The sequence below is a fragment of the Pseudophryne corroboree genome, chromosome 3 (assembly GCF_028390025.1).
Source record: "Pseudophryne corroboree isolate aPseCor3 chromosome 3, aPseCor3.hap2, whole genome shotgun sequence".
Lineage (NCBI taxonomy): Eukaryota > Metazoa > Chordata > Amphibia > Anura > Myobatrachidae > Pseudophryne > Pseudophryne corroboree.
In genome coordinates, this window is record NC_086446.1 from 796,136,186 (window position 1) to 796,424,543 (window position 288,358).

The 288,358-nt window shown below is 48.8% G+C and overlaps 1 protein-coding gene and 1 long non-coding RNA gene across 7 annotated transcripts; both read left to right on the plus strand.

Annotated features, from left to right (window-relative positions):
- Positions 1-32,705: 32,705 nt before the first annotated feature.
- On the plus strand, positions 32,706-222,525 carry CASP2 (caspase 2). Of its 6 annotated transcripts, none has more exons than XM_063962662.1 (11): positions 32,706-32,978; positions 89,765-89,909; positions 173,823-173,981; positions 175,532-175,574; positions 176,583-176,671; positions 177,918-178,091; positions 209,115-209,243; positions 209,843-209,933; positions 213,235-213,381; positions 213,755-213,864; positions 220,891-222,525. In XM_063962662.1, the coding sequence occupies exons 2-11, from the start codon at positions 89,766-89,768 to the stop codon at positions 221,017-221,019; spliced, it is 1,215 nt and encodes a 404-aa protein (XP_063818732.1). In that variant the 5' UTR covers positions 32,706-32,978; position 89,765; the 3' UTR covers positions 221,020-222,525. The 6 variants fall into 6 exon arrangements, with proteins under 6 accessions (XP_063818732.1, XP_063818734.1, XP_063818731.1 ...); XM_063962664.1 differs by lacking the exon at positions 32,706-32,978 and adding an exon at positions 63,495-63,619; XM_063962661.1 differs by lacking the exon at positions 32,706-32,978 and adding an exon at positions 83,143-83,174.
- Positions 193,996-201,595, plus strand: LOC135056904 (uncharacterized). The gene is made up of 3 exons (XR_010244095.1): positions 193,996-194,093; positions 194,187-194,447; positions 199,963-201,595. It is a non-coding gene; the product is annotated as an uncharacterized LOC135056904 (long non-coding RNA).
- Positions 222,526-288,358: the final 65,833 nt, after the last annotated feature.

Here is a 288,358-nt window from a genome sequence, read left to right on the forward strand (position 1 = left end):
GTAAGGGATAACTAAAATTTCCTTCCTTCGAAGGGATATCATTTCGGCCATTACCTTGGTAAAGACCCGGGGTGCCGTGGACCATCCCTACGGCAGCGTCTGAACTGATAGTGACAGTTCTGTACCATAACCTGAGGTACCCTTGGTGAGAAGGGTAAATTTTGACATGAAGGTAAGCATCCTTGATGTCCCGAGACATCATGTAGTCCCCTTCTTCCAGGTTCGCAATCACTGCTCTGAGTGACTCAATCTTGAATTTGAACCTCTGTATGTAAGTGTTCAAAGATTTTAGATTTTAGATTTAGAATCGGTCTCACCGAGCAGTCTGGCTTCGGTACCACAATAGTGTGGAATAATACCCCGTTCCCTGTTGCAGGAGGGGTACCTTGATTATCACCTGCTGGGAATACAGCTTGTGAATGGCTTCCAAAACTGCCTCCCTGTCAGAGGGAGACGTCGGTAAAGCCGACTTTTGGAAACGGCGAGGGGGAGACGTCTCGAATTCCAATATGTACCCTTGAGATATTACCTGAAGGATCCAGGGGTCTACTTGCGAGTGAGCCCACTGCGCACTGAAATTCATTGAGAACGGGCCCCCACCGTGCCTGAGCTTGTAAGGCCCTAGCGTCATACTGAGGGCTTGGCAGAGGCGGGAAAGGGTTTCTGTTCCTGGGAACTGGCTAATCTCTTCAGCCTTTTTCCTCTCCCTCTGTCACCAGCAGAAAAGAGGAACCTTTTGTCCGCTTGCCAACAAAAGACTGCGCCTGATAATACGGCGTCTTATTTTGAGAGGCGACCTGGGGTACAAACGTGGATTTCCCAGTTGTTGCCGTGGCCACCAGGTCTAAAAGACCGACCCCAAATGTCCCCTTTCAAAGGCAATACTTCCAAATGCCGTTTGGAATCCGCATCACCTGACCATTTTAATGGTAGAATTGGACAACGCACTTATACTTGATGCCAGTCGGCAAATATTCCGCTGTGCATCATGCACATATAGAAATGCATCTTTTAAATGCTCTATAGGCAATAATATACTATCCTTATCTAGGATATCAATATTTCCAGTCAGGGAATCCGACCATGCCAACCCAGCACTGCACCTCCAGGCTGAGGCGATTGCTGGTCGCAGTATAACACCAGTATGTGTGTGAATACATTTTTGGATACCCTCCTGCTTTCTATCAGCAGGATCCTTAGGGGCGGCCATCTCATGAGAAGGTAGAGCCCTTGTTCTTACAAGCGTGTGAGCGCCTTATCCCCCCTAGGGGGTGTTTCCCAACGCACCCTAACATCTGGCGGGAAAGGGTATACAGCCAATACTTTTTAAGAAATTATCAATTGTTATCGGGGGGAAACCCACGCATCATCACACACCTCATTTTATTTCTCAGATTCAGGAAAACTACAGGTAGTTTTTCCCTCACCGAACATAATACCCCTTTTTTGGTGGTACTCGTATTATCAGAAATGTATAAAACATTTTCCATTGTCTCAATCATGTAACGTGTGGCCCTACTGGAAATCACGGTTGTCTCTTCACCGTCGACACAGGAGTCAGTATCCGTGTCGGCGCCTGTATCTGCCATCTGAGGTAACGGGCGCTTTAGAGCCCCTGACGGCCTATGAGACGTCTGGACAGGCACAAGCTGAGTAGCCGGCTGTCTCATGTCAACCACTGTTTTGTTTTTTTTTGTTTTTTTATACAGAGCTGACACTGTCACGTAATTTTCAACAGTACATCCACTCAGGTGTCGACCCCCTAGGTGGTGACATCACTGTTACAGACACTCTGCTCCGTCTCCACATCATTTTTCTCCTCATACATGTCGACACAAACGTACCGACACACAGCACACACACAGGGAATGCTCTGATAGAGGACAGGACCCCACCAGCCCTTTGGGGAGACAGAGGGAGAGTATGCCAGCACACACCAGAGCGCTATATATATATATACAGGGATAACCTTATACAAGTGTTTTTCCCCTTATAGCTGCTGTATGTTTTAATACTGCGCCTAATTAGTGCCCCCCTCTCTTTTTTTAACCCTTTCTGTAGTGTAGTGACTGCAGGGAAGAGCCAGGGAGCTTCCCTCCAACTGAGCTGTGAGGGAAAATAGCGCCAGTGTGCTGAGGAGATAGGCTCCGCCCCCTTTTCGGCGGCCTTATCTCCCGTTTTTCTGTATATTCTGGCAGGGGTTAAATGCATCCATATAGCCCAGGAGCTATATGTGATGTATTTTTTGCCATGTAAGGTATTTTTATCATGTTTTATTGCGTCTCAGGGCGTCCCCCCCAGCGCCCTGCACCCTCAGTGACTGGAGTATGAAGTGTGCTGAGAGCAATGGCGCACAGCTGCAGTGCTGTGCGCTACCTTATTGAAGACAGGAACGTCTTCTGCCGCCGATTTTTCCGGACCTCTTCGCTCTTCTGGCTCTGTAAGGGGGCCGGCGGCGCGGCTCCGGGACCCATCCAGGCTGGGCCTGTGATCGTCCCTCTGGAGCTAATGTCCAGTAGCCAAGAAGCCCAATCCACTCTGCACGCAGGTGAGTTCGCTTCTTCTCCCCTTAGTCCCTCGATGCAGTGAGCCTGTTGCCAGCAGGTCTCACTGAAAATAACAAACCTAAACTAAAACTTTCGCTAAGAAGCTCAGGAGAGCCCCTAGTGTGCACCCTTCTCGTCGGGCACAGAAATCTAACTGAGGCTTGGAGGAGGGTCATAGGGGGAGGAGCCAGTGCACACCAGTTAGTCCTAAAGCTTTCTTTAGATGTGCCCAGTCTCCTGCGGAGCCGCTATTCCCCATGGTCCTTACGGAGTCCCCAGCATCCACTTAGAACGTTAGAGAAAATATATTTGAAAAAGGGGGTTACAATATAAATGGTACAACACCATACAATTCAATCACAGAGAGAGAGTCACACCCAATGATACGTACTCTTTGTCGCTTGCGCCACCCGGATCCGGTCCCCAGTCGTCTGGCGAGACGACCTATGAGTCTTTAAAAAGCAGAGAGAGAGAGTGACCGGCCCAGGTGCAAGGTTTATATACCCTTGCCCAAAATACAATACAATGGGGTTGTATGCTCTCCACTGATTGGTTGGAGGGATGGTCGTTTACAGTACAGGAGAGGTCATTGGTCGGTTTGAAGAGATGGGCGATGCCTTGATCCAGGGGTGTGTACAGCTGGTCAGCTCTGGATTCCCACCGCATACCAAGTACATAATAAACACAAATATACCTTTAATCTGCCTTTGCGAATAACTATTCGCAACGACATGCGATCTTCTCCAAACCAACACCGGATTATTACTCATAATTATCCGAACACGTAGATACCATGCATGATGCTCTGATCAGTTACTGTCCCCTCGCATACTGTAAAGGTGTATAATTCCCTTGTTGTGCCTTGTAAATAAGTAAAAGTTGCATGAGGGGAAAGGGGAGACTATGTGTAATGTGTGTACTAAGTTTGGGAAATATGTCATGTGTGACAGATATTTCCATGTTCAATAGGTTACTTTGTTATGTTATCTCCAGGCAACATGATCCTACACATGAAATGACCAACCATTCTCAAGATACACACACACATATATATATATATATATATATATATATATATTTATGAGTGTTTCCCTGCTATTATATCAAAGGTTTTCTAGACTGCAGGCTGCCTGTAGTTAATAATTTGAAAACGCAGGCTTATGTGTATCTATTGGGATATTTGTCTCCCATTGCTCTGGGTCCCACCAAAGGATGACTTGTTCGGTTTGTGTTTGTCTTTCTTCACAGACCAGGGGGTCTGTTCAAACATTGGAGTGAACAAGACATTGTGTTGGAAGGATGTGCATGTTTGGTTAGATTAGTGTGTGTGTGAGAACAGTGACTCGACACAGGCTGGGCACTGTGGCATGTGTCTAATCATTTCCATTGCAAGTAAGAATCTTTCTGTAATTGCTCATACCATGCCCGTACGCGCACTCCCATGGGAGGCGATTGTACGCAATTTGCGAGTATGCGCACGCACAGCAGACTGAGTACATGCATGGATGCCATCTGTGTGGTGTTTGCATGTGGTGTGTGTATTGCAATCTTTTCCGACTTCGACACCTGATACTTATAGTCAGAAGTGAAGGCGGACCAGCGTTGTCTCTGCAGCCTGAGGAGAGAGAAAATGGTGCTGAGCAGTGTGCTGGCTGCCTGAGGAAGAAGCTCCGCCCCCACAATGGCGCGTTTTTACCTCAGAGACTTTGCATAATATTTATACGGGGGTAGGGCTGTGCCTGGGCATCTTATGCCCCCTTTTTGCCAGTTTATAGAAGTGTTTTTGCTGGCTAGGCCCCCCCCCCCCGCACCCTGCAGTGCCTGTGTGTGTGGGCAGCAATGGCGCGCTGCGCTCCCGCCAGCCACGCGGTACCTCAGCCATCACTTTAATTGATAGATCTGTCTTCTTCTACTCACCTGTCTTCTGACTTCTGGCTCTGTGAGGGGGGTGACGGCGTGCTGTGGGAGTGAGCATCTAGACACGGCTAGCGTTCAGTACCCTTCAGGAGCTAATGGTGTCCTGTCAGCCAGAAGCAGAGCCATGAAACTCTTCAGGAAGTTGGTTCCTACTTCTGCCCCCTCAGTCCCACGAAGCAGGGAGACTGTTGCCAGCAGTTCTCCCTGAAAATAAAAAACCTAACATCAGTCTTTTCAGAGAAGCTCAGTAGAGCTCCCCTGGAGTGCATCCAGTCTGCCCGGGCACATTTTTAAACTGAGGTCTGGAGGAGGGGCATAGAGGGAGGAGCCATTTCACACCCTTAAAAAGTCTTAAAGTGCCCATGTCTCCTGCGGAACCGTCTATACACCATGGTCATGAATTGGACCCCAGCATCCTCTAGGACGACCCGCGGGTGGGACAGACCGTGAATAACAGGACCGTCCCGCAAAATTGGGACAGTTGGGAGGTATGTCTTAATCATTTAATCATGTTTATTCTGTCATAGTGGGGACATTTGAAAAATATAGTAATTTTTCTTTAGAAAAAGTTAGATTGCATAATTAAATGTTTGTTTCTATGGGTAACGTCTTCAATCTTCACTGCTTGATACATCAAACCCTAAATCCCCTGTGTCTATAACTCATCAACTCACGACACATAGGGGACTTAGGGTTTGATGTATCAAGCAGTGAAGATTGAAGACTTTACCCATAGCAACCAATCCACTTCTGCCTATCATTTTATAGACTTTACTTGATAAATGCGATCTCCAAAGCTGGTTGGTTGCTATGGGCAACTTCTCCACTCTCTTCAATGCTTGATACATCACCCTCTTTGCGTCCTAAATTTCTTGGCTTACCAGAGTAGGGGCATAATTCAGACCTGATTGTAGATGTGCGAAAAAAACACACATCTACGATCAAAATCTATGACATGCGGGGGGATATCAAGCGCAAGGCAAGTCCGCCCCGCATGCCAGATCCTGCCCTCCCCCCCCCCTGCAGACATGCAAAAGCATCGCACGGCGGTGATGCTTTCGCACCTGTCGAGTAGTCCTCTGCCCACGGAGACAGACAGCTACCCGACATGTTTCGGGTTGCAGTGGCTGCTTGTGATGTCATGCAGCCGCCGCGGCCCGCCCCGCAAAACGGTCCGGACACGCCTCCCTTGTCCGGACTGCACCCCCTAACACCGCAGACACGCCCCCGACCGCCTCTGCCTGTCAATCAGTGCAGTTTCTGCGTACACATCACCGGCCCTCAGTCACGCGAATGCTGCCGCTGCAGCATCCAGGTCTGAAACAGGCCCTAGAAATGATGAATTACACAGGTTCTATGGCTGGCTGACCTCAAGCCTGCATTTCACCTGGGTGTGGTATGGATCTACACAAAACGTATCCAGGCGCTAATATGTATTTTTATACAATAGTTTATAATAGATCGTCTATCAATAAATAAACCAAGCAGCAATCTAGTCCAGCTGTGTCTGTGTGCACGCAGCTACAATTAGTAACCGCTGATACCACCTGTGCTAAAGAACGAACATGCAAATTACTGGTGACTATGCGCTAATGGATTCCCGGTGCATAAATGACTGAACACACACTGTTGCAATTAATGGGTGTGTGTGTGTGTGTGTGTGTATATATATATATATATATATATATATAATAAGATTTTACTCACCGGTAATTCTATTTCTCGTAGTCCGTAGTGGATGCTGGGGACTCCGTAAGGACCATGGGGAATAGACGGGCTCCGCAGGAGACTGGGCACTCTAAAAGAAAGATTGGGTACTATCTGGTGTGCACTGGCTCCTCCCTCTATGCCCCTCCTCCAGACCTCAGTTAGGGAAACTGTGCCCGGAAGAGCTGACACTACAAGGAAAGGATTTGGAATCCAGGGTAAGACTCATACCAGCCACACCAATCACACCGTATATCTTGCGATAACCATACCCAGTTAACAGTATGAACAACAACTGAGCCTCAATCAACGGATGGCTCATAACAATAACCCTTTAGTAAGCTATAACTATATACACGTATTGCAGAGAGTCCGCACTTGGGATGGGCGCCCAGCATCCACTACGGACTACGAGAAATAGAATTACCGGTGAGTAAATTCTTATTTTCTCTGACGTCCTAGTGGATGCTGGGGACTCCATAAGGACCATGGGGATTATACCAAAGCTCCCAAACGGGCGGGAGAGTGCGGATGACTCTGCAGCAACGAATGAGCAAACTCAAGGTCCTCCTCAGCCAGGGTATCAAACTTGTAGAACTTAGCAAATGTGTTTGAACCCGACCAAGTAACAGCTAGGCAAAGCTGTAAAGCCGAGACCCCTCGGGCAGCCGCCCAAGAAGAGCCCACCTTCCTTGTGGAATGGGCTTTTACTGATTTTGGATGCGGCAATCCAGCCGCAGAGTGAGCCAGCTGAATCGTGCTACAGATCCAGCGAGCAATAGTCTGCTTCGAAGCAGGAGCGCCAACCTTGTTGGCTGCATACAGAATAAACAGCGAGTCAGACTTTCTGACTCCCGCCGTTCTGGAAACATAAATTTTCAAAGCCCGGACTACGTCCAGCAACTTGGAATCCTCCAAGTCCTTAGTAGCCGCAGGCACCACAATAGGTTGGTTCAAATGAAACGATGATACCACCTTAGGGAGAAACTGGGGACGAGTCCTCAATTCTGCCCTGTCCATATGGAAGATCAGATAGGGGCTTTTACATGACAAAGCCGCCAATTCTGACACACGCCTAGCCGAAGCTAAGGCCAATAGCATGACCACTTTCCACGTGAGATATTTTAGCTCCACGGTCTTAAGTGGCTCAAACCAGTGGGATTTCAGGAAATCCAACACAACGTTAAGATCCCAAGGTGCCACTGGTGGCACAAAAGGAGGCTGAATATGCAGCACTCCCTTTACAAACGTCTGAACCTCAGGCAGTGAAGCCAGTTCTTTTTGAAAGAAAACGGATAGGGCCGAGATCTGAACCTTTATGGACCCTAATTTGAGGCCCATAGTCACACCTGACTGTAGGAAATGCAGAAAACGACCCAACTGGAAGTCCTCTGTAGGGGCCTTCCTGGCCTCACACCAAGCAACATATTTCCGCCATATGCGGTGATAATGCTTTGCTGTCACATCCTTCCTAGCTCTTATCAGCGTAGGAATTACTTCATCCGGTATACCCTTTTCCGCTAGGATCCGGCGTTCAACCGCCATGCCGTCAAACGCAGCCGCGGTAAGTCTTGGAACAGACAGGGCCCCTGCTGCAACAGGTCCTGTCTGAGAGGCAGAGGCCATGGGTCCTCTGTGACCATCTCTTGAAGTTCTGGGTACCAAGTCCTTCTTGGCCAATCCGGAACAATGAGTATCGTTCTCACTCCTCTTTTTCTTACTATTCTCAGTACCTTGTGTATGAGAGGAAGAGGAGGAAACACATATACCGACTGGAACACCCACGGAGTTACCAGTGCGTCCACAGCTATCGCCTGAGGGTCCCTTGACCTGGCGCAATATTTTTTTAGCTTTTTGTTTAGGCGGGACGCCATCATGTCCACCTGTGGCCGTTCCCACCGATTTGCAATCTGCTCGAAGACTTCTTGATGAAGTTCCCACTCTCCCGGGTGGAGGTCGTGCCTGCTGAGGAAGTCTGCTTCCTAGTTGTCCACTCCCGGAATGAACACTGCTGACAATGCTTGTACGTGATTCTCCGCCCAACGAAGAATCCTTGTGGCTTCCGCCATCGCCACCCTGCTTCTTGTGCCGCCCTGTCGGTTTACATGGGCGACTGCCGTGATGTTGTCTGACTGAATCAGCACTGGTTGGTCTCGAAGCAGGGGCTCCGCTTGACTCAGGGCGTTGTATATGGCCCTTAATTCCAGTATGTTTATGTGCAGACGAGTCTCCTGACTTGACCACAGACCCTGGAAGTTTCTTCCCTGAGTGACTGCCCCCCATCCGCGGAGGCTTGCATCCGTGGTCAACAGGACCCAGTCCTGTATGCCGAACCTGCGGCCCTCGAGAAGATGAGCACTCTGCAGCCACCACAGAAGAGACACTGGCCCTCGGGGACAGGGCGATCAGCTGATGCATTTGAAGATGCGATCCGGACCACTTGTCCAACAGATCCCACTGAAAGATCCTGGCATGGAACCTGCCGAAAGGAATGGCTTCGTATGACGCTACCATCTTTCCCAGGACTCGCGTGCAGTGATGCACCGACACCTGCTTTGGTTTCAGGAGATCCCTGACCATGGTCACTAACTCCTGAGCCTTCTCCTCCGGGAGAAATACCTTCTTCTGTTCTGTGTCCAGAATCATGCCCAGGAAGGGCAGACGTGTCGTAGGAATCAGCTGCGACTTTGGAATATTCAGAATCCAGCCGTGCCGTAGCAACACTTCCTGAGAGTGCGCTACGCTGACCAACAACTGCTCTCTGGACCTCGCCTTTATGAGGAGATCGTCCAAGTACGGGATAACTGTAACTCCTTGCTTCCGGAGAAGTACCATCATCTCTGCCATTACCTTGGTTAAGACTCTCGGTGCCGTGGATAGACCAAACGTCAACGTCTGGAATTGGTAATGACAGTCCTGTACCACAAACCTGAGGTACTCCTGGTGAGGCGGATAAATGGGGACATGCAAGTACGCATCCTTGATGTCCAGAGATACCATAAAATCCCCCTCTTCCAGGCTGGCAATGACCGCTCTGAGCGATTCCATTTTGAACTTGAATTTTTCATGTAAATGTTCAAGGATTTTAAATTTAGAATGGGTCTTACCGAACCGTCCGGTTTCGGTACCACAAACAGTGTGGAATAGTAACCCCTTCCCTGCTGAAGGGGGGGTACCATTATTATCACTTGCTGGAGGTACAGCTTGTGAATAGCCGTCAGGACTATCTCCCTCCCCGTGGGAGAAGCTCGCAAGGCGGATTTTAGGTAACAGTGAGGGGCGTCACTTCGAATTCCAGCTTGTATCCCTGAGATACAATTTGTATAGCCCAAGGATCCACTTGTGAGCGAACCCACTGGTTGCAGAAATTTCGGCGACGCACCCCCACCGCTCCTGGCTCCGCCTGTGGAGCCCCAGCGTCATGCGGTGGACTTAGTGGAAGCAGGGGAGGACTTTTGTTCCTGAGAACTGGCTGCATGGTGCAGCTTCTTTCCTCTACCCCTGCCTCTGGCAAGAAAGGATGCACCTCTGACTCTCTTGCTTTTTTGAGAACGAAAGGACTGCATTTGGTAATACGGTGCTTTTTTTAGGCTGTGAGGAAACCTGTGGCAAGAAAGTCGACTTTCCAGCTGTCGCTGTGGATACGAGGTCCGAGAGACCGTCCCCAAACAATTCCTCACCCTTATAAGGCAAAACCTCCATGTGTTTTTTAGAGTCGGCATCCCCTGTCCATTGCCGAGTCCATAAGACCCTCCTGGCAGAAATGGACATTGCATTTATTCGAGAGCCCAGCAGGCAAATGTCCCTCTGGGCATCCCGCATATATAAGACGACATCTTTAATATGGCTAAGTGTTAGCAATACGGTATCCCTGTCCAGGGTATCCAACCCCTCTGACAGAGTATCTGTCCATGCTGCAACAGCACTGCACATCCAAGCTGAAGCAATAGCCGGTCTCAGTAGAGTACCAGAGTGTGTATACACAGACTTCAAGATACCTTCCTGCTTCCTATCCGCAGGTTCCTTTAGGGCGGCCGTATCCTGAGACGGCAGGGCCACTCTTTTAGATAAGCGCGTCAGGGCCTTGTCAACCCTAGGGGAGGATTCCCAGCGTAACCTATCCGTTGGCGGGAAAGGGTACGCCATTAGTATTCTCTTGGGAATCACCACTTTCTTATCAGGGGAAGACCACGCTTCTTCACATAACTCATTTAATTCATGTGACGGGGGAAAAGTCACTGGCTGCTTTTTCTCCCCAAACATATTTACCCTCTTGTCAGGGACAGGGTCAGCCTCTGAAATGTGTAATACATTTTTCATTGCAATAATCATGTATCGGATGGCCTTAGTCATTTTGGGCTGTAATAGTGCCTCATCCTCGTCGACGCTGGAGTCTGACTCCGTGTCGACATCTGTGTCAACCAACTGAGATAGTAGGCGTTTTTGAGACGCTGACGGCCTCTGAGGCGCCTGGGCAGGCCCGGGTTGAGAGCCCGGCTGTCCCCCGGCAGCAACATAATGAAATCTCTTATGTAATGAGTTCTTTTAAGACCTTCCACATACCCATCCAATCACGGGGGCGACACCACATTTATCTGCACTTGCTCCGCCTCCACGTAACCCTCCTCATCAAACATGTCGACACAGCCGTACCGACACACAGCACACACACAGGGAATGCTCTGACTGAGGACAGGACCCCACAAGGTCTATGGGGAGACAGAGAAAGAGTATGCCAGCACACACCACAGCGCTATATACACAGGGATACACACTACCAGAAGTGAATTTTTCCCAATAGCTGCTGTATCAATACACCTTTTGCCTAAATTTATGTGCCCCCCCTCTCTTTTTACCCTCTTAGTGCCAGGAGACTGCAGGGGAGAGCCTGGGGAGCGTCCTTCCAGCGGAGCTGTGAAGAAAAATGGCGCTGGTGTGCTGAGGAAGAAGGCCCCGCCCCCTCAGCGGCGGGCTTCTGTCCCGCTGTTTCTGACTAAAAAATGGCGGGGGTTTTACACATATACAGCCACAGACTGTATTATGTGTATTTTTTATGCCAAAGGTATTCTTATTGCTGCCCAGGGCGCCCCCCCCCCAGCGCCCTGCACCCTACAGTGACCGGAGTGTGTGGTGTTCAGTGGGAGCAATGGCGCACAGCTGCGGTGCTGTGCGCTACCTTAATGAAAACAGGAGTCTTCTGCCGCCGATTTCATCACCAACATCTGATCTTCTGGCTCTGCGAGGGTGACGGCGGCGCGGCTCCGGGAACGGACGACCGAGGACCTTTGCCTGTGTTCGAACCCTCTGGAGCTAATGGTGTCCAGTAGCCTAAGAAGCGCAACCTAGCTGTGAACAGGTACGTTTGCTTCTCTCCCCTCGGTCCCACATAGCAGTGAGTCTGTTGCCAGCAGATCTCACTGAAAATAAAAAAACTAACATTACTTTCTTTACTAGCAGGCTCAGGAGAGCCCACTAGGTGCATCCATCTCTGGCCGGGCACAGATTCTCACACCAGGTAGTACTAAATCTTTCTTTAGAGTGCCCAGTCTCCTGCGGAGCCCGTCTATTCCCCATGGTCCTTACGGAGTCCCCAGCATCCACTAGGACGTCCGAGAAATATATATTTTATATCGTGCATTAAAAAATAAGATTTTACTCACCGGTAAATCTATTTCTCGTAGTCCGTAGTGGATGCTGGGAACTCCGTAAGGACCAGGGGGGATAGCGGCTCCGCAGGAGACTGGGCACAACTAAAAGAAAGCTTTTAGACTACCTGGTGTGCACTGGCTCCTCCCACTATGACCCTCCTCCAAGCCTCAGTTAGGATACTGTGCCCGGAAGAGCTGACACAATAAGGAAGGATTTTGAATCCCGGGTAAGACTCATACCAGCCACACCAATCACACCGTATAACTCGTGATACTATACCCAGTTAACAGTATGAAATATAACTGAGCCTCTCAACAGATGGCTCAACAATAACCCTTAGTTAGGCAATAACTACATACAAGTATTGCAGACAATCCGCACTTGGGATGGGCGCCCAGCATCCACTACGGACTACGAGAAATAGATTTACCGGTGAGTAAAATCTTATTTTCTCTGACGTCCTAGTGGATGCTGGGAACTCCGTAAGGACCATGGGGATTATACCAAAGCTCCCAAACGGGCGGGAGAGTGCGGATGACTCTGCAGCACCGAATGAGAGAACTCAAGGTCCTCTTCAGCCAGGGTATCAAATTTGTAGAATTTTGCAAACGTGTTTGCCCCTGACCAAGTTGCAGCTCGGCAAAGTTATAAAGCCGAGACCCCTCGGGCAGCCGCCCAAGATGAGCCCACTTTCCTCGTGGAATGGGCTTTTACTGATTTAGGATGCGGCAATCCAGCCGCAGAATGCTCCAGCTGAATTGTGCTACAAATTCAGCGAGCAAATAGTCTGCTTAGAAGCAGGAGCACCTATTTTGTTGGGTGCCTACAGGATAAAAAGCGAGTCAGTTTTCCTGACTCCAGCCGTCCTGGAAATATAAATTTTTAAGGCCCTGACTACGTCCAGTAACGTGGAATCTTCCAAGTCCCTAGTAGCCGCAGGCACTACAATAGGTTGGTTTAAGTGAAAAGCTGATACCACCTTAGGGAGAAACTGGGGACGAGTCCTCAATTCTGCCCTATCCATATGGAAAATCAGATAAGGGCTTTTACATGACAAAGCCGCCAATTCTGACACACGCCTGGCCGAAGCCAAGGCCAATAACATGACCACTTTCCACGTGAGATATTTCAAATCCACAGTTTTAAGTGGCTCAAACCAATGTGATTTTAGGAAACTCAACACCACGTTTGAGATCCCAAGGTGCCACAGGAGGCACAAAAGGGGGCTGAATATGTAGCACTCCCTTTACAAATGTCTGAACTCCAGGCGGTGAAGCCAGTTCTTTCAGGAAGAAAATCGACAGAGCCGAAATCTGGACCTTAATGGAACCCAAGTTTAGGCCCATAGTCACTCCTGACTGTAGGAAGTGCAGAAAACGACCCAGCTGAAATTCCTCTGTTGGGGCCTTCCTGGCCTCACACCACGCAACATATTTTCGCCAAATACGGTGATAATGGTTTGCGGTTACTTCTTTCCTGGCTTTTATCAGCGTAGGAATGACTTCCTCCGGAATGCCTTTTTCCTTTAGGATCCGTAATTCAACCGCCATGCCGTCAAACGCAGCAGCGGTAAGTCTTGGAACAGACAGGGCCCCTGCTGTAGCAGATCCTGTCTGAGCGGTAGAGGCCATGGGTCCTCTGATATAATTTCTTGAAGTTCTGGGTACCAAGCTCTTCTTGGCCCATCCGGAACCACGAGTATCGTTCTTACTCCTCGTTTTCTTATTATTCTCAGTACCTTTGGTATGAGAGGCAGAGGAGGGAATACATAAACCGACTGGTACACCCACGGTGTCACTAGAGCGTCCACAGCTATTGCCTGAGGGTCCCTTGACCTGGCGCAATATCTAGTTTTTTGTTTAGGCGGGACGCCATCATGTCCACCTGTGGCCTTTCCCAACGGTTTACCAACAGTTGGAAGACTTCTGGATGGAGTCCCCACTCTCCCGGGTGTAGGTCGTGTCTGCTGAGGAAGTCTGCTTCCCAGTTGTCCACTCCCGGAATGAACACTGCTGACAGTGCTAAGACGTGATTCTCCGCCCATCGGAGAATCCTTGTGGCTTCTGCCATCGCCATCCTGCTTCTTGTGCCGCCCTGTCGGTTTATAAGGGCGACTGCCGTGATGTTGTCTGATTGGATCAGTACCGGCTGGTTTTGAAGCAGAGGCCTTGCCAGACTTAGGGCATTGTAAATGGCCCTCAGTTCCAGAATATTTATGTGTAGGGACGACTCCTGACTTGACCAAAGTCCTTGGAAATTTCTTCCCTGTGTGACTGCCCCCCAACCTCGAAGGCTGGCATCCGTGGTTACCAGGACCCAGTCCTGTATGCCGAATCTGCGGCCCTCTTGAAGATGAGCACTCTGCAGCCACCACAGTAGAGATACCCTGGTCCTTGGAGACAGGGTTATCAGCCGATGCATTTGAAGATGCGATCCCGACCACTTGTCCAAGAGGTCCCACTGAAAGGTGCTTGCATGGAACCTGCCGAATGGAATTTTGCTTCGTAAGAAGCTACCATTTTTCCCAGGACTCGTGTGCAGTGATGCACCGATACCTGTTTTGGTTTCAGGAGGTCTCTGACTAGAGATGACAGCTCCTTGGCTTTCTCCTGCGGGAGAAACACTTTTTTCTGTTCTGTGTCCAGAACCATTCCCAGGAACAGTAGGCGTGTGGTAGGAACCAGCTGTGACTTTGGAATGTATAGAATCCATCCGTGCTGTTGTAGCACTTCCCGAGATAGTGCTACTCCGACCAACAACTGCTCCTTGGACCTTGCCTTTATAAGGAGATCGTCCAAGTACGGGATAATTAAAACTCCCTTTTTTCGAAGGAGTATCATCATTTCTGCCATTACCTTGGTAAAGACCCTCGGTGCCGTGGACAGTCCAAACGGCAGTGTTTGGAATTGGTAATGGCAATCCTGTACCCCAAATCTGAGGTACTCCTGGTGAGGATGGTAAATGGGGACATGTAGGTAAGCATCCTTGATGTCCAGGGATACCATGTAATCCCCCTCCTCCAGGCTTGCAATAATCGCCCTGAGCGATTCCATCTTGAACTTGAATTTTTTTATGTATGTGTTCAAGGATTTCAAATTTAAAATGGGTCTCACCGAACCGTCCGGTTTCGGTACCACAAACAGTGTGGAATAGAAACCCCGTCCTTGTTGAAGTAGGGGCACCTTGACTATCACCTGCTGGGAATACAGCTTGTGAATTGCCTCTAGCACAGCCTCCCTGCCTGAGGGAGTTGTCGGCAAGGCAGATTTGAGGAAATGGCGGGGGGGGAGACACCTCGAATTCCAGCTTGTACCCCTGAGATACTAATTGAAGGATCCAGGGATCCACCTGTGAGCGATCCCACTGATCGCTGAAATTTTTGAGGCGGCCCCCCACCGTACCTGGCTACGCCTGTGGAGCCCCCGCGTCATGCGGTGGACTCAGAGGAAGCGGGGGAAGAATTTTGATTCTTGGAACTGGCTGACTGATGCAGCTTTTTCCCTCTTCCCTCGTCTCTGTGCAGAAAGGAAGCGCCTTTGATAATACAGTGCTTTCTTAGGCTGTGAGGAAACCTGAGGTAAAAAATTTTCTTCCCAGCTGTTGCTGTGGATACGAGGTCCCAGAGACCATCCCCAAACAATTCCTCACCCTTATAAGGCTCTATGTGCCTTTTAAAGTCAGCATCACCTGTCCAGTGTCGGGTCTCTAATACCCTCCTGACAGAATGGACATTGCATTAATTCTGGATGCCAGCCGGCAAAATATCCCTCTGTGCATCCCTCATATATAAGACGACGTCTTATGTTCGCAAAATAGTATCCCTGTTTGACAGGGTTACAGACCACGCTGCAGCAGGACTATCTGCAGGTCTCAGTCTAGTACCTGAGTGTGTAAATACAGACTTCAGGATAGCCTCCTGCTTTTTATCAGCAGGTACCTTCAAAGTGGCCGTATCCTAAGACGGCAGTGCCACCTTTTTTGACAAACGTGTGAGCGCCTTATCCACCCTAGGGGATATCTCCCAGCGTAACTTATCCTCTGGCGGGAAAGGGTACGCCATCAGTAACTTTTTAGAAATTACCAGTTTCTTATCGGGGGAACCCACGCTTTTTCACACTTCATTCACTCATTTGATGGGGGAACTAAACACTGCCTGCTTTTTCTCCCCAAACATAAAACCCTTTTTTAGTGGTACTTGGGTTAATGTCAGAAATGTGTAACACATTTTTTATTGCCGGGATCATGTAACGGATGTTCCTAGTGGATTGTAAATATGTCTCAACCTCGTCGACACTGGAGTCAGACTCCGTGTCGACATCTGTGTCTGCCATCTGAGGGAGCGGGCGTTTTTGAGCCCCTGATGGCCTTTGAGACGCCTGGGCAGGCGCGGGCTGAGAAGCCGGCTGTCCCATAGCTGTTACGTCATCCAGCCTTTTATGTAAGGAGTTGACACTGTCGGTTTATACCTTCCACCTATCCATCCACTCTGGTGTCGGCCCCACAGGGGGCGACATCACATTTATCGGCATCTGCTCTGCCATCACATAAGCCTCCTCATCAAACGTGTCGACACAGCCGTACCGACACACCGCACACACACAGGGAATGCTCTGACTGAGGACAGGACCCCACACAGCCCTTTGGGGAGACAGAGAGAGAGTATGCCAGCACACACCAGAGCGCTATATAATTTAGGGATTAACACTATATTGAGTGAATTTTTCCCAATAGCTGCTTGTATATACAATATTGCGCCTAAATTTAGTGCCCCCCCTCTCTTTTTAACCCTTTGAGCCTGCAAACTACAGGGGAGAGCCTGGGGAGCTGTCTTCCAGCTGTACTGTGAAGAGAAAATGGCGCCAGTGTGCTGAGAGAGATAGCTCTGCCCCTTTTTCACGGACTTTTCTCCCGCTTTTTTATGGATTCTGGCAGGGGTATTTATCACATATATAGCCTCTGGGGCTATATATTGTGATATATTTGCCAGCCAAGGTGTTTTTATTGCTGCTCAGGGCGCCCCCCCCCCCAGCGCCCTGCACCCTCAGTGACCGGAGTGTGAAGTGTGCATGAGGAGCAATGGCGCACAGCTGCAGTGCTGTGCGCTACCTTGGTGAAGACTGAAGTCTTCTGCCGCCGATTTTCCGGACCTCTTCTTGCTTCTGGCTCTGTAAGGGGGACGGCGGCGCGGCTCCGGGAACGAACACCAAGGCCAGTTCCATGCGGTTGATCCCTCTGGAGCTAATGGTGTCCAGTAGCCTAAGAAGCCCAAGCTAGCTGCAAGCAGGCAGGTTCGCTTCTTCTCCCCTTAGTCCCTCGATGCAGTGAGCCTGTTGCCAGCAGGTCTCACTGTAAAATAAAAAACCTAAAATATACTTTCTTTCTAGGAGCTCAGGAGAGCCCCTAGTGTGCATCCAGCTCGGCCGGGCACAGAAATCTAACTGAGGCTTGGAGAAGGGTCATAGTGGGAGGAGCCAGTGCACACCAGGTAGTCTAAAAGCTTTCCTTTAGTTGTGCCCAGTCTCCTGCGGAGCCGCTATCCCCCCTGGTCCTTACGGAGTTCCCAGCATCCACTAGGACGTCAGAGAAACTTTTTTATGAACAAACATTTAATATCACTTAAAACAGATCGATGGGGGTCATTCCGAGTTGATCGCTCACTAGCTGTTTTTAGCAGCCGTGCAAACGCTATGCCTCCTCCCACTGGGAGTTGATAAAGCTGACTATTTATCTTACTTAAAACCCTTTAAGAGGTCAATGAACAAAGTACGCTATTGGCGTATGGTATACCGTAAGGGTACGCACGTTGCGTAACAATCGCTTAGCCGTAGTCGAGACGCTCGAGCGTTACGTTCGCTTACGGTCAAGAGATCACAGGCAGGCACGCTATTGGCTGCCGACTAATGTAATGATACGCTATTAGCGTAGCGGACGCTCGGGACCACGAGGAGATCACCAGCGGCGCAGACGCTCACAATGTTAAACCTTTATAACTATACCATAAACAATGTATTTATGCAATAAACCCTTGTGCAGCGATAAGGTGAAAATGCAACACAGTGTAAGGTGGTTTACACTAAAGCTGTTTGAGCGATAGAGACGCTCCTATTACCCACTGCAATATAATGAACACACACAATACCGGTCTAAGGGTCTAACGCCTTTTAAGGAAATGAATGAACGTTCAAAAAGAATAAAACAATACAAGTCATACACTACCAATATAACATAGACTACCTAACCAGATAAGTACACATGAAATACAATAGCAGTACAATAACAATATAAGAGAAACGAGAGAGAAAAAGAAGAGAGAGAGAGAGAGATATATGGCTCACAATAACAAGAAAGACAATATGATTGCGGAGAAAACTTACGCTCAAGGGAAACAATCGCATGCGCCTCTGGATATCCAGCTCCCGATTATCAGCAATGAGAACCGTTGAAGAGAATAGAGCGCTGGATCAGGTCGGCTTGTCCTTTTATACCCTACACATAATACAGTACAATGGTCCTATATTCTTATTGTTCATTGGACACAGGAATTCCTCTTCGCATTATAACAAAAGGTCATAGGTTGATTCATACAGGTGGGCTGTGACTATTTCCAACTGCTCAGGTGGGTGGGAAACTAGGTTTCCCGCCGCATGGATAATAAAGTGCAAATAATAGTAAAAGTCCATAAACTTCTTATGTCCATAACTATTCGCACAAGCAATTAATCCGCTTCAAACCAACACCGGAATATTGCTAATTAAATACTCTTCCGATGGATACTAAACACCACTGTATAACCCTTGTCTGACCCTTCGTATCAAACAAAGAGGGTTCTCTTTGTTCATGAACATGCTACATTAACTAAACTTTCAGATTCTATCAAAGGGACCATAATCTACAAAATACATTATATGGTTAAAATATGTAACGATCGAGTCGCCCGCTAGACGCACACAAAATCTACCGTAAATGCGCATACCGTGCGCCTGCGGGTGCACGCACCAGCGGGTATGCGTACGCACGGGAGAGCGTGGGCACGCGCAGCGGGGACACGCATGAGGTGCAAATATGGTAGTGTGCATCATGATATTTTTCTGACTTTGACAGTCCACCCTTTGGCAGTCACCAATAACTGCCACTTTCTAAAACATTTCAAAACGAGAAAAATATGTCATGTGTAAATATTTCTATGGTTGGGTAGGGGAGGAGAGGAGAAGGTAGGAAAAGGGTATGACCTAGTGAGATAGCAGAAGCATGTGTGTATGAATCCATGTTTGGGGGGTCATGTATCATCGTGCCGTACATGTTTTAAATCAAGCTTCGAGGTATTGCGAAGTATACATTTGAATTCCTTCTTATCCCGTATTAAGGGTCTGTGGATGGGCTGTCAAACTTTACCGAGCTCTTTTCGGATTTTGGTTGCAACAAAATGGGGGAGCACATTTTAGTTGATGATACATGAATGGGGGGAAATATGTGAATGCTAATATTTGTGCCTGTATTCCCTATCGACTATGTGTGTGCTTTACCTGAAGGTTGTAGAGATGAAGATAAGAAACAATTATGGTAAATGCAGTGGTATTCTATGTCAGGTTAATGAACATTTGTCGGTTGAAGTCTTGTCTGGTGTCTGTTGAATGCAGTCTTCTTTGGGCTTTTGCCAAAAAGTGCGGGCAAAAAGCTTTGTCAATGTCCATAGACTTACAAAAGTGTTGGGCTAGCGTAAATTTAAAATTTCTAGGGAAACTGGGGGTCTATGGCATAGTTCATCAATTATCTGTGTACAAGGTTGTCAAAACTTCTTCTTTAATCCATCTGTTGTCTGTATACAGGATCGCAAAATTCCTCTTCCAAGTGGGTCTTTTTACCTTGGAGAAAAACGAGAAACAGGTGAAAGAAACGGACCGCAGAATCGCATTTTCATCACATCATTGTCTCTATCGTTGGGTCATAAATCAAATCCATTGGAATTATAATGTCCTCACTCCTTAAACTCATCACCCTAGTACTTCGTTTACACTTCGTTAAAGCCTGAACGCATCTAAATATCAAGCCAATCGATATGACAACACCTAGGATACATAGAAGAAACTTCCCTACATTCATTATGACTCCTTGAGCCCATTCTCCTAAACCAGAGAACCAATTTCACGGGTTCAACCAGGACACCCAACCGGTCAGCTCATTACCCACAGCAGCAAGGGTGAGATTATGTCTCCTGCGAAATTCCCATTTTAATTGGAGAATGTCGTCCATCTTGTGGTCTATGACCTCGACCGGATCCTCGGTGCTATTCGTAATATAAGTGCAGCATTTTACGCCGTACTGCGTTACCAGTGTGACACAATATCCGCCTGTTACTGCTGTGAGGTAATTAAGAACCATCCTATGCTGAACCAGTTCTGTTTTATAAGCTTGAAGCTCCCTTCCGGTATACCTAAAAGTGTCGTCATACATTTCAGTGATATTGTCTAATAAATGTGCAAGCGCTGATATGTATTTATAATTCAACACTCCTCTGGCGGTGCGAGTGATGTCTAACGCGAGTAGAACCTGAATCCCGGTGGATTCATGGATCATGTCAGAGGCCGGATGCTCTGTTCTTTCTATTAGATGACGTTTAACGATGTGTTCGTAATGAGTATGAGTATAAGGAGCTTGGGCACTGCGGTGAATATCTTTCATTTTAGTATGTGATACAGTCATTACCTCAGGCAGTACCTTTCCAATATAACATAATCCTTCTGAGTTTGGGGTAAGCCACTTATACGCCTTCCTCCCACATATGAAATATGTATCATCGGGGAGAACATATGGGACGGAGTAGGACATAACCATATTACACATTTTCCATATAAAATTTCCTAACCCTAATTCTCCCATCTGTCTAGTACACGTATCTGTTTGTATGATATGTGCACAGTATCCTGGTGATACCTCTCCAACTCTCATGGACCTACTTCCTAGGGTATACCTATATCGGAAATATTTTCCACTACCAGCTATGTGGCGCATAAGCTCTGTATCTGTTGGCAATTAGTCTGCTCTATGTGAGAATGTCATGGTCTTGTTATTCCATGACACTTCCCAATTTCCCGGCTTTCGGGGATTGGAAATGTTATAGCACACTAAAGACCTATCCACATGGTATTGGTGGAGCTTTAAACTAGGAGGACTAGAGATACTAAACCTCTTGTCCACCGGCCTCCCACCACTTAACTCAAATACCTCCCCTATCGTTAAAGGAAGTGGTACTAGCCCTGATTTGCTATGGCCCTGAGGTACTTGAGAGCATACCCAACAATCTGTCTGATTTAGTACTTTACCCACTAAGGAGTGATAGTCACTCAATGGATGCCTGTCCATATGGATATTAAAACTGGATTGGCATCTCTTGATGCATCCATCCTCAATTATATTGTCACAATGCCTGCAGATACAGTTTTCTTCAGCTAACAATCCTTCACAATTCCTTCTATGGTCAATGTTATCGGATCGTTTTCTGATACTCGCCTTTGCTTGTTGATTATGTTGTTCTTGGAAAACTACGCCTCCATCTTTGTCATCAGAACCCATTCCAGAACCTCTCTCGACCTCCATGGTACTCTCGCCGGAACAGACTGCTCTGGTCAACATCATGGTCAACAGGAAAATCCGGATCACAGTCTCTTGGGGCAAGTCCATCTTAGAGGAGGAAATGGAGAAAAATGAGAAGGGGGAAAGAAATACTTGAAGGAGGTGGGATGGGAAGTTGGAGAAAAACAATAAAAGGGAACAGGGGATCGACAACTGCTTCCGATCTTATGATTTTTCAAAGCTCAGGTGCCGCCTCAGTCCTCCTGAAACAGACACTCCAGTGATACCACTTCCTCTACCGTCTGTTCTTTATCACGGGACCTCTCTGGATCAGCAACCTTCTTACAATGGGACGAATGAACCCAAGTCTCTCTCTCGGCAACCTTCAATGCTGTCGTGCTAATCAATAAGACTTGGTATGGTCCTTCCCATCTGTCAATAAGGCAACCTGAGCGTAGAAAATTCCGTATCATTACATAATCCCCAGGTTCAATGTCATGACAATTACTATCTGGCAAATCAGGAATCACTAACTTCAGATTGTCATTTTGATTCCTTAGCTGTTTACTCATGTTAACCAAGTATTTTACAGTCACTTCATTGTTACACTTCAAATCATCCTGAGGGTTAATCATAACATGCGGTTGTCGACCAAACAGAATTTCAAAGGGGGACAGATTAAGAGGGGACCTGGGAGTTGTTCTGATGCTGTATAGTACAATGGGTAAAGCTTCTGGCCATGTCAATCCTGTTTCTGCCATGACTTTGCTCAATTTATTTTTAATAGTGCTGTTCACTCTTTCCACCTTCGCACTCGCCTGGGGGCGGTATGGAGTGTGCAGCTTACTATCAATTCCCATCAACTTACACATTCCTTGAAAGACATCACCTGTAAAATGGGTACCCCTATCACTTTCAATTATTCTAGGGATACCATATCTACACACAAATTCCTGCACAATTTTCTTAGCAGTAAACATAGCGGTATTTGTGGCCGCCGGAAATGCTTCGACCCAATTTGAGAACACATCTATACAAACAAGTACATATTTCAAATTTCGACAAGGGGGTAATTGAATAAAGTCAATCTGTATTACCTGAAAAGGGCCGCCTGTAGGTGGGATATGAGATGGTTCTGTTGGTATTGCCTTTCCGATATTCTTCCTCAAACAGGTAAGGCATGACATTGCTCTCTTACCTGCATGAGATGAAAATCCTGGGGCGCACCAATATGCTCTTACCAACTTACACATTCCCTCCTTGCCCAGATGAGTCAGCCCGTGTGCTGCCTCAGCTAAACATGGAAGATATGCTCTGGGGGCCACTGGTTTACCCTGTCCATCTGTCCAGAGTCCTGAGGACTCCTGGCCATATCCTTTTGCCTTCCAGACTGCCTTTTCCTGTGTGGAACACAAATTTTGCATTTCACACAACTTCTGTGTGTTGATGGTATTGAATACCATCAATTGTGTGGTGTCTGTCTGTCTGGGGGTACCGGCTGCTAACTTAGCAGCTTCGTCTGCTCGGCTGTTACCAAGTGATACTGGGTCCTGGCTATATGTGTGTGCTTTACACTTGATAACAGCCACTCTGTCGGGTTCCTGTATCGCTGTTAGAAGCCTTTTGATGTGAGCTGCATGCGCTACCTGTGTACCAGCTGCCGTCATGAAATTTCTCAGGCGCCATAGGGCTCCGAAATCATGGACTACCCCGAAGGCGTATCTAGAATCGGTGTAGATATTGGCTGACTTGCCCTTAGCCAATTCACATGCTCTGGTTAGGGCGACCAGTTCAGCAACCTGGGCTGAGTGAGGTGGGCCTAGCGGTTCTGCTTCTATGGTGCCTTGGTCATCTACGACTGCGTATCTAGTACACAAGTCTCCCGAGTCTGACTGTCTGTGACAACTACCGTCAGTGTAGAAAGTAAAATCTACATCTTCTAGTGGGTTGTCACTGATGTCAGGCCTTGCCGTGAAATTTTGGGTCAAATATTCCATACAATCATGTGTGTCATCCTTTGTATTAAATCCTCCTTCCCCACCACTCTCATCCTCCACCCTTTGTGCCTGTCCAGGCACACCTGGGAGATATGTTGCAGGATTTAATGCACTGCATCTCCTTATGGTGATGTTTACGGGGGCCATTAGTGCCAATTCCCATCTTGTAAACCGCGCTGATGAGACGTGCCTGGTTTGGGCAGAATTTTGCAAGGCTGACACTGCATGTGGTGTATGAATTGTGAGGTTGTGACCTAGCACTACATCTTCGCTTTTCGTTACTAGCAATGCTATTGCAGCAACGCTTCGCAAGCATGTGGGGAGGGATCGCGCTACCGTATCTAGCTGAGCGCTGTAGTATGCTACCGGCCTGCTGGCATCACCGTGCTTTTGGGTTAGGACGCCTGCCGCGCAACCAGCACTTTCTGTTCCGTACAGCTCAAAGGGTTTCCCATAGTCTGGCATACCTAATGCTGGCGCCTGCGTTAGGCACTGTTTAAGTCTCTCAAATGCCATCTCGGATTCGTCTGTATGCGAAATCCGATCAGGTTTGTTTGACGAGACCATCTCCTGCAGAGGTAATGCTAGAATGGAAAACCCTGGGATCCAGTTACGGCAATACCCACACATTCCTAAAAACGTTCTGATCTGTTGCTGGGTTTGTGGCAGAGTCATGTCTCTAATTGCTTGAATTCTATCAGCGGTCAGGTGTCTCAGTCCTTGTGTTAGACAGTGTCCTAAATATTTTACTTTAGTCTGGCATAATTGCAACTTGTCTTTGGAAACCTTGTGTCCTGTGTCTGAAAGATGAAACAGGAGCTGTTTCGTATCCTTCAGGGACGCTTTCAATGAATCTGAACACAGTAGTAAATCATCCACGTACTGTATCAATATTGATCCACTCTCTGGTTGGAAAGACTGTAAACAATCATGCAAAGCCTGGGAAAATATGCTTGGACTGTCTATGAAACCTTGCGGTAATCGAGTCCATGTGTATTGGACTCCTCTGTATGTAAATGCAAACAAATATTGGCTGTCAGGATGCAGGGGTACCGAAAAGAAAGTGGAGCAGAGGTCAATAACAGTGAAAAATTTCGCAGTGGGAGGGATCTGCATGAGGATGACAGCTGGATTTGGCACTACGGGGAATTGACTCTCAACTATTTTGTTAATCCCCCTTAGATCCTGCACTATTGGCAGTGCAGATGGGACTATTGGCAGTGCTGGATGTTCTTACCAAAATGCCCTGTTGTAGCAGGCGCTCTATTACGGGATATACTCCTAACTCCACCTCTGGCTTCAGAGGGTATTGTGGGATTTTTGGAGCTATCCTACCATCTTTTACTTGCACAACTACCGGAGCCACGTTTGCCATTAATCCAGTGTCTTGTCCATCTTTAGTCCAAAGTGACTCTGGTATTTGGGATGTCATTCCTTCTACTTGGGATGGAGTCCTATTTGTCATAACGGTATGTGACATTAATTTTGATGGGGAGTCTAACATGTCTCGTACTTCCTGAGCGTTATTCTCAGGTATGTCTAAGAATACACCCTCAGGAGTACAATAAATGACGCACCCCATTTTACACAATAAATCTCTTCCCAGGAGATTAGTCGGTGCCGATACAGCCAGCAAAAAGGAATGCTTGGTGTGCAAAGGCCCTACTGTAACCTCGGCTGGTTTGCTAACAGGGTAGTGCTGGACTACTCCCGTTACTCCCATGGCTGGAATTGTCTTACCAGTGGTTCTCATGCCCACTGTCGAATTTATCACTGATTTGGCCGCCCCCGTATCTACAAGAAAGTTTAATGATTTACCAGCTACATTAATTGCAATTTCGGGTTCACTTCCAAGACTTGCAATCAATTTTACTGGCTGCAGATTACAGGTGTGGCCACACCCCTATTGGGTATGGTGACCTCCCTGAATCCCGCTGGCAGCGACTACTTGAGAGAGAGTTAACTGGGAACTACCAGAGGCTTGCCAGTCTCTGTTCGGGGGGTATCTTTTTGTTTCCCCTGCATGTGGCTCATAACTCCGTTTCTGCGGACCCTGATCCCAATGTCGTGTGTCGTGTCGTTGTCTAGGGGGTTGATAAGACTTTTGTGTGTTTCTCGATTTACAGTCTCGTGCAAAGTGTCCCTCTCTATGACAAGAATAACAGGTTACCACATTTGACTTACCCACAGGGTTTGGTGATCTATACAAAGGCTGCCTTGTGGTCAGGGCCTGTATACTTACGGCCATTAACTTATCACCTTGTAATTCCCTGTGTCTGGTGATATTCCGATCGTGATCAACAGCTGCCTCTCTCAAAGTAGCCACCGACAGACCTCGCCAACATGGTTGCGTGGTCTGTACCCTTGTCTTTAATGCTTCTTTTAAACCATCCATTAGCACAGATACTGCTACTTCTCTATGATTTATGTTTGTTTTAATGTCTTCTATGCCTGTGTATTTAGCCATTTCTAGTAATGCCCTGTGAAAATATTCTGAAGCTGTCTCTGACTCTTTTTGTTTAATGGAGAAAATTTTGTTCCATTTAACTACAGCTGGAAAATACTCTTTTAATTGTAAATTTATTCTTTTTACATTGTCTTGGTTGTACACATCCGTAAGGGGTACATCCTGGTCCAATCCACAGTCAGCTAAAAATTGAGCTGAGTCGACATTGGAGGGTAAACATGCCCTCAGCAATATCTGCCAGTCTTTGTTATTGGGCTCTACAGTGTTCCCTAGGTCTCTGATGTATTTCTGACTAGCAACTAGATCTTTTCTAGGGTCAGGGAATTCAGACACTATGGTTCTTAATTCCGTTCGGGAAAACGGGCAGTGCATGGCAATGTTCCTGACAGGAGTGATTCCTGTAGTGTCAGTTTTCCCATTTGGCACTGCTATTACCCTAACGGGATTAAGTCTACTAACATCCTTCTGAATAGATTCTACGGCTTGTGGTGAAATGGTTTCAGCATAGTGTATGGTGCCGTACTTACCCGTTGATACGACCTCACCTGTCCCTCCGCTAGGGGCCTTTGATACTAATCTTACGGGTTGGGCCGTGCCCACTGCTGTTTCTGATATGGTGGCTGCTAGAGAGAGCGCCGATATTGTTGACGATTCATCCTCTTGATCACACTCCTGGGGAAAGTTTAAAACAGGGTACAACTTGCACGGGTTAATATTTGCATCAGTTAACTTATTAACATTATCTTTAACATTTATACAGTTGCTAAGTGTTTGTTTGTTACACCCTAATGCGTCATTCTCCGCAACCAATTTCTCTCCCGTTATGTAAGGTGGCGGTGGTGCCGTGGCTATCAGTTTCCTGATAGGGTTAGATCCCGCCGCCTGAGCCAATCCTCTCTGTATTTCACCCTCCTGTTGCCATAACTGTAAATAATCATAATGTTTGATCCGTCTCTTTGTTGATTTAATGAGACATATCCTTCTCCTTAGATTTAGTAACACATCTGGGCTAAAGCTGCCTACTCTTGGGAACTTCTCCCCGTCATGTACAGTCATTCTTTCCCATTCATCACATAAAACCTCTGTGTGTGAACCGTATTTTTCACACATTACATACCTTGCCGACCCGATTGGTCGGTTTACTAAATCAACCCGAACCGAACAACTACCTGAACAACTGGCCCCCATAACTTGCAGGTGTTGCTTTCACTACCTCTGACCTTAATCAGGGTCTTCAGCGAACCCTTACAAAAACCAAGATGTTCAGGATAGGCCGACGGTGGCGGTTTACCGAGTACCCCACTCACTCGCCCACGCCGACCAATACGCCCACACACTGCTTTAGCGCTGGCGTACTCGACCCAGGGCCCCTGCGACCTGAACCGCTATTTACTGGAACATGTGAGGGTGATCCGCAGAGCACTTACTCTTTCCAGTAACTATTGGTTGCTGGATAGTTCCTGAGTGACCAGCGAACCTCCCTTAAAATAAAAAAAATTACACAAATCACGTTAGAATGTACAAATAGCGTTTATGATCCCTTTCGTATGCAAATGGTACTGGGTCAAATTACTAACTAATGCACACAATTACGTGCGGTACAATCAGTCTGCACATAAGCAACTAATCTTATGTGCGGAGCGACCAGTGGAATCGAAAATTGCGGCTGCGAATTCCTTCAGCATGAGCTTTAATGGCCTATATGGGTTCTGCACCAACCCCCTGGGTTGTGCTCTTTAATTTATAGCGGACTTCCTTGTCTGCTGTACCTGGACCTCCTGGTCAATTCTGGACCTCCTGGTCTGTGCTACAGTAGACCTCCTGGTCTGCTATACTCTAATGCTCAGATTTTTATGTTTAACAAGGGATGCCTCCCTAGCCACCATGCACGTCACTTACATGTATGTACCTCACGAGAACTCGACTTCTTGTGGTTCAACCTCAAAAAAAAATTGTAGAAACTTATATATGCAAACACTCACTCACCACATGTACACTTTACTTTTGTTTCTATTTCTATTTCTGCGCAGAAATTTCTTTCCTTTAGACCAGATGAGTCGTAAATTTAGAGAAGGATCTATTAATTTAAATTTCAGACACTAAAATTGACTTGCGCTATTTATCGCGTTGCCACCTTTTCGCCTGTTAAAAATAACACTATCGTGTGATTTGTTACGTGGGCGTACCCAGACGCTCCGTTGCGTAATATACGCTGCGTGCGTCGGCCTTTGGGTTGCGTGCGCGAGTCTCAGTCTTTTGTTAGAGACACGTGTACGCAAGGCAGGTATCCACCGTAACACAATTAACACGTTTATCAATGTAGGTGATCCTCGATCATCTACCGAGCACCACACAAGTCTCTCCTTGTATCTTAGGCAAAGCTGTGTGCGTGCTTTACAAATTACCCCTTAAATGTATTACCTTTACTCTTTAACTACTGATAGCAACAAATCTTTCTTAGCCCGTTAACAATTGTGGAATGGCAAACAGGAGAGTGATATGAAAATACACGAATGAAAAGAAATGCAGATATATATGCGTGCGTGCGTACGCAAGACAGAAATAAACAGTTTTAAAAGACACTAGCGTGTTGTTCTTACCTCCGGTTCCGGATTCCTTCAGCACCCTTTACTAAACGAAGCAGACGCTTATCCAGACAGCACTACGAGGAATATGACCTCCCGCCCTTTGCTGATGGATAATGTCTGCTGAAATTACCTAGTGCAGATATGTGAAGGACGGACGAGCTGCCAATTGATAAAGCTGACTATTTATCTTACTTAAAACCCTTTAAGAGGTCAATGAACAAAGTACGCTATTGGCGTATGGTATACCGTAAGGGTACGCACGTTGCGTAACAATCGCTTAGCCGTAGTCGAGACGCTCGAGCGTTACGTTCGCTTATGGCCAAGAGATCACAGGCAGGCACGCTATTGGCTGCCGACTAACGTAATGATACGCTATTAGCGTAGCGGACGCTCGGGACCACGAGGAGATCACCAGCGGCGCAGACGCTCACAATGTTAAATCTTTATAACCATACCATAAACAATGTATTTATGCAATAAACCCTTGTGCAGTGATGAGGTGAAAATGCAACACAGTGTAAGGTGGTTTACACTAAAGCTGTTTGAGCGATAGAGACGCTCCTATTACCCACTGCAATATAATGAACACACACAATACCGGTCTAAGGGTCTAACGCCTTTTAAGGAAATGAATGAACGTTCAAAAAGAATAAAACAATACAAGTCATACACTACCAATATAACATAGACTACCTAACCAGATAACTACACATGAAATACAATAGCAGTACAATAACAATATAAGAGAAACGAGAGAGAAAAAGAAGAGAGAGAGAGAGAGATATATGGCTCACAATAACAAGAAAGACAATATGATTGCGGAGAAAACTTACGCTCAAGGGAAACAATCGCATGCGCCTCTGGATATCCAGCTCCCGATTATCAGCAATGAGAACCGTTGAAGAGAATAGAGCGCTGGATCAGGTCGGCTTGTCCTTTTATACCCTACACATAATACAGTACAATGGTCCTATATTCTTATTGTTCATTGGACACAGGAATTCCTCTTCGCATTATAACAAAAGGTCATAGGTTGATTCATACAGGTGGGCTGTGACTATTTCCAACTGCTCAGGTGGGTGGGAAACTAGGTTTCCCGCCGCATGGATAATAAAGTGCAAATAATAGTAAAAGTCCATAAACTTCTTATGTCCATAACTATTCGCACGAGCGATTAATCCGCTTCAAACCAACACCGGAATATTGCTAATTAAATACTCTTCCGATGGATACTAAACACCACTGTATAAACCTTGTCTGACCCTTCGTATCAAACAAAGAGGGTTCTCTTTGTTCATGAACATGCTACATTAACTAAACTTTCAGATTCTATCAAAGGGACCATAATCTACAAAATACATTATATGGTTAAAATATGTAACGATCGAGTCGCCCGCTAGACGCACACAAAATCTACCGTAAATGCGCATACCGTGCGCCTGCGGGTGCACGCACCAGCGGGTATGCGTACGCACGGGAGAGCGTGGGCACGCGCAGCGGGGACACGCATGAGGTGCAAATATGGTAGTGTGCATCATGATATTTTTCTGACTTTGACAGAGTGTATATTAGCTTAGCAGAAGTGCGAACGAAAGGATCGCAGAGCGGCTACAAAGTTTTTTTGTGCAGTTTCAGAGTAGCTCCAGACCTACTCAGTGCTTGCAATCACTTCAGACTGTATAGTCCTGTTTTGACGGCACATTTTGCGACTGAAATGCTTCGCTAGACCCTGTGCAAAACGACATCGTTCGTTGTGCCCATACGTCACGCGTGCGCATTGCGCCGCATACGCATGCGCAGAACTGCCGTTTTTTAGCCTGATCGCTGCGCTGCGAACAAATGCAGCTAGCGATCAACTCGGAATGACCACCAATGAACGGCATCCAGTGCTACAACATAGAAATATTAGTCACGTGACTGTTATCGTGTCTATATTAGACACGACATGTGTATGAAAACGTCCTCATTTAAGTAGTTATGTCCTCAAGGTTTAAACTTTGTATCATAGTTGTAGTCCAATGTGATACAATGTATTTTGAATGTCAAGCAGCCGTGTTTCCACTTGTGGTAAGCTCACCTGCCTCCGCTCTCTGCAGCACTGACCTCACCGCTCCTTAGCACTGGGACGCTACACGTCAGAGGCGCCTATCGTGAAGCAGCTATGTGGAATTGGAGCTGACAGTGGGCTAGGAGTGCAGGGGTCGGACGTGGTCCCAGCACAGGAGAGATCTCCGGCGGCTGGTGCACACCGCTGGGAGACGCGCCTGTCCCGGACACCAGTGGAGTGGCAGACAAGCGCGGCTGCTCACCGAACTCTCCCGCTGGAAGGTAACGATTTCCACTCTAGAGAATACAGCTATATGCGTCTCTCACCTCCAGACACCAGCACTTGGGAGCAGTGAGGTTAGCGCTGCAGAGAGCGGAGGCAGGTGAGTTTACCACAAGTGGAAACACGGCTGTTTCACATTCACAATACATTGTATCACATTGGACTACAACTATGATACAAAGTTTAAAACTTGAGGACATAACTATTTAAATGAGGACTTGTCCATACACATGTCGTGTCTAATATAGTTATGATAACAGTCGGGTGGTCTTCAGTATGCCGCTGCCCGGGATCACGGCGACCAGTATACCGGCACCAGGATCCCGACCGCCGGCATGCGACACATATTCTCCCTCTTGGGAGGGAGAATAAATAGCGTGGTGAGCCCGCAAGTAGCTCATTAGCGCTCGCCCAGCTGTCAGTATGCCGGCGGTCCCCAGCCAACCATACTACACCCTAACAGTCACGTGACTAATATTTCTATGTTGTATCACTGGATGCCGTTCATTGCAACAGTGTGTGTTCAGTCATTTATGCACCTGGAATCCATTAGCGTATAGTCACCAGTAAATTCCATAGAAGATCTACAGTCAATGGGCGGTATTCAAATGATATATCACGCCCAATCTCCTTTCTAAAATGATCCCCGTTATTGCGCATATCGCACCCATAGTAATCGGGTTTAGCTGCGTAAAGGGTTAGGGCGCCTTGCTACCCCAGGGGTAGCAAGCTGAAATGATGACACCACACCCGTTAGCAGAAACAGAACAGATGTGGAAGGTGGTGAAAAGAATTGAATACCGCCCAATATGTCGACAGGTTCAAAAGTTCGGCAGGTTAAAAAAAAGGTTGAGTCAAAAGGTCGACGCACCTTTTTTTTTTCCAGATTTTTTTTTTGTCAAACCTTGTATGTTTGATATGTGACCACCGCATACTTGCCTACCTGACCCTCTCCATGAGGGAGAAAATGCTCTGTTCCTGGACTTTCCTGGTAATGTATGATTGCCAGCACCTGTGGTGAGCTAGTTAATTGATAAGAAAGGTGTTTCATCACAGGTGATGGCAATCATACATTACCAGGAAAGTCCAGGAACAGAGCATTTTCTCCCTCATGGAGAGGGTCAGGTAGGCAAGTATGGACCACCGTCAGCGGAAGCGTATACCCTTGCTCTGCTACCGCTGCCTCACCATTCGCCACAGGTTACTATTCCCCACCGTAGTCCACGTGGATAGTAAATCAAGCAAATGTTGGGAAATAAACAACACAACACGTATCGACCATTGTCATGTCGACATTTTTTTTAAACTGTAAACCTTAAATACTGCCGGCCTATCATCCAAATACCATTTAACCTAGCTTTAATCAGCCATAGAACCTATGTAGTACTATATGAGTGTCACAGTATGGGCTAGTATGGCCAGCCTATACATTTCTTTATTTAGAATACATTTACATACCCTCCAACATTTTACACAGAAAAATCGGTACAAATACGAAAAATGGGCGTGGCCGCGGGTAAAGGGGGCGTGGCCACTTCCCTTTTCCTATACTTTCAATGGAAGTTTGGAGAGCCAAAAATCGGTACAGACCATAAAAAAAAGGTACTGTACCTATTAAAAAGGTACAGTTGGAGGGTATGCATTTATTAACGTGACAAGATGGAGGCGTGGGGCCCATGGTGTGAGGGAACGGTGTATGAGCCTGTGGTGATTGCTGGTCGCATACACACACGTCATCGTGTTTAGAGGCTGCATGGCACCCATGTTATACTGTGCAGAACACATGCAGCCGTCACTGAGGCAGCACACCGTTACACGCCACCATCAGCATACACTTCTCGTCTCGCCCGTCATAAAAGCGCGGGAAGAGGTGGAAGAAGCAAACCAACCAATCAGCGAAAAGCCCGCGAAAACAGTGTGACGTCAGCGATCTGTCAGTGGTCAGGGGGCGGTGCCGGGACGCACTGCGCATGAGCAGCAGCCTGTGACGCGGCTGGCTGGAGCTCCAGGGGAGTCCTGAGTGTCCGGTATCACCTGGCCGCGGGTGGCGCTGGAGGGGGAACGGGAGGCAGCCTGGGGAGATCTATGCAGAGAGCGCCGCCTGCGGGGCCGCCACCCATCCCCTCGCTCGCCGCTGCCACACCTGCCCCGATAATCGTTCTGATTACATCACGTGACCAGGAGGGCGGCGCTTCCCTTCATCTCCAGGTAAGCTGACGTCACTAGCAGGGGATCGTGCACTGCGCATGCGTAATCCCTGGCTTTATAGAGGGGGCTTAGGTGTGCTGCTGCTGGGTGTCATACTCCGTATGTGTGGTAATGTGCACAGTGCCACTTCCCATCCTCTGTTCTGGATGTCATACTCTGTGTGGTAATGTGCACAGTGCCACTTCCCATCCTCTGCTGGGTGTCATACTCAGTATGTGTGGTAATGTGCACAGTGCCACTTCCCATCCTCTGCTGCTGGGTGTCATACTCCGTATGTGTGGTAATGTGCACAGTGCCACTTCCCATCCTCTGTTCTGGATGTCATACTCTGTGTGGTAATGTGCACAGTGCCACTTCCCATCTTCTGTGCTGGGTGTCATACTCAGTATGTGTGGTAATGTGCACAGTGCCACTTCCCATCCTCTGCTGGGTGTCATACTCAGTATGTGTGTTAATGTGCACAGTGCCACTTCCCATCCTCTGTGCTGGGTGTCATACTCTGTATGTGTGGTAATGTGCACAGTGCCACTTCCCACCTTCTGTGTGCTGGGTGTCATACTCTGTATGTGTGGTAATGTGCACAGTGCCACTTCCCATCCTCTGTGCTCGGTGTCATACTCTGTATGTGTGGTAATGTGCACAGTGCCACTTCCCATCCTCTGTGCTGGGTGTCATACTCTGTATGTGTGGTAATGTGCACAGTGCCACTTCCCATCTTCTGTGTGCTGGGTGTCATGCTCTGTATGTGTGGTAATGAGCACAGTGCCACTTCCCATCTTCTGTGTGCTGGGTGTCATACTCTGTGTGTGTGGTAATGAGCACAGTGCCACTTCCCATCTTCTGTGTGCTGGGTGTCATACTCTGTATGTGTGGTAATGAGCACAGTGCCACTTCCCATCCTCTGTGCTGGGTGTCATACTCTGTGTGTGTGGTAATGTGCACAGTGCCACTTCCCATCTTCTGTGTGCTGGGTGTCATGCTCAGCATCTTTGCTTATTCTGTATAGGTTATGTCTAAACCCAAATTGGGGAAGGACCTCAGACGTCACCAGAAGGAGGAACTTCGCTCACCACGCTTCGGGCTCGGTGGCGCGCTCTGCTTTGCTTGCCACCAGGTTACTGAAGGGAGTAGTTGGTGCTGTGGATAATGAAAGTAGTGTCCCTTCCTGTCGTCTTTGTGCTGGTTGTCATACTCTATGTATGGACTGTTGTACAGTACCACTTCTCTTATTCCGTATCTGCATTTGTATTCTGTGTAACTGGACATCATCAATTATTCTGTTACCGGGATGCCATTTTCATTATGTGATCTTGTCCTTTGTACTTGGAACTGAGCAGCACCAATAGTTATGAATGCTATATGGACAGTGGTTCCAAACGCGGTCCTCCAGGCAGCTTGTCATGAATCAGAATTATTATGAGAATTACATATTGCTTACGATTCAGGTTTTAAGGATATCTGTTATATTTAATTCTCACAATAATTCTGCATTGACAACTGAGCCTAACCTTTTCTTTTGCCTGTTGCTTTGTGCAAGGCAGTGAGTCGGACAGTAGTAAAATAGAGGAGGCGATGGTTTGCCTTACCGACTCTGCAGCCCTGACTTTGGACCGGATCCAAATGTTATTCCTCCCCTCCCGGCCTCGATCGCGCCCGCCGGTTGTATTCTAATGTTACTGCCGACGGGCGCGACAAGTTCATTTCAGTTTGCTACCCCCGGTGGTTGCAAGATGAAATGCGTGTAAAGAGACCCGTTTAGGCTCCCAAACGGGTCTTTTTAAGATCGCGTCCATTAGTTTTGTCGGGTTTAGGTGCTTTGCGCGCCTAAACCCGACAGTACTGGGCGCGATAGGGGAGAAAACGGAGAACATTTGAATATCGCCCCTCTATCTCTTGTCACTTTAGACGGGAGATAGGGGCGCATTAACATTTGAATCCGGCCCTTTGTGTCCGTTAGTATGAGAGGACAAATTGTGTATTGCTAAAAGTGAATGTAAATTATTTATGAGCTGGAGGTGAGATGAGGAGAGTGGATGTTGCGGTGTTGGTGTTCGCACGCCGCTGAACAGCACGTCATGCCTCTTGTGTCTAATTTTATCAATCCCTTTATGTGCATAGGGACAAGCCACTGGACAATGTGCTACTGCTTTGCTTATTTTAGACTTATGGGCCCTACACATTGAGCGATCCGCCGCCGAGCTGCCCGACGGCGGATACGGCCGACGGGTGACCCGGCGGCAGGGGGGCAGTGATGGGGGAGTAGTTTCTTCACTCCCCCCGTCACCTGGCTCCATAGCAGCGCAGGCAAATATGGACGAGATCGTCCATATTGGCTTCCATGCACAGCCGACTGGGCACCAGCGATGAACGAGCGCGGGGACACGCATCGTTCATCGCTGGTGCCGCCACACTGAAAGATATGAACGGTATCTCGTTCATTAATGAACGAGATCCCATTCATATCTTTCACTAATATCGCGCAGTGTGTAGGGCCTATTACAAATTTCAAGTCTGCCTCAAACATATTTTCTTTGACGTCCTAGTGGATGCTGGGAACTCTGTAAGGACCATGGGTGGGGATAGCGGCTCCGCAGGAGACTGGGCACATCTAAAGAAAGCTTTAGGACTATCTGGTGTGCACTGGCTCCTCCCCCTATGACCCTCCTCCAAGCCTCAGTTAGATTTTTGTGCCCGACCGAGCAGGGTGCAATCTAGGAGGCTCTCCTGAGCTTCTTAGAAAAAGTTAGTTTTAGGTTTTTTATTTTCAGTGAGACCTCCTGGCAACAGGCTCACTGCATCGAGGGACTAAGGGGAGAAGAAGCGAACTCGCCTGCTTGCAGCCAGCTTGGGCTTCTTAGGCTACTGGACACCATTAGCTCCAGAGGGACCGAACACAGGCCCAGCCTCGGAGTCCGGTCCCAGAGCCGCGCCGCCGGCCCCCTTACAGAGCCAGAAGCAAGAAGAGGTCCGGAAAATCGGCGGCAGAAGACATCAGTCTTCACCAAGGTAGCGCACAGCACTGCAGCTGTGCGCCATTGCTCCTCATGTACACCACACACTCCGGTCACTGAGGGTGCAGGGCGCTGGGGGGGGGCGCCCTGAGCAGCAATATAAACACCTTGGCTGGCAAAAATACATCACATATAACCCCCAGGGCTATATGGATGTACATTAACCCCTGCCAGATTCCATAAAAATGCGGGAGAAAAATCCGCGAAAAAGGGGCTGAGCTATCTCCTTCAGCTCACTGGCGCCATTTTTCCCTCACAGCTCCGTTGGAGGGAAGCTCCCTGGCTCTCCCCTGCAGTTAATACACTACAGAAAGGGTTAAAAAGAGAGGGGGGGGCACAATTTAGGCGCAGTATACAATATATATGCAGCTATAAGGGAAAACACTTTTTTATAGGTGCTATCCCTGTGATATATAGCGCCCTGGTGTGTGCTGGCATACTCTCCCTCTGTCTCCCCAAAGGGCTTTGTGGGGTCCTGTCCTCTATCGGAGCATTCCCTGTGTGTGTGCTGTGTGTCGGTACGGCTGTGTCGACAGGTATGTGGAGGATAATGAGGTGGAGGCGGAGCGAATGCCTGTAAATATGTTGTCACCCCCTGCGGGGTCGACACCGGTGTGGTTGAACTTATGGAAGGATTACGTGAAAGTGTCAACTCCTTACATAAAAGGTCGACGACACAGAACAGCCGGCTACTCAGCTTGTGTCTGTTCCAGCGTCTCAAATGTCATGGGGGGCTCTAAAATCGCCCGCTACCTCAGATAACAGACACAGATGTCGACACGGATACTGACTCCAGTGTCGACATCGATGAGACTGGTGTACCCTCCAAATAGGTCCACCTGTTACAGGATTGAGACAATGAAAAATGTATTACACATTTATTATTATACCCCAGGTACCACATTAAAGGGTATTGTGTTTGGTGAGAGAAAACTATTAGTAGTTTCTCTAACGTCCTAGTGGATGCTGGGGACTCCGTCAGGACCATGGGGATTAGCGGCTCCGCAGGAGACAGGGCACAAAAATAAAGCTTTAGGATCAGGTGGTGTGCACTGGCTCCTCCCCCTATGACCCTCCTCCAAGCCTCAGTTAGGTTTTTGTGCCCGTCCGAGCAGGGTGCAATCTAGGTGGCTCTCCTAAAGAGCTGCTTAGAAAAAGTTTTTAGGTTTTTTATTTTCAGTGAGTCCTGCTGGCAACAGGCTCACTGCATCGAGGGACTTAGGGGAGAGAAGTCAACTCACCTGCGTGCAGGATGGATTGGCTTCTTAGGCTACTGGACACCATTAGCTCCAGAGGGATCGAACACAGGCCCAGCCATGGAGTCCGGTCCCGGAGCCGCGCCGCCGACCCCCCTTGCAGATGCCGAAGATGGAAGAGGTCCAGAAGCAGGCGGCAGAAGACTTTTCAGTCTTCCTGAGGTAGCGCACAGCACTGCAGCTGTGCGCCATTGTTGTCAGCACACTTCACACAGCGGTCACGGAGGGTGCAGGGCGCTGGGGGGGCGCCCTGGGCAGCAATGTATAATACCTTTTTATGGCTAAAAATACATCACATATAGCCCTTGAGGCTATATGGATGTATTTAACCCCTGCCAGATCTCACAAACTCCGGAGAAGAGCCCGCCGAAATAGGGGGCGGGGCTTATTCTCCTCAGCACACAGCGCCATTTTCCTGCTCAGCTCCGCTGTGAGGAAGGCTCCCAGGACTCTCCCCTGCACTGCACTACAGAAACAGGGTAAAACAGAGAGGGGGGGCACTTTTTTTTTGGCGATAGTACTATATTTAAGCTGCTATAAGGATACAACACTTATATAGGGTTGTTCCCATATATATTATAGCGCTTGGGTGTGTGCTGGCAAACTCTCCCTCTGTCTCCCCAAAGGGCTAGTGGGGTCCTGTCTTCAATAGAGCATTCCCTGTGTGTCTGCTGTGTGTCGGTACGTGTGTGTCGACATGTATGAGGACGATGTTGGTGTGGAGGCAGAGCAATTGCCGGTAATGGTGATGTCACCCCCCAGGGAGTCGACACCGGAATGGATGGCTTTGTTTATGGAATTACGTGATAATGTCAGCACATTACAAAAATCAGTTGACGACATGAGACGGCCGGCAAACCAGTTAGTACCTGCCCAGGCGTCTCAGACACCGTCAGGGGCTGTAAAACGCCCTTTACCTCAGTCGGTCGACACAGACACGGACACTGAATCTAGTGTCGACGGTGAAGAAACAAACGTATTTTCCAGTAGGGCCACACGTTATATGATCACGGCAATGAAGGAGGCTTTGCATATCTCTGATACTACAAGTACCACAAAAAGGGGTATTATGTGGGGGGTGAAAAAACTACCTGTAGTTTTTCCTGAATCAGAGGAATTGAATGATGTATGTGATGAAGCGTGGGTTAACCCAGATAGAAAAGTGCTAATTTCAAAAAAGTTATTGGCATTATACCCTTTCCCGCCAGAGGTTAGGGCGCGCTGGGAAACACCCCCTAAGGTGGATAAGGCGCTCACACGCTTATCAAAAACAAGTGGCGTTACCGTCTCCTGATACGGCCGCCCTCAAGGATCCAGCTGATAGGAGGCTGGAAACTACCCTAAAAAGTATATACACACATACTGGTGTTATACTGCGACCAGCCATCGCCTCAGCCTGGATGTGCAGTGCTGGGGTGGTCTGGTCGGATTCCCTGACTGAAAATATTGATACCCTGGATAGGGACAGTATTTTACAGACTTTAGAGCAATTAAAGGATGCTTTTCTTTATATGCGAGATGCTCAGAGGGATATTTGCACTCTGGCATCGAGAGTAAGTGCGATGTCCATATCTGCCAGAAGAAGTTTATGGACACGACAGTGGTCAGGTGATGCGGATTCCAAACGGCATATGGAAGTATTGCCGTATAAAGGGGAGGAATTATTTGGCGTCGGTCTATCGGATTTGGTGGCCACGGCAACTGCCGGGAAATCCACCTTTTTACCTCAGACCCCCTCCCAACAGAAAAAGACACCGTCTTTTCAGCCGCAGTCCTTTCGGTCCTATAAGAACAAGCAGGCAAAAGGACAGTCATATCTGCCCCGAGGCAGAGGAAAGGGTAAGAGAGGGCAGCAAGCAGCTCCTTCCCAGGAACAGAAGCCCTCCGCGGGTTCTGCAAAGCCCTCAGCATGACGCTGGGGCTTTACAAGCGGACTCAGGAACGGTGGGGGGTCGACTCAAGAATTTCAGCACGCAGTGGGCTTGCTCACAGGTGGACCCCTGGATCCTGCAGGTAGTATCTCAGGGTTACAGGTTGGAATTCGAGAAGTCTCCCCCTCGCCGGTTCCTAAAGTCTGCTTTGCCAACGTCTCCCTCAGACAGGGCGACGGTATTGGAAGCCATTCACAAGCTGTTTTCTCAGCAGGTGATAGTCAAGGTACCCCTCCTACAACAGGGAAAGGGGTATTACTCCACGCTATTTGTGGTACCGAAGCCGGACGGCTCGGTAAGACCTATTCTAAATCTGAAATCTTTGAACCTGTACATACAAAAATTCAAGTTCAAGATGGAATCACTCAGAGCAGTGATAGCGAATCTGGAAGAAGGGGACTTTATGGTGTCCCTGGACATAAAAGATGCTTACCTGCATGTCCCAATTTGCCCTTCACATCAAGGGTACCTCAGGTTCGTGGTGCAAAACTGTCATTATCAGTTTCAGACGCTGCCGTTTGGATTGTCCACGGCACCTCGGGTCTTTACCAAGGTAATGGCCGAAATGATGATTCTTCTGCGAAGAAGAGGCGTATTAATTATCCCTTACTTGGACTATCTCCTGATAAGGGCAAGGTCCAGAGAACAGCTGGAGGACGGAGTAGCACTAACCCAAGTAGTGCTGCAACAACACGGGTGGATTCTGAATTTTCCAAAATCTCAGTTGACCCCGACAACACGTCTGCTGTTCCTGGGAATGATTCTGGACACGGTTCAGAAAAAGGTGTTTCTTCCGGAGGAGAAAGCCAAGGAGTTATCCGAACTTGTCAGGAACCTCCTAAAACCAGGAAAAGTGTCTGTGCATCAATGCACAAGAGTCCTGGGAAAGATGGTGGCTTCTTACGAAGCAATCCCATTCGGCAGATTCCACGCACGAACTTTTCAGTGGGATCTGCTGGACAAATGGTCCGGATCGCATCTGCAGATGCATCAGCGGAGAACCTTATCGCCACGGACAAGGGTGTCTCTTCTGTGGTGGTTGCAGAGTGCTCATCTGTTAGAAGGCCGCAGATTCGGCATACAGGACTGGGTCCTGGTGACCACGGATGCCAGTCTGAGAGGCTGGGGAGCGGTCACACAGGGAAGAAACTTCCAGGGAGTATGGTCAAGCCTGGAGATGTCTCTTCACATAAATATACTGGAGCTAAGAGCGATTTACAATGCTCTAAGCCTGGCAAAACCCCTGCTTCAGGGTCAGCCGGTGTTGATCCAGTCGGACAACATCACGGCAGTCGCCCACATAAACAGACAGGGCGGCACAAGAAGCAGGAGAGCAATGGCAGAAGCTGCAAGGATTCTTCGCTGGGCGGAAGATCATGTGATAGCACTGTCAGCAGTGTTCATTCCGGGAGTGGACAACTGGGAAGCAGACTTCCTCAGCAGACACGATCTACACCCGGGAGAGTGGGGACTTCATCCAGAAGTCTTCCACATGATTGTGAACCGTTGGGAAAAACCAAAGGTGGATATGATGGCGTCTCGCCTCAACAAAAAACTGGACAGGTATTGCGCCAGGTCAAGAGACCCTCAGGCAATAGCTGTGGACGCTCTGGTAACACCGTGGGTGTTCCAGTCAGTGTATGTGTTTCCTCCTCTGCCTCTCATACCCAAAGTACTGAGAATTATACGGCAAAGGGGAGTAAGAACGATACTCGTGGCTCCGGATTGGCCAAGAAGAACTTGGTACCCGGAACTTCAGGAGATGCTCACGGAAAATCCGTGGCCTCTACCTCTAAGACGGGACCTGATTCAGCAGGGACCGTGTCTATTCCAAGACTTACCGCGGCTGCGTTTGACGGCGTGGCGGTTGAACGCCGAATTCTAAGGGAAAAAGGCATTCCAGAAGAGGTCATTCCTACACTGGTTAAAGCCAGGAAGGAGGTGACTGCACAACATTATCACCGCATTTGGAGAAAATATGTTGCGTGGTGTGAGGCCAGGAAGGCCCCCACGGAGGAATTTTAATTGGGTCGATTCCTACATTTCCTGCAAACAGGATTGTCTATGGGCCTCAAGTTGGGGTCCATTAAGGTTCAAATTTCGGCCCTGTCGATTTTCTTCCAGAAAGAATTGGCTTCAGTTCCTGAAGTCCAGACTTTTGTAAAAGGAGTACTACATATACAGCCCCCGGTTGTGCCCCCAGTGGCTCCGTGGGACCTTAATGTAGTTTTGGATTTTCTCAAATCCCATTGGTTTGAGCCACTCAAATGGGCGGATTTGAAATATCTTACATGGAATGTAACCATGCTACTGGCCCTGGCTTCAGCCAGGAGAGTGTCAGAATTGGCGGCTTTATCGTATAAAAGCCCATATCTGATTTTCCATTCGGACAGGGCAGAACTGCGGACGCGTCCTCAGTTTCTGCCTAAGGTGGTGTCAGCGTTTCACCTGAACCAGCCTATTGTGGTGCCTGCGGCTACTAGCGATTTGGAGGATTCCAAGTTGCTGGACGTTGTCAGGGCATTGAAAATATATATTTCAAGGACGGCTGGAGTCAGAAAATCTGACTCGCTGTTTATACTGTATGCACCCAACAAGCTGGGTGCTCCTGCTTCTAAGCAGACGATTGCTCGTTGGATTTGTAGCACAATTCAACTTGCACATTCTGTGGCAGGCCTGCCACAGCCTAAATCTGTCAAGGCCCATTCCACAAGGAAGGTGGGCTCATCCTGGGCGGCTGCCCGAGGGGTCTCGGCATTACAACTCTGCCGAGCAGCTACGTGGTCGGGGGAGAACACGTTTGTAAAATTCTACAAATTTGATACCCTGGCTAAAGAGGACCTGGAGTTCTCTCATTCGGTGCTGCAGAGTCATCCGCACTCTCCCGCCCGTTTGGGAGCTTTGGTATAATCCCCATGGTCCTGACGGAGTCCCCAGCATCCACTAGGACGTTAGAGAAAATCAGATTTTACTTACCGATAAATCTATTTCTCGTAGTCCGTAGTGGATGCTGGGCGCCCATCCCAAGTGCGGATTGTCTGCATTACTTGTACATAGTTATTGTTACAAAAAAATCGGGTTGTTCTTGTTGTGAGCCGTCTGTTCAGAGGCTCCTACGTTGTCATACTGTTAACTGGGTTCAGATCACAAGTTGTACGGTGTGATTGGTGTGGCTGGTATGATTCTTACCCGGGATTCAAAATCCTTCCTTATTGTGTACGCTCGTCCGGGCACAGTATCCTAACTGAGGCTTGGAGGAGGGTCATAGGGGGAGGAGCCAGTGCACACCACCTGATCCTAAAGCTTTATTTTTGTGCCCTGTCTCCTGCGGAGCCGCTAATCCCCATGGTCCTGACGGAGTCCCCAGCATCCACTACGGACTACGAGAAATAGATTTATCGGTAAGTAAAATCTTATTTTTTCCTGCGTCTGAGAAATTAAATGAGGTGTGTGAGTAAGAGTGGTCTTCCCCCGGTAAGAAATTGATAATTTCTACAACGGTTATTGTCAGCGTACCCTTTCCCGCCAGAGGATAGGTCACGCGGGGAAACACCCCATAGGGTAGATACAGCGCTTACACGCTTATCAGAAAAGGTGGCACTACCGTCTCCGGGTACGGCCGCCCTGAAGGAACCTGCTGATAGAAAGCAGGAGGTTACCCTATAAGATATGGTCACACACTAGGGCATTATATTGCGACCAGCCGTTGCTTCGGCATGGATGTGCAGTGCTCCCGCTGCGTGGTCAGATTCCCTGTCGGAAAATAACTATGGATAGGGACAATATTTTGCTGAAAATAGAGCATATAAAAGACGTGGTCTTATACATGCGTGATGCACAGAGGGATATTTGCCGGCTGGCATCAAAAATAAGCGCTAGGTCCATTGCCGCCAGACGGGGATTATGGACTTGGCAATGGTCAGGCGATGCCGACTCGAATCGGCACATGGAAGTTGCCCTATAAGGGGGTAAAACTGTTTGGGGATAGTTTTTCAGACCTCGTTTCCACAGCTACTGCTGGGAAATTAATTTTGTTGCCACAGGCTACCCCACAACAAAAGAAAGCACCGTATCATCAAGTACAGTCCTTTCGGCCCCAGAAAAGCAAGAGGGCTAGAGGCTCATCCTTTCTGCCAAGAGGCAAAGGTAGAGGAAAAAGCTGCAACACACAGCTAGTTCCCAAGAGCAGAAGTCCTCCCTGCGTCCGGTAGGTCCACAGCATGGTGCTGGGGCTGCTCAGGCGGACCCGGGTACGGTGGGGGCCCGTCTCAGATATTTCAGCGGACAGTGGGCTCTCTCACATGGATCCCTGGGTCCTTCAAGTAGTATCTCCGGGGTACAGGCTGGAGTTCTAGACGTTCATCCCCCCCGCCGTTTCCTAAAATCGGCCTTACCGGCACCTCCCTCTGCCAGGGAGACGGCGTTGGTGGATATTCAACACTATAATCACAACAAGTGATTGTCAAGGTGCCCCTCCTTCAGCAAGGAAGGGGTTACTATTCCACAGTGGTTGTGGTACCGCAACGGTTCGGTGAGACCCATCTTGAAATTAAAATACTTGAACTTTTATATCAGAAGATTCAAGTTCAAGATGAAATCGCTCAGGGCGGTTATTACGAGCCTGGACGAGGGGGATTACAGGGTCTCCCTGGACATCAAGGATGCGTACCTGCATGTCCCCATTTACCCCCCTCACCAGGAGTACCTCAGATATGTGGTACAGGACTGTCACTATCAGTTCCAGACGCGGCCGTTGGAGTTGTCCACGGCACCGAAGTTCTTTACCTAGGTAATGGCCGAAGTGATGATACTCCTTCGCAAGAAGGAAGTTTTTATTATTCCGTACTTGGACGATCTCCTGATAAAGGCGAGGTCCAAAGAACAGTTGGTAGTGGGGGTAGCACTCTCTCGGGAAGTGCTACAACAGCACGACTGGATTCTCAATATTCCAAAGTCACAGCTGGTCCCGACGACACGTCTTCTGTTCCTGGGAATGTGGCTGAACGCAGACCAGAAAAGAGTGTTTCTTTCAGTGGAAAAAGCCGAGGAGTTGTCATCTCTAGTCAGAGACATCCTAAAACCAGGACAGGTGTCGGTACATCAATGCACACGAGTCCTGGGAAAAATGGTAGCTTCGTACGAAGCATAATTCCATTCGGAAGACTCCACGCAAGGACGTTCCAGTGGGACCTGTGGGACTAATGGTCCGGGTCCCATGTACAGATACAACAGCGGATAACCCTGTCAGCAAGAAACAGGGTGTCGCTGCTGTGGTGGATGCAGAGGGCTCATCTACTAGTGGGCCGTAGATTCGGAATACAGGACTGGGTCCTGGTGTCCACGGATGCCAGCCTTCGGGGCTGGGGTGCAGTCACACAGGGAAGAAATTTCCAAGGAGATTTCGCTTCACATAAATATTCTGCAGCTAAGGGCCGTTTACAATGCCCTAAGCCAAGCAAGGCCCCTGCTTCAGAACCAGCCGGTACTGATCCAATCAGACGACATCACGGCGGTCGCCCATGTAAACAGACAGGGCGGCACAAGAAGCAGGATGGCGATGGCAGAAGCCACAAGGATTCTCCGATGGGCGACCTACACCCAGGAGAATGGGGACTTCAGAAGTTTTCCAAATGCGGGTAAACCGTTGGGAATGACCACGGGTGGACATGATGGCGTCCCGCCTCAACAAGAAGTTGAAAAGATATTGCGCCAGGTCAAGGGACCCTCAGGCGATCGCTGGTTACGCTCTAGTGACACCGTGGGTGTACCAGTCGGTTTATGTGTCTCCTCCTCTACCTCTCATACCCAAGGTACTGAGAATAATAAGAAGGCGAGGAGTGAAAACCATACTCGGGGTTCCGGATTGGCCATGAAGAGCTTGGTACCCGGAACTTCAAGAGATGCTGGCAGAGGACCCTTGGCCTCTGCCGCTCAGACAAGACCTGCTGCAGCAGGGACCCTGTCTGTTCCAAGACTTACCGCGGCTGCGTTTGACGGCATGGCGGTAGAACACCGGATCCTAAAGGAAAAGGGTATTCCGAAGGAAGTCATCCCTACCCTGATCATAGCCAGGAAGGATGTCACCGCAAGACATTATCGCCGCGTTTGGCGAAAATTTGTTGCTTGGTGGGAGGCCATGAAGGCCCCGACGGAGGAATTTCAACTATGTCGATTCCTGCACTTCCTGCAAGCAGGGGTGACGTTTGGGCCTCAAATTGGGGTCCATCAAGGTCCGGATTTCGGCTCTGTCGATTTTCTTCCAGAAAGAACTGGCTTCACTGCCTGAAGTTCAGACTTTGGTTAAAGGAGTACTACATATTCCGCCTCCTTTTGTGCCTCCTGTGGCATTTTTTGGATCTCAACGTGGTGTTGGATTTCCTAAAGTCGCATTGGTTGAGCCACTTAAAACCATGGAGCTAAAGTATCTCGCGTGGAAAGTGGTCATGCTGTTGGTCTTGGCCTTGGCCAGGCGTGTGTCAGAATTGGCGGCTTTGTCATGTAAAAGGCCTTATCTGATTTTCTGTATGGATAGGGCAGAGTTGAGGACTCGTCCTCAGTTTCTCCCGAAGGTGGTCTCAGGTTTTCACTTGAACCAACCTATTGTGGTGCCTGCGGCTACTGGGGACTTGGAGGATTCCAAGTTGCTGGACGTAGTCAGGGCCCTGAAAATTTGATTTTTCCAGGACGGCTGGAGTCAGGAAAACTGACTCGCTGTTTCTCCTGATGGCACCCAACAAGCTGGGTGCTCCTGCTTCTAAGCAGTCTATTGCGCGCTGGATTTGTAGCACTATTCAGCTGGCGCATTCTGCGGTAAGATTACCGCAGCCTAAATCAATAAAAGCCCATTCCACAAGGACGGTGGGCTCATCTTGGGCGGCTGCCCGAGGGGTCTCGGCTTTACAACTTTGTCGAGCAGCTACTTGGTCAGGGGCAAACACGTTTGCAAAATTCTACGAATTTGATACTCTGGCTGAGGAGGACCTGGAGTTCTCTCATTCGGTGCTGCAGAGTCATCCGCACTCTCCCGCCCGTTTGGGAGCTTTGGTATAATCCCCATGGTCCTTACGGAGTTCCCAGCATCCACTAGGACGTCAGAGAAAATAAGAATTTACTTACCGATAATTCTATTTCTCGTAGTCCGTAGTGGATGCTGGGCGCCCATCCCAAGTGCGGATTGTCTGCAATACTTGTACATAGTTATTGTTAACTAATCGGGTTCTTGTTGTGAGCCATCTATTCAGAGGCTCCTCTGTTATCATGCTGTTAACTGGGTTTCATATCACAAGTTGTACGGTGTGATTGGTGTGGCTGGTATGAGTCTTACCCGGGATTCAAAATCCTTCCTTATTGTGTACGCTCGTCCGGGCACCGTATCCTAACTGAGGCTTGGAGGAGGGTCATAGGGGGAGGAGCCAGTGCACACCAGATAGTCCTAAAGCTTTCTTTAGATGTGCCCAGTCTCCTGCGGAGCCGCTACCCCCCCCCCATGGTCCTTACGGAGTTCCCAGCATCCACTACGGACAACGAGAAATAGAATTATCGGTAAGTAAATTCTTATTTAAATCCCCTTATTGTATTAACCCCTAGTTTTAGTAAAGTAATTTCTCCTAAATCCTCAGATGTTCTCCTGTTCTACTAACTCTCTCCCTGCAGACGTTTCCCTCCTGTACCATGTTATAACCCCTTATATGAGAGGAAAGCAGCTACCATACTGTACATTCCCTCTGCTATGTGTGCTCCAGACTATTGAGGCCCTTCTAGTCTTTCCTGGTAAATGTGTGCCCATGCCCCCCAGCTGCCTTTCCTAACATAATCTCCCTTATCTTTGTCCTACCGGGGGTCGCGTAAAGCATTTAATCCCGTGCAAAGGATTGGCTGAGCTGCAGAACTCGTGCTTTCTGCTCATCACCTCAGGAGGGTGTGGGGAGAAATAATGGGCACTCATGCCCCTGGGCAAAACAATAGTTCCTGTCAAGCTCCCATTACTTATGTGCACCCAAAAACAATTGAACAAACTTGCATAACCGTATTATTTGTTGTATATTCCATGATGTGTTACAGTAGGACCCGAAAAGGGAAATAAAAGACCCCACCAGGTTTATGTAATAGACGGTAGGTTCTGTGAAGGAGTGCCATTTCAGAGATCGATTTTGCAAATGTAAAGCTGTAATAATTTAATAGACAAAACCAAGTTGATTTTGCCTTTAAAAGTATTGCTTCTTTAAATCTGCAGCCAAGATCGCTATTATTGCACTGCTTCCCACAACTCGCACCCTGTTTTCTCTATCGTCCTAAGTGGATGCTGGGGTTCCTGAAAGGACCATGGGGAATAGCGGCTCCGCAGGAGACAGGGCACAAAAAAGTAAAGCTTTACTAGGTCAGGTGGTGTGCACTGGCTCCTCCCCCTATGACCCTCCTCCAGACTCCAGTTAGATTTTGTGCCCGAACGAGAAGGGTGCAATCTAGGTGGCTCTCCTAAAGAGCTGCTTAGAGAAAGTTTAGTTTAGGTTTTTTTTCTTTACAGTGAGTCCTGCTGGCAACAGGATCACTGCAACGTGGGACTTAGGGGGAAAGTAGTAAACTCACCTGCATGCAGAGTGGATTTGCTGCTTGGCTACTGGACACCATTAGCTCCAGAGGGATCGAACACAGGCCCAGCCGTGGAGTCCGGTCCCGGAGCCGCGCCGCCGACCCCCTTGCAGATGCTGAAGCGTGAAGAGGTCCGGAAACCGGCGGCTGAAGACTCCTCAGTCTTCATAAGGTAGCGCACAGCACTGCAGCTGTGCGCCATTTTCCTCTCAGCACACTTCACTGGGCAGTCACTGAGGGTGCAGAGCGCTGGGGGGGGGCGCTCTGAGAGGCAAATATAAACCTTATACAAGGCTAAAAATACCTCACATATAGCCCATAGGGGCTATATGGAGATATTTAACCCCTGCCTGACTGGAAAAATAGCGGGAGAAGAACCCGCCGAAAAAGGGGCGGGGCCTATCTCCTCAGCACACGGCGCCATTTTCTGTCACAGCTCCGCTGGTCAGAACGGCTCCCAGGTCTCTCCCCTGCACTGCACTACAGAAACAGGGTAAAACAGAGAGGGGGGGCACATTAATGGCTATATATATATATATATTAAAGCAGCTATAAGGGAGCACTTAATATAAGGATATCCCTTGTATATATAGCGCTTTGTGGTGTGTGCTGGCAGACTCTCCCTCTGTCTCCCCAAAAGGGCTAGTGGGTCCTGTCTTCATTAGAGCATTCCCTGTGAGTTTGCGGTGTGTGTCGGTACGTGGTGTCGACATGTATGAGGACGATATTGGTGTGGAGGCGGAGCAATTGCCAAATATGCAGATGTCACCCCCCAGGGGGTCGACACCAGAATGGATGCCTTTATTTGTGGAATTACGTGATGGTTTATCTTCCCTTAAACAGTCAGTTGAGGACATGAGGCGGCCGGACAATCAATTAATGCCTGTCCAGGCGCCTCAAACACCGTCAGGGGCTGTAAAACGCCCTTTGCCTCAGTCGGTCGACACAGACCCAGACACGGGCACTGATTCCAGTGACGACGGTAGAAATTCAAACGTATTTTCCAGTAGGGCCACACGTTATATGATTTTGGCAATGAAGGAGACGTTACATTTAGCTGATACTACAGATACCGTAAAACAGGGTATTATGTATGGTGTGAAAAAACTACAAACAGTTTTTCCTGAATCAGAAGAATTAAATGACGTGTGTGATGAAGCGTGGGTTGCTCCTGATAAAAAGTTGATAATTTCAAAAAAGTTATTGGCATTATACCCTTTCCCGCCAGAGGTTAGGGCGCGCTGGGAAACACCCCCTAAGGTGGACAAGGCGCTCACACGCTTATCCAAACAAGTGGCGTTACCCTCTCCTGAGACGGCCGCACTTAAGGATCCATCAGATAGAAAGATGGAAGTTATTCAAAAGAATATATACACACATGCAGGTGTTATACTACGACCAGCTATAGCAACTGCCTGGATGTGCAGTGCTGGAGTAGTTTGGTCAGAATCCCTGATTGAAAATATTGATACCCTAGATAGGGACAATGTTTTACGGTCGTTAGAACAAATAAAGGATGCATTTATCTATATGCGTGATGCACAGAGGGATATTTGCACACTGGCATCTCGGGTGAGTGCTATGTCCATTTCAGCCAGAAGAGCCTTATGGACACGACAGTGGACAGGCGATGCGGATTCAAAACGTCACATGGAGGTTTTGCCGTATAAAGGGGAGGAGTTATTTGGAGTTGGTCTATCAGACTTGGTGGCCACGGCTACTGCCGGGAAATCCACTTTTTTACCTCAAGTCACTCCCCAACAGAGAAAGGCACCGACCTTTCAACCGCAGCCTTTTCGCTCCTACAAAAATAAGAGAGCAAAGGGCTTGTCGTACCTGCCACGAGGCAGAGGAAGAGGGAAGAGACACCAACAGGCAGCTCCTTCCCAGGAACAGAAGCCCTCCCCGGCTCCTGCAAAAACCTCAGCAGGACGCTGGGGCCTCTCAAGCGGACTCGGGGACAGTGGGGGGCCGTCTCAAAAATTACAGCGCGCAGTGGGCTCACTCGCAGGTAGACCCCTGGATCCTGCAGATAATATCTCAGGGGTACAGGTTGGAATTAGAGACGGATCCTCCTCATCGTTTCCTGAAGTCTGCCTTACCAACCGTCTCTTCCGAAAGGGAGAGGGTGTTGGAAGCCATTCACAAGCTGTACGCTCAGCAGGTGATAGTCAAAGTACCCCTATTACAACAAGGAAAGGGGTATTATTCCACTCTATTTGTGGTACCGAAGCCGGATGGCTCGGTAAGGCCTATTCTAAATCTGAAGTCCTTGAACCTCTACATAAAAAAGTTCAAGTTCAAGATGGAGTCACTCAGAGCAGTGATAGCGAACCTGGAAGAAGGGGACTTTATGGTATCCTTGGACATCAAGGATGCGTATCTACACGTTCCGATTTACCCCGCACACCAGGGGTACCTCAGGTTCATTGTTCAAAACTGTCACTATCAGTTTCAGACGCTGCCGTTCGGATTGTCCACGGCGCCTCGGGTCTTTACCAAGGTAATGGCCGAGATGATGATTCTTCTTCGAAGAAAAGGCGTATTAGTTATCCCATACTTGGACGATCTCCTAATAAGGGCAAGGTCCAGAGAACAGCTGGAGACAGCTTTAGCACTATCTCAAGAGGTGCTAAGACAACACGGGTGGATTCTGAATATTCCAAAATCCCATTTAATCCCGACAACTCGTCTGCTGTTCCTAGGAATGATTCTGGACACGGTTCAGAAAAAGGTTTTCCTTCCAGAGGAAAAAGCCAAGGAGTTATCCGATCTGGTCAGGAACCTCCTAAAACCAGGAAAAGTGTCAGTACATCAATGCACAAGAGTCCTGGGAAAAATGGTGGCTTCTTACGAAGCAATTCCATTCGGCAGATTCCATGCAAGAATATTCCAAAGGGATCTGTTGGACAAATGGTCAGGGTCGCATCTGCAGATGCACCTGCGAATAACCCTGTCACCAAAGACAAGGGTGTCACTTCTGTGGTGGTTGCAGAAGGCTCACCTATTAGAAGGCCGCAGATTCGGCATTCAGGATTGGATCCTGGTGACCACGGACGCCAGCCTGAGAGGCTGGGGAGCAGTCACACAAGGAAGAAACTTCCAGGGAGTATGGACGAGTCTGGAAAAGTCTCTTCACATAAACATTCTGGAACTAAGAGCAATCTACAATGCTCTAAGCCAGGCGGAACTTCTCCTGCAAGGAAAGCCGGTGTTGATTCAGTCGGACAACATCACGGCGGTCGCCCATGTAAACAGGCAGGGCGGCACAAGAAGCAGGAGTGCAATGGCAGAAGCTGCCAAGATTCTTCGCTGGGCGGAGAATCACGTGATAGCACTGTCAGCAGTGTTCATCCCGGGCGTGGTCAACTGGGAAGCAGACTTCCTCAGCAGACACGATCTTCATCCGGGAGAGTGGGGTCTACATCCAGAAGTCTTCAACATGTTAATAGACCGTTGGGAAAGACCAATTGTAGACATGATGGCGTCTCGCCTCAACAAGAAACTGGACAAATATTGCGCCAGGTCAAGAGATCCACAGGCAATAGCTGTGGACGCACTGGTAACTCCTTGGGTGTACCAGTCAGTGTATGTGTTTCCTCCTCTGCCGCTCATACCAAAGGTATTGAAGATCATACGGCAAAGAAGAGTAAGAACAATACTAGTGGTTCCGGATTGGCCGAGAAGGACTTGGTATCCGGAACTTCAAGAGATGCTCACGGACGAACCGTGGCCTCTACCTCTGAGAAGGGACCTGCTACAGCAGGGTCCCTGTCTTTTTCAAGACTTACCGCGGCTGCGTTTGACGGCATGGCGGTTGAACGCCAGATCCTAAAAGGGAAAGGCATTCCAGAAGAAGTCATTCCTACCTTGATTAAGGCACGGAAGGAAGTCACCGTGAAACATTATCACCGCATTTGGCGAAAATATGTAGCGTGGTGCGAGGATCGGAGGGTTCCGACGGAGGAATTCCAACTGGGTCGTTTCCTACATTTCCTGCAATCAGGATTATCTATGGGTCTCAAATTGGGATCCATTAAGGTTCAAATTTCGGCCCTGTCAATATTCTTCCAAAAAGAATTGGCCTCTGTCCCTGAGGTCCAGACTTTTGTCAAGGGAGTACTGCATATACAGCCTCCTGTGGTGCCTCCGGTGGCACCGTGGGATCTAAATGTAGTTTTAGATTTCCTCAAATCCCATTGGTTTGAACCATTGAAAAAGGTGGATTTGAAATATCTCACATTGAAAGTGACTATGTTACTAGCCCTGGCCTCTGCCAGGAGAGTATCTGAATTGGCGGCTTTATCTTATAAAAGTCCTTATCTAATCTTCCATTCGGATAGGGCAGAACTGCGGACTCGTCCGCATTTTCTCCCTAAAGTGGTATCAGCATTTCATCTGAACCAACCTATTGTGGTGCCTGCGGCCACTAGCGACTTGGAGGACTCCAAGTTGTTGGACGTTGTCAGAGCCTTAAAAATATACATTGCAAGGACGGCTGGAGTCAGAAAATCTGACTCGCTGTTTATATTGTATGCACCCAACAAGTTGGGCGCACCTGCTTCTAAGCAGTCGATTGCTCGTTGGATTTGTAACACAATTCAACTTGCACATTCTGTGGCAGGCCTGCCACAGCCTAAAACTGTAAAAGCCCACTCCACAAGGAAGGTGGGCTCATCTTGGGCGGCTGCCCGAGGGGTCTCGGCATTACAACTCTGCCGAGCAGCTACGTGGTCGGGGGAGAACACGTTTGTAAAATTTTACAAATTTGATACCCTGGCAAAGGAGGACCTGGAGTTCTCTCATTCGGTGCTGCAGAGTCATCCGCACTCTCCCGCCCGTTTGGGAGCTTTGGTATAATCCCCATGGTCCTTTCAGGAACCCCAGCATCCACTTAGGACGATAGAGAAAATAAGAATTTACTTACCGATAATTCTATTTCTCGGAGTCCGTAGTGGATGCTGGGCGCCCATCCCAAGTGCGGATTATCTGCAATACTTGTACATAGTTATTGTTAACTAATTCGGGTTATTGTTAAGGAGCCATCTTTAAGAGGCCCTTTCTGTTGTCATACTGTTAACTGGGTTTAGATCACAAGTTGTACGGTGTGATTGGTGTGGCTGGTATGAGTCTTACCCGGGATTCAAAATGCCTCCCTTATTGTGTATGCTCGTCCGGGCACAGTACCTAACTGGAGTCTGGAGGAGGGTCATAGGGGGAGGAGCCAGTGCACACCACCTGACCTAGTAAAGCTTTACTTTTTTGTGCCCTGTCTCCTGCGGAGCCGCTATTCCCCATGGTCCTTTCAGGAACCCCAGCATCCACTACGGACTCCGAGAAATAGAATTATCGGTAAGTAAATTCTTATTTTTTCCATTGAAGAAATGTTCTTGGTTGGGCTGTGCAAGAATACATAGAGAAAGATTGTCTGCGTTAGTCCTTTCTGCCCCTAAACTTAATGGGCCTGAGACGGTGAGAAAAGTTAAAACAGCAAGTACCTTTCACCTGGGTAACACCACTGCAGGTGGGGCCGGTGTAACCTGTGCGGAGGGAGTAGAGGGGTGGGAGAGGCGTGTCCTGGCTCAGATCTACAGTATATTGCAGTGTAGACTGATTTCAGTCTTTCACATATAACGGCCTTGTTGCTTCCACTCTTAATTGAATTGACCTCATTAACATACAAATTATGCAGTTGCTCATTAAACACGAGTACACAGTAGGGGGTATATTCAATTAGGGTCGAAAACTGCCGTCTGTCGAAAAGACTGCAGTTTTCAACTTTTTAAGGTCGAATCGTGATCCGACCTATTCAATCCCAGCTGTTTTTTTTTTCTTGACAAGTCTGGGAATTCGACTTGTCGAATAGTATGTGAATCGGCGGTATAGCTGCCGATTCACGTACTTTTGAGTGAAACGGGGCCAAATTCGACAGGATTTGGCCCCGTTTCCGACCATCTCAGTCCGACATAAAAAAATGTCGGACTGAGATGTGGGACCCAGAGGAGGAGAGGGTGGGGGGACAGCCGCAGGGCATACAGGGGAGAGAAGCGCTGCAGCAGGATGTCTCACAGCTGCGCCGCTCACGGCAGCGTCCACCCGACTCCAGCAAGCGAGGTCACGCTTACTGGAGCTGGGTGGACACTGCTGTGAGGTCTGGCGGCTGTGAGACGTCCTTCTGCAGCGCTGCTGTCCCCGCTGGTCTCCCCGCAGCCCCCCCTCCCCCCCCTCTCCTCCTCTGGGTCCCTCATCTCAATTCGGCTTTTTAAAAGTCGAATTGAGATGAGATTGAATAGGGGTTGTCGGATCCATTCCAACAAATGCATGTCGGAATGGATACGACTCTAACTGAATATACCCCTAGGTTGACAGTAAAGCTGGGTTTTGAAAGACTGGATGAAGGTTGAGGGAGAGTGTGGTCAGGTTAGGGTGTTCCATTAGCAGGAGCAGCATGAGGGGAGTCTTTATCTCATGATGGGAGATAAAAATGAGGATCTGGTGAGGTGATTTAATTGAATAGTGGGAATGGAGATCCAGTGTAAGGATATTTAGGGTGATGCACAGGATTTGGAGCAGCATTTAGAACATATAATAGATGTCAATGCTAAATAGTAGGGGGTTGCAGGAAATACTGAGAGAATGTCTAATGGTTTTAGTAACTCTGGTCAGCCTGAGTGAGAAGATGGCAAGGCAGCTCAACGGACCGGATGTGTGGAGTGAAGCTGGGGTTGGAGTCAAGGACGACACAAAGGTAGCAATCTTAGTGGGATGGAATGCTAGAGGAGGGTAGCGGCGCTAGAAGGGGTGGGCATTTTGAGCCTTAGGTAGTGTGACATCTAGGTGGGAATGGCGGTGAGGCTGGGATGTCCGAAAAATGGAGATCTTAGGAGATGAGAGCTAGATTTCTGCGTTGTCTGCATACTGGTGGTTACTGTAGAGTATAGGAGTGTAGTTTTTCCCAGAGAGAATCTCTATAAAGAGAAAACAGAGCCTCGGGTGACCGCAACAAGAAGACAGTGTGGAGGAGCGAATGTATCAGTAGTAGAGACAATGGAAGAGCATTCCGAAAGTGAGGAGATAAACGAGCACAGTGCTATATACTATAGGCCCCATTTCTCTGACGTCCTAGTGGATGCTGGGAACTCCGTAAGGACCATGGGGATAGCGGCTCCGCAGGAGACTGGGCACATCTAAAGAAAGCTTTAGGATCACCTGGTGTGCACTGGCTCCTCCCCCCATGACCCTCCTCCAAGCCCCAGTTAGATTTCTGTGCCCGACGAGAAGGGTGCACACTAGGGGCTCTCCTGAGCTCTCTGTGAAAGTTTTAGTTTAGGTTTATTATTTTCAGTGAGACCTGCTGGCAACAGGCTCACTGCATCGAGGGACTAAGGGGAGAAGAAGCGAACTCACCTGCGTGCAGAGTGGATTGGGCTTCTTAGGCTACTGGACATTAGCTCCAGAGGGACGATCACAGGTTCAGCCTGGATGGGTCACCGGAGCCGCGCCGCCGTCCCCCTTACAGAGCCAGAAAAGCGAAGAGGTCCGGAAAAATCGGCGGCAGAAGACGATCCTGTCTTCAGATAAGGTAGCGCACAGCACCGCAGCTGTGCGCCATTGCTCTCAGCACACTTCACACTCCGGTCACTGAGGGTGCAGGGCGCTGGGGGGGGCAGCGCCCTGAGACGCAATAAATCGATATAAAAACCTTATATGGCTAAAATAAATGCATCACATATAACTCCTGGGCTATATGGATGCATTTAACCCCTGCCAAAACATACAGAAAAAGGATGATAGGCTCCGCCCCTTTCTCTGCGTCCTTATCTCCTCAGCACACTGGCGCCATTTTCCCTCACAGCTCAGTTGGAGGGAAGCTCCCTGGCTCTCCCCTGCAGTCACTACACTACAGAAAGGGGTTAAGAAAAGAGAGGGGGGCACAAATTAGGCGCAGTATATAACAATACAGCAGCTATAAAGGGAAAAACACTTATATAAGGTTATCCCTGTATATATATAGCGCTCTGGTGTGTGCTGGCAAACTCTCCCTCTGTCTCCCCAAAGGGCTAGTGGGGTCCTGTCCTCTATCAGAGCATTCCCTGTGTGTGTGCTGTGTGTCGGTACGTTGGTGTCGACATGTATGAGGAGAAAAATGATGAGGAGACGGAGTAGAGTGTCTGAAATAGTGTTGTCTCCCCCTAGGGGGTCGACACCTGAGTGGATGTACTGTTGAAATTGCGTGACAGTGTCAGCTTTGTATTAAAGACAGTGGTTGACATGAGACAGCCGGCTACTCAGCTTGTGCATGTCCAGACGTCTCATACAGGGGCCCTAAAGCGCCCGTTACCTCAGATACAGACGCCGACAAGGGTACTGACTCCTGTGTCGACGGTGAAGAGACAACCGTGATTTCCAATAAGGCCACACATTGCATGATTGAGGCAATGGAAAAAGTTTACACTTTTCTGATAATATGAATACCACCAAAAAAATGGGGTATTATGTTTGGTGAGGAAAAACTTCCTGTAGTTTTCCTGAATCTGAGAAATAAAATGAGGTGTGTGATGATGCGTGGGTTTCCCCCCGATAACAATTGATAATTTCAAAAAAGTTATGGGCAGTATACCTTTTCCCGCCAGAGGTTAGGGTGCGTTGGGAAACACCCCCTAGGGTGGATTAAGCGCTCACACGCTTGTAAAAACAAGGGCTCTACCCTCTCCTGAGATGGCCGCCCTTAAGGATCCTGCTGATAGAAAGCAGGAGCGTATCCTAAAATGTATTTACACACATACTGGTGTTATACTGCGACCAGCAATCGCCTCAGCCTGGATGTGCAGTGCTGGGTTGGCGTGGTCGGATTCCCTGACTGGAAATATGATATCCTAGATAAGGACAGTATATTATTGCCTATAGAGCAATTAAAAGATGCATTTCTATATATGCATGATGCACAGCGGAATATTTGCCGACTGGCATCAAGTATAAGTGCGTTGTCCAATTATTCCAGTAAAGTGGTCAGGTGATGCGGATTCCAAACGGCATTTGGAAGTATTGCCTTAAAAGAGGGGCTGTACCCCAGGTCGCCTCTCAAAATAAGACGCCGTATTATCAGGCGCAGTCCTGGTTGGCAAGCGGACAAAAGGGTTCCTCTTTTCTGCTCGTGACAGAGGGAGAGGAAAATGGCTGCAGAGATCAGCCAGTTCCAAGGAACAGAAACCCTTTTCCGCCTATGCCAAGCCCTCAGTATGACGCTAGGGCTTTACAAGTTCAGGCACGGTGGGGTCCCGTTCTCAATGAATTTCAGTGGGCTCACTCGCAAGTAGACCCCTGGATCCTTCAGATAATATTTCAGGGGTACAAATTGGAATTCGAGACGTATTCCCCTCGCCGTTTCCAAAAGTCTGTTTTACCGACGTCTCCCGCTGACAGGGAGGCAGTTTTGGAAGCATTCACAAGCTGTATTCCCAGCAGGTGATAATCAAGGTACCCCTCCTGCAACAGGGAACGGGGTATTATTCCACACTATTGTGGTACCGAAGCCAGACGGCTCGGTGAGACCGATTTTAAACTCTAAAATCTAAAATCTTTGAACACTTGCATACAGAGGTTCAAATTCAAATTTGAGTCACTCAGAGCAGTGATTGCAAACCTGGAAGAAGGGGACTACATGATGTCTCGGGACATCAAGGATGCTTACCTTCATGTCAAAATTTACCCTTCTCACCAAGGGTATTTCAGGTTATGGTACAGAACTGTATCAGTTCGGACGCTGCCGTAGGGATGGTCCACGGCACCCCGGGTCTTTACTGAAGTAATGACCGAAATGATGATATTCCTTCGAAGGAAGGGAATTTTAGTTATCCTTTACTTGAACGATTCCCTGATAAGGGTAAGATCCAGGGAACAGTTGGAGATCGGTGTAGCACTATATCAGGTAGTGTTGTGGCAGCACGATTGGATTTTCAATATTCCAAAATCGCAGCTGGTTCCGACGACTTGTCTTCTGTTCCTAGGGATGATTCTGGACATAGTCCAGAAAGAAGGTGCTTCTCCCGGAGGAGAAAGCCAGGGAGTTATCCGAGCTAGTCAGGAACCTCCTAAAACCGAACCAAGTCCCAGTGCATCAATGCACAAGGGTTCTGGGTAAAAATGGTGGCTTCCTACGAAGCAATCCCATTCGGCAGATTCCACGCACAGTGGAACCTACTGGACAAATGATCCGGGTCGCATCTTCAGATGCTTCAGCGGATAACCCTGTCACCAGGGACAAAGGTAATCCCTCCTGTGGTGGTTGCAGAGTGCTCATCTTCTAGAGGGCCGCAGATTCGGCATTCGGGACTGGGTCCTGGTGGCCACGGATGCCAGCCTGCGAGGCTGGGGAGCAGTCACACAGGGAAGGAATTTCCAGGGCTTATGGTCAAGCCTGGAGACATCTCTTCATATAAACATTCTGGAACTAAGGGCCATTTACAATGCCCTAAGTCAAGCGAAACCCCTGCTTCAGGGTCAGGCGGTATTGATCCAATCGGACAACATCACGTCAGTCGCCCACGTAAACAGACAGGGCGGCACGAGAAGCAGGAGGGCAATGGCAGAGGCTGCAAGGATTTTCGCTGGGCGGAAAATCATGTGATAGCACTGTCAGCAGTATTCATTCCGGGAGTGGACAACTGGGAAGCAGACTTCCTCAGCAGACACGACCTTCACCCGGGAGAGTGGAGACTTCACTCAGAAGTCTTCCACCTGATTGTAAACCGTTGGGAAAAACCAAAGGTGGACATAATGGCGTCCCGTCTAAACAAAAAAACTAGACAGATATTGCGCCAGGTCAAGGGACCCTCAGGCAATAGCGGTGGACGCTCTGGTAACGCCGTGGGTGTACCAGTCAGTGTATGTGTTCCCTCCTCTGCCTCTCATACCAAAAGTACTGAGAATAATAAGAAGGAGAGGAGTAAGAACTATACTTGTGGTTCCGGATTGGCCAAGAAGGACTTGGTATCTGGAACTTCAAGAGATGCTCACGGACGAACCGTGGCCTCTATCTCTAAGAAAGGACCTGCTCCAGCAGGGGCCTTGTCTGTTCCTAGACTTACCGCGGCTGCGTTGGAAGGCATGGCGGTTGAACGCCGGATCCTGAAGGAAAAAGGCATTCCGGATGAAGTCATCCCTACCCTGGTCAAGGCCAGGAAGGACGTAACCACAAAACATTATCACCGCATTTGGCGAAAATTTGTTGCGTGGGGTGAGGCCAAGAAGGCCCCTACAGAGGAATTTCAACTGGGTCGTTTCCTCCATTTCCTGCAAACAGGACTGTCTATGGGCCAAAAATTGGGGTCCATTAAGGTTCAAATTTCGGCCCTGTTGATTTTCTTCCAAAAAGAACTGGCTTCAGTGCCTGAAGTTTAGACATTTGTAAAAGGGGTACTGCATATACAGCCTCCTTTTGTGCCTCCAGTGGCACCTTGGGATCTCAATGTTGTGTTGAGTTTCCTAAAGTCACATTGGTTTGAACCACTCACCACTGTGGACTTAAAATATCTCACATGGAAGTGACGAGTTAGCCCTGGCTTCAGCCAGGCGTGTGTCAGAATTGGCGGCTTTATCATATAAAAGCCCTTACTTAATATTTCATTCTGACAGGGCAGAATTGAGGACTTGTCCTCAATTTCTACCTAAGGTGGTTTCTGCATTTCACATGAACCAACCTATTGTGGTACCTGCGGCTACTAAGGACTTGGAGGATTCCAAGTTGCTTGACGTGGTCAGGGCCCTGAAAATATATGTTTCCAGGACGGCTGGAGTCAGAAAATCTGACTCGCTGTTTATCCTGTATGCACCCAACAAGCTGGGTGCTCCTGCTTCTAAGCAGACGATTGCTCGTTGGAGTTGTAGTACAATTCAGCTTGCACATTCTGTGGCAGGCCTGCCACAGCCAAAAATCTGTAAATGCCCACTCCACAAGGAAGGTGGGATCATCTTGGGCAGCTGCCCGAGGGGTCTCGGCTTTACAACTTGCCGAGCAGCTACTTGGTCAGGGGCAAACACGTTTGTAAAATTCTACAAATTTGATACCCTGGCTAAGGAGGACCTGGAGTTCTCTCATTCGGTGCTGCAGAGTCATCCGCACTCTCCCGCCCGTTTGGGAGCTTTGGTATAATCCCCATGGTCCTTACGGAGTTCCCAGCATCCACTAGGACGTCAGAGAAAATAAGAATTTACTTACCGATAAATCTATTTCTCGTAGTCCGTAGTGGATGCTGGGCGCCCATCCCAAGTGCGGATTGTCTGCAATACTGGTACATAATTATTGTTACAAAAAAAAAATTCGGGTTATTGTTGTAGTGAGCCATCTTTTCTAGAGGCTCCTCTGTTATCATGCTGTTAACTGGGTTCAGATCACAAGTTGTACAGTGTGATGGGTGTGGCTGGTATGAGTCTTACCCGGGATTCAAAATCCTTCCTTATTGTGTACGCTCGTCCGGGCACAGTATCCTAACTGAGGCTTGGAGGAGGGTCATGGGGGGAGGAGCCAGTGCACACCAGGTGATCCTAAAGCTTTCTTTAGATGTGCCCAGTCTCCTGCGGAGCCGCTATCCCCATGGTCCTTACGGAGTTCCCAGCATCCACTACGGACTACGAGAAATAGAATTATCGGTGAGTAAATTCTTATTTATACAGGATCAGGGAGAACGGCTCAAGTAGTTGTAAGGAGAGGAGAGAAACGTGGCTGTAGTTAGAGAGGTGGATTCAACAGATGGTTGCTTGAGGATGGGATAGGCGAGCGCATGTGAAGATGGAATATAATATCCAGGGTGAGGAGGAGAGCAAGGTGCTGGCAAGCATTCGGGGGTGGGGATGGTGTGTAGATGGTGGGAGGGAACAGGACTAAGGGGCAAAGGAAGAAAGAAGTGTCCTCTTCAGTAATAGGAGACCAGGTGGTGGTGTAGGGTAATGGATCTGGTGAGATGAGGTTTCTCGGTGGCTGATGCTGATGTAGATGGAGAAGTCACAAAGTGAGGGAAGCAGGGGAGGGTGGTGGCGGAAGGCAGAGCAGCAGTGGGGTTTGGTGGGCTAGGTAGATACTGGGGTTCTACTGGAGGTTTGTTTGTGGAGATAGGGGAATCGTAAGAGGATCACAGATGATTCCCATTCTGCGCTGCTGCACTGTCCTTCTCGTTAGTAAAATGGGAACATGCTATAGCAGTGGGTAGGCGGTAATTATCCTTTAGCACCAGATAATGTCTCTTCATCACAGCCATACAGCTTATCTTCACCTTGGCACAAAGCCTAGATGGTGCGTGCACCTACAGAACAATAAAGGCCTTGAGAGCCCTTCCCTGGCCTGTTGCAGACTTTCTGCTCCTTACAGTATAAAACATAACTGCAGCCAAAGCTCAGTGTAACAGGAAGCCCCCAGGACCTCGCTGCCCGGGGCATTGTGAATGTGGAATAAAACTGGGTAATCCAGTGTATGACAATGCTCAACACAGACCTGGTGCAGGCCAGCTGGCATGGGTCTTGCAGCTAAGTTCTCCCTCTGCATCTGTGTTTAGGGATAGAGGAGGGGGTTGGAAACCACCAGCTCATCTGTTTTGTCATTTTGCAAATTAAAGAGGAAGCACATGCGTAAGTATGTGTCCAATACCTGAGTATTTGGATGTGAACACACCGGGGTTTATGCTATTTGTGAGCTGAAACAACCTTGCTCTGTAGCAGGATTTTTCCTGGGTGCGACCCAGGTTGCTTCTAGTGTGTACGCATTCAACCTGGGTTTTAAGAAAACGTTCTCATTGGCTGTTTGGTGCCTGCAGATGACATCAACTGCAGCGCACCCCGTACGTATCATCGTGCAAACGTGAAAAAGTGCACTATCCTGGTTATAACGGGCAAATAGGACCGATATGAGTGCCCCTCGCCATGTGTCGTTATGGTTAACCTGTGACTTTATACTAATTCCTTTTCTATAAAACTGCTAATCCTAAATACAAAGTACTCCATGGGCGTGATTCAGACATGGCCGCAGTACACACAGCGCAGGTGTGTAAATATACAAATGCCGCAGGAGGCGTATCCTGCGGGCTTCTGTGATCTGCTGCTGCGTTCGAGGATATGAAAACATCGCCCATCTGAGTGACCCTCCGGTAACGCAGGATGAACGGTGTTTTCACTCTGCTGCGGCCTGGGAATCTGCATTGGAAGACCCTCTTTGCTGCACCCCAAACCGCCGCAACATGTCAGTCATACTGTGGCTTGGGGGCACAAACCATCTGGCCCTATATGCGTACTAAGGCACACAGTTGGAAAAAGTTTGCAGCACGGAAATCGCGCCAGGTGTCTTATGCCATACATTGCAAAAGGGAAAGGTGTAGGAGTATATCTTATTTATTTATTCTACATTTTTCTTTAATGGCTTAAATTGCAAAAAAATACAAGGTTGTGTTCTTCCCGTTCCTTATGCCATTGATGGTGCGCAATAATTTTGGCATGATCAGTATGTACAGGAGTGACACCTATAACTTCAACAGATATAATTGTATGTGCTCGTAACCTTTTTTGTTAAAGTAAAAGCCATAGAGAAGAAGCACCTACGGTAATGAGAGATATTTGTGCATTGAGCAGCGTTAGAAGACATTCCTGACACTCACCTGTCAGTCACCTTCACTAGTGGCCCCATATCTTCTACAGTGTCATGTTTCCTGTCCATACCACACTGCACCTCCCGGTCACTTACCTTCCATACACATTCCTGCTCCTGTACCACATCTCTACCACTGGGAGCTGCTGGGATGTTATGGAGTGCCAATGGCTGCCACTGGGGCTAATTCAGAGATGTGCAGAGAGAGATTTTGGAGAGGAGTGTTGGAATTTGCAGCGTAACGCTGGGCACACACCTGTACACTCACACTTCAGATGCGATGCTACAATTTCACTGAAAGTCCCGATGAACATGCAGATTGATGCGTACACATTTTTACAATCCAGTTTGTGATGCACAATCCCGATCTCACAAATCCTGAAAACATTGTGACGCCGTACACACTCTACAGATATCGGGCTACGCTGCTGCCAGAGCATTGGGCAGGATGGTTGGTAGTGTATACGCGCTTCCTGATTAGTGCGACATGACCACTATGTCTGATGAATTTCAGGAAGAACATAAGAGCAGATCTTCAGACGCGACCTGCTTTCTTGCGTCTACATGCAAAAGCAGCCGGTATTTATCCTGCATGCAATAACAATACATGTATTTGCACCCCATGTATTGTAGCATGGTTTGTCCAGGGGCAGTTATGCTGGGTACACATTGGAGCGATATTGGGCTGATTTGCCGTTTCGTAATGACAAATCACCTACATCGCTCAGTTTATCCACTCAAAATTGGCTGACGGGCATTTGTTCAGATGTTGGAACGCATGCCCGATGCTGCAGTGTGTACCCAGCTGTACAGTACTCCGGACTAGCCTCTATGTGACCTCTAGCCTGCATAAAATACCTACGCTGATGTGCGTATTGCAGAATGCAGCAGTAATGATACAAAGTGACTACAGGTGAGCACAGTCCAGCACAACAGGGAGAGCTGCTTCAGTGTAGCATGCAGCAAGTCTCTATTAAACAGGCAGTGTGAGAGTCACTTTAGCTGACAGCCCACACTTCCCCTCCCTAACTCTGTTTTCCTTACTCCCCCTCCTTTTACTAAATGTCTCTGCTTCCTCTTCCACTCATAGTTATATCTCTTTGTTCCCTTTCTGTTTTCTCCTCTGCTCTTCATTGTTTCTGTATCCTGGAAAACTATCTGTGGCCAAGGGATGTAGATGATGGTGGTTAGCGGGGACTGACAACCCCTCTGCAGAGGTTCTCAGGTATGTGTTATTGTTACACCATCTGCTCTTACAGAGAGCTATATATCTGTGTGTACAGTCTGGTGAGAGATGGTTGCCTGTAACTGCAGATTGTACATTGCTTATAGCTGGGTTATACAGCACGTTATACTGAGAGCAGTGCGAGTTTCAGCCTCCTTACTTTATCGCCTCTGCGGAAAGTGACCAATGATGCTGTCACAAAGTTCTCTATACTATAGAACATTATGCACCTGTCAGGGTATGACTGCACTCTTCTTGTAATTGTAAAACATGTTTCTCTGACGTCCTAGTGGATGCTGGGAACTCCGTAAGGACCATGGGGAATAGCGGCTCCGCAGGAGACAGGGCACATCTAAAGAAAGCTTTAGGATCACCTGGTGTGCACTGGCTCCTCCCCCCTATGACCCTCCTCCAAGCCTCAGTTAGATTTTCTGTGCCCGACGAGAAGGGTGCACACTAGGGGCTCTCCTGAGCTCTTTGTGAAAGTTTTAGTTTAGGTTTATTATTTTCAGTGAGACCTGCTGGCAACAGGCTCACTGCATCGAGGGACTAAGGGGAGAAGAAGCGAACTCACCTGCGTGCAGAGTGGATTGGGCTTCTTAGGCTACTGGACATTAGCTCCAGAGGGACGATCACAGGTTCAGCCTGGATGGGTCACCGGAGCCGCGCCGCCGGCCCCCTTACAGAGCCAGAAGAGCGATGAGGTCCGGAAAAATCGGCGGCAGAAGACTTTCCTGTCTTCAGATAAAGGTAGGCGCACAGCACCGCAGCTGTGCGCCATTGCTCTCAGCACACTTCACACTCCGGTCACTGAGGGTGCAGGGCGCTGGGGGGGCAGCGCCCTGAGACGCAATAAATCGATAGAAAACCTTTTATGGCTAAAATAAATGCATCACATATAACTCCTGGGCTATATGGATGCATTTAACCCCTGCCAAAACATACAAGAAAACGGATGATAAGGACGCCGAGAAAGGGGCGGAGCCTATCTCCTCAGCACACTGGCGCCATTTTCCCTCACAGCTCAGTTGGAGGGAAGCTTCCTGGCTCTCCCCTGCAGTCACTACACTACAGAAAGGGGTTAAAAAAGAGAGGGGGGCACAAATTAGGCGCAGTATAAACAATACAGCAGCTATAAAGGGAAAAACACTTATATAAGGTTATCCCTGTAAATATATAGCGCTCTGGTGTGTGCTGGCAAACTCTCCCTCTGTCTCCCCAAAGGGCTAGTGGGGTCCTGTCCTCTATCAGAGCATTCCCTGTGTGTGTGCTGTGTGTCGGTACGTTTGTGTCGACATGTATGAGGAGAAAAATGATGAGGAGACGGAGTAGAGTGTCTGTAATAGTGTTGTCACCCCCTGGGGGGTCGACACCTGAGTGGATGTACTGTTGAAATTGCGTGACAGTGTCAGCTTTGTATAAAAGACAGTGGTTGACATGAGACAGCCGGCTACTCAGCTTGTGCATGTCCAGACGTCTCATACAGGGGCTCTAAAGCGCCCGTTACCTCAGATACAGACGCCGACACGGATACTGACTCCTGTGTCGACGGTGAAGAGAAAACCGTGATTTCCAATAGGGCCACACATTGCATGATTGAGGCAATGGAAAAAGTTTACACTCTTCTGATAATATAAATACCACCAAAAAAAGGGGTATTATGTTTGGTGAGGAAAAACTTCCTGTAGTTTTCCTGAATCTGAGAAATAAAATGAGGTGTGTGATGATGCGTGGGTTTCCCCCCGATAACAATTGATAAATTCTAAAAAGTTATTGGCTGTATACCTTTTCCCGCCAGAGGTTAGGGTGCGTTGGGAAACACCCCCTAGGGGGGATAAGGCGCTCACACGCTTGTAAGAACAAGGGCTCTACCCTCTCTGGAGATGGCCGCCCTTAGGGATCCTGCTGATAGAAAGCAGGAGGGTATCCTAAAATGTATTTACACACATACTGGTGTTATACTGCGACCAGCAATCGCCTCAGCCTGGATGTGCAGTGCTGGGTTGGCGTGGTCGGATTCCCTGACTGGAAATTTGATATCCTAGATAAGGACAGTATATTATTGCCTATAGAGCAATTAAAAGATGCATTTCTATATATGCATGATGCACAGCGGAATATTTGCCGACTGGCATCAAGTATAAGTGCGTTGTCCAATTATGCCAGTAAAGTGGTCAGGTGATGCGGATTCCAAACGGCATTTGGAAGTATTGCCTTAAAAAAAAAAAAAAAAAAAAAAGGGGATGTACCCCAGGTCGCCTCTCAAAATAAGACGCCGTATTATCAGGCGCAGTCCTGGTTGGCAAGCGGACAAAAGGGTTCCTCTTTTCTGCTCGTGACAGAGGGAGAGGAAAATGGCTGCAGAGATCAGCCAGTTCCCAGGAACAGAAACCCTTTTCCGCCTCTGCCAAGCTCTCAGTATGACGCTAGGGCTTTACAAGTTCAGGCACGGTGGGGGCCCGTTCTCAATGAATTTCAGTGCGCAGTGGGCTCACTCGCAAGTAGACCCCTGGATCCTTCAGGTAATATTTCAGGGGTACAAATTGGAATTCGAGACGTATTCCCCTCGCCGTTTCCAAAAGTCTGTTTTACCGACGTCTCCCGCTGACAGGGAGGCAGTTTTGGAAGCCATTCACAAGCTGTATTCCCAGCAGGTGATAATTAAGGTACCCCTCCTGCAACAGGGAACGGGGTATTATTCCACACTATTGTGGTACCGAAGCCAGACGGCTCGGTGAGACCGATTTTAAAATCTAAAATCTTTGAACACTTACATACAGAGGTTCAAATTCAAAATTGAGTCACTCAGAGCAGTGATTGCAAACCTGGAAGAAGGGGACTACATGATGTCTCGGGACATCAAGGATGCTTACCTTCATGTCAAAATTTACCCTTCTCACCAAGGGTATCTCAGGTTATGGTACAGAACTGTCACTATCAGTTCAGACGCTGCCGTAGGGATGGTCCACGGCACCCCGGGTCTTTACTGAAGTAATGACCGTAATGATGATATTCCTTCGAAGGAAGGGAATTTTAGTTATCCTTTACTTGGACGATTCCCTGATAAGGGTGAGATCCAGGGAACAGTTGGAGATCGGTGTAGCACTATCTCAGGTAGTGTTGCGGCAGCACGATTGGATTCTCAATATTCCAAAATCGCAGCTGGTTCCGACGACTTGTCTTCTGTTCCTAGGGATGATCCTGGACACAGTCCAGAAAGAAGGTGTTTCTCCCGGAGGAGAAAGCCAGGGAGTTATCCGAGCTAGTCAGGAACCTCCTAAAACCGAACCAAGTCTCAGTGCATCAATGCACAAGGGTTCTGGGTAAAAATGGTGGCTTCCTACGAAGCAATCCCATTCGGCAGATTCCACGCAAGACTTTCCAGTGGAACCTACTGGACAAATGGTCCGGGTCGCATCTTCAGATGCTTCAGCGGATAACCCTGTCACCAGGGACAAGGGTATCCCTCCTGTGGTGGTTGCAGAGTGCTCATCTTCTAGAGGGCCGCAGATTCGGCATGCGGGACTGGGTCCTGGTGGCCACGGATGCCAGCCTGCGAGGCTGGGGAGCAGTCACACAGGGAAGGAATATCCAGGGCTTATGGTCAAGCCTGGAGACATCACTTCACATAAATGTCCTGAAGCTAAGGGCCATTTACAATGCTCTAAGCTTGGCAAGACCTCTGCTTCAAGGTCAGCCGGTGTTGATCCAGTCGGACAACATTACGGCAGTCACCCACGTAAACAGACAGGGTGCCACAAGAAACAGGAGGGCAATGGCAGAAGCTGCAAGGATTCTTCGCGGGGCGAAAAACCATGTGATAGCACTGTCAGCAGTTTTCATTCCGGGAGTGGACAACTGGGAAGCAGTTTTCCTCAGCACGACCTCCACCCGGGAGAGTAAGGACTTCACCCAGAAGTCTTCCACATGATTATAAACCGTTGGGAAAAACTCGACAGGTATTGCGCCACGTCAAGGGACCCTCAGGCAATAGCTGTAGATGCTCTGGTAACACCGTGGGTGTACCAATCAGTGTATGGGTTCCCTCCTCTGCCTCTCATACCCAAGGTACTGAGATTGATAAGATGGAGAGGAGTAAGCACTATATTAGTGGCTCCGGATTGGCCAAGAAGGAATTGGTAACCGGAACTTCAAGAGATGCTCACGGAGGATCCGTAGCCTCTACCTCTAAGAAGGGACCTGCTCCAGCAAGGACCTTGTCTGTTACAAGACTTACCGCGGCTGCGTTGACGGCATGGCGGTTGAACGCCGGATCCTGAAGGAAAAAGGCATTCCGGATGAAGTCATCCCTATCCTGATCAAAGCCAGGAAGGATGTAACCGCAAAACATTATCACCGCATTTGGCGAAAATATGTTGCGTGGTGCGAGGCCAGTAAGGCTCGACGGAGGAAATTCAACTGGGTCGATTCCTACATTTCCTGCAAACAGGAGTATCTATGGGCCTGAAATTGGGGTCCATTAAGGTTCAAATTTCGGCTCTGTCAATTTTCTTCCAAAAAAGAACTAGCTTCAGTCCCTGAAGTTCAGACATTTGTTAAAGGGGTACTGCATATACAGCCTCCTTTTGTGCCTTTAGTGGCACTTTTGGGATCTCCAGGTGGTTTTTGGGTTCCAAAAGTCACATTGGTTTGACACACTTAAATCTGTGGAGTTAAAATATCTCACAGAAAAAGTGGTCATGCTGTTGGCTCTGGCCTGGGCCAGGCGCGTGTCAGAATTGGTGGCTTTATCCTGTAAAAGCCCTTATCTGATTTTCCATTCGGACAGGGCGGAATTGAGGACTCGTCCTCAGTTTCTCCCTAAGGTGGTTTCAGCGTTCACCTGAACCAAACCTATTGTGGTGCCTGCGGCTACTAGGGACTTGGAGGACTCCAAGTTGCTAGACGTTGTCAGGACCCGGAAAATATATGTTTCCAGGACGGCTGGAGTCAGGAAATCTGACTCGCTGTTTATCCTGTTTGCACCCAACTAGCTGGGTGCTCCTGCTTCTAAGCAGACTATTGCTCGTTGGATTTGTAGTACAATTCAGCTTGCACATTCTGTGGCAGGCCTGCCACAGCCAAAAATCTGTAAATGCCCACTCCACAAGGAAGGTGGGCTCATCTTGGGCAGCTGCCCGAGGGGTCTCGGCTTTACAACTTTGCCGAGCAGTTACTTGGTCAGGAGCAAATACGTTTGTAAAATTCTACAAATTTGATACCCTGGCTGAGGAGGACCGGGAGTTCTCTCATTGGGGGCTGCAGAGTCATCCGCACTCTCCCGCCCGTTTGGGAGCTTTGGTATAATCCCCATGGTCCTTACGGAGTTCCCAGCATCCACTAGGACGTCAGAGAAAATAAGAATTTACTTACCGATAATTCTATTTCTCGTAGTCCGTAGTGGATGCTGGGCGCCCATCCCAAGTGCGGATTGTCTGCAATACTGGTACATAATTATTGTTACCAAAAAATTCGGGTTATTGTTGTAGTGAGCCATCTTTTCGAGAGGCTTCTCTATTATCATGCTGTTAACTGGGTTCAGATCACAAGTTGTACAGTGTGATTGGTGTTGCTGGTATGAGTCTTACCCGGGATTCAAAATCCTTCCTTATTGTGTACGCTCGTCCGGGCACAGTATCCTAACTGAGGCTTGGAGGAGGGTCATAGGGGGAGGAGCCAGTGCACACCAGGTGATCCTAAAGCTTTCTTTAGATGTGCCCTGTCTCCTGCGGAGCCGCTATTCCCCATGGTCCTTACGGAGTTCCCAGCATCCACTACGGACTACGAGAAATAGAATTATCGGTAAGTAAATTCTTATTTTCTCTAACGTCCTAGTGGATGCTGGGGACTCCGTAAGGACCATGGGGAATAGCGGCTCCGCAGGAGACTGGGCACAAAAGTAAAAGCTTTAGGACTAGCTGGTGTGCACTGGCTCCTCCCCCCATGACCCTCCCCCAAGCCTCAGTTAGATTTTTGTGCCCGAACGAGAAGGGTGCAATCTAGGTGGCTCTCCTGAGCTGCTTAGAGTAAAAGTTTAAATTAGGTTTTTTATTTTCAGTGAGTCCTGCTGGCAGCAGGCTCACTGCATCGAGGGACTAAGGGGAGAAGAAGCGAACTCACCTGCGTGCAGAGTGGATTGGGCTTCTTAGGCTACTGGACATTAGCTCCAGAGGGACGATCACAGGCCCAGCCATGGATGGGTCCCAGAGCCGCGCCGCCGTCCCCCTTACAGAGCCAGAAGAGCAGAAGAGGTCCGGAAAATCGGCGGCAGAAGACGTCCTGTCTTCAATAAGGTAGCGCACAGCACCGCAGCTGTGCGCCATTGCTCTCAGCACACTTCACACTCCGGTCACTGAGGGTGCAGGGCGCTGGGGGGGGGCGCCCTGAGACGCAATAAAAATACCTTAGATGGCAAAAAATACATCACATATAGCTCCTGGGCTATATGGATGCATTTAACCCCTGCCAGAATACATAGAAAAACGGGAGATAAGGCCGCCGATAAGGGGGCGGAGCCTATCTCCTCAGCACACTGGCGCCATTTTCCCTCACCGCTCCGTTGGAGGGAAGCTCCCTGGCTCTCCCCTGCAGTCACTACACTACAGAAAGGGTTAAAAAAGAGAGGGGGGGGCACTAATTACGCGCAGTATTAAATATACAGCAGCTATAAGGGGAAAAACACTTATATAAGGTTATCCCTGTATATATATAGCGCTCTGGTGTGTGCTGGCAAACTCTCCCTCTGTCTCCCCAAAGGGCTAGTGGGGTCCTGTCCTCTATCAGAGCATTCCCTGTGTGTGTGCTGTATGTCGGTACGTTTGTGTCGACATGTATGAGGAGAAAAATGATGTGGAGACGGAGCAGATTGCCTGTAATAGTGATGTCACCCCCTAGGGGGTCGACACCTGAGTGGATGAACTGTTGGAAGGAATTACGTGACAGTGTCAGCTCTGTATAAAAGACAGTGGTTGACATGAGACAGCCGGCTACTCAGCTTGTGCCTGTCCAGACGTCTCATAGGCCGTCAGGGGCTCTAAAGCGCCCGTTACCTCAGATGGCAGATATAGACGCCGACACGGATACTGACTCCAGTGTCGACGGTGAAGAGACAAATGTGACTTCCAGTAGGGCCACACGTTACATGATTGAGGCAATGAAAAATGTTTTTACACATTTCTGATAATACGAGTACCACCAAAAAGGGGTATTATGTTCGGTGAGGAAAAACTACCTGTAGTTTTCCTGAATCTGAGAAATTAAATGAGGTGTGTGATGATGCGTGGGTTTACCCCGATAACAACTGATAATTTCTAAAATGTTATTGGCATTATATCCTTTCCCGCCAGAGGTTAGGGTGCGTTGGGAAACACCCCCTAGGGTGGATAAAGCGCTCACACGCTTGTAAGGGCTCTACCCTCTCCTGAGATGGCCGCCCTTAAGGATCCTGCTGATAGAAAGCAGGAGGGTATCCTAAAATGTATTTACACACATACTGGTGTTATACTGCGACCAGCAATCGCCTCAGCCTGGATGTGCAGTGCTGGGTTGGCGTGGTCGGATTCCCTGACTGAAAATATTGATACCCTAGATAGGGACAGTATATTTTTGCCTATAGAGCATTTAAAAGATGCATTTCTATATATGCGTGATGCACAGCGGAATATTTGCCGACTGGCATCAAGTCTAAGTGCGTTGTCCATTTCTACCAGTAGAGGGTTATGGACACGACAGTGGTCAGGTGATGCGGATTTCAAACGGCATTTGGAAGTATTGCCTTATTAAGGGGAGGAGTTATTTGGGGTCGGTCTTTCAGACCTGGTGGCCACGGCAACAGCTGGGAAATCCACGTTTGTACCCCAGGTCGCCTCCCAACATGAGAAGACGCCGTATTATCAGGCGCAGTCTTTTCGTGGACAAGCGGGCAAAAGGTTCCTCATTTCTGCCCCGTGACAGAGGGAGAGGAAAAAGGCTGCAGAAATCAGCCAGTTCCCAGGAACAGAAACCCTCTGCCAAGCCCTCAGTATGACGCTGGGGCTTTACAAGCAGAATCAGGCACGGTGGGGGGCCCGTCTCAATGAATTTCAGCGCGCAGTGGGCTCACTCGCAAGTAGACCCCTGGATCCTTCAGGTGATATCTCAGGGGTACAAATTAGAATTCGAGACGTCTCCCCCTCGCCGTTTCCTAAAGTCGGCTTTACCGATGTCTCCTTCTGACAGGGAGACTGTTTTGGAAGCCATTCACAAGCTGTATTCCCAGCAGGTGATAACAAGGTACCCCTCCTGCAACAGGGAACGGGGTATTATTCCACACTGTTGTGGTACCGAAGCCGGACGGCTCGGTGAGACCGATTCTAAATCTAAAATCTTTGAACACTTACACACAGAGGTTCAAATTCAAGATTGAGTCACTCAGAGCAGTGATTGCGAACCTGGAAGAAGGGGACTACATGATGTCTCGGGACATCAAGGATGCTTACCTTCATGTCAAAATTTACCCTTCTCATCAAGGGTACCTCAGGTTTATGGTACAGAACTGTCACTATCAGTTCAGACGCTGCCGTATGGATGGTCCACGGCACCCCGGGTCTTTACCAAGGTAATGGCCGAAATGATGATATTCCTTCGAAGGAAGGGAATTTTAGTTATCCTTTACTTGGACGATTCCCTGATAAGGGTAAGATCCAGGGAACAGTTGGAGGTTGGTGTAGCACTATCTCAGGTAGTGTTGCGGCAGCACGATTGGATTCTCAATATTCCAAAATCGCAGCTGGTTCCGACGTCTTGTCTTCTGTTCCTAGGGATGATCCTGGACACAGTCCAGAAAAAGGTTTTTCTCCCGGAGGAGAGAGCCAGGGAGTTATCCGAGCTAGTCAGGAACCTCCTAAAACCGAGCCAAGTCTCAGTGCATCAATGCACAAGGGTTCTGGGTAAAATGGTGGCTTCCTACGAAGCAATCCCATTCGGCAGATTCCACGCAAGAACTTTCCAGTGGGACCTGCTGGAAAAATGGTCCGGGTCGCATCTTCAGATGCATCAGCGGATAACCCTGTCACCAAGGACAAGGGTGTCCCTCCTGTGGTGGTTGCAGAGTGCTCATCTTCTAGAGGGCCGCAGATTCGGCATTCAGGACTGGGTCCTGGTGACCACGGATGCCAGCCTGAGAGTCTGGGGAGCAGTCACACAGGGAAGGAATATCCAGGGCTTATGGTCAAGTCTGGAGACATCACTTCACATAAATATCTTGAAGCTAAGGGCCATTTACAATGCTCTAAGCTTAGCAAGACCTCTGTTTCAAGGTCAGCCGGTGTTGATCCAGTCGGACAACATCACGGCAGTCACCCACGTAAACAGACAGGGTGGCACAAGAAGCAGGAGGGCAATGGCAGAAGCTGCAAGGATTCTTCGCTTGGCGGAAAATCATGTGATAGCACTGTCAGCAGTATTCATTCCGGGAGTGGACAACTGGGAAGCAGACTTCCTCAGCACGACCTCCACCCGGGAGAGTGGGGACTTCACCCAGAAGTCTTCCACATGATTATAAACCGTTGGGAAAAACTCGACAGGTATTGCGCCAGGTCAAGGGACCCTCAGGCAATAGCTGTGGACGCTCTGGTAACACCGTGGGTGTACCAGTCAGTGTATGTGTTCCCTCCTCTGTCTCTCATACCCAAGGTACTGAGATTGATAAGATGGAGAGGAGTAAGCACTATATTCGTGGCTCCGGATTGGCCAAGAAGGACTTGGTAACCGGAACTTCAAGAGATGCTCACAGAGGATCCGTGGCCTCTACCTCTAAGAAGGGACCTGCTCCAGCAGGGGCCCTGTCTGTTCCAAGACTTACTGCGGCTGCGTTTGACGGCATTGCGGTTGAACGCCGGATCCTGAAAAGGCATTCCGGATGAAGTCATCCCTATCCTGATCAAAGCCAGGAGGATGTAACCGCAAAACATTATCACCGCATTTGGCAAAAATATGTTGCGTGGTGCGAGGCCAGTAAGGCCCGACGGAGGAAATTCAACTGGGTCGATTCCTACATTTCCTGCAAACAGGAGTGTCTATGGGCCTGAAATTGGGGTCCATTAAGGTTCAAATTTCGGCCCTGTCAATTTTCTTCCAAAAAGAACTAGCTTCAGTCCCTGAAGTTCAGACGTTTGTAAAAGGGGTACTGCATATACAGCCTCCTTTTGTGCCTTCAGTGGCACTTTGGGATCTCAATGTAGTTTTTGGGTTCCAAAAGTCACATTGGTTTGAACCACTTAAATCTGTGGAGTTAAAATATCTCACATGGAAAGTGGTCATACTGTTGGCCCTGGCCTGGGCCAGGTGCATGTCAGAATTGGCGGCTTTATCCTGTAAAAGCCCTTATCTGATTTTCCATTCGGACAGGGCGGAATTGAGGACTCGTCCTCAGTTTCTCCCTAAGGTGGTTTCAGCGTTTCACCTGAGCCAACCTATTGTGGTGCCTGCGGCTACTAGGGACTTGGAGGACTCCAAGTTGCTAGACGTTGTCAGGGCCCTGAAAATATATGTTTCCAGGACGGCTGGAGTCAGGAAAACTGACTCGCTGTTTATCCTGTTTGCACCCAACAAGCTGGGTGCTCCTGCTTCTAAGCAGACTATTGCTCGTTGGATTTGTAGTACAATTCAGCTTGCACATTCGGTGGCAGGCCTGCCACAGCCAAAAATCTGTAAATGCCCACTCCACAAGGAAGGTGGGCTCATCTTGGGCGGCTGCCCGAGGGGTCTCGGCTTTACAACTTTGCCGAGCAGCTACTTGGTCAGGAGCAAATATGTTTGTAAAATTCTACAAAATTGATACCCTGGCTGAGGAGGACCTGGAGTTCTCTCATTTGGTGCTGCAGAGTCATCCGCACTCTCCCGCCCGTTTGGGAGCTTTGGTATAATCCCCATGGTCCTTACGGAGTCCCCAGCATCCACTTAGGACGTTAGAGAAAATAAGAATTTACTTACCGATAATTCTATTTCTCGTAGTCCGTAGTGGATGCTGGGCGCCCATCCCAAGTGCGGATTGTCTGCAATACTGGTACATAGTTATTGTTACCAAAAAATCGGGTTATTGCTGTAGTGAGCCATCTTTTCTAGAGGCTCCTCTGTTATCATGCTGTTAACTGGGTTCAGATCACAAGTTGTACGGTGTGATTGGTGTGGCTGGTATGAGTCTTACCCGGGATTCAAGATCCTTCCTTATTGTGTATGCTCGTCCGGGCACAGTATCCTAACTGAGGCTTGGAGGAGGGTCATAGGGGGAGGGGCCAGTGCACACCAGATAGTCCTAAAGCTTTCTTTAGATGTGCCCAGTCTCCTGCGGAGCCGCTAATCCCCATGGTCCTTACGGAGTCCCCAGCATCCACTACGGACTACGAGAAATAGAATTATCGGTAAGTAAATTCTTATTTTACAATGCTCTAAGCTTAGCAAGACCTCTGCTTCAAGGTCAGCCGGTGTTGATCCAGTCGGACAACATCACGGCAGTCACCCACGTAAACAGACAGGGTGGCACAAGAAGCAGGAGGGCAATGGCAGAAGCTGCAAGGATTCTTTGCTGGGCGGAAAATCATGTGATAGCACTGTCAGCAATTCCGGGAGTGGACAACTGGGAAGCAGACTTCCTCAGCAGACACGACCTCCACCCGGGAGAGTGGGGACTTCACCCAGAAGTCTTCCACATGATTATAAACCGTTGGGAAAAACTCGACCGGTATTGCGCCAGGTCAAGGGACCCTCAGGCAATAGCTGTAGACGCTCTGGTAACACCGTGGGTGTACCAGTCAGTGTATGTGTTCCCTCATCTGCCTCTCATACCCAAGGTACTGAGATTGATAAGATGGAGAGGAGTAAGCACTATATTCGTGGCTCCGGATTGGCCAAGAAGGACTTGGTAACCGGAACTTCAAAAGATGCTCACAGAGGATCCGTGGCCTCTACCTCTAAGAAGGGACCTGCTTCAGCAAGGACCCTGTCTGTTCCAAGACTTACCGCGACTGCATTTGACGGCATGGCGGTTGAACGCCGTATCCTGAAGGAAAAAAGGCATTCCGGATGAGGTCATCCCTATCCTGATCAAAGCCAGGAAGGATGTAACCGCAAAACATTATCACCACATTTGGCAAAAATATGTTGCGTGGTGCGAGGCCAGTAAGGCCCGACGGAGGAAATTCAACTGGGTCGATTCCTACATTTCCTGCAAACAGGATTGTCTATGGGCCTGAAATTGGGGTCCATTAAGGTTCAAATTTCGGCCCTGTCAATTTTCTTCCAAAAAGAACTAGCTTCAGTCCCTGAAGTTCAGATGTTGTAAAAGGGGTACTGCATATACAGCCTCCTTTTGTGCCTCCAGTGGCACCTTGGGATCTCAATGTAGTTTTTGGGTTCCAAAAAAGTCACATTGGTTTGAACCACTTAAATCTGTGGAGTTAAAATATCTCACATGGAAAGTGGTCATGCTGTTGGCCCTGGCCTGGGCCAGGCGCGTGTCAGAATTGGCGGCTTTATCCTGTAAAAGCCCTTATCTGATTTTCCATTCGGACAGGGCGGAATTGAGGACTCGTCCTCAGTTTCTCCCTAAGGTGGTTTCAGCGTTTCACCTGAACCAACCTATTGTGGTGCCTGCGGCTACTAGGGACTTGGAGGACTCCAAGTTGCTAGACGTTGTCAGGGCCCTGAAAATATATGTTTCCAGGACGGCTGGAGTCAGAAAATCTGACTCGCTGTTTATCCTGTATGCACCCAACAAGCTGGGTGCTCCTGCTTCTAAGCAGGCTATTGCTCGTTGGAATTGTAGTACAATTCAGCTTGCACATTCTGTGGCAGGCCTGCCACAGCCAAAAATCTGTAAATGCCCACTCCACAAGGAAGATGGGCTCATCTTGGGCGGCTGCCCGAGGGGTCTCGGCTTTACAACTTTGCCGAGCAGCTACTTGGTCAGGAGCAAATAAGTTTGTAAAATTCTACAAAATTGATACCCTGGCTGAGGAGGACCTGGAGTTCTCTCATTTGGTGCTGCAGAGTCATCCGCACTCTCCCGCCCGTTTGGGAGCTTTGGTATAATCCCCATGGTCCTTTCGGAGTTCCCAGCATCCACTAGGACGTCAGAGAAAATAAGAATTTACTTACCGATAATTCTATTTCTCATAGTCCGTAGTGGATGCTGGGCGCCCATCCCAAGTGCGGATTGTCTGCAATACTTGTACATAGTTACAAAAATCGGGTTATTATTGTTGTGAGCCATCTTTTCAGAGGCTCCTCTGTTATCATGCTCTTAACTGGGTTCAGATCACAGGTTGTACGGTGTGATTGGTGTGGCTGGTATGAGTCTTACCCGGGATTTAAAATCCTTCCTTATTGTGTACGCTCGTCCGGGCACAGTATCCTAACTGAGGCTTGGGGGAGGGTCATGGGGGGAGGAGCCAGTGCACACCAGCTAGTCCTAAAGCTTTTACTTTTGTGCCCAGTCTCCTGCGGAGCCGCTATTCCCCATGGTCCTTTCGGAGTTCCCAGCATCCACTACGGACTATGAGAAATAGAATTATCAGTAAGTAAATTCTTATTTTCTCTTACGTCCTAAAGGATGCTGGGGTCCACATTAGTACCATGGGGTATAGAAGGGTCCACCAGGAGCCATTGGCACTTTAAGAGTTTGAGAGTGTGGTCTGGCTCCTCCCTCTATGCCCCTCCTACCAGACTCAGTTTAGAAAATGTGCCCGGAGGAGCCGGTCACAGCTAGGGGAGCTCTACAGAGCTTTTCTAGTAAAGTTTGTTTTTAGAGTTTATTTTTTTACAGGAGGCTGTTGGCAACAGCCTCCCTGCAGCGTGGGACTAAAGGGGGGAGCAGTGTCCGCCCTGCGGGGTCTGAGCCACTGACTCCGCTGACTGGACACTGAGCTCCAGAGGGGTCGGATCGTTCTCCGCCACAGGGGACCGCTCGCCCCAGCAGCATGCCGCCAACCACTTAGAGAAGCTGAAGAGTGGTGAGTGAGACACCGACCCCCCTAGCAAGCGGGTGGCCGGTGTGAGGATGGTGGCAACGGGGAGGGAGCGCAGTACTAACTGCGCTCCTGTGAAGGTACAGAGGCACATGGTACGGCGCTGTGAGGGGCGCCCTGGGCCAGCGCTTACCCCCCACACTGGTCAGCAAGTCTGTCGGGGTCGGCGGATCTCAGCCAGCAAGTTTCTCCTCAGGCCAGTATAATCTATGAAGAGCGCGAAGACAGCGCCATTAAGGGGGCGGAGCTTCACCTCAGAAGGGACGCAGCAGCGTTCCAGCGCCATTTTCCTGCCTGCACAGCGCTGGATGGAAGAATAGGTCCCTCCACAGCAACTCCAGCTATTTGTACACTGTACCAGGGGGTTGTAGAAGGGAGGGGAGGCTGTAAAACGGCTGTGTCTCCTACTAAGTACTGACAAGGGGTCTCCCTTTACTGAAAGCGCTGTGTGTGGATTGGCTCCGATCTCTGTGTCTCTCTTGCCATTCTTGGGGTGGGGAAACTCTGTCTGCTCCCACCTGTGTGTGTGTGGAGTGTTTGGTGGTCTCCTTTAGCTATGTCCAGGGACACTGTGTCATATGCTGCAGTGGATTTATCCTCCCAGGATGATCCCATTCCATGTAATCAGGATAGCACTGGTTTAGCACAGATACCAGCAAGGGAGCCAAAGTGGTTTTCCTCTATCAAATCTTGGATTTCTCAGATTCCTGACAGGGTTGCAAGTAATGAATCTGCAACCCAGGTATTACAGAGTTCTATGGCAGTATGGCCTGGTTCTGGTACCTCAGGACACCCCGCTTTATACCCCCACAAGCGTGCGCTTGTGCATGTCACACAAGGCGACACGGATACCGATTCTGACACAGATGGTGATGGGGATGTGTTGCGGGGGTCCGCATCTCTTGCAGAGGGGGTGCAGTTGTTGATAGCCTCTATCAGGGATGTCTTAAATACCACACCTGAGCAGGTTGAGGAGGCTTTTTTTACCGAAAATAAAAAAGCCTCGCTAACCTTCCCTGCGTCAAAGGAGTTGAATGCTATATTTGAAAAAGCATGGGAAAACGCTGAGAAAAAATTCCAGATCCCTAAAAGGGTCCAAGTGGCTTTTCTTTCCCTGAGGAGGATAGGAAAAAGTGGGAAAACCCTCCGATTGTTGACGCATCTGTGCCCAGACTCTCAAAGAAGGTGGTTTTGCCTGTTCCGGGATCTACCGCCTTAAAGGAGCCGGCAGATAGAAAGATTGATAACACGCTTAAATCAATGTACACTGCTTCTGGGGCCATATTACGTCCCACTATTGCTAGTGCATGGATTGCAAAAGCAATAGTGAAGTGGTCGGCTACCTTACTTGAGGATTTGGATACGATGGATAGGGATGACGTTGCATTGTATTTACGCAACATACATGATTCTGCAGGTGTTATGGTAGAATCCATGAAAGACCTGGGTTCCATGGCTACGGGAATTTTTCCATGTCTGTTTCAGCTCGTCGGGGACTATGGCTGCGCCAGTGGTCGGCCGACGCGGAATCCAGAAGAAGTGTGGAGTCCCTACCAGGTCAGGCTCTCTTTGGGGAAGCTCTAGACGCGTGGATATCCACCGCTACAGTGGGTAAGTCTCCGTTTCTTCCCTCAGCAGCACCTGCTCCGAAGAAGTCCTTCTCTTCAGCTGCACCGCAGTCCTTTCGGCCTAACAAGCCTAGAAAGGCCAGAACAACCAATACCTTCTTTAGGGGTGGTCGGGTTAAGTCCAAGAAACCTGCCGCTGCAGGTTCCCAGGAACAAAAGCCTGCTTCAGGTACCCAAAGGTCCTCCGCATGACGGTGGACGGCACGGCCCGGAGGTGGGGCCTGTGGGAGCGTTCTGTCATGTCTGGGTATCATCCGGCCTGGATCCCTGGGTAGTAGATAGTAGATATTGTGTCTCAGGGATACAGGCTGTAATTTCAAAGTCTCCCTCCTCCTCGTTTTTTCAAGTCTGGCTTACCAACTCTGTTGGAGGATAGCGCAGTGCTTCAAGACGCTGTCCGAAACTGGTGGAGGCACAGATCATTGTGCCGGTGCCACCTCACATGCTGACCAAAGGTTACTATTCTAACCTTTTCGTGGTACCATAACCGGATGGTTCGGTCAGGCCTATTCTGAACCTAAAATCATTGAACCCCTTTCTAAAGGAGTTCAAGTTCAAGATGGGGTCTCTCAGGGCGGTGATATCAGGTCTGGAAGAGGGGGAATTCCTGGTATCACTGGATATCAAGGATGCGTACCTTCACATTCCGATCTGGCTGCCGCATCAGGCTTATCTCCGCTTTGCACTCCTGGACTGTCATTTTCAGTTCCAGGCCCTGCCATTCGGCCTTTCCACAGCACCAAGGGTGTTTACCAAGGTGATGGCGGAAATGATGATACTACTCCGCAAGCAGGGTGTGAACATCATCCCTTATCTGGACGATCTCCTGATAAAGGCATCGTCCAAGGAGAACCTGCTGCAGTCCATTGTTCTCACAACGCGACTGCTCCAGAGTCACGGTTGGATTCTGGATTTTCCAAAGTCACATTTGGAACCAACCCAGAGATTGTCATTTCTGGGAATGATCCTGGATACGGAAGTGCAGCGGGTGTTTCTTCTGCGGGACAAGACGTTGGTGAGCCAATCCATGGTCCGGGATGTCTTGAAGCCACCCCAGGTGTCTGTTCATCATTTGCCTATTGGGAAAGATGGTAGCCTCCTACGAGGCTCTCTAGTACGGGAGGTTCCATGGTCGGCCCTTCCAACTGGATCTCCTGGACAAGTGGTCGGGGTCTCACCTCCACATGCATCAGAGAATTAGTCTGCCGCCAAGGGCAAGGATTTCTCTCCTCTGGTGGCTCCAATTGCCTCACCTCCTAGAAGGCCGCAGGTTCGGGATTCAGGACTGGGTCCTGCTAACAACGGATGCGCGCCTCCAGGGCTGGAGAGCAGTCACTCAAGGAGTAACCTTCCAAGGACGGTGGTCAAACCTGGAAGCCGGCCTGCCCATCAACATCCTGGATCTAAGCAGTCTACACCGGTCTTCTTTAGGCGGCCCCTCTTCTGAGAAATCGTACCATCCAAGTGCAGTCTGACAACGTAACAACAGTGGCTTACATAAACCGACAGGGCGGAACAAAGAGCAGAGTGGCAATGTCAGAGGTGACAAGAATACTCCACTGGACAGAAAAACAAGCGTTGGCGCTGTCGGCCATCTTCATTTCGGGAGTAGACAACTGGGAAGCAGACACGATCTCCATCCAGAGGTTTTCAAGGAAATAACAGATCTTTGGGGATTGCCCCAAATAGACATGATGGCCTCTCGTCTCAACAAGAAGCTTCGGCGTTATTGTTCCAGGTCGAGGGACCCATAGGCAGTGGCAGTGGACGCCCTGGTGTCTTCGTGGGTGTTCCAGTCAGTGTACGTGTTTTCACCACTCCCACTCATCCCAAGAATCCTAAAGCTCATAAGGAGAACAAGGGTTCAAGCGATCCTCATTGCCCCAGACTGGCCAAGAAGAGCTTGGTACGCGGACCTTCTGAATCTACTGCTAGAAGAGCCAAGTCCTCTTCCTCTTCGGGAGGACATGCTGCAGCAGGGGCCGTTTGCCTATCAAGACTTAACACGGCTACGTTTGACGGCATGGAAGTTGAGCGCCTGACTCTTGCTCGGAAGGGCATTCCAAAGAAAGTTATTCCTACCCTCATACAGGCTAGGAAAGGGGTAACGTCAAAACATAACCATCGTATTTGGAAGAAATATGTTTCTTGGTTTGAGTCCAAGAAGTTTCCTGCGGTGGAATTTCAGGAGTGGATATGGGTCTGAGGTTGGGATCTGTGAAGGTCCAGATTTCAGCCTTATCCATTTTCTTTCAGAAGCAATTGGCTGCCCTCCCTGAGGTTCAAACCTTTTTGAAGGGAGCTCTACATATCCAACCTCCCTTTGTACCGCCTACGGCGCCATGGGACTTTAACGTGGTGTTGCAGTTCCTCCAGTCGGATTGGTTTGAACCTCTACAGGAGGTGGAGCTCAAATTTCTTACATGGAAGGCAGTCACTTTGTTGGCCTTGGCTTCTGCTTGACGTGTCTCCGAGCTGGGTGCTTTATCATGTAAAAGCCCTTACTTGATCTTCCATGAAGATAGAGCTTTGCTCCGGACTCGTCAGCAGTTTCTTCCAAAGGTTGTGTCAGCATTTCATATCAACCAACCTATTGTGGTGCCAGTGGCTACTAACACCTCAATTACTTCAAAGTCCTTGGATGTCATGAGGGCTATGAAGATTTATGTTGAGAGAACTTCTCGTCACAGGAAGTCGTACACTCTGTTTGTCCTATATGATCCCAAGAAAATTGGGTGTCCTGTTCTAAGCAGACTATTTCTCGCTGGATTAGGTTTACTATCCAGCACGCTTATTCTACGGCAGGACTGCCGTGTCCAAAATCTGTTAATGCCCACTCTACTCGTAGGGTGGCGTCTTCCTGGGCGGCTGCAAAGTTCTACAAGTTCGGCCTCTGATGATCTGAAGTTCAGTCAATCAGTTCTGCGGGAGCCTCCGCGCTCTCCCTCCCGTTCTGGAAGCTTTGGTACATCCCCATGGTACTAATGTGGACCCCAGCATCCTCTAGGACGTAAGAGAAAATAGGATTTTGGTTACCTACCGGTAAATCCTTTTCTCGTAGTCCGTAGAGGATGTTGGGCGCCTGCCCAGCGCTTCGTTTTCCTGCAATTGTTATCTGGTTCAGTACAACTTTGTTTTAGTTGACTACTGCATGGTTACTTGGTAAGTAGTGTTTCAGCTGTTGCTGAGTTGTTCAAGCTAGTTGTCTTGACGTGCCTTGTATGTGTGAGCTGGTATGAATCTCACCACTATCTGTGTATAATCCTTCTCTCGAAGTATGTCGTCTCCTCGGGCACAGTTTCTAGACTGAGTCTGGTAGGAGGGGCATAGAGGGAGGAGCCAGACCACACTCTCAAACTCTTAAAGTGCCAATGGCTCCTGGTGGACCCGTCTATACCCCATGGTACTAATGTGGACTCCAGCATCCTCTACGGACTACGAGAAAAGGATTTACTGGTAGGCACCAAAATCCTATTATCCAGAATATGTGTGCGCCATATAAGTAACTGGTAATAATAATAATCCTCCCTATATTATAGGACCTCTAAATGATTTCTGCAGTGTATTCACAAGATCACTAGATAATCACTTCTCAGTGTCTCCTTTTTTTTATTTAGTGTGGGTGCCAGTACTGGGGAGATACTAAAAGCACCCTTTATGTGATATTCCCTTATGTGATATGCAATTGTCTGTAGCAGAGGTTCCCAAACACGGTCCTCAAGGCACCCCAACAGTCCAGGTTTTAAGTATATCCATGCTTGGCCACAAGTACCTTGGTCTAGCTGAGCCATGGTTAGCTTTAAAACCTGGACTGCTTTTGGGAGCCTTTGGTCTAAAGTGTAGTTACTGGGAGGGGGCGGAGCTTCGTTATGGTGTCCGGCCTCTCCCTAGCTCCCACCTGCCGTTAATGACAGTTAGTTACAGGTAAGTGTGATCATCCCCCCACACACACATGTATTAGAGCTGCAGTACTGAGGCTGAGTACCCCTCATCCTTAGCATTGAAGGAGTTAATATTTACACCCATCAAATTGATCTTGTAGAAATGATGCTTAATTTTGTACTTCCCCTGATAGGGACAATTCAAGAGTAACGATAAAGCAACATCCCTCACGTTACTGCACACCGCTATAGAGTTGTGAGGTTAAATGAGCAATGTTGCAGACTCTTCTGGTAACGTTACAATCGTTCCCATGCTGTACTGACTGCACGTCATGTACTCTGCATTGTGGCCCCATCCTGTGATACAAGGGAAAAGTAGATTGAGACGCTGGGATCCTTGATTGTTGGGTCTGTATGAAAGGTGAGCCATGTAAATAACTACAAATACAATCGCATACACGATTACCACTATATGTCTGTTCGAGTTCCTGACAGTCAGAATACCGACAGCGGGATCCCGCAGGTAAGTACAGGGGTTAGGTACTAGGGGGATGAGTGTTGGGGGGGGGGGGGGGGGGGCGGTTGTAATGAGAGGGGGGATTAGCGCTAAAATGCAGGGTGGGTGAGGGTTAGGGTTAGGCTGCGGGAGGGATGGGTTGGGATTAGGGGGTTAAGATTTACCGCGATCCATCGGGATCCTGACTGCCAGGGTTTTGTACCCAAGCCCTGTGTAATGTCTATTCTCCATTTCTCTTACGTCCTAGAGGATGTTGGGGACTCCAAAAGGACCATGGGGTATAGACGGGATCCGCAGGAGCTTGGGCACACTGAAAAGACTTAATCTGGGTGTGAACTGGCTCCTCCCTCTATGCCCCTCCTCCAGACCCCAGTTAGACTTTGTGCCCAGGAGTGACTGGACACACACTAGGGGAGCTCTACTGAGTTTCTCTAGAAAAAGACTTTTGTTAGGTTTTTTATTTTCAGGGAGACCTGCTGGCTACAGTTTCCCTGCAGCGTGGGAGTGAGGGGAGAGAAGCAGACCTACTTCTTCTTAGTTTAAGGGCTCTGCTTCTCGGCTACTGGACACCATTAGCTCCAGAGGGTTCGATCACTTGGTGCGCCTAGCTGCTTGTTCCCGGAGCCACGCCGTCGCCCCCTCACAGAAGTCAGAAGTCGGGTGAGTATGAGAAGATCAGAAGACTTCAGGACGGCAGAAGACTTCAGTAAAGGTACAGCACAGCGGCAACGCTGTGCTCCATGCTCCCACACACATCACCAACGGTATTTCACTGGGTGCAGGGCGCTGGGGGGGGGGGGGGGCGCCCTGGGCGGCATGTTACTGGAGTTGAGGGCGGCATAAAGAGATTGTAGGTGCCTTGGCACCCTTTACAGACCCCCGCCGGCATTTTCTTTCAATTTTGAAATTGGCGGGCCGAAGCCCGCCGGGAAGAGGGCGGAGCTTCGTCCCGCAGCTCACGGGCGCCATTTTCTCCCTACACGCGGCTGAGGGATAGACGCTGCCGGGACCTCCACGCTTCTCTACAAAGTAACGGGGGGCCATTTCCAAAGGGGGGCCGCAGTGTGGTGCTTGAATTTAAAAAAGGCAGTGCTGGGTACATATATCGTTTGTGTCGATATATGGGCGCTGGGGTGTGAGCTGGCATACTCCCTCTGTGTCCTCTCTCTGGGCTTCATTGTGGGCCTGTCACCTAGCTGGGACGTTCTGTGTGTTGGGGTATGTCGGTACTACGTGTCGGCATGTCTGAGGCTGAATGTTATTCACCAGAGGAGGTTAGTGGGGGTGTGGATGCGGGGCTAGAATTGGGACTGTCGACGCAGCCGACACCTGATTTGCTAGCACTGCTCAATACGATAAATTCCAATGTAGCTTCCTTATCAAAGAGGTTAGATAAGTCTGAGTCACACACGCAGGTGTGGAAAAAGTCCATGGAAGAGGCTTTGTCTCAGGTACAGACCCCATCCGGGTCCCATAAGAGGCCATTTACTCAAGTGGTAGATACTGATACCGACACGGACTCTGATTCCGAGGTCGATTTCACTGAGGCTGCTTTACATCCACGGTTAGTTAAGAGTATTCAGTACATGATTGTGGCTATAAAAGATGTTTTACACATTTCTGATGAACCTGCGGTACAGGAAACAAGGATGTGCTTGTTCAAGGGAAAAAAACCTGAGGTGAAGTTTCCCCCCTCTCATGAAATGAATACTCTTTGTGAAAAGGCTTGGGAGTCTCCGGATAAGAGGTGGCAGATTCCCAAGAGAATTTACATGGCTTATCCTTTCCCCTCTGATGACGGGGAAAAATGGGAGGCGTCTCCAAATGTTGATAAAGCTCTATCCCGTGTGTCTAAGAAGGTGGCACTTCCGTCTCCTGACACGACAGCTCTCAAAGATCCGGCGGATCGCAAGTTGGAGACGTGTCTGAAGTCCATTTTCGCTAATTCGGGGGCTTTGCTCAGACCCGCTGTGGCGTCGGTATGGGTGAGTAGTGCTATTGCTAAATGGGCTGAAAATTTAGCTAGTGATATGGATACCCTTGACAAAGATAATGTCCTTTTAACTCTCGGTTATATTAAGGACGCTGCAGATTACCTAAAGGACGTGGCGAGGGATGTCTGTCTCTTGGGATCAAGAGCCAATGCCATGTCGATATCAGCCAGGAGGGCGTTGTGGATCCATCAATGGAATGCTGATGCCGACTCCAAGAGGGCTATGGAAGCGTTACCCTTCAAAGGTGCTGTCTTGTTTGGGGACGGCTTGGCTGACCTGGTCTCAACCGCGACTGCGGGTAAGACCTCTTTTCTTCCTTATGTTCCCACACAACAGAAAAAGGCACCACATCAGCAGATGCAGTCCTTTCGTCACAATAAATACAGGCGTGGAAAAGGTTCGTCCTTCCTCGCTTCAAAAGGTAGAGGAAGGGGAAGGAAACCATCTGCAGTGTCAGGCGCCCAGGACCAAAAGTCCTCCCTTGCTTCTACCAAGTCCACCGCATGACGCTGGGGCTTCCCTGGGGGAGTCCGGACCGGTGGGGGGCCGTCTACAAATATTCAGTCAGGTCTGGATTCAATCAGACCTGGATCCTTGGGTCCTAGAGATTGTGTCTCAGGGATACAAGCTGGAGTTTCGGGAGATACCCCCTCACCGGTTCTTCATTTCGGCATTACCAGTAGCTCTTCCGGACAGGGAGGTGGTGCTGGCAGCGATACAAAAATTGTGTCTACAGAGGGTCATTGTTCCCGTTCCCTCGTCCCAACGGGGGGAGGGGTTCTACTCGAGCCTCTTTGTTGTGCCGAAACCGGACGGTTCGGTCAGACCAATTCTAAATCTAAAATCCCTCAATCCATACTTGAAAGTTTTCAAGTTCAAGATGGAATCTCTTCGAGCGGTAATTGCCAGCCTGGAAGGGGGGGATTTTATGGCGTCAGTCGACATAAAGGATGCCTACTTACAGGTCCCGATATGTCCTTCACATCAGGCCTTCCTCAGGTTTGCGATACAGGATTCTCATTACCAATTTCAGACGTTGCCGTTTGGGCTTTCCACGGCTCCGAGGATTTTCACCAAAGTCATGGCGGAAATGATGGTTCTCCTTCGCAAACAAGGGGTTACAATTATCCCGTACTTGGACGATCTCCTGATAAAGGCGAGGTCCAAGGAACGGTTGCTGAGAAGTGTAAATTTGTCACTGTCGGTTCTGCGACCGCACGGTTGGGTACTCAATTTGCCAAAATCTCAGTTGATTCCGACCACTCGGCTGCCTTTTCTGGGCATGATTCTGGACACGGATTTACAGAAAGTATTTCTTCCAGAAGAAAAAGCTCTGGAACTGCAGACGATGGTCAGGGAACTTCTGAGGCCGACGAGAGTGTCGATCCATCACTGTACTCGGGTTCTGGGGAAAATGGTTGCGGCGTACGAAGCCATTCCATTTGTCAGGTTTCATGCCCGGGTGTTTCAGTGGGACTTGCTGAGCAAATGGTCCGGGTCTCACCTGCACATGCACCGGAAGAGAAGTCTATCTCCCTGAGCCAGAATTTCTCTCCTGTGGTGGCTACAAAGTCCTCACCTCCTAGGGGGACGCCGGTTCGGTATCCAGGATTGGGTACTTCTGACAACAGATGCAAGTCTCCGGGGCTGGGGCGCAGTCACCCAAGGAAGGAACTTCCAGGGGAAATGGTCTCTCCAGGAAGCTTGTCTCCACATAAATGTTCTCGAGTTAAGAGCCATTTACAACGGCCTGCTGCAAGCAAGAAGCCTTCTTCAGGGTCGACCTGTCCTGGTACAGTCAGACAACATCACAGCGGTGGCACATATAAACCGTCAAGGCGAAACAAGGAGCAGAGCGGCAATGGCGGAAGCCACAAGAATCCTTCGCTGGGCGGAACAACACGTGAGCGCCCTGTCAGCAGTCTTCCTACCGGGAGTGGACAACTGGGAAGCAGCTTTCCTCAGAAGACACAATCTCCATCCGGGAGAGTGGGCTCTTCACCAAGAGGTATTTGCAGAGGTGACAAAACGTTGGGGAATTCCGTTGATCGACATGATGGCGTCTCGTCTCAACAAGAAGCTCCCGAGGTATTGTTCCAGGTCAAGGGACCCCCAAGCCAGTGCAGTGGACGCCCTGGTGTCTCCGTGGGTGTTCCAGTCGGTGTATGTGTTCCCTCCACTTCCTCTCATTCCAAAGGTACTGGGGATCATTCGACGAGCAAGGGTTCAGGCGATTCTCGTCGTTCCAGATTGGCCAAGAAGGGCCTGGTACCCGGATCTTCAGGAATTACTGGTGGAAGATCCTTGGCCGCTTCCTCTAAGAGAGGACCTGTTGTTGCAGGGTCCATGCGTGTTTCCAGACTTACCGCGGCTGCGTTTGACGGCATGGAGGTTGAGCGCCAGATCTTAGCTCGTAAGGGTATCCCCAGGGAGGTCATTCCAACTCTCATTAAGGCTAGGAAGGAGGTTACGGCGAAACATTATCACCGTGTTTGGAGAAAGTATGTTTCCTGGTGTGAGTCTAAAATGGCTCCTGCGGAAGATTTTCACTTGGGGCGCTTTCTCCACTTTTTACAGGTGGGAGTAGGCGCAGGCCTGAAATTAGGTTCTATGAAAGTGCAGATTTCGGCTTTGTCTATTTTCTTTCAAAAAGAATTAGCGGTCCTCCCAGAGGTTCAGACTTTTGTGACAGGAGTAATGCATATCAATCCTCCGTTTGTGCCTCCTGTAGCTCCATGGGAGCTTGATGTGGTCTTACGGTTTCTCATGTCTTCCTGGTTTGAACCTTTGCGTAAGGTTGAATTGAAATTTCTCACTTGGAAGGTAGTTATGCTGCTGGCGTCTGCCAGGCGGGTGTCAGAGTTGGCGACCTTATCTCATAAGAGCCCGTACTTGATTTTTCATTCGGATAGGGCGGAATTGAGGACTCGTCAACAATTTCTGCCGAAGGTGGTTTCTTCATTTCACATTAACCAACCTATTGTGGTCCCTGTGGCTACGGAGGCTATGGCGATTCCAAAATCTCTGGATGTTGTAAGAGCGTTGAAGATCTACGTCACTAGGACAGCTGTTGCCAGAAAAACTGAGCCGCTTTTTGTCTTGTATGCTTCCAACAAAATTGGTCATCCTGCTTCAAAACAGACTATTGCACGCTGGATTTGTAGTACGATTCAGCAGGCTCATTCTTCGGCCGGACTACCGGTGCCGAAGTCCGTAAAAGCCCATTCTACCAGAAAAGTGGGATCATCTTAGGCGGCTGCCCGAGGCGTCTCTGCGTTACAGCTTTGCCGAGCAGCTACTTGGTCAGGTTCAAACACTTTTGCTAAGTTCTATAAGTTTGATACCCTGGTTGATGAGGACCTTGCGTTTGCTCAGTCGGTGCTGCAGAGTCGTCCGCACTCTCCCGCCCGTTCTGGAGCTTTGGTATAAACCCCATGGTCCTTTTGGAGTCCCCAGCATCCTCTAGGACGTAAGAGAAAATAGGATTTTGGTACTTACCGGTAAATCCTTTTCTCCTAGTCCGTAGAGGATGCTGGGCGCCCGTCCCAGTGCGGACTATTACTTGCAGTGTTTTCTTGCTGGTTAAATTAGTTTATACACGGGTTGTGTATTTCTTGTTTCAGCTTGTTGCTGTTGTTAATTCATACTGTTATCTGGTTTAAAGTTACTCCGGTTGTACGGTATGTTTGTGGTGTGGGCTGGTATGTTTGTAGCCCTTAGTTTAAACAAAAATCTTTCCTCTAAATGTCCGTCTCTCTTGGGCACAGTTCCTATAACTGAGGTCTGGAGGAGGGGCATAGAGAGAGGAGCCAGTTCACACCCAGATTAAGTCTTTTCAGTGTGCCCAAGCTCCTGCGGATCCCGTCTATACCCCATGGTCCTTTTGGAGTCCCCAGCATCCTCTACGGACTAGGAGAAAAGGATTTATCGGTAAGTACCAAAATCCTATTTTATATATGTGATCTGCCTCTATTACTTCAGTCACTGCATAATCAGCTGCAATACTTTAACGTTCATTGTTCATTTTGAATAAGCAGCAGATTACAAAGGAGCCCATCTATAATAATTGTATAACTACTTCAAAACCGACTTTCTCCTGAGTTATGTTACTTTGTTCCATAGGATGCTGGGCGGCATGCAAGAGCGGCACAAAGATGCACTCATCAAGTTGAGGGTGGCCCTGGTTCAAGAGATGGTACCTGATGAACTAGTAGAACATCTTGTGTCCAAGAAGATTTTAACTCCGTTTATGCAAGAAAAGATCCAGGTGAGCGGAGGATTAATCTGTCAGCGGGGTACTAACCTGGGGCTCTGTTACTTGCTATTAATATCCTACTATTGAGCAGAGTACAAGAACACTATAATGCTGTTCACTAAGGATTAGGCACACCCCGGGGAGGGTTAGGGTTAGGCTGCGGGGGACAGAATGTTAGGTTTAGGCTGCAGGAAAGATTGGTTAGGGTTAGACACCACTGAGGAGGGTCAGGCTGCGGGGGAGAGAATGTTAGGTTTAGGCTGCGGGAATGGGTGGTTAGGGTTAGACACCACTGAGGAGGGTCAGGCTGCGGGGGAGAGAATGTTAGGTTTAGGCTGCGGGAATGGATGGTTAGGGTTAGACACCACTGGGGAGGGTTAGGCTGCGGGGGAGAGAATGTTAGGTTTAGGCTGCGGGAATGGGTGGTTAGGGTTAGACACCACTGAGGAGGGTTAGGCTGCGGGGGAGAGAATGTTAGGTTTAGGCTGCGGGAATGGATGGTTAGGGTTAGACACCACTGGTTAGGGTTAGGCTGCGGGGGAGAGAATGTTAGGTTTAGGCTGCGGGAATGGGTGGTTAGGGTTAGACACCACTGAGGAGGGTCAGGCTGCGGGGGAGAGAATGTTAGGTTTAGGCTGCGGGAATGGATGGTTAGGGTTAGACACCACTGGTTAGGGTTAGGCTGCGGGGGAGAGAATGTTAGGTTTAGGCTGCGGGAATGGGTGGTTAGGGTTAGACACCACTGGTTAGGGTTAGGCTGCGGGGGAGAGAATGTTAGGTTTAGGCTGCGGGAATGGATGGTTAGGGTTAGACACCACTGAGGAGGGTTAGGCTGCGGGGGAGAGAATGTTAGGTTTAGGCTGCGGGAATGGGTGGTTAGGGTTAGACACCACTGAGGAGGGTCAGGCTGCGGGGGAGAGAATGTTAGGTTTAGGCTGCGGGAATGGATGGTTAGGGTTAGACACCACTGGGGAGGGTTAGGCTGCGGGGGAGAGAATGTTAGGTTTAGGCTGCGGGAATGGATGGTTAGGGTTAGACACCACTGAGGAGGGTCAGGCTGCGGGGGAGAGAATGTTAGGTTTAGGCTGCGGGAATGGGTGGTTAGGGTTAGACACCACTGAGGAGGGTCAGGCTGCGGGGGAGAGAATGTTAGGTTTAGGCTGCGGGAATGGATGGTTAGGGTTAGACACCACTGGGGAGGGTTAGGCTGCGGGGGAGAGAATGTTAGGTTTAGGCTGCGGGAATGGATGGTTAGGGTTAGACAACACTGGTTAGGGTTAGGCTGCGGGGGAGAGAATGTTAGGTTTAGGCTGCGGGAATGGGTGGTTAGGGTTAGACACCACTGGTTAGGGTTAGGCTGCGGGGGAGAGAATGTTAGGTTTAGGCTGCGGGAATGGGTGGTTAGGGTTAGACACCACTGGGGAGGGTTAGGCTGCTGGGGACAGAATGTTAGGTTTAGGCTGCGGGAATGGATGGTTAGGGTTAGACACCACTGGTTAGGGTTAGGCTGCGGGGGAGAGAATGTTAGGTTTAGGCTGCGGGAATGGGTGGTTAGGGTTAGACACCACTGGTTAGGGTTAGGCTGCGGGGGAGAGAATGTTAGGTTTAGGCTGCGGGAATGGGTGGTTAGGGTTAGACACCACTGAGGAGGGTCAGGCTGCAGAACAGTAGTGTTAGGGGTTTAGGGATTAGAGATAGTACTAGGTGTCGGAATCCTGAGCGTCGGGATGCCGCTGTCGCTAATATGACTGCCGGCATCCCAAGTACCTGGATCCTGATACCATCCTGGGAACACTGCAGCCTTTCACCTCTGCGTTACATTGTGTATGTATAGGTAGGTAGGACCACACAGAACACACCGCATAGAACAGTACCCCACAGCAGCATTACATGTGTATGTATAAGTAGGATCACACAGAACACACCGCATAGAACAGTACCCCGCAGCAGCATTACATGTGTATGTATAAGTAGGATCACACAGAACACACCGCATAGAACAGTACCCCACAGCAGCATTACATGTGTATGTATAAGTAGGATCACACAGAACACACCGCATAGCACAGTACCCCACAGCAGCATTACATGTGTATGTATAAGTAGGATCACACAGAACACACCGCATAGAACAGTACCCCACAGCAGCATTACATGTGTATGTATAAGTAGGATCACACAGAACACACCACATAGAACAGTACCCCACAGCAGCATTACATGTGTATGTATAAGTAGGATCACACAGAACACACCACATAGAACAGTACCCCACAGCAGCATTACATGTGTATGTATAAGTAGGATGACACAGAACACAGCGCATAGAACAGTACCCCACAGCAGCATTACATGTGTATGTATAAGTAGGATCACACAGAACACACCGCATAGAACAGTACCCCACAGCAGCATTACATGTGTATGTATAAGTAGGATCACACAGAACACACCGCATAGAACAGTACCCCACAGCAGCATTACATGTGTATGTATAAGTAGGATCACACAGAACACAGCGCATAGAACAGTACCCCACAGCAGCATTACATGTGTATGTATAAGTAGGATCACACAGAACACAGCGCATAGAACAGTACCCCACAGCAGCATTACATGTGTATGTATAAGTAGGATCACACAGAACACACCACATAGAACAGTACCCCACAGCAGCATTACATGTGTATGTATAAGTAGGATCACACAGAACACAGCGCATAGAACAGTACCCCACAGCAGCATTACATGTGTATGTATAAGTAGGATCACACAGAACACAGCGCATAGAACAGTACCCCACAGCAGCATTACATGTGTATGTATAAGTAGGATCACACAGAACACAGCGCATAGAACAGTACCCCACAGCAGCATTACATGTGTATGTATAAGTAGGATCACACAGAACACACCGCATAGAACAGTACCCCACAGCAGCATTACATGTGTATGTATAAGTAGGATCACACAGAACACACCGCATAGAACAGTACCCCACAGCAGCATTACATGTGTATGTATAAGTAGGATCACACAGAACACACCGCATAGAACAGTACCCCACAGCAGCATTACATGTGTATGTATAAGTAGGATCACACAGAACACAGCGCATAGAACAGTACCCCACAACAGCATTACATGTGTATGTATAAGTAGGATCACACAGAACACAGCGCATAGAACAGTACCCCACAGCAGCATTACATGTGTATGTATAAGTAGGATCACACAGAACACACCGCATAGCACAGTACCCCACAGCAGCATTACATGTGTATGTATAAGTAGGATCACACAGAACACAGCGCATAGAACAGTACCCCACAGCAGCATTACATGTGTATGTATAAGTAGGATCACATAGAACACACCGCATAGAACAGTACCCCACAGCAGCATTACATGTGTATGTATAAGTAGGATCACACAGAACACACCGCATAGCACAGTACCCCACAGCAGCATTACATGTGTATGTATAAGTAGGATCACACAGAACACACCGCATAGAACAGTACCACACAGCAGCATTACATTGCTTATGTGTAGTTTTGAAAAGGGAACTACTGCCGTTGTGCATGCCGCCAGCTGGCGAACTCTGCATTATTGTAAAGAGCACCTGTCCTGCTGCTATACCCTCCACTACCTCAGCCCTCGCAACGTCAAAATGGGTCCCGCAGCACCGCTGCCATGCTGATGGTGTGCTGGGCTGTCAGGACCGGAGATCAATGGCCATCTCTAGTCTCGGCAATCTAGACCCTATAATGGCAGTCTGCGTTCGGGTCGCCTGGTTTTTAAGCATGTTTTAAAACCAGGAGACCTAATAGGTGACCAAGATCAGGGGAAGGGGACAGCCAGTGAAGGGTACGCACTTGTCCATTATCAAATAGACTGGGAGTCGGGTCTTGCGTGAATTGAACAAATGTGTACCCTTAAGGGTGAGGGTTAGGGTATTAGTGTTGGGGGTTAGGATTATGGGTGAGGGTTAGGGTATTAGTGTTGGGGGTTAGGATTATGGGCGAGGGTTAGGGTATTAGTGTTAGGGGTTAGGATTATGGGTGAGGGTTAGGGTATTAGTGTTAAGGGTTAGGATTATGGGCGAGGGTTAGGGTATTAGTGTTAGGGGTTAGGATTATCGGCGAGGGTTAGGGTATTAGTGTTAGGGGTTAGGATTATGGGTGAGGGTTAGGTTATTAGTGTTAGGGGTTAGGATTATCGGCGAGGGTTAGGTTATTAGTGTTAGGGGTTAGGATTATGGGCGAGGGTTAGGGTATTAGTGTTAAGGGTTAGGATTATGGGCGAGGGTTAGGGTATTAGTGTTAGGGGTTAGGATTATCGGCGAGGGTTAGGGTATTAGTGTTAGGGGTTAGGATTATGGGTGAGGGTTAGGTTAATAGTGTTAGGGGTTAGGATTATGGGTGAGGGTTAGGTTATTAGTGTTAAGGGTTAGGATTTAGGGGCGAGGGTTATGGTATTAGTGTTAGGGGTTAGGATTATGGGTGAGGGTTAGGGTATTAGTGTTAGGGGTTAGGATTATGGGTGAGGGTTAGGGTATTAGTGTTAGGGGTTAGGATTATGGGTGAGGGTTAGGTTATTAGTGTTAGGGGTTAGGATTATGGGTGAGGGTTAGGTTATTAGTGTTAGGGGTTAGGATTATCGGCGAGGGTTAGGTTATTAGTGTTAGGGGTTAGGATTATGGGCGAGGGTTAGGGTATTAGTGTTAGGGGTTAGGATTATCGGCGAGGGTTAGGGTATTAGTGTTAGGGGTTAGGATTATGGGTGAGGGTTAGGTTATTAGTGTTAAGGGTTAGGATTTAGGGGCGAGGGTTAGGGTATTAGTGTTAGGGGTTAGGATTATGGGTGAGGGTTAGGGTATTAGTGTTAGGGGTTAGGATTATGGGTGAGGGTTAGGGTATTAGTGTTAGGGGTTAGGATTATGGGTGAGGGTTAGGGTATTAGTGTTAGGGGTTAGGATTATGGGTGAGGGTTAGGGTATTAGTGTTAGGGGTTAGGATTATGGGTGAGGGTTAGGTTATTAGTGTTAGGGGTTAGGATTATGGGTGAGGGTTAGGTTATTAGTGTTAGGGGTTAGGATTATCGGCGAGGGTTAGGTTATTAGTGTTAGGGGTTAGGATTATGGGCGAGGTTTAGGGTATTAGTGTTAGGGGTTGGGATTGTGAGTGAGGGTAAGGGTATTAGTGTTAGGGGTTAGGATTATGGGCGAGGGTTAGGGTATTAGTGTTAGGGGTTGGGATTGTGGGTGAGGGTAAGGGTATTAGTGTTAGGGGTTAGGATTATGGGTGAGGGTTAGGTTATTAGTGTTAGGGGTTAGGATTATGGGTGAGGGTTAGGGTATTAGTGTTAGGGGTTAGGATTATGGGTGAGGGTTAGGTTATTAGTGTTAGGGGTTAGGACTATGGGTAAGGGTTAGGGTATGTGTTAGGGGTTAGGATTATGGGTGAGGGTTAGGATTATTGGTGAGGGTTAGGTTATTAGGGTGAGAGTTATGTGGACAGATTCTAATGGCCTGATCACATAGAATCAGAATTTGATGGCAGCTAAGAACCATTTATTCCATCTAGTCTCCCCGTTTAGAGTGTGGTTATTAGGGATAGGTGTTAGAGTTGGATTAGGGTTTGGGGTTAGCGGTTTGATTTTGGTATTAGGGTTTGGATTAAGGGTAAGGGTTGGGGGGGGGGGGGGGGGGGTTTGTGTTAGGTAGTAGGATTAATTGTGAGGTTTTTGGAATGAAATAATTTCATCAAGCACAAAGGTAAAAAAATGAAGGTTATAATCATAGTTATTGGTAGTCTCAGGCCTGTCATCTCTTATTTTATCAGTATCTGTTCCATCACCGTGTTTTGGCTTTCTTTTGTTGGTCAATAACTAGTATAATATTTAAAACCGTTACTAAAAACATATAATCCCTATGATGTATATTTATCTTGTTCTATTAAAATGACCCAATAGACTGGGGTGTGTAATCTCGTGCATGGTCACTGACGTTTAGTCTTTTATCGGGAAAGTTTTTCTATTGGTAATTCTCTCTGGTAATTTGGAATGAGTTTAGTGCTCATTTTGTGCGTGACCTCTCTGACCTTCATGCTTGGGAACCTGGCTGGGATGTGGGCACCGATTTGATTGTTGAAAATGTTTGTGCATTGATGGCACCAAGTAACTGGCCAGGGGTTAGCGAGCGGACCTCATCACTGTAGTTAGTAGACTTGCTACTATTGCGCTGGGATGCCTTGTGGATCAGACATGGGGGTATATTTACTTATGTTCCATTTTCGGTTCTGAGGGATTTGGCATTCAAATTTGACTTACTCAAGGCAAAATCTAATTTCATATCGAACATGAAACCAAATTCAACTCAAATCCTTCTCAAAATTGAATTTCTGAAAAACATTGATGTTTTCCCATAGTCGAATATAGGATCCCCGTATTTACTAACATTCGATTTGCAAATCGAATGCTAAAATAGGATTTCAATTACCTAACGGTAAATTCTTTTCTCGTAGTCCGTAGAGGATACTGGGGTCCACATTAGTACCATGGGGTATAGACGGGTCCACTAGCAGCCATGGGCACTTTAAAAAACGAATAGTGTGGGCTGGCTCCTCCCTCTATGCCCCTCCTTCCAGACTCAGTCTAGAAACTGTGCCCGAGAAGACGGACATACTTCGAGAGAAGGATTCATCTGAACAGTGGTGAGGTTCGAACCAGCACACACAAACTAGAGGAAAGCCAAGCTAACCAAACTGAACAGGAACAGCAACTGCTGAACCAAAAACAATACTTAACCAAGTAAAAGTGCAGAACGAAGCACCGGGCGGGCGCCCAGTATCCTCTACGGACTACGGGAAAAGGATTTACTGGTAGGTAATTAAAATCATATTTTCTCTTACGTCCTAGAGGATACTGGGGTCCACATTAGTACCATAGGGATGTACCAAAGCTCCCAAACCGAGTGGGAGAGTGCTAAGGTTCCTGCAGAACTGATTGGCCGCTGAGGACCTTCAGTTTGGTCAAAGTATCAAACTTGTAGAATTTAGCAAACGTGTTTGAACCTGACCAAGTAGCTGCTCGGCAGAGCTGTAAAGCCGAGACACCCCGGGCAGCCGCCCGGGAAGAACCCACTGACCTCGTAGAGTGGGCCTGTATAGATCTTGGAACCGGCAAACCTGCCGTAGTATAAGCATGCTGGATAGTGAGCCTGATTCAGCGAGCAATAGACTGCTTTGAAGCAGGACACCCAATTTCATTGGGATCATGGAGAACAAACAGCGAGTCAGATTTTCTGGGACGAGCTGTCTGCTTCACATAGATTTTCAAAGCCCTCACAACGACCAAGGACTTTGAAGAAGCAGAGGTGTCGGTAAGCACTGGAACCACAATAGGTTGGTTGATATGAAATGCAGACACAAATGCAGACACAACCTTTGGGAGAAACTGCTGACATGAGTTCAGCACGATCCTCGTGAAAAATCAAATAGGGGCTCTTGTGAGACAACGCACCCAGTTACGACACCCGCCTGGCCAGAGCCAAGAGTGTAACGGTCTTCCACGTAAGGAACTTTGGGGCAGATGTATTAACCTGGAGAAGGCATAAGGAAGTGATAAACCAGTGATATGTGCAAGGTGATAAAGGCACCAGCCAATCAGATCCTAACTGTTAATTTACATATTGGAGCTGATTGGCTGGTGCCTTTATCACCTTGCACATATCACTGGTTTATCACTTCCTTATGCCTTTTCCAGGTTAATACATCTGCCCCGTATGTCCTCGACCTGTAAGGGCTCAAACCAATCTGATTGGAGGAACTGCAGCTCCATGTTGAGATCCCAAGATGCCGTAGGAAGCACAAAGGGCGGTTGGATGTGCAGAACACCCTTCAAAAAGGTCTGAACCTCCGGAAGAGACGCCAATTGTTTCTGGAAGGAAATGGACAAAGCCGAAATCTGGACTTTTAAGGAGCCCAAACGTAGGCCAACATCCACTCCTGCCTGCAGAAAAAGGAGAAACCGTCCCAGTTTAAATTCCACTGCAGGAATTTTCCTGTTCTCACACCAAGAGACGTATTTCTTCCAAATACAGTGGTAATGTGTAGACGTTATCCCCTTTCCGGCTTGTACCATAGTTGGAATAACCGTATTCGGAATTCCCTTTCGGGCTAGAATTTGACTCTCAACCTCCTTGAATCAAACGTAGCCGCGGTAAGTCTTGACAGACGAACGGCCCCCGTTGTAGAAGATCCCCGGGATGAGGAAGAGGCCACAGATCCTCCAGGAGCATCTCCAGCAGATCCGCGTACCAGGCCCTTCTTGGCCAGTCCGGAGCAATGAGAATTGCTTGAACCTTTCCCCTTTTTAGTCTCTTAAGAATTTTTGGGATCAATGGAAGTGGTGGAAACACGTACACCATCTGGAAGACCCATGGTGTCACCAGAGCGTCCACCGTCACTGCTTGTGGGTCTCTCGACCTGGAACAATACCGCTTGAGCTTCATGCTGATTTGCAGAATTCCCCACCGACGTGTCATGGACTCGGAACACCTGCGGGTGAAGGCCCCACTCTCTTGAATGGAGGTTGTGTCTGCTGAGGAAATCTGCTTCCCAGTTGTGTACTCCCAGTATGAAGATTGCCGACAACGCCACAGCTTGTCTTTCTGCCCAGAGAGAAACCTTGTTACCTCTGACATTGCTGCTCTGCTCTTCGTTCCGCCCTGTCGGTTTATGTATGTTACTGCCGTCACGTTGTCTGACTGAACCTGGATGACACGATCTTGAAGAAGATGAGATGCCTGTAGCAGGTCGTTGTATGTGGCACTGAATTCTAGAATATTGACTGGAAGAAATGTTTTCTGATTTGACCAGTTACCCTGGAACAGTTTCCTGTGGGTGACTCTCCCCCCCCAACCTCTGAGGCTTCCGTCTGGTTAGCAGAACCCAATTTTGATTCCCGAACCTCCGGCCTTTGGTCAGGTAAGACTTATGAAGCCACCACAGAAGTGAAATCCTGGCTGTTGGCGACTGACGTACCCTCAGGTGCATGTGAAGATGCGATCCGGACCACATGTCCAACAGATCCACCTAGAAGGGCCTTGCTTGAAACCTTCCATACTGTAGCTACCATCTTACCTAGGAGGCGAATGCAAAGACGCACCGATAACCATGTCGGTTTTAGAACATCCCACACCAATGACTGGATTACCAATGCCTTTTCCATTGGAAGGAACACCTTCTGTGCCAACGTATCCAGTACCATTCCCAAGAAAGGAAGCCTCCCTGTCGGTTTCAGGTGAGATTTTGGCAGGTACAGAAGCCACCCATGAGCCTGGAGTAATCGAGTTGACAGGACAATGTTGTTCAACAACTTCTCACTGGACGGTGCCTTGATCAGCAGGACGTCCAGGTACGGTACTTTGTACACTCCTTGCATGCGGAGTCGAAACACCACCTCTGCCATCACCTTGGTGAACACCCTCGGTGCTGTGGAGAGGCCCAATGGTAGGACCTGGAACTGGAAGTGATAGTCCTGTAATGCAAATCTTAGATAAGCCTGATGAGGCGGCCAAATCGGAACATTAAGGTACACCTTCCTTGATGTCCAGAGATACCAGGAATTCCCCTTCCTCCAGACCTGAGATCACCGCTCTCAGAGACTCCATTTTGAATTTGAACACCCATAAGTACGGGTTCAGTGACTTGAGTACTACAAACCGGTTGGAATAAAACCTCTGTTTTGCAGGTGAAGTGGAACTGGAACAATGACCTGAGTCAGTACCAGTTTTTGAATTGCTGCCTTTAAAGTCAAACTTGCTTCCGGAGAAGCTGGATAGCTGGAGTTGAAGAATCTGGGAGATGGGAGTTCCTGAAACTCCAGTCTGTATCCTTGCGCGATAAGATCTTTGACCCAGGGATCCTGGCATAATGTTGCCCATATGTGGCTGAAATAACGTAACCAGGCTCTCACCTGCCTGTCTTCAAGGCAGTGCGGTCCACCGTCATACTGAAGGCTTAGAGGAAACAGACCCGAAGGCCTGTTCCTGAGAACCTGCAGCTGCTCTTTTTCTGGGTTTACTTCTATTGCCTTTGAAGGCTGTAGAAGAACTCTTGGAATTGCCTTTAAAGTTTGCCGTCCGATAGGACTGCAGAGTCGGAGCAGAGTAGGTTTTCCTAGCCGGGGAAGCTGTGGAAGGAAGGTATGTAGACTTACCCACCGTAGCCTTGAATATCCACGTATCCAGTTCACCTCCAAAGAGGGCTTCACCTGTGAAAGGTAGGCATACCACGCCTTTCCTAGAATCCGCAGTCCACTGGCGTAGCCACAAGCCCCTGCGTGCTGATCCAGCCACAGCAATTTCCTGTATGGCCTCCACCATAAGAGTAGCAGAATCCTGTATATGCTGTAGGAGTAAAATTATCTCCCCCCTGATAAGGAATGTAACCCGTTAATTAGATTACCTGACCATTTTGCAATGGCCCGAGAGATCCATGCACAAACTATAGTGGGTCTCTGGGCCACCCCCGCAGCTGTTTACGGGGATTTGAGAGAAGTCACAATCTCGCGGACAGCCGAGTTCTTTGAGGAGGCTGCGCCTAGGACAGGCAAAATAATTTTACGAGGCAATCTAGACATGGATGCGTCAACGATTGGTGGGTTTCCTTATTTCTTCCTATCCTGAGCAACCTCTTATGGATCTGAAAATATTTTCACTGGATTTACCCAAGTGTTTTCAAACTCTTTTGATGCAGGAAAAGTAGCTGAGGAATTCTTCTTTTCATAAAACAAGATCCCTCCTTGTCTACTGTCACCTAATATGAATCTGCAATAAATCTCTAATAGCTTCTATCAGCGATTGCACCCCCTGAGCCAGAGCTGCATTGCCCCCCCCTATATCCACATCGTCCCCTGCACCTGAGGCATCAGTGTCAGCCTGCAAGATCTGGGCCAGTGTACACGTTTGGGGACCAATGCTAGGGGTTTAAGGCGCTGGCGTGGGAGCTGAATCTCTATTCACCAGGTCCTTCACATACTTACTGTAAATATTGCGGCTCATTACGGGATAATTTATTTTCAATATCAATAACCATCCCCCCTTTTTGGAATCCAACCATGCAGGGTTGGACCCACAACATGAGAATGTGTACACAGTGTAATATAATCCCCCAGGGGAAAAGTAACACTCTGCTGTGCAGGAACACCTCCTTAGTCCACACACACCACAATTAACCCACAGATCCCTCCAGGGAGACACAAAGTTATGAGGAAGCCAGCCACACCGTGTCCCTTTAGCCAACCCCTGTTATGTCTATAGCCAGTGTGGGTAACAGTGGTGGCTCAGTGCACCCCTCAGCAGCGGGACACCCTATATGAAATGTCTTCCTGAGCCCCCTGGAGCACAGCCTGCACTCAGCTGCGCTCTTACCTCTGTGCCGCCATTCCCGCCAGCGACCCACTAACCGTACGCCGGCGCTGTACTCACCACTCTTCTTTCTTCAGGCTCTGTTATTGGGTGGCGGCCGTGCTGCGGGAGGGTACGCTGCACTGTGGTGTGACTTGCGAATGGCTCCCTCAGGACTGAAAATAACAAACAGTGAAAATAAATGCAGAAAACTCTTCAGGAGCTCTCCAAAGCGTGACCGGCTCCTTCGGGCACATTTTCTAAACGGAGTCTGGTAGGAGGGGCATAGAGGGAGGAGCCAGCCCACACTATTCATTTCTTAAATTGCCCATGGCTCCTAGTGGACCCATCTATACCCCATGGTACTAATGTGGACCCCAGTATCCTCTAGGCCATAGGAGAAATGAGTTGTAGTTGAACTACAACTCATGCTGAATTAGGCCCTATGTTAGCACAGAAAGTGGAAGGCAGATTAGGGCTACACTTATTGCCAACTATTTCAGCTGTTAGTATTTTTATTATATAACACAAAATTATATTCTACAGTTAGGTGTTCATGTATAAAACAGTGTAAAGACAGATTTTTTTTGGTCATGTTCTAATTTTGTATGGGCCAAAAATAATCACCTTAAACTTTTATACTTATCTAAAATGAAACGACAAACATTAGTTTTGTACGGCTATTAAATCAAGATAACTCCCTTTCACGTTCACTTTCAGTTTTCTAGAGTGTGCACAGGTGTTTCCATTTTATTCCACTGTTAGTGTGCATGTGATACATTTGGCCCAATAGGAAAGAATGAGGAAGTGGAGTTCGATTTTGAAATTCGATTTGGCAGGTGATTTCATGTTAATTTTTGCAAAAGATCTCCAAAATCGAATTTGATTTGAAAATTGAATGCAAAATTGAATATTAGTAAACAAGGGATTTTTTAATGGATTTTGCAGTTCGAATAGAATTGATTTCAGTTGATTTTATCGATTCATAAAAGTGAATCCTAAATCGACCTTTAGTAAATTTATCCTTTGGTGGACATCTGTTATTATAGTGGCCGTATTTTCCGCTCCTGCCATTCTTCCTTTGTGCTACACTCTGTGATCACTATTCAGTTAGCTGCGGGACATATTGCAGGCTTTTATCTCTTGATGTAAGTGCCCAGAGCGACACTATCACGTAGTAAACCCCATATCCCGCGGTAAGGCATATATTCCAGGTTTCTCTGACGTCCTAAGTGGATGCTGGGACTCCGTAAGGACCATGGGGAATAGCGGCTCCGCAGGAGACTGCACACAACTAAAGAAAGCTTTAGGACTACCTGGTGTGCACTGGCTCCTCCCTCTATGACCCTCCTCCAGACCTCAGTTAGAACCTTGTGCCCGGCTGAGCTGGATGCATACTAGGGGCTCTCCTGAGCTCCTAGAAAAGAAAGTATAATTTAGGTTTTTTATGTTCAGTGAGATCTGCTGGCAACAGACTCACTGCTACGAGGGACTAAGGGGAGAAGAAGCGAACCTACCTGCTTGCAGCTAGCTTGGGCTTCTTAGGCTACTGGACACCATTAGCTCCAGAGGGATCGAACACAGGGCCCGACCTCGATCGTCCGGTCCCGGAGCCGCGCCGCCGTCCCCCTTACAGAGCCAGAAGCAAGAAGATGGTCCTGAAAATCGGCGGCAGAAGACTTCGGTCTTCAACAAGGTAGCGCACAGCACTGCAGCTGTGCGCCATTGCTCCTCATGCACACCTCACACTCCGGTCACTGATGGGTGCAGGGCACTGGGGGGGGGGGCGCTCTGAGCAGCAATATTAACACCTTGGCTGGCAAAAAAAATCACAATATATAGTCCTAGAGGCTATATATGTGAAAAATACCCCTGCCAGAGATCCATAAAAAAGCGGGAGAAGTCCGCCAAAAAAGGGGCGGGGCTATCTCCCTCAGCACACTGGCGCCATTTTTCCCTCACAGCTCCGCTGGAAGGATCGCTCCCAGGCTCTCCCCTGCAGTTTCAAGACTACAAAGGGTAAAAAAGAGAGGGGGGGCACTAAATTTAGGCGCAGCAGTATATATATAAGCAGCTATAAGGGAAAATCAGTCAGTTATAGTGTTCATCCCTGTGTTATATAGCGCTCTGGTGTGTGCTGGCATACTCTCTCTCTGTCTCCCCAACGGGCTTTGTTGGGTCCTGTCCTCAGTCAGAGCATTCCCTGTGTGTGTGCGGTGTGTCGGTACGGCTGTGTCGACATGTTTGATGAGGAGGCTTATGTGGAGGCTGAGCAGATGCTGATAAATGTGATGTCACCCCCTGCGGGGCCGACACCTGAGTGGATGGATAGGTGGAAGGTATTAACAGACAGTGTCAACTCCTTACATAAGAGGCTGGATGACGTAACAGCTGTGGGACAGCCGGCTTCTCAGCCCGCGCCTGCCCAGGCGTCTCAAAGGCCATCAGGGGCTCAAAAACGCCCGCTACCTCAGATGGCAGACACAGATGTCGACACGGAGTCTGACTCCAGTGTCGACGAGGTTGAGACATATACACAATCCACTAGGTACATCCGTTGCATGATCTCGGCAATGAAAAATGTGTTACACATTTCTGACATTAACCGAAGTACCACAAAAAAGGGGTTTTATGTTTGGGGAGAAAAAGCAGCCAGTGTTTTGTTCCCCCATCAGATGAGTGAATGAAGTGTGTGAAGAAGCGTGGGTTCCCCCGATAAGAAACTGGTAATTTCTAAAAAGTTACTGATGGCGTACCCTTTCCCGCCAGAGGATAGGTCACGTTGGGAGATATCCCCTAGGGTGGATAAGGCGCTCACACGTTTGTCAAAAAAGGTGGCACTGCCGTCTTAGGATACGGCCACTTTGAAGGAGCCTGCTGATAAAAAGCAGGAGGCTATCCTGAAGTCTGTATATACACACTCAGGTACTATATTGGGACCTGCAATTGCCTCAGCATGGATAGTGCTGCTACAGCGTGGTCTATTACCCTGGCAGGACAGGGATACTATTTTGCTAACCATAGAGCATATAAAAGACGTCGTCTTATATATGAGGGATGCACAGAGGGATATTGTCGGCTGGCATCCAGAATTAATGCAATGTCCATTCTGCCAGGAGGGTATTAGGGACCCGGCAGTGGACAGGCGATGCTGCCTTTAGAAGGCACATGAAGATTCTGCCTTATAAGGGTGAGGAATTGTTTGGGGATGGTCTCTGGGACCTCGTATCCACAGCAACAGCTGGGAAAGAAAATTTTTTACCTCAGGTTTCCTCACAGCCTAAGAAAGCACCGTATTATCAGGTACAGTCCTTTCGGCTTCAGAAAAGCAAGCGGGTCAAAGTCTCTTCCTTTCTGCACAGAGACAAGGGAAGAGGGAAAAAGCTGCACCAGACAGCCAGTTCCCAGGATCAAAACTCTTCCCCCGCTTCCTCTGAGTCCACCGCATGACGCTGGGGCTCCACAGGTGGAGCCAGGTGCGGTGGGGGCGCGTCTCGGGAACTTCAGCGACCAGTGGGCTCGCTCACAGGTGGATCCCTGGGTTCTGCAAGTAGTATCACTGGGATACAAGCTGGAGTTCGAGGCGACTCCCCCTCGCCGTTACCTCAAATCAGCCTTGCCTGCTGTCCTCGAGGGGTGGTAGTACTGGCGGCAATTCACAAGCTGTACTCCAGCAGGTGATAATCAAGGTACCCCTCCTTCAAAAGGCCGGGGTTACTATTCCACAATGGTTGTGGTACCGAAACCAGACGGTTCGGTGAGACCCATTCTAAAATTGAAATCCTTGAACACTTATATACGAAGGTTCAAGTTCAAAATGAAATCGCTCAGGGCGGTTATTGCAAGCCTGGACGAAGGGGGTTACATGGTATCACTGGACATCGAGGATGCTTACCTGCATGTCCCCATTTACCCTCCTCACCAAGAGTACCTCAAAATTGTGGTACAGGACTGTCATTACCAATTCCAGACGTTGCCGTTGGTCTGTCCCCGGCACCGAGGATATTTACCAAGGTAATGGCCGAAATGATGATACTCCTTCGAAAAAAGGGAGTTATAATTATCCCGTACTTGGACGATCTCCTTATAAAGGCGAGGTCCAGGGAGCAGTTGTTGGTCGGAGTAGCACTATCTCGTGAAGTGCTACAACAGCACGGCTGGATTCTGAATATTCCAAAGTCGCAGCTGGTTCCTACGACGCGGCTACTGTTCCTGGGTATGGTTCTGGACACAGAACAGGAAAAAGTGTTTCTCCCGGAGGAGAAGGCCAAGGAGTTGTCATCTCTAGTCAGAGACCTCCAAAAACAAATACAGGTGTCGGTGCATCAATGCACGCGAGTCCTGGGAAAGATGGTAGCTTCTTACGAAGAAATTCCATTCGGCAGGTTCCATGCAAGGATCTTCCAGTGGGATCTGTTGGACAAGTGGTCCGGGTCGCATCTTCAGATGCATCGGCTGATAACCCTGTCTCCAAAGGCCAGGGTGTCGCTGTTGTGGTGGCTGCAGAGTGCTCATCTTCTAGAGGGCCGCAGATTCGGCATACAGGACTGGGTCCTGGTGACCACGGATGCCAGCCTTCGAGGCCTGGGGGCAGTCACACAGGGAAGAAACTTCCAAGGACTATGGTCGAGTCAGGGGACTTCCCTACACATAAATATTCTGGAACTAAGGGCCATTCACAATGCCCTAAGTCAGGCTAGACCCCTGCTTCAACACCAGCCGGTGCTGATCCAGTCAGACAACATCACGGCGGTCGCCCATGTAAACCAACAGGGCAGCACAAGAAGCAGGATGGCGATGGCAGAAGCCACAAGGATTTTCCGATGGGCGGAAAATCATGTGTTAGCACTGTCAGCAGTGTTCATTCCCGGAGTGGACAACTGGGAAGCAGACTTTCTCAGCAGGCACGACCTCCACCCGGGAGAGTGGGGACTTCATCCAGAAGTCTTCCAAAAGATTGTACACCATTGGGAAAGGCCACAGGTGGACATGATGGCGTCACGCCTCAACAAAAAGCTAAAAAGATATTGCGCCAGGTCAAGGGACCCTCAGGCGATAGCTGTGGACGCTCTGGTAACACCGTGGGGGTACCAGTCGGTTTATGTGTTCCCTCCTCTGCCTCTCATACCCAAGGTACTGAGAATAATAAGAAGGAGAGGAGTAAGCACTATACTCGTGGTTCCGGATTGGCCAAGAAGAGCTTGGTACCCAGAACTTCAAAAACTGATCTCAGAGGACCCATGGCCTCTGCCGCTCAGACAGGACCTGCTGCAGCAGGGGCCCTGTCTGTTCCAAGACTTACCGCGGCTGCGTTTGACGGCATGGCGGTTGAACGCCGGATCCTGAAGGAAAAGGGCATTCCGGAGGAAGTCATCCCTACGCTGATTAAAGCTAGGAAAGAAGTGACCGCAAACCATTATCACCGCATATGGCGAAAATATGTTGCGTGGTGTGAGGCCAGGAAGGCCCAACGGAGGAATTTCAGTTGGGCCGTTTTCTGCACTTCCTACAGTCAGGGGTGACTATGGGCCTAAAATTGGGTTCCATTAAGGTCCAGATTTCGGCTCTGTCGATTTTCTTCCAGAAAGAACTGGCTTCACTGCCTGAGGTTCAGACATTTGTTTAGGGAGTGCTGCATATTCAGCCCCCTTTTGTGCCTCCAGTGGCACCTTGGGATCACAACGTGGTGTTGGATTTCCTAAAGTCACATTGGTTTGAGCCACTAAAAACCGTGGATTTGAAATATCTCACGTGGAAAGTGGTCATGCTGTTGGCCTTGGCTTCAGCCAGGCATGTGTCAGAATTGGCGGCTTTGTTATATAAAAGCCATTATCTGATTTTCCATATGGATAGGGCAGAATTGAGGACTCGTCCCCAGTTTATCCCTAAGGTGGTATCCGTTTTTCATTTGAACCAACCTATTGTAGTGCCTGCGGCTACTAAGGACTTGGAGGATTCCAAGTTTGTTGGACGTAGTCAGGGCCCTGAAAAATTATGTTTCCAGGACAGCTAGTGTCAGGAAAACTGACTCGCTATTTATCCTGTATGCACCCAACAAGCTGGGTGCTCCTGCTTCAAAGCAGACTATTGCTCGCTGGATTTGTAGTACGATTCAGCTTGCACATTCTGCGGCTGGACTGCCGCATCCTAGATCAGTGAAAGCCCATTCCACGAGGAAGGTGGGCTCTTCTTGGACGGCTGCCCGAGGGGTCTCGGCTTTACAACTTTGCCGAGCAGCTACTTGGTCGGGGTCAAACACATTTGCTAAATTTTACAAGTTTGATACCCTGGCTGAGGAGGACCTAGAGTTTGCTCATTCGGTGCTACAGAGTCATCCGCACTCTCCCGCCCGTTTGGGAGCTTTGGTATAATCCCCATGGTCCTTACGGAGTCCCAGCATCCACTTAGGACGTCAGAGAAAATAAGATTTTACTCACCGGTAAATCTATTTCTCGTAGTCCGTAGTGGATGCTGGGCGCCCATCCCAAGTGCGGATTGTCTGCAATACTTGTATATAGTTATTGTTAACTAAAGGGTTATTGTTGAGCCATCCGTTGAGAGGCTCAGTTATATTTCATACTGTTAACTGGGTATAGTATCACGAGTTATACGGTGTGATTGGTGTGGCTGGTATGAGTCTTACCCGGGATTCAAAATCCTTCCTTATTGTGTCAGCTCTTCCGGGCACAGTATCCTAACTGAGGTCTGGAGGAGGGTCATAGAGGGAGGAGCCAGTGCACACCAGGTAGTCCTAAAGCTTTCTTTAGTTGTGCCCAGTCTCCTGCGGAGCCGCTATTCCCCATGGTCCTTACGGAGTCCCAGCATCCACTACGGACTACGAGAAATAGATTTACCGGTGAGTAAAATCTTATTTTCGTGCCCAGAGCTACACTATCGCGTAGTGATAAAGCTGATGAAGCTGATTATCTTTACAGGAATGAAAGCTATACCTTAAACACACCTTAAATACACTTTAAACCTTTAGCCGCTGTGGCCGCTATACTTAATTCACACTACGCACCTTTTACGCTGTTAGCGTAAAAGGTTCCGTAGTGTACGGACTTTGCGTACACACGCCGCGCTGACGGTACAAAGTACTCGCAGCGCATTCACATCCAGAGATACACTTTAAACCTTCTACAGCAATGCTATGCAATAATAGTACACTTTAAACCTTAGCAGGGCAATGAGCACACGACACCAATTGTGAGTTTACTGCTGGGTTCCGACACCACAGTGGATTATTTCTGAAAGGGGGTTTACAATACAAATTATACGCTACAATACAAGACAATATATATAACAGAATAATGGCTACAGTCAATGTACATACGTGAGAATATTCGCGTGTGCTTCCTGGTCCGGTCCTCCGTCATCAAATAGATAACGTTGTGAGTCTTGTGTGTGGCCGGGCTGCAGCAGGCTTTATTTATACAAGTCTTCCAAAAGCAATACAATGGATACTGTAATCCCTTTGTCCATTGGACACAGGGATGCACTTTTACAGTACAGGAGAGGTCATAGGTTGATTTGAATAGGTGGGCGATGTCTTTCTCAACTGCTCTTGTGGGTGGTCTCCTCTGGATTCCCGCCGCATACATAATATACAGTAAATACAGTTTATATCTATATTCTGCTTCTGCACATAACTATCCGCAGGAACATGCGATCTTCCGTAGACCAACGCCGGAATGTTACCCTTAAAATACCCTACAGCTGGATACCAAATACCACCTTATAGCCTTAGTCTGTCCCCTCTTATCCTGTAAAGGTGAATCCCTTTGTTCTGCAACCATTTAAACAGCTATAACTTTCTGATGTGGTGCAAGGAGACTATGTGTACATTGTGCACTATTTGGATTAAATATGTAATGTGTTTTGATGGCTCTCCATGCGTACACAAACTCTGCCGTAAATACCCATACCACGCGCCGATGCGCAGGTCCGCGGGAGCGACCATACGCAAATTGCGGATATGTGTACGCACGGCAGAACAAGTGCACGCGTAGCGGGCATGTGTGAGTATTTTATACGTGCTGTGTGTTCTGCAATATTTTTCGACTTTGACAGTAGTAAACCCCATTTCTCTAACGTCCTAAGTGGATGCTGGGGACTCCGTAAGGACCATGGGGAATAGCGGCTTTGCAGGAGACTGGGCACATCTAAAGAAAGCTTTAGGACTATCTGGTGTGCACTGGCTCCTCCCCCTATGACCCTCCTCCAAGCCTCAGTTAGATCTTTGTGCCCGAACGAGAAGGGTGCACACTAGGGGCTCTCCTGAGCTTCTTAGTGAAAGTTTTAGTTTAGGTTTTTTATTTTCAGTGAGACCTGCTGGCAACAGGCTCACTGCATCGAGGGACTAAGGGGAGAAGAAGCGAACTCACCTGCGTGCAGAGTGGATTGGGCTTCTTAGGCTACTGGACATTAGCTCCAGAGGGACGATCACAGGCCCAGCCTGGATGGGTCCCAGAGCCGCGCCGCCGGCCCCCTTACAGAGCCAGAAGGCAGAAGAGGTCCGGAAAATCGGCGGCAGAAGACGTCCTGTCTTCAACAAGGTAGCGCACAGCACTGCAGCTGTGCGCCATTGCTCTCAGCACACTTCACACTCCGGTCACTGAGGGTGCAGGGCGCTGGGGGGGGGCGCCCTGAGACGCAATAAAAAACACCTTGGATGGCAAAAAAATGCATCACATATAGCTCCTGGGCTATATGGATGCATTTAACCCCTGCCAGAATACATAGAAAAACGGGAGAGAAGGCCGCCGATAAGGGGGCGGAGCCTATCTCCTCAGCACACTGGCGCCATTTTCCCTCACAGCTCCGTTGGAGGGAAGCTCCCTGTCTCTCCCCTGCAGTCACTACACTACAGAAAGGGTTAAAAAAGAGAGGGGGGCACTAATTAGGCGCAGTATTAAAGATACAGCAGCTATAAGGGGAAAAACACTTATATAAGGTTATCCCTGTATATATATAGCGCTCTGGTGTGTGCTGGCAAACTCTCCCTCTGTCTCCCCAAAGGGCTAGTGGGGTCCTGTCCTCTATCAGAGCATTCCCTGTGTGTGTGCTGTATGTCGGTACGTTTGTGTCGACATGTATGAGGAGAAAAATGATGTGGAGACGGAGCAGATTGCCTGTAATAGTGATGTCACCCCCTAGGGGGTCGACACCTGAGTGGATGAACTGTTGGAAGGAATACGTGACAGTGTCAGCTCTGTATAAAAGACAGTGGTTGACATGAGACAGCCGGCTACTCAGCTTGTGCCTGTCCAGACGTCTCATAGGCCGTCAGGGGCTCTAAAGCGCCCGTTACCTCAGATGGCAGATATAGACGCCGACACGGATACTGACTCCAGTGTCGACGGTGAAGAGACAAATGTGACTTCCAGTAGGGCCACACGTTACATGATTGAGGCAATGAAAAATGTTTTACACATTTCTGATAATACGAGTACCACCAAAAAGGGGTATTATGTTCGGTGAGGAAAAACTACCTGTAGTTTTCCTGAATCTGAGAAATTAAATGAGGTGTGTGATGATGCGTGGGTTTCCCCCGATAACAACTGATAATTTCTAAAATGTTATTGGCATTATATCCTTTCCCGCCAGAGGTTAGGGTGCGTTGGGAAACACCCCCTAGGGTGGATAAAGTGCTCACACGCTTGTAAGGGCTCTACCCTCTCCTGAGATGGCCGCTCTTAAGGATCCTGCTGATAGAAAGCAGGAGGGTATCCTAAAATGTATTTACACACATACTGGTGTTATACTGCGACCAGCAATCGCCTCAGCCTGGATGTGCAGTGCTGGGTTGGCGTGGTCGGATTCCCTGACTGAAAATATTGATACCCTAGATAGGGACAGTATATTTTTGTCTATAGAGCATTTAAAAGATGCATTTCTATATATGCGTGATGCACAGCGGAATATTTGCCGACTGGCATCAAGTCTAAGTGCGTTGTCCATTTCTACCAGTAGAGGGTTATGGACACGTCAGTGGTCAGGTGATGCGTATTCCAAACGGCATTTGGAAGTATTGCCTTATTAAGGGGAGGAGTTATTTGGGGTCGGTCTTTCAGACCTGGTGGCCACGGCAACAGCTGGGAAATCCACGTTTGTACCCCAGGTCGCCTCTCAACATGAGAAGACGCTGTATTATCAGGCGCAGTCTTTTCGTGGACAAGCGGGCAAAAGTTTCCTCATTTCTGCCCCGTGACAGAGGGAAAGGAAAAAGGCTGCAGAAATCAGCCAGTTCCCAGGAACAGAAACCCTCTCCCGCCTCTGCCAAGCCCTCAGTATGACGCTGGGGCTTTACAAGCAGAATCAGGCACGGTGGGGGGCCCGTCTCAATGAATTTCAGCGCGCAGTGGGCTCACTCGCAAGTAGACCCCTGGATCCTTCAGGTGATATCTCAGGGGTACAAATTAGAATTCGAGACGTCTCCCCCTCGCCGTTTCCTAAAGTTGGCGTTACCGATGTCTCCTTCTGACAGGGAGACAGTTTTGGAAGCCATTCACAAGCTGTATTCCCAGCAGGTGATAATCAAGGTACCCCTCCTGCAACACGGAACGGGGTATTATTCCACACTGTTGTGGTACCGAAGCCGGACGGCTCGGTGAGACCGATTCTAAATCTAAAATCTTTGAACACTTACATACAGAGGTTCAAATTCAAGATTGAGTCACTCAGAGCAGTGATTGCGAACCTGGAAGAAGGGGACTACATGATGTCTCGGGACATCAAGGATGCTTACCTTCATGTCAAAATTTACCCTTCTCACCAAGGGTACCTCAGGTTTATGGTACAGAACTGTCACTATCTGTTCAGACGCTGCCGTATGGATGGTCCACGGCACCCCGGGTCTTTACCAAGGTAATGGCCGAAATGATGATATTCCTTCGAAGAAAGGGAATTTTAGTTATCCCTTACTTGGACGATTCCCTGATAAGGGTAAGATCCAGGGAACAGTTGGAGGTCGGTGTAGCACTATCTCAGGTAGTGTTGCGGCAGCACGATTGGATTCTCAATATTCCAAAATCGCAGCTGGTTCCGACGACTTGTCTTCTGTTCCTAGGGATGATCCTGGACACAGTCCAGAAAAAGGTGTTTCTCCCGGAGGAGAAAGCCAGGGAGTTATCCGAGCTAGTCAGGAACCTCCTAAAACCGAGCCAAGTCTCAGTGCATCAATGCACAAGGGTTCTGGGTAAAATGGTGGCTTCCTACGAAGCAATCCCATTCGGCAAATTCCACTCAAGAACTTTCCAGTGGGACCTGCTGGACAAATGGTCCGGGTCGCATCTTCAGATGCATCAGCGGATAACCCTGTCACCAAGGACAAGGGTGTCCCTCCTGTGGTGGTTGCAGAGTGCTCATCTTCTAGAGGGCCGCAGATTCGGCATTCAGGACTGGGTCCTGGTGACCACGGATGCCAGCCTGCGAGGCTGGGGAGCAGTCACACAGGGAAGGAATATCCAGGGCTTATGGTCAAGCCTGGAGACATCACTTCACATAAATATCCTGAAGCTAAGGGCCATTTACAATGCTCTAAGCTTAGCAAGACCTCTGCTTCAAGGTCAGCCGGTGTTGATCCAGTCGGACAACATCACGGCAGTCACCCACGTAAACAGACAGGGTGGCACAAGAAGCAGGAGGGCAATGGCAGAAGCTGCAAGGATTCTTCGCGGGGCGGAAAATCATGTGATAGCACTGTCAGCAGTATTCATTCCGGGAGTGGACAACTGGGAAGCAGATTTCCTCAGCACGACCTTCACCCAGAAGTCTTCCACATAATTATAAACCGTTGGGAAAAACTCGACAGGTATTGCGCCAGGTCAAGGGACCCTCAGGCAATAGCTGTAGACGCTCTGGTAACACCGTGGGTGTACCAGTCAGTGTATGTGTTCCCTCCTCTGCCTCTCATACCCAAGGTACTGAGATTGATAAGATGGAGAGGAGTAAGCACTATATTCGTGGCTCCGGATTGGCCAAGAAGGACTTGGTAACCGGAACTTCAAAAGATGCTCACGGAGGATCCGTGGCCTCTACCTCTAAGAAGGGACCTGCTCCAGCAAGGACCCTGTCTGTTCCAAGACTTACCGCGGCTGCGTTTGACAGCAGGGCGGTTGAACGCCGGATCCTGAAGGAAAAAAGGCATTCCGGATGAAGTCATCCCTATCCTGATCAAAGCCAGGAAGGATGTAACCGCAAAACATTATCACCGCATTTGGCGAAAATATGTTGCGTGGTGCGAGGCCAGTAAGGCCCGACTGAGGAAATTCAACTGGGTCGATTCCTACATTTCCTGCAAACAGGAGTGTCTATGGGCCTGAAATTGGGGTCCATTAAGGTTCAAATTTCGGCCCTGTCAGTTTTCTTCCAAAAAGAACTAGCTTCAGTCCCTGAAGTTCAGACGTTTGTAAAAGGGGTACTGCATATACAGCCTCCTTTTGTGCCTCCAGTGGCACTTTGGGATCTCAATGTAGTTTTTGGGTTCCAAAAGTCACATTGGTTTGAACCACTTAAATCTGTGGAGTTAAAATATCTCACATGGAAAGTGGTCATGCTGTTGGCCCTGGCCTGGGCCAGGCGCGTGTCAGAATTGGCGGCTTTATCCTGTAAAAGCCCTTATCTGACTTCAGTCTTCACCAAGGTAGCGCACAGCACTGCAGCTGTGCGCCATTGCTCCTCATGTACACCTCATACTTCGGTCACTGATGGGTGCAGGGCGCTGGGGGGGGGGGGGCGCGCTCTGAGGGCAATAAATAACACCTTGGTGGCAAAATATACATCATATATAGTCCCAGATGCTATATAGATGTAAAATTACCCCTGCCAGTGTCGCAGAAAAAGCGGGAGAAAGTCCGCCGAAAAGGGGGCGGGGCTTCTCCCTCAGCACACTGGCGCCATTTTTCCCTCACAGTTCCGCTGGAAGGAAGCTCCCTGGCTCTCCCCTGCAGTCTGAGAATACTACAGAAGGGTAAAAAAGAGAGGGGGGGCACTAAATTTAGGCGCAGTATAGATATATATATATATGTAATATATATAAAAAAGCAGCTATAGGGAAAACACTCATTGATAGTGGGATCCCAGTGTTATATAGCGCTGTGGTGTGTGCTGGCATACTCTCTCTCTGTCTCCCCAAAGGGCTTTGTTGGGTCCTGTCCTCTGTCAGAGCATTCCCTGTGTGTTTGCGGTGTGTCGGTACGGCTGTGTCGACATGTTTGATGAGGAGGCTTATGTGGAGGCGGAGCAGATGCCTGTAAATGTGATGTCACCCCCTGCGGGGTCGACACCTGAGTGGATGGTGCTGTGGAAGGAATTACGTGATAGTGTCGACTCCTTACATAAAAGGTTTGACGACATACCTAATGTGGGACAGCCGGCTTCTCAGCCTGTGCCTGCCCAGGCGTCTCAAAAACCATCAGGGGCTCTAAAACGCCCGCTACCTCAGATGGTTGACACGGATGTCGACGCGGATACTGACTCCAGTGTCGACGACGAAGAGACTAACGTAACTTCCAGTAGGGCCACACGTTACATGATTGAGGCAATGAAAAATGTGTTGCACATTTCTGATGTTAACCCCGGTACCACAAAAAAGGGTATAATGTTTGGAGAGAAAAAACTACCAGTAGCTTTTCCTCCATCTGAAGAGTTAAATGAAGTGTGTGAAGAAGCGTGGGCTTCCCCTGATAAAAAGATGGTAATTTTTAAGAGGTTACTAATGGCGTACCCTTTCCCGCCAGAGGATAGATCACGCTGGGAAACATCCCCTAGGGTGGATAAAGCGCTCACACGCTTGTCAAAGAAGGTGGCACTACCGTCTCCGGATACGGCCGCCCTGAAGGAATCTGCTGATAGAAAGCAGGAGGCTATCCTGAAATCTATATATACACACACAGGTGTGATACTGAGACCGGCTATAGCTTCAGCCTGGATGTGCAGCGCTGCTGCTGCGTGGTCAGATTCCCTGTCAGAAAATATAGATACCCTAGACAGGGACACTATTTTGCTGAACGTAGAGCATATAAAAGACGCACTTTTATACATGAGGGGTGCACAGAGGGATATTTGCCGGCTGGCATCCAAAATTAGTGCAATGTCCATTTCTGCCAGGAGAGGGTTATGGACTCGGCAGTGGACAGGTGATGCAGATTCCAAACGACACATGGAAGTTCTGCCTTATAAGGGTGAGGAATTGATCGGGGATGGTCTCTCGGACCTCGTTTCCACAGCAACAGCTGGGAAGTCTACATTTTTGCCCCATGTTTCCTCACAACCAAAGAAAGCACCGTATTATCAGGTACAGTCCTTTCGGCCCAATAGGGGCAAGCGGGTTAAAGGCGCGTCCTTTCTGCCCAGAGGCAGAGGTAGAGGGAAAAAGCTGCAGCATACAGCCAGTTCCCAGGAGCAAAAGTCCTCCCCCGCTTCCTCTAAGTCCACAGCATGACGCTGGGGCTCCACAGGCAGAGCCAGGTACGGTGGGGGCCCGTCTCAAGCATTTCAGCAATCAGTGGGCTAGCTCACGGGTGGATCCCTGGATCCTTCAAATAGTATCTCAGGGGTACAAACTGGAATTCGAGACGTCTCCCCCACGCCGTTTCCTCAAATCTGCCTTGCCAACCACTCCCTCAGGCAGGGAGGCAGCGTTACAGGCAATTCAAAAGCTGTATTCACAACAAGTGATAGTAAAGGTGCCCCTACTTCAACAAGGAAGGGGTTACTATTCCACAATGTTTGTGGTACCGAAACCGGACGGTTCGGTGAGACCCATTTTAAATTTGAAATCCTTGAACACATATATCAAAAAATGCAAGTTCAAGATGGAATCGCTCAGGGCGGTTATTGCAAGCCTGGACGAGGGAGATTACATGGTATCGCTGGACATCAAGGATGCTTACCTACATGTCCCCATTTACCATCCTCACCAGGAGTACCTCAGGTTTGTGGTACAAGATTGTCATTACCAATTCCAGACGTTGCCGTTCGGTCTCTCCACGGCTCCGAGGGTCTTTACCAAGGTAATGGCGGAAATGATGATACTCCTTCGAAGGAAGGGAGTTTTAATTATCCCGTACTTGGACGATCTCCTGATAAAGGCGAGGTCCAGAGAGCAGTTGTTGGTAGGGGTAGCACTATCTCGGGAAGTGCTACAACAGCACGGCTGGATTCTAAACATTCCAAAGTCACAGCTGGTCCATACGACACGCCAGCTGTTCCTAGGGATGGTTCTGGACACAGAACAGAGAAAAGTGTTTCTCCCGGAGGAGAAGGCCAAGGAGCTGTCATCTCTAGTCAGAGGCCTCCTAAAACCAAAACAGGTGTCGGTGCATCACTGCACGCGGATCCTGGGAAAAATGGTAGCTTCCTACGAAGCGATTCCATTCGGCAGGTTTCATGCAAGAACCTTTCAGTGGGACCTGTTGGACAAGTGGTCCGGATCGCATCTTCAGATGCATCGTCTGATAACCCTGTCTCCAAGGACAAGGGTGTCTCTGCTGTGGTGGCTGCGAACCATTATCACCGCATATGGCGAAAATATGTTGCGTGGTGTGAGGCCAGGAAGGCCCCAACGGAAGAATTTCAGCTGGGCCGGTTCCTGCACTTCCTACAGTCAGGGGTGACTATGGGCCTTAAATTGGGTTCCATTAAGGTCCAGATTTCGGCTCTATCGATTTTCTTCCAGAGAGAATTGGCTTCACTACCTGAAGTTCAGACTTTTGTTAAGGGAGTGCTGCATATTCAGCCCCCTTTTGTGCCTCCAGTGGCACCTTGGGATCTCAACGTGGTGTTGGATTTCCTAGAAGACGGAAGATTCCGAGGAGAAAATCGGCGGCTGAATACTCCGGTCTTCATTAAGGTAGTGCACAGCACTGCAGCTGTGCGCCATTGCTCCCCATGCACACCATATACTCCGGTCACTGATGGGTGCAGGGCGCTGGGGGGGGTGGGGGGTGTGCGCCCTGGGCTGCAATTAGATTACCTTAAAAATGGCAAAAAACACATAATATAGTCTAATACACTATATATGTGTAAAAATCCCCTGCCATAATATTAATATAAAGAGCGGGAGAAGCCCGCCGAAAAAGGGGCGGGGCTATCTCCCTCAGCACACTGGCGCCATTTCCTCTTCACAGCTCCGCTGGAAGGACGCTCCCCAGGCTCTCCCCTGCAGATTCCAGGCTCAATAGGGTAAAAAAGAGAGGGGGGGCACTAAATTTAGGCGCAATACTGTGTATTATAGCTGCTATAGGGAAAATCACTTTGTGTAGTGTAATGTCCCTGTGTTATATAGCGCTGTGGTGTGTGCTGGCATACTCTCTCTCTGTCTCCCCAAAGGACTTTGTGGGGTCCTGTCCTCAGTCAGAGCATTCCCTGTGTGTGTGCGGTGTGTCGGTACGGCTGTGTCGACATGTTTGATGAGGAGGCTTATGTGGAGGCGGAGCAGGTGCCGATAAATGTGATGTCACCCCCTGCGGGGTCGACACCAGAGTGGATGGATATGTGGAAGGTATTAACCGACAGGGTCAACTCCTTACATAAAAGGTTTGATGACATAACAGCCGTGGGACAGCCGGCTTCTCAGCCAGTGCCTGCCCAGGCGTCTCAAAGGCCATCAGGGGCTCAAAAACGCCGCTACCTCAGATGGCAGACACAGATGTCGACACGGAGTCTGACTCCAGTGTCGACGACGACCAGACTAATGTACATTCCACTAAGGCTATCCGTTGCATGATTACGGCAATGAAAAATGTTTTGCACATTTCTGACATTAACCCAGGTACCACTAAAAAGGGTATTATGTTTGGGGAGAAAAAGCAACCAGTGGTTTCTCTGACGTCCTAGTGGATGCTGGGAACTCCGTAAGGACCATGGGGAATAGCGGCTCCGCAGGAGACTGGGCACATCTAAAGAAAGCTTTAGGACTATCTGGTGTGCACTGGCTCCTCCCCCTATGACCCTCCTCCAAGCCTCAGTTAGATTTTTGTGCCCGACCGAGCAGGGTGCAATCTAGGAGGCTCTCCTGAGCTTCTTAGAAAAAGTTAGTTTTAGGTTTTTTTATTTTCAGTGAGACCTGCTGGCAACAGGCTCACTGCATCGAGGGACTAAGGGGAGAAGAAGCGAACCTGCCTGCTTGCAGCCAGCTTGGGCTTCTTAGGCTACTGGACACCATTAGCTCGAGAGGGCCCGAACACAGGCCCAGCCTCGGAGTCCGGTCCCAGAGCCGCGCCGCCGGCCCCCTTACAGAGCCAGAAGCAAGAAGAGGTCCGGAAAATCGGCGGCAGAAGACATCAGTCTTCACCAAGGTAGCGCACAGCACTGCAGCTGTGCGCCATTGCTCCTCATGCACACCACACACTCCGGTCACTGAGGGTGCAGGGCGCTGGGGGGGGGGCGCCCTGAGCAGCAATCTAAACACCTTGGCTGGCAAAAATACATCACATATAACCCCCAGGGCTATATGGATGTATATTAACCCCTGCCAGATTCCATAAAAATGCGGGAGAAAAGTCCGCGAAAAAGGGGCGGAGCTATCTCCTTCAGCACACTGGCGCCATTTTTCCCTCACAGCTCCATTGGAGGGAAGCTCCCTGGCTCTCCCCTGCAGTTAATACACTACAGAAAGGGTTAAAAAGAGAGGGGGGGGCACAATTTAGGCGCAGTATACAACATATATGCAGCTATAAGGGAAAACACTTTTTTATAGGTGCTATCCCTGTGATCTATAGCGCCCTGGTGTGTGCTGGCATACTCTCCCTCTGTCTCCCCAAAGGGCTTTGTGGGGTCCTGTCCTCTATCAGAGCATTCCCTGTGTGTGTGCTGTGTGTCGGTACGGCTGTGTCGACAGGTATGTGGAGGATAATGAGGTGGAGGCGGAGCAAATGCCTGTAAATATGTTGTCACTCCCTGCGGGGTCGACACCGGTGTGGTTGAACCTATGGAAGGATTACGTGAAAGTGTCAACTCCTTACATAAAAGGTCGATGACACAGAACAGCCGGCTACTCAGCTTGTGCCTGTTCCAGCGTCTCAAATGTCATGGGGGGCTCTAAAATCGCCCGCTACCTCAGATAACAGACACAGATGTCGACACGGATACGGACTCCAGTGTCGACATCGATGAGACTGGTGTACCCTCCAAATAGGTCCACCTGTTACAGGATTGAGACAATGAAAAATGTATTACACATTTATGATTATACCCCAGGTACCACATAAAAGGGTATTGTGTTTGGTGAGAGAAAACTATTAGTAGTTTCTCTGACGTCCTAGTGGATGCTGGGAACTCCGTAAGGACCATGGGGAATAGCGGCTCCGCAGGAGACTGGGCACAAATAGAAAGCTTTAGTACTACCTGGTGTGCACTGGCTCCTCCCCCCATGACCCTCCTCCAAGCCTCAGTTAGATTTTTGTGCCCGAACGAGAAGGGTGCACACTAGGGGCTCTCCTGAGCTTCTTAGTGAAAGTTTTAGTTTAGGTTTTTTATTTTCAGTGAGACCTGCTGGCAACAGGCTCACTGCATCGAGGGACTAAGGGGAGAAGAAGCAAACTCACCTGCGTGCAGAGCGGATTGGGCTTCTTAGGCTACTGGACACCATTAGCTCCAGAGGGACCGATCACAGGCCCAGCCTTGGAGCTCGGTCCCAGAGCCGCGCCGCCGGCCCCCTTACAGAGCCAGAAGCAAGAAGAGGTCCGGCAAATCGGCGGCAGAAGACATCCTGTCTTCCACAAGGTAGCGCACAGCACTGCAGCTGTGCGCCATTGCTTCTCAGCACACTTCCCACTCCGGTCACTGAGGGTGCAGGGCGCTAGGGGGGGGGCGCCCTGAGCAGCAATAGAAACACCTTGGCTGGCTAAAAATACATCACATATAGCCCCTGGGCTATATGGATGAATTTTAACCCCTGCCAGATTTTCACAAAAAGCGGGAGAAAGGCTGCCGAGAAGGGGGCGGAGCCTATCTCCTCAGCACACAGGCGCCATTTTCCCTCACAGCTCCGCTGGAAGGACGTCTCCCTGACTCTCCCCTGCAGTCCTGCACTACAGAAACAGGGTAAAAAAGAGAGGGGGGCACTAATTGGCGGGTTATTAACAATACAGCAGCTACAAGGGAGAAACACTTATATAAGGTTGTCCCTATATCTATATATAGCGCTCTGGTGTGTGCTGGCATACTCTCCCTCTGTCTCCCCAAAGGGCTAGTGGGGTCCTGTCCTCTATCAGAGCATTCCCTGTGCGTGTGCTGTGTGTCGGTACGTTTGTGTCGACATGTATGAGAAGGAAAATGATGTGGAGGCGGAGCAATTGCCTATAATAGAGATGTCACCCCCTAGGGAGTCGACACCTGAGTTTATGGAAGGATTTACGCGACAGTGTCAGCTCCTTACAAAAGACAGTTGATGACATGAGACAGCCGACTAATCAGCTAGTCCCTGTCCAGGCGTCTCAGAAACCATCAGGGGCTCTAAAAAGGCCGTTACCTCAGGTGGTGGATACTGACGTCGACACGGATACTGACTCCAGTGTCGACGGTGAGGAGACAAACGTGACTTCCAGTAGGGCCACACGTTACATGATCACGGCAATGAGAGAGGTGTTAAACATTTCTGATACTACAAGTACCACAAAAAAGGGTATTATGTGGGGTGTGAAAAAACTACCTGTAGTTTTTCCTGAATCAGACGAATTGAATGAGGTGTGTGATGAAGCGTGGGTTTCCCCCGATAAAAAACTGATAATTTCTAAAAAGTTATTGGCATTATACCCTTTCCCGCCAGAGGTTAGGGCGCGTTGGGAAACACCCCCTATCGTAGATAAGGCGCTCACACGCTTATCAAAACAAGTGGCGTTACCGTCTCCTGATACGGCCGCCCTCAAGGAACCAGGTGACAGAAAACTGGAGAATATCCTAAAAAGTATATACACACATACTGGTGTTATACTGCGACCAGCAATCGCCTCAGCCTGGATGTGCAGCGCTGGGGTGGCTTGGTCGGATTCCCTGACTGAAAATATTGATACCCTGGATAGGGACAGTATATTGTTGACTATAGAGCATTTAAAAGATGCATTTCTATATATGCGAGATGCACAGAGGGATATTTCCACTCTGGCATCAAGAGTGAGTGCGCTGTCCATTTCTGCCAGAAGAGGATTATAGACGCGACAGTGGTCAGGTGATGCGGACTCTAAACGGCATATGGAAATATTGCCTTATAAAGGGGAGGAGTTATTTGGGGTCGGTCTATCGGACCTGGTGGCCACGGCAACTGCTGGGAAATCCACATTTTTACCCCAGGTCGCCTCTCAACATAAAAAGACGCCGTCTTATCCGGCTCAGTCCTTTCGTCCCCATAAGGGCAAGCGGGCAAAAGGTTCCTCTTTTCTGCCCAGGGGCAGAGGAAGGGGAAAAAGACTGCAACAGACAGCCAATTCCCAGGAACAAAAGCCCTCCCCCGCTTCTGCCAAGTCCTCAGCATGACGCTGGGGCCTTACAAGCGGACTCAGGCACAGTGGGGGCCCGTCTCAAGAATTTCAGCGCGCAGTGGGCTCACTCGCAAGTGGACCCCTGGATCCTTCAAGTAGTATCTCAGGGGTACAAATTGGAGTTCGAGACGTCTCCCCCTCGCCGGTTCCTGAAGTCTGCTTTACCAACGTCTCCCTCCGACAGGGAGGCAGTATTGGAGGCAGTTCACAAGCTGTATTCCCAGCAGGTGATAATCAAGGTACCCCTCCTGCAACAAGGGAAGGGGTATTATTCCACGCTGTTTGTGGTACCGAAGCCGGACGGCTCGGTAAGACCTATTTTAAATCTGAAATCCTTGAACACTTACATACAAAGGTTCAAGTTCAAGATGGAGTCACTCAGAGCAGTGATAGCGAACCTGGAAGAGGGGGACTTTATGGTGTCTCTGGACATCAAAGATGCCTACCTCCATGTCCCCATTTACCCTTCTCATCAAGGGTACCTCAGGTTTGTGGTACAAAACTGTCACTATCCGTTTCAGACGCTGCCGTTTGGATTATCCACGGCACCCCGGGTCTTTACCAAGGTAATGGCCGAAATGATGATTCTTCTTCGAAGAAAAGGCGTTTTAATTATCCCTTACTTGGACGATCTCCTGATAAGGGCAAGATCCAGAGAACAGTTAGTAGTCGGAGTAGCACTATCTCAGGTAGTGCTACGGCAGCACGGCTGGATTCTAAATATCCCAAAATCGCAGCTGATTCCGACGACACGTCTTCTGTTCCTAGGGATGATTCTGGACACAGTCCAGAAAAAGGTGTTCCTTCCGGAGGAAAAAGCCAGGGAGTTATCCGACCTAGTCAGAAACCTCCTGAAACCAGGGCAAGTGTCAGTGCATCAATGCACAAGAGTCCTGGGAAAGATGGTAGCTTCCTACGAAGCGATTCCATTCGGCAGATTCCACGCAAGAACGTTCCAGTGGGATCTGCTGGACAAATGGTCCGGATCGCATCTTCAGATGCATCAGCGGATAACCCTGTCCCCAAGGACAAGGGTGTCTCTTCTGTGGTGGTTGCAGAGTGCTCATCTTCTAGAGGGCCACAGATTCGGCATTCAGGACTGGGTCCTGGTGACCACGGATGCCAGCCTGAGAGGCTGGGGAGCAGTCACACAAGGAAGAAATTTCCAGGGCTTGTGGTCAAGCCTGGAGACATCACTTCACATAAATATCCTGGAGCTAAGGGCCATTTACAATGCTCTAAGCCTAGCACGACCTCTGCTTCAAGGTCAGCCGGTGCTGATTCAGTCAGACAACATCACGGCAGTCGCCCACGTAAACAGACAGGGCGGCACAAGAAGCAGGAGGGCAATGGCAGAAGTTGCAAGGATTCTTCGCTGGGCGGAAAATCATGTGATAGCACTGTCAGCAGTGTTCATTCCGGGAGTGGACAACTGGGAAGCAGACTTTCTCAGCAGGCACGACCTCCACCCGGGAGAGTGGGGACTTCACCCAGAAGTCTTCCACATGATTGTGAACCGTTGGGAAAAACCAAAGGTGGACATGATGGCGTCCCGCCTCAACAAAAAACTAGACAGGTATTGCGCCAGGTCACGGGACCCTCAGGCAATAGCTGTGGACGCTCTGGTAACACCGTGGGTGTACCAGTCAGTGTATGTGTTCCCTCCTCTGCCTCTCATACCCAAGGTACTGAGAATCATAAGAAGGAGAGGAGTAAGGACTATACTCGTGGCTCCGGATTGGCCAAGAAGGACTTGGTACCCGGAACTTCAAGAGATGCTCACGGAGGACCCGTGGCCTCTACCTCTACGAAGGGACCCTGTCTGTTCCAAGACTTACCGCGGCTGCGTTTGACGGCATGGCGGTTGAACGCCGGATCCTGAAGGAAAAAGGCATGCCGGATGAAGTCATCCCTACCCTGATCAAAGCCAGGAAGGATGTAACCGTGCAGCATTATCACCGTATTTGGCGTAAATATGTTGCGTGGTGCGAGGGCAGGAAGGCCCCTACAGAGGAATTTCAACTGGGTCGGTTCCTGCATTTCCTGCAAACAGGACTGTCTATGGGCCTAAAATTAGGGTCCATTAAGGTTCAAATTTCGGCCCTGTCGATCTTCTTCCAAAAAGAACTGGCTTCAGTTCCTGAAGTTCAGACGTTTGTCAAAGGGCTGCTGCATATACAGCCTCCTTTTGTGCCTCCAGTGGCACCTTGGGATCTCAATGTGGTTTTGGGGTTCCTAAAATCACATTGGTTTGAACCACTCACCACTGTGGACTTAAAATATCTCACATGGAAAGTGGTAATGCTGTTGGCCCTGGCGTCAGCCAGGCGCGTGTCAGAATTGGCGGCTTTATCCTATAAAAGCCCTTACCTAATTTTTCATACGGATAGGGCAGAATTGAGGACTCGTCCTCAATTTCTCCCTAAGGTGGTTTCAGCGTTTCACCTGAACCAGCCTATTGTGGTACCTGCAGCTACTAGGGACTTGGAGGACTCCAAGTTGCTGGACGTAGTCAGGGCCCTGAAAATATATGTTTCCAGGACGGCTGGAGTCAGAAAATCTGACTCGCTGTTTATCCTGTATGCACCCAACAAGCTGGGTGCTCCTGCTTCTAAGCAGACTATTGCTCGTTGGATTTGTAGTACAATTCAGCTTGCTCATTCTGTGGCAGGCCTGCCACAGCCTAAATCTGTAAAAGCCCATTCCACAAGGAAAGTGGGCTCATCTTGGGCGGCTGCCCGAGGGGTCTCGGCTTTACAACTTTGCCGAGCAGCTACTTGGTCGGGGGCAAACACGTTTGCTAAATTCTACAAATTTGATACCCTGGCTGAGGAGGACCTGGAGTTCTCTCATTCGGTGCTGCAGAGTCATCCGCACTCTCCCGCCCGTTTGGGAGCTTTGGTATAATCCCCATGGTCCTTACGGAGTTCCCAGCATCCACTAGGACGTCAGAGAAAATAAGAATTTACTTACCGATAATTCTATTTCTCGTAGTCCGTAGTGGATGCTGGGCGCCCATCCCAAGTGCGGATTGTCTGCAATACTTGTACATAGTTATTGTTAACTAAATCGGGTTATTGTTGTAGTGAGCCATCTTTTCTAGAGGCTCCTCTGTTATCATACTGTTAACTGGGTTCAGATCACAAGTTATACGGTGTGATTGGTGTGGCTGGTATGAGTCTTACCCGGGATTCAAAATCCTTCCTTATTGTGTACGCTCGTCCGGGCACAGTATCCTAACTGAGGCTTGGAGGAGGGTCATGGGGGGAGGAGCCAGTGCACACCAAGTAGTACTAAAGCTTTCTATTTGTGCCCAGTCTCCTGCGGAGCCGCTATTCCCCATGGTCCTTACGGAGTTCCCAGCATCCACTACGGACTACGAGAAATAGAATTATCGGTAAGTAAATTCTTATTTTTTCCTGCATCTGAGAAATTAAATGAGGTGTGTGAGGAAGAGTGGTCTTCCCACAGGTAAGAAATTGATAATTTCTACAACGGTTATTGGCAGCGTACCCTTTCCCGCCAGAGGATAGGTCACGCGGGGAAACACCCCATAGGGTAGATACAGCGCTTACACGCTTATCAGAAAAGGTGGCACTACCGTCTTCGGGTACGGCCGCCCTGAAGGAACCTGCTGATAGAAAGCAGGAGGTTACCCTATAAGATATGGTCACACACTAGGGCATTATATTGCGACCAGCCGTTGCTTCGGCATGGATGTGCAGTGCTCCCGCTGCGTGTTCAGATTCCCTGTGGGAAAATAACTATGGATAGGGACAATATTTTGCTGAAAATAGAGCATATAAAAGACGTGGTCTTATACATGCGTGATGCACAGAGGGATATTTGCCGGCTGGCATCAAAAATAAGTGCTAGGTCCATTGCCGCCAGACGGGGGTTATGGACTTGGCAATGGTCAGGCGATGCCGACTCGAATCGGCACATGGAAGTTGCCCTATAAGGGGGTAAAACTGTTTGGGGATAGTTTTTCAGACCTCGTTTCCACAGCTGCTGCTGGGAAATTAATTTTTTTGCCACAGGCTACCCCACAACAAAAGAAAGCACCGTATCATCAAGTACAGTCCTTTCGGCCCCAGAAAAACAAGTGGGCTAGAGGCTCATCCTTTCTGCCGAGAGGCAAAGGTAGAGGAAAAAAGCTGCAACACACAGCTAGTTCCCAAGAGCAGAAGTCCTCCCTGCGTCCGGTAGGTCCACAGCATGGTGCTAGGGCTGCTCAGACGGACCCGGGTACGGTGGGGGCCCGTCTCAGATATTTCAGCGGACAGAGGGCTCTCTCACATGGATCCCTGGGTCCTTCAAGTAGTATCTCAGGGGTACAGGCTGGAGTTCGAGACGTTCTTCCCCCCGCCGTTTCCTAAAATCTGCCTTACCGGCACCTCCCTCTGCCAGGGAGACGGTGTTGGTGGATATTCAACACTATAATCACAACAAGTGATTGTCAAGGTGCCCCTCCTTCAGCAAGGAAGGGGTTACTATTCCACAGTGGTTGTGGTACCGCAACGGTTCGGTGAGACCCATCTTGAAATTAAAATACTTGAACTTTTATATCAGAAGATTCAAGTTCAAGATGGAATCGCTCAGGGCGGTTATTACGAGCCTGGACGAGGGGGATTACAGGGTCTCCCTGGACATCAAGGATGCGTAGCTGCATGTCCCCATTCCCCCCCCTCACCAGGAGTACCTCAGATATGTGGTACAGGACTGTCACTATCAGTTCCAGACGCGGTCGTTGGAGTTGTCCACGGCACCGAAGGTCTTTACCTAGGTAATGGCCGAAGTGATGATACTCCTTCGCAAGAAGGAAGTTTTTATTATCCGTACTTGGACGATCTCCTGATAAAGGCGAGGTCCAAAGAACAGTTGGTAGTGGGGGTAGCACTCTCTCGGGAAGTGCTACAACAGCACGACTGGATTCTCAATATTCCAAAGTCACAGCTGGTCCCGACGACACGTCTTCTGTTCCTGGGAATGTTTCTGAACGCAAACCAGAAAAGAGTGTTTCTTCCAGTGGAAAAAGCCGAGGAGTTATCATCTCTAGTCAGAGACATCCTAAAACCAGGACAGGTGTCGGTACATCAATGCACACGAGTCCTGGGAAAAATGGTAGCTTCGTACGAAGCACAATTCCATTCGGAAGACTCCACACAAGGACGTTCCAGTGGGACCTGTGGGACTAATGGTCCGGGTCCCATGTACAGATACAACAGCGGATAACCCTGTCAGCAAGAAACAGGGTGTCGCTGCTGTGGTGGCTGCAGAGGGCTCATCTACTAGTGGGCCGCAGATTCGGAATACAGGACTGGGTCCTGGTGACCACGGATGCCAGCCTTCGGGGCTGGGGTGCAGTCACACAGGGAAGAAATTTCCAAGGAGATTTCGCTTCACATAAATATTCTGCAGCTAAGGGCCATTTACAATGCCCTAAGACAAGCAAGGCCCCTGCTTCAGAACCAGCCGGTACTGATCCATTCAGACGACATCACGGCGGTCGCCCATGTAAACAGACAGGGCGGCACAAGAAGCAGGATGGCGATGGCAGAAGCCACAAGGATTCTCCGATGGGCGACCTACACCCAGGAGAATGGGGACTTCATCCAGAAGTTTTCCAAATGCGGGTAAACCGTTGGGAATGACCACGGGTGGGCATGATGGCGTCCCGCCTCAACAAGAAGTTGAAAAGATATTGCGCCAGGTCAAGGGACCCTCAGGCGATCGCTGGGGACGCTCTAGTGACACCGTGGGTGTACCAGTCGGTTTATGTGTCTCCTCCTCTACCTCTCATACCCAAGGTACTGAGAATAATAAGAAGGCGAGGAGTGAAAACCATACTCGGGGTTCCGGATTGGCCATGAAGAGCTTGGTACCCGGAACTTCAAGAGATGCTGGCAGAGGACCCTTGGCCTCTGCCGCTCAGACAAGACCTGCTGCAGCAGGGACCCTGTCTGTTCCAAGACTTACCGCTGCTGCGTTTGACGGCATGGCGGTAGAACACCGGATCCTAAAGGAAAAGGGTATTCCGAAGGAAGTCATCCCTACCCTGATCATAGCCAGGAAGGATGTCACCGCAAGAAATTATCGCCGCGTTTGGCGAAAATTTGTTGCTTGGTGGGAGGCCATGAAGGCCCCGACGGAGGAATTTCAACTATGTCGATTCCTGCACTTCCTGCAAGCAGGGGTGACGTTTGGGCCTCAAATTGGGGTCCATCAAGGTCCAGATTTCGACTCTGTCGATTTTCTTCCAGAAAGAACTGGCTTCACTGCCTGAAGTTCAGACTTTGGTTAAAGGAGTACTACATATTCAGCCTCCTTTTGTGCCTCCTGTGGCACTTTTTGGATCTCAACGTGGTGTTGGATTTCCTAATGTCGCATTGGTTGAGCCACTTAAAACCATGGAGCTAAAGTATCTCGCGTGGAAAGTGGTCATGCTGTTGGCCTTGGCCAGGCGTGTGTCAGAATTGGCGGCTTTGTCATGTAAAAGGCCTTATCTGATTTTCTGTATGGATAGGGCAGAGTTGAGGACTCGTCCTCAGTTTCTCCCGAAGGTGGTCTCAGGTTTTCACTTGAACCAACCTATTGTGGTGCCTGCGGCTACTGGGGACTTGGAGGATTCCAAGTTGCTGGACGTAGTCAGGGCCCTGAAAATTTTATTTTTCCAGGATGGCTGGAGTCAGGAAAACTGACTCGCTGTTTATCCTGATGGCACCCAACAAGCTGGGTGCTCCTGCTTCTAAGCAGTCTATTGCGCGCTGGATTTGTAGCACTATTCAGCTGGCGCATTCTGCGGTAGGATTACCGCAGCCTAAATCAATAAAAGCCCATTCCACAAGGACGGTGGGCTCATCTTGGGCGGCTGCCCGAGGGGTCTCGGCTTTACAACTTTGCCGAGCAGCTACTTGGTCAGGGGCAAACACGTTTGCAAAATTCTACGAATTTGATACCCTGGCTGAGGAGGACCTGGAGTTCTCTCATTCGGTGCTGCAGAGTCATCCGCACTCTCCCGCCCGTTTGGGAGCTTTGGTATAATCCCCATGGTCCTTACGGAGTTCCCAGCATCCACTAGGACGTCAGAGAAAATAAGAATTTACTTACCGATAATTCTATTTCTCGTAGTCCGTAGTGGATGCTGGGCGCCCATCCCAAGTGCGGATTGTCTGCAATACTTGTATATAGTTATTGTTAACTAATCGGGTTCTTGTTGTGAGCCATCTATTCAGAGGCTCCTCCGTTATCATGCTGTTAACTGGGTTTCATATCACAAGTTGTACGGTGTGATTGGTGTGGCTGGTATGAGTCTTACCCGGGATTCAAAATCCTTCCTTATTGTGTACGCTCGTCCGGGCACAGTATCCTAACTGAGGCTTGGAGGAGGGTCATAGGGGGAGGAGCCAGTGCACACCAGATAGTCCTAAAGCTTTCTTTAGATGTGCCCAGTCTCCTGCGGAGCCGCTATTCCCCATGGTCCTTACGGAGTTCCCAGCATCCACTACGGACTACGAGAAATAGAATTATCGGTAAGTAAATTCTTATTTTTTCCCCCTTCAGATGAGTTAAATGAAGTGTGTGAAGAAGCGTGGGCATCCCCTGATAAAAAATTAGTGATTTCTAAAAAGTTACTAATGGCGTACCCTTTCCCGCCAGAGGACAGGGTACGTTGGGAGACATCCCGAAGGGTGGATAAAGCGCTCACACGCTTGTCAAAAAAGGTGGCACTACCGTCTCAGGATACGGCCGCCTTAAAGGAGCCTGCGGATAGAAAGCAGGAGGCTATCCTGAAGTCTGTATATACACACTCAGGTACTATACTGAGACCTGCTATTGCTTCAGCATGGATGTGCAGTGCTGCAGCAGCGTGGTCTGATTCCCTGTCTGATAATATTGATTCCCTTGACAGGGACACTATATTGCTAACCATAAAGCATATTAAAGACGTAGTCTTATACATGAGAGATGCACAGAGGGATATTTGCCGGCTGGCATCTAGAATAAATGCAATGTCCTTTTACTGCCAGGAGATTATTATGGACTCGGCAGTGGACAGGTGATGCGGATTCTAAAAGGCACATGGAGGTTTTGCCTTACAAGGGTGAGGAATTGTTTGGAGATGGTCTCTCGGACCTCGTTTCCACAGCGACAGCTGGGAAGTCGACATTTTTACCCCAGGTTCCCTCACAGCCAAAGAAAGCACCGTATTATCAGGTACAGTCCTTTCGGCCCCAGAAAGGTAAGCGGGTTAAAGGCGCGTCCTTTCTGCCCAGAGGCAGGGGTAGAGGGAAAAAGCTGCACCATACAGCCAGTTCCCAAGAACAGAAATCCTCCCCTGCTTCCACTAAATCCACAGCATGACGCTGGGGCTCCACTGGTGGAGCCAGGTGCGGTGGGGGCCCGTCTCCGGAACTTCAGCGACCGGTGGGTTCGCTCACAGGTGGATCCCTGGGTTCTACAAGTGGTATCTCAGGGATACAAGCTGGAATTCGAGACGTCTCCCCCTCGCCGTTACCTCAAATCAGCCTTGCCAGCTACTCCCCCGGACAGGGAGGTAGTGCTGGCGGCAATTCACAAGCTGTTCCTCCAGCAGGTGATAATAAAAGTTCCCCTCCTTCAACAGGGACGGGGTTACTATTCCACAATGTTTGTGGTACCGAAACCAGACGGTTCGGTGAGACCCATTCTAAATTTAAAATCCTTGAACACTTATATAAGAAGGTTCAAGTTCAAAATGGAATCGCTCAGGGCGGTTATTGCAAGCCTAGAAGAAGGGGATTACATGGTATCACTGGACATCATCAAGGATGCGTACCTGCATGTCCCCATTTACCCTCCTCACCAGGTGTACCTCCGTTTTGTGGTACAAGACTGCCATTACCAATTCCAGACGTTGCCGTTTGGTCTGTCCACGGCACCGAGGGTATTTACCAAGGTAATGGCCGAAATGATGATACTCCTTCGAAAGAAGGGAGTTATAATTATCCCATACTTGGACGATCTCCTTATAAAGGCGAGGTCCAGGGAGCAGTTGTTGGTCGGAGTAGCACTATCTCAGGAAGTGCTTCAACAGCACGGCTGGATTCTGAATATTCCAAAGTCGCAGCTGGTTCCTACGACGCGTCTGCTGTTCCTGGGTATGGTTCTCGACACAGAACAGAAGAAGGTGTTTCTCCCGGAGGAGAAGGCCAAGGAGTTGTCATCTCTGGTCAGAGACCTCCTGAAACCAAAACAGGTGTCGGTGCATCACTGCACGCGAGTCCTGGGAAAGATGGTAGCTTCTTACGAGGCAATTCCATTCGGTAGGTTCTATGCAAGGATCTTTCAGTGGGATCTGTTAGACAAGTGGTCCGGATCGCATCTTCAGATGCATCGGCTGATCACCCTGTCCCCGAGGGCCAGGGTGTCTCTGCTGTGGTGGCTGCAGAGTGCTCATCTTCTAGAGGGCCGCAGATTCGGCATACAGGACTGGGTCCTGGTGACCACGGATGCAAGCCTCCGAGGTTGGGGGGCAGTCACTCAGGGGAGAAACTTCCAAGGACAATGGTCGAGTCATGAGGCTTCCCTACACATAAATATTCTGGAACTAAGGGCCATTTTACAATGCCCTAAGTCAGGCAGGACCCCTGCTTCAAATCCAGCCGATGCTGATTCAGTCAGACAACATCACGGCGGTCGCCCATGTAAACCGACAGGGCGGCACAAGAAGCAAGATGGCGATGGCAGAAGCCACAAGGATTCTCCGATGGGCGGAAAATCACGTGATAGCACTGTCAGCAGTGTTCATTCCGGGAGTGGACAACTGGGAAGCAGACTTCCTCAGCAGGCACGACCTCCTCCTATCCAGAAGTCTTCCAACTGATTGTAAACCGTTGGGAAAGGCCACAGGTGGACATGATGGCGTCCCGCCTAAACAAAAAGCTAAAAAGATATTGCGCCAGGTCAAGGGACCCTCAGGCGATAGCTGTGGACGCTCTAGTGACACCGTGGGTGTACCAGTCGGTTTATGTGTTCCCTCCTCTTCCTCTCATACCAAAGGTGCTGAGGATAATAAGAAATAGAGGAGTAAGAACTATACTCATCGTTCCGGATTGGCCAAGAAGGAATTGGTACCCGGAACTGCAAGAAATGATCTCAGAGGACCCTTGGCCTCTGCCTCTCAGACAGGACCTGCTACAGCAGGGGCCCTGTCTGTTCCAAGACTTACCGCGGCTGCGTTTGACGGCATGGCGGTTGAACGCCGGATCCTGATGGAAAAGGGCATTTCGGTTGAAGTCATTCCTACGCTGATAAAAGCTAGGAAAGATGTGACAGCAAAGCATTATCACCGCATATGGCGAAGATATGTTGCTTGGTGTGAGGCTATGAAGGCCCCCACAGAAGAATTTCAGCTGGGTCGTTTTCTGCACTTCCTACAGTCAGGAGTGACTATGGGCCTAAAATTAGGTTCCATTAAAGTCCAGATTTCGGCCCTGTCTATTTTCTTTCAAAAAGAACTGGCTTCACTGCCTGAAGTTCAGACGTTTGTTAAGGGAGTGCTGCATATTCAGCCCCCTTTTGTGCCCCCAGTGGCACCTTGGGATCTCAACGTTGTGTTGGATTTCCTAAAATCACATTGGTTTGAGCCACTTCAGACCGTGGATTTTAAATATCTCACGTGGAAAGTGGTCATGCTTTTGGCCTTGGCTTCGGCTAGGCGGGTGTCAGAATTGGGGGCTTTGTCTTGTAAAAGCCCCTATCTGATCTTCCATATGGACAGAGCAGAATTGAGGACGCGTCCCCAATTCCTCCCTAAGGTGGTATCAGCGTTTCATTTGAACCAACCTATTGTGGTGCCTGCGGCTACTCGGGACTTGGAGGCCTCCAAGTTGCTGGACGTAGTCCGGGCCCTGAAAATCTATGTTTCCAGGACGGCTAGAGTCAGAAAAACTGACTCGCTGTTTATCTTGCATGCACCCAACAAGCTGGGTGCTCCTGCTTCTAAGCAGACTATTGCTCGCTGGATCTGCTCCACGATTCAACTTGCACATTCTGCGGCTGGACTGCCGCATCCTAAATCAGTAAAGGCCCATTCCACGAGGAAGGTGGGCTCTTCTTGGGCGGCTGCCCGAGGGGTCTCTGCTTTACAACTTTGCCGAGCTGCTACCTGGTCGGGATCAAACACGTTTGCAAAATTCTACAAGTTTGATACCCTGGCTGAGGAGGACCTTGTGTTTGCTCATTCGGTGCTGCAGAGTCATCCGCACTCTCCCGCCCGTTTGGGAGCTTTGGTATAATCCCCATGGTCCTTACGGAGTTCCCAGCATCCACTAGGACGTCAGAGAAAATAAGAATTTACTCACCGGTAATTCTATTTCTCGTAGTCCGTAGTGGATGCTGGGCGCCCATCCCAAGTGCGGATTGTCTGCAATACTTGTATATAGTTATTGCCTAACTAAAGGGTTATTGTTATGAGCCATCTGTTCGTGAGGCTCAGTTATTATTCATACTGTTAACTGGGTATAGTATCACGAGTTATACGGTGTGATTGGTGTGGCTGGTATGAGTCTTACCCGGGATTCCAAATCCTTTCCTTATTGTGTCAGCTCTTCCGGGCACAGTTTCCCTAACTGAGGTCTGGAGGAGGGGCATAGAGGGGGGAGCCAGTGCACACCAGTAGTCCGAATTCTTTCTTAGAGTGCCCAGTCTCCTGCGGAGCCCGTCTATTCCCCATGGTACTTACGGAGTTCCCAGCATCCACTACGGACTATGAGAAATAGAATTACCGGTGAGTAAAATCTTATTATCCTGCAGTAAGGCATATATTCCAGGTTACGTGCCCAGAGCTATTCTATCACGTAGTAAGTCCCATATCCTGCAGTAAGGCATATATTCCAGGTTACGTGCCCAGAGCTACACTATCACGTAGTAAACCCCATATCCTGCGGTAAGGCATATATTCCAGGTTCCGTGCCCAGAGCTACACTATCACGTAGTAAGTCCATATCCTGCAGTAAGGCATATATTCCAGGTTACGTGCCCAGAGCTACACTATCACGTAGTAAACCCCATATCCCGCGGTAAGGCATATATTCCAGGTTACGTGCCCAGAGCTATTCTATCACGTAGTAAACCCCATATCCTGCAGTACGGCATATATTCCAGGTTATGTGCCCAGAGCTATTCTATCACGTAGTAAACCCCATATCCTGCGGTAAGGCATATATTCCAGGTTACGTGCCCAGAGCTATTTTATCACGTAGTAAACCCCATATCCTGCAGTAAGGCATATATTCCAGGTTATGTGCCCAGAGCTATTCTATCACGTAGTAAACCCCATATCCTGCGGTAAGGCATATATTCCAGGTTACGTGCCCAGAGCTATACTATCACGTAGTAAGTCCCATATCCCGCGGTAAGGCATATATTCCAGGTTACGTGCCCAGAGCTATTCTATCACGTAGTAAGTCCCATATCCTGCAGTAAGGCATATATTCCAGGTTACGTGCCCAGAGCTATTCTATCACGTAGTAAACCCCATTTCCTGCAGTACGGCATATATTCCAGGTTACGTGCCCAGAGCTACACTATCACGTAGTAAACCCCATATCCTGCGGTAAGGCATATATTCCAGGTTATGTGCCCAGAGCTACACTATCACGTAGTAAACCCCATTTCCTGCAGTACGGCATATATTCCAGGTTACGTGCCCAGAGCTATACTATCACGTAGTAAACCCCATATCCTGCAGTAAGGCATATATTCCAGGTTACGTGCCCAGAGCTATACTATCACGTAGTAAGTCCCATATCCTGCAGTAAGGCATATATTCCAGGTTACGTGCCCAGAGCTACACTATCACGTAGTAAACCCCATATCCCGCGGTAAGGCATATATTCCAGGTTACGTGCCCAGAGCTACACTATCACGTAGTAAACCCCATATCCCGCGGTAAGGCATATATTCCAGGTTACGTGCCCAGAGCTATACTATCACGTAGTAAGTCCCTTATCCTGCAGTAAGGCATATATTCCAGGTTACGTGCCCAGAGCTACACTATCACGTAGTAAACCCCATATCCTGCAGTAAGGCATATATTCCAGGTTACGTGCCCAGAGCTATACTATCACGTAGTAAGTCCCATATCCTGCAGTAAGGCATATATTCCAGGTTACGTGCCCAGAGCTATACTATCACGTAGTAAGTCCCATATCCTGCAGTAAGGCATATATTCCAGGTTACGTGCCCAGAGCTATTCTATCACGTAGTAAGTCCCATATCCTGCAGTAAGGCATATATTCCAGGTTACGTGCTCAGAGCTATACTATCACGTAGTAAACTCCATATCCTGCAGTACGGCATATATTCCAGGTTACGTGCCCAGAGCTATTCTATCACGTAGTAAACTCCATATCCTGCAGTAAGGCATATATTCCAGGTTACGTGCCCAGAGCTATTCTATCACGTAGTAAGTCCCATATCCCGCGGTAAGGCATATATTCCAGTTTACGTGCCCAGAGCTATTCTATCACGTAGTAAGTCCCATATCCCGCGGTAAGGCATATATTCCAGGTTACGTGCCCAGAGCTATTCTATCACGTAGTAAGTCCCATATCCTGCGGTAAGGCATATATTCCAGGTTACGTGCCCAGAGCTATTCTATCACGTAGTAAGTCCCATATCCTGCAGTAAGGCATATATTCCAGGTTACGTGCCCAGAGCTACACTATCACGTAGTAAGTCCCATATCCCGCGGTAAGGCATATATTCCAGGTTATGTGCCCAGTGCTACAGTATCACGTAGTAAGTCCCATATCCCGCGGTAAGGCATATATTCCAGGTTACGTGCCCAGAGCTATTCTATCTCGTAGTAAGTCCCATATCCTGCGGTAAGGCATATATTCCAGGTTATGTGCCCAGTGCTACAGTATCACGTAGTAAGTCCCATATCCCGCGGTAAGGCATATATTCCAGGTTACGTGCCCAGAGCTATTCTATCACGTAGTAAGTCCCATATCCTGCAGTAAGGCATATATTCCAGGTTACGTGCCCAGAGCTATTCTATCACGTAGTAAACCCCATTTCCTGCAGTACGGCATATATTCCAGGTTACGTGCCCAGAGCTACACTATCACGTAGTAAACCCCATATCCTGCGGTAAGGCATATATTCCAGGTTATGTGCCCAGAGCTACACTATCACGTAGTAAACCCCATTTCCTGCAGTACGGCATATATTCCAGGTTACGTGCCCAGAGCTATACTATCACGTAGTAAACCCCATATCCTGCAGTAAGGCATATATTCCAGGTTACGTGCCCAGAGCTATACTATCACGTAGTAAGTCCCATATCCTGCAGTAAGGCATATATTCCAGGTTACGTGCCCAGAGCTACACTATCACGTAGTAAACCCCATATCCCGCGGTAAGGCATATATTCCAGGTTACGTGCCCAGAGCTATACTATCACGTAGTAAACCCCATATCCTGCGGTAAGGAATATATTCCGGGTTACGTGCCCAGAGCTATTCTATCACGTAGTAAACCCCATATCCTGCGGTAAGGCATATATTCCAGGTTACGTGCCCAGAGCTATTCTATCACGTAGTAAGTCCCATATCCTGCAGTAAGGCATATATTCCAGGTTACGTGCCCAGATCTATTCTATCACGTAGTAAACCCCATATCCTGCGGTAAGACATATATTCCAGGTAACGTGCCCAGAGCTATTCTATCACGTAGTAAACTCCATATCCTGCAGTAAGGCATATATTCCAGGTTATGTGCCCAGAGCTATTCTATCACGTAGTAAGTCCCATATCCCGCGGTAAGGCATATATTCCAGGTTACGTGCCCAGAGCTATTCTATCACGTAGTAAACCCCATATCCTGCGGTAAGGCATATATTCCAGGTTACGTGCCCAGAGCTATTCTATCACGTAGTAAACCCCATATCCTGCGGTAAGGCATATATTCCAGGTTACGTGCCCAGAGCTATTCTATCACGTAGTAAGTCCCATATCCTGCGGTAAGGCATATATTCCAGGTAACGTGCCCAGAGCTATTCTATCACGTAGTAAACTCCATATCCTGCAGTAAGGCATATATTCCAGGTTATGTGCCCAGAGCTATTCTATCACGTAGTAAACCCCATATCCCGCGGTAAGGCATATATTCCAGGTTACGTGCCCAGAGCTACACTATTACGTAGTAAGTCCCATATCCTGCAGTAAGGCATATATTCCAGGTTACGTGCCCAGAGCTACACTATCACGTAGTAAACCCCATATCCCGCGGTAAGGCATATATTCCAGGTTACGTGCCCAGAGCTACACTATCACGTAGTAAGTCCCATATCCCGCGGTAAGGCATATATTCCAGGTTACGTGCCCAGAGCTATTCTATCACGTAGTAAGTCCCATATCCCGCGGTAAGGCATATATTCCAGGTTACGTGCCCAGAGCTATTCTATCACGTAGTAAGTCCCATATCCTGCAGTACGGCATATATTCCAGGTTACGTGCCCAGAGCTATTCTATCACGTAGTAAGTCCCATATCCTGCAGTAAGGCATATATTCCAGGTTACGTGCTCAGAGCTATACTATCACGTAGTAAACTCCATATCCTGCAGTAAGGCATATATTCCAGGTTACGTGCCCAGAGCTATTCTATCACGTAGTAAGTCCCATATCCCGCGGTAAGGCATATATTCCAGGTTACGTGCCCAGAGCTATTCTATCACGTAGTAAGTCCCATATCCTGCGGTAAGGCATATATTCCAGGTTACGTGCCCAGAGCTACACTATCACGTAGTAAACCCCATATCCTGCGGTAAGGAATATATTCCGGGTTACGTGCCCAGAGCTATTCTATCACGTAGTAAACCCCATATCCTGCGGTAAGGCATATATTCCAGGTTACGTGCCCAGAGCTATTCTATCACGTAGTAAGTCCCATATCCTGCAGTAAGGCATATATTCCAGGTTACGTGCCCAGATCTATTCTATCACGTAGTAAGTCCCATATCCTGCAGTAAGGCATATATTCCAGGTTACGTGCCCAGATCTATTCTATCACGTAGTAAACCCCATATCCTGCGGTAAGACATATATACCAGGTAACGTGCCCAGAGCTATTCTATCACGTAGTAAACTCCATATCCTGCAGTAAGGCATATATTCCAGGTTACGTGCCCAGAGCTATTCTATCACGTAGTAAGTCCCATATCCTGCAGTAAGGCATATATTCCAGGTTACGTGCTCAGAGCTATACTATCACGTAGTAAACTCCATATCCTGCAGTACGGCATATATTCCAGGTTACGTGCCCAGAGCTATTCTATCACGTAGTAAACTCCATATCCTGCAGTAAGGCATATATTCCAGGTTACGTGCCCAGAGCTATTCTATCACGTAGTAAGTCCCATATCCCGCGGTAAGGCATATATTCCAGGTTACGTGCCCAGAGCTATTCTATCACGTAGTAAGTCCCATATCCCGCGGTAAGGCATATATTCCAGGTTACGTGCCCAGAGCTATTCTATCACGTAGTAAGTCCCATATCCTGCGGTAAGGCATATATTCCAGGTTACGTGCCCAGAGCTACACTATCACGTAGTAAGTCCCATATCCCGCGGTAAGGCATATATTCCAGGTTATGTGCCCAGTGCTACAGTATCACGTAGTAAGTCCCATATCCCGCGGTAAGGCATATATTCCAGGTTATGTGCCCAGAGCTACACTATCACGTAGTAAACCCCATTTCCTGCAGTACGGCATATATTCCAGGTTACGTGCCCAGAGCTACACTATCACGTAGTAAACCCCATATCCTGCGGTAAGGAATATATTCCGGGTTACGTGCCCAGAGCTATTCTATCACGTAGTAAACCCCATATACTGCGGTAAGGCATATATTCCAGGTTACGTGCCCAGAGCTATTCTATCACGTAGTAAGTCCCATATCCTGCAGTAAGGCATATATTCCAGGTTACGTGCCCAGATCTATTCTATCACGTAGTAAACCCCATATCCTGCGGTAAGACATATTTCTCTATCGTCCTAGTGGATGCTGGGGTTCCTGAAAGGACCATGGGGAATAGCGGCTCCGCAGGAGACAGGGCACAAAAGTAAAGCTTTCCGATCAGGTGGTGTGCACTGGCTCCTCCCCCTATGACCCTCCTCCAAGCCAGTTAGATTTTTGTGCCCGGCCGAGAAGGGTGCAATCTAGGTGGCTCTCCTAAAGAGCTGCTTAGAAAAGTTTAGCTTAGGTTTTTTATTTTACAGTGAGTCCTGCTGGCAACAGGATCACTGCAACGAGGGACTTAGGGGAGAAGAAGTGAACTCACCTGCGTGCAGGATGGATTGGCTTCTTGGCTACTGGACATCAGCTCCAGAGGGACGATCACAGGTACAGCCTGGATGGTCACCGGAGCCTTGCCGCCGGCCCCCTTGCAGATGCTGAAGTAAGAAGAGGTCCAGAATCGGCGGCAGAAGACTCCTCAGTCTTCTAAAGGTAGCGCACAGCACTGCAGCTGTGCGCCATTTTCCTCTCAGCACACTTCACACGGCAGTCACTGAGGGTGCAGGGCGCTGGGAGGGGGGCGCCCTGGGAGGCAAATGAATACCTATTTTGGCAAAAAATACCTCACATATAGCCTCCGGAGGCTATATGGAGATATTTAACCCCTGCCAGAATCCGTTAAGAGCGGGAGACGAGGCCGCCGAAAAAGGGGCGGGGCCTATCTCCTCAGCACACAGCGCCATTTTCCCTCACAGAAAGGCTGGAGGGAAGGCTCCCAGGCTCTCCCCTGCACTGCACTACAGAAACAGGGTTAAAACAGAGAGGGGGGGCACTAAATTGGCGTTAGAAATATATAAAAAAGATGCTATAAGGGAAAACACTTATATAAGGTTGTCCCTATATAATTATAGCGTTTTTGGTGTGTGCTGGTAAACTCTCCCTCTGTCTCTCCAAAGGGCTAGTGGGTCCTGTCCTCTATCAGAGCATTCCCTGTGTGTGTGCTGTGTGTCGGTACGTGTGTGTCGACATGTATGAGGACGATGTTGGTGAGGAGGCGGAGCAATTGCCTGTAATGGTGATGTCACTCTCTAGGGAGTCGACACCGGAATGGATGGCTTATTTAGGAAATTACGTGATAATGTCAACACGCTGCAAGGTCGGTTGACGACATGAGACGGCCGACAAACAATTAGTACCGGTCCAGACGTCTCAAAAACACCGTCAGGGGTTTTAAAACGCCCGTTTACTTTAGTCGGTCGACACAGACACAGACAGGGACACTGAATCCAGTGTCGACGGTGAATAAACAAACGTATTCCTTATTAGGGCCACACGTTAAAGGCAATGAAGGAGGTGTTACATATTTCTGATACTACAAGTACCACAAAAGAGGGTATTATGTGGGATGTGAAAAAACTACCGTAGTTTTTCCTGAATCAGATAAATTAAATAAAGTGTGTGATGATGCGTGGGTTCCCCCCGATAGAAAATTATGGGCGGTATACCCTTTCCCGCCAGAAGTTAGGGCGCGTTGGGAAACACCCCTTAGGGTGGATAAGGCGCTCACACGCTTATCAAAACAAGTGGCGGTACCGTCTATTGATAGGGCCGTCCTCAAGGACCAGCTGACAGGAGGCTGGAAAAATATCATAAAAAGTATATACACACATACTGGTGTTATACTGCGACCAGCGATCGCCTCAGCCTGGATGTGCAGAGCTGGGGTGGCTTGGTCGGATTCCCTGACTAAAAATATTGATACCCTTGACAGGGACAGTATTTTATTGACTATAGAGCATTTAAAGGATGCATTTCTATATATGCGAGATGCACAGAGGGATATTTGCACTCTGGCATCAAGAGTAAATGCGATGTCCATATCTGCCAGAAGATGTTATGGACACGACAGTGGTCAGGTGATGCAGATTCCAAACGGCACAAAGGTGTATTGCCGTATAAAGGAAGAGGAGTTATTTGGGGTCGGTCCATCGGACCTGGTGGCCACGGCAACTGCTGGAAAATCCGCCGTTTTTACCCTAAGTCACATCTCTGCAGAAAAAGACACCGTCTTTTCAGCCTCAGTCCTTTCGTCCCTATAAGATCATATCTGCCCAGGGATAGAGGAAAGGGAAGAAGACTGCAGCAGGCAGCCCATTCCCAGGAACAGAAGCGTTCCACCGCTTCTGACAAGTTCTCAGCATGGCGCTGAGACCGTACAGGACCCCTGGATCCTACAAGTAGTATCCCAGGGGTACAGATTGGAATGTCGAGACGTTTCCCCTTCGCAGGCTCCTGAAGTCTGCTTTACCAAGGTCTCCCTCCGACAAGGAGGCAGTATGGGAAAAAATTCACAAGCTGTATTCCCAGCAGGTGATAATTAAATTACCCCTCCTACTACAAGAAAAGGGGTATTATTCCACACTATATTGTGGTACTGAAGCCAGAAGGCTAGGTGAGACTTATTCTAAAAAAATTTTTTTGAACACTTACAAAGGTTCAAATCAAGATGGAGTCACTCAGAGCAGTGATAACGAACCAGGAAGAAGGGGACTATATAGTGTCCCGGGACATCAGGGATGCTTACCTTCTATGTCCCAAATTTGCCCTTCTCGCTAAGGGTACCTCAGGTTCGTGGGGCAGAACTGTCACTATCAGTTTCAGACGCTGCCGTTTGGATTGTCCACGGCACCCCGGGTCTTTACCAAGGTCATGGCCGAAATGATGATTCTTCTTCGAAGAAAAGGCGTCTTAATTATCCCTTACTTGGACGATCTCCTGATAAGGGCATAGTCCAGGGAACAGTTGGAGGTCGGAGTAGCACTATCTCGGATACTGCTACAACAGCACGGGTGGATTCTAAATATTCCAAAATCGCAGCTGATCCCGACGACACGTCTGCTGTGCCTAGGGATGATTCTGGACACAGTCCAGAAAAAGGTGTTTCTCCCGGAAGAGAAAGCCAGGGAGTTATCCGAGCTAGTCAGGAACCTCCTAAAAACAGTGCATCATTGCACAAGGGTCCTGGTAAAAATGGTGGCTTCCTACGAAGCAATTCCATTCGGCAGATTTCACGCAAGAACTTTTCAGTGGGATCTGCTGGACAAATGGTCCGGATCGCATCTTCAGATGCATCAGCGGATAACCCTATATCCAAGGACAAGGGTGTCTCTCCTGTGGTGGTTATAGAGTGCTCATCTTCTAGAGGGCCGCAGATTCGGCATTCAGGATTGGATGCTGGTGACCACGGAGCCCAGCCCGAGAGGCTGGGGAGCAGTCACACAAGGAAAAAATTTCCAGGGAGTGTGATCAAGTCTGGAGACTTTTCTCCACATAAATATACTGGAGCTAAGGGTAAATTTATAATGCTCTAAGCTTAGCAAGACCTCTGCTTCAAGGTCAGCCGGTATTGATCCAGTGGGAAAAACATCACGGCAGTCGCCCACGTAAACAGACAGGGCGACACAAGAAGCAGGAGGGCAATGGCAAAAACTGCAAGGACTTTTCGCTGGGCGGAAAATCATGTGATAGCACTGTCAGCAGTGTTTCATCCCGGGAATGGAAACTGGGAAGCAGACTTCCTCAGCAGGCACGACCTCCACCCGGGAGAGTGGAAACTTCATCGGGAAGTTTTTTCCACATGATTGTAAACCGTTGGGAAATACCAAAGGTGGACATGATGGCGTCCCGTCTGAACAAAAAACGGGACAGGTATTGCGCCAGGTCAAGAGACCCTCAGGCAATAGCTGTGGACGTTCTGGTAACACCGTGGGTGTACCAGTCGGTGTATGTGTTCCCTCCTCTGCTTCTCATACCTAAGGTGCTGAGAATTATAAGACGTAGAGGAGTAAGAACTATACTCATGGCTCCGGATTGGCCAAGAAGGACTTGGTACCCGGAACTTCAAGAGATGCTTACAGAGGTCTTATGGCCTCTGCCGCTAAGAAGGGACTTGCTTCAGCAAGTACCAGGTCTGTTCCAAGACTTACCGCAGCTGCGTTTGTCGGCATGGCGGTGGAAAGCCGGATCCTAAGGGAAAAGGCATTCCGGAAGAGGTCATTCCTACCCTGGTCAAAGCCAGAAAGGAGGTGACCGCACAACATTATCACCACATGTGGCGAAAATATGTTGCGTGGTGTGAGGCCAGGAACGCCCCACAAAGTAATTTCAACTCGGTCGTTTCCTGCATTTCCTGCAAACAGGAGTGTCTATGGGCCTCAAATTGGGGTCCATTAAGGTTCAAATTTCGGCCCTGTCGATTTTCTTCCAGAAAGAATTGGCTTCAGTTCCTGAAGTCCAGAAGTTTGTCAAGGGAGTATTGCATATACAACCCCCTTTTGTGCCTCCAGTGGCACTGTGGGATCTCAACGTAGTTCTGGGATTCCTCAAATCACATTGGTTTAAAACCAGTCAAATCTGTGGATTTGAAGCATCTCACATGAAAAGTGACCATGCTCTTGGCCCTGGCCTGGACCAGGCGAGTGTCAAATTGGTGGTTTTTTCTCAAAAAAGCCCATATCTGTTTGTCCATTCGGACAGGGCAGAGCTGCGGACTCGTCCCCAGTTCTCTCCCTAAGGTGGTGTCAGTGTTTCACCTGAACCAGCTTATTGTGGTGCCTTGCACCTACTAGGGACTTGGAGGACTCCAAGTTGCTAGATGTTGTCAGGGCCCTGAAAATATGTTCCAGGACGGCTGGAGTCAGGAAAACTGACTTGCTGTTATCCTGTATGCACCCAACAAACTGGGTGCTCTTGCTTCTAAGCAGACTATTGCTAGTTGGATGTGTAATACAATTCAGCTTGCACATTCTGTGGCAGGCCTGCCACAGCCAAAATATGTAAATGCCCATTCCACAAGGAAGGTGGGCTCATCTTGGGCGGCTGCCCGAGGGGTCTCGGCTTTACAACTTTGCCGAGCAGCTACTTGGTCAGGGGCAAACACGTTTGCTAAATTCTACAAATTTGATACCCTGGCTAAGGAGGACCTGGAGTTCTCTCATTCGGTGCTGCAGAGTCATCCGCACTCTCCCGCCCGTTTGGGAGCTTTGGTATAATCCCCATGGTCCTTTCAGGAACCCCAGCATCCACTAGGACGATAGAGAAAATAAGAATTTACTTACCGATAATTCTATTTCTCGGAGTCCGTAGTGGATGCTGGGCGCCCATCCCAAGTGCGGATTATCTGCAATACTTGTACATAGTTACAAAAATCGGGTTATTATTGTTGTGAGCCATCTTTTCAGAGGCTCCGCTGTTATCATACTGTTAACTGGGTTTAGATCACAAGTTGTACGGTGTGATTGGTGTGGCTGGTATGAGTCTTACCCGGGATTCAAAATTCCTCCCTTATTGTGTACGCTCGTCCGGGCACAGTACCTAACTGGCTTGGAGGAGGGTCATAGGGGGAGGAGCCAGTGCACACCACCTGATCGGAAAGCTTTACTTTTGTGCCCTGTCTCCTGCGGAGCCGCTATTCCCCATGGTCCTTTCAGGAACCCCAGCATCCACTACGGACTCCGAGAAATAGAATTATCGGTAAGTAAATTCTTATTATTCCAGGTAACGTGCCCAGAGCTATTCTATCACGTAGTAAACTCCATATAATGCAGTACGGCATATATTCCAGGTTACGTGCCCAGAGCTATTCTATCACGTAGTAAACTCCATATCCTGCAGTAAGGCATATATTCCAGGTTACGTGCCCAGAGCTATTCTATCACGTAGTAAGTCCCATATCCCGCGGTAAGGCATATATTCCAGGTTACGTGCCCAGAGCTATTCTATCACGTAGTAAGTCCCATACCCCGCGGTAAGGCATATATTCCAGGTTACGTGCCCAGAGCTATTCTATCACGTAGTAAGTCCCATATCCTGCGGTAAGGCATATATTCCAGGTTACGTGCCCAGAGCTACACTATCACGTAGTAAGTCCCATATCCCGCGGTAAGGCATATATTCCAGGTTATGTGCCCAGTGCTACAGTATCACGTAGTAAGTCCCATATCCCGCGGTAAGGCATATATTCCAGGTTACGTGCCCAGAGCTATTCTATCTCGTAGTAAGTCCCATATCCTGCGGTAAGGCATATATTCCAGGTTATGTGCCCAGTGCTACAGTATCACGTAGTAAGTCCCATATCCCGCGGTAAGGCATATATTCCAGGTTACGTGCCCAGAGCTATTCTATCACGTAGTAAGTCCCATATCCTGCAGTAAGGCATATATTCCAGGTTACGTGCCCAGAGCTATTCTATCACGTAGTAAACCCCATTTCCTGCAGTACGGCATATATTCCAGGTTACGTGCCCAGAGCTACACTATCACGTAGTAAACCCCATATCCTGCGGTAAGGCATATATTCCAGGTTATGTGCCCAGAGCTACACTATCACGTAGTAAACCCCATTTCCTGCAGTACGGCATATATTCCAGGTTACGTGCCCAGAGCTATACTATCACGTAGTAAACCCCATATCCTGCAGTAAGGCATATATTCCAGGTTACGTGCCCAGAGCTATACTATCACGTAGTAAGTCCCATATCCTGCAGTAAGGCATATATTCCAGGTTACATGCCCAGAGCTACACTATCACGTAGTAAACCCCATATCCCGCGGTAAGGCATATATTCCAGGTTACGTGCCCAGAGCTACACTATCACGTAGTAAACCCCATATCCCGCGGTAAGGCATATATTCCAGGTTACGTGCCCAGAGCTATTCTATCACGTAGTAAACCCCATTTCCTGCAGTACGGCATATATTCCAGGTTACGTTCCCAGAGCTACACTATCACGTAGTAAACCCCATATCCTGCGGTAAGGCATATATTCCAGGTTATGTGCCCAGAGCTACACTATCACGTAGTAAACCCCATTTCCTGCAGTACGGCATATATTCCAGGTTACGTGCCCAGAGCTATACTATCACGTAGTAAACCCCATATCCTGCAGTAAGGCATATATTCCAGGTTACGTGCCCAGAGCTATACTATCACGTAGTAAGTCCCATATCCTGCAGTAAGGCATATATTCCAGGTTACGTGCCCAGAGCTACACTATCACGTAGTAAACCCCATATCCCGCGGTAAGGCATATATTCCAGGTTACGTGCCCAGAGCTACACTATCACGTAGTAAACCCCATATCCTGCGGTAAGGCATATATTCCAGGTTACGTGCCCAGAGCTATACTATCACGTAGTAAGTCCCATATCCTGCAGTAAGGCATATATTCCAGGTTACGTGCCCAGAGCTACACTATCACGTAGTAAACCCCATATCCTGCAGTAAGGCATATATTCCAGGTTACGTGCCCAGAGCTATACTATCACGTAGTAAGTCCCATATCCGGCAGTAAGGCATATATTCCAGGTTACGTGCCCAGAGCTATACTATCACGTAGTAAGTCCCATATCCTGCAGTAAGGCATATATTCCAGGTTACGTGCTCAGAGCTATACTATCACGTAGTAAACTCCATATCCTGCAGTACGGCATATATTCCAGGTTACGTGCCCAGAGCTATTCTATCACGTAGTAAACTCCATATCCTGCAGTAAGGCATATATTCCATGTTACGTGCCCAGAGCTATTCTATCACGTAGTAAGTCCCATATCCCGCGGTAAGGCATATATTCCAGTTTACGTGCCCAGAGCTATTCTATCACGTAGTAAGTCCCATATCCCGCGGTAAGGCATATTTCTCTATCGTCCTAGTGGATGCTGGGGTTCCTGAAAGGACCATGGGGAATAGCGGCTCCGCAGGAGACAGGGCACAAAAGTAAAGCTTTCCGATCAGGTGGTGTGCACTGGCTCCTCCCCCTATGACCCTCCTCCAAGCCAGTTAGATTTTTGTGCCCGGCCGAGAAGGGTGCAATTCTAGGTGGCTCTCCTAAAGAGCTGCTTAGAGAAAGTTTAGCTTAGGTTTTTTACTTTACAGTGAGTCCTGCTGGCAACAGGATCACTGCAACGAGGGACAGAGGGGAGAAGAAGTGAACTCACCTGCGTGCAGGATGGATTGGCTTCTTGGCTACTGGACATCAGCTCCAGAGGGACGATCACAGGTACAGCCTGGATGGTCACCGGAGCCTTGCCGCCGGCCCCCTTGCAGATGCTGAAGTAAGAAGAGGTCCAGAATCGGCGGCAGAAGACTCCTCAGTCTTCTAAAGGTAGCGCACAGCACTGCAGCTGTGCGCCATTTTCCTCTCAGCACACTTCACACAGCAGTCACTGAGGGTGCAGGGCGCTGGGAGGGGGGCGCCCTGGGAGGCAAATGAATACCTATTTTGGCTAAAAATACCTCACATATAGCCTCCGGAGGCTATATGGAGATATTTAACCCCTGCCAGAATCCGTTAAGAGCGGGAGACGAGGCCGCCGAAAAAGGGGCGGGGCCTATCTCCTCAGCACACAGCGCCATTTTCCCTCACAGAAAGGCTGGAGGGAAGGCTCCCAGGCTCTCCCCTGCACTGCATGCACTACAGAAACAGGGTTAAAACAGAGAGGGGGGGCACTAATTTGGCGATATGCTTATATATATTAAGATGCTATAAGGGAAAACACTTATATAAGGTTGTCCCTATATAATTATAGCGTTTTTGGTGTGTGCTGGCAAACTCTCCCTCTGTCTCTCCAAAGGGCTAGTGGGTCCTGTCCTCTATCAGAGCATTCCCTGTGTGTGTGCTGTGTGTCGGTACGTGTGTGTCGACATGTAGGAGGACGATGTTGGTGAGGAGGCGGAGCAATTGCCTGTAATGGTGATGTCACTCTCTAGGGAGTCGACACCGGAATGGATGGCTTATTTAGGAAATTACGTGATACTGTCAACACGCTGCAAGGTCGGTTGACGACATGAGACGGCCGACAAATACCGGTCCAGACGTCTCAAAAACACCGTCAGGGGTTTTAAAACGCCCGTTTACTTTAGTCGGTCGACACAGACACAGACAGGGACACTGAATCCAGTGTCGACGGTGAATAAACAGACGTATTCCTTATTAGGGCCACACGTTAAAGGCAATGAAGGAGGTGTTACATATTTCTGATACTACAAGTACCACAAAAGAGGGTATTATGTGGGATGTGAAAAAACTACCATAGTTTTTCCTGAATCAGATAAATTAAATAAAGTGTGTGATGATGCGTGGGTTCCCCCCGATAGAAAATTATGGGCGGTATACCCTTTCCCGCCAGAAGTTAGGGCGCGTTGGGAAACACCCCTTAAGGTGGATAAGGCGCTCACACGCTTATCAAAACAAGTGGCGGTACCGTCTATAGATAGGGCCGTCCTCAAGGACCAGCTGACAGGAGGCTGGAAAATATCATAAAAAGTATATACACACATACTGGTGTTATACTGCGACCAGCGATCGCCTCAGCCTGGATGTGCAGAGCTGGGGTGGCTTGGTCGGATTCCCTGACTAAAAATATTGATACCCTTGACAGGGACAGTATTTTATTGACTATAGAGCATTTAAAAGATGCATTTCTATATATGCGAGATGCACAGAGGGATATTTGCACTCTGGCATCATGAGTAAATGCGATGTCCATAACTGCCAAAAGATGTTATGGACACGACAGTGGTCAGGTGATGCAGATTCAAAACGGCACAAAGGTGTATTGCCGTATAAAGGAAGAGGAGTTATTTGGGGTCGGTCCATCGGACCTGGTGGCCACGGCAACTGCTGGAAAATCCACCGTTTTTTACCCTAAGTCACATCTCTGCAGAAAAAGACACCGTCTTTTCAGCCTCAGTCCTCTCGTCCCTATAAGATCATATCTGCCCAGGGATAGAAGAAAGGGAAGAAGACTGCAGCAGGCAGCCCATTCCCAGGAACAGAAGCGTTCCACCGCTTCTGACAAGTTCTCAGCATGGCGCTGAGACCGTACAGGACCCCTGGATCCTACAAGTAGTATCCCAGGGGTACAGATTGGAAGGTCGAGACGTTTCCCCTTCGCAGGCTCCTGAAGTCTGCTTTACCAAGGTCTCCCTCCGACAAGGAGGCAGTATGGGAAAAAATTCACAAGCTGTATTCCCAGCAGGTGATAACTAAATTACCCCTCCTACTACAAGAAAAGGGGTATTATTCCACACTATATTGTGGTACTGAAGCCAGAAGGCTAGGTGAGACTTATTCTAAAAAATTTTTTGAACACTTACAAAGGTTCAAATCAAGATGGAGTCATTCAGAGCAGTGATAACGAACCAGGACTATATAGTGTCCCGGGACATCAGGGATGCTTACCTCTATGTCCCAAAATTGCCCTTCTCACTAAGGGTACCTCAGGTTCGTGGTGCAGAACTGTCACTATCAGTTTCAGACGCTGCCGTTTGGATTGTCCACGGCACCCCGGGTCTTTACCAAGGTAATGGCCGAAATGATGATTCTTCTTCAAAGAAAAGGCGTCTTAAGTATCCCTTACTTGGACGATCTCCTGATAAGGGCATAGTCCAGGGAACAGTTGGAGGTCGGAGTAGCACTATCTCGGATACTGCTACAACAGCACGGGTGGATTCTAAATATTCCAAAATCGCAGCTGATCCGACGACACGTCTGCTGTGCCTAGGGATGATTCTGGACACAGTCCAGAAAAAGGTGTTTCTCCCGGAAGAGAAAGCCAGGGAGTTATCCGAGCTAGTCAGGAACCTCCTAAAAACAGTGCATCATTGCACAAGGGTCCTGGTAAAAAATGGTGGCTTCCTACGAAGCAATTCCATTCGGCAGATTTCACGCAAGAACTTTTCAGTGGGATCTGCTGGACAAATGGCCCGGATCGCATCTTCGGATGCATCAGCGGATAACCCTATATCCAAGGACAAGGGTGTCTCTCCTGTGGTGGTTATAGAGTGCTCATCTTCTAGAGGGCCGCAGATTCGGCATTCAGGATTGGATGCTGGTGACCACGGAGCCCAGCCCGAGAGGCTGGGGAGCAGTCACACAAGGAAAAAATTTCCAGGGAGTGTGATCAAGTCTGGAGACTTTTCTCCACATAAATATACTGGAGCTAAGGGTAAATTTATAATGCTCTAAGCTTAGCAAGACCTCTGCTTCAAGGTCAGCCGGTATTGATCCAGTGGGAAAAACATCACGGCAGTCGCCCACGTAAACAGACAGGGCGACACAAGAAGCAGGAGGGCAATGGCAAAAACTGCAAGGACTTTTCGCTGGGCGGAAAATCATGTGATAGCACTGTCAGCAGTGTTTCATCCCGGGAATGGAAACTGGGAAGCAGACTTCCTCAGCAGGCACGACCTCCACCCGGGAGAGTGGAAACTTAATCGGGAAGTTTTTTCCACATGATTGTAAACCGTTGGGAAATACCAAAGGTGGACATGATGACGTTCCGTCTGAACAAAAAACGGGACAGGTATTGCGCCAGGTCAAGAGACCCTCAGGCAATAGCTGTGGACGTTCTGGTAACACCGTGGGTGTACCAGTCGGTGTATGTGTTCCCTCCTCTGCTTCTCATACCTAAGGTGCTGAGAATTATAAGACGTAGAGGAGTAAGAACTATACTCATGGCTCCGGATTGGCCAAGAAGGACTTGGTACCCGGAACTTCAAGAGATGCTTACAGAGGTCTTATGGCCTCTGCCGCTAAGAAGGGACTTGCTTCAGCAAGTACCATGTCTGTTCCAAGACTTACCGCAGCTGCGTTTGTCGGCATGGCGGTGGAAAGCCGGATCCTAAGGGAAAAAGGCATTCCGGAAGAGGTCATTCCTACCCTGGTCAAAGCCAGAAAGGAGGTGACCGCACAACATTATCACCACATGTGGCGAAAATATGTTGCGTGGTGTGAGGCCAGGAAGGCCCCTCAAAGAAATTTCAACTCGGTCGTTTACTGCATTTCCTGCAAACAGGAGTGTCTATGGGCCTCAAATTGGGGTCCATTAAGGTTCAAATTTCGGCCCTGTCGATTTTCTTCCAGAAAGAATTGGCTTCAGTTCCTGAAGTCCAGAAGTTTGTCAAGGGAGTATTGCATATACAACCCCCTTTTGTGCCTCCAGTGGCACTGTGGGATCTCAACGTAGTTCTGGGATTCCTCAAATCACATTGGTTTAAAACCAGTCAATTCTGTGGATTTGAAGCATCTCACATGAAAAGTGACCATGCTCTTGGCCCTGGCCTGGACCAGGCGAGTGTCAAATTGGTGGTTTTTTCTCAAAAAAGCCCATATCTGTTTGTCCATTCGGACAGGGCAGAGCTGCGGACTCGTCCCCAGTTCTCTCCCTAAGGTGGTGTCAGTGTTTCACCTGAACCAGCTTATTGTGGTGCCTTGCACCTACTAGGGACTTGGAGGACTCCAAGTTGCTAGATGTTGTCAGGGCCCTGAAAATATGTTCCAGGACGGCTGGAGTCAGGATAACTGACTTGCTGTTATCCTGTATGCACCCAACAAACTGGGTGCTCTTGCTTCTAAGCAGACTATTGCTAGTTGGATGTGTAATACAATTCAGCTTGCACATTCTGTGGCAGGCCTGCCACAGCCAAAATATGTAAATGCCCATTCCACAAGGAAGGTGGGCTCATCTTGGGCGGCTGCCCGAGGGGTCTCGGCTTTACAACTTTGCCGAGCAGCTACTTGGTCAGGGGCAAACACGTTTGCTAAATTCTACAAATTTGATACCCTGGCTAAGGAGGACCTGGAGTTCTCTCATTCGGTGCTGCAGAGTCATCCGCACTCTCCCGCCCGTTTGGGAGCTTTGGTATAATCCCCATGGTCCTTTCAGGAACCCCAGCATCCACTAGGACGATAGAGAAAATAAGAATTTACTTACCGATAATTCTATTTCTCGGAGTCCGTAGTGGATGCTGGGCGCCCATCCCAAGTGCGGATTGTCTGCAATACTTGTACATAGTTACAAAAATCGGGTTATTATTGTTGTGAGCCATCTTTTCAGAGGCTCCGCTGCTATCATACTGTTAACTGGGTTTAGATCACAAGTTGTACGGTGTGATTGGTGTGGCTGGTATGAGTCTTACCCGGGATTCAAAATTCCTCCCTTATTGTGTACGCTCGTCCGGGCACAGTACCTAACTGGCTTGGAGGAGGGTCATAGGGGGAGGAGCCAGTGCACACCACCTGATCGGAAAGCTTTACTTTTGTGCCCTGTCTCCTGCGGAGCCGCTATTCCCCATGGTCCTTTCAGGAACCCCAGCATCCACTACGGACTCCGAGAAATAGAATTATCGGTAAGTAAATTCTTATTATTCCAGGTTACGTGCCCAGAGCTATTCTATCACGTAGTAAGTCCCATATCCTGCGGTAAGGCATATATTCCAGGTTACGTGCCCAGAGCTACACTATCACGTAGTAAGTCCCATATCCCGCGGTAAGGCATATATTCCAGGTTATGTGCCCAGTGCTACAGTATCACGTAGTAAGTCCCATATCCCGCGGTAAGGCATATATTCCAGGTTACGTGCCCAGAGCTATTCTATCTCGTAGTAAGTCCCATATCCTGCGGTAAGGCATATATTCCAGGTTATGTGCCCAGTGCTACAGTATCACGTAGTAAGTCCCATATCCCGCGGTAAGGCATATATTCCAGGTTACGTGCCCAGAGCTATTCTATCACGTAGTAAGTCCCATATCCTGCAGTAAGGCATATATTCCAGGTTACGTGCCCAGAGCTATTCTATCACGTAGTAAACCCCATTTCCTGCAGTACGGCATATATTCCAGGTTACGTGCCCAGAGCTACACTATCACGTAGTAAACCCCATATCCTGCGGTAAGGCATATATTCCAGGTTATGTGCCCAGAGCTACACTATCACGTAGTAAACCCCATTTCCTGCAGTACGGCATATATTCCAGGTTACGTGCCCAGAGCTATACTATCACGTAGTAAACCCCATATCCTGCAGTAAGGCATATATTCCAGGTTACGTGCCCAGAGCTATACTATCACGTAGTAAGTCCCATATCCTGCAGTAAGGCATATATTCCAGGTTACGTGCCCAGAGCTACACTATCACGTAGTAAACCCCATATCCCGCGGTAAGGCATATATTCCAGGTTACGTGCCCAGAGCTACACTATCACGTAGTAAACCCCATTTCTCTATCGTCCTAGTGGATGCTGGGGTTCCTGAAAGGACCATGGGGAATAGCGGCTCCGCAGGAGACAGGGCACAAAAGTAAAGCTTTTCCGATCAGGTGGTGTGCACTGGCTCCTCCCCCTATGACCCTCCTCCAGACTCCAGTTAGATTTTTGTGCCCGGCCGAGAAGGGTGCAATTCTAGGTGGCTCTCCTAAAGAGCTGCTTAGAGAGTTTAGCTTAGGTTTTTTATTTTACAGTGAGTCCTGCTGGCAACAGGATCACTGCAACGAGGGACTGAGGGGAGAAGAAGTGAACTCACCTGCGTGCAGGATGGATTGGCTTCTTGGCTACTGGACATCAGCTCCAGAGGGACGATCACAGGTACAGCCTGGATGGTCACCGGAGCCGCGCCGCCGGCCCCCTTGCAGATGCTGAAGTTAGAAGAGGTCCAGAATCGGCGGCTGAAGACTCTGACAGTCTTCTAAAGGTAGCGCACAGCACTGCAGCTGTGCGCCATTTTCCTCTCAGCACACTTCACACGCTGTCACTGAGGGTGCAGGGCGCTGGGGGGGGGCGCCCTGGGAGGCAAATGTAAACCTATATACTGGCTAAAAATACCTCACATATAGCCCCCAGAGGCTATATGGAGATATTTAACCCCTGCCAAACTTCACTAAAAGCGGGAGACGAGCCCGCCGGAAAAGGGGCGGGGCCTATCTCCTCAGCACACAGCGCCATTTTTTCTCTCACAGAAAGGCTGGAGAGAAGGCTCCCAGGCTCTCCCCTGCACTGCACTACAGAAACAGGGTTTAAACAGAGAGGGGGGCACTAATTGGCGATATAAATATATATATAAAGATGCTATTAGGGAGAAACACTTATATAAGGTTGTCCCTATGTAATTATAGCGTTTTTTGGTGTGTGCTGGCAAACTCTCCCTCTGTCTCTCCAAAGGGCTAGTGGGGTCCTGTCCTCTGTCAGAGCATTCCAGGTGTGTGTGCTGTGTGTCGGTACGTGTGTGTCGACATGTATGAGGACGATGTTGGAGGAGGCGGAGAAATTGCCTGTAATGGTGATGTCACTCTCTAGGGAGTCGACACCGGAATGGATGGCTTATTTAGGGAATTACGTGAAAATGTCAACACGCTGCAAGGTCGGTTGACGACATGAGACGGCCGAAAAACAATTAGTACCGGTCCAGGCGTCTCAGAAACACCGTCAGGGGTTTTTAAAAAAACGCCCATTTACCTCAGTCGGTCGACACAGACACAGACACGGACACTGAATCCAGTGTCGACGGTGAATAAACAAACGTATTCCTCATTAGGGCCACACGTTAAGGGCAATGAAGGAGGTGTTACATATTTCTGATACTACAAGTACCACAAAAAAGGGTATTATGTGGGAGTGAAAAAACTACCTGTAGTTTTTCCTGAATCAGATAAAATAAAATGAAGTGTGTGATGATGCGTGGGTTTACCCCGATAGCAAATATTGGCGTTATACCCTTTCCCGCCAGAAGTTAGGGCGCGTTGGGAAACACCCCTTAGGGTGGATAAGGCGCTCACACGCTTATCAAGTGGCGTTACCGTCTCCAGATACGGCCGCCCTCAAGGAGCCAGCTGATAGGCAGCTGGAAAAATATCCTAAAAAGTATATACACACATACGGTGGTTATACTGCGACCAGCGATCGCCATCAGCCTGGAGATGCAGTGCTGGGTTGGCTTGGTCGAATTCCCTGACTAAAAATATTTTATTGATATAGAGCATTTAATAGGATGCATTCTATATATATGTATGCGAGATGCACAGAGGGATATTTGCACTCTGGCATCAAGATAAGTGCGTTGTCCATATCTCCCAGAAGATATCATGGACACGACAGTGGTCAGGTGATACAGATCCCATACGGCACATGGAAGTATTGCCGTATAAAGGGAAGGAGTTATTTGGGGTCGGTCCATCGGACCTGGGGGCCACGGCTACAGCTGGGAAATCCAACCTTTTTACCCCAAGTTACATCTCAGCAGAAAAAGACACTGTCTTTTCAGCCTCAATCCTTCCGTTTCCCATGTGGGCAAGCGGGCAAAAGGCCAGTCATATCTGCCCAGACATAGAGGAAAGGGAAGTAGACTGCAGCAGGCAGCCCCTTCCCAGGAAAAGAAGCCCTCCACCGCGTCTGCCAAGTCCTCAGCGTGACGCTGGGGCCGTGCAAGCGGACTCAGGTGAGGTGGGGGGTTAGTCTCAAGAGTCTCAGCGCGCAGTGGGATCACTCGCAAGTTGACCCCTAGATCGTACAAGTATTATCCCAGGGGTACAGATTGGAGAGTCGAGACATTTTTTCCTCGCAGGTTCCTGAAGCCTGCTTTACCAACGGCTCCCTCCGACAGGGAGGCAGTATTGGGAAAAAATTCACAAGCTGTATTTCCAGCAGGTGATAATCAAAGTACCCCTCCTACAACAAGGAAAAGGGTATTAGTCTTCCACACTATATTGTGGTACTGAAGCCAGACGGCTTGGTGAGACATAGTCTAAATCTGAAATCTTTGAACACTTACATAAAAAGGTTCAAATCAAGATGGAGTCACTCAGAGCAGTGATAGAGAACCGGAAAAAAGGGGACTATATGGTGTCCCTGGACATCAAGGATTACCTCCATGTCCAAATTTGCCCTTCTCAACAAGGGTACCTCTGGTTCGTGATACAGAACTGTCAATATCAGTTTCAGACGCTGCCGTTGAATTATCCACGGCACCCCGGGCCTTTACCAAGGTAATGGCCGAAAAGATGATTCTTAAAAGAAGAAAGGCATCTTAATTATCCCTTACTTGGACGATATCCTGAAAGGGGCAAGTTTCCAGAGAACAGTTGGAGGTCGGAAAAGAACTATCTAAAGTAGTTCTACGACAGCACGAGTGGATTCTAAATATTCCAAAAATCGCAGCTGTTTTCCGATGATACGTCTGCTGTTCCTAGGAATGATTCTGGGCATAGTCCAGAAAGAGGTATTTCTCCTGGAGGGGAAAGCCAGGGAGTTATCCGACCTAGTCAGAAACCTCCTAAAACCAGGCCAAGTATCAGTGCATCAATGCACAGGAGTCCTGGGAAAAATGGTGGCTTCTTACGAAGCGATGCCATTCGGCAGATCTCACGCAAAAACTTTTCAGGGGGATTTGCGGGACGAATGGTCCGGATCGCATCTTCAGATGCATCAGCGGATAACCCTGTCTCCAAGGACAAGGGTGTCTCTTCTGTGGGGGCTGCAGAGTGCTCATCTTCTAGAGGGCAGCACGTTCAGCATTCAGGACTGTGTTCTGGTGACCACGGATGCCAGTCTGAGAGGCTGGGGAACAGTCACACAGGGAAGAAATTTCCAAGGAAGTGTGGTCAAGTCTGGAGATTTCTCTCCACATGAATATACTGGAGCTAAGGGCAATTTACGATGCTCTGAGCCTAGGAAGACCTCTGCTTCAAAGTCAACCGGTGCTGATCCAGTAGGACATCATCATGGCAGTCGCCCACGTAAACAGACGGGGCGGCACAAGAAGCAGGAGGGCAATGACAGCAAGGATTCTTCGCTGGGCGAAAAATCATGTGATAACACTGTCAGCAGTGTTCATTCCGGGAGTGGACAACTAGGAAGATTTCCTCAGCATGAATGAATTCCACCTGGAAAAGTGGGAACTTCATCTGGAAGTTTCCACATGTTTGTAAACCGTTGGGAAAGACCAAAGGTGGTTATGATGGCGTCCCACATGAAGCGCCAGGTCTAGAGACCCTCAGGCAATAGCTGGGACGCTCTGGTAACACCGTGGGTGTACCAGTCGGTGTATGTGTTCCCTCCTCTGCCTTTCATACCCAGTGTATGGAGAATGATAGGAAGGAGAGGAGTAAGAACTATACTCGTGGCTCCGGTTTGGCCAAGAAGAACTTGGTACCCGGAACTTCAAGAGATACTAGAAAGGATCTTGATTCAGCAAGAATCATGTCTGTTCCATGACTTACCGCAGCCGCGTTGACGGGTGAACGCCGGATCCTAAGGGAAAAAGGCATTCCGGAAGAGGTCATCCCTACCCTGGTCAGAGCCAGGAAGGAGGTGACCGCACAACATTATCACTGCTTAGGTGAAAATGTGTTCCATGGTGTGAGGCCAGGAAAGCTCCACGGAAGAATTTCAACTAGGTTAATTCCTACATTTCCTGCAAACAGGAGTGTATATGGGTCTCAAATTGGGGTCCATTAAGGTTCAAATTTCGACCGGTCGATTTTCTTCCAGAAAGAAATTGGCTTCAGTTCCTGAAGTCCAGAAGTTGTTAAGGGAGTACTGCATATACAACCCCCTTTTGATGTCTCCAGTGGCACTGGGCGATCTCAACATAGTTTGGGATTCCTAAAATCACATTGGTTTAAACAACTCAAATCTGTGGATTTGATATATCTCACATGGAAAGCGACCATGCTGTTGGTCCTGGCCTCGGCCAGGCGAGTGTCAGAATTGGCGGCTTTATCTCACAAAGCCATATCTGATTGTCCATTCGGACAGAGCAAAGCTGTGGACTCGTCCCCAGTTTCTCCCTAAGGTGGTGTCAGCGTTTCACCTGAACCAGCTTATTGTGGTACCTGCGGCTACTAGGGACTTGGAGGACTCCAAGTTGCTGGATGTTGTCAGGGCGGCTGGAGTAAGGAAATCTGACTTGCTGTTTATCCTGTATGCACCCAACAAGCTGGGTGCTCCTGCTTCTAAGCAGACTATTGCTCGTTGGATTTGTAGTACAATTCAGCTTGCACATTCTGTGGCAGGCTTGCCACAGCAAAAAATATGTAAATGCCCATTCCACAAGGAAGGTGGGCTCATCTTGGGCGGCTGCCCGAGGGGTCTCGGCATTACAACTCTGCCGAGCAGCTACGTGGTCGGGGGAGAACACGTTTGTAAAATTCTACAAATTTGATACCCTGGCAAAAAGAGGACCTGGAGTTCTCTCATTCGGTGCTGCAGAGTCATCCGCACTCTCCCGCCCGTTTGGGAGCTTTGGTATAATCCCCATGGTCCTTTCAGGAACCCCAGCATCCACTAGGACGATAGAGAAAATAAGAATTTACTTACCGATAATTCTATTTCTCGGAGTCCGTAGTGGATGCTGGGCGCCCATCCCAAGTGCGGATTATTCTGCAATACTTGTACATAGTTATTGTTACAAAAATCGGGTTATTGTTGTAGGAAGCCGTCTTTCAGAGGCTCCTTTTGTTATCATACTGTTAACTGGGTTTAGATCACAAGTTGTACGGTGTGATTGGTGTGGCTGGTATGAGTCTTACCCGGGATTCAAAATTCCTCCCTTATTGTGTACGCTCGTCCGGGCACAGTACCTAACTGGAGTCTGGAGGAGGGTCATAGGGGGAGGAGCCAGTGCACACCACCTGATCGGAAAAGCTTTACTTTTGTGCCCTGTCTCCTGCGGAGCCGCTATTCCCCATGGTCCTTTCAGGAACCCCAGCATCCACTACGGACTCCGAGAAATAGAATTATCGGTAAGTAAATTCTTATTATCCCGCGGTAAGGCATATATTCCAGGTTACGTGCCCAGAGCTATACTATCACGTAGTAAACCCCATATCCTGCGGTAAGGAATATATTCCGGGTTACGTGCCCAGAGCTATTCTATCACGTAGTAAACCCCATATCCTGCGGTAAGGCATATATTCCAGGTTACGTGCCCAGAGCTATTCTATCACGTAGTAAGTCCCATATCCTGCAGTAAGGCATATATTCCAGGTTACATGCCCAGATCTATTCTATCACGTAGTAAACCCCATATCCTGCGGTAAGACATATATTCCAGGTAACGTGCCCAGAGCTATTCTATCACGTAGTAAACTCCATATCCTGCAGTAAGGCATATATTCCAGGTTATGTGCCCAGAGCTATTCTATCACGTAGTAAGTCCCATATCCCGCGGTAAGGCATATATTCCAGGTTACGTGCCCAGAGCTATTCTATCACGTAGTAAACCCCATATCCTGCGGTAAGGCATATATTCCAGGTTACGTGCCCAGAGCTATTCTATCACGTAGTAAACCCCATATCCTGCGGTAAGGCATATATTCCAGGTTACGTGCCCAGAGCTATTCTATCACGTAGTAAGTCCCATATCCTGCGGTAAGGCATATATTCCAGGTAACGTGCCCAGAGCTATTCTATCACGTAGTAAACTCCATATCCTGCAGTAAGGCATATATTCCAGGTTATGTGCCCAGAGCTATTCTATCACGTAGTAAACCCCATATCCCGCGGTAAGGCATATATTCCAGGTTACGTGCCCAGAGCTACACTATCACGTAGTAAGTCCCATATCCTGCAGTAAGGCATATATTCCAGGTTACGTGCCCAGAGCTACACTATCACGTAGTAAACCCCATATCCCGCGGTAAGGCATATATTCCAGGTTACGTGCCCAGAGCTATACTATCACGTAGTAAACCCCATATCCTGCGGTAAGGAATATATTCCGGGTTACGTGCCCAGAGCTATTCTATCACGTAGTAAACCCCATATCCTGCGGTAAGGCATATATTCCACGTTACGTGCCCAGAGCTATTCTATCACGTAGTAAGTCCCATATCCTGCAGTAAGGCATATATTCCAGGTTACGTGCCCAGATCTATTCTATCACGTAGTAAACCCCATATCCTGCGGTAAGACATATATTCCAGGTAACGTGCCCAGAGCTATTCTATCACGTAGTAAGTCCCATATCCCGCGGTAAGGCATATATTCCAGGTAACGTGCCCAGAGCTATTCTATCACGTAGTAAGTCCCATATCCCGCGGTAAGGCATATATTCCAGGTTACGTGCCCAGAGCTATTCTATCACGTAGTAAGTCCCATATCCTGCAGTAAGGCATATATTCCAGGTTACGTGCCCAGAGCTACACTATCACGTAGTAAACCCCATATCCCGCGGTAAGGCATATATTCCAGGTTACGTGCCCAGAGCTACACTATCACGTAGTAAGTCCCATATCCCGCGGTAAGGCATATATTCCAGGTTATGTGCCCAGAGCTATTCTATCACGTAGTAAGTCCCATATCCTGCGGTAAGGCATATATTCCAGGTTCCGTGCCCAGAGCTACACTATCACGTAGTAAACCCCATATCCTGCGGTAAGGCATATATTCCAGGTTACGTGCCCAGAGCTACACTATCACGTAGTAAGTCCCATATCCCGCGGTAAGGCATATATTCCAGGTTACGTGCCCAGAGCTATTCTATCACGTAGTAAGTCCCATATCCCGCGGTAAGGCATATATTCCAGGTTACGTGCCCAGAGCTATTCTATCACGTAGTAAGTCCCATATCCCGCGGTAAGGCATATATTCCAGGTTACGTGCCCAGAGCTACACGATCACGTAGTAAGTCCCATATCCCGCGGTAAGGCATATATTCCAGGTTATGTGCCCAGAGCTATTCTATCACGTAGTAAGTCCCATATCCTGCAGTACGGCATATATTCCAGGTTACGTGCCCAGATCTATTCTATCACGTAGTAAGTCCCATATCCTGCAGTAAGGCATATATTCCAGGTTACGTGCTCAGAGCTATACTATCACGTAGTAAACTCCATATCCTGCAGTACGGCATATATTCCAGGTTACGTGCCCAGAGCTATTCTATCACGTAGTAAACTCCATATCCTGCAGTAAGGCATATATTCCAGGTTACGTGCCCAGAGCTATTCTATCACGTAGTAAGTCCCATATCCCGCGGTAAGGCATATATTCCATGTTACGTGCCCAGAGCTATTCTATCACGTAGTAAGTCCCATATCCTGCGGTAAGGCATATATTCCAGGTTACGTGCCCAGAGCTACACTATCACGTAGTAAACCCCATATCCTGCGGTAAGGAATATATTCCGGGTTACGTGCCCAGAGCTATTCTATCACGTAGTAAACCCCATATCCTGCGGTAAGGCATATATTCCAGGTTACGTGCCCAGAGCTATTCTATCACGTAGTAAGTCCCATATCCTGCAGTAAGGCATATATTCCAGGTTACGTGCCCAGATCTATTCTATCACGTAGTAAACCCCATATCCTGCGGTAAGACATATATTCCAGGTAACGTGCCCAGAGCTATTCTATCACGTAGTAAACTCCATATCCTGCAGTACGGCATATATTCCAGGTTACGTGCCCAGAGCTATTCTATCACGTAGTAAACTCCATATCCTGCAGTAAGGCATATATTCCAGGTTACGTGCCCAGAGCTATTCTATCACGTAGTAAGTCCCATATCCTGCAGTAAGGCATATATTCCAGGTTACGTGCTCAGAGCTATACTATCACGTAGTAAACTCCATATCCTGCAGTACGGCATATATTCCAGGTTACGTGCCCAGAGCTATTCTATCACGTAGTAAACTCCATATCCTGCAGTAAGGCATATATTCCAGGTTACGTGCCCAGAGCTATTCTATCACGTAGTAAGTCCCATATCCCGCGGTAAGGCATATATTCCAGGTTACGTGCCCAGAGCTATTCTATCACGTAGTAAGTCCCATATCCCGCGGTAAGGCATATATTCCAGGTTACGTGCCCAGAGCTATTCTATCACGTAGTAAGTCCCATATCCTGCGGTAAGGCATATATTCCAGGTTACGTGCCCAGAGCTACACTATCACGTAGTAAGTCCCATATCCCGCGGTAAGGCATATATTCCAGGTTATGTGCCCAGTGCTACAGTATCACGTAGTAAGTCCCATATCCCGCGGTAAGGCATATATTCCAGGTTATGTGCCCAGAGCTACACTATCACGTAGTAAACCCCATTTCCTGCAGTACGGCATATATTCCAGGTTACGTGCCCAGAGCTACACTATCACGTAGTAAACCCCATATCCTGCGGTAAGGAATATATTCCGGGTTACGTGCCCAGAGCTATTCTATCACGTAGTAAACCCCATATCCTGCGGTAAGGCATATATTCCAGGTTACGTGCCCAGAGCTATTCTATCACGTAGTAAGTCCCATATCCTGCAGTAAGGCATATATTCCAGGTTACGTGCCCAGATCTATTCTATCACGTAGTAAACCCCATATCCTGCGGTAAGACATATATTCCAGGTAACGTGCCCAGAGCTATTCTATCACGTAGTAAACTCCATATCCTGCAGTAAGGCATATATTCCAGGTTACGTGCCCAGAGCTATTCTATCTCGTAGTAAGTCCCATATCCCGCGGTAAGGCATATATTCCAGGTTACGTGCCCAGAGCTATTCTATCACGTAGTAAGTCCCATATCCCGCGGTAAGGCATATATTCCAGGTTACGTGCCCAGAGCTATTCTATCACGTAGTAAGTCCCATATCCTGCGGTAAGGCATATATTCCAGGTTACGTGCCCAGAGCTACACTATCACGTAGTAAGTCCCATATCCCGCGGTAAGGCATATATTCCAGGCTATGTGCCCAGTGCTACAGTATCACGTAGTAAGTCCCATATCCCGCGGTAAGGCATATATTCCAGGTTACATGCCCAGAGCTATTCTATCACGTAGTAAGTCCCATATCCTGCAGTAAGGCATATATTCCAGGTTATGTGCCCAGAGCTACACTATCACGTAGTAAACCCCATTTCCTGCAGTACGGCATATATTCCAGGTTACGTGCCCAGAGCTATACTATCACGTAGTAAACCCCATATCCTGCAGTAAGGCATATATTCCAGGTTACGTGCCCAGAGCTACACTATCACGTAGTAAACCCCATATCCCGCGGTAAGGCATATATTCCAGGTTACGTGCCCAGAGCTACACTATCACGTAGTAAACCCCATATCCCGCGGTAAGGCATATATTCCAGGTTACGTGCCCAGAGCTATTCTATCTCGTAGTAAGTCCCATATCCTGCGGTAAGGCATATATTCCAGGTTATGTGCCCAGTGCTACAGTATCACGTAGTAAGTCCCATATCCCGCGGTAAGGCATATATTCCAGGTTACGTGCCCAGAGCTATTCTATCACGTAGTAAGTCCCATATCCTGCAGTAAGGCATATATTCCAGGTTACGTGCCCAGAGCTACACTATCACGTAGTAAACCCCATATCCTACAGTAAGGCATATATTCCAGGTTACGTGCCCAGAGCTATACTATCACGTAGTAAGTCCCATATCCTGCAGTAAGGCATATATTCCAGGTTACGTGCCCAGAGCTATACTATCACGTAGTAAGTCCCATATCCTGCAGTAAGGCATATATTCCAGGTTACGTGCCCAGAGCTACACTATCACGTAGTAAGTCCCATATCCCGCGGTAAGGCATATATTCCAGGTTACGTGCCCAGAGCTATACTATCACGTAGTAAGTCCCATATCCTGCAGTAAGGCATATATTCCAGGTTACGTGCCCAGAGCTATACTATCACGTAGTAAACCCCATATCCTGCAGTAAGGCATATATTCCAGGTTACGTGCCCAGAGCTATACTATCACGTAGTAAGTCCCATATCCTGCAGTACGGCATATATTCCAGGTTATGTGCCCAGAGCTACACTATCACGTAGTAAACCCCATTTCCTGCAGTACGGCATATATTCCAGGTTACGTGCCCAGAGCTACACTATCACGTAGTAAACCCCATATCCTGCGGTAAGGAATATATTCCGGGTTACGTGCCCAGAGCTATTCTATCACGTCGTAAACCCCATATCCTGCGGTAAGGCATATATTCCAGGTTACGTGCCCAGAGCTATTCTATCACGTAGTAAGTCCCATATCCTGCAGTAAGGCATATATTCCAGGTTACGTGCCCAGATCTATTCTATCACGTAGTAAACCCCATATCCTGCGGTAAAACATATATTCCAGGTAACGTGCCCAGAGCTATTCTATCACGTAGTAAACTCCATATCCTGCAGTAAGGCATATATTCCAGGTTATGTGCCCAGAGCTATTCTATCACGTAGTAAGTCCCATATCCCGCGGTAAGGCATATATTCCAGGTTACGTGCCCAGAGCTATTCTATCACGTAGTAAACCCCATATCCTGCGGTAAGGCATATATTCCAGGTTACGTGCCCAGAGCTATTCTATCACGTAGTAAACCCCATATCCTGCGGTAAGGCATATATTCCAGGTTACGTGCCCAGAGCTATTCTATCACGTAGTAAGTCCCATATCCTGCGGTAAGGCATATATTCCAGGTAACGTGCCCAGAGCTATTCTATCACGTAGTAAACTCCATATCCTGCAGTAAGGCATATATTCCAGGTTATGTGCCCAGAGCTATTCTATCACGTAGTAAACCCCATATCCCGCGGTAAGGCATATATTCCAGGTTACGTGCCCAGAGCTACACTATCACGTAGTAAGTCCCATATCCTGCAGTAAGGCATATATTCCAGGTTACGTGCCCAGAGCTACACTATCACGTAGTAAACCCCATATCCTGCGGTAAGGCATATATTCCAGGTTACGTGCCCAGAGCTACACTATCACGTAGTAAGTCCCATATCCTGCAGTAAGGCATATATTCCAGGTTACGTGCCCAGAGCTATTCTATCACGTAGTAAGTCCCATATCCTGCAGTAAGGCATATATTCCAGGTTACGTGCCCAGAGCTACACTATCACGTAGTAAGTCCCATATCCCGCGGTAAGGCATATATTCCAGGTTACGTGCCCAGAGCTATTCTATCACGTAGTAAACCCCATATCCTGCGGTAAGGCATATATTCCAGGTTATGTGCCCAGAGCTATTCTATCACGTAGTAAACCCCATTTCCTGCAGTACGGCATATATTCTAGGTTATGTGCCCAGAGCTACACTATCACGTAGTAAACCCCATATCCTGCGGTAAGGCATATATTCCAGGTTATGTGCCCAGAGCTACACTATCACGTAGTAAACCCCATTTCCTGCAGTACGGCATATATTCCAGGTTACGTGCCCAGAGCTATACTATCACGTAGTAAACCCCATATCCTGCAGTAAGGCATATATTCCAGGTTACGTGCCCAGAGCTATGCTATCACGTAGTAAGTCCCATATCCTGCAATAAGGCATATATTCCAGGTTACGTGCCCAGAGCTACAATATCACGTAGTAAACCCCATTTCCTGCAGTACGGCATATATTCCAGGTTACGTGCCCAGAGCTACACTATCACGTAGTAAACCCCATATCCTGCGGTAAGGCATATATTCCGGGTTACGTGCCCAGAGCTAATCTATCACGTAGTAAACCCCATATCCTGCGGTAAGGCATATATTCCGGGTTACGTGCCCAGAGCTATTCTATCACGTAGTAAACCCCATATCCTGCGGTAAGGCATATATTCCAGGTTACGTGCCCAGAGCTATTCTATCACGTAGTAAGTCCCATATCCTGCGGTAAGGCATATATTCCAGGTTACGTGCCCAGATCTATTCTATCACGTAGTAAACCCCATATCCTGCGGTAAGGCATATATTCCAGGTTACGTGCCCAGAGCTATTCTATCACGTAGTAAGTCCCATATCCTGCGGTTAGGCATATATTCCAGGTTACGTGCTCAGAGCTATTCTGTCACGTAGTAAACCCCATATCCTGCGGTAAGGCATATATTCCAGGTTACGTGCCCAGAGCTATTCTATCACGTAGTAAACCCCATATCCTGCGGAAAGGCATATATTCCAGGTAACGTGCACTAAGCTATGCAATTGCAATGTGCAGTAAGCCTTAAGGGGGCACTTAACAAGGATTTCTGTTCGCACCTCAGGAAGGTGCGAACAGACATTTGCCTTAAATGCACCCACGGGCATACCACAAACAGTAATTGAATAGCTCCGGCTCTTAATCCGGGAGCTAAATGCCCACAGTAAGTTCACTGATTGGCTCTTTTTTACTGACTTTTGGCTGGCTTTAGGAGAGACTGATTGTTGAATGAGTTGACTGTGACATTCTGACTTACACTGAGGGGCTTGTGTAGCAGGCTGCGAGATGAGATACAGGCTCTGGCAAGTCTGGCCGTATTTTTTAAAGCGACAATATTTCAGGCAGCACCAACCTGGTTTGCCTTTTAAATGATTGCTGCTTCAAAAATGTGGATGGATCCGCCGGATTCTCGCCAGAACCTGCTTCCCGCAGCCCATTACATAAACCCCTAAATGCTATTATACTCTCTGACAATGTGATGAGTACGGTTAGCTGGGTGACTACACTAAATGTGATTACAGTACACTGGCTGACTAATCCCTTTCCCTGCACTGAGTACTGCTCAGCTAATGGGCTGGCTGTTTACTTACCATCAATTTGACTAATAATAGAGAGAGACTGACTTTCACACCAGTTACTGCTGTCTGATTGACGCAGAGATGTACAGGAATGCAGAGCCGCTTGCAAGCAGCTTTGAATTTCTGTCCGATTTTAAGGAGAAACATGCAGACAACATGCATGTAGCTGTGATGTCAGCACTGCGACCGCCGTCTCCAGCTAGGATCCCACGTCACGATGTTCACGCAGGCAGCCAGCTGAGTAAGCCTGAGCTTATGCAGCTGACTAGTAGAAGGGTAGTCTGCGAGGCCAGGAAGTCTGTGCCATGACATGCAGACCCTTTGCTCTCCCCTCCCAGAAACGGCGGTGACACGCCCCTGTTTCCAGGAATGCAGGCCCCCCCCCCCACTGCGCCATAAGGCAGCGGCAGAGAGGAACTACGGCCAACATCACGAGGTGGGGGGATAGGTAGCGGCTCCACTATGGGGGTCAGGAGGTCGCATGTGCAGGAGTGTTATAAGCCGTTAACCAGCTAACACTCCTGCATCGGTGCTGCGTACACACCTATATAATCAGCGGACGTTCACCCGACATCGGGAGAACGGGCCGACGATTGTATAGGTGTGTTACCTAGCTTTAGTCCCTTACCTTAAACCACACATTAGGAAGACAGCAGGGTGTCCAGGCCCCGGGTCATGTGACCAGAATCTGACACCATAGTGTAGAATGTGTGAGCCAAGCAGTCAGATCTATGTGCCAGCAGCCTCTGTTACCCAGCTGGCCAAGATGTGCACCCACTAACAGCCAGTATCGGACCGGCCCACAGAGGTACAGGGGAAATCCCTGGTGGGCTCCACCGCCGGAACCCCCACCCCTTCCTCTAGGGATCATGTCCAAGACTGTGCACTCGAATTGTGCATTATACATACATTTCTGTTGCACTCCACTCTACAGTGCAGTGCTGTTATTAATCTGATATTTCTCTTACGTCCTAGAGGATGCTGGGGACTCCGTAAGGACCATGGGGAATAGACGGGCTCCACAGGAGACATGGGCACTAAAAAGAACTTTAGGTATGGGTGTGCACTGGCTCCTCCCTCTATGCCCCTCCTCCAGACCTCAGTTTAAAACTGTGCACAGAGGAGACTGGGTGCACTACAGGGAGCTCTCCTGAGCTTCCTGAAATAAAGTATTTTGTTAGCTTTTTATTTTTAGGGAGACCTGCTGGCAACAGGCTCCCTGCATCGTGGGACTGAGGAGAGAGAAGCAGACCTACTTCTGTGAGTTTCAAGGCTCTGCTTCTTAGGCTACTGGACACCATTAGCTCCTGAGGGAGTCAGAACGCAGGTCTCCCCTAGCGGTTCGTCCCGGAGCCGCGCCGCCGTCCTCCTCGCAGAGCCGGAAGATAGAAGCCGGGTGAGTATAGGAAGGCAGAAGACTTCAGATCTTCAGTGAGGTAATATGCAGCGGTAACGCTGCGCGCCATTGCTCCTACACAGAGGCGCACACTGTTGGGCGCAGGGGGGGGGGGGGGGGGGGCGCCCTGGGCAGCATTGTTATACCTCTTGGGCTGGCTATATGGGTATTTACACTGTATTGTATTTACTTATGAGTATCCCCCGCCAGGTTTTTAAAAAAGAGCGGGACCGAAGCCCGCCACTGAGTGGGCGGGGCTTCTTTTTCAGCACTCACCAGCGCCATTTTTTCCACAGCACACGCTGAGAAGCTGGCTCCTCGGACTCTCTCCTGCTGATCACCGGTGACAGAGGGTTTTAAAGAAGGGGAGGGGGAGGGGGAGGCACATAATTTGGCGCAGTGAATACATATTACAAGCGCTATATCTTGGTAAATTTTTTCTCCAGGGTTATTGGCTCTGGGTGTGTGCTGGCATACTCTCTCTCTGTCTCTCCAAAGGGCCTTGTGGGGAAACTGTCTCCAGATAGAGCTTTCCCTGAGTGTGTGGTGTGTCAGTACGTGCGTGTCGGCATGTCTGAAGCGGAAGGCTCTCCTAGGGATGAGGTGGAGCGCATGAGTGTGGTGTCGCCGTCGGCAACGCCGACACATGATTGGATGGATATGTGGAATATTCTAAATGCAAATGTGAATTTATTACACAAACGTTTGGACAAGGCAGAGTCCAGGGACCGTTCAGGGAGTCAGTCCCTGCCTCTCCCTGTGGCACAGGGGCCTTCTGGGTCTCAAAAGCGCCCGCTTTCTCAGGTGGTTGACACAGATACCGACACAGATTCTGACTCTAGTGTCGATTATGATGATGCGAGGTTACAGCCAAAGTTGGCAAAAAGTATCCATTATATGATTATTGCTATAAAGGATGTACTGCATATTATTGATGACCCCGCGGTGCCTAATCCTAAAATCCACATGTTTAAAGAAAAGAAACCTGAGGTTACTTTTCCACCCTCCTTTGAATTAAATGAATTATTTGAAAGTGCTTGGGAAACTCCAGATAAGAAACTGCAGATTCCCAAGAGGATTCTTATGGCGTATCCTTTCCCAATCAGGGACAGAATACGGTGGGAATCCTCCCCAAGGGTGGATAAAGCGTTGACGCGCCTTTCCAAGAAGGTGGCACTACCGTCTCAAGATACCGCTACCCTCAGGGATCCTGCTGACCGCAAGCAGGAAACTACCTTGAAGTCAATTTACACACATACAGGTACATTACTCAGACCGGCAATAGCGTCGGCCTGGGTTTGTAGCGCGGTACTGGCGTGGACAGAGACCTTATCTACTGATATGGATACCATGGATAAGGAAACTATTTTATTGACCCTGGGCCATATTAAGGATGCAGTCCTTTATATGAGAGAGGCTCAGAGGGATATAGGCATACTGGGGTCCAGAGCAAACGCTATGGCGATTTCTGCCAGGCGAGCACTGTGGACCCGACAGTGGACGGGTGATGCCGACTCAAAGCGGCATATGGAGGTTTTGCCGTACAAGGGTGAGGAGTTGTTTGGGGAAGGTCTCACGGACCTGGTTTCCACAGCTACTGCTGGTAAATCAACTTTTTTACCTTATGTTTCCTCACAGCCTAAGAAAGCGCCACATTATCAGATGCAGTCCTTTCGGCCGCATAAATCCAAGAGAGCTCGGGGATCTTCCTTTCTTGCCAGAGGTAAGGGAAAGGGGGAAAAGCTGTCAGCTACAGCCAGTTCCCAGGAACAGAAGTCCTCCCCGGCTTCTACTAAATCCACCGCATGACGCTGGGGCTCTGCTGGGGGAGTCCGCTCCAGTGGGGTCACGTCTTCGTCTTTTCAGCCAAGTCTGGGTTCACTCTCAGGTGGATCCCTGGGCAATAGACATTGTTTCCCAGGGGTACAAGCTGGAATTCGAAGAGGTGCCTCCTCGCCGGTTTTTCAAATCGGCACTGCCGACTTCTACCCCAGAGAGGGAGGTAGTTTTGGCAGCTATTCAAAAATTGTCTCTCCAACAAGTGGTGGTCATGGTTCCCCTGCTGCAGCAGGGGATGGGCTATTACTCAACCCTGTTTGTGGTCCCGAAACCGGACGGTTCGGTCAGACCCATTCTAAGTTTAAAATCCTTAAACCTATACTTAAAAAGGTTCAAGTTCAAGATGGAGTTGCTCAGGGCGGTCATTGCAAGTCTGGAAGAGGGAGATTATATGGTGTCTCTAGACATAAAGGATGCATACCTTCATGTCCCCATTTATCAACCTCATCAGGCGTTCCTGAGATTTGTGGTGGAGGATTGTCACTACCAATTTCAGACGTTGCCGTTTGGGCTGTCCACGGGCCCGAGAATTTTTACCAAATTAATGGCGGAGATGATGGTGCTCCTGCGCAAGCAGGGGGTCACAATTATCCCATACTTGGACGATCTCCTGATTAAAAGCGAGATCGAGAGAACAGTTGCTGGTCAAAGTATCACTTTCCCTGAGGGTGTTACAACAACATGGTTGGATTCTAAACCTGCCAAAGTCACAGTTAGTTCCAACAACCAGATTGCCTTTCTTAGGCATGATTCTGGACACGGAACAAAACAGGGTCTTTCTCCCGACGGAAAAGGCCCAGGAACTGCGGGACCTGGTCAGGGACCTGTTGAAGCCAGACAGGGTGTCTGTACATCACTGCACAGGAGTGCTGGGGAAAATGGTGGCGTCTTACGAGGCCATTCCATTCGGCAGGTTCCATGCCAGAACCTTTCAGTGGGACCTTCTGGACAAGTGGTCCGGGTCACATCTACAGATTCATCAGATGACCCGCCTGTCCCCCAGGGCCAGGGTATCTCTCCTGTGGTGGCTGCAGAGTGCTCACCTTCTAGAGGGTCGCAGGTTCGGAATCCAGGACTGGGTTCTGGTGACCACGGACGCAAGTCTCCGAGGATGGGGAGCAGTCACACAGGGAAGACACTTCCAGGGTCTGTGGTCAAGCCAGGAGGCGTGTCTACACATCAACATTCTGGAATTAAGGGTCATATACAACGGCCTTCGTCAGGCGCAGACCTTACTTCAAGGTCTACCAGTTCTGATTCAGTCAGACAACATCACAGCAGTGGCTCATGTAAACCGCCAAGGCGGCACAAGGAGCAGAGTGGCAATGGCAGAAGCCTCAAAGATTCTTCGATGGGCGGAGAGTCATGTAAGCGCTCTGACAGCAGTCTTCATTCCGGGAGTGGACAACTGGGAAGCAGACTTCCTCAGCAGACACGATCTGCATCCAGGAGAGTGGGGACTTCATCAGGAAGTCTTCGCAGAGATTGCAAGTCAGTGGGGTCTGCCTCAAATAGACATGATGGCTTCACGCCTCAACAGGAAACTTCCGAGATATTGCGCCAGGTCAAGGGACCCTCAGGCGATTGCAGTGGACGCACTGGTGACACCGTGGGTGTTTCAGTCGGTCTATTTGTTCCCTCCTCTTCCTCTCATCTCAAAGATACTGAGAATCACAAGACGAAGATTCTCATCGTTCCAGATTGGCCTCGAAGGGCCTGGTATCCGAATCTACAGGAAATGCTCTCAGAAGATCCGTGGCCTCTTCCTCTCAGGGAAGACCTGTTACAACAAGGGCCCTGTCTGTTCCAGGACTTACCGTGACTGCGTTTGACGGCATGGCGGTTGAACGCATGATCCTAGCGGAGAAGGGCATTCCGGAGGAGGTCATTCCTACCCTGATAAAGGCTAGGAAGGAGGTGACATCGAAACATCACCGTATCTGGAGGAAGTATGTGTCTTGGTGCGAAGCCAAGACTGCTCCTCCGGAAGAGTTCCATCTGGGCCGTTTTCTCCACTTCCTGCAAACAGGAGTGAATTTGGGCCTAAAGTTAGGCTCCATTAAGGTTCAGATTTCGGCCTTATCCATTTTCTTTCAAAAGGAATTGGCTTCTCTTCCAGAAGTCCAGACTTTCGTGAAAGGGGTGCTGCATATCCATCCTCCTTTTGTGCCTCCAGTGGCACCATGGGACCTTAACGTGGCGTTACGGTTCCTTAAGTCTCACTGGTTTGAACTGCTTCAAACAGTTGACTTGAAGTATCTTACTTGGAAGGTGGTCATGTTATTGGCCTTGGCTTCGGCACGGCGAGTGTCAGAGTTGGCGGTTTTGTCTCACAAAAGCCCTTATTTGATTTTCCATGTGGATAGAGCTGAGTTGCGGATTCGTCCCCAATTGTTGCCTAAGGTGGTTTCTTTTTTTCATATGAACCAACCTATTGTAGTGCCTGTGGCTACAAGGGACGTGGAGTATTCCGAGTACCTAGATGTGGTCAGGGCATTGAAAATTTATGTGGCCAGAACGGCTCGGGTTAGGAAAACAGAAGCTCTGTTTATCCTGTATGTAGCCAACAAGGTTGGTGCTCCTGCGTCTAAACAGACTATTGTTCGCTGGATCTGTAACACGATTCAGCAGGCTCATTCTACGGCTGGATTGCCGTTACCGAATTCGGTTAAGGCCCATTCCACTAGGAAGGTGGGCTCTTCTTGGGCGGCTGCCCGGGGCGTCTCGGCATTACATCTTTGCCAAGCCGCGACTTGGTCGGGTTCAAACACTTTTGCAAAATTCTACAAGTTTGATACCCTGGCCGATGAGGACCTAATGTTTGCTCATTCGGTGCTGCAGAGTCGTCCGCACTCTCCTGCCTGTTTTGGAGCTTTGGTATAATCCCCATGATCCTTACGGAGTCCCCAGCATCCTCTAGGACGTAAGAGAAAATAAGATTTTAAACCTACAGGTAAATCTTTTTCTCGTAGTCCGTAGAGGATGCTGGGCGCCCGTCCCTGTGCGGACAGCATCCTGCAGGACTTGTATATAGTTGTTGCTAACATAAGGGTTATGTTTCAGTTGGATCAGTTTTGGACTGATACTGGTTTGTTTCATACTGTTGACTGGTTCGTATATCCCATGTTATACGATGTGAATGGTGTGGCTGGTATGAATCTTGCCCTTGGATTTACAAAATCCTTTCCTCGTACTGTCCGTCTCCTCTGGGCACAGTTTCTCTAACTGAGGTCTGGAGGAGGGGCATAGAGGGAGGAGCCAGTGCACACCCATACCTAAAGTTCTTTTTAGTGCCCATGTCTCCTGTGGAGCCCCTCTATTCCCCATGGTCCTTACGGAGTCCCCAGCATCCTTTACGGACTACGAGAAAAAGATTTACTGGTAGGTTTAAAATCTTATTATTACATTATCATGCATTGACCAGCAGTTTATACTCTATATATTTATTAAGAGACCCATACCATGCCCTGTGTAAAGGTTAGCCACGTCTCTGTGGTGGCCACACCCCTAAACACGGGCCGCTACCACTGCATTCTCCCAGTGGCCCCTTCACGCCCCAGCCTGACTGCTGACTGTACACGATTTCCCGGCTACCGGGGGTCGTCCAGCTCTGTCTTACACAGTTATTCCCATTCCTCTATCCCAGTGGTCAGCTGACGGTGACTTCTGGCTAATTCAGCAGTGGGTGTGCCAGGCCCCTAACCTACCCTCCCACAGCCTAACTAACCTCCCCTCTCTGCAGCCTAACCCTCTGCTGCCGGTATATGCAGAATGTTGGCGTTTCACATCCATTTTACATGTCGCCATTCTGCACATTTTGATATGTTCAGTGTCGACACCATAGCTACTGACATTGTGATGTCAACATTATTTCCTGATCTCTTTTTTTACTTTAGCCTGGTGCAGGTAATCAGGTCCTCCATATGGTGTGTGGGGTGATAATTCATGCGTTCTACTTGTATGTCTAAAAGCAGAAACTAAACGGAAAGTAAATTGATGTCAGCAAGAAACTAAAAACGCAGAAGTTAATTTGAAAATAAAGAATTTCATAGACTTTCCATAAAGCAGAATAGTTGTACGTCCGCTGTAGGGCCACCCACTGTATACACTGAGCGGGGATTGGGCGCAGTGTCCTGGTGACTCTGCTCTCTGCTAGGGCCTGTGTGGCGGATCATTTCTGTTTTACTTCTAGGTGTTCTGCGATGTCGCTGCTACTATACAATAAGTGCATATATATGATGCAGCGTTGCATTAAACAATTCACCTGCCAGTATGTTATGGAGTGTGGGATGAAAGCGGAGGAAGCCACCACCCATGGGAAGAGCATATGTTGGGAATAGCCCATGGCCCTAGTGATGTGAGGTGGCAGTGCTAGCCACTGTGGAACTGTGTCTTTATCCGTAAAGAAACTGCTTGTGCCTGCAGATGCCTGATGCTATTATCTTGCTCTTATCTCCTTCCTGTACTGCCCGCTGACCAGTGTAAGGGTGTGAGCTACAGACAGAACAGCACTCTGCTGGATTTACTTCCCAGACGCGGCCCCAAAGCGTTCACCATCTTCTGTACTGCGCTCCGAGACACCGGGCAGGAGCACTTAGCGGAGCAGCTGGAGGAACAAGAGCGATGCCTCAAACCAGAGGTAAGATTATCTCATGTCAGGAGCGGGCAGAAAGCCCCTCTCTCCCCCCCCCCCCCCCCCCCTCCCCCCCCTCCCCTCCCCTGAGCAGGCAGAAATCTGCTCCCCGGGCCCCCCCCACACACACAAAAAAAAAAGACCCAACCCCCACAAGGAGACCCAAAAACATCCAGTATTGCTGATTCTTCTGCTCACAATGGGTACAAAGGGTTAATTGTACACACCTAGAGCAGCGGTGTAACGCAGGCTACGTTGTTGGCTCAGATAACAATGAATATCACATGTTTACTCCTTATAGTCACCACAGAGCTACACCCAACGCTCAGCTCATAACTTCATCTACTAATGTTCCACTATCAAAGGTTTTTCTTGCTTTTTTTTTTTTTTTTAGGAAATAACCAAATGATATTCTGCTGCTTAGAAAACTAGCGTAAAATAACCAGATATACACGAGTCTGCTTAATTCCCCCTCACGCCTCCATGTTTCCCATCAGTCTATAGCAGCTAGTGATCCTGCCATTCAGTTATATGTCACAGAGAAATGCAGATAGGTCGTATCCCGATTCCCAGCCGTTTACTAGTCCTGGCTTATAGTAACAATGTGTGTTCGGTTATTTTTACATCAGATTTATATGTGCATTCATGTAACAAGATGACGTCACAGCAGGTCACAAAGAAATGAAGTCCCTGGACTTTATACTTAGACCTTCCCATTCCTTCTAATACGTACTGCACTAACATTGCTTGAAATGGCACCAAAAAGCAGCAACCAATCATACAGTTCCTTTCAGTATTCTGCTTGCACTGCACAGGTAACAGCTCATTACTGATTGGTTGCCTGACGTTATGACTCCTATAAGCAATACTGGTAAGTGACACTCAGAAACGACACAATACAAGACCATTAGTATAATGCAGGCATTCCCAACCGCGGTCCTCAAGGCACACCAACAGTGCAGGTTTTAGTGATATCCAGGCTTCAGCACAGGTGACTTAATTAGTAGCTCAGTTATTTTGATTTAACCATCTGTGCTGCAGCCTGGATATCACTAAAACATGCCCTGCTGGTGTGCCTTGAGGACCGCGGTTGGGAATGCCCGGTGTAATGTATGTAACAAACATTCTGTGGTTATGGGTCTGACAGTGTAGCTAAACAGTGTCTAGGTAGACAGTAGGTGGACCCCATATGGTCTACGGGTACAAAAGGTTGACACATGTCGGCTATATGATCTGGACCTAATGACTGTTGACCTATCCATTGGAACCCCTCCCGGTTATTTTGGATGTTGGGGGATCGCTATGGTTTCTGTGTTTAGCTTTGTATAATTTGGGATTCTGCGGACATTCAGTTTTGCAATGACAACGTCTGTACTCTGATTTCCCACATTATGGGGAGATACAATGAATCTGCGGCCCAGCAGGTCTCTGTTACATTGGCTATCATGGTAACAATTAGTATATTGATACCCTGTAATGATACTTGAGTATTTATTTTATTTGATCACTTCTTTGTGTCCTGTTAAGTATTCAGTGTCTCTGGTTTCTGGTTGCAGGTTCCTTTCTCTGTGGAAGAAATCGGAGTTCAGCGATGGCGAGGTGAGGGCGCTTTGTGACGGTTTCGCAGCTTACGCAATATTTGGCCCAATTTGACAGTATTTAAAAAGAATTGTATGATCTGAAATTTACTTTAGCATTATGAAATAATATCATGATATTCCCGGAGCTTATTGCCCTTGAGCTGATGTTTTCAGTCTCCCAAGTCTCAGGGCATCTGAAAAGATGATATCTGTGTGTTTTGTCATGACCGAGGTAGCATGCATTACAGTTTTAACGCACAGTGGGGGAGATGTACCAAACTGTGGAGATAAATAAAGTACCAACCAATCGGCTTCTAGCTGCCATTTTACAAGCTGTGCTTGAAAAAAGACAGCTGATGATTGGTTAGCACTTTATCTCTCTCCACTTTGTCTTTCTCCAAAGTTTGATACATATCCCCCAGTATCATTTATAATGTTACCAAGAGTAAATCTACTTAGCGCTAGTATATATGAAAGGCTGTGTATTACTGAGCTGAATAGTATATGTGATAAATAGTGTTTATATTTATATGAATATGTTGTCATAGTCCTCTTCCTGGAGCAGGCTGCCGTGTTAGAGGGGTGGGGCTTCTCTGATCAGACAGACAGTGACTTATAGAGTGACACGTTTGATCTGCAGATTGGCTCTGTGTTAGAGAGGTATATACAGATGTGTCCTCAGACATCTAACCTCGATACGTCATGCAGTGCAAGATGCCTGGCGTGAGTTGGCCGCCAGGTCCTATGCAACTCTGCTAACCTCGGGTGCCGAAAATGCATCTTACTCGCTCCAGCTGTTTGGTCTGCCCTATAGATACGGTAGGCGCCACAGCTGTAGGTAATGGATTGGGGAGTAATACTTCTAACAGAGCTGCGGTGGAACATCAGAATAAGCGCCAGTTTAGCCTGAGGGTGCGGCACGCACTGTTTGCTGGGGGCAGGTGTGGAATACAGATGTAAAGCAATGAACCCTTCTCTGTAAAACCTCGTGTGTATAGCACTAATGTCTTTTATCGACCATTCTCAGAGCCCTGCGAGAGGTGTATAGATGATGGGGACGGCCCAGGAAACGTAGCTATGACCAGTGTAGACTTCTACCTATCACACCAAAAGCAGGTCAGTAATTGTGTCTGTGACTAAATAGCCCTGTACCTCCTATAGGATCTGTGACCAGCAAACTTCTCATTGCTGGGCCTTGCCTAGCACCGAGCTCGTATATATTAGACATGCTGGGCCTGATTCAGACATGTATGGAGGTCGGTTTTGCCAATGGAATTGTGGCTTTTGCATTGCGTCTATTTCCACACAGAACATTCGCACATTACAGCAGCTACAGGTGATTCAGTCGTATGCGCGTTAGTGATTCAGTCGTATGCATGTTAGTGATTCAGTCGTATGCGCGTTAGTGATTCAGTCGTATGCGCGTTAGAGATTCAGTCGTATGCATGTTAGTGATTCAGTCGTATGCGCGTTAGTGATTCAGTCGTATGCATGTTAGTGATTCAGTCGTATGCGCGTTAGTGATTCAGTCGTATGCATGTTAGTGATTCAGTCGTATGCATGTTAGTGATTCAGTCGTATGCATGTTAGTGATTCAGTCGTATGCATGTTAGTGATTCAGTCGTATGCATGTTAGTGATTCAGTCGTATGCATGTTAGTGATTCAGTCGTATGCATGTTAGTGATTCAGTCGTATGCATGTTAGTGATTCAGTCGTATGCATGTTAGTGATTCAGTCGTATGCATGTTAGTGATTCAGTCGTATGCATGTTAGTGATTCAGTCGTATGCATGTTAGTGATTCAGTCGTATGCATGTTAGTGATTCAGTCGTATGCATGTTAGTGATTCAGTCGTATGCATGTTAGTGATTCAGTCGTATGCATGTTAGTGATTCAGTCGTATGCATGTTAGTGATTCAGTCGTATGCATGTTAGTGATTCAGTCGTATGCATGTTAGTGATTCAGTCGTATGCATGTTAGTGATTCAGTCGTATGCATGTTAGTGATTCAGTCGTATGCATGTTAGTGATTCAGTCGTATGCATGTTAGTGATTCAGTCGTATGCATGTTAAGGATTCAGTCGTATGCACGTTAGTTATACCTCCACTGGCTGCTGAATGCATGTAACTTAGAGAACGGGGGGGGTCACTGTACTGGGGGCTTGCTGTGGGTGTTTGGGCAGGATTGTTGGTTGGAATTATGACTCGGGTCCACCAGCAGATCTGTGAGGTTGTGTCCATCACCTCTGCTTGCTATAGTCCTATCTTATTTCCTGTAAGTAGCAATAATTGTTGTGACTGGTTCTCCATATGGCTAACCCTGACTTACACTAATTACTGGTCATTGTTGTGTCCCCCTCAGGCCTACAAGATGACCACACGCCCCCGTGGCTACGCCCTGATCATCAGTAATGTCCATTTTGCTGCGCCAGAATTGGATTACCGCCATGGCGGGGAAGTGGATCTGGTCTCTTTGAAGCAGTTGTTTTCTCACTTGAACTATCAGGTGGTTGTTCGGAGTAACATTACGGCTCAGGTAAGTACACAGGAGATAGTTACAGTCTTGCCTTTATTTGGCATGAGTCTCTCTTGTCTAACCCAAGAAAAGACACCAGACAGAGGATCAAACGGGCCGGAAGCAACAATGTTTCTTTCTGTTGCAGTTGAGCTGTTAATCTCTGTGGTGCGAATCTTCTCATTCTTCCATTGGCTACAGGTTGTTCTAATCGGTTTATCATTCTGATTCCCTGATAGGCTACACATAATTGTAATGCTTATACAGCCCTGCAAACGCACTGATTCTTTCTATCCCCTCCCCTTGCAAAGTAGCCTATGTACCAAGCAAGAAAGCGAATGCAATAAGTGAAACGCGTCTAAATGTAATTGGCCTGTTCATAAAATACTGGAATATACCACAGACGCAGCCAAACAACACTCCGTGTACCAGAGAAGCAGGGCTGAATTAGTACAAAGTTGCAGATGAAGCACAACGGAACTTGGCGTGAGGGAATGCCGCAGCTGCTGCATTGGAGCACTTCATACAGACTCAGACACTGTCGTACACAGCTGTACACATGTTGCACATCAGATTGATCAGCGCTAGCTAGTAAAGTAGTTTTGTTTCTCGCTGGTGTTCTATTTATACAAATGTGATGCATGTTTTGAGTGCAAAGAATGCTCTATGCAGCTGTGCCGCTCGGGACTTGGCGCGCCGCTAGGGACTAGTTGACGAGACTCGAGTAACAGTGTTTAAGGATAAATCTGAACAATTTTTCATATAAAGGGGGAGATCTATCAATCCTTGGAGAGGGATGAAGTGGAGCAGTTACCCAAAGCAACCAATCGGCTTCTAACTGTTATTTCATAGACTGTGCTAGATAAATGGCAGAAGCTGCTTTGGCCAACTTCTTCACTAAGATACGTCTCCACAGTGTATAGTAAGACAGGCTGGATTTACAAGTCACCAGATCCAACAACCCAATAAACAATTGGCGGATGGGCGGTGAGGCAAGCTGCGTGGCGGATGGGCAGTGAGGCAAGCTGCGTGGCGGATGGGCAGGGAGGCAGGCTGCCTGACGGATGGGCGGTGAGGCAGGCTGCCTGGCGGATGGGCGGCGAGGCAGGCTGCCTGGCGGATGGGCGGCGAGGCAGGCTGCGTGGTTGATGGGCGGCGAGGCAAGCTGCGTGGCGGATGGGCGGGGAGGCAGGCTGCCTGGCGGATGGGCGGTTAGGCAGGCTGCCTGGCGGATGGGCGGTTAGGCAGGCTGCCTGGCGGATGGGCGGTTAGGCAGGCTGCCTGGCGGATGGGCGGGGAGGCAGGCTGCCTGGCGGATGGGCGGTTAGGCAGGCTGCCTGGCGGATGGGCGGGGAGGCAGGCTGCCTGGCGGATGGGCGGTTAGGCAGGCTGCCTGGCGGATGGGCGGTTAGGCAGGCTGCCTGGCGGATGGGCGGTTAGGCAGGCTGCCTGGCGGATGGGCGGTTAGGCAGGCTGCCTGGCGGATGGGCGGTTAGGCAGGCTGCCTGGCGGATGGGCGGTTAGGCAGGCTGCCTGGCGGATGGGCGGGGAGGCAGGCTGCCTGGCGGATGGGCGGTTAGGCAGGCTGCCTGGCGGATGGGCGGGGAGGCAGGCTGCCTGGCGGATGGGCGGTTAGGCAGGCTGCCTGGCGGATGGGCGGGGAGGCAGGCTGCCTGGCGGATGGGCGGTTAGGCAGGCTGCCTGGCGGATGGGCGGCGAGGCAGGCTGCGTGGATCAGACCCTTTCTCACCCAGGATGCCACGAAGACCCTCACACACTCACTGGTCATCTCCAGACTGGACTTCTGTAATCTCCTCCTATCTGGCCTCCCTGACAAACACCTCTCTCCACTCCAATCTATTCTCAGTGCTGCTGCCCGCCTCATCTTCCTCTCCAAACGCACTGCATCCACCTCTCCTCTCCTACAAGCCCTTCACTGGCTCCCCTTTCCTTTCAGAATCCAATTCACAACTTCTCACACTCACTTATAAAGCCCTCACCCACTCCTCTCCCATCTACATCTCTGACCTTATCTCCCTTTACTCTCCCACCCGTCCTCTTCGCTCAGTGCCGCCTCTCCTGCCTACTGATTACCTCCTCCCATTCTTGCCTCCAAGATTTTGCACACACTGCTCCCTATCTCTGGAATTCTTTACCTTTCCCCATAAGACTCTACTCTACCTCTCCCCATAAGTATTTACAGTACTTTAAACGGGCTTTCAAGACTCACTTTTCTCTGACGTCCTAAGTGGATGCTGGGACTCCGTAAGGACCATGGGGAATAGCGGCTCCGCAGGAGACTGGGCACAACTAAAAGAAAGCTTTAGACTACTGGTGTGCACTGGCTCCTCCCACTATGACCCTCCTCCAGACTTCAGTTAGAATCTTGTGCCCGGCTGAGCTGGATGCACACTAGGGGCTCTCCTGAGCTCCTAGAAAGAAAGTATATTTTAGGTTTTCTCTAACGTCCTAAGTGGATGCTGGGGACTCCGTTAGGACCATGGGGAATAGCGGCTCCGCAGGAGACTGGGCACAAAAGTAAAGCTTTAGAACTACCTGGTGTGCACTGGCTCCTCCCCCCATGACCCTCCTCCAAGCCTCAGTTAGATTTTTGTGCCCGAACGAGAAGGGTGCACACTAGGTGGCTCTCCTGAGCTGCTTAGTGAAAAGTTTAGTTTTAGGTTTTTTATTTTCAGTGAGACCTGCTGGCAACAGGCTCACTGCATCGAGGGACTAAGGGGAGAAGAAGCGAACTCACCTGCGTGCAGAGTGGATTGGGCTTCTTAGGCTACTGGACATTAGCTCCAGAGGGACGATCACAGGCCCAGCCATGGATGGGTCCCAGAGCCGCGCCGCCGGCCCCCTTACAGAGCCAGAAGACAGAAGAGGTCCGGAAAATCGGCGGCAGAAGACGTCCTGTCTTCAACAAGGTAGCGCACAGCACTGCAGCTGTGCGCCATTGCTCTCAGCACACTTCACACTCCGGTCACTGAGGGTGCAGGGCGCTGGGGGGGGGCGCCCTGAGACGCAATAAAAACACCTTGGATGGCAAAAAATGTATCACATATAGCTCCTGGGCTATATGGATGCATTTAACCCCTGCCAGAATACATAGAAAAACGGGAGATAAGGCCGCCGATAAGGGGGCGGAGCCTATCTCCTCAGCACACTGGCGCCATTTTCCCTCACAGCTCCGTTGGAGGGAAGCTCCCTGGCTCTCCCCTGCAGTCACTACACTACAGAAAGGGTTAAAAAAGAGAGGGGGGGCACTAATTACGTGCAGTATTAAAGATACAGCAGCTATAAGGGGAAAAACACTTACATAAGGTTATCCCTGTATATATATAGCGCTCTGGTGTGTGCTGGCAAACTCTCCCTCTGTCTCCCCAAAGGGCTAGTGGGGTCCTGTCCTCTATCAGAGCATTCCCTGTGTGTGTGCTGTATGTCGGTACGTTTGTGTCGACATGTATGAGGAGAAAAATGATGTGGAGACGGAGCAGATTGCCTGTAATAGTGATGTCGCCCCCTAGGGGGTCGACACCTGAGTGGATGAACTGTTGGAAGGAATTACGTGACAGTGTCAGCTCTGTATAAAGGACAGTGGTTGACATGAGACAGCCGGCTACTCAGCTTGTGCCTGTCCAGACGTCTCATAGGCCGTCAGGGGCTCTAAAGCGCCCGTTACCTCAGATGGCAGATATAGACGCCGACACGGATACTGACTCCAGTGTCGACGGTGAAGAGACAAATGTGACTTCCAGTAGGGCCACACGTTACATGATGGAGGCAATGAAAAATGTTTTACACATTTCTGATAATACGAGTACCACCAAAAAGGGGTATTATGTTCGGTGAGGAAAAACTACCTGTAGTTTTCCTGAATCTGAGAAATTAAATGAGGTGTGTGATGATGCGTGGGTTTCCCCCGATAACAACTGATAATTTCTAAAATGTTATTGGCATTATATCCTTTCCCGCCAGAGGTTAGGGTGCGTTGGGAAACACCCCCTAGGGTGGATAAAGCGCTCACACGCTTGTAAGGGCTCTACCCTCTCCTGAGATGGCCGCCCTTAAGGATCCTGCTGATAGAAAGCAGGAGGGTATCCTAAAATGTATTTACACACATACTGGTGTTATACTGCGACCAGCAATCGCCTCAGCCTGGATGTGCAGTGCTGGGTTGGCGTGGTCGGATTCCCTGACTGAAAATATTGATACCCTAGATAGGGACAGTATATTTTTGCCTATAGAGCATTTAAAAGATGCATTTCTATATATGCGTGATGCACAGCGGAATATTTGCCGACTGGCATCAAGTCTAAGTGCGTTGTCCATTTCTACCAGTAGAGGGTTATGGACACGACAGTGGTCAGGTGATGCGGATTTCAAACGGCATTTGGAAGTATTGCCTTATTAAGGGGAGGAGTTATTTGGGGTCGGTCTTTCAGACCTGGTGGCCACGGCAACAGCTGGGAAATCCACGTTTGTACCCCAGGTCGCCTCTCAACATGAGAAGACGCCGTATTATCAGGCGCAGTCTTTTCGTGGACAAGCGGGCAAAAGGTTCCTCATTTCTGCCCCGTGACAGAGGGAGAGGAAAAAGGCTGCTGAAATCAGCCAGTTCCCAGGAACAGAAACCCTCTCCCGCCTCTGCCAAGCCCTCAGTATGACGCTGGGGCTTTACAAGCAGAATCAGGCAAGGTGGGGGGCCCGTCTCAATGAATTTCAGCGCGCAGTGGGCTCACTCGCAAGTAGACCCCTGGATCCTTCAGGTGATATCTCAGGGGTACAAATTGGAATTCGAGACGTCTCCCCCTCGCCGTTTCCTAAAGTCGGCTTTACCGATGTCTCCTTCTGACAGGGAGACAGTTTTGGAAGCCATTCACAAGCTGTATTCCCAGCAGGTGATAATCAAGGTACCCCTCCTGCAACAGGGAACGGGGTATTATTCCACACTGTTGTGGTACCGAAGCCGGACGGCTCGGTGAGACCGATTCTAAATCTAAAATCTTTGAACACTTACATACAGAGGTTCAAATTCAAGATTGAGTCACTCAGAGCAGTGATTGCGAACCTGGAAGAAGGGGACTACATGATGTCTCGGGACATCAAGGATGCTTACCTTCATGTCCAAATTTACCCTTCTCACCAAGGGTACCTCAGGTTTATGGTACAGAACTGTCACTATCAGTTCAGACGCTGCCGTATGGATGGTCCACGGCACCCCGGGTCTTTACCAAGGTAATGGCCGAAATGATGATATTCCTTCGAAGGAAGGGAATTTTAGTTATCCCTTACTTGGACGATTCCCTGATAAGGGTAAGATCCAGGGAACAGTTGGAGGTCGGTGTAGCACTATCTCAGGTAGTGTTGCGGCAGCACGATTGGATTCTCAATATTCCAAATCGCAGCTGGTTCCGACGACTCGTCTTCTGTTCCTAGGGATGATCCTGGACACAGTCCAGAAAAAGGTGTTTCTCCCGGAGGAGAAAGCCAGGGAGTTATCCGAGCTAGTCAGGAACCTCCTAAAACCGAGCCAAGTCTCAGTGCATTAATGCACAAGGGTTCTGGGTAAAATGGTGGCTTCCTACGAAGCAATCCCATTCGGCAGATTCCATGCAAGAACTTTCCAGTGGGACCTGCTGGACAAATGGTCCGGGTCGCATCTTCAGATGCATCAGCGGATAACCCTGTCACCAAGAACAAGGGTGTCCCTCCTGTGTTGGTTGCAGAGTGCTCATCTTCTAGAGGGCCGCAGATTCGGCATTCAGGACTGGGTCCTGGTGACCACGGATGCCAGCCTGCGAGGCTGGGGAGCAGTCACACAGGGAAGGAATTTCCAGGGCTTATGGTCAAGCCTGGAGACATCACTTCACATAAATATCCTGAAGCTAAGGGCCATTTACAATGCTCTAAGCTTAGCAAGACCTCTGCTTCAAGGTCAGCCGGTGTTGATCCAGTCGGACAACATCACGGCAGTCACCCACGTAAACAGACAGGGTGGCACAAGAAGCAGGAGGGCAATGGCAGAAGCTGCAAGGATTCTTCGCTGGGCGGAAAATCATGTGATAGCACTGTCAGCAATTCCGGGAGTGGACAACTGGGAAGCAGACTTCCTCAGCAGACACGACCTCCACCCGGGAGAGTGGGGACTTCACCCAGAAGTCTTCCACATGATTATAAACCGTTGGGAAAAACTCGACAGGTATTGCGCCAGGTCAAGGGACCCTCAGGCAATAGCTGTTGACGCTCTGGTAACACCGTGGGTGTACCAGTCAGTGTATGTGTTCCCTCATCTGCCTCTCATACCCAAGGTACTGAGATTGATAAGATGGAGAGGAGTAAGCACTATATTCGTGGCTCCGGATTGGCCAAGAAGGACTTGGTAACCGGAACTTCAAGAGATGCTCACGGAGCATCCGTGGCCTCTACCTCTAAGAAGGGACCTGCTCCAGCAAGGACCCTGTCTGTTCCAAGACTTACCGCGGCTGCGTTTGACGGCATGGCGGTTGAACGCCGGATCCTGAAGGAAAAAAGGCATTCCGGATGAAGTCATCCCTATCCTGATCAAAGCCAGGAAGGATGTAACCGCAAAACATTATCACCGCATTTGGCGAAAATATGTTGCGTGGTGCGAGGCCAGTAAGGCCCGACGGAGGAAATTCAACTGGGTCGATTCCTACATTTCCTGCAAACAGGAGTGTCTATGGGCCTGAAATTGGGGTCCATTAAGGTTCAAATTTCGGCCCTGTCAATTTTCTTCCAAAAAGAACTAGCTTCAGTCCCTGAAGTTCAGACGTTGTAAAAGGGGTACTGCATATACAGCCTCCTTTTGTGCCTCCAGTGGCACCTTGGGATCTCAATGTAGTTTTTGGGTTCCAAAAGTCACATTGGTTTGAACCACTTAAATCTGTGGAGTTAAAATATCTCACATGGAAAGTGGTCATGCTGTTGGCCCTGGCCAGGGCCAGGCGCGTGTCCGAATTGGCGGCTTTATCCTGTAAAAGCCCTTATCTGATTTTCCATTCGGACAGGGCGGAATTGAGGACTCGTCCTCAGTTTCTCCCTAAGGTGGTTTCAGCGTTTCACCGGAACCAACCTATTGTGGTGCCTGCGGCTACTAGGGACTTGGAGGACTCCAAGTTGCTAGACGTTGTCAGGGCCCTGAAAATATATGTTTCCAGGACGGCTGGAGTCAGAAAATCTGACTCGCTGTTTATCCTGTATGCACCCAACAAGCTGGGTGCTCCTGCTTCTAAGCAGACTATTGCTCGTTGGATTTGTAGTACAATTCAGCTTGCACATTCTGTGGCAGGCCTGCCACAGCCAAAAATCTGTAAATGCCCACTCCACAAGGAAGATGGGCTCATCTTGGGCGGCTGCCCGAGGGGTCTCGGCTTTACAACTTTGCCGAGCAGCTACTTGGTCAGGAGCAAATACGTTTGTAAAATTCTACAAAATTGATACCCTGGCTGAGGAGGACCTGGAGTTCTCTCATTCGGTGCTGCAGAGTCATCCGCACTCTCCCGCCCGTTTGGGAGCTTTGGTATAATCCCCATGGTCCTTACGGAGTCCCCAGCATCCACTTAGGACGTTAGAGAAAATAAGAATTTACTTACCGATAATTCTATTTCTCGTAGTCCGTAGTGGATGCTGGGCGCCCATCCCAAGTGCGGATTGTCTGCAATACTGGTACATAGTTATTGTTACCAAAAAATCGGGTTATTGCTGTAGTGAGCCATCTTTTCTAGAGGCTCCTCTGTTATCATGCTGTTAACTGGGTTTAGATCACGAGTTGTACGGTGTGATTGGTGTGGCTGGTATGAGTCTTACCCGGGATTCAAAATCCTTCCTTATTGTGTACGCTCGTCCGGGCACAGTATCCTAACTGAGGCTTGGAGGAGGGTCATGGGGGGAGGAGCCAGTGCACACCAGGTAGTTCTAAAGCTTTACTTTTGTGCCCAGTCTCCTGCGGAGCCGCTATTCCCCATGGTCCTTACGGAGTCCCCAGCATCCACTACGGACTACGAGAAATAGAATTATCGGTAAGTAAATTCTTATTTTTTATTTTACAGTGAGATCTGCTGGCAACAGACTCACTGCAGCGAGGGACTAAGGGGAGAAGAAGTGAACCTACCTAACTGGTGGTAGCTTGGGCTTCTTAGGCTACTGGACACCATTAGCTCCAGAGGGATCGACCACAGGACCCGACCTCGATGTTCGGTCCCGGAGCCGCGCCGCCGGCCCCCTTACAGAGCCAGAAGCAAGAAGTGTTCTGGAAAATCGGCGGCAGAAGACTTCTGTCTTCAACAAGGTAGCGCACAGCACTGCAGCTGTGCGCCATTGCTCCTCATGCACACCTCACACTCCGGTCACTGATGGGTGCAGGGCGCTGGGGGGGGGCGCCCTGAGGGCAATATAACACCTTGGCTGGCAAATCTACACCATATATAGTCAGGAAGGCTATATAGGTGTAAATATACCCCTGCCAGAATTCCAGATAAAGCGGGAGAAGTCCGCCGGAAAAGGGGTGGGGCTATCTCCCTCAGCACACTGGCGCCATTTTTCCCTCACAGCTCCGCTGGAAGGACGCTCCCTGGCTCTCCCCTGCAGTGTCAAGCTACATAAGGGTAAAAAAGAGAGGGGGGGCACTAAATTTAGGCGCAGTATATATAATATAAGCAGCTATAAGGGAAAAAACACTCATTTATAGTGGGATCCCTGTGTTATATAGCGCTCTGGTGTGTGATGGCATACTCTCTCTCTGTCTCCCCAAAGGGCTTTGTGGGGTCCTGTCCTCTGTCAGAGCATTCCCTGTGTGTATGCGGTGTGTCGGTACGGCTGTGTCGACATGTTTGATGAGGAGGCTTATGTGGAGGCGGAGCAAATGCCGGTAAATGTGATGTCACTCCCTGCGGGGTCGACACCTGAGTGGATAGTTCTGTGGAAGGAATTACGCGACAGTGTCGACTCCTTGCATAAAAGGTTTGACGACATACCAAATATGGGACAGCCGGCTTCTCAGCCTGTGCCTGCCCAGGCGTCTCAAAAGCCATCAGGGGCTCTAAAACGCCCGCTACCTCAGATGGCAGACACAGATGTCGACACGGATACTGACTCCAGTGTCGACGACGATGAGACTAATGTATCTTCCAATAGGGCCACGCGTTATATGATTGAGGCAATGAAAAATGTGTTGCATATTTCTGATGTTACCCCGGGTACCACAAAAAAGGGTATTATGTTTGGAGAGAAAAAACTACCAGTTGTTTTTCCTCCATCTGAAGAATTAAATGAAGTGTGTGAAGAAGCGTGGGCTTCCCCCGATAAGAAACTGGTAATTTCTAAGAGGTTACTAATGGCGTACCCTTTCCCGCCAGAGGATAGGTCACGTTGGGAAACATCCCGTAGGGTGGATAAAGCGCTCACACGCTTGTCAAAGAAGGTGGCACTACCGTCTCCGGATACGGCCGCCCTGAAGGAATCTGCTGATAGAAAGCAGGAGGCTATCCTGAAGTCTATATATACACACACAGGTGTTATACTGAGACCAGCTATTGCTTCAGCATGGATGTGCAGTGCTGCAGCTGCGTGGTCAGATTCCCTGTTGGAAAATATTGATACCCTAGACAGGGACACTATATTGCTAACCGTAGAGCATATTAAAGACGCACTCTTATACATGAGGGATGCACAGAGGGATATTTGCCGGCTGGCATCTAAAATAAGTGCAATGTCCATTTCTGCCAGGAGAGGGTTATGGACTCGGCAGTGGACAGGAGATGCAGATTCTAAAAGGCACATGGAAGTTTTGCCTTATAAGGGTGAGGAGTTGTTCGGGGATGGTCTCTCGGACCTCGTTTCCACAGCAACAGCTGGGAAGTCTACATTTTTACCCCATGTTCCCTCACAGCCAAAGAAAGCACCGTATTATCAGGTACAGTCCTTTCGGCCCAATAAGGGCAAGCGGGTTAAAGGCGCGTCCTTTCTGCCCAGAGGCAGAGGTAGAGGGAAAAAGCTGCAGCATACAGCCAGTTCCCAGGAGCAAAAGTCCTCCCCCGCTTCCTCTAAGTCCACAGCATGACGCTGGGGCTCCACAGGCGGAGCCAGGTACGGTGGGGGCCCGTCTCAAAAATTTCAGCGATCAGTGGGCTCGCTCACGGGTGGATCCCTGGATCTTTCAAGTAGTATCTCAGGGATACAAGCTGGAATTCGAGACGTCCCCCCCCCCGCCGTTTCCTCAAATCTGCCTTGCCAACAACTCCCTCAGCCAGGGAGGCAGTGTTAGAGGCAATTCACAAGCTGTATTCCCAGCAGGTGATAGTAAAGGTGCCCCTACTTCAACAAGGACGGGGTTACTATTCCACAATGTTTGTGGTACCGAAACCGGACGGTTCGGTGAGACCCATTTTAAATTTGAAATCCTTGAACACGTATATAAAAAAAATTCAAGTTCAAGATGGAATCGCTCAGGGCGGTTATTGCAAGCCTGGACGAGGGGGATTACATGGTATCACTGGACATCAAGGATGCTTACCTGCATGTCCCCATTTACCATCCTCACCAGGAGTACCTCAGATTTGTGGTACAGGATTGTCATTACCAATTCCAGACGTTGCCGTTCGGTCTACCCACGGCTCCGAGGGTCTTTACCAAGGTAATGGCCGAAATGTTGATACTCCTTCGAAAGAAGGGAGTTTTAATTATCCCGTACTTGGACGATCTCCTGATAAAGGCGAGGTCCAGGGAGCAGTTGTTGGTCGGGGTAGCACTATCTCGGGAGGTGCTACAACAGCACGGCTGGATTCTAAATATTCCAAAGTCACAGCTGGTCCCTACGACACGTCTGCTGTTCCTGGGGATGGTTCTGGACACAGAACAGAAAAAAGTGTTCCTCCCGGAGGAGAAGGCCAAGGAGCTGTCATCTCTAGTCAGAGGCCTCCTAAAACCAAAACAGGTGTCTGTGCATCACTGCACGCGGATCCTGGGAAAGATGGTAGCTTCCTACGAAGCAATTCCATTCGGCAGGTTCCATGCAAGAACTTTTCAGTGGACCTGTTGGACAAGTGGTCCGGATCGCATCTTCAGATGCATCGGCTGATAACCCTGTCTCCAAGGACCAGGGTGTCTCTGCTGTGGTGGCTGCAGAGGGCTCATCTTCAAGAGGGCCGCAGATTCGGCATACAGGACTGGGTCCTGGTGACCACGGATGCCAGCCTTCGAGGCTGGGGGGCAGTCACACAGGGAAGAAACTTCCAAGGACTATGGTCAAGTCAGGAGACTTCCCTGCACATAAATATTCTGGAACTGAGGGCCATTTACAATGCCCTAAGTCAGGCAAAACCCCTGCTTCAAAACCAGCTGGTACTGATCCAGTCAGACAACATCACGGCGGTCGCCCATGTAAACCGACAGGGCAGCACGAGAAGCAGGACGACGATGGCAGAAGCCACAAGGATTCTCCGATGGGCGGAAAATCACGTGTTAGCACTGTCAGCAGTGTTCATTCCGGGAGTGGACAACTGGGAAGCAGACTTCCTCAGCAGGCACGACCTCCACCCGGGATAGTGGGGACTTCATCCAGAAGTCTTCCAACTGATTGTAAACCGTTGGGAAAGGCCACAGGTGGACATGATGGCGTCCCGCCTAAACAAAAAGCTAGAAAGATATTGCGCCAGGTCGAGAGACCCTCAGGCGATAGCTGTGGACGCTCTAGTGACACCGTGGGTGTACCGGTCGGTTTATGTGTTCCCTCCTCTTCCTCTCATACCAAAGGTACTGAGGATAATAAGGAGAAGAGGAGTAAGAACTATACTCATTGTTCCGGATTGGCCAAGAAGAGCTTGGTACCCGGAACTTCAAGAAATGATGTCAGAGGACCCATGGCCTCTGCCGCTCAGATAGGACCTGCTGCAGCAGGGGCCCTGTCTGTTCCAAGACAACCGGGGCTGCGTTTGACGGCATGGCAGTTGAACACCGGATCCTGAAGGAAAAGGGCATTCCGGAAGAAGTCATTCCTACGCTGATTAAAGCTAGGAAAGAAGTAACCGCAAACCATTATCACCGCATATGGCGAAAATATGTTGCGTGGTGTGAGGCCAGGAAGGCCCCAACGGAGGAATTTCAACTGGGCCGTTTCCTGCACTTCCTACAGTCAGGGGTGACTATGGGCCTAAAATTGGGTTCCATTAAGGTCCAGATTTCGGCTCTATCGATTTTCTTCCAGAGAGAACTGGCTTCACTACCTGAAGTTCAAATTTTTGTTAAGGGAGTGCTGCATATTCAGCCCCCTTTTGTGCCTCCAGTGGCACCTTGGGATCTCAACGTGGTGTTGGATTTCCTAAAGTCACATTGGTTTGAGCCACTTAAAACCGTGGAATTTAAGTATCTCACGTGGAAAGTGGTCATGTTGTTGGCCTTGGCTTCGGCCAGGCGGGTATCAGAATTGGCGGCTTTGTCATGTAAAAGCCCTTATCTGATTTTCCATATGGATAGGGCAGAATTGAGGACTCGTCCCCAATTTCTCCCAAAGGTGGTATCAGCCTTTCACCTGAACCAACCTATCGTGGTGCCTGCGGCTACTAAAGACTTGGAGGCTTCCAAGTTGTTGGATGTAGTCAGGGCCCTGTAAATTTATGTTTCCAGGACAGCTGGAGTCAGAAAGACTGACTCGCTATTTATCCTGTATGCGCCCAACAAGTTGGGTGCACCTGCTTCAAAGCAGACTATTGCTCGCTGGATCTGTAGTACAATTCAGCTTGCACATTCTGCGGCTGGACTGCCGCATCCTAAATCGGTGAAAGCCCATTCCACGAGGAAGGTGGGCTCTTCTTGGGCGGCTGCCCGAGGGGTCTCGGCTCTACAACTTTGCCGAGCAGCTACTTGGTCGGGGTCAAACATATTTGCTAAATTCTACAAGTTTGACACCCTGGCTGAGGAGGACCTAGAGTTTGCCCATTCGGTGCTGCAGAGTCATCCGCACTCTCCCGCCCGTTTGGGAGCTTTGGTATAATCCCCATGGTCCTTACGGAGTCCCAGCATCCACTTAGGACGTCAGAGAAAATAAGAATTTACTCACCGGTAATTCTATTTCTCGTAGTCCGTAGTGGATGCTGGGCGCCCATCCCAAGTGCGGATTGTCTACAATACTTGTATATAGTTATTGTTTAACTAAAGGGTTATTGTTGAGCCATCTGTTGAGAGGCTCAGTTGTTCTCATACTGTTAACTGGGTATTGTATCACGAGTTATACGGTGTGATTGGTGTGGCTGGTATGAGTCTTACCCGGGATTCAAAATCCTTCCTTATTGTGTCAGCTCTTCCGGGCACAGTATCCTAACTGAAGTCTGGAGGAGGGTCATAGTGGGAGGAGCCAGTGCACACCAGTAGTCTAAAGCTTTCTTTTAGTTGTGCCCAGTCTCCTGCGGAGCCGCTATTCCCCATGGTCCTTACGGAGTCCCAGCATCCACTACGGACTACGAGAAATAGAATTACCGGTGAGTAAATTCTTATTTTTCACCAAACCCAGCTGTTTCTCATCCTAACCCTCTGTTGCACTCTCACTGTCTACCCCATCTGTGTCACCCCTCTCAGTCTGCCCCTGTATGTAAGGTCTCATTTGCAGGGCCCTCTGCCCTCACCATGCTTCTCTGCCACTATGATGCTTATTTCAGTGTCCTGTCCCCTGATGCAGTAATGTTTATATACCATGTACTTATCCTACATTGTCTTGTACTGTAAGTCGCTATTTTCTTGTTTTGCTCATTTATTGTACGTTGTTTGGCGCTGTGGAACCCCTGTGGCGCCATATAAATAAAGGATAATTTCTCCTTCATCCACTAGGGGCCACTGGAGCGTAGTTACAATGGGGAAATAGTAGGCAGTAATTGGGAGCTGGCACTTTAAAATTCTTCACTCTGTGGCTAGCTCCTCCCCTACTATCTCCCCTCCAAGCCAGTCTTAGTTTAGTGCCCGAGGTAGCTGGTTCACTTGGGTTTAGCTGAAGAATTTTTCTTTTTTCTTTATTATTTTATTTTTTCTTACTTACGCTCTGTCACTGCCAGTCTGCACCGCGGGAGCTGCCGGCGGGGTCCCATCGCAGCTGCGTGCGGCTCGGATGGGCCCCGGCTGAGGGAGACACTGAGCTCTCCTGAGTTGGCGGACACCGCTGTGTGCGGCGCGTGTCGGGACCACTCCATCCAGCAGAAGATTCCGGCAGCATGGCAGCGGTAAGGAACAGTGGTCGGACACCGCTGCGTGCGGCGCGTGTTGGGACCACTCCGTCAACAGAGGCCGGACACCGCTGCGTGCGGCGCGTGTTGGGGCCACTCCGTCAACAGAGACCGGACACCGCTGCGTGCGGCGCGTGTCGGGGCCATTCCATCATCTGCAAGCAGTGGTGAGTAAACACCCCCCCTTCACATTGAGGTATAATTTATCTATTACATTACACATTTACTGGTGCAATGTGCTATAAGTAATATGTTTATTCCTTCAGTGTGCCACTGTATGATCTCATGTCTGGAGTCCGATTATAATCAGAGGCGCCTTTTCTGGTTCAAATTTGGCGCCTTTAAGGGGTGGGCGGAGCTTCAGTGCGCTATGCACAGCGCCCGCTCTGTACTGCGGCTCAGCGCTCCCTGCTCCCCGCCCGCGACACACATTGCCGGCGGGGGATGCAGGGCACTCACCGACGGGTTCGTTTAAAATTTGCGCCAGAGCGGGGGGCGGAGCTAACTCCTGCTCGGTACAGGCTTCCGCGCTGTACAGCGGGCTCAGCGCCCCGCTCCCCAGCCACTGTATTTCCCGCTCTGTACAGCGGGCTCCCGGCTCACGCTTTGCCGGCAGGGGATACACGCTCACCGCTCCGGGTAAGCTACAGGCTCCCGCGCTGCACAGCGGGCTCAGCGCCCCGCTCCCCAGCAACTGCATTTCCCGCTAGGTCGCTCACCGCTACGTGGAACTGAAGCGGGTTAGTTAAATTTTGAGGGCCGGCCTAATTCCGCTCTGCACAGCGGGCTCCCTGCTTCATTTCACACATTGCTGGAGGGAGAGTCAGGGAGCTTACTGCTTCATTTAATGTTTGTACTGGGATAATCCCGCTTTGCTCAGCGGGCTCCCCACTCCCCAGCACACACACACATGGATTAGAGCCTGCTCTATATCAGGGGCTCATGAATGCATTGGTGGCCATAATAGTGGAGCAGATTATGCATAGGAACCCAGGTTCACATATCACCCTCTACCCAATTGGCTTAATTATGTGTATATATATGTAAATATGTGGATATATATATATGTATGGGGTTATGTATGGGTGTGTATATATATATATGTATATATATATATGTATATATGTGTATACTGTTACACTACCATATACCATATATAGTGGCAATGTTTTTATTATAAGACAGACCTGGTTTCACATTAGCTCCGCCTTGCCACATAACTTTTCCCCCCGGCTTTTCTCGCAGACTGCACGCCATTTTGGGAAACCAGCGGAGCCTCCGAGAAACATGTATTGCGTCTTCCTAATTTAGCAGTACTCTACATACAGGGCGGGTGTTACCTTCCCTTTATTATTCCTTTGTTTCACTTAATAAAAATAATACTGGTAGTAATTTGGGGAATGTGTGTGGCATCAGACAGTCGCTGTAGCGGGTATCTGAAGGGACCAGGGTTTGAATCCAAAAAAATAAAAATAAAATAAAAAATAAATAAATAATACTTTAAGGGAGCTCCTATAGTCTAGTGGCTAAGACTCCTGTCCCACAGCGCAGATCTACTGGTTTAGGTCTCCGCTGCTCCAGAAAGTTTATTTGCATCGTGTCGGTCACTACACATTATAGTGCAGACCTTACATAGGGCTGTGTTTATTTAACCCACCTTTTCTCCTTTCGTTTGTCTCACCTGGGATAGTCGAGGAATTCCCTCTTAGGTGTGAAGTATGCGGTGGAGCCATCTGCTTAGCCCTCCACGCACCTGCAGGACACTCCTGTTTGACAAGCTCAGATTATGCAGGTAATGTCGCTGTTAACCAGAGACCTTGTACGTCATTTCACCTCTCCAGGTTTCTAAAAGAGCCTTGCTAACCTTCCATGTTACACAACTCAGCAGTGGAAAGGCCTCTCCGGGAGGTGGAGAAAGATGTCCAGGATACTGATGAGGTCCGTTTTCTGTGGAGTCTGAACCAGTGTCTCAGAATATCCAGGTGCATTATACAGCAGTTCGTCTGATACTGCAGGTAAAGGAGGCGGGCACGTCAAGCCATCAGGGTTCGACGCCGATGATGAAATGACAGCGACTGGTCCAGTTTCGGATGAGCTGGGTAGGCTCCGGTGGGCGGCCGGCAGAGACCCGAATACACAATTTCAGGTATCAAACAATGTTTGTTTCTCTGACGTCCTAGTGGATGCTGGGAACTCCGTAAGGACCATGGGGAATAGCGGCTCCGCAGGAGACTGGGCACAACTAAAGAAAGCTTTAGGTCACCTGGTGTGCACTGGCTCCTCCCACTATGACCCTCCTCCAAGCCTCAGTTAGATTTTGTGCCCGGCCGATGTTGGATGCACACTAGGGGCTCTCCTGAGCCCTTAGAAAGAAAGTATAGATTTAGGTTTTTTATTTTCAGTGAGACCTGCTGGCAACAGGCTCACTGCAGCGAGGGACTAAGGGGAGAAGAAGCGAACTCGCCTGCTTGCAGCCGGATTGGGCTTCTTAGGCTACTGGACACCATTAGCTCCAGAGGGATCGACCGCAGGCCCAGTCCTTGGTGTTCGGTCCCGGAGCCGCGCCGCCGTCCCCCTTACAGAGCCAGAAGCAAGAAGAGGTCCGGAAAATCGGCGGCAGAAGACATCAGTCTTCACCAAGGTAGCGCACAGCATTGCAGCTGTGCGCCATTGCTCCTCATGTACACCTCACACTCCGGTCACTGAGGGTGCAGGGCGCTGGGGGGGGGGCGCCCTGAGCAGCAATATTAACACCTTGGCTGGCAAAAATACCACAATATATAGCCCCAGAGGCTATATATGTGGTAAATACCCCTGCCAGAATCCAGAAAAAAGCGGGAGAAAAGTCCGCGAAAAAGGGGCGGAGCTATCTCCCTCAGACACACTGGCGCCATTTTCTCTTCACAGTGCAGCTGGAAGAAAGCTCCCCAGGCTCTCCCCTGTAGTTTTCAGGCTCAAAGGGTTAAAAAGAGAGGGGGGGGCACTAAATTTAGGCGCAATATTATATATACAAGCAGCTATTGGGGAAATTTCACTCAGTTATAGTGTTAATCCCCACATTATATAGCGCTCTGGTGTGTGCTGGCATGCTCTCTCTTTGTCTCCCCAAAGGGCTTTGTGGGGTCCTGTCCTCAGTCAGAGCATTCCCTGTGTGTGTGCGGTGTGTCGGTGCAGCTGTGTCGACATGTTTAATGAGGAGGCTTATATGGTGACGGAGCAGATGCCGATAAATGTGATGTCGCCCCCTGTGGGGCCGACACCAGAGTGGATGGTTAGGTAAAGGTATTAACCGACAGTGTCAACTCCTTACATAAAAGGGTGGATGACGTAACAGCTGTGGGACAGCCGGCTTCTCAGTCCGCGCCTGCCCAGGCGTCTCAAAGGCCATCAGGGGCTCAAAAAACGCCCGCTCACTCAGATGGCAGACACAGATGTCGACACGGAGTCTGACTCCAGTGTCGACAAGGTTGAGACATATACACAGTCCACTAGGAACATCCGTGACTTAATCCCGGCAATAAAAAATGTGTTACACATTTCTGACATTAACCCAAGTACCACTAAAAAAGGGTTTTATGTTTGGGGAGAAAAAGCAGGCAGTGTTTTGTTCCCCCATCAGATGAATGAATGAAGTGTGTGAAAAGCGTGGGTTCCCCCCGATAAGAAACTGGTAATTTCTAAAAAGTTACTGATGGCGTACCCTTTACCGCCAGAGGATAAGTTACGCTGGGAGATATCCCCTAGGGTGGATAAGGCGCTCACACGGTTGTCAAAAAAGGTGGCACTGCCGTTTTAGGAACGGCCACTTTGAAGGTACCTGTTGATAAAAAGCAGGAGGCTATCCTGAAGTCTGTATTTACACACTCAGGTACTAGACTGAGACCTGCAGATCGTGCTGCTGCAGCGTGGTCGGTGACCCTGTCACACATGAGAACATATTAAAGACGTCGTCTTATATATGAGGGATGCACAGAGGGATATTTTGCCGGCTGGCATCCAAAATGAATGTAATGACCATTCTGTCAGGAGGGTATTAGAGACCTGTCACTGGACAGGTGATGCTGACTTTAAAAGGCGCATAGAGACTCTGCCTTATAAGGGTGAGGAATTATTTGGGGATGGTCTCTGGGACCTCGTATCCATTACCTCAGGTTTCCTCACAGACTAAGAAAGCACTGTATTATCAGGTACAGTCCTTTCGGCTTCAGAAAAGCAAGCGGGTAAAAGGCGCTTCCTTTCTGTACAGAGACATGGGGAGAGGTAAAAAGCTGCACCAGTCAGCCTGTTCCCAGAATCAAAATTCTTCTCTCGCTTCCTCTGAGTCCACAGCATGACGCGGGGGCTCCACAGGTGTAGCCAGGTACGGTGGGGGGCCGTCTCAAAAATTTCAGCGATCAGTGGGCTCGCTCACAGGTGGATCCCTGTTTCATTCAAGTAGTATTTCAGGGGTACAAGCTGGAATTCGAGATGTCTCCCCCCCGCCGTTTCCTCAAATATGCCTTGCCGACAACTCCCTCAGGCAGGGAGGCTGCGCTAGAGGCAATTAATAAGCTGTATTCCCAGCAGGTAATACTCAAGGTGCCCCTACTTCAACAAGGACGGGGTTACTATTCCACACGGTTTGGGGTACCGAAACCGCATGGTTCGGTGTGACCCATTTTATATTTAAAATCCTTGAACACATACATAAAAAAATTCAAGTTCAAGATGGAATCGCTCAGGGCGGTTTTTGCAAGCCTGGACGAGGGGGATTACATGGGATCCCAGGACATCAAGGATGCTTACCTGCATGTCCCCATTTACCATCCTCGCCAGGAGTACCTCAGATTTGTGGTACAGGATTACCATTACCAAGTCCAGACACTGCCGTTTGGACTGTACATGGCACCGAGGGTGTTTACCAAGGTAATGGCCAAAATGATGATACTCCTTCGAAAAAAGGGAGTTTTAATTATCCCGTACTTGGACAATATCCTTATAAGGGCAAGGTCCAAGGAGCAGTTGCTAGTCGGGGTAGCACTATTTTGGAAAGTGCTACAACAGCACGGTTGGATTCTAAACTGTCCAAAGTCACAGCTGGTTCCTACGACACGTCTACTGTTCCTGGGGATGGTTCTGGACACAGAACAGAAATAAGTGTTTCTCCCGGAGGAGAAAGCCAAGGAACTGTCATCTCTAGTCAGAGACCTCCTGAAGCAAAAACAGGTATCGGTGCATCATTGCACGCGAGTCCTGGGAAAAAATGGTAGCTTCCTACGAAGCAATCCCATTCGGCAGGTTCCATGCAAGAGGGCCGCAGGTTCGGCATACAGGACTAGGTCCTAGTGACCATGGATGCCAGCCTTTGAGGCTGGGGGGCAGTCACACAAGGAAAAAAACTTCCAGGGACTTTGGTCAAGTCAAGTGACTTCCCTACACATAAATATTCTGGAACTGAGGGCCATTTACAATGCCCTGAGTCAGGCAAGGCCTCTGCTTCAAAACCAGCCGGTACTGTTCAACTCAGACAACATCACGGCAGTCACCCATGTAAACCAACGGGGCGGCACAAGAAGCAGGATGGCGATGGCAGAAGCCACAAGGATTCTCCGATGGGCGGAAAATCATGTGTTAACACTGTCAGCAGTGTTCATTCCCTGAGTGGACGACTGGGAAGCAGATTTTCTCAGCGGACACGACCTCCACCCGGGAGAGTGGGTATTTCATCCAGAAGTCTTCCAAAGGATTGTACACCATTGGGAAAGGCCACAGGTGGACATGATGGCGTCCCGCCTCAACAAAAAGCTATAAAAGATATTGCGCCAGGTCAAAGGACCCTCAGGCGATAGCTGTGGACGCTCTGGTAACACCGTGGGTGTACCAGTCGGTTTATGGGTTCCTCCCTCTGCCTCTCATACAAAAGGTACTGAGAATAATAGGAAGGCGAGGAGTAAGAACGATACTCGTGGTTCCGGATTGGCCAAGAAGAGCTTGGTACCCAGAACTTCAAGAAATTATATCAGAGGACCCATGACCTCTGCCGCTCAGACAGGACCTGCGGCAGCAGGGGCCCTGTCTGTTCCAAGACTTACCGCGGCTACGTTTTGACGGCATGGCGGTTGAACGCCGGATCCTAAAGGAAAAGGCCATTCCGGAGGAAGTCATTCCTACGCTGATTCAAGCCAGGAAAGATGTAACTGCAAAACATTATCACCGCATATGGCGAAAATATGTTGCTTGTGTGAGGCCAAAAAGGCCCCAACAGAGGAATTTCAACTAGGTCGATTTCTGCATTTCCTACAAGCAGGAGTGTCTATGGGCCTAAAATTAGGCTCCATTAAGGTACAGATCTCGGCTCTGTCGATTTTCTTCCAAAAAGAACTAGCTTCAGTACCTGAAGTTCAGACATTGTAAAAGGAGTGCTGCATATTCAGCCCCCGGTTGTGCCTCCAGTGGCACCTTGGGTTCTCAACGTGGTGTTGAGTTTCTTAAAATCACATTGGTGTGAGCCACTAAAAACCGTGGATCTAAAATATCTCACGCGGAAAGTGGTCATGTTATTGGCCTTGGCTTCGGCCAGGCGTGTATCAGAATTGGCGGCTTTGTCATATAAAAGTCCTTATCTGATTTTCCATATGGATAGGGCAGAATTGAGGACTCGTCCCCAGTTTCTCCCTAAGGTGATATCAGCTTTTCACTTGAACCAACTATTGTAGTGCCTGCGGCTACTAGGGACTTGGAGGATTCCAAGTTACTGGACGTAGTCAGGCCCTTGAAAAATTATGTTTCCAGGACGGCTAGAGTCAGGAGAACTGACTCGCTGTTTATCCTGTATGCACCCAGCAAACTGGGTGCTACTGCTTCTAAGCAGACTATTGCTCGCTGGATTTGTAGCACAATTCAGCTGGCGCATTCTGCGGCTGGACTACCGCAGCCAAAATCTGTAAAAGCCCATTCCACAGGGAAGGTGGGCTCATCTTGGGCAGCTGCCCGAGGGGTCTCGGCTTTCCAACTTTGCCGAGCTGCAACTTGGTCAGGGGCAAACACGTTTGCTAAATTCTACAAAATTGATACCCTGGCTGAGGAGGACCTGGAGTTATCTCATTCGGTGCTGCAGAGTCATCCGCACTCTCCCGCCCGTTTGGGAGCTTTGGTATAATCCCCATGGTCCTTACTCAGTTCCCAGCATCCACTAGGACGTCAGAGAAAATAAGATTTTACTCACCGGTAAATCTATTTCTCGTAGTCCGTAGTGGATGCTGGGCGCCCATCCCAAGTGCGGATTGTCTGCAATACTTGTATATAGTTATTGCCTAACTAAAGGGTTATTGTTGAGCCATCTGTTGAGAGGCTCAGTTATATTCATACTGTTAACTGGGTATAGTATCACGAGTTATACGGTGTGATTGGTGTGGCTGGTATGAGTCTTACCCGGGATTCAAAATCCTTCCTTATTATGTCAGCTCGTCCGGGCACAGTGTCCTAACTGAGGCTTGGAGGAGGGTCATAGTGGGAGGAGCCAGTGCACACCAGGTGACCTAAAGCTTTCTTTAGTTGTGCCCAGTCTCCTGCGGAGCCGCTATTCCCCATGGTCCTTACGGAGTTCCCAGCATCCACTACGGACTACGAGAAATAGATTTACCGGTGAGTAAAATCTTATTTTTCCTATCCTTTCCCCGCAGACGGCAGGAAATGGTATCAGGACCTCTCCAGGGTATACCCCTCGATGTATAGCCGGTCCAACAAGCTGCCTTTTTCCTGAGGCAACCTTGCTCAGGGATCCATCGAAGACACATATGTGGCAGCTGGGTTCTACCTTGTCCGGAGCAGGTAGGTTGTGGAACAATTGTCCTCTAGGTTACAGGATGTTTCGCATCAGGATCATTTGATACTTTGGTATAGGTCAGAATCACGATTCTGCTTTATGTTCTTTGGAGGTCTCCACGTCTGCAGACTCGGAACCTGCATTTTCGTTTGGGCTGTCTTAACCCGACGACCTCTGGGGCTGCGACAGTGACAGGTGAACATGAAATCCTACGGGGCAGATGGTTCGGAGGAAGGAACTTTCTGCAGAATTTCTTGAGCCATTGGAGGTAAGTCCACTTTGCTTTATCCTACTACTGCCCCAGCTCCAAGATAGACCTTTACCGGTCTTTCCTTTAGATTTTTCCGTGCCCTTTCAAGCTTTCGACTCCACACGGGCGATATCTCCGTCGCCAGGGGATCTCAGGGTAAAAGGCTGAAGCAGAGGTTCAACAGCCTCGGTCCAGTCTGATTTTAGGTCATCCTATACACCCACTACAGGTCAGACCTTCCTACCACCTGGAGGGTCCCAGGATAGGCGCATGTCAGTGGGAGAAGGCTTGGGCGGTTACAGTCTAGATTTTGGAGTACAACCGTCTCAGGAGTCCCTCGGCATGGGTCGGACGATTTACGATGACAAGAGTCATACTGCAGGCGGCGCTTCATATGCTCCTAACCGCAAAGGGTGTTGATTCCTGTTTTTCACATATCATTTGAATCGGGACAGTTCTCAGGTCTTTGTTTTCTTTTCACGTTCCGAAGCCAGTGGGCTTGGCCAGGCATATTCTGGCCTTAGAATCCTTTCAGTCTGTGATTGCTAGTTTGAACAAGAAAGGGAGTTTTAAGTGTCCCTTGTCTTCAGAGATGCCTGTTTACTGATTTCGGTTGGGTTTCCTCATCGGGCTTTTCTCAGATTCGCATTACAGGATTCTCATTTTAACTGTCAGTCCTTTCCTTTCGGTCTCTTTTCCGATCCCACAGGGTTCTGGAAGTTCGCAGACTAACTTTTTCAAAGGCAGGAGGTGACGTTGGTTCCCTAATGGGACAATCTACTGCTACTATCCCACTCTGTACATTAGGTGGCTTCTGAATATCCGGAGGATCCAGGAGCTTCTGGTTCGACACAGATCCAAGTTATGCTCCTCGTAGACGTTTTCTCAACACGGTCCGTCAAAGGATTTTTCGTTCCTCGGCACCAGGTACTCTATTTCTTCAGTCAAGTTGTGACACAATGAGTGGTCGCCTACATTCCCCTCTGAGCGGGGGACAACAATCTTCTTTCCAGATCAGGCCACCAGGTCAGACTCCTGGGTGAGGGAACATTCCCCGGAGTTTTGTCAGCTGGTCTGCTGTGGGCGGAGATTCCGAATCGACCTCAGGGCGTTCTGACTGACTCTTTAACCCTTTACTACTCAGGGACGTGAGCTCTGGTGGCAGTAGCCGAGGATGCCCTCAGGGCTCCTGGGAGTTTTCTGGTTATTCTATCTTGCCGCCTTTTCTTTCTCTATCGTCCTAGTGGATGCTGGGGTTCCTGAAAGGACCATGGGGAATAGCGGCTCCGCAGGAGACAGGGCACAAAAAGTAAAGCTTTTCCAGATCAGGTGGTGTGCACTGGCTCCTCCCCCTATGACCCTCCTCCAGACTCCAGTTAGATTTTTGTGCCCGGCCGAGAAGGGTGCAATCTAGGTGGCTCTCCTAAAGAGCTGCTTAGAAAAAGTTTAGCTTAGGTTTTTTATTTTACAGTGAGTCCTGCTGGCAACAGGATCACTGCAACGAGGGACTGAGGGGAGAAGAAGTGAACTCACCTGCGTGCAGGATGGATTGGCTTCTTGGCTACTGGACATCAGCTCCAGAGGGACGATCACAGGTACAGCCTGGATGGTCACCGGAGCCGCGCCGCCGGCCCCCTTGCAGATGCTGAAGTCAGAAGAGGTCCAAAATCGGCGGCTGAAGACTCCTGCAGTCTTCTAAAGGTAGCGCACAGCACTGCAGCTGTGCGCCATTTTCCTCTCAGCACACTTCACACGCAGTCACTGAGGGTGCAGGGCGCTGGGGGGGGGCGCCCTGGGAGGCAAATGTAACCTATATAAAGGCTAAAAATACCTCACATATAGCCCCCAGAGGCTATATGGAGATATTTAACCCCTGCCTGGATTCACTAAATAGCGGGAGACGAGCCCGCCAAAAAAGGGGCGGGGCCTATCTCCTCAGCACACGGCGCCATTTCCTCTCACAGCTCCGCTGGTCAGGACGGCTCCCAGGTCTCTCCCCTGCACTGCACTACAGAAACAGGGTAAAACAGAGAGGGGGGGCAAATTTATGGCGATATTTTGATATATATAAAGCAGCTATCAGGGAGCACTTATTATAAGGCTATCCCTGTTATATATAGCGCTTTTGGTGTGTGCTGGCAAACTCTCCCTCTGTCTCCCCAAAGGGCTAGTGGGTCCTGTCTTCGTTAGGAGCATTCCCTGTGTGTCTGCTGTGTGTCGGTACGTGTGTGTCGACATGTATGAGGACGATATTGGTGTGGAGGCGGAGCAATTGCCAAATATGAGGATGTCACCCCCTAGGGAGTCGACACCAGAATGGATGCCTTTATTTATGGAACTACGGGATAGTGTCAACACGCTAAAGCAGTCGTTTGACGACATGAGACGGCCGGACAATCAATTAGTGCCTGTCCAGGCGACTCGAACACCGTCAGGGGCTGTAAAACGCCCTTTGCCTCAGTCGGTCGACACAGACCCAGACACAGGCACTGACTCCAGTGGTGACGGTGACGAATCAACCGTATTTTCCAGTAGGGCCACACGTTATATGATTTTGGCAATGAAGGAGGCGTTACATTTAGCTGATACTACAGGTACCACTAAACAGGGTATTATGTGGGGTGTGAAAAAACTACCTATAGTTTTTCCTGAATCAGAAGAATTAAATGACGTGTGTAATGAAGCGTGGGTTGCTCCTGATAAAAAGCTGATAATTTCAAAGAAATTATTGGCATTATACCCTTTCCCGCCAGAGGTTAGGGAGCGCTGGGAAACATCTCCTAGGGTGGACAAGGCGCTAACACGCTTATCTAAACAAGTGGCGTTACCCTCTCCTGAGACGGCCGCACTTAAAGATCCATCAGATAGGAGGATGGAAAATATCCAAAAAAGTATATACACACATGCAGGTGTTATACTACGACCAGCTATAGCGACTGCCTGGATGTGCAGTGCTGGGGTAGTTTGGTCAGAGTCCCTGATTGAAAATATTGATACCCTGGACAGGGACAATATTTTACTGTCGGTAGAACAAATAAAGGATGCATTTCTTTATATGCGTGATGCACAGAGGGATATCTGCACACTGGCATCACGGGTAAGTGCTATGTCCATTTCGGCCAGAAGAGCTTTATGGACGCGACAGTGGACAGGCGATGCGGATTCAAAACGGCATATGGAAGTTTTGCCGTATAAAGGGGAGGAGTTATTTGGTGTCGGTCTATCAGATTTGGTGGCCACGGCTACAGCCGGGAAATCCACCTTTCTACCTCAAGTCACTCCCCAACAGAAAAAGGCACCGACTTTTCAACCGCAGCCCTTTCGTTCCTTTAAAAATAAGAGAGCAAAGGGCTATTCATATCTGCCACGAGGCAGAGGTCGAGGGAAGAGACAGCAACAGGCAGCTCCTTCCCAGGAACAGAAGCCCTCCCCGGCTTCTACAAAAGCCTCAGCATGACGCTGGGGCTTCTCAAGCGGACTCGGGGACGGTGGGCGGTCGTCTCAAAAATTACAGCGCGCAGTGGGCTCACTCGCAAGTAGATCCCTGGATCCTGCAGATAATATCTCAGGGGTACAGGTTGGAATTAGAGACAGATCCACCTCGCCGTTTCCTGAAGTCTGCTTTACCAACGTCCCCCTCCGAAAGGGAGACGGTTTTGGAAGCCATTCACAAGCTGTACTCTCAGCAGGTGATAGTCAAGGTACCTCTTCTACAACAAGGGAAGGGGTATTATTCCACTCTTTTTGTGGTACCGATGCCGGATGGCTCGGTAAGGCCTATTCTAAATCTGAAGTCCTTGAACCTGTACATAAAGAAGTTCAAGTTCAAAATGGAGTCACTCAGAGCAGTGATAGCGAACCTGGAAGAGGGGGATTTTATGGTATCCTTGGACATCAAGGATGCGTATCTCCACGTTCCAATTTACCCCTCACACCAGGGGTACCTCAGGTTCGTTGTACAAAACTGTCACTATCAGTTTCAGACGCTGCCGTTCGGATTGTCCACGGCACCTCGGGTCTTTACAAAGGTAATGGCCGAGATGATGATTCTTCTTCGAAGAAAAGGCATATTAATTATCCCATACTTGGACGATCTCCTAATAAGAGCAAGGTCCAGAGAACAGCTAGAGGTGGGATTAGCACTGTCTCAAGAAGTGCTAAAACAGCACGGGTGGATTCTGAATATTCCAAAATCCCAGTTAATGCCGACAACTCGTCTGCTGTTCCTAGGGATGATTCTGGACACGGTTCAGAAAAAGGTTTTTCTCCCGGAGGAAAAAGCCAAGGAGTTATCCGAGCTTGTCAGGAACCTCCTAAAACCAGGAAAGGTGTCTGTACATCAATGCACAAGAGTCCTGGGAAAAATGGTGGCTTCTTACGAAGCAATTCCATTCGGCAGATTCCACGCAAGAATTTTCCAAAGGGATCTGTTGGACAAATGGTCAGGGTCGCATCTTCAGATGCACCTGCGGATAACCCTGTCTCCAAGGACAAGGGTGTCTCTTCTGTGGTGGTTGCAGAGTGCTCATCTATTGGAGGGCCGCAGATTCGGCATACAGGATTGGATCCTGGTGACCACGGACGCCAGCCTGAGAGGCTGGGGAGCAGTCACACAAGGAAGAAACTTCCAGGGAGTATGGACGAGCCTGGAAACGTCTCTTCACATAAACATTCTGGAACTAAGAGAAATCTACAATGCTCTAAGCCAGGCAGAACCTCTGCTTCAGGGAAAACCGGTGTTGATCCAGTCGGACAACATCACGGCAGTCGCCCATGTGAACAGACAGGGCGGCACAAGAAGCAGGAGTGCAATGGCAGAAGCTGCAAGGATTCTTCGCTGGGCAGAGAATCATGTGATAGCACTGTCAGCAGTGTTCATCCCGGGAGTGGACAACTGGGAAGCAGACTTCCTCAGCAGACACGATCTTCACCCGGGAGAGTGGGGACTTCATCCAGAAGTCTTCCACATGCTGGTAACCCGTTGGGAAAGACCAATGGTGGACATGATGGCGTCTCGCCTCAACAAAAAACTGGACAGGTATTGCGCCAGGTCAAGAGATCCGCAGGCAATAGCTGTGGATGCGCTGGTAACGCCTTGGGTGTACCAGTCGGTGTATGTGTTTCCTCCTCTGCCTCTCATACCAAAAGTATTGAGAATTATACGGCAAAGAGGCGTAAGAACGATACTAGTGGTTCCGGATTGGCCAAGAAGGACTTGGTACCCGGAACTTCAAGAGATGATCACGGAAGATCCGTGGCCTCTACCTCTAAGGAGGGACTTGCTTCAGCAGGGTCCCTGTCTGTTTCAAGACTTACCGCGGCTGCGTTTGACGGCATGGCGGTTGAACGCCGGATCCTAAAGGAAAAAGGCATGCCGGAAGAAGTCATTCCTACTTTGATTAAAGCAAGGAAGGAAGTAACCGTGCAACATTATCACCGAATTTGGCGAAAATATGTTGCGTGGTGCGAAGATCGGAGTGCTCCGACGGAGGAATTTCAACTGGGTCGATTCCTACATTTCCTGCAATCAGGATTGTCTATGGGTCTCAAATTGGGATCTATTAAGGTTCAAATTTCGGCCCTGTCGATTTTCTTTCAAAAAGAATTGGCTTCAGTCCCTGAAGTCCAGACCTTTGTTAAGGGAGTGCTGCATATACAGCCTCCTGTGGTGCCTCCAGTGGCACCGTGGGATCTCAATGTGGTTTTGGACTTTCTAAAATCTCATTGGTTTGAACCACTAAAAAAGGTGGATTTGAAATATCTCACATGGAAAGTGACCATGCTTCTAGCCCTGGCTTCGGCCAGGAGAGTGTCAGAACTGGCAGCTTTATCTTACAAAAGCCCATATCTGATTTTCCATTCGGACAGGGCAGAACTGCGGACTCGTCCGCATTTTCTCCCTAAGGTGGTGTCAGCATTTCATCTGAACCAGCCTATTGTAGTGCCTGCGGCTACAAGTGACTTGGAGGACTCCAAGTTACTGGACGTTGTCAGAGCATTAAAAATATATATTGCAAGGACAGCTGGAGTCAGAAAATCTGACTCGTTGTTTATATTGTATGCACCCAACAAGATGGGTGCTCTTGCGTCTAAGCAGACGATTGCTCGTTGGATCTGTAGCACAATCCAACTTGCACATTCTGTGGCAGGCCTGCCACAGCCTAAATCTGTAAAGGCCCACTCCACAAGGAAGGTGGGCTCATCTTGGGCGGCTGCCCGAGGGGTCTCGGCATTACAACTTTGCCGAGCAGCTACGTGGTCAGGGGAGAACACGTTTGTAAAATTTTACAAATTTGATACTCTGGCTAAGGAGGACCTGGAGTTCTCTCATTCGGTGCTGCAGAGTCATCCGCACTCTCCCGCCCGTTTGGGAGCTTTGGTATAATCCCCATGGTCCTTTCAGGAACCCCAGCATCCACTAGGACGATAGAGAAAATAAGATTTTACTTACCGATAAATCTATTTCTCGGAGTCCGTAGTGGATGCTGGGCGCCCATCCCAAGTGCGGATTATCTGCAATAATTGTACATAGTTATTGTTAACAAATTCGGGTTATTGTTGAAGGAAGCCATCTTTCAGAGGCTCCGCTGTTATCATACTGTTAACTGGGTTTAGATCACAAGTTGTACGGTGTGATTGGTGTGGCTGGTATGAGTCTTACCTGGGATTCAAAATCCTCCCTTATTGTGTACGCTCGTCCGGGCACAGTACCTAACTGGAGTCTGGAGGAGGGTCATAGGGGGAGGAGCCAGTGCACACCACCTGATCTGGAAAAGCTTTACTTTTTGTGCCCTGTCTCCTGCGGAGCCGCTATTCCCCATGGTCCTTTCAGGAACCCCAGCATCCACTACGGACTCCGAGAAATAGATTTATCGGTAAGTAAAATCTTATTATTTTTACCTCACTTTCGGTAACACAGGAGGAGAATATGCGTGCTAGTCCTCTCGGTGGCTCTGGTTGGGCCACCCATAACTTGAAGATCCAGCCTGCACCTGTTGTCATTAGAGGAGCCTTGGCTCCTACCTAGACTGGACAACAGGGTCCTTTTCCTTGTTCAATCTTACACTGGTTTCATTTAACCGTGTGACTGTTCACGAGACCTCAGAAGTGAGGAGTTCCCTAGTTCGGTTAGGCCTACTGGGCCCCGATTTCAGAAGTCTGTTACCTTTCCTCGCTTTTGCCACTTTTGGAAAACTGTATGGGACAGAATAAGGATAAAAGGGGTTTTTCCCCTTCTTTCGGTTACCATTCAGCCGTCATCTTTGGTTTCTCTGGGAGGTTTTGCTCCGCTGCGCTTAAAACCACATTGACCTGAATTTTAGGTCTCTGCCTTTTTTTTCGGCTTTCTTCCAAAAGAGATTAGCCTGGCGGCCGTAAGTTTGGGCTCTCTTTCAGAGAGTACTCTATTGGCAACTCCCCCGGCTGAGCTTCGGCCTCAAGAGGTCGTTTCTTCCAAAGGGGATGTCCGTTTTTCATATAAATCTGACACTATAGTGTTTTTCAGTTACTAGTTGACTGTTGTCAAGGCTCGCCGACTCTCTCTACAGAGGTCTTAGGCTATTCGACAAAGGGTTTTTCTTCTTTGTTCTGTACGATGCTCCCGTACTAAATAGCCGGGGTACCAGCATATGCTGGGCTGTTGGATACATCTGACCATCAGACAGGCTTCTTGGCGGTGGCTCGGGAGCCTCCGTTTTTCCATTTCAGCGCACTTTACGCGCGTTATGGGACCTTAGTGGGCAGCTGCCAGTGGGGTCTCCATGAATACTTTATGTCGGGCGGCTACTTGGTTGGACCGACATTCGTTTTGTCAAATTCTACAAGTTTGACACTTTTGCGGCCTCTGCATCACAGTTTGGCCGAGCGGTTTTACAGGACTCTCAGCGCTCTCCCACCCGTTTTGGGAGCTCTGGGACGTCCCCATTGTAACTACGCTCCAGTGGCCCCTAGTGGATGAAGGAGAAATCAGGATTTTGGTACTTACCGATAAATCCCTTTCTCCGATTCCACAGGGGCCACTGGACGCCCGCCCAGCGCTATTCCTCCTTGTTTTTTGCTTAACGGTTTGCAGATCACCATATGACTGCTTGTTGAGTTCGGGCTAGCCGGTTGTTTGTTAGGTTCTGTTCCAGGTTTGGTTTGTGTTATCCTGGTTTACAGGGCTTCATTAACCTCCTCTACCTTACGGTTTGGTTTTTTTCCAGCTCTCCTCGGGCACAGTTTTACGTAGACTGGCTTGGAGGGGAGATAGTAGGGGAGGAGCTAGCCACAGAGTGAAGAATTTTAAAGTGCCAGCTCCCAATTACTGCCTACTATTTCCCCATTGTAACTACGCTCCAGTGGCCCCTGTGGAATCGGAGAAAGGGATTTATCGGTAAGTACCAAAATCCTGATATTTCTGTTTCTGAATTTGCATCCATCAAGGATCTATACTGATACTGCGCATTTCACAATGACACACTGTATGAAACACAATTTTCTTTTTTGCTTTAGCTAAAACTATTTGTATAATTAATGTAGGAGTCCTGAGTGCAGAGTGTGTGTCCTGTTGGGGCAGGTACAATCCCCCGGAATCCGCTACGTGTGTGTTCCCCAGTTGTTGTACGGTGATACTGTGATATTACACCCTGTACTATTGCTGTGTTGCTGCTGGTCTCTTCTCACACATTACACTGTAACACTGTTATATGATGTATGTATCATGTTGTAGCATGTCATAAAGGACACGGTTACCATCAGCCTGTCTTCTCCTGTTACAGAAAATGATATCCGAGCTGGACTTGTTCTCATCACTGCCTGAACACGCACGCCTGGACTCCTGCATTGTCTGTATTCTGTCTCATGGGGTAGACGGTGCTGTTTATGGAGCTGACGGCAAACTACTCCAAGTAAGAGCGTCTTACAGTACGACCCTAACCTTTCCCGATATGCAGGAAAAGGGGCTTCTGGGAAATGTTGCAGCCCTTTGTGTCGGCGCTGTAATCACTGACTCTAAAGGCCTGTGCGGGAACAGAGATCCGCCTGCAGAGGGTTCTGCCGTTATTGGTACAGAACGGGGACATTTAGCACGTGAAAAGCTAAGAAAGGGTCATTTCTGATACAGTGAGACAGGTTATGGAGTGTTAACTGCTATTACAATGTAGTGGAGTTCTTACAGACAGCCTATTTCACTGTTATTGAGGCTCCTCAGTGCAGAGCAGGGTTTTTCAGCCGAGAATGGCCTTTATTTTTAAAGCAACAATCAAATACAAGACAAAACCAACCTTGCAGAAGATTGCCGCTTTAAAAATACGTCCATTCTCGGCCGACATCCAGCACCTCCTGCAAACTCAGACCCTATTACATATACCCCTGGTCTTAAGTTGCGTCCTTGATTTGTTTGTCACTATGGAGTAATTTGAATTTAACCCTTAGCTTATGTACGTGTATAATAATAGCCACACAATAGGATATTGTGAGTCCAGTAACAAGTCTTCTTGTGTCATAGTTGCAGGATGTATTTACAAAGCTGGATAACGCTCACTGCCCGCAGCTACAGAACAAGCCTAAAATGTTCATTTTCCAGTCCTGCCGCGGCGGTGAGTGCCAAGATACTCCGTTCCTCTACCCCTCAGTCCTTGTTCTACTGTCATTATTTCCTCTGTCCTCTCATCCGCACTTTCCTAATACAGGTGTTTCCTAATACATATTTGCTGCAGTCACACCAAACAGTCCCCCTTCACACCCCAGGTCTCGCGAGAATCTTATAGCGTTGCTGTGTTTTTGCCGAAAATACATATTAATCACAATGAAGTGCAACTAGGATACACGAGGAGACTGTGCTGATTCATCTGATATATGGCACTTGTATATCTGTGTGTGCGACTGAGAGCCTAATTCAGACCTGATCGCTCGCTAGGGTTTTTTTTTTTTGCAGTTGCCGCCATAGGGGAGTGTATTTTAGCCGTGCAAGTATGCGAACGCATGTGTAGCAGAGCTGTACACACAGATTTTGTGCAGTCTCTGCTCAGCCCAGGACTTACTCAGCCGCTGCGATCACATCAGCCTGTCCGGGACCGGAATTGACGTCAGGAACCCTCCCTGCAAACACTTGGACACGCCTGCGTTTTTCCAGACACTCCCTGAAAACAGTCAGTTGATACCATACCCAGAAACGCCCTCTTCCTGTCAATATCCTTGCGAACGCTCGTGCGAATGGATCCTTCGCACAAACCCATCGCTGAGCGGCGATCCGCTTTGAACCCGTGTGACGCGCCTGCGCATTGCGGTGCATGCGCAGTTTAGGCCTGATCGCCCGCTGCACGAAAACGCAGCCTAGCGAACAAGTCTGAATTACCCCCAGAGTCTCTGAATCTGTACGCAATGTGTTACAGTGTAGGAGCAGCAGCTTTTTTCCAGTACAAGTTCTGTTGTTCTCCATATACAGACTCCGTCACACACATTATACACGTGTCATATATCACATTAATCAGCACAGTCATCTCATGCGTCCTAGTAGCATTGTGTTGGCATTTTTGGCAAAGAGACGCCCGACATTAGCCGAGTTCCACGAGACTTGGTCTTTGCAACCCATCATACCACTCGCCTACCTGCCTCATTCTCACCCTTCTCTCTCCGATCATACCCAGTATTCAGCCATTGCAGCGTCCTCCCATCAGTAATATCACAGCTTTCCCTGGTTATGCTTAAATTAGCAAATGAAATGATCCTGCATATCCACATGGAGAAAGACCAGACGTAGGATTCAGAAATCTTGGTTTGGATGGGAGTAGTAATTGCAATGAATGAATAAAATTGAAAATAGGTGACTAAGCCAAGAGCAGAAGATCAGACACCTTCAATACACCCTTGAGTGGGCAAGGCCTAGTTTTTCCAATGCTGCTCCCCGCTTCTCCTTGTAGAGTGGTAATTCTGGCATTAAGCCGCATTAAAGTATTGGATGTGTCCCATTGCAGCATGTAAAACTGTACAATGTGTACATCATTCAGCTGCGTATATGGCAGCGCACCAGCTAGCGTCAGACTTACGCTGTTACCGCCATTTATAGCATTAGAAAAAGCAGCAAACGAGGCGGGAGCAGTGGCATCAGAGCCACATTTTATTTTGGACGCTGCCTGATATCTTGGCATTAGTATACACTGGTAACGTTATTGGCATTTACCTAACACCGGGGTAACCAGGCTAAAGAATCTTGACGGGCAGATTTATTAAGCCTGGTGAAGTAATAAGGTGGAAGGTGATAAAGCACCAGCCAATCAGCTTCTAACTGTCATTTTTCACACCCAGCCTGTAACATGACCGTTAGAAGCTGATTGGCTGGTGCAGTATCACCTTCCACTTTATCACTTCACCAGGCTTAATAAATCTGCTCCTGTATCTGATTCATTTTTGCCCAGGCAGAGCATTATTAAACATTTGCACAGAGATGTCCCATGGCTGCCCGGTATTATTGCAGGACTATTATCTGCACAGTGGTTAATGTATTACAGTTCCGGATTTCCCTTACTAATGGATACATCTATAATAAATGGCTGCTAGTTGATTTTGTTCAGTCATTCCTTTTATATAAAGAGTGTTAGTAGTTAAAAAAAAGATTTCTGTTTCTTTTGGTTTCCTTTCATTAATAAAATAACAATTTCTTGGTAATTTTTATTATGGTGCGTTTGGCTCTGTTCTGACCACCTCGCTGTATTCAGTCTTCAAATGCTGCTCATCTGGGTTGTCCTCCGTTTGGAAGTGGGTGAACAGAGAACAGCCTGTAGCCAATCAGATTATTAGATGCCGCTTTCAGCATTGCGGGAAGTTGGTGACCTGTGCAACGCCTGTGATTGTGTTATTGACTCGGGATCGGCGAAATACTACATTTTAAAAATTCCTGACTCTTACTTGACGATTGCGATAATTTTGTGGGTCAGAATTGGCTGATTGAGATTGGCCAACATGTTGGATTTTGCTGATCCCCACCCACCCAGGCATTGGCAGAACGGGGGAAATGACACAATTTGTTTATTACCAGTTATTAATATAGCGCACACATATACCGCAGCGCTTTACAGAGAATATTTGGCTATTCACATAAGTCCCTGCCCCAGTGGAGCTTACAATCTATATTCCCTATCACATGTACACGCAGACACATTCACGCTAGGGTTCATTTTTGTTGGGAGCCAATTAACCTGCCAGTATATTTTTGGATTGTGGGAGGAAACCGGAGTACCCGGAGGAAACCCACGCAAGCAGAGGGAGAATATACAAACTCCACACAGTTAGGGCCATGGTGGGAATCGAACCCATGACCTCTGTGTTATGAGGCAGTAATGCTAACCACTACACCATCCATGCTGCCCGTGTTGCAAATGTTTGGGTCCCTTAAGTTATTTCATCCAACTTCTTCTGTTGCCTTGTGGTGGAAAAGGGACATTTAAATGCATTTGCTTCTGCTCAGCACCGTGGTTGTGTCTTGCATCAATATTTTATTAACTACAGTAGCACTCATTCATACTAATGGGTAAATCCAATTAGCCTTGATGATATTGCGGGAGCGAATCATCACAGCAGCGTCTGCACTTTACGGTGGCCAAAATTCGCTCAAAAGCGCTCGCTGCCCTATAAAGTCAGACAGAATCTAAGCTGTTAATTGGATTGACCCCTATGTTTATACTGACTGAGCAATAATGCAGAATGTGATTTGTTGATATTTGATAAAATATTTCAGTTAAAAACAGAAGGTTGCAGAAATATCATAAAAGTACATTTTGTAATTATATTATTAGGATTTTTTTAACTATAGATTTCAATTTTCAATTAATATTTTTTATTTTTCTTGAGAAGTATTTTCCTTCCCTATATGACTTGTTCCATTTTGCGTTTATATGACAGAAGAGGCAGACCGTGGCGTAGACCAGCAAGATGGAAGAGAACAAGCGGGGTCTCCCGGCTGCGAACAGAGCGATGCAGGAAAAGAGGACGGGAAAGTCCGTCTGCCGACCCAGTCTGACATGATCTGCGCCTACGCGTGTCTTAGAGGTGAGTGCGAGGCGCAGACCCCTTTCATTAATAACTACTAGTGCTTTACCCCAAACTGACTGACTGAGTTTCTGGATGTTTGCTAGTCTCTTGCTATAAGAGGTACTCTGTAAAATTACAACTTTATTACAGCCACTGGTTATATTGGTCAGAAATGCAGGGGTGACTGAACATGCTTTTCGTTTTAGTACAGGGAACTTGTTGTAATACACAAGTTTCTGTTTCTAACAAAGTTGCTCTTTGTAAATGCCTTATTGGGGTGGTATTATCATTGGAAACACCCCTGTACTCATAGCTGGTGATTTTCTGTATTCTAGGGGCACTGCCTGACCTCATGGAGTAAGTATATTACACCTGTCACCATCTCTTTCAGGTACTGTATCACTTCGCAATACAAAACGGGGCTCGTGGTTCATTCAAGATATGACTGAAGTGTTTTCCAAACATGCTAAGGACACACATGTAGCTGACATGTTGGTGAAGGTAAGAGCAGCAGTAACTTCATGTAATACTGTAGGGAAAAATATTCCCCAAACTATTTTGTACCCTTTTTTTTAATTCCCAATCACCATAGCTATTAATTAAGCCTTGAAATGAGATCTGACCGCTCTTGGCGCATAAGACTGATAGCAATGTAGAGTGTAGCGCTATATTGTTACAGCGGGCCTGCATAACATGATTAAATAAGTAGAAATAAGACTTGCAGTCGAGACACATCCTCTCCAGTCTGTATAAGGTAAGTACAGTCCAGCTTCTTTGTCGGGCCCCGGTCCCACAACTGTAACACTACTTACCTGACTAATATTTATTCCAAACACACTCAGAAATTGTTGGGAATTTTTTTATGATTGAATTAGGTCAAGAATTTTTTTTTAAAAACGTATCCACACAAGTGTAATAACAAATAATAATATATAAATAGAAGTTTAGGTTCATGCACAGGATACCTTGAAAAGAGCAATTTCTCTGACGTTCTAAGTGGATGCTGGGGACTCCGTCAGGACCATGGGGAATAGCGGCTCCGCAGGAGACAGGGCACAAAAGTAAAAGCTTTAGGATCAGGTGGTGTGCACTGGCTCCTCCCCCCATGACCCTCCTCCAAGCCTCAGTTAGGTTTTTGTGCCCGGCCGAAAAGGGTGCAATCTAGGTGGCTCTCCTAAAGAGCTGCTTAGAGTAAAAGTTTTGTTAGGTTTTTTATTTTCAGTGAGTCCTGCTGGCAACAGGCTCACTGCAACGAGGGACTTAGGGGAGAAGAAGTGAACTCACCTGCGTGCAGGATGGATTGGCTTCTTAGGCTACTGGACACTAGCTCCAAAGGGACGATCACAGGTACAGCCTGGATGGGTCACCGGAGCCGCGCCGCCGACCCCCTTGCAGATGCTGAAGAGAGAAGAGGTCCAGAAATCGGCGGCTGAAGACTTCTCAGTCTTCATGAGGTAGCGCACAGCACTGCAGCTGTGCGCCATTGCTCTCAGCACACTTCACACCAACGGTCACTGAGGGTGCAGGGCGCTTGGGGGGGCGCCCTGGGCAGCAATGAAAGTACCTATGCTGGCTAAAAATACATCACATATAGCCCCTGGGGCTATATGGATGTATTTAACCCCTGCCAGGTTGTCAGAAAAACGGGAGAAGAAGCCCGCCGAAAAGGGGGCGGGGCCTATTCTCCTCAGCACACAGCGCCATTTTCCTACACAGCTCCGCTGCTAGGAAGGCTCCCAGGCTCTCCCCTGCACTGCACTACAGAAACAGGGTTAAAACAGAGAGGGGGGGCACTTATTTGGCGATATTATTATATATTAAGATGCTATAAGGGAAAACACTTATATAAGGTTGTCCCTGTATAATATAGCGTTTTGGTGTGTGCTGGCAAACTCTCCCTCTGTCTCCCCAAAGGGCTAGTGGGGTCCTGTCCTCTATCAGAGCATTCCCTGTGTGTGTGCTGTGTGTCGGTACGTGTGTGTCGACATGTATGAGGACGATGTTGGTGAGGAGGCGGAGCAATTGCCTGTAATGGTGATGTCACTCTCTAGGGAGTCGACACCGGAATGGATGGCTTATTTAGGGAATTACGTGATAATGTCAACACGCTGCAAGGTCGGTTGACGACATGAGACGGCCGGCAAACCAATTAGTACCTGTCCAGGCGTCTCAAACACCGTCAGGGGCTTTAAAACGCCCATTTACCTCAGTCGATCGACACAGACACGGACACTGACTCCAGTGTCGACGGTGAAGAAACAAACGTATTTTCCATTTGGGCCACACGTTACATGTTAAGGGCAATGAAGGAGGTGTTACATATTTCTGATACTACAAGTACCACAAAAGAGGGTATTATGTGGGGTGTGAAAAAACTACCTGTAGTTTTTCCTGAATCAGATAAATTAAATGAAGTGTGTGATGATGCGTGGGTTTCCCCCGATAGAAAATTATTGGCGTTATACCCTTTCCCGCCAAAAGTTAGGGCGCGTTGGGAAACACCCCTTAGGGTGGATAAGGCGCTCACACGCTTATCAAAACAAGTGGCGTTACCGTCTCCAGATATGGCCGCCCTCAAGGAGCCAGCTGATAGGAGGCTGGAAAATATCCTAAAAAGTATATACACACATACTGGTGTTATACTGCGACCAGCGATCGCCTCAGCCTGGATGTGCAGCGCTGGGGTGGCTTGGTCGGATTCCCTGACTGAAAATATTGATACCCTTGACAGGGACAGTATTTTATTGACTATAGAGCATTTAAAGGATGCATTTCTATATATGCGAGATGCACAGAGGGATATTTGCACTCTGGCATCAATAGTAAGTGCGATGTCCATATCTGCCAGAAGATGTTTATGGACACGACAGTGGTCAGGTGATGCAGATTCCAAACGGCACATGGAAGTATTGCCGTATAAAGGGGAGGAGTTATTTGGGGTCGGTCCATCGGACCTGGTGGCCACGGCAACAGCTGGAAAATCCACCTTTTTTACCCCAAGTCACATCTCAGCAGAAAAAGACACCGTCTTTTCAGCCTCAGTCCTTTCGTCCCCATAAGGGCAAGCAGGCAAAAGGCCAGTCATATCTGCCCAGGGATAGAGGAAAGGGAAGAAGACTGCAGCAGGCAGCCCATTCCCAGGAACAGAAGCCCTCCACCGCTTTTGCCAAGTCCTCAGCATGACGCTGGGGCCGTACAAGCGGACTCAGGTGCGGTGGGGGGTCGTCTCAAGAGTTTCAGCGCGCAGTGGGCTCACTCGCAAGTGGACCCCTGGATCCTACAAGTAGTATCCCAGGGGTACAGATTGGAAATTCGAGACGTCTCCTCCTCGCAGGTTCCTGAAGTCTGCTTTACCAACGTCTCCCTCCGACAGGGAGGCAGTATTGGAAACAATTCACAAGCTGTATTCCCAGCAGGTGATAATCAAAGTACCCCTCCTACAACAAGGAAAGGGGTATTATTCCACACTATATTGTGGTACTGAAGCCAGACGGCTCGGTGAGACCTATTCTAAATCTGAAATATTTGAACACTTACATACAAAGGTTCAAATCAAGATGGAGTCACTCAGAGCAGTGATAGCGAACCAGGAAGAAGGGGACTATATGGTGTCCCTGGACATCAAGGATGCTTACCTCCATGTCCCAATTTGCCCTTCTCACCAAGGGTACCTCAGGTTCGTGGTACAAAACTGTCACTATCCGTTTCAGACGCTGCCGTTTGGATTGTCCACGGCACCCCGGGTCTTTACCAAGGTAATGGCCGAAATGATGATTCTTCTTCAAAGAAAAGGCGTCTTAATTATCCCTTACTTGGACGATCTCCTGATAAGGGCAAGGTCCAGAGAACAGTTGGAGGTCGGAGTAGCACTATCTCAAGTAGTTCTACGACAGCACGGGTGGATTCTAAATATTCCAAAATCGCAGCTGTCTCCGACGACACGTCTGCTGTTCCTAGGGATGATTCTGGACACAGTCCAGAAAAAGGTGTTTCTCCCGGAGGAGAAAGCCAGGGAGTTATCCGAGCTAGTCAGGAACCTCCTAAAGCCAGGAAAAGTGTCAGTGCATCATTGCACAAGGGTCCTGGGAAAAATGGTGGCTTCTTACGAAGCGAGTCCATTCGGCAGATTTCACGCAAGAACTTTTCAGTGGGATCTGCTGGAAAAATGGTCCGGATCGCATCTTCAGATGCATCAGCGGATAACCCTGTCTCCAAGGACAAGGGTGTCTCTTCTGTGGTGGCTGCAGAGTGCTCATCTACTAAAGGGCCACAGATTCGGCATTCAGGACTGGGTCCTGGTGACCACGGATGCCAGCCTGAAAGGCTGGGGAGCAGTCACACAAGGAAAAAATTTCCAGGGAGTGTGATCAAGTCTGGAGACTTTTCTCCACATAAATATACTGGAGCTAAGAGCAATTTACAATGCTCTAAGCTTAGCAAGACCTCTGCTTCAAGGTCAGCCGGTATTGATCCAGTGGGACAACATCACGGCAGTCGCCCACGTAAACAGACAGGGCGGCACAAGAAGCAGGAGGGCAATGGCAGAAACTGCAAGGATTCTTCGCTGGGCGGAAAATCATGTGATAGCACTGTCAGCAGTGTTCATTCCGGGAGTGGACAACTGGGAAGCAGACTTCCTCAGCACGACCTCCACCCGGGAGAGTGGGGACTTCATCGGGAAGTCTTCCACATGATTGTGAACCGTTGGGAAAGACCAAAGGTGGACATGATGGCGTCCCGCCTGAACAAAAAACTGGACAGGTATTGCGCCAGGTCAAGAGACCCTCAGGCAATAGCTGTGGACGTTCTGGTAACACCGTGGGTGTACCAGTCGGTGTATGTGTTCCCTCCTCTGCTTCTCATACCTAAGGTACTGAGAATTATAAGACGTAGAGGAGTAAGAACTATACTCGTGGCTCCGGATTGGCCAAGAAGGACTTGGTACCCGGAACTTCAAGAGATGCTCACAGAGGACTCATGGCCTCTGCCGCTAAGAAGGGACTTGCTTCAGCAAGTACCATGTCTGTTCCAAGACTTACCGCGGCTGCGTTTGACGGCATGGCGGTTGAACGCCGGATCCTAAGGGAAAAAGGCATTCCGGAAGAGGTCATTCCTACCCTGGTCAAAGCCAGGAAGGAGGTGACCGCACAACATTATCACCACATGTGGCGAAAATATGTTGCGTGGTGTGAGGCCAGGAAGGCCCCACGAAGAAATTTCAACTCGGTCGATTCCTGCATTTCCTGCAAACAGGAGTGTCTATGGGCCTCAAATTGGGGTCCATTAAGGTTCAAATTTCGGCCCTGTCGATTTTCTTCCAGAAAGAATTGGCTTCAGTTCCTGAAGTCCAGAAGTTTGTCAAGGGAGTACTGCATATACAACCCCCTTTTGTGCCTCCAGTGGCACTGTGGGATCTCAACGTAGTTCTGGGATTCCTCAAATCACATTGGTTTAAACCGCTCAAATCTGTGGATTTGAAATATCTCACATGGAAAGTGACCATGATGTTGGCCCTGGCCTCGGCCAGGCGAGTGTCAGAATTGGCGGCTTTGTCTCACAAAAGCCCATATCTGATTGTCCATTCGGACAGGGCAGAGCTGCGGACTCGTCCCCAGTTTCTCCCTAAGGTGGTGTCAGCGTTTCACCTGAACCAGCTTATTGTGGTACCTGCGGCTACTAGGGACTTGGAGGACTCCAAGTTGCTAGATGTTGTCAGGGCCCTGAAAATATAGGTTTCCAGGACGGCTGGAGTCAGGAAAACTGACTTGCTGTTATCCTGTATGCACCCAACAAACTGGGTGCTCTTGCTTCTAAGCAGACGATTGCTAGTTGGATGTGTAGTACAATTCAGCTTGCACATTCTGTGGCAGGCCTGCCACAGCCAAAATATGTAAATGCCCATTCCACAAGGAAGGTGGGCTCATCTTGGGCGGCTGCCCGAGGGGTCTCGGCTTTACAACTTTGCCGAGCTGCTACTTGGTCAGGGGCACACCCTGGCTGAGGAGGACCTGGAGTTCTCTCACTCGGTGCTGCAGAGTCATCCGCACTCTCCCGCCCGTTTGGGAGCTTTGGTATAATCCCCATGGTCCTGACGGAGTCCCCAGCATCCACTTAGGACGTCAGAGAAAATAAGAATTTACTTACCGATAATTCTATTTCTCGTAGTCCGTAGTGGATGCTGGGCGCCCATCCCAAGTGCGGATTGTCTGCAATACTTGTACATAGTTATTGTTACAAAAATCGGGTTATTATTGTTGTGAGCCATCTTTTCAGAGGCTCCGCTGTTATCATGCTGTTAACTGGGTTCAGATCACAGGTTGTACAGTGTGATTGGTGTGGCTGGTATGAGTCTTACCCGGGATTCAAAATCCTTCCTTATTGTGTACGCTCGTCCGGGCACAGTATCCTAACTGAGGCTTGGAGGAGGGTCATGGGGGGAGGAGCCAGTGCACACCACCTGATCCTAAAGCTTTTACTTTTGTGCCCTGTCTCCTGCGGAGCCGCTATTCCCCATGGTCCTGACGGAGTCCCCAGCATCCACTACGGACTACGAGAAATAGAATTATCGGTAAGTAAATTCTTATTTTTTATGGTATACTGTGCATGAGCTTAAACTTACGAGTAGCCTTGTAACGATATTCTTGAGCTACAATTTTGAAGAACGGTGCCTGGTTCCGGCCCCTAAACTCCTCAGTATGTCAATCGTGCTGCGACTGACATGAGGCTGCAAGCGATATCGCAAGACCCGTTCTGCGTCTGTGCATCCTCACACCGTCGGATTTCTATGTAAACCATGGGATTTACATACGCCTCTCTAAATTAGGCGCTAAATCCATCGTTGTACCACCTGGTAACCCGTCCTTGCCCCTTGCAGTATTACACATTTACAGAGTGCGTGATAAAAGCATACAGTGGACACATTGGCGCAGTTTGCAAATTATCTGCTTCACAGTTTGTGTTTCATCTTTGTAGTCATGAAAAATATGTATATTAACCCACAAGAAGTATTGTGGCGTAATGTGCTATACAACATATTCTGCCTGAACAGATCTGTTTAGGGACTATTGTGTGAACAGCACAAATTTGAGCTCTTCTATTGTCATATCCAATAGCTGCTATAAAGTCCAAATCTGCCGGGACAGTTACATCCTCAGAAGCTTGCTTGGAGAAGCCCAGTTAAGAGTAAAATACCAGGAGACCGGCGGTCGGTTCACTTTTTTTTTCCGGAATCTGCTAAGAATGCACCTAGGTGTATGTTAGATTCAGACGTCAATGCTATAGTGATGCAGCGTGTAGCAGGCTATTGTATGGCCTGGCAGCAGGGGTTACACAGAATGAACTCAGTTGTTTTTCTTATCGTTTGATTCACAAGGCTTTAACTTCTAGGAAGCCTATAACATTTTTAGTAGAGCAAATATAAAGGCCGCATGTTGCCATCAAGCGCAGGAATACTCCCCTGTGGAGAGTTAGTGTGTATTATCGGCAAGTCACATGGTTGTAATGTTAGGGTTCCCATCTCTCCCGCAGGTGAACGCTTGCATAAAGAAACGAGAGGGACACGCTCCAGGGACTGAATATCACCGCTGCAAAGAGATGTCCGAGTACAGCAGCACTCTCTGCCGAGACCTCTACCTGTTCCCAGGAGTCTCCCTGTGATCCCCTGCACCGCCACACACCGCCAGCACTTCTAATTTATACATTATTATCCGTTTGTCAGTGGAAAGAAAAATACTTTACAAACTTTATTCACGTCTTCCAAGTTTATATTGTCTCCTGTCACTTTTTGCACCTGACCTTCCCTGCTTCAGCATTAAGAGAAGTGCTGCGCTGCCTGGGAATACATATTATCCGTGATCGCAGGATCCATCTTCCCTGATGTGTGACATATGAACAGGTTCTGTGCTACGTAACAGGCCGGTGCATGACGGGGGATGTTGTGTTTTGTTTTATATTGTTTTAAGTTTAGTACATTCCTTAGTTTATGGGGTTTCATGGTTTAACGCTGTTAGAGGCAACAAGAAGTTTGCTATGTGCCTCAGCTTTTGCACTTTTTCTCTCCCACTGGACTTCAACGAAGTTAGGACCAACTAGGTTATTGGCCTCATAGGATTTCATGCTCGTGGTCTTCCATGTGCGCTGATTGCTACAAGGGCTTGTGACGTTAAGCTTCATTCAACACTTGGGACGATTTATGCCTCACAAGGTATTATCCCAGATACAGCGTCTCATTGCCACCACTAAACATCTCATACAGGGCCAAAGGCTACTGATCATGTACACAGCATAATGTCTGGTGTTATGTTGTGTTCTTTCAATGTGTATTTTTTCAGTCACCTACAAAAAAAAAATGGACGTTTTCCAATTGTGCATCGCAAAATTGCTGCTCTTAAATATTGCCCACGGATGCTACAGATGTGTCCTTGTACACCTAGCCTCTATATGCCATGCAGCGTGAGTGAAGTGATAGGCCCAATGTGACTCAGCTTGCGTAGAGAGTCTATTTGGGCCCAAAATGCGCGATAATCGCAAATAGATGCAATGAATCGCTTCTGGAGACTGCTCTGATTAATTTGACACATATATCTGTGTGCGGCTGAGCCTGTATGTGAAGCACAGCAGAACATCGTACAACTTCGTATACGGATTCAGACCTGTACGCCAAGAAGGGCTGTTTTGCGCGACTACAGCAATAGTGTATGAGGACACATCGGTAGACGGATCTATCTGAACAAGCCCAAATGAATTATTTAATTAATCCTAATGGAATGTTATTGTCACCTCTTGGTAATGTTGGTAACATACACGTCGTAAACATTTCAAGTTAAACCCCAAGACCTAATAGTTTAATAAGAAAAGGAAATCTGTAGCATATATTGGATGCCTGGGACCTGAAATTAAGACTCGTTACGAAGAGAGATTAATACAACATTCTGACATGTATGTGAACATCCGGAACTGCCAGTGGTCTGGGCGTCGTGCGTGTCCTCTTCGCCATGTCCAGCGCTTTATCTCAGGACTTTCTCGCTTGTTAGACACTGCCGCATTGTGTATTATACTATGCTCTGCCAAATACTCCATTGTCACACGCCTGGTCGTGTCACGGTGTATCTCCGTTAAAAATGAGGAATGATGTTTGTGTTTTAATAAAACTTTTTATATGTTCTTATTATTGTCGTTGGTTTATGCTCCGCAGCATATCGCAAGGTAAACAAAATAAATGCAGACATGAAATCAGAGTGAAGGGGTAGCCCTGCTCCTGAAAGCTTGCAATCTAAACAGTTCACATAGGAGGGGTATGCCTAGCTCACATTGGATATTGAGACAGTTGTTGAAATGTACCAGTGTGAGTAGTACAGGTGGGAGTAGGGGAGGTGTGAGGGTGTACCAGTGTGAGTAATACTGGTGGGAGTAGGGTAGGTGTGAGGGTGTACCACTGTGAGTAGTATAGGTGGGAGGATGTACCGGTGGGAGTAGTGGATGTGTGAGATTGTACCAGTGTGAGTGGTACAGGTGGGAGTAGGGGAGGTGTGAGGGTGTACCACTGTGAGTAGTATAGGTGGGAGTAGGGTAGGTGTGAGGGTGTACCACTGTGAGTAGTATAGGTGGGAGTAGGGGAGGTGTGAGGGTGTACCAGTGTGAGCAGTACAGGTGGGAGTAGGGGAGTTGTAAGGGTGTACCAGTGGGAGTAGGGTAGGTGTGAGGGTGTACCAGTGTGAGTAGTATAGGTGGGAGTAGGGGAGGTGTGAGGGTGCACCAGTGTGAGTAGTACAGGTGGGAGTAGGGTAGATGTGAGGGTGTACTAGTGTGAGGACTATAGGTGGGAGTAGGGTTGGTGTGAGGGTGTACCAGTGTAATTTGTACAGGTGGGAGTAGGTTAGGTGTCAACGGTACAGGTGGGAGTAGTGTAGGTGTAAGGGTGTACCAGTGTGAGTAGTACAGGTAGGAGCAGGGCAGGTGTGAGTAGTACCGGTGGGAGTATGGTAGGTGTGAGGGTGTACAAGTGTGAGTAGTACAGGTGGGATTAGGGTAGGTGTGAAAGTGTAACTGTGGGAGTAGGGGAGTGTGAGGGTGTACCAGTGGGGGAGTGAGGTAGGTGTGAGTAGAACAGGTGGGAGTAGGGTGAGGGTGTACCAGTGAGTAGTACAGGTGGGAGTAGGGGACGTGGGAGGGTCTACCAGTGGGAGTTTTACAGGTGGCAGTAGGGTAGGTGTGAGGGTGTACCAGTGAGCAGTACAGGTGGGAGTAGGGGAGGTGTGAGGCTGTTTTAGTGTGAGTAGTACAGGTGGCAGTAGGGTAGGTGTGAGGGTGTACCAGTGAGCAGTACAGGTGGGAGTAAGGGAGGTGTGAGGGTGTATTAGTAGGAGTAGTACAGGTGGGAGTAGGGGAGGTGTGAGGGTGTACCAGTGGGAGTAGTATAGGTGGGAGTAGGATAGGTCTGAGGGTGTACCAGTGTGGGTAATAGAGGTGGTAGTAGGGGAGGTGTGAGGGTATACCTGTGTGGGTAATAGAGGTGGGAATAGGGGAGGTGTGAGGGTGTATTTGTGGGAGTAGTACAGGTGGGAGTAGTGGAGGTGTGAGGGTGTATTAGTGGGAGTAGGGGAGCTGTGAGGGTGTACCAGTGTGGGTAATATAGGTGAGAGTAGGGGAGGCATGAGGGTGTATTTGTGGGAGTAGTGGAGGTTTGAGGGTGTATTAGTTTGAGTAGTGTAGGGGAGGTGTGAGGGTGCACCAGTGTGGGTAATAGTGGTTGGAGTAGGGGAGGCATGAGGGTGTACCAGTGTGAGTAGTAGGGGAGGTGTGAGGGTATACCAGTGTGAGTAGTACAGGTGGGAGTAGCGGAGGTGTGAAGGTGTACCAGTGTGAGTAGTACAGGTGGGAGTAGTGGAGGTGTGAGGGTGTACCAGTGGGAGTAGGGGAGGTGTGAGGGTGTACCAGTGTGAGTAGTACAGGTGGGAGTAGTAGAGGTGAGTAGGGGAGGTGTGAGGGTGTACCAGTGTGGATAATATAGGTGGGAGTAGAGTAGGTGTTAGGGTGTACCAGTGTGGGTAATAGGCATGGGCAGTACGGATGGTGTAATGGTTAGCATTACTGCCTCACAGCACTGAGGTCATGGGTTCAGTTCCCACCATGGCCCTAACTGTGGAGTTTGTATATTCTCCCCGTACTTGCGTGGGTTTCCTCTGGGTACTCCGGTTTCCTCCCACAATCCAAAAATATACTGGTAGGTTAATTGGCTCCCAACAAAATTAACCCGAGTGTGAATGTCTGTGTGTGTGTACATGTGGTAGGGAATATAGAGTGTAAGCTCCACTGGGGCAGGGACTGATGTGAATGGCCAAATATTCTCTGTAAAGCGCTGCGGAATATGTGTGCGCTCTATAAATAACTGGTAATAATAATAGAGGTGGGAGTAGGGGAGGTGTGAGGGTGTACCAGTGTGAGTAGTACAGGTAGGAGTAGGGGAGGTGTGAGGGTGTACCAGTGTGAGTAGTACAGGTAGGAGTAGGGGAGGTGTGAGGGTATACCAGTGTGAGTAGTTCAGCTGGGAGAAGGGGAGGTGTGAGGGTGTACCAGTGTGAGTAGTACAGGTGGTAGTAGGGGAGGTGTGAGGGTGTACCAGTGTGAGTAGTACAGGTGGGAGTAGGGGAGGTGTGAGTGTGTACCAGTGTGAGTAGTACAGGTGGGAGTAGGGAGGTGTGAGGGTGTACCAGTGTGAGTAGTACAGGTGGGAATAAGGTAGGTGTGAGAGTGTACCAGTGTGAGCAGTACAAGTGGGAGTAGGGTAGGTGTGAGGGTGTACCAGTGTGAGTAGTACAGGTGGGAGTAGGGGAGGTGTGAGGGTGTACCAGTGTGAGTAGTACAGGTGGGAGTAGGGTAGGTGTGAGGGTGTACCAGTGTGAGTAGTACAGGTGGGAGTAGTGGAGGTGTGAGGGTGTACCAGTGTGAGCAGTACAAGTGGAAGTAGGGTAGGTGTGAGGGTGTACCAGTGTGAGTAGGGGAGGTGTGAGGGTGTACCAGTGTGAGTAGTACAGGTGGGAGTAGGGGAGGTGTGAGGGTGTACCAGTGTGGGTAATAGAGGTGGGTTTAGGGGAGGTGTGAGGGTGTACCAGTGTGGGTAATAGAGGAGGGAATAGGGGAGGCATGAGGGTGTACTAGTGTGAGTAGTACAGGTGGGAGTAGGGGAGGTGTGAGGGTGTACCAGTGTGAGTAGTACAGGTGGGATTAGGGTAGGTGTGACGGTGTACCAGTGTGGGTAATATAGGTGGGAGTAGGGGAGGTGTGAGGGTGTACCAGTGTGAGTAGTACAGGTGTGAGGGTGTACCAGTGTGAGTAGTACAGGTGTGAGTAGGGTAGGTGTGAGGGTGTACCAGTGTGATTAGTACAGGTGGGAGTAGGGTAGGTGTGAGGGTGTACCAGTATGAGTAGTACAGCTGGGAGTAGGGGAGGTGTGAGGGTGTACCAGTGTGAGTAGTACAGGTGTGAGTAGGGTAGGTGTGAGGGTGTACCAGTGTGATTAGTACAGGTGGGAGTAGGGGAGGTGTGAGGGTGTACTAGTGCGAGTAGTACAGGTGGGAGTAGGGGAGGTCTGAGGGTGTACCAGTGTGAGTAGGGGAGGTGTGAGGGTATACCAGTGCGAGTAGTATAGGTGGGAGTAGGGGAAATGTGAGGGTGTACTAGTGCGAGTAGTACAGGTGGGAGTAGGGGAGGTGTGAGGGTGTACCAGTGGGAGTTGTAGAGGTGGGAGTAGGGAAGGTTTTAGGGTGTACTAGTGTGACTGGTAGAGGTGGGAGTAGGGGAGGCGTGAGGGTGTACCAGTGTAAGTAATACAGATGGGAGTAGGGGAGGTGTGAGGGTATAACTGTGAGTAGTGGAGGTGTGAAGGTGTACCAGTGTGAGTAGTACAGGCGGGAGTAGGGGAGGTGTGAGGGTGTACTAGTTCGAGTAGGGGAGGTGTGACGGTGTACCAAAGGGAGTAGAAGGTGTGAGGGTGTACCAGTGTGGGTAATATAGGTGGGAGTAGGGTAGGTGTGAGGGTGTACCTGCGTGAGTAGTTCAGCTGGGAGAAGGGGAGGTAGGGTAGGTGTGAGGGTGTACCAGTATGAGCAGTACAGGTGGGAGTAGGGGAGGTCTGAGGGTGTACCAGTGTGAGTAGGGGAGGTGTGAGGGTATACCAGTGCGAGTAGTATAGGTGGGAGTAGGGGAAGTGTGAGGGTTTACCAGTGTGAGTAGTACAGGTGGGAGTAGGGGAGGTTTGAGGGTGTACTAGTGTGACTGGTAGAGGTGGGAGTAGGGGAGATGTGAAGGTGTGCCAGTGGGAGTAGTACAGGTGGGAGTAGGGGGGGGGGGTGAGAGGGTGTGCCAGTGTGAGTAGTACAGATGGGAGTAGGGGAGGTGTGACGGTGTACCAGTGGGAGTAGGAAGTGTGAGGGTGTACCAGTGTGGATAATATAGGTGGGAGTAGGGTAGGTGTGAGAGTGTACCTGTGTGAGTAGGGGAGGTGTGAGGGTGTGCCAGTGTGAGTAGTACAGGTGGGGGGAGAGGGTGTGAGGGTGTACCAGTGTGAGTAGTACAGATGGGAGTAGGGGAGGTGTGACGGTGTACCAGTGGGAGTAGGAAGTGTGAGGGTGTACCAGTGTGGGTAATATAGGTGGGAGTAGGGGAGGTGTGAGGGTGTACCAGTGGGAGTAGGGGAGGTTTGAGAGTATACCAGTGTGAGTAGTATAGGTGGGAGTAGGGGAGGTGTGAGGGGTGTCCCAGTATGAGTAGTACAGGTGGGAGTAGGGGAGGTGTGAGGGTGTACCAGTGTGAGTAGTACAGATGGGAGTAGGGGAAGTGTGAGGGTGTACCAGTGTAAGTAGTACAAATGGGAGTAGGGGAGGTGTGAATGTGTACCAGTGTGAGTAGTACAGGTGGGAGTAGGGGAGGTGTGAGGGTGTGCCAGTGTGAGTAGTACAGGTGGGGAGTAGGGGAGGTGTGAGGGTGTACTAGTTCGAGTAGTATAGGTGAGAGTAGGGGAGGTGTGATGGTGTACCAGTGTGGGTAATAAAGGTGGGAGTAGGGTAGGTGTGAGGGTGTACCTGCGTGAGTAGTTCAGCTGGGAGAAGGGGGGGTGTGAGGGTGTATCAGTGAGCAGTACAGGTGGGAGTAGGGGAGGTGTAAGGGTGTACCAGTGTGAATAGTACAGGTGGGAGAAGGGGAGGTGTGAGGGTGTACCGGTGTGAGCAGTACAGGTGGGAGTAGGGGAGGTGTGAGGGTATACCAGTGTGAGTAGTATAGATGGGAGTAGGGGAAGTGTGAGGGTGTACATGTGGGAGTAGGGGAGGTGTGAGGGTGTACCAGTGTGGGTTGTAGAGGTGGGAGTAGGGGAGGTTTGAGGGTGTACTAGTGTGACTTGTAGAGGTGGGAGTAGGGGAGGTGTGAGGGTGTGCCAGTTTGAGTAGTACAGGTGGGTGTAGGGGGGGGGGGGGGGTGAGAGGGTGTGCCAGTGTGAGTAGTACAGATGGGAGTAGGGGAGGTGTGAAGGTATACCAGTGTGAGTAGTACAGATGGGAGTAGGGGAGGTGTGACGGTGTACCAGTGGGAGTAGGAAGTGTGAGGGTGTACCAGTGTGGGTAATATAGGTGGGAATAGGGGAGGTGTGATGGTGTACAGGTGGGAGTAGGGGAGGTGTGAGGGTGTGCCAGTGTGAGTAGTACAGGTGGGAGTAGGGGGGGGAGGGGAGGGGTGAGAGGGTGTGCCAGTGTGAGTAGTACAGATGGGAGTAGGGGAGGTGTGAGGGTGTACCAGTGTGAGTAGTACAGATGGGAGTAGGGGAGGTGTGACGGTGTACCAGTGGGAGTAGGAAGTGTGAGGGTGTACCAGTGTGGGTAATATAGGTGGGAGTAGGGGAGGTGCGAGAGTGTACCTATGTGAGTAGTACAGGAGGTGGGAGTAGGGAAGGTGTGAGGGTGTACCAGTGTGAGTAGTACAGGAGGTGGGAGTAGGGAAGGTGTGAGGGTGTACCAGTGTGAGTAGTACAGGTGGGAGTAGGGTAGGTGTGAGGGTGTACCAGTGTGATCAGTACAGGTGGGAGTAGGGGAGGTGTGAGGGTGTACCAGTGTGAGTAGTACAGGTGGGAGTAGGGGAGGTGTGAGGGTGTACCAGTGTGAGTAGGGGAGGTGTGAGGGTATACCAGTGTGAGTAGTACAGGTGGTGGTAGGGTAGGTGTGAGGGTGTACCAGTGTGAGTAGTACAGGTGGTGGTAGGGGAGGTGTGAGGGTATACCAGTGGGAGTAGGGGAGGTGTGAGGGTGTACCAGTATGAGTAGTACAGGTGGGAGTAGGGGAGGCGTGAGGGTATACCAGTGTGAGTAGTACAGGTGGGAGTAGGGGAGGTGTGAGGGTGTACCAGTGTGAGTAGTACAGGTGGGAGTAGGGTAGGTGTGAGGGTGTACCAGTGTGAGCAGTACAAGTGGGAGTAGGGTAGGTGTGAGGGTGTACCAGTGTGAGTAGGGGAGGTGTGAGGGTGTACCAGTGTGAGTAGTATAGGTGGGAGTAGGGTAGGTGTGAGGTGTACCAGTGTGAGTAGTACAGATGGGAGTAGGGGAGGTGTGAGGGTATAACAGTGTGAGTAGTATAGGTGGGAGTAGGGAGGCGTGAGGGTGTACCAGTGTAAGTATTACAAGTGGGAGTAGGGCAGATGTGAGGGTGTACCTGTGGGTGCAGGGTGGGTGTGAGGGTGTACCAGTGTGAGTAGTACAGGTGGTGGTAGGGGAGGTGTGAGGGTGTACCAGTGAGGGTAATAGAGGTGGGAGTAGGGGAGGTGTGAGGGTGTACCAGTGTGAGTAGTACAGGTGGGAGTAGGGGAAGTGTGAGGGTGTACCAGTGTAAGTAGTACAGGTGGTGGTAGGGGAGGTGTGATGGTGTACCAGTGTGGGTAATAGAGGTGGGAGTAGGGTAAGTGTGAGTAGTACAGATGGGAGTAGGGGAGGTGTGAGGGTGTACCAGTGTGAGTATTATAGGTGGGAGTAGGGGAGGTGTGATGGTGTACCAGTGTGAGTAGTACAGGTGGGAGTAGGGTATGTGGGAGGGTGTACCAGTGTAAGTAGTATAAATGGGCGTAGGTAGGTGTGGGGGTGTGCCAGTGGGAGTAGGGGAGGTGTGAGGGTGTACCAGTGGGAGTAGTACAGGTGGGAGTAGGGGAGGTGTGAGGGTGTACCAGTGTGAGTAGTACAGATGGGAGTAGGGGAGGTGTGAGGGTGTATCAGTGTGAGGACTATATGTGGGAGTAGGGTAGGTATTGTATGATGATGTACCAATGGGAGTAGGGTAGGTTTGAGGGTGTTTCAGTATTGGTAGTATAGGGGGGAGTAGGATAGGCATGAAGGTGAACCAGTGTGGATAGGTGGGAATAGGGTAGGTGTAAGAGTAACCGGATCACCAGTAGATGTGGACTATTACATAGATCATGCGCAGGACCTGTTTTTGGCCAGATCAACACATAGGACTCGTGGACACTCGCTCAGGTTAGAGGAGAGGAGATTCCGCACAATACGGCATAAAGGCTTTTTCACGGTAAGGACGATACGTGTTTGGAATTCCCTGCCTGAGGGAGTTGTAATGGCCGACTCTGTCAACACCTTTAAGAATGGGTTGGATAAATTCCTCATGGATAAGGATATCCAGGGTTACGGGGCATAGTCACGCACTAGTTACTATAAAAACGGCAGCGGCTGACATCAGCATCAGTCATAATTTTAGACAAATCATCGTGCATAGGAGACCACAAATAGGTTGAACTTGATGGACAATTGTCTTTTCTCTGACGTCCTAGTGGATGCTGGGAACTCTGAGAGGACCATGGGGAATAGCGGCTCCGCAGGAGACTGGGCACAACTAAAGAAAGCTTTTAGGTCACCTGGTGTGCACTGGCTCCTCCCACTATGACCCCCCTCCAAGCCTCAGTTAGATTTTGTGCCCGGCCGAGGTTGGATGCACACTAGGGGCTCTCCTGAGCTTCTAAAAAGAAAGTATATAATTAGGTTTTTTATTTTACAGTGAGACCTGCTGGCAACAGGCTCACTGCAGCGAGGGAGAAGAAGCGAACCTACCTGCTTGCAGCTAGCTTGGGCTTCTTAGGCTACTGGACACCATTAGCTCCAGAGGGATCGACCGCATGGAACTGGCCTTGGTGTTCGGTCCCGGAGCCGCGCCGCCGTCCCCCTTACAGAGCCAGAAGCAAGAAGAGGTCCGGAAAATCGGCGGCAGAAGACATCAGTCTTCACCAAGGTAGCGCACAGCACTGCAGCTGTGCGCCATTGCTCCTCATACACACTTCACACTCCGGTCACTGAGGGTGCAGGGCGCTAGGGGGGGGGCGCCCTGAGCAGCAATAAAAACACCTTGGCTGGCAAAAATACCACAATATATAGCCCCAGAGGCTATATATGTGATAATTGCCAGAATCCATAAAAAAGCGGGAGAAAAGTCAGCGAAAAAGGGGCGGCGCTATCTCCTTCAGCACACTGGCGCCATTTCTCCCTCACAGCTCCGCTGGAAGGAAGCTCCCTGGCTCTCCCCTGCAGTCTACACTACAGAAAAGGGTAAAAAAGAGAGGGGGGGCACTAAAATAAGAATTTACTTACCGATCATTCTATTTCTCATAGTCCGTAGTGGATGCTGGGAACTCCGTAAGGACCATGGGGAATAGCGGCTCCGCAGGAGACTGGGCACAAATAGAAAGCTTTAGTACTACCTGGTGTGCACTGGCTCCTCCCCCTATGACCCTCCTCCAAGCCTCAGTTAGGATACTGTGCCCGGACGAGCGTACACAATAAGGAAGGATTTTGAATCCCGGGTAAGACTCATACCAGCCACACCAATCACACCGTATAACTTGTGATCTGAACCCAGTTAACAGTATGATAAAACAGAGGAGCCTCTAGAAAAGATGGCTCACTACAACAATAACCCGATTTAGTTAACAATAACTATGTACAAGTATTGCAGACAATCCGCACTTGGGATGGGCGCCCAGCATCCACTACGGACTATGAGAAATAGAATTATCGGTAAGTAAATTCTTATTTTCTCTGACGTCCTAGTGGATGCTGGGAACTTTGTATGGACCATGGGGATTATACCAAAGCTCCCAAACGGGCGGGAGAGTGCGGATGACTCTGCAGCACCGAATGAGAGAACTCCAGGTCCTCCTCAGCCAGGGTATCAAATTTGTAGAATTTACCAAACGTGTTTGCCCCTGACCAAGTAGCTGCTCGGCAAAGTTGTAAAGCCGAGACCCCTCGGGCGGCCGCCCAAGATGAGCCCACTTTCCGTGTGGAATGGGCTTTTACAGATTTTGGCTGTGGCAGGCCTGCCACAGAATGTGCAAGCTGAATTGTACTACAAATCCAACGAGCAATAGTCTGCTTAAAAGCAGGAGCACCCAGCTTGTTGGGTGCATACAGAATAAACAGCGAGTCAGATTTTCTGACTCCAGCCGTCCTGGAAACGTATATTTTCAGGGCCCTGACTACGTCCAGCAACTTGGAGTCCTCCAAGTCCCTAGTAGCCACAGGTACCACAATAGGCTGGTTCAGGTGAAACGCTGAAACCACCTTAGGGAGAAATTGAGGACGAGTCCTCAATTCTGCCCTATCCGTATGAAAAATTAGGTAAGGGCTTTTATAGGATAAAGCCGCCAATTCTGACACGCGCCTGGCTGAAGCCAGGGCCAATAGCATTACCACTTTCCATGTGAGATATTTTAAGTCCACAGTGGTGAGTGGTTCAAACCAATGTGATTTTAGGAACCCCAAAACCACATTGAGATCCCAAGGTGCCACTGGAGGCACAAAAGGAGGCTGTATATGCAGCACCCCTTTGACAAACGTCTGAACTTCAGGAACTGAAGCCAGTTCTTTTTGGAAGAAGATCGACAGGGCCGAAATTTGAACCTTAATGGACCCTAATTTTAGGCCCATAGACTGTCCTGTTTGCAGGAAATGCAGGAAACGACCCAGTTGAAATTCCTCTGTAGGGGCCTTCCTGGCCTCGCACCACGCAACATATTTACGCCAAATACGGTGATAATGCTGCACGGTTACATCCTTCCTGGCTTTGATCAGGGTAGGGATGACTTCATCCGGAATGCCTTTTTCCTTCAGGATCCGGCGTTCAACCGCCATGCCGTCAAACGCAGCCGCGGTAAGTCTTGGAACAGACAGGGTCCTTGCTGGAGCAGGTCCCTTCGTAGAGGTAGAGGCCACGGGTCCTCCGTGAGCATCTCTTGAAGTTCCGGGTACCAAGTCCTTCTTGGCCAATCCGGAGCCACGAGTATAGTCCTTACTCCTCTCCTTCTTATGATTCTCAGTACCTTGGGTATGAGAGGCAGAAGAGGGAACACATACACTGACTGGTACACCCACGGTGTTACCAGAGCGTCCACAGCTATTGCCTGAGGGTCCCGTGACCTGGCGCAATATCTGTCTAGTTTTTTGTTGAGGCGTGACGCCATCATGTCCACCTTTGGTTTTTCCCAACGGTTCACAATCATGTGGAAAACTTCTGGGTGAAGTCCCCACTCTCCCGGGTGGAGGTCGTGCCTGCTGAGGAAGTCTGCTTCCCAGTTGTCCACTCCCGGAATGAACACTGCTGACAGTGCTATCACATGATTTTCCGCCCAGCGAAGAATCCTTGCAACTTCTGTCATTGCCCTCCTGCTTCTTGTGCCGCCCTGTCTGTTTACGTGGGCGACTGCCGTGATGTTGTCCGACTGGATCAGCACCGGCTGACCTTGAAGCAGAGGTCTTGCTAGGCTTAGAGCATTGTAGATGGCCCTTAGCTCCAGGATATTTATGTGAAGTGATGTCTCCAGGCTTGACCACAAGCCCTGGAAATTTCTTCCCTGTGTGACTGCTCCCCAGCCTCTCAGGCTGGCATCCGTGGTCACCAGGACCCAGTCCTGAATGCCGAATCTGCGGCCCTCTAGAAGATGAGCACTCTGCAACCACCACAGAAGAGACACCCGTGTCCTTGGGGACAGGGTTATCCGCTGATGCATTTGAAGATGCGATCCGGACCATTTGTCCAGCAGATCCCACTGGAACGTTCTTGCGTGGAATCTGCCGAATGGAATCGCTTCGTAGGAAGCTACCATCTTTCCCAGGACTCTTGTGCATTGATGCACTGAGACTTGCCCTGGTTTCAGGAGGTTTCTGACTAGGTCGGATAACTCCCTGGCTTTTTCTTCCGGAAGGAACACCTTTTTCTGGACTGTGTCCAGAATCATCCCTAGGAACAGAAGACGTGTTGTCGGAATCAGCTGCGATTTTGGGATATTTAGAATCCAGCCGTACTGCCGTAGCACTACTTGAGATAGGGCTACTCCGACTACTAACTGTTCTCTGGATCTTGCTCTTATCAGGAGATCGTCCAAGTAAGGGATAATTAAAACGCCTTTTCTTCGAAGAAGAATCATCATTTCGGCCATTACCTTGGTAAAGACCCGAGGTGCCGTGGATAATCCAAACGGCAGCGTCTGAAACTGATAGTGACAGTTTTCTACCACAAACCTGAGGTACCCTTGATGAGAAGGGTAAATGGGGACATGGAGGTAGGCATCTTTGATGTCCAGAGACACCATATAGTCCCCCTCTTCCAGGTTCGCGATCACTGCCCTGAGTGACTCCATCTTGAATTTGAACCTCTGTATGTAAGTGTTCAAAGACTTCAGATTTAAAATTGGTCTCACCGAGCCGTCCGGCTTCGGTACTACAAACAGCGTGGAATAATACCCCTTCCCTTGTTGCAGGAGAGGTACCTTGATTATCACCTGCTGGGAATACAGCTTGTGAACTGCCTCCAATACTGCCTCCCTGTCGGAGGGAGACGTTGGTAAAGCAGACTTCAGGAACCGGCGAGGGGGAGACGTCTCGAACTCCAATTTGTACCCCTGAGATACTACTTGCAGGATCCAGGGGTCCACTTGCGAGTGAGCCCACTGCGCGCTGAAATTCTTGAGACGGGCCCCCACCGTGCCTGAGTCCGCTTGTAAGGCCCCAGCGTCATGCTGAGGACTTGGCAGAAGCGGGGGAGGGCTTTTGTTCCTGGGAAGTGGCTGTCTGTTGCAGTCTTTTTCCCCTTCCTCTGCCCCGGGGCAGAAAAGAGGAACCTTTTGCCCGCTTGCCCTTATGGGGACGAAAGGACTGAGCCGGATAAGACGGCGTCTTTTTATGTTGAGAGGCTACCTGGGGTAAAAATGTGGATTTCCCAGCAGTTGCCGTGGCCACCAGGTCCGATAGACCGACCCCAAATAACTCCTCCCCTTTATAAGGCAATATTTCCATATGCCGTTTAGAGTCCGCATCACCTGACCACTGTCGTGTCCATAATCCTCTTCTGGCAGAAATGGACAGCGCACTTACTCTTGAAGCCAGAGTGGAAATATCCCTCTGTGCATCTCGCATATATAGAAATGCTTCTTTTAAATGCTCTATAGTCAACAATATACTGTCCCTATCCAGGGTATCAATATTTTCAGTCAGGGAATCCGACCAAGCTACCCCAGCGCTGCACATCCAGGCTGAGGCGATTGCTGGTCGCAGTATAACACCAGTATGTGTGTATATACTTTTTAGGATATTTTCCAGTTTTCTGTCACCTGGTTCCTTGAGGGCGGCCGTATCTGGAGACGGTAACGCCACTTGTTTTGATAAGCGTGTGAGCGCTTTATCCACTCTAGGGGGTGTTTCCCAACGCGCCCTAACCTCTGGCGGGAAAGGGTATAATGCCAATAACTTTTTAGAAATTATCAGTTTTTTATCGGGGGAAACCCACGCTTCATCACACACCTCATTTAATTCATCTGATTCAGGAAAAACTACAGGTAGTTTTTTCAGACCCCACATAATACCCCTTTTTGTGGTACTTGCAGTATCAGAAATGTTTAACACCTCTCTCATTGCCGTGATCATGTAACGTGTGGCCCTACTGGAAGTCACGTTTGTCTCCTCACCGTCGACACTGGAGTCAGTATCCGTGTCGACGTCAGTATCCACCACCTGAGGTAACGGCCTTTTTAGAGCCCCTGATGGTTTCTGAGACGCCTGGACAGGGACTAGCTGATTAGTCGGCTGTCTCATGTCATCAACCGTCTTTTGTAAGGAGCTGACACTGTCACGTAAATCCTTCCATAAAGCCATCCACTCAGGTGTCGACTCCTTAGGGGGTGACATCTCTATTATAGGCAATTGCCCCGCCTCCACATCATTTTCCTCCTCATACATGTCGACACAAACGTACCGACACACAGCACACGCACAGGGAATGCTCTAATAGAGGACAGGACCCCACTAGCCCTTTGGGGAGACAGAGGGAGAGTATGCCAGCACACACCAGAGCGCTATATATAGATATAGGGACAACCTTATATAAGTGTTTCTCCCTTATAGCTGCTGTATTGTTAATATCCCGCCAATTTAGTGCCCCCCTCTCTTTTTTACCCTGTTTCTGTAGTGCAGGACTGCAGGGGAGAGTCAGGGAGACGTCCTTCCAGCGGAGCTGTGAGGGAAAATGGCGCCTGTGTGCTGAGGTGATAGGCTCCGCCCCCTTCTCGGCGGCCTTTCTCCCGCTTTTTGTGAAAATCTGGCAGGGGTTAAAATTCATCCATATAGCCCAGGAGCTATATGTGATGTATTTTTAGCCAGCCAAGGTGTTTCTATTGCTGCTCAGGGCGCCCCCCCCCCCCAGCGCCCTGCACCCTCAGTGACCGGAGTGTGAAGTGTGTTGAGAAGCAATGGCGCACAGCTGCAGTGCTGTGCGCTACCTTGTGGAAGACAGGATGTCTTCTGCCGCCGATTTGCCGGACTCTTCTTGCTTCTGGCTCTGTAAGGGGGCCGGCGGCGCGGCTCTGGGACCGAGCTCCAAGGCTGGGCCTGTGATCGGTCCCTCTGGAGCTAATGGTGTCCAGTAGCCAAGAAGCCCAATCCACTCTGCACGCAGGTGAGTTCGCTTCTTCTCCCCTTAGTCCCTCGATGCAGTGAGCCTGTTGCCAGCAGGTCTCACTGAAAATAAAAAACCTAAACTAAAACTTTCACTAAGAAGCTCAGGAGAGCCCCTAGTGTGCACCCTTCTCGTTCGGGCACAAAAATCTAACTGAGGCTTGGAGGAGGGTCATAGGGGGAGGAGCCAGTGCACACCAGGTAGTACTAAAGCTTTCTATTTGTGCCCAGTCTCCTGCGGAGCCGCTATTCCCCATGGTCCTTACGGAGTTCCCAGCATCCACTAGGACGTCAGAGAAATTTAGGCGCAGTATATATAACAGCAGCTATAGGGGACATAATTCAGTTAGTCCCTGTATTATATAGCGCTCTGGTGTGTGCTGGCATACTCTCACTCTGTCTCCCCAAAGGGCTTTTGTGGGTCCTGTCCTCTGTTAGAGCATTCCCTGTGTGTGTGCGGTGTGTCGGTACGGCTGTGTCGACATGTTTGATGAGGATAATGATGTGGAGGCGGAGCAGATGCCTATAGAAGGGATGTCACCCCCTGCGGGGCAGACACCTGAGTGGATGGACTTATGGAAGGAATTGCGTGCACGTGTCGACTCCTTACACAAAAAATTTGACGACATGCCAAATGCGGGACAGCCGGCTTCTCAGCTCGTGCCTGTCCAGGCGTCTCAAAGGCCATCGGGGGCTCTAAAACGCCCGCTACCTCAGATGGCAGACGCGGATGTCGACACGGATACTGACACCAGTGTCGACGACGATGAGTCTAGTCTAATGTCCACTAAGGCCATTCGTTGCATGATTGAAGCAATGAAAGAGGTGTTACAAATTTCTGATATAAACCCAGGTACCACTAAAAAGGGTATTATGTTTGGGGAGAAAAAACTACCCGTAGTTTTTCCTCCATCAGAAGAATTAAATGAAGTGTGTGAAGAAGCGTGGGCTTTCCCTGATAAAAGATTGATAATCTCTAAGAAGTTACTAATGGCGTTCCCTTTCCCGCCAGAGGATAGGTCACGTTGGGAGACACCCCCTAGGGTGGATAAAGCGCTCACACGTTTGTCTAAAAAGGTGGCACTACCGTCTCCGGATACGGCCGCCCTCAAGGAACCTGCTGATAGAAAGCAGGAGGCGATCCTGAAGTCTGTATATACACACTCAGGCATTATACTTAGACCAGCTATTGCGTCAGCATGGATGTGCAGTGCTGCCGCTGCGTGGTCAGATTCCCTGTCAGAAAAAATTGACACCCTAGACAGGGACACTATTCTGCTAACCATAGAGCATATAAAAGACTCAGTCTTATACATGAGAGATGCACAGAGGGAGATCTGCCGGCTGGCATCTAAAATAAGTGTATTGTCCATTTCTGCTAGGAGAGGCTTATGGACTCGCCAGTGGACAGGGGATGCAGATTCAAAAAGGCACATGGAAGTTTTTCCTTATAAGGGTGAGGAGTTATTTGGGGATGGTCTCTCGGACCTAGTTTCCACAGCAACTGCTGGGAAGTCAGCATTTTTACCCCATGTTCCCTCACAGCCTAAAAAGGCGCCGTTTTATCAGGTACAGTCCTTTCGGACTCAGAAAAACAGGCGTGGAAAAGGCGGGTCCTTTCTGTCCAGAGGCAGAGGTAGGGGAAAAAGGCTGCAACAAACAGCAGGTTCCCAGGAGCAAAAGTCCTCCCCCGCTTCTTCCAAGTCCGCCGCATGGCGGTGGGGCTCCACAGGCGGAGCCAGGTACAGGGGGGGGGGCCGCCTCAAAAATTTCAGCGATCAGTGGGCTCGCTCACAGGTGGATCCCTGGATCCTGCAAATAGTATCTCAAGGGTACAAACTGGAATTCGAGGCGTCTCCACCCCACCGGTTCCTAAAATCTGCCTTGCCGATTACTCCTTCAGACAGGGAGGCTGTGCTAGCGGCAATTCACAAGCTGTATTCCCAGCAGGTGATAATCAAGGTGCCCCTACTTTAACAAGGACGGGGTTACTATTCCACACTGTTTGTGGTACCGAAACCGGACGGTTCGGTGAGACCCATTTTAAATTTGAAATCCTTGAACACATACATAAAAAAATTCAAGTTCAAGATGGAATCGCTCAGGGCGGTTATTGCAAGCCTGGACGAGGGGGATTACATGGTATCCCTGGACATCAAGGATGCTTACCTGCATGTCCCGATTTACTATCCTCACCAGGAGTACCTCAGATTTGTGGTACAGGATTGCCATTACCAATTCCAGACGCTGCCGTTTGGACTCTCCACGGCACCGAGGGTGTTTACCAAGGTAATGGCGGAAATGATGATACTCCTTCGAAGAAAGGGAGTTTTAATTATCCCGTACTTGGACGATCTCCTAATAAAGGCGAGGTCCAAGGAGCAGTTGTTGGTGGGAGTAGCACTAGCTCAGGAGGTGCTACACCAGCACGGTTGGATTCTGAATATTCCAAAATCACAGCTGGTTCCGACGACACGTCTACTGTTCCTGGGTATGATTCTGGATACAGTCCAGAAAAAAGTGTTTCTCCCGGAGGAGAAAGCCAAGGAGCTGTCATCTCTAGTCAGAGACCTCCTGAAACCAAAACAGGTATCGGTGCATCACTGCACGCAGGTCCTGGGAAAGATGGTGGCTTCTTACGAAGCAATTCCTTTCGGCAGGTTCCATGCCAGAATCTTTCAGTGGGACCTGTTGGACCAATGGTCCGGATCGCATCTTCAGATGCATCGCCTAATAACCCTGTCTCCAAGAACCAGGGTGTCTCTGCTGTGGTGGCTGCAGAGTGCTCATCTTCTAGAGGGCCGCAGATTCGGCATACAGGACTGGATCCTGGTGACCACGGATGCCAGCCTTCGAGGCTGGGGGGCAGTCACACAGGGAAGAAACTTCCAAGGACTATGGTCGAGTCAGGAGACTTCCCTACACATAAATATTCTGGAACTAAGGGCCATTTACAATGCCCTAAGTCAGGCAAAATCCCTGCTTCTACACCAGCCGGTACTGATCCAGTCAGACAACATCACGGCAGTCGCCCATGTAAACCGACAGGGCGGCACAAGAAGCAGGTTGGCAATGGCAGAAGCCACAAGGATTCTCCGATGGGCGGAAAATCACGTACTAGCACTGTCAGCAGTGTTCATTCCGGGAGTGGACAACTGGGAAGCAGACTTTCTCAGCAGGCACGACCTCCACCCGGGAGAGTGGGGACTTCATCCAGAAGTCTTCACGCTGATTGTAAATCGATGGGAACGGCCACAGGTGGACATGATGGCGTCCCGCCTAAACAAAAAACTAGAGAGATATTGCACCAGGTCAAGGGACCCTCAGGCGATAGCTGTGGACGCTCTAGTGACACCGTGGGTGTACCAGTCAGTTTATGTGTTCCCTCCTCTGCCTCTCATACCAAGGGTACTGAGAATAATAAGAAAACGAGGAGTAAGAACAATACTCGTGGTTCCGGATTGGCCAAGACGAGCGTGGTACCCGGAACTTCAAGAGATGATCTCAGAGGACCCATGGCCTCTGCCGCTCAGACAGGACCTGCTGCAGCAGGGGCCCTGTCTGTTCCAAGACTTACCGCGGCTGCGTTTGACGGCATGGCGGTTGAACGCCGGATCCTGAAGGAAAAGGGCATTCCGGAGGAAGTCATTCCTACGCTGATTAAAGCCAGGAAAGATGTAACTGCAAAACATTATCACCGCATATGGCGGAAATATGTTGCTTGGTGTGAGGCCAAAAAGGCCCCAACAGAGGAATTTCAACTGGGTCGATTTCTGCATTTCCTACAAGCAGGAGTGACTATGGGCCTGAAATTAGGCTCCATTAAGGTACAGATCTCGGCTCTGTCGATTTTCTTCCAGAAAGAACTAGCTTCACTACCTGAAGTTCAGACGTTGTGAAAGGAGTGCTGCATATTCAGCCCCCGGTTGTGCCTCCAGTGGCACCTTGGGATCTCAACGTGGTGTTGAGTTTCTTAAAATCACATTGGTTTGAGCCACTTAAAACCGTGGATCTAAAATATCTCACGTGGAAAGTGGTCATGTTATTGGCCTTGGCTTCAGCCTGGCGTGTGTCAGAATTGGCGGCTTTGTCATGTAAAAGCCCTTATCTGATTTTCCATATGGATAGGGCGGAATTGAGGACTCGTCCCCAGTTTCTCCCTAAGGTGGTATCAGCTTTTCACTTGAACCAACCTATTGTGGTGCCTGCGGCTACTAGGGACTCGGAGGATTCCAAGTTACTGGACGTAGTCAGGGCCTTGAAAATTTATGTTTCCAGGACGGCTAGTCAGGAAAACTGACTCGCTATTTATCCTGTATGCACCCAACAAACTGGGTGTTCCTGCTTCTAAGCAGACTATTGCTCGCTGGATTTGTAGCACAATTCAGCTGGCGCATTCTGCGGCTGGACTGCCGCATCCTAAATCAGTAAAAGCCCATTCCACAAGGAAGGTGGGCTCATCTTGGGCGGCTGCCCGAGGTGCTACTTGGTCAGGGGCAAACACGTTTGCAAAATTCTGCAAATTTGATACCCTGGATGAGGAGGACCTTGAGTTCTCTCATTCGGTGCTGCAGAGTCATCCGCACTCTCCCGCCCGTTTGGGAGCTTTGGTATAATCCCCATGGTCCTTTCGGAGTTCCCAGCATCCACTAGGACGTCAGAGAAAATAAGATTTTACTCACCGGTAAATCTATTTCTCGTAGTCCGTAGTGGATGCTGGGCGCCCATCCCAAGTGCGGATTGTCTGCAATACTTGTACATAGTTATTGTTAACTAAAGGGTTATTGTTGAGCCATCTGTTGAGAGGCTCAGTTGTTTTCATACTGTTAAACTGGGTATAGTATCACGAGTTATACGGTGTGATTGGTGTGGCTGGTAGGAGTCTTACCCGGGATTCAAAATCCTTCCTTATTATGTCAGCTCGTCCGGGCACAGTATCCTAACTGAGGCTTGGAGGGGGGTCATAGTGGGAGGAGCCAGTGCACACCAGGTGACCTAAAAGCTTTCTTTAGTTGTGCCCAGTCTCCTGCGGAGCCGCTATTCCCCATGGTCCTTTCGGAGTTCCCAGCATCCACTACGGACTACGAGAAATAGATTTACCGGTGAGTAAAATCTTATTTTTTCAACCTCAGATACTATGTTACTATATATTAGCTGCTTTAAATACAGTATTTATAAGCGCAGATACTGTATATCACACTTTATTAATAACTGGTAAGGGTTAACATGCAAGCAGTTGCAAATTAAAAACTTATGACTAATTAAATGTTACTCATAAAAGAAATTAAATGGTAACGTGAATGGAATCAGTGTGAATGATCGGCATTCTTAATACTGATGCCGGGATCCCAATGTTCAAAATTCCCTCTCTCCCCTACTCCTTAACAATTTTGTCCCGTAGCCTAAACCAAACCTCCAACCGTACCTGAACCCAACCACCCTCCCCCGCAGCCTGACTCTAACCTCCCTGGGGTATCTAACTCTAACCCTCCCCCTCTGCAGCCTAACTCCCCCATTACCCCCCCACCCCACCTCTCCGCCTTGCAGCCTTACCCTAACCCCCCCGGGTGGCCCCTAAACCTAACCCCCCTTCCCGTCCCTAAACCTAACCGGTCAGTATTCCAGGGTAGGTCTCTTGGCCCTTTCGGAGTTCCATTGACGGGATTTGGGCGTCTGTATTTCGGCTGCCGGGAACCCGACAACGTGCATATTCACTGCATTTTGTGTGAAGCGTGTGGGACGTACTGATTAACGCTGTACACACTTCCATAAACATATCAATGAGCAATAGATGTAATTATTGGCTGCAATGGCCACTCCTTACCAGGAGAGGGAGACCCAGCACAGTACAATACATAATAACATATGAGCAGCTCTGCAAGAAACATGTAGCATAGCATCTCATTATAGTGTCGTGTGTGGGAGGGGGTACTTGTGTGTGTGTATTGAAGTCTTAATAGCTGCTGCACACAGGCCCTGCCTGCTAAGTAGTGGTATATACAAGCATAACCGTGCCCCATAGATCCCCCCAGTTTCACATGTTTATTACAGTAGAATAAATGAATATAATACAGTCATGTGGGAGTCAGTTTGCAGATCTGCGTTTGTGAACAGTGATTGCAGTGCTATTGAAGCAAATGATCTCGGTATAACTGTATATTTCCTGCCTCATTTAGACGTTGATGCATTTTGTGTTCTGAGCATACAAAAACACATTATGTAACAAAAAAGCGCACTTCACTTACCGCCACATCTTAGGGCAGTGATGGCTAACCTTGACACTCCAGCTGTTGTTGAACTACATATCCCAGCATGCCCTGCTACAGTTTTGTTATTTGGCTATGCTAAAACTGATGCAGGGCATGCTGGGATGTGTAGTTCAACAACAGCTGGAGTGTCAAGGTTAGCCATCACTGTCTTAGGGGGTGATTCAGACCTGATCGCTGGGCTGCTAATTTTGCTGTCCTGCGATTAGACAGTCGCCGCCCAAGGGGAGTGTATATTTGCCTGTGCAAGTGTGCGATCACGTGTACGCCGTGCTACAAAGGTTCCTCAGTCAGCGGACAGCTGCAAATCCGTGCGCACCTCACTCACCAGTGAATGATTTTTCCAGTGTGTGCGCAGCCCAGGACTTACTCCTACAGTGTGATGAGAACAGGCTGATTGGGCCGGAGCTGACGTCACACACCCGCCCTGAAAACGCTTTGGAACGCCTGCGTTCTCCCTGACACTCCCAGAAAACGGTTAGTTACCATCCACAAACGCCGGCTTCCTGTCACTCAGCCTGCAAATGGCTGTGATATAAACATTTTCGCACCAGCCTGTCGCTGTTCGGCGATCACTGTTTGGTGACGCACGTGCGTATTGCGGTGCATACGCATGCGCAGTCTATTGATAATCGGCCGCTGTAGGATAACGCACAGCACCGATCAGGTCTGATTTGGGCCTGTAGAACCACAGTGTTCGTATATATGAGCAGATGTGTGCCCTTGAGCTTATTAATAGTATAGTATGCAGTGTTAAGGGCCCCATACACTTATGTGACATGTCCGACCGTCGTGTCGCAGGCGATCACCCCAGTAGCCGCCCGGGCGGCAGGATCACCCAAGATACATTGTATGCTGTCCTTTTGCATCCGATGTATCTTGGGCGATCCCAGCCGTGCCTGATCGCTAGTGCAGCACGTTCAATCTGGAGGATCCGATCCGCTGCTCCCGGGAACGTGCATCGGATCAGAAACACCTCCAAAATGCCCGGGTCACAACGGCTGCGCGAGACTTCAACCAGCCGCTGTGGCCCACCCCGCAAACGGTCCGGACACGCCTGCGTTGTTCAGACCGCGGCCCCCCAAAGGCCGCAGCAATGCCCCAGTCAATCAGGCTTACGCATCTCACTGTATGCACACACACTCTGCGGCTTTTGTGTGCGCTCACTCCAGAAAGATTCAGCATACGAACGCATTCGTAGCTGCGTTCCATGCTGAGTTATGTCCTGTGTTCCTTCCTGCGGATGTCCAAATGGAAAGGATAAACAAGTGGACATATTTCCTTACTGAATTACTGTAATATATATACATTTCTGCAGCGGGGTACACTGGGATTCCACAGGGAATACATTGGGGTGTAGTGCTGGATCGTGATCCGAGGCACCAACAGGCTAAAGCTTTGACTGTTCCCAGGATGTACCGCACCGCCTCCTCTATAACCCCGCCTCTGGGTACTGGAGCTCAGTTTGTAAGTTGGTGCCTGCAGTGCAGGTCACTAACAGGTGGGGCTGTGCTAGGCAGCCCTGAAAAGAGCTTTTTAAGAAGATTCCAAGGCCGCAGCACTGTCTATGTCAGTCTGACATTCTATGCTGCGGCTCCATCACCTCCCCAGAAGCGCTGCATACTCCCGCGGCCGGGTTCCCAGGTACTTGCGGTGGAGGTGCACCGGACTTCAGGCACACCACCGCTGACGCTCTCCTGATTCAGATGGCTGCACATCAGGGAGGAGGTAAGAAGGTCCCTCAGTTGGGACCCTCCGGTAAATCGTGGTCCCAGGAGATGGACTGCGCCGCTGGCGTGGACACTGTACTGCACAGGGACCCCACTCTATCCACCAGGGCAGGGAGCACAGGTCGGATTTACTCAAATCCGTTTTACATAGGCTCCACAGTACCTGGTGGTGAGGACCAACATAGGGAATAAGGCGCTGACCTGTAGCCCCTCCCCCAGCTCCGGGCGCCATCTACTGCTGGTGTTCCCGCCCTGAAGCTGCATTTCACTCTCCCTCACTCCCTGACAGAGATTTTGGCGCCATCTTCATTACTAGCTGGGCTGATCTCCGGTACTGCAAGGCACTGTCTCCTCTGTAAAGCCGCCTGTCTCCTCAGCGCTGTGCATTTACAGGCACTTAAGTATTCTACATGTCATTTTAGACAGTGTTAGTTAAGAACAAGTGTACTGCTACCTGAATATTTAGTACAAGTATTCTGTGATATAAAAACAGAGGGTTGTGTTGATCAGCGCTCCTAATTTATGCAGCTGACAATCTAATCGGGTTACACCATACCCGTGGGATCATATGTAGAAAAAAGAAGTTAAGATTGTCTGCGCTGAATCTAATACTTTATGTATAGACAGTTAATTGCGGGTTTAAAGATTATCCATCTTGTTCAAGTGTGATATACCATTTAATACCATATAATCTAACCAAACACTTATGTCAAATGGCTGGTGTTAATCAAACTATCTTCATCATAATATATCCTTATAGATAAAACCGTTTTCATGGATAACCACACTTCAGCTTGGTATCACTCCGTGGCTTGCCCTGCGGGCAGAAACTTACTTTAGTGTTCTCACCCGCAGTCACAAAAAGGTATCTTTTCCTCGGAGCTTACTATGTGCAGTATGGTTTTCCAACGTAACACCCACTTATGTGCAATCAGGTTTATAACGACACACCAGATTTACATTTTATTTCGGTCTCGCGTGCACCAAAAGGTTTCTTTAGGTCCCCGTTTCTTTAATGGACTCAAGCAGAACCGTATGGATCCAGAGATAAAAGTTTTATTTTAACATAAAATACGGTTAAAATCCAGGTACATCTTTTCAGTCACTAACAGGAAAGTCCAATAGCACGCCTAGCCCAGGTGTCCGTACGTGCTGCAGTCCACGACCGGCGCCGGGGCAACAGATGGTAAATGCGGCTCGGGTTCTCCCTGAAGTGGCTTCCGGAGCTCCTGGAGATGACGAAATAAAATGTAAGTCTGGTGTGTCGTTATAAACCTGATTGCACATAAGTGGGTGTTACGTTGGAAAACCATACTGCACATAGTAAGCTCCGAGGAAAAGATACCTTTTTGTGACTGCGGGTGAGAACACTAAAGTAAGTTTCTGCCCGCAGGGCAAGCCACGGAGTGATACCAAGCTGAAGTGTGGTTATCCATGAAAACGGTTTTATCTATAAGGATATATTATGATGAAGATAGTTTGATTAACACCAGCCATTTGACATAAGTGTTTGGTTAGATTATATGGTATTAAATGGTATATCACACTTGAACAAGATGGATAATCTTTAAACCCGCAATTAACTGTCTATACATAAAGTATTAGATTCAGCGCAGACAATCTTAACTTCTTTTTTCTACATTCTGTGATATACATCCAGTATCTACTGTGCATTGTTATATCTATATACATACATATCTATATGTAGTTTTACTAGTCCAGTGCAGTTTTATTGTTTATCTGAATTAATTTCTGCATTGAACCTGTGACTGAGAGTGCCTGTAGCTGCTGTGTGGATTTAATTCTCTTGTATCACACTTCTTGCTATCACTATATTCTGTACCCTGAGGGGCTAGGTGCGTCAGGGTCTCGTATATATATATATATATTATATATATATATAGCTAGCTACACAGTATATACTTTTTGGGGTTTTTTACTGTGTATTTCAGTCACCTCGTACCGCTTTAATCCTCTGTTTGTGCCCTGTATTTACTGTCACATAAATCAGGGGGTTATTTGCAAGTATTGTGTTTGTCTGGCTATATTGTACTGTTACACTCTACGGCTACATTCCCTATAATGTCTGCCACACAGGGCGGGAAATCCGCGGCCGCTTCTGCATCATGCAGTGCTGGCACCAAGGATTTACCTGAGGGGGAAGTTTTAGCTGATGGTTCAGGTACTGGGTGCTATATATCTCCCAGTCAGCCTGCGGAACCTGTGGACAATCAGGAACCACCTTAGGCAGCGTTCTCAAGTATGCTGAATACGCTTGTGACACGTCTTACGCCCCCTGTGGGACCTCCTGTGCCATTGCAGTCACATATTGTCCCTGTAATTAATCCGCCCTGGGCGGACACTCTGTCTAGCCAGTTACAACAATTAAATCAATCTTTGGTTAGACAAAAGTCTACCCTACGCCCCTATGGGGTCAAGGGGTCATCTAAGCGGGCTTTTCTTCCTCACAATCCACTAATATTTTGGCTATTTCTTCTGATGAGGATGGGGAATGTACTGATCCGTAAGACACAGATACAGTCTCTTCTGATGAGGAATCTACAACCCAGGTTGATGTTCCTGACCTAGTTGAGGCTATTAAGCTGATTCTCCAAACATGGTGCACCTGGGGGCACTGCTGGACACACACAGCCAGAGATTGTTTCTGTCTCCAGAGATAGTCCTGAAACTTCAAGACAGGATCAGATACTTCCTCTCTCGTCCAAGAGTGTCGATACACTCGGCGATGCAAGTACTAGGCCTTATGGTGTCTGCTTTCGACATGGTAGAGTATGCTCAATTTCATTCCCGCCCTCTGCAGAGGTTAATCCTTTCCAAGTGGGACGGCCTGCCCCATCGGATCAGCAACAGTCTCTCCAGGGTCGGTGGACCAGGGAGGAATCTCTCCTCCCGATAAACATTCTGGAATTGCGGGCAGTGTTCAATGCATTGACGTCTACCCTACCTCTGGTACAGAACAGGCCTGTTCAAGTACAACCAGACAACGCCACCACGGTGCCGTACATAAATCATCACTCGAAGCCGCATGGCACTGATGGAAGTATGAAAAATCCTCCATTGTGTGGAACGCCATCTGCCAACAATATCGGCAGTGTTCATTACCGGAGTCCTCAACTGGGAAGCTGACTTCCTCAGTCGTCAGGACGTTCACGCCGGAGAGTGGAGTCTTCATCCGGAAGTCTTTCAACTCCTAGTGGACAAGTGGGGCCTACCAGATATAGACCTGATGGCGTCTCGACACAATCACAAGGTTCCGGTCTTCGGATCAAGGACAAGGGATCCTCAAGCAGCATTCGTGGATGCACTGGGAATTCCATGGAGCTTTTGGCTGCCATATGTGTTCCCTCCAATGTCACTCCTGCCCAGGGTGCTACGGAAGTTCAAGCAAGAAAGAGGAATACTACTTCTAGTCGCTCCAGCGTGGCCCAGACGGCATTGGTTCTCAGACCTGCAAGGTCTATCGATAGAGCGTCCTCTTCTACTTCCTCAACGCCCAGACCTCCTCGTTCAGGGCCCTTGTGTCTACCCAGACCTGACCAGACTGGCTTTGACGGCGTGGCTTTTGAAGCATCCCTCCTGAGGGCCAAAGGATTCTCCGAGGCAGTTATTCAAACTATGTTGAAGGCCCGCAAACCGGCATCTGCATGGATTTATTACAGGGTCTGGAACTCTTACTTCACATGGTGTGCTGCTAAGAATTATGTGTCAGGATTCTGTAACTTGTCTGTCCCCGGCGGGGGCGCTAGTGGGTCAGTGTTGGTGTGACATAATACACGAGGAGACCGAAGAATAGTCCTGCGCATAGGCGCTGATATTTATTATGTCACAGGGATCACAAAGCAATTGAATAACAGGTGCAGTGGAATGCAATTGCAGTGGAATGCAAAACCAGAAATAACAGGAAATAAATATTCAAAAAGTCACTGGTAACTATGATTGAAACAAACAGAACTCCGGTAATTGTAAAAAGCACACAGTCTCAGTATAACTCAGGATGAAATAACTTTGGAAAAACATAACTCTGATAACTGTACAGTCTCTATGAAGCACAAGTCCAGATAGCCTAACGGGCTTAAGCAGGAGACAGTCTCTAAGCAAATAGATGTTAACTGCTGAGATGCACAGATGGTAACTGATAATGAGTGCACAGGTAGATAATGATAAAACACCTGAGGAGAGTCTCTTACTGCTGGTGGATTGTGGCTGGCTGTGGCTGGAGTTTGTAGTTTCACAGGAACACTGGAACAGGGAGATGACTTGGAGATGCCAGAAATAGAAGACTGCTGGAAACAAAGAATTGCAGACTGGAACCTGGAACTGGAAACTGGAACTGCTGGGACCTGTAGTTCCACAGGTCCAATACACAGGGGTATCTCTGCAGACAGAGGACTGCAAACAGGAGACGCCTGTTCACAGAATGTGACGTGTTGTCCAAGGCGATGAGACTGAGCCAGGAACTGGAGTTTATACCCCTTGGTCTGTGATGATTGGATGTTGCATCTGTGAGAACACACCCCGCTGGATTGGGTGTTCAGATCAGCTGTGAGTTAGCTGAAGCACTGTGTACTCCAGGCTGCAGTAGACTGAAAACTGGAACAGAACTGAACTGCTGGAACCTGTAGTTCCACAGTAGTGATGCGACAGAGAATGCAGATTCCTGACATCCTATTCGTTCAGAACTTCCAGGCTTTTGGCTTTTCTGCAACAAGGCCTAGATTTAGGCCTTCGTCTGGCCTCCCTCAAGGTTCATATATCTGCCTTGTGGGTGTGGTTTCAGAAAAAAATTGTGTCTATTCCTGATGTTCATACTTTCACTCAGGGGGGGAAATTTACTAAGGTCCCGATTTTGACCGAGATGCCGTTTTTTCATCAAAGTGTCATCTCGGTAATTTACTAAACACTAATCACGGCAGAGATGAGGGCATTCGTATTTTTTTGCAAGTCCACATAAAAAATTACGAATGAATACACCATCGGTCAAAACGCGGCTGTTTAAGTATGAATCTCGGTCATTTACTAAGAAGTGCAAAGCAAAAAACAAACAAACACTGCCGTGAAAAATTACAACTCGTAAAAAAGTGCTAAAAAAAAACAGACCTTTTTTTTTTATTCGTGATTGGATAGGCATGCAGGGATCCATGAGATCCGTGCATTTGTATATCAGTGGGAAGGGGTGGGAAAGTGCTTATTTTTTCAAAAAAAATTGCGTGGGGTCCCCCCTCCTAAGCATAACCAGCCTCGGGCTCTTTGAGCCGATCCTGGTTGCAGAAATATGGGGAAAAAAATGACAGGGGTTCCCCCATATTTAAGCAACCAGCATCGGGCTCTGCGCCTGGTCCTGGTTCCAAAAATACGGGGGACAAAAAGAGTAGGGGTCCCCCGTATTTTTAAAACCAGCACCGGGCTCCACTAGCTGGACAGATAATGCCACAGCCGGGGGTCACTTTTATATAGTGCCCAGCGGCCGTGGCATCAAAAATCCAACTAGTCACCCCTGGCCGGGGTACCCTGGGGGAGTGGGGACCCCTTCAATCAAGGGGTCCCCCCCCCCAGCCACCCAAGGGCCAGGGGTGAAGCCCGAGGCTGTCCCCCCCCATCCAATGGGCTGCGGATGGGGAGGCTGATAGCCTTTGTTGTAAAAGAAAAGATATTGTTTTTAGTAGCAGTACTACAAGGCCCAGCAAGCCTCCCCCGCATGCTGGTACTTGGAGAACCACAAGTACCAGCATGCGACGGAAAAACGGGCCCGCTGGTACCTGTAGTACTACTACTAAAAAAATACCCAAAAAAAGACAAGACACACACACCGTGAAAGTATAATTTTATTACATACATACACACATACATACATACTTACCTTAAGTTCCCACGCAGGTCGGTCCTCTTCTCCAGTAGAATCCAAGGGGTACCTGTTGAAGAAATTATACTCACGAGATCCAGGGGTCCAGGCTCCTCGGGAAATCCAGGGGTAATCCACGTACTTGAAAAAAAACAAAAACGGTGTCCCGACCACGAACTGAAAGGGGACCCATGTTTGCACATGGGTCACCTTTCCACGAATGCCAGAAACCCACTCTGACTGATGTCTAAGTGGGTTTCTTCAGCCAATCAGGGAGTGCCACGTTGTAGCACTCTCCTGATCGGCTGTGTGCTCCTGTACTGAGTGACAGGCGGCACACGGCAGTGTTACAATGTAGCGCCTATGCGCTACATTGTAACCAATGCTGGGAACTTTCTGCTCAGCGGTGACGTCACTTTAGGTCAACCGCAGGGCAGAAAGTTCCCATCATTGGTTACAATGGAGCGCATAGGCGCTACATTGTAACACTGCCGTGTGCCGCCTGTCACTCAGTACAGGAGCACACAGCCGATCAGGAGAGTGCTACAACGTGGCACTCCCTGATTGGCTGAAGAAACCCACTTAGACATCAGTCAGAGTGGGTTTCTGGCATTCGTGGAAAGGTGACCCATGTGCAAACATGGGTCCCCTTTCAGTTCGTGGTCGGGACACCGTTTTTTTTTTTTTTCAAGTACGTGGATTACCCCTGGATTTCCCGAGGAGCCTGGACCCCTGGATCTCGTGAGTATAATTTCTTCAACAGGTACCCCTTGGATTCTACTGGAGAAGAGGACCGACCTGCGTGGGAACTTAAGGTAAGTATGTATGTATGTGTGTATGTATGTAATAAAATTATACTTTCACGGTGTGTGTGTCTTGTCTTTTTTTGGGTATTTTTTTAGTAGTAGTACTACAGGTACCAGCGGGCCCGTTTTTCCGTCGCATGCTGGTACTTGTGGTTCCCCAAGTACCAGCATGCGGGGGAGGCTTGCTGGGCCTTGTAGTACTGCTACTAAAAACAATATCTTTTCTTTTACAACAAAGGCTATCAGCCTCCCCATCCGCAGCCCATTGGATGGGGGGGGACAGCCTCGGGCTTCACCCCTGGCCCTTGGGTGGCTGGGGGGGGGGGCCCTTGATTGAAGGGGTCCCCACTCCCCCAGGGTACCCCGGCCAGGGGTGACTAGTTGGATTTTTGATGCCACGGCCGCAGGGCACTATATAAAAGTGACCCCCGGCTGTGGCATTATCTGTCCAGCTAGTGGAGCCCGGTGCTGGTTTTAAAAATACGGGGGACCCCTACTCTTTTTGTCCCCCGTATTTTTGGGACCAGGACCAGGCGCAGAGCCCGATGCTGGTTGCTTAAATATGGGGGAACCCCTGTCATTTTTTTCCACATATTTTTGCAACCAGGATCGGCTCAAAGAGCCCGAGGCTGGTTATGCTTAGGAGGGGGGACCCCACGCATTTTTTTTTATTATTTTACAGTGTTTAATTAAAAAAAAAAAAAATAAATAAACCCCAGCACGGATCACACAGATCCGGCCAAGATTGATTGTAAAAAAAGTCGGCAGTGTTTTGCTAATCACTGCCGTAAAAATAGAAAAAAAACCACGAATGACATCGACATCGGAACAAAAGAAAAACCCGAATACGACAGCTTAGTAAATTAGTCGTAATCAATTCAAAAAGTTGCAGTTTTACACTTTCGATGTCATTCGTGATTGAACTTTGACCTGAAACGGGAAAATACGAATCTTAGTAAATTTACCCCAGGGTGTTTTACGAATCCAGCCTCCCTATGTCCCTCCTGTGGCTCCATGGGATCTGTCTGTTGTCTTAAATGCCCTACAAGAGTCTCCATTTGAACTTCTTGAGTCTGTGGACCTTAAATGCCTTACGCTTAAGGTCATGTTTCTGCTGGCTATTGCCTCTGCTAGGAGGGTGTCTGAGTTAGGCGCTTTGTCCTGTCGTCCACCCTTTTTCATTTTTCACCGTGACCGGGCCGTTCTTCGAACTCAGCCCGGTCATCTACCTAAAGTGGTATCTTCTTTCCATCTTAACCAAGAGATTGTGGTTCCTGCTTTTATCTCTTCTGGTTTGTCTTCCAAAGAGCGGTCTTTGGATGTGGTACGGGCTCTCCGTATCTACGTGGAAAGGACTGCCTCTATCCGGAGGTCAGATGCCCTTTTTGTACTATTTGGTTTTCACAAACATGGCTGGCCTTCGAATAAGCAAACCTTGGCCAGATGGATTAGAATGGTGATTGCACAGGCTTATGCGCAGGCTGGACTCCCAGCTCCTGCTGCTATCAAAGCCCATTCTATTCGGTCTGTTGGACCTTCTTGGGCGGCCTGCCGTGGTGCTCCGCTGAACAATTGTGCAAGGCGGCTACGTGGTCCTCAGTGAACAAGTTCATCATACTTCCGTCTCCCAGGATGCTTCCTTTGGACGCCGGGTTCTTGTGCCCGCTACGGTGCGTCCCCTCCCATGAGGAACTGGTTTAGGACATCCCCGATGTATTCCCTGTGGAATCCCAGTGTACCCCGCTGCAGAAAAGGAGATTTATGGTAGACTTACCATAGTTAAATCTCTTTCTGCGAGGTACACTCGATTCCACAGGGCGCCTACCCTGGCGCACTTAGCTTCTTTTGGTTTGTATGGCATTAGCCGCTGGTACCTTCTCCTGTGGTGAGAACGTGGTTCTATGTGACTAATATCTGCCGTCTTTTACCTGCCACTGCATTGGACTGGTTAACAAAACTGAGCTCACAGTGCCTGGAGGCGGGGCTATAGAGGAGGTGGTGCAGTGCCTCCTGGGAACAGTCAAAGCTTTAGTCTATTGGTGCCTCGGATCAAGATCCATCTCTACACCCCTATGTTATTCCCTGTGGAATCCAGTGTACCTCGCAGAAAGAGATTTAACTATGGTAAGTCTTACCATAAATCTCCTTATATCCTTACTGAATTAATTACTAAACAGTTAATACTCGCACTTGTTCCATATCTTCACACTGTGCCCCAAGTCTGATATATGCACAAATCCACACTTGGAGTATTGTGTTGGGCAGTACAGAAGGGATGTAGTTAGGCGACCGGCGCTCAGGAGACCGCTGGTCACAATACCGGCCTCCACATCCCATCTGTCGACATGCCGAACAACAGGGACTATTCCCACTTGTGGGTGTCTACGTCCAAGCCAGCTGCATGGCGGGTGCAATGAGCCCGCAGGGTCTTCGTTGTGCTTGCCCCCCCCACCAGCCATCTCATAGCCGGGATCCCAACGTCAGTATTGTCACGCATCCCCCACCCATACAGAAATGTGTATATTCACACCAAAAATTGTCAAATACAGCTAACTCTACATGCGTCTTATTCTATTACAATAAACGTAACTGAGCTTCTGTTCTATTTTTATGAACAAGGTGACTCTCAAATGTTGTCCAAAGCATCCTTGAAATGATGTCTATTCTGCTTACTTCTGTTGACTCTTCTCCAGCTGAGAACGGTAATAATAATATTTTTATAGCGCTTTACTCCAGAAACAACTGAAAGCGCTTTATATTTGCAGGGAATGAAGAGTTACAATGGAGGCTGCCATCTTGGGCGCACTACAAAGGTTACAGTGGGAGAATATAAACCGTACTGAGTACAAGAGCATCATTTTGTTCAGCGGACTGTTTATCCACCAGCCACATTTCCTGGTGAGGCAGCCATCTTGGGCGCGCTATATAGGCTACAATGGATGGGATAATTTATGTATGTCTGCTCTTAGCTGTAGGGGACCACAGGTAATATTATATATAGCTGTGATATTTCAGCCCTCATATGCTTTTGTATAATCTAGATCAGGCATGTCCAAACTGCGGCCCTCCAGCTGTTGTGAAACTACATATCCCAGAATGCCCTGACACAGTTTTGCTGTCAGAGAATGCTAAAGCTGTGTCAGGTCATGCTGGGATGTGTAGTTTCACAACAGCTGGAGGGCCGCAGTTTGGACATGCCTGATCTAGATAGTATCTTTCTGCCAAAGATGTCTTTGCTGCAGCATCAGCTGTTTCCTGCACCCCATATTTTACTCATGTTCCTCTGCCAGGAGCAGCATTCCCTTGCATCAGACTTCTTCATTCATACTAATTATGGGGGGCAACATTTCTGTTCTTCCTGGAGTTTATATAAGAGGCTCACGGACTCTGTGAATGTAGAAGTCTGGAAGTGTTGTGCTTTTATCTACGCTTTGCCTGCGTTATTACATCCACGGAAATTGTCTGTTGGGTGTCTCCAACGCTGAAATATGACTTTGATCGCTGCGTTGTTTATTTCTCTCTCATTCTGTTTCCTTTGGGGAGTATCTAGTATCTGCTGGAGAGCGGCACACAGGAACCGTGGTGCAGCAAAGGAACTCTTAAGCTGCGTACACACTGGACGACGTTTAAAACGATTTGGCCGATTATGACAGATCGGAGCGACAAATCATTTAAATCGTCCAGTGTGTGCGCTCTTGTCACGTTCCCGCTGGTCGTTGGCCGCCTCTTCTGATCTTTTGGACATGCAGGAAGATTTATAAATAATAACGACGGCACACTCCTGGATGCGGCCACTGACGATATCTTTTGTAAGATTGCACAGTGTGTATGCACTATATTGTTTGTCTGGCGTTCATGGGAAATCGCTGACTACATTGCATCATTTGCATGTCTGATGTGTTCCCAGCTTTATTCCTTCTGTATTATTAGTTTTTAAATGGCTCAGCACTGTAGAGAGACTTTGTCATCCCACCCAAACACATAGATAACATACAAACTCCACACATATAGGGCCCTGGTCAAAATTTAACCCGTGACCCCACTGTGCCTGTGATGCCTGTGTGGTATCACCTGACTGCGCTCCGACCTATATCAATTTTGGCTTATCTGCGTAAATGGGGGTTTGCAATATCATAGAATATTATGAATGTTAGTCTAACACTTGCGGCTAGATGTAACAGGCCACGAAACAGCTTCCTATGTCTGTTACATCATTTTAGGGTTTTCTAAAACTCAGAGTCTTCTCTGCTCGTCAGCTGAAAATAGACGTGAGCAGACATTTTCTTTGTTGCTGGTAATATTTTCCTTGGTGGACCTCTTTATCACAGCTACTGTATATTCAGTCGCAGTGCGGACATTGCGCATGCGCATTAAGCGGAAAATCGCTGCGATGCGAAGATTTTTACCAAGCGAACAACTCGGAATGACCCCCCATATTCATTAAACTGTCAAAGACCTAAGTTCTCATTGAGTTCTGCAAATTGTGCCACCAGCTTCCTAATAAACCTCCCCATGAAGCTTTCACCAGTAACCCCAGGTTTTATAGTGCTGTAGTACATGTTTATATAAAGAATGGGGCTTACTAAGGATATACTGAAGACTGGAACCCTGATCGATCAAAGAGTAAATATCACATGATAAATGGTCCCCAAACATAAGACAGAATAATCGGGTCCAAAAGCAGGACAGGTAGGGTGAAAGAAATGTGGTCAGTGCAGGCAGCAGCAAAGAATAAACAATGCACAAACTGCTAAGGTAAGGCAGGCAGCAAAAAAATGTTTTCCAAGTGGTTGAGGTCAGTGCAGGTGACAGACAAGGATAATTTTACAATTGGTTGAGGTCAGTGCAGGCGACAGAGATGATCAGAACAAGTAAAGGTCAATACCCAACCAAGGCAAAACAGATGCAGAACCTAGCCAAGCTAACTTTATTAGAGGAAATGAGAGAGTGCCTCTGGCAGCTTTATAAAGCAAACTGGGACCAATATCAATGTGTCACTCAATCCAGCCCTTATCAATGATACTAACTCTGTCCGAACCTTTGTTCATAATTTTGACTTTCCCGTCCCTTTGAGGGGTCACCTAACCCCTACAATGAGGTTTTCCAGGGAAGAATCTATGAAAGGCTGATTTAGGTCTTTCTGCTTGACTATTAATGCAACATGGTACTTCTGGTGGATAGCATCTAGCTTGAACCTCTGTGCTGATCTGCAAATCTTTTATTTTGGGAAACAGATTGTTTCAGAGAAGTTTATACCTTCATCCAAATGGTTCTCAATCCACATCCGGAGGTTATACCGGAGAAAACTGACATGACTTTGGGGGATATACATACACAGAGAAGAAAACTTATGAATGTTATAAATTCAAATGATTTACAGTATCTTTTATATGAGAGGTGAAACATCTGAGGTACTAGTTGGGTTGTTTCATTGTGTCCTTCCGTTGATTTATGAGTGATAGGCCAACAAGAGCAGCAAGTTAATGCCCCAATGCTCTCCAAAATATTGAGACAAATGGATCTGCTCATCAGACACTATATTGACAGCAATACTGTAGTCTATAACTACATTCTGGATGAACAGAGATACCAATGCCTTAGCCCATGGTAAACCTCTCAAAGATACTAAAAAATGGCCCATATGGAATTGCAACTCTGGAATAAACTCCATGGACAGATGCATCTGAGGTCTGTAGAGCACAGAATGCACTGTTCTAATGGTCTACTTCTAGAAAAATTATTCCTGGTACAGTATACACATGCAGCTACATAGTCCTGAGTGTTTTTCTGGCCACCTTATTGTTCCAAGATTAACCCGCAATTTGGCTATCATGGAAGCCCATTCATGACAGGCTGCCTGAGATCTTTAGGTACGAGTAATCCATCAACGGGTTTTTGCTAGAGATGAGCGGGTTCGGTTCCTCGGAATCCGAACCCGCCCGAACTTCAGCTTTTTTTACACGGATCCGAGCGACTCGGATCTTCCCGCCTTGCTCGGTTAACCCGAGCGCGCCCGAACGTCATCATGACGCTGTCGGATTCTCGCGAGGCTCGGATTCTATCGCGAGACTCGGATTCTATATAAGGAGCCGCGCGTCGCCGCCATTTTCACACGTGCATTGAGATTGATAGGGAGAGGACGTGGCTGGCGTCCTCTCCATTTAGATTAGAAGAGAGAGAGTGAGATTGAGACAGAGACACTTGATTTACTGGAGCTTAGGAGTACTAGAGATAGAGAGTGCAGAGTTTACTAGTGACTGACCACTGACCAGTGACCACCACTGCAGTTTTATTTAATATAATCCGTTCTCTGCCTGAAAAAAACGATACACAGTGACTCAGTCACATACCATATCTGTGCTCAGCCCAGTGTGCTGCATCATCTATGTATAATATCTGACTGTGCTCACACAGCTTAATTGTGGGGGAGACTGGGGAGCAGTTATAGGTTATAGCAGGAGCCAGGAGTACATACATATTATTAAAATTAAACAGTGCACACTTTTGCTGCAGGAGTGCCACTGCCAGTGTGACTGACCAGTGACCTGACCACACTGACCACCAGTATAGTATACTATATTGTGATTGCCTGAAAAAGTTAAACACTCGTCGTGTGACTTGTGTGGTGTTTTTTTATTCTATAAAAAACTCATTCTGCTGACAGACAGTGTCCAGCAGGTCCGTCATTATATAATATATACCTGTCCGGCTGGAGTAGTGATATATATATATTTTTTATATCATTATTTATCATCCAGTCGCAGCAGACACAGTACGGTAGTTCACGGCTGTAGCTACCTCTGTGTCGGCACTCGGCAGTCCATCCATAATTGTATACCACCTCCCCGTGGTTTTTTTTTTCTTTCTTCTTTATACATACTACATCTCATTATCATCCAGTCTATATTAGCAGCAGACACAGTACAGTACGGTAGTCCACGGCTGTAGCTACCTCTGTGTCGGCACTCGGCAGTCCATCCATAATTGTATACCACCTACCCGTGTTTTTTTTTTCTTCTTTATACATACTACATCTCATTATCATCCAGTCTATATTAGCAGCAGACACAGTACAGTACGGTAGTCCACGGCTGTAGCTACCTCTGTGTCGGCACTCGGCAGTCCATCCATAATTGTATACCACCTACCCGTGGTTTTTTTTTCTTTCTTCTTTATACATACTACATCTCATTATCATCCAGTCTATATTAGCAGCAGACACAGTACAGTACGGTAGTCCACGGCTGTAGCTACCTCTGTGTCGGCACTCGGCAGTCCGTCCATAATTGTATACCACCTACCCGTGGTTTTTTTTTCTTTCTTCTTTATACATACATCTCATTATCATCCAGTCTATATTAGCAGCAGACACAGTACAGTACGGTAGTCCACGGCTGTAGCTACCTCTGTGTCTGCACTCGGCAGTCCATCCATAATTGTATACCACCTACCCGTGGTTTTTTTTTTTCTTCTTTATACATACTACATCTCATTATCATCCAGTCTATATTAGCAGCAGACACAGTACAGTACGGTAGTCCACGGCTGTAGCTACCTCTGTGTCGGCACTCGGCAGTCCGTCCATAATTGTATACCACCTACCCGTGGTTTTTTTTTCTTTCTTCTTTATACATACTACATCTCATTATCATCCAGTCTGTAGAGCCAGTTTGTGCAAGGAGAGATTAATTGCTTCTTTTTTGGGGGGGGTCCAAACCAACCCGTCATATCAGTCACAGTCGTGTGGAAGACCCTGTCACTGAAATGATGGGTTGGTTAAAGTGTGCATGTCCTGTTTTGTTTATACAACATAAGGGTGGGTGGGAGGGCCCAAGGACAATTCCATCTTGCACCTCTTTTTTCTTTTCTTTTTCTTTGCGTCATGTGCTGTTTGGGGAGGGTTTTTTGGAAGGGACATCCTGCGTGACACTGCAGTGCCACTCCTAGATGGGCCCGGTGTTTGTGTCGGCCACTGGGGTCGCTTATCTTACTCACACAGTCAGCTACCTCATTGCGCCTCTTTTTTTCTTTGCGTCATGTGCTGTTTGGGGAGGGTTTTTTGGAAGGGACATCCTGCGTGACACTGCAGTGCCACTCCTAGATGGGCCCGGTGTTTGTGTCGGCCACTAGGGTCGCTTATCTTACTCACACAGTCAGCTACCTCATTGCGCCTCTTTTTTTCTTTGCGTCATGTGCTGTTTGGGGAGGGTTTTTTGGAAGGGACATCCTGCGTGACACTGCAGTGCCACTCCTAGATGGGCCCGGTGTTTGTGTCGGCCACTAGGGTCGCTTATCTTACTCACACAGTCAGCTACCTCATTGCGCCTCTTTTTTTCTTTGCGTCATGTGCTGTTTGGGGAGGGTTTTTTGGAAGGGACATCCTGCGTGACACTGCAGTGCCACTCCTAGATGGGCCCGGTGTTTGTGTCGGCCACTAGGGTCGCTTATCTTACTCACACAGTCAGCTACCTCATTGCGCCTCTTTTTTTCTTTGCGTCATGTGCTGTTTGGGGAGGGTTTTTTGGAAGGGACATCCTGCGTGACACTGCAGTGCCACTCCTAGATGGGCCCGGTGTTTGTGTCGGCCACTAGGGTCGCTTATCTTACTCACACAGCTACCTCATTGCGCCTCTTTTTTTCTTTGCGTCATGTGCTGTTTGGGGAGGGTTTTTTGGAAGGGACATCCTGCGTGACACTGCAGTGCCACTCCTAGATGGGCCCGGTGTTTGTGTCGGCCACTAGGGTCGCTTATCTTACTCACACAGCGACCTCGGTGCAAATTTTAGGACTAAAAATAATATTGTGAGGTGTGAGGTATTCAGAATAGACTGAAAATGAGTGGAAATTATGGTTTTTGAGGTTAATAATACTTTGGGATCAAAATGACCCCCAAATTCTATGATTTAAGCTGTTTTTTAGGGTTTTTTGAAAAAAACACCCGAATCCAAAACACACCCGAATCCGACAAAAAAAATTCGGTGAGGTTTTGCCAAAACGCGGTCGAACCCAAAACACGGCCGCGGAACCGAACCCAAAACCAAAACACAAAACCCGAAAAATTTCCGGCGCTCATCTCTAGTTTTTGCAAGTGCTTGTTACTGGGAAGGACCAATCTTGAGTTAATACAAATACTCGTCTGAGATCCAGAAAAGAACAAGGCATAGTTGCAGGTTTTCTGACACCACAATAGTGCACCCATTTTCTGGATAAGAAGGCACAAGGATACAGTTTGTCCTATTCGCTTCTGTTCTTTGATAACACCTCAACTGCACCCACCTCAACCACAAATGGTAGACTCCTGTTTAAAGGCCTCAGATGACCAAACAGATTGATTGGCTCCCTGTTATGTTATGGCTATGATATTTGCCACAATGGTGGTAACAGACCTGATAAAACCTGCATGTGGAATACTCCAGATATATTTGGATGGCTTTGATGTTGCCAGGTAATGGACAATCAAAAAAGGCTTGCTCTTTGCATGGGGACAGTTATATAACTCAATAATGCTACATCATACACTTTAATCTGCATTTCTCAGGGTTCCCAAGCTGATTCCCACTTAATTTCCTCAGTATCATTTTGACCTGACAATGATGTTCCTTGAGAGAGGATGAAATTGTGAAGAATTTGTCCAAACCACCATGTATTTACCAAATTATTCTCTAACGACCTCATTCATAATAGAGATGGGCGGCTGGCACTTTTTGTGTTTTGGTTTTGGTTCTAATTCCACTTTCGTGTTTTGGTTTTGGCTTGGTTTTGCCAAAACCACCCTTTTGGGTCTTTGTTTTGGTTTTGGATCTGGATGATTTTTGGAAAAAAAAACATAAAATCAGCTAAAATCACAGAATTTGGGGGTAATTTTGCTCCTACGGTATTATTAACCTCAATAACATTCATTTCCACTCATTTCCAGTCTATTCTGAACACCTCACACCTCACAATATTGTTTTTAGGCCTAAAAGTTGCACCGAGGTAGCTGTATGACTAAGCTAAGCGACACAAGTGTGCTGCACAAACACCTGGCCCATCTAGGAGTGGCACTGCAGTTGCAGACAAGATGGCACTATTCAAAAACTAGTCCCCAAACAGCACATGATGCAAAGAAGAAAAAGAGGTGCAATGAGGTAGCTGGATGGCCAAGCTAAGCGACACAAGTGTGCGGCACAAACACCTGGTCCATCTAGGAGTGGCACCGCAGTTGCAGACAAGATGGCACTATTCAAAAACTAGTCCCCAAACAGCACATGATGCAAAGAAAAAAAGAGGTGCAATGAGGAAGCTGTATGGCCAAGCTAAGCGACACAAGTGTGCGGCACAAACACATGGCCCATCTAGGAGTGGCACTGCAGTTACAGACAGGATGGCACACAAAAAAAACTAGTCCCCTAACAGCACATGATGGAAAGAAGAAAAAGAGGTGCAATGAGGTAGCTGGATGGCCAAACTAAGCGACACAAGTGTGCAGTACAAACACCTGGCCCATCTAGGAGTGGCACTGCAGTTACAGACAGGATGGCACACAAAAAAAACTAGTCCCCAAACAGCACATGATGCAAAGAAGAAAAAGAGGTGCAAGATGGAATTGTCCTTGGGCCCTCCCAACCACCCTTATGTTGTATAAACAGGACACGCACACTTTAACAAACCAATCATTTCAGCAACAGGGTCTGCCACATGACTGTGGCTGAAATGACTGGTTTGTTTGGGCCCCCACCAAAAAAGAAGCAATCAATCTCTCCTTGCACAAACTGGCTCTACAGAGGCAAGATGTCCACCTCATCCTCCAATTCTTCACCCCTTTCACTGTGTACATACTCCTCACAGAGTATTAATTCGTCCCCACTGGAATCCACCATCACAGGTGCCTGTGTACTGTCTGGAGGCAATTTCTGGTAAAGGTCTTACTGGAGGAATTTATAATTAATTTTGATGAACATCATCTTCTCCACATTTAGTGGAAGTAACCTCCTACGCCGATCGCTGACAAGGTTACCGGCAGCACTAAACACTCTTTCGGAGTACACGCTGGAGGAGGGACAACTTAGGTAAAATAAAGCCAGTTTGTGCAAGGGTCTCCAAATTGCCTCTTTTTCCTGCCAGTATACATACGGACTGTCTGACATGCCTACTTGGATGCTGTCACTCATATAATCCTCCACCATTCTTTCAATGGTGACAGAATCATATGCAGTGACAGTAGACATACAGTATCAGTAATCGTTGGCAGGTCCTTCAGTCCAGACCAGATGTCAGCTTTTGCTCCTGGCTTCCCTGCATCACCGTCAGTGGGTGGGCTAGGAAATCTTATCCTTTTCCTTGCAGCCCCAGTGGCGGGAGAAATTGAAGGACGAGCTGTTGACGGGTCACGTTCCGCTTGAGTTGACAATTTACTAACCAGTTGGTCTTTGCACCTCTGCACACTTGTCTGCTGGAAAGAGAGATACAACGTAGGCTTTAAACCTAGGATCGAGCACGGTAGCGAAAATGTAGTGCTCTGATTTCAACAGATTGACCACCCTTGAATCCTGGCAAAGCGAATGAAGGGCTCCATCCTCAAGTCCCACATACTTTGCGGAATCGCTCCATCTTAGCTCCTCCTTCAGTTTATCCAGCTGCTTCTGCAAAAGCCTGATGATGGGAATGACCTGACTCAAGCTGGCAGTGTCTGAACTGACTTCACGTGTGGCAAGTCGAAGGGTTGGAGAACCTTGCACAAGACGGAAATCATTCTCCACTGCGCTTCAGTCAGGTGCATTACCCCTCCTTTGCCTATATCGTAGGTGGATGTATAGGCTTGAATGGCCTTTTGCTGCTCCTCCATCCTCTGAAGCATATAGTGTTGAATTCCACCTCGTTACCACCTCTTGCTTCAGTTGATGGCGGGGCAGGTTCAGGAGTGTTTGCTGGCGCTCCAGTCTTCGGCACGCGGTGGCAGAATGCCGAAAGTGGCCCACAATTTTTCGGGCCACCGACAGCATCTCTTGCACACCCCTGTAATTTTTAAAAAAATTCTGCACCACCAAATTAATTGTATGTGCAAAACATGGGACATGCTGGAATTTGCCCAGATGTAATGCACACACAATATTGGTGGCGTTGTCCGATATCACAAATCCCCAGGAGAGTCCAATTGGGGTAAGCCATTCTGCGATGATGTTCCTCAGTTTCCGTAAGAGGTTGTCAGCTGTGTGCCTCTTATGGAAAGCGGTGATACAGAGCGTAGCCTGCCTAGGAACGAGTTGGTGTTTGCGAGATGCTGCTACTGGTACCGCCGCTGCTGTTCTTGCTGCAGGAGGCAATACATCTACCCAGTGGGCTGTCACAGTCATATAGTCCTTCGTCTGCCCTGCTCCACTTGTCCACTTGGGAGATAACATTCAAAACCTTTTATCTTAAATCTTAAATGCCTGGGTTTAATAGGCATAACACACCTACCAGGGAACAACTAACCCTGGCGTGCCTATATATAATAGTCTTGATATACTAAATAATATATTGTAATGGACATTAATTTTACAGAGTCCACCTGGCTACATTTAAATGCCTTATGTTCCGGGGCGAAGAAATATTTGTCTATATGTGACCTTTCTGAGACAAATTTACACATGAAAAATTGTAACAATATTATTACAGAGTGGATCACTTGCTCTATTTCTGTGAAATCTTAAGGACTTACCATCCTTTTCTTTTCTTTGAGAGGATTAACAGTGGCTATTTGTGTCCATATATACATCTTGTGTTATCACGTGTGCATGATTTGCAGCAAGAAGTATCAATCTAACATCCATACACAGTTCATGGTGTACATCTTTACTGATTATGCAAAGCCGCTCTGTCAACTACATACTGTTGCAGATTGGTAGACGTAACCTTTTATCAAATCACATGGGCACTGTCACGACAGTCTTGAACAGTAGACTGTTATAAGAGGCGGTCATATGTTACAATATTTTCATACCTCTCACCATACATTTTAGGATTAGTCACATTGTTACATATCCGTTTACAAACAGCCTAGGACAGTAACATCGGGAAATATCCCCCACGGTAGTCCTTTCAAAAAAATAAAATTTTTTATCATTTACATGCTGGAGTAACAGGGGAACTCTCACCTCGGACAGGCACTCTACAACCTTAGTAGTAGTTTCTTTCTTAGAGACAAATATATGTTCAATTAGTATCAAGTTACCTAGTCTCCGCAATTGAGCACAAAGGTAGCTAATTAAGCACCTAGCAATATCAATAATATATCACTTAGCTTAGTCGATTTTAATTAATTCTTCACTTTTTCATTATTTTTTGAACATAATTATTTTTTTATATTTTTTTCTTTCTTTTTTCATTTTTTGTCCTTGAATTGAGGGATAGAGACATTATTTTGAATGTTTCAATCCCATGGGCAATAATGTTATAATTTAGTACTCTTAGGTTATCATATGGCTCATTACGCTTGATAATAGACATTTATCTTAAATAATATGAATAAAAGTTAAGTTTTAATACTTACAATCATTTCAAAAGAGTGCGCCACACACTAAGCCTTCTTTTAGTGATAAGCCCACTAGTGGCTTACACTAATAATTCCTAGAACAAATACTTTAACCCATCTTAGTGGCGCACCTCCAACCTAATCACAATTAAATTAGGGCCCCGCATAGCCCCTATTATTGTTTCCCTCATTGGTTGGTTTTGTATCAATATCATTTGTAGAAAATTACTCAATACCTGTGCATTGTCCTTTAGACTTATGTCTTCTTTCCAAAAAATCTGACTTCACGTGTGGCAAGTTCGAAGGGTTGGAGAACCTTGCACAAGACGGAAATCATTCTCCACTGCGCTTCAGTCAGGTGCATTCCCCCTCCTTTGCTTATATCGTAGGTGGATTTATAGGCTTGAATGGCCTTTTGCTGCTCCTCCATCCTCTGAAGCATATAGAGTGTTGAATTCCACCTCGTTACCACCTCTTGCTTCAGTTGATGGCGGGGCAGGTTCAGGAGTGTTTGCTGGCGCTCCAGTCTTCGGCACGCGGTGGCAGAATGCCGAAAGTGGCCCACAATTTTTCGGGCCACCGACAGCATCTCCTGCACACCCCTGTAATTTTTAAAAAAAATTCTGCACCACCAAATTAATTGTATGTGCAAAACATGGGACGTGCTGGAATTTCCCCAGATGTAATGCACACACAATATTGGTGGCGTTGTCCGATATCACAAATCCCCAGGAGAGTCCAATTGGGGTAAGCCATTCTGCGATGATGTTCCTCAGTTTCTGTAAGAGGTTGTCAGCTGTGTGCCTCATAAGGAAAGCGGTGATACATAGCGTAGCTTGCCTAGGAACGAGTTGGTGTTTGCGAGATGCTGCTACTGGTGCCGCTGCTGTTGTTGCTGCGGGAGGCCATACATCTACCCAGTGGGCTGTCACAGTCATATAGTCCTTCGTCTGCCCTGCTCCACTTGTCCACATGTCCGTGGTTAAGTGGACACTGGATACAACCGCATTTTGTAGGACACTGGTGACTCTTTTTCTGACGTCTGTGTACATTCTCGGTATCGCCTGCCTAGAGAAGTGGAACCTAGATGGGATTTGATACCAGGGACACAGTACCTCAAACAATTCTCTAAGTCCCGCTGAACTAATGGTGGATACTGGACGCACATCTAACACCAACACAGCTGTCAAGGCCTCAGTTATCCGCTTTGCAAAAGGATCACTGCTGTCATATTTCATCTTCCTCACAAAGGACTGTTGGACAGTCAATTGCTTAATTGAAGTAGTACAAGTGGTCTTCCGACTTCCCCTCTGGGATGACGATCGACTCCCAGCAGCAACAACAGCAGCGGCAGCAACAGCAGGCGTACCACTCAAGGATCCTCCGGAGGAATCCCTGTTAGGAGAGGACTCCTCAGTCTTGACAGTGACATGGCCTGCAGGACTACTGACGTTCCTGACTGAAGAGGAAGTTGACGTTGAGGGAGTTGGTGGTGTGGCTTGCAGGAGCTTGGGTACAAGAGGAAGAAGGGATTTAGGTGTCAGTGGACTGCTTACGCTCTTACCCAAAGTTTCACAACTTGACACTGACTTCTGATGAATGCGCAGCAGGTGACGTATAAGGGAGGATGTTCCTAGGTGGTTAACATCCTTACCCCCACTTATTACAGCTTGACACCTGTTGTCCAGATTTGTGGAGAAATAATTCCACACCGAAGAGGTGGCTTTTTTGGTAGTTTGCCCAGGCATCACAATGGGCTTCTTCGTCCCAAGGACAACAGGTGTCTCCCCCGATGCCTGACTTAAACAAACCACATCACCATCAGAATCCTCATCGTCAACTTCCTCCTCAGCGCCAACAACACCCATATCCTCATCCTAGTGTACTTCAACAGTGACATCTTCAATTTGAATATCAGGAACTGGACTGTGGGTGCTCCTTCCAGCACTTGCAGGGGGCGTGCATATGGTGGAAGGAGCCACCTCTTCCCATCCAGTGTTGGGAAGGTCAGGCATCGCAACCGCCGACACACTTGGACTCTCCTTGGGGATTTGTGATACCATCTCAGAACGCACAGTTCTTTTCTGTGCTCTTTCCAGCTTAACTCTTTTAATTTTTCTAGCGGGAGGATGAGTGCTTCCATCGTCATGTGAAGCTGAACCACTAGCCATGAACATAGGCCAGGGCCTCAGCCGTTACTTGCCACTCCGTGTCGTAAATGGCATATTGGCAAGTTTACGTTTTTCCTCAGACGATTTAAATTTATTTTTTTGGTTCTTTTTACTGAACTTTGGCATTTTGGATTTTACATGCCCTCTACTATCACATTGGGCTTTGGCCTTGGCAGACGACGTTGATGGCATTTCATCGTCTATGTCATGGCTAGTGGCAGCAGCTTCAGCACTAGGAGGAAGTGGTTCTTCTTGATCTTTCCCTATTTTATCCTCAACATTTTTGTTCTCCATTATTTTTTGGGAGTTATATAAGACAATATGCGGCACAGGAATGACTGGAATGACTGATGGCCGGGACACTACCACTGGTCTGATGCAGCACAACACAAGAACACTGTGAGGGACTTGTGGTTGTTATTATAATTATTATACGGCAGCAGTGGACATATAGCAGCAGTGTATATATCGTCACTGGAATGACTGATGATACAGGACACTACCACTGGTCTGATGCAGGACAACACAGCAACACTGTAAGGGACTTGTGGTTGTTATAATTATTATACGGCAGCAGTTTATATATAGCAGCAGCAGCGTATATCGTCACTGGAATGACTGATGAGACAGGACACTACCACTGGTCTGATGCAGCACAACACAACAACACTTTATAATGGTACACTGGATATACGGCAGCAGAGAACACCAACACTGTGACTGGCTGGACTGATGCAGCACAATACACTGACTTCACTGGACTGGACCGCACAACATAGCACCACTTTATACAGCTACACTAGATATATGGTAGCAGAGAACACCAACACTGTGACTGGCTGGACTGATGCAGCACAATACACTGACTACACTGGACTGGACCGCACAACACAACACCACTTTATATAGCTACACTGGCAGGAGAGGACACCAGTGACTACACTGGACTGGACTGAGCAGCACAACACTTGCCACCCCACTGTCCCGCCCCCACACAGACACTGAACACTGAGGACACGTCCTCTCAATACACTCTCTGAGACTGGAGTGAAAATGGCCGCAATGCACGGCTCCTTATATGGATTCCAAATCCCGCGAGAATCCGACAGCGGGATGATGACGTTTTGCCGCGTTCGGGTTTCCGAGTCAGGCGGGAAAACCCGAGCCTGGCTCGGAACCGAACTCGGAAGGCAAAGTCCGGTAGGGTTCGGTTCTCTGAGAACCGAACCCGCTCATCTCTAATTCATAACATCTTGAAACACAGCTGGGGCATTACCTTAATCAAAAGTCATCACTAGCTAATAGTAATGCCTAGATAGATGTTATGAACCCCTTGGTGCAGTTGTACAAGGAGCCACACAGTATGGTAATATTTTCAAGATGATATTTTTTAAATGAAGCAACAGTGGCAAAGGAATGCAGGTAAACTTGGAATATGCACACCTTGGAAGTGCAAACAGCTACAATTGGAGTTCCAAGTAGTCCTAATGGCAGAGGGAGATTATGTCCTGGACACATGCATATTAAATCAGGAATAATTCAGAGTGATCATAATGGCAAAAGTAGATAAATTCCTAGACAACTATAAAAAGATGGTAATCTGATGAGTGTTCAGAAGCTCCTTTGCTGACAGGCACAAGAAAAAGTAAATAGCAAAACAGGGACCCAGAAACATTGATGACCCAGCAATAAGTGCTGGGATCAGGCAGATTTAAATTCCCAGGTGTCAGGTGTAATCCATGTTAGTAATGATTAGGCCATTACCTGACACCTGGCCAGAGAACAGACTCAGAAGAGCAGTACCTCTGGAAGCTTCCAGAACTGCAGATGACATACACAAGAGGCCTGATGACTTTAGTGGCAGGTGAACACTGCCTGGAATAATAACAAATGATTGTTAAATATTGTTTTGCATTGATCACCATCGTTGATCTATTATAGGACCACTGAGGTCTATTATAGAAAAACATACTTCCTTATGCGGCTAGTCCCACTTTACAGTCTCTCTATCCAGTCTGACTCAGGATTATGTGTATTCACCCATGCAACTGCAAACACAGCAGGGGAAGAGGAGAGGGGTTTCTTATGCAACACTAATCACTGCTGCAATAGGACCCCCTGATAATGGGCTAGGTGGTAATCTGGCTATATTTTGTGTCTGAGTTTATGTCCATGAAATTGGCTGTGGAGACATTGGGGGTAATTCCAAGTTGATCGCAGCATCAAATTTGTTAGCAGTTGGGCAAAACCATGTGCACTGCAGGGGGGACAGATATAACATGTGCAGAGAGAGTTAGATTTGGGTGGGGTGTGTTCAAACTGAAATCTAAATTGCAGTGTAAAAATAAAGCAGCCAGTATTTACCTTGCACAGAAACAAAATAACCCACCCAAATCTAACTCTCTGCACATGTTACATCTGCCTCCCCTGCAGTGCACATGGTTTTACCCAACTGCTAACAAATTTGATGCTGTGATCAGCTCGGAATTACTCCCATTATCAGAGACAGTGTGATTGTCCATAGACAACTCCCCAATAGCGAACATGACAGGCCGTAATAGCGTATTCTGGGCCTTCTGTGTGTAAGTAGATTCCTGCAGAGTGTTTATCAATCTTGATAGCTAACTATATTAAGGTCTCCAAACTCCCAGGAGCTGGATATTGTAACAGGAAATCCTTTAGCAGCTCTGATATGTAGACCATCTCCAGAACGCAGCACAGTAATCCCCGTCAGTGCCCTTGTTGTAAGGAACGAAGGTTATTCTCTGCAGAGGTAATCATATAGTAGTAAATGCCCAAGATTATGAATCACCCTGGAGTAACAAAGTGATGATCCCAGATTCCCAGTTATCTGATGCAAAGGATCTTGGCCTGAGTTTATGGTATAATATGCAGCTTTCTCTAAAGTTGTTGAGAGTTCTGTCCCCTGTAAACCCATACAGAGGGGGCACTTATGAGTCTTAGATCCCAGAAGAGGCGAGTTCCTTCTTGTACCTCTCCCCTGCGCACATCTAGTTGTCCAATACCTGGACTTGTCTCCATAAAGTGTATTATGTAATAATGTAATGTATGTACATATTGTAGGCGGACTAAATTGACCAAGTGGTTCTTATCTGCTGTCAAATTCTATGTTACTTTGTATGCCACCACCGTCACCACTTAACTGATGATTTTTCCCCCAAAAAAACTGTCAGGTTTTTTATGAGTGAATTAGGTGAAGAACATGAATTTAACCCTATCCAAAATGATTTTGGTTATAAATAAAACTATTTTTTTTATAAAAAAAAAAAAAATTACAATATTTCCCCCCCCCCAAACATCGGAACATTGCAACCATCAGAACATCGGTAACATCGCAGCTTTAGTTTTTAGAGTCCGGACAGCTGCCAGATACACAGGGGGGGCCTGGGGGCGATGATTTACAGTTACCATCGACTGCTGTTTTCTGCAGCCGCTGGGGGTGGGGGTTCCTGTCGTGCTGACCGATCAGCAGTGGTCGGCAGCACGGCAACACTGAGGGGAAGGTGCAGGCCAGGGAGGCAAAGGGACCTTCCGGTCCTTGTGACAGCAGCAGCGGAGGGAAGTTTCTCTTCCATGTTGCTGCTAGCACTGTCTATCTGACTGGTCGCATGCTGTGCTCCCAGGTCAGATAGGACACTTGCTGGTGTGAACGAATCTGATGCCACCATGTCAGGCAAGTGGTTAATAAACCTATAAAACTGCATCCACACTGCACCTGCAGCACATCCCTTTCCCATACAGCACCCTGGGAACAACGGTAGCCTTCAGGGGCATACACACTAGAAGATTTTTTCCAGCAATTTGAACGATAACGGCGACTTTGAATGATCTATCGTTTGAGTCACAATGAATGAAGCGCGAACCCTCGCCTGTTTGTAGTTGGTCATCAGTCGTCCATGCATGAAGCTCGATCTGCAGTGCGTCGCTGGGGAAATCTCTCACATGGGTAGTCACTCCAAGTTGTTCGCTCGTTGCCGATTTTCGCTATGCTGCGATTTGTTGCTAAATGCGCATGGTACGCAGCGCGCATGCACTAAGTTATTTTACACAAAACTTAGCAGTTTTGCTGTTGCTCGTGCGGTGCTTTTCAGTCGCACAGCTGATCGGTGAGTGATTGACAGGAAAGGGGCGTTTCTGGGTGGTAACTGAGCGTTTTCCGGGAGTGTGCTAAAAAACGCAGGCGTGTCAGGGAAAAACGCAGGAGTGTCTGGAGAAATGGGGGAGTGGCTGGCCGAACGCAGGGCGTGTTTGTGACGTCAAACCAGGAACTAAACGGACTGAGCTGATCGCAATCTAGGAGTAGGTTTGGAGCTACTCAGAAACTGCTAAGAATTATTTAGTAGCAATTCTGCTAATCTTTCGTTCGCACTTCTGCTAAGCTAAGATACACTCCCAGAGGGCGGCGGCCTAGCGTGTACAATGCTGCTAAAAGCAGCTAGCGAGCGAACAACTCGGAATGAGGGCCAATGGCATGTGTTACGCAACGAACAATGTCCAATATGAGCGATTTGACCAATTTGAAAGATCTGGAACGTTGAAGCCACAATAAGGCGCCAATACCAGCTTCACAAAAAATTCCCAGCAGATCGTTCCGATCATTTATAAAAACGCTCAGTGTGTACACTCAGTATCGTTTGTCAGGGACTTCGGGAAGTTCAAGGGCAATCGCTCATCCTCAAAATTGTTCATCTTTCACATCTTTCAAGTCTTCTAGTGTGTATGGGCCTTAAGGGCCCTACACACTGCGCAATAGTAATGACAGATATGAACGATCTCGTTCATTAATGAACGAGATACCGTTCTTATCGTTCTGTGTGTAGGCACCAACGAGGAACGATGCAGGGACCCCGCGCTCGTTCATCGCTGGTGCCCCGTCGCTTGTGCATGCAGGCCAATATGGACAAGATCATCCATATTTGCCTGCACTGCTATGGAGACGGGTGGAGTGAAGAAACCTCACTCCCCCCGTCACCTCCCCCCCGCCGCCGCCGGGTCACCCGTATCTGCCGTCCGGCAGTTCGGCGGCTGATCGGTATGTGTGTAGGGCCCATTACAGTGCTGCAGTACAGGTTTATATAAAGATCGGTGCATGCAGAGGATATACTGAAGAGTAGTACCCTGAACCAACACACAGTAAGTTCCAGATGACAAATAATCATTGAACAGAAAAGGCAGAATAGTCTGAAACAGTCAAAAGTGGGTCGGGATCAGTACGGGAAGCCGGCGGGCGGGATCCCGTTGTTCGAAATACCAACGTTGGGATCCCGACCGTGAAGAAGCCGACAGGGGTGGGTACGGGGTGCTATTCCCTCTCTCCTACCACCCTAACCCTCCTTACCCGGTGCCTAACACTAACCATCCCCTTAGTGCCTAACCCTAACCTTACCCTCGATAGTGCCTAAACCTAACCTAACCCCACCACCCCCTCCCCGCACCCTAACCCTCCCAGGGCGCTGCGTAACCCACCCCCCGCTGCCTACACCTAACCCCCCCACCCGCAGCTTTCCTTCTCAGCGGCGCGGTGTGAGGATGTTCGGCACCCCGGCTGTCGAGATTCCGATGTTGGGTTGTCTACCTATTTGGGATGCCGGTGTTGGCATTCCAAATAGTGTCGGGATCGCGGTGTCGGTAATCAGGATCTGACAGGCAGGTAATGGAACAGTGGTCAGTGCTCCAAATATGGCCTTTCATTTCCACTGAGCAGCCGGTGTACTGTATGTATACACGGATCTGTAAACCCTGTCCTGGGGAAGAGGTAAGTAGCCCTGATCCAGACCAGTATCACAGGGACTGCTGAGAATATATATTTCTCTGACGTCCTAAGTGGATGCTGGGACTCCGTAAGGACCATGGGGAATAGCGGCTCCGCAGGAGACTGGGCACAACTAAAGAAAGCTTTAGGACTACCTGGTGTGCACTGGCTCCTCCCACTATGACCCTCCTCCAGACCTCAGTTAGAATCTTGTGCCCGGCTGAGCTGGATGCACACTAGGGGCTCTCCTGAGCTCCTAGAAAAAAAGTATATTTTAGGTTTTTTATTTTACAGTGAGATCTGCTGGCAACAGACTCACTGCATCGAGGGACTAAGGGGAGAAGAAGCGAACCTACCTAACTGGTGGTAGCTTGGGCTTCTTAGGCTACTGGACACCATTAGCTCCAGAGGGATCGACCACAGGACCCGACCTCGATGTTCGGTCCCGGAGCCGCGCCGCCGTCCCCCTTACAGAGCCAGAAGCAAGAAGTGTTCCGGAAAATCGGCGGCAGAAGACTTCTGTCTTCAACAAGGTAGCGCACAGCACTGCAGCTGTGCGCCATTGCTCCTCATGCACACCTCACACTCTGGTCACTGATGGGTGCAGGGCGCTGGGGGGGGGGGCGCCCTGAGGGCAATATAAACACCTTGGCTGGCAAATCATCACAATATATAGTCCCAGGGCTATATATGTGATAAATTATCCCTGCCAGAATCCATGAAAAAAAGCGGGAGAAAAGTCCGCCGAAAAAGGGGCGGGGCTATCTCCCTCAGCACACTGGCGACATTTTTTCTTCACAGTGCAGCTGGAAGACAGCTCCCCAGGCTCTCCCCTGTAGTTTTCAGGCTCAAATGGTTAAAAAGAGAGGGGGGGCACCAAATGTAGGCGCAATATGTGTATACAAGCAGCTATTGGGGGAAAAATCACTCAGTTATAGTGTTAATCCCTGCATTATATAGCGCTCTGGTGTGTGCTGGCATACTCTCTCTCTGTCTCCCCAAAGGACTTTGTGGGGTCCTGTCCTCAGTCAGAGCATTCCCTGTGTGTGTGCGGTGTGTCGGTACGGCTGTGTCGACATGTTGGATGAGGAAGGTTACGTGGAGGCGGAGCAGAGGCCGATAAATGGGATGTCGCCCCCTGTGGGGCCGACACCAGAGTGGATGGATAGGTGGAAGGTATTAACCGACAATGTCAACTCCTTACATAAAAGGCTGGATGACGTAACGGCTGTGGGACAGCCGGCTTCTCAGCCCGCGCCTGCCCAGGCGTCTCAAAGGCCATCAGGGGCTCAAAAAACGCCCGTTACCTCAGATGGCAGACACAGATGTCGACACGGAGTCTGACTCCAGTGTCGACAAGGTTGAGACATATACACAATCCACTAGGAACATCCGTTGCATAATCTCGGCAATGAAAAATGTTACACATTTCTGACATTAACCCAAGTACCACATAAAAGGGGTTTTATGTTTGGGGAGAAAAAGCAGCCGGTGTTTTGTTCCCCCATCAGATGAGTGAATGAAGTGTGTAAAGAAGCGTGGGTTCCCCCGATAAGAAACTGGTAATTTCTAAAAAGTTACTGCTGACGTACCCTTTCCCGCCAGAGGATAGGTCACGTTGGGAGATATCCCCTAGGGTGGATAAGGCGCTCACACATTTGTCAAAAAAGGTGGCACTGCCGTCTTAGGATACGGACACTTTGAAGGAGCCTGCTGATAAAAAGCAGGAGGCTATCCTGAAGTCTGTATATACACACTGAGGTACTATACTGAGACCTGCAATTGCCTCAGCATGAATAGTGCTGCTGCAGCGTGGTCTGATACCCTGTCAGATAATATTAATACCCTAGACAGGGATAATATTTTGCTAACATAGAGCAATTTAAAGACGTCGTCTTATATATGAGGGATGCACAGAGGGATATTTGCCGGCTGGCATCCAGAATTAATGCAATGTCCATTCTGCCAGGAGGGTATTAGAGACCCGGCAGTGGACAGGTGATGCTGACTTTAAAAGGGATTCTGCCTTATAAGGGTGAGGAATTGTTTGGGGATGGTCTTTGGGACCTCGTATCCACAGCAACAGCTGGGAAGAAAAAAATTTACCTCAGGTTTCCTCACAGCCTAAGAAAGCACCGTATTTTCAGGTACAATCCTTTCGGCTTCAGAAAAGCAAGCGGGTCAAAGGCGCTTCCTTTCTGCACAGAGACAAGGGAAGAAGGAAAAAGCTGCACCAGACAGCCAGTTCCCAGGATCAAAAATCTTCCCCCGCTTCCTCTGAGTCCACCGCATGACGCTGGGGCTCCACAGGTGGAGACGGGTGCGGTGGGGGCGCGTCTCGGGAACTTCAGGGACCAGTGGGCTTGCCCACAGGTGGATCCCTAGGTTCTGCAAGTAGTATCACAGGGATACAAGCTGGAGTTCGAGGCGACTCCCCCTCGCCGTTACCTCACATCAGCCTTGCCTGCTGCCCTCCGAGAAAGGGAGGTAGTACTGGCGGCAATTCACAAGCTGTACTTCCAGCAGGTGAAATCAAGGTACCCCTCCTTCAACAAGGCCGGGGTTACTATTCCAAAATGTTTGTGGTACCGAAACCAGACGGTTCGGTGAGACCCATTCTAAAATTGAAATCCTTGAACACTTATATACGAAGGTTCAAGTTCAAAATGGAATCGCTCAGGGCGATTATTGCAAGCCTGGAGAATTTCATGGTATTACTGGACATCAAGGATGCTTACCTGCATGTCCCTATTTACCCTCCTCACCAGGATTGTCATTACCAATTCCAGACGTTGCCGTTGGTCTGTCCCCGGCACCGAGGGTATTTACCAAGGTAATGGCCGAAATAATTATCCCGTACTTGGACGATCTCCTTATAAAGGCGAGGTCCAGGGAGCAGTTGTTCGTCGGAGTAGCACTATCTCGGGAAGTGCTACAACAGCACGGCTGGTTTCTGAATATTCCAAAGTCGCAGCGGGTTCCTACGACGCGTCTACTGTTCCTGGGTATGGTTCTGGACACAGAACAAGAAAAAAGGGTTTCTCCCGGAGGAGAAGTCCAAGGAGTTGTCGTCTCTAGACAGAGACCTCCTAATACAAATACAGGTGTCGGTGCATCAATGCACGCGAGCCCTGGGAAAGATGGTAGCTTCTTACGAAGAAATTCCATTCGCCAGGTCCCATGCAAGGATCTTCCAGTGGGATCTGTTGGACAAGTGGTCCGGGTCGCATCTTCAGATGCATCGGCGGATAACCCTGTCTCCAAGGGCCAGGGTGTCGCTGTGGTGGTGGCTGCAGAGTGCTCATCTTCTAGAGGGCCGCAGATTCGGCATACAGGACTGGGTCCTGGTTGACCACGGATGCCAGCCTTCGAGGCTGGGGGGCAGTCACACAGGGAAGAAACTTCCAAGGACTATGGACAAGTCAGGAGACTTCCCTACACAAAAATATTCTGGAACTAAGGGCCGTTTACAATGCCCTAAGTCAAGACCCCTGCTTCAACACCGGCCGGTGCTGATCCAGTCAGACAACATCACGGCGGTCGCTCATGTAAACCGACAGGGCGGCACAAGAAGCAGGATGGCGATGGCAGAAGCCACAAGGATTCTCCGATGGGCGGAAAATCATGTGTTAGCACTGTCAGCAGTGTTCATTCCCGGAGTGGATAACTGGGAAGCAGATTTTCTCAGCAAACACGACCTCCACCCGGGAGAGTGGGGACTTCATCCAGAAGTCTTCCAAATGATGGTACACCGTTGGGAAAGGCCACAGGTGGACATGATGGCGTCCCACCTCAACAAAAAGCTAAAAAGATATTGCGCCAGGTCAAGGGACCCTCAGGCGATAGCTGTGGACGCTCTGGTAACACCGTGGGTGTACCAGTCGGTGTATGTGTTCCCTTCTCTGCCTCTCATACCCAGGGTAATGAGAATAATAAGAAGGAGAGGAGTAAGAACTATACTCATTGTTCCGGATTGGCCAAGAAGAGCTTGGTACCCAGAACTCCAAGAAATGATCTCAGAGGACCCATGGCCTCTGCCGCTCAGACAGGACCTGCTGCAGCAGGGGGCCTGTCTGTTCCAAGACGGACCGCGGCTGCGTTTGACGGCATGGCGGTTGAACGCCGGATCCTGAAGGAAAAGGGCATTCCGGAGGAAGTTATTCCTACGCTAATTAAAGCTAGGAAAGAAGTGAACGCAAACCATTATCACCGCATATGGCGGAAATATGTTGCGTGCTGTGAGGCCAGGAAGGCCCCAACGGAGGAATTTCAGCTAGGTCGATTTCTGCACTTCCTACAGTCAGGGGTGACTATGGGCCTAAAATTGGGTTCCATTAAGGTCCAGATTTTCTTCAAAAATAGAACTGACTTCACTGCCTGAAGTTCAGACTTTTGTTAAGGGAGTGCTGCATAGTCAGCCCCCGTTTGTGCCTCCAGTGGCACCGTGGGATCTCAACGTGGTGTTGGATTTCCTGAAGTCGCATTGGGTTGAGCCACTTAAATCCGTGGAGCTAAAATACCTCACGTGGAAAGTGGTCATGCTGTTGGCCTTGGCGTCGGCCAGGCGTGTGTCAGAATTAGCGGCTTTATCATGCAAAAGCCCTTATCTAATTTTATATGGATTGGGCGGAATTGAGGACTCGTTCCCAATTCCTTCCTAAGGTGGTATCAGTTTTTCATGTGAACCAGGTTGGTGCCTGCGGCTACTTGGGACTTGGAGGATTCCAAGTTACTGGACGTAGTCAGGGCCCTGAAAAATATATGTTTCCAGGACGGCTGGAGTCAGGAAAACTGACTCGCTATTTATCCTGTATGCACCCAACAAGCTGGGTGCTCCTGCTTCTAAGCAGACTATTGCTCGCTGGAGATGTCCCCTAGGGTGGATAAGGCGCTCACACGTTTGTCAAAAAAGGTGGCACTGCCGTCTTAGGATACGGCCACTTTGAAGGAGCCTGCTGATAAAAAGCAGGAGGCTATCCTGAAGTCTGTATATACACACTCAGGTACTATACTGAGACCTGCAATTGCCTCAGCATGAATAGTGCTGCTGCAGCGTGGTCTGATACCCTGTCAGATAATATTAATACCCTAGACAGGGATAATATTTTGCTTACATAGAGCAATTTAAAGACGTCGTCTTATATATGAGGGATGCACAGAGGGATATTTGCCGGCTGGCATCCAGAATTAATGCAATGTCCATTCTGCCAGGAGGGTATTAGAGACCCGGCAGTGGACAGGTGATGCTGACTTTAAAAGGGATTCTGCCTTATAAGGGTGAGGAATTGTTTGGGGATGGTCTCTGGGACCTCGTATCCACAGCAACAGCTGGGAAGAAAAAAATTTACCTCAGGTTTCCTCACAGCCTAAGAAAGCACCGTATTTTCAGGTACAGTCCTTTCGGCTTCAGAAAAGCAAGCGGGTCAAAGGCGCTTCCTTTCTGCACAGAGACAAGGGAAGAAGGAAAAAGCTGCACCAGACAGCCAGTTCCCAGGATCAAAAATCTTCCCCCGCTTCCTCTGAGTCCACCGCATGACGCTGGGGCTCCACAGGTGGAGACGGGTGCGGTGGGGGCGCGTCTCGGGAACTTCAGGGACCAGTGGGCTTGCCCACAGGTGGATCCCTAGGTTCTGCAAGTAGTATCACAGGGATACAAGCTGGAGTTCGAGGCGACTCCCCCTCGCCGTTACCTCACATCAGCCTTGCCTGCTTCCCTCCGAGAAAGGGAGGTAGTACTGGCGGCAATTCACAAGCTGTACTTCCAGCAGGTGAAATCAAGGTACCCCTCCTTCAACAAGGCCGGGGTTACTATTCCAAAATGTTTGTGGTACCGAAACCAGACGGTTCGGTGAGACCCATTCTAAAATTGAAATCCTTGAACACTTCTATACGAAGGTTCAAGTTCAAAATGGAATCGCTCAGGGCGATTATTGCAAGCCTGGAGAATTTAATGGTATCACTGGACATCAAGGATGCTTACCTGCTTGTCCCTATTTACCCTCCTCACCAGGATTGTCATTACCAATTCCAGACGTTGCCGTTGGTCTGTCCCCGGCACCGAGGGTATTTACCAAGGTAATGGCCGAAATAATTATCCTGTACTTGGACGATCTCCTTATAAAGGCGAGGTCCAGGGAGCAGTTGTTCGTCGGAGTAGCACTATCTCGGGAAGTGCTACAACAGCACGGCTGGTTTCTGAATATTCCAAAGTCGCAGCTGGTTCCTACGACGCGTCTACTGTTCCTGGGTATGGTTCTGGACACAGAACAAGAAAAAAGGGTTTCTCCCGGATGAGAAGTCCAAGGAGTTGTCGTCTCTAGACAGAGACCTCCTAATACAAATACAGGTGTCGGTGCATCAATGCACGCGAGCCCTGGGAAAGATGGTAGCTTCTTACGAAGAAATTCCATTCACCAGGTCCCATGCAAGGATCTTCCAGTGGGATCTGTTGGACAAGTGGTCCGGGTCGCATCTTCAGATGCATCGGCGGATAACCCTGTCTCCAAGGGCCAGGGTGTCGCTGTGGTGGTGGCTGCAGAGTGCTCATCTTCTAGAGGGCCGCAGATTCGGCATACAGGACTGGGTCCTGGTGACCACGGATGCCAGCCTTCGAGGCTGGGGGGCAGTCACACAGGGAAGAAACTTCCGGACTATGGACAAGTCAGGAGACTTCCCTACACAAAAATATTCTGGAACTAAGGGCCGTTTACAATGCCCTAAGTCAAGACCCCTGCTTCAACACCGGCCGGTGCTGATCCAGTCAGACATCATCACGGCGGTCGCTCATGTAAACCGACAGGGCGGCACAAGAAGCAGGATGGCGATGGCAGAAGCCACAAGGATTCTCCGATGGGCGGAAAATCATGTGTTAGCACTGTCAGCAGTGTTCATTCCCGGAGTGGATAACTGGGAAGCAGATTTTCTCAGCAAACACGACCTCCACCCGGGAGAGTGGGGACTTCATCCAGAAGTCTTCCAAATGATGGTACACCATTGGGAAAGGCCACAGGTGGACATGATGGCGTCCCGCCTCAACAAAAAGCTAAAAAGATATTGCGCCAGGTCAAGGGACCCTCAGGCGATAGCTGTGGACGCTCTGGTAACACCGTGGGTGTACCAGTCGGTGTATGTGTTCCCTTCTCTGCCTCTCATACCCAGGGTAATGAGAATAATAAGAAGGAGAGGAGTAAGAACTATACTCATTGTTCCGGATTGGCCAAGAAGAGCTTGGTACCCAGAACTCCAAGAAATGATCTCAGAGGACCCATGGCCTCTGCCGCTCAGACAGGACCTGCTGCAGCAGGAGGCCTGTCTGTTCCAAGACGGACCGCGGCTGCGTTTGACGGCATGGCGGTTGAACGCCGGATCCTGAAGGAAAAGGGCATTCCGGAGGAAGTTATTCCTACGCTAATTAAAGCTAGGAAAGAAGTGAACGCAAACCATTATCACCGCATATGGCGGAAATATGTTGCGTGCTGTGAGGCCAGGAAGGCCCCAACGGAGGAATTTCAGCTAGGTCGATTTCTGCACTTCCTACAGTCAGGGGTGACTATGGGCCTAAAATTGGGTTCCATTAAGGTCCAGATTTTCTTCAAAAATAGAACTGACTTCACTGCCTGAAGTTCAGACTTTTGTTAAGGGAGTGCTGCATAGTCAGCCCCCGTTTGTGCCTCCAGTGGCACCGTGGGATCTCAACGTGGTGTTGGATTTCCTGAAGTCGCATTGGGTTGAGCCACTTAAATCCGTGGAGCTAAAATACCTCACGTGGAAAGTGGTCATGCTGTTGGCCTTGGCGTCGGCCAGGCGTGTGTCAGAATTAGCGGCTTTATCATGCAAAAGCCCTTATCTAATTTTATATGGATTGGGCGGAATTGAGGACTCGTTCCCAATTCCTTCCTAAGGTGGTATCAGTTTTTCATGTGAACCAGGTTGGTGCCTGCGGCTACTTGGGACTTGGAGGATTCCAAGTTACTGGACGTAGTCAGGGCCCTGAAAAATATATGTTTCCAGGACGGCTGGAGTCAGGAAAACTGACTCGCTATTTATCCTGTATGCACCCAACAAGCTGGGTGCTCCTGCTTCTAAGCAGACTATTGCTCGCTGGAGATGTCCCCTAGGGTGGATAAGGCGCTCACACGTTTGTCAAAAAAGGTGGCACTGCCGTCTTAGGATACGGCCACTTTGAAGGAGCCTGCTGATAAAAAGCAGGAGGCTATCCTGAAGTCTGTATATACACACTCAGGTACTATACTGAGACCTGCAATTGCCTCAGCATGAATAGTGCTGCTGCAGCGTGGTCTGATACCCTGTCAGATAATATTAATACCCTAGACAGGGATAATATTTTGCTTACATAGAGCAATTTAAAGACGTCGTCTTATATATGAGGGATGCACAGAGGGATATTTGCCGGCTGGCATCCAGAATTAATGCAATGTCCATTCTGCCAGGAGGGTATTAGAGACCCGGCAGTGGACAGGTGATGCTGACTTTAAAAGGGATTCTGCCTTATAAGGGTGAGGAATTGTTTGGGGATGGTCTCTGGGACCTCGTATCCACAGCAACAGCTGGGAAGAAAAAAAATTACCTCAGGTTTCCTCACAGCCTAAGAAAGCACCGTATTTTCAGGTACAGTCCTTTCGGCTTCAGAAAAGCAAGCGGGTCAAAGGCGCTTCCTTTCTGCACAGAGACAAGGGAAGAAGGAAAAAGCTGCACCAGACAGCCAGTTCCCAGGATCAAAAATCTTCCCCCGCTTCCTCTGAGTCCACCGCATGACGCTGGGGCTTCACAGGTGGAGACGGGTGCGGTGGGGGCGCGTCTCGGGAACTTCAGGGACCAGTGGGCTTGCCCACAGGTGGATCCCTAGGTTCTGCAAGTAGTATCACTGGGATACAAGCTGGAGTTCGAGGCGACTCCCCCTCGCCGTTACCTCACATCAGCCTTGCCTGCTTCCCTCCGAGAAAGGGAGGTAGTACTGGCGGCAATTCACAAGCTGTACTTCCAGCAGGTGAAATCAAGGTACCCCTCCTTCAACAAGGCCGGGGTTACTATTCCAAAATGTTTGTGGTACCGAAACCAGACGGTTCGGTGAGACCCATTCTAAAATTGAAATCCTTGAACACTTCTATACGAAGGTTCAAGTTCAAAATGGAATCGCTCAGGGCGATTATTGCAAGCCTGGAGAATTTAATGGTATCACTGGACATCAAGGATGCTTACCTGCTTGTCCCTATTTACCCTCCTCACCAGGATTGTCATTACCAATTCCAGACGTTGCCGTTGGTCTGTCCCCGGCACCGAGGGTATTTACCAAGGTAATGGCCGAAATAATTATCCTGTACTTGGACGATCTCCTTATAAAGGCGAGGTCCAGGGAGCAGTTGTTCGTCGGAGTAGCACTATCTCGGGAAGTGCTACAACAGCACGGCTGGTTTCTGAATATTCCAAAGTCGCAGCTGGTTCCTACGACGCGTCTACTGTTCCTGGGTATGGTTCTGGACACAGAACAAGAAAAAAGGGTTTCTCCCGGATGAGAAGTCCAAGGAGTTGTCGTCTCTAGACAGAGACCTCCTAATACAAATACAGGTGTCGGTGCATCAATGCACGCGAGCCCTGGGAAAGATGGTAGCTTCTTACGAAGAAATTCCATTCACCAGGTCCCATGCAAGGATCTTCCAGTGGGATCTGTTGGACAAGTGGTCCGGGTCGCATCTTCAGATGCATCGGCGGATAACCCTGTCTCCAAGGGCCAGGGTGTCGCTGTGGTGGTGGCTGCAGAGTGCTCATCTTCTAGAGGGCCGCAGATTCGGCATACAGGACTGGGTCCTGGTGACCACGGATGCCAGCCTTCGAGGCTGGGGGGCAGTCACACAGGGAAGAAACTTCCGGACTATGGACAAGTCAGGAGACTTCCCTACACAAAAATATTCTGGAACTAAGGGCCGTTTACAATGCCCTAAGTCAAGACCCCTGCTTCAACACCGGCCGGTGCTGATCCAGTCAGACATCATCACGGCGGTCGCTCATGTAAACCGACAGGGCGGCACAAGAAGCAGGATGGCGATGGCAGAAGCCACAAGGATTCTCCGATGGGCGGAAAATCATGTGTTAGCACTGTCAGCAGTGTTCATTCCCGGAGTGGATAACTGGGAAGCAGATTTTCTCAGCAAACACGACCTCCACCCGGGAGAGTGGGGACTTCATCCAGAAGTCTTCCAAATGATGGTACACCATTGGGAAAGGCCACAGGTGGACATGATGGCGTCCCGCCTCAACAAAAAGCTAAAAAGATATTGCGCCAGGTCAAGGGACCCTCAGGCGATAGCTGTGGACGCTCTGGTAACACCGTGGGTGTACCAGTCGGTGTATGTGTTCCCTTCTCTGCCTCTCATACCCAGGGTAATGAGAATAATAAGAAGGAGAGGAGTAAGAACTATACTCATTGTTCCGGATTGGCCAAGAAGAGCTTGGTACCCAGAACTCCAAGAAATGATCTCAGAGGACCCATGGCCTCTGCCGCTCAGACAGGACCTGCTGCAGCAGGGGGCCTGTCTGTTCCAAGACGGACCGCGGCTGCGTTTGACGGCATGGCGGTTGAACGCCGGATTCTGAAGGAAAAGGGCATTCCGGAGGAAGTTATTCCTACGCTAATTAAAGCTAGGAAAGAAGTGAACGCAAACCATTATCACCGCATATGGCGGAAATATGTTGCGTGCTGTGAGGCCAGGAAGGCCCCAACGGAGGAATTTCAGCTAGGTCGATTTCTGCACTTCCTACAGTCAGGGGTGACTATGGGCCTAAAATTGGGTTCCATTAAGGTCCAGATTTTCTTCAAAAATAGAACTGACTTCACTGCCTGAAGTTCAGACTTTTGTTAAGGGAGTGCTGCATAGTCAGCCCCCGTTTGTGCCTCCAGTGGCACCGTGGGATCTCAACGTGGTGTTGGATTTCCTGAAGTCGCATTGGGTTGAGCCACTTAAATCCGTGGAGCTAAAATACCTCACGTGGAAAGTGGTCATGCTGTTGGCCTTGGCGTCGGCCAGGCGTGTGTCAGAATTAGCGGCTTTATCATGCAAAAGCCCTTATCTAATTTTATATGGATTGGGCGGAATTGAGGACTCGTTCCCAATTCCTTCCTAAGGTGGTATCAGTTTTTCATGTGAACCAGGTTGGTGCCTGCGGCTACTTGGGACTTGGAGGATTCCAAGTTACTGGACGTAGTCAGGGCCCTGAAAAATATATGTTTCCAGGACGGCTGGAGTCAGGAAAACTGACTCGCTATTTATCCTGTATGCACCCAACAAGCTGGGTGCTCCTGCTTCTAAGCAGACTATTGCTCGCTGGAGATGTCCCCTAGGGTGGATAAGGCGCTCACACGTTTGTCAAAAAAGGTGGCACTGCCGTCTTAGGATACGGCCACTTTGAAGGAGCCTGCTGATAAAAAGCAGGAGGCTATCCTGAAGTCTGTATATACACACTCAGGTACTATACTGAGACCTGCAATTGCCTCAGCATGAATAGTGCTGCTGCAGCGTGGTCTGATACCCTGTCAGATAATATTTATACCCTAGACAGGGATAATATTTTGCTTACATAGAGCAATTTAAAGACGTCGTCTTATATATGAGGGATGCACAGAGGGATATTTGCCGGCTGGCATCCAGAATTAATGCAATGTCCATTCTGCCAGGAGGGTATTAGAGACCCGGCAGTGGACAGGTGATGCTGACTTTAAAAGGGATTACTTGGCTACTTGGGACTTGGAGGATTCCAAGTTACTGGACGTAGTCAGGGCCCTGAAAAATATATGTTTCCAGGACGGCTGGAGTCAGGAAAACTGACTCGCTATTTATCCTGTATGCACCCAACAAGCTGGGTGCTCCTGCTTCTAAGCAGACTATTGCTCGCTGGATCTGTAGCACGATTCAACTTGCACATTCTGCGGCTGGACTGCCGCACCCTAAATCTGTAAAAGCCCATTCCACGAGGAAAGTGGGCTCTTCGTGGGCGGCTGCCCGAGGGGTCTCGGCTTTACAACTTTGCCGAGCAGCTACTTGGTCGGGTTCAAACACTTTTGCAAGAGTCTACAAGTTTGATACCCTGGCTGAGGAGGACCTAGAGTTTGCTCATTCGGTGCTGCAGAGTCATCCGCACTCTCCCGCCTGTTTGGGAGCTTTGGTATAATCCCCATGGTCCTTACGGAGTCCTAGCATCCACTTAGGACGTCAGAGAAAATAAGATTTTACTCACCGGTAAATCTATTTCTCGTAGTCCGTAGTGGATGCTGGGCGCCCATCCCAAGTGCGGATTGTCTGCAATACTTGTATGTAGTTATTGCCTAACTAAGGGTTATTGTTGAGCCATCTGTTGAGAGTCTCAGTTATATTTCATACTGTTAACTGGGTATAGTATCACGAGTTATACGGTGTGATTGGTGTGGTTGGTATGAGTCTTACCCGGGATTCAAAATCCTTCCTTATTGTGTCAGCTCTTCCGGGCACAGTATCCTAACTGAGGCTTGGAGGAGGGTCATAGTGGGAGGAGCCAGTGCACACCAGGTAGTCCTAAAGCTTTCTTTAGTTGTGCCCAGTCTCCTGCGGAGCCGCTATTCCCCATGGTCCTTACGGAGTCCCAGCATCCACTACGGACTACGAGAAATAGATTTACCGGTGAGTAAAATCTTATTATTTTATATATTACAGTGATAAGGGATAAGTTTCTTTGGCAATAAAAACCCATCCTTAATAAATAAGGTCCTAGTAGCCCTGATGCAGAGCTGGACACAGTTGCGCTAGATATTGCAATTTTTTTTTTTTTCGGATTTGCGGCTGCGATAATATGCAAATGCTAATTTCTGCCCTTTGTGCACCAGTGTTCCACAGAGAACACAAGCGCTGAAATGCCCACTTTCAGTGTCCATGGACAGTGTCACTGCGACGTGGCTGTGCGCACTCCACCAGTGGCGCATCATCGTGCGTACCAGACACTTGCGTCATCTCAAATTCCTCTAAGCGTGGCCTCTGTGGCTGTGGATCTGCGATTGGGAGCGCAGCCGCGTTTACTGACGTGAGACGGCCCTTTTCTTCAGACCCTTCAGGCCACCTCCCAGTCACCACCCAAGAGCCGGCCTAAATGTGCGCCACCGGCTCTATTGCGAAAGATTGAAACGTCATCATTGCGTCCACCTCTGAGTCAGCGACCGTCTCAGCCCTTGTATATTCAGCCGCACGAATGTACACGAGGGAAGGAGTCTGTAGCGGCATTACATAAAGTGGCAGACGAGCGACTCCCAATATACTCTACTGCATACGGCTCAGTACCAGGCCCTATATACATACTCTGAACCCCTGTACCCGTGCAGTCTGGCAGGATGGTTGATGCTGGGTATCGTAGTCACTTAAAAAGTAACTACATCATTCGGATCCGGGATATTCTAAGGGGGAGAATACATTTTCCGTGCTGGCCATAAGGAGCCTTCCAGATCAGACAAAGTAACATTGGTAATTTTCCCTCGCACCTGATATAGGGGGTCATTCCGAGTTGATCGCACGCTGCCGATTTTTGCAATGCAGGGATCAGGTTACTACTGCGCATGCGTATGCACCGCAATGCGCACGCGCGTCATAGGGGTACAAACAGCATCGTTGCTGTGCAATGCTTCTAGCGTCGATTCCAGTCGCACAGCCGATCGCAAGGAGATTGACAGGAAGAAGGCGTTTGTGGGTGTCAACTGACCGTTTTCTGGGAGTGGTAGGGAAAACGCAGGCGTGTCCAAGCGTTTGCAGGGCGGGTATCTGACGTCAATTCCGGGACCGGACAGGCTGAAGTGATCGCAAGGGCTGAGTAAGTTCAGAGCTACTCAGAGACTGCAAAAAAACATTTTTTCGTCCCACTCGGCTGCACATGCGATCGCACACTTGCAAAGTAAAAATACACTCCCCTATAGGCGGCGACTATCTGATCACTGCTCTGCAAAAAATAGCTAGCGAGCGATCAATTCGGAATGAGGGCCATAGTTGTGCAGGGAGAGTGATGTTCGGCTGCTGCAGTGGTAATGTCTGACATTGCGGTGGCACGTTGCCGGGAATTGACTCTCCCTATGGCATAGCCGGTCCCTGTTTCTGGTGCAGTATACAGTGTAATACAGAATTACTATGTTTATCTAGGACACAAGCAGTTAATCTGCCCAGGCACCTGGCCGGTTGGGCAGGGTGTATTGCAGATGCAGGCAGTGATGTCAGAGAGTGGGAATCTATGTCATCTTCCTTCCTCTTTCCACTGAAGGTCTGCTGGTGGCCGGTGGGAGCTCAGCCTGAGTTCCTGTGCTCTAATCCTCCATATCTGTGTGTGTGACACATCTGTGAAGTGGGCCTGATTTATTGCAGTAATTGGCCTCCTATAGATCTTGTAAATCACTGCAGTTCTTACCCAGCATTCACTCTGGTCAACACTTAAAAACTCATTGGAATTTGTGTTTCTTCACACAGATTATCTGCACAGGCGGCAGGCACTTAACACTTTCTCTTCTCCTGGAGCCAGGGCTGCCATCAGAAATGAGACCCGGGACTGACAAAATAGGCAGCCCCAACCCCCTGAAAATAAAAGAACATTCAAATAAATATATATATATATATATATATATATATATATATAAAAATAAAATAACATATGTAGCAACACCATATTATGCCCCTTGCACCACATTAAGTCCCCACAGTAATGCACCTAACACCATATTATCCCACACATTAATGCTGCCAGTACCTGCTCATTGTCGGGGTTCTGCTCGTAGTCAGGGGATTCCCCCACCCGGCCGCCGCTGCAGGTCTGCAGTCCTGTTGGGGGCCTCTGTTCGCACCTGCGTGCTTCCAACTATTGAAAACGCCCCACCCAAAATGGCCGCTGCCTCAGAGGAGACAGTTATTAAAGATACTAGAGGAGGCTCCTCTAGTATCTCTAATAACTGTCTCCCCTGAGGCGGCGCCCATTTTGGAAGGGACGATTTCCATAGAGGGTGGCGGATGGACGGCAGCATGAGTGGCCCATGCCCTTCCTTCTCTGTCAGAGAGTCCAGGCCCGGGACAGTTGAGACCCCAGACAACCCCCCCCCCCCCCCCCCCCCCCGGATGGCGGCCCTGCCTGGAGCAGCAGCACATGGCACTCCCTTCTGCTCTAAAGTTTGCAGATAAGTTAAATGAAATTGGGAGGCAAACACTGGATCGCCTGGCCAATCTGTGGACGGAAGTGGTGGTCACTCTCACTTTATGCGTACACAGCCGTACAGCCACCTTCACCTATGCAGAGTTTCCCAATGTCCACCCTTGTAGTCCAGATATTAAGGATATTCATGATTGACCACAGGTGACTGAATTAGTACCTCTGTTCATTTAATTTAACCATCTGGACTCAAGCATGGATTCCCTTAAAATCTGGACTGTAATGGGGGAATTTGGAAAACTGATCTAAAAAGATTTGGGTACTTTGGGGTACAGTATTTATCAAAGGTCGGAGAAAGATACAATTGTGAGAGATAAACAGGGGCGGATTGGGAACTAAAAGTGGCCCTGGAAAGATTTCTAGTGGACGGCACCAAATCAATTGTAGGTGGAGCCAACACCAAAGTAGGCGGGATTAGTACATCACTATACCTGTGTGGATGCTGTTAGTTACAATATAGAAAGACATTTGCTATTGCCGCTAACAAGAATATACTGCAGATCTGTGTGTATGTAGCACATAAAACAGCGTGGGTTTTATCTCCCTTCCACCCCCTACTGCCATACTGCCCACCTCCTCAATACATACTTTCTCATTTGGTAACTGACCCCTCATCCACACAAGACCATGCTTCTCTCTAGTTTCTGCCTCTCTTTTATCTTCCCTTTATGCCTCAAGCTCCTTATTCCCTCCTAAAACCAAT

Coding starts and splice junctions, on each gene's coding strand:
- CASP2 (XM_063962661.1), top strand. Junction 89,910..173,822: donor TTATGCAAGAAAAGATCCAG/GTGAGCGGAGGA, acceptor CCCGCTGACCAG/TGTAAGGGTGTGAGCTACAG. Junction 176,672..177,917: donor ACCTATCACACCAAAAGCAG/GTCAGTAATTGT, acceptor TGTCCCCCTCAG/GCCTACAAGATGACCACACG.